This window comes from Eucalyptus grandis, chromosome 6 (genome assembly GCF_016545825.1).
Source record: "Eucalyptus grandis isolate ANBG69807.140 chromosome 6, ASM1654582v1, whole genome shotgun sequence".
NCBI classification, from domain to species: domain Eukaryota; kingdom Viridiplantae; phylum Streptophyta; class Magnoliopsida; order Myrtales; family Myrtaceae; genus Eucalyptus; species Eucalyptus grandis.
The window spans coordinates 45679080-45906427 of record NC_052617.1 but is presented as its reverse complement, the minus strand read 5'-3'; the positions used below and the strand labels follow the sequence as shown (position 1 = coordinate 45906427).

General features: G+C 40.3%; 31 protein-coding genes, 4 long non-coding RNA genes and 1 pseudogene across 59 annotated transcripts; 22 read left to right on the top strand and 14 right to left on the bottom strand.

Moving 5' to 3' along the window:
* Positions 1-5943: 5943 nt before the first annotated feature.
* Positions 5944-7957, top strand: LOC104450255 (alpha-1,3-arabinosyltransferase XAT3). The gene is made up of 3 exons (XM_010064735.3): positions 5944-6230; positions 6319-6426; positions 6645-7957. Exons 1-3 carry the CDS (start codon positions 6116-6118, stop codon positions 7799-7801), a joined length of 1380 nt encoding a protein of 459 aa, XP_010063037.2. The 5' UTR covers positions 5944-6115; the 3' UTR covers positions 7802-7957.
* Positions 7958-8520: 563 nt separating this feature from the next.
* On the bottom strand, positions 8521-19902 carry LOC104450254 (1,4-alpha-glucan-branching enzyme 3, chloroplastic/amyloplastic). Of its 2 annotated transcripts, XR_005552284.1 has the most exons (22): positions 19532-19902; positions 19038-19109; positions 18473-18537; positions 17553-18230; positions 16491-16663; positions 16326-16415; positions 16046-16121; positions 15300-15407; positions 14488-14578; positions 14184-14285; positions 13942-14044; positions 13503-13640; positions 13307-13378; positions 13085-13189; positions 12265-12342; positions 12085-12192; positions 11606-11686; positions 10816-10920; positions 10549-10634; positions 10409-10463; positions 8897-9712; positions 8521-8822 (listed from the first exon to the last, which is right to left on the bottom strand). XR_005552284.1 is itself a non-coding variant. In XM_010064733.3 (21 exons), the coding sequence occupies exons 1-21, from the start codon at positions 19825-19827 to the stop codon at positions 9680-9682; spliced, it is 2715 nt and encodes a 904-aa protein (XP_010063035.1). In that variant the 5' UTR covers positions 19828-19902; the 3' UTR covers positions 8521-9679. The 2 variants fall into 2 exon arrangements, 1 of the variants encoding a protein (XP_010063035.1); XM_010064733.3 differs by having other exon boundaries at positions 8521-9712.
* A 1021-nt stretch (positions 19903-20923) lies between these two features.
* Positions 20924-34335, top strand: LOC104450252 (VPS35 endosomal protein sorting factor-like). Of its 13 annotated transcripts, none has more exons than XR_005552220.1 (25): positions 20924-21129; positions 21399-21611; positions 22507-22537; positions 22684-22868; positions 23187-23346; positions 23432-23528; positions 24131-24300; positions 25063-25229; positions 25640-25822; positions 25929-26015; positions 27872-27952; positions 28783-28926; positions 29071-29153; positions 29727-29868; positions 29963-30046; positions 30470-30631; positions 30717-30801; positions 31471-31557; positions 31711-31777; positions 31861-31960; positions 32333-32339; positions 32438-32449; positions 32529-32585; positions 33747-33821; positions 34016-34335. XR_005552220.1 is itself a non-coding variant. In XM_010064731.3 (24 exons), exons 1-23 carry the CDS (start codon positions 21022-21024, stop codon positions 32907-32909), a joined length of 2754 nt encoding a protein of 917 aa, XP_010063033.2. In that variant the 5' UTR covers positions 20924-21021; the 3' UTR covers positions 32910-32947; positions 33747-34335. The 13 variants fall into 13 exon arrangements, 11 of the variants coding, with proteins under 11 accessions (XP_010063033.2, XP_039171626.1, XP_039171625.1 ...); XR_726678.3 differs by adding an exon at positions 32757-32947 and having other exon boundaries at positions 32333-32449; XM_010064731.3 differs by adding an exon at positions 32757-32947 and having other exon boundaries at positions 31471-31548; positions 32333-32449; positions 33747-34335.
* A 3151-nt stretch (positions 34336-37486) lies between these two features.
* On the top strand, positions 37487-39299 carry LOC104452116 (mitogen-activated protein kinase kinase kinase 18). Its single transcript, XM_010066639.3, has one exon. It carries the CDS (start codon positions 37491-37493, stop codon positions 39297-39299), a length of 1809 nt encoding a protein of 602 aa, XP_010064941.2. The 5' UTR covers positions 37487-37490.
* A 3548-nt stretch (positions 39300-42847) lies between these two features.
* On the bottom strand, positions 42848-44621 carry LOC120294224. The gene is made up of 2 exons (XR_005551712.1): positions 44325-44621; positions 42848-43295 (listed from the first exon to the last, which is right to left on the bottom strand). It is a non-coding gene; the product is annotated as an uncharacterized LOC120294224 (long non-coding RNA).
* A 2879-nt stretch (positions 44622-47500) lies between these two features.
* On the bottom strand, positions 47501-48962 carry LOC104450251. The gene is made up of 2 exons (XM_010064727.3): positions 48442-48962; positions 47501-47830 (listed from the first exon to the last, which is right to left on the bottom strand). The coding sequence occupies exons 1-2, from the start codon at positions 48722-48724 to the stop codon at positions 47646-47648; spliced, it is 468 nt and encodes a 155-aa protein (XP_010063029.2). The 5' UTR covers positions 48725-48962; the 3' UTR covers positions 47501-47645.
* A 415-nt stretch (positions 48963-49377) lies between these two features.
* Positions 49378-49863, bottom strand: LOC104452115 (glycine-rich protein 23-like). The gene has a single exon (XM_010066637.2). The coding sequence runs from the start codon at positions 49861-49863 to the stop codon at positions 49378-49380; it is 486 nt and encodes a 161-aa protein (XP_010064939.1).
* Positions 49864-51983: 2120 nt separating this feature from the next.
* On the top strand, positions 51984-52833 carry LOC104450250. Its single transcript, XM_010064726.3, has 2 exons — positions 51984-52392; positions 52478-52833. The coding sequence occupies exons 1-2, from the start codon at positions 52130-52132 to the stop codon at positions 52689-52691; spliced, it is 477 nt and encodes a 158-aa protein (XP_010063028.1). The 5' UTR covers positions 51984-52129; the 3' UTR covers positions 52692-52833.
* Positions 52834-52902: 69 nt separating this feature from the next.
* On the bottom strand, positions 52903-56591 carry LOC104450248 (probable tetraacyldisaccharide 4'-kinase, mitochondrial). The gene is made up of 11 exons (XM_039314784.1): positions 56287-56591; positions 55804-55927; positions 55342-55474; positions 55212-55303; positions 54941-55090; positions 54568-54777; positions 54398-54457; positions 54047-54127; positions 53526-53676; positions 53302-53388; positions 52903-53121 (listed from the first exon to the last, which is right to left on the bottom strand). The coding sequence occupies exons 1-10, from the start codon at positions 56457-56459 to the stop codon at positions 53333-53335; spliced, it is 1230 nt and encodes a 409-aa protein (XP_039170718.1). The 5' UTR covers positions 56460-56591; the 3' UTR covers positions 52903-53121; positions 53302-53332.
* Positions 56592-61017: 4426 nt separating this feature from the next.
* LOC104450249 lies at positions 61018-66770 on the top strand. The gene is made up of 9 exons (XM_039315359.1): positions 61018-61565; positions 62130-62175; positions 62291-62375; positions 62483-62528; positions 62620-62718; positions 63726-63794; positions 63924-64281; positions 64554-64699; positions 64776-66770. Exons 1-9 carry the CDS (start codon positions 61161-61163, stop codon positions 66204-66206), a joined length of 2685 nt encoding a protein of 894 aa, XP_039171293.1. The 5' UTR covers positions 61018-61160; the 3' UTR covers positions 66207-66770.
* Positions 66771-70994: 4224 nt separating this feature from the next.
* On the top strand, positions 70995-74956 carry LOC104450247 (transcription factor MYB97). The gene is made up of 4 exons (XM_010064720.3): positions 70995-72072; positions 72706-73543; positions 74069-74236; positions 74356-74956. The coding sequence occupies exons 1-4, from the start codon at positions 71698-71700 to the stop codon at positions 74724-74726; spliced, it is 1752 nt and encodes a 583-aa protein (XP_010063022.1). The 5' UTR covers positions 70995-71697; the 3' UTR covers positions 74727-74956.
* A 795-nt stretch (positions 74957-75751) lies between these two features.
* Positions 75752-77762, bottom strand: LOC104450246 (autophagy-related protein 8C-like). Its single transcript, XM_010064719.3, has 5 exons — positions 77481-77762; positions 76532-76587; positions 76376-76428; positions 76139-76257; positions 75752-76042 (listed from the first exon to the last, which is right to left on the bottom strand). The coding sequence occupies exons 1-5, from the start codon at positions 77515-77517 to the stop codon at positions 75951-75953; spliced, it is 357 nt and encodes a 118-aa protein (XP_010063021.1). The 5' UTR covers positions 77518-77762; the 3' UTR covers positions 75752-75950.
* A 1458-nt stretch (positions 77763-79220) lies between these two features.
* On the bottom strand, positions 79221-84098 carry LOC104450245 (probable beta-1,3-galactosyltransferase 2). 2 transcript variants are annotated; one of them, XM_010064718.3, is made up of 11 exons: positions 83614-84098; positions 82989-83082; positions 82779-82840; positions 82485-82696; positions 82333-82396; positions 81492-81564; positions 81240-81360; positions 80512-80599; positions 80309-80434; positions 80115-80224; positions 79221-79757 (listed from the first exon to the last, which is right to left on the bottom strand). In XM_010064718.3, the coding sequence occupies exons 1-11, from the start codon at positions 83721-83723 to the stop codon at positions 79609-79611; spliced, it is 1209 nt and encodes a 402-aa protein (XP_010063020.1). In that variant the 5' UTR covers positions 83724-84098; the 3' UTR covers positions 79221-79608. The 2 variants fall into 2 exon arrangements, with proteins under 2 accessions (XP_010063020.1, XP_010063019.1); XM_010064717.3 differs by having other exon boundaries at positions 82779-82843; positions 83614-84096.
* An 11880-nt stretch (positions 84099-95978) lies between these two features.
* Positions 95979-97472, bottom strand: LOC104450244. Of its 5 annotated transcripts, none has more exons than XM_039315011.1 (3): positions 97186-97472; positions 97016-97095; positions 95979-96864 (listed from the first exon to the last, which is right to left on the bottom strand). In XM_039315011.1, the coding sequence occupies exon 3, from the start codon at positions 96856-96858 to the stop codon at positions 96259-96261; it is 600 nt and encodes a 199-aa protein (XP_039170945.1). In that variant the 5' UTR covers positions 96859-96864; positions 97016-97095; positions 97186-97472; the 3' UTR covers positions 95979-96258. The 5 variants fall into 5 exon arrangements, with proteins under 5 accessions (XP_039170945.1, XP_010063014.2, XP_039170946.1 ...); XM_010064712.3 differs by having other exon boundaries at positions 97035-97095; XM_039315012.1 differs by having other exon boundaries at positions 97195-97472.
* Positions 97473-99780: 2308 nt separating this feature from the next.
* Positions 99781-104911, top strand: LOC104450242. Of its 3 annotated transcripts, XR_005551746.1 has the most exons (10): positions 99781-100120; positions 100719-100775; positions 100921-100973; positions 101721-101772; positions 102486-102548; positions 102629-102688; positions 103498-103540; positions 104101-104148; positions 104378-104534; positions 104650-104911. XR_005551746.1 is itself a non-coding variant. In XM_010064710.3 (9 exons), the coding sequence occupies exons 1-9, from the start codon at positions 100009-100011 to the stop codon at positions 104439-104441; spliced, it is 552 nt and encodes a 183-aa protein (XP_010063012.2). In that variant the 5' UTR covers positions 99781-100008; the 3' UTR covers positions 104442-104643. The 3 variants fall into 3 exon arrangements, 2 of the variants coding, with proteins under 2 accessions (XP_010063012.2, XP_039170423.1); XM_010064710.3 differs by lacking the exon at positions 104650-104911 and having other exon boundaries at positions 104378-104643; XM_039314489.1 differs by lacking the exon at positions 104650-104911 and having other exon boundaries at positions 99999-100120; positions 100724-100775; positions 104378-104643.
* A 1055-nt stretch (positions 104912-105966) lies between these two features.
* On the top strand, positions 105967-111407 carry LOC104450241 (AUGMIN subunit 4). The gene is made up of 13 exons (XM_010064709.3): positions 105967-106291; positions 106551-106598; positions 106698-106823; positions 107214-107564; positions 107742-107838; positions 108079-108124; positions 109335-109428; positions 109557-109628; positions 109738-109796; positions 110491-110559; positions 110642-110693; positions 110949-111026; positions 111101-111407. Exons 1-13 carry the CDS (start codon positions 106151-106153, stop codon positions 111176-111178), a joined length of 1311 nt encoding a protein of 436 aa, XP_010063011.1. The 5' UTR covers positions 105967-106150; the 3' UTR covers positions 111179-111407.
* A 2331-nt stretch (positions 111408-113738) lies between these two features.
* On the top strand, positions 113739-115243 carry LOC104452114. The gene is made up of 2 exons (XR_001988231.2): positions 113739-114264; positions 114722-115243. It is a non-coding gene; the product is annotated as an uncharacterized LOC104452114 (long non-coding RNA).
* A 1674-nt stretch (positions 115244-116917) lies between these two features.
* Positions 116918-118258, top strand: LOC104450240. Its single transcript, XR_726677.3, has 2 exons — positions 116918-117217; positions 117655-118258. It is a non-coding gene; the product is annotated as an uncharacterized LOC104450240 (long non-coding RNA).
* A 6238-nt stretch (positions 118259-124496) lies between these two features.
* LOC104450239 (protein translation factor SUI1 homolog 2) lies at positions 124497-125711 on the top strand. Its single transcript, XM_010064708.3, has 2 exons — positions 124497-124603; positions 125027-125711. Exon 2 carries the CDS (start codon positions 125067-125069, stop codon positions 125472-125474), a length of 408 nt encoding a protein of 135 aa, XP_010063010.2. The 5' UTR covers positions 124497-124603; positions 125027-125066; the 3' UTR covers positions 125475-125711.
* A 10993-nt stretch (positions 125712-136704) lies between these two features.
* On the top strand, positions 136705-137088 carry LOC104452113 (hypothetical protein). Its single transcript, XM_010066635.2, has one exon. It carries the CDS (start codon positions 136705-136707, stop codon positions 137086-137088), a length of 384 nt encoding a protein of 127 aa, XP_010064937.1.
* A 6466-nt stretch (positions 137089-143554) lies between these two features.
* Positions 143555-146945, top strand: LOC104450238 (1-acyl-sn-glycerol-3-phosphate acyltransferase). Of its 2 annotated transcripts, none has more exons than XM_010064703.3 (6): positions 143555-143971; positions 144606-144936; positions 145662-145811; positions 146164-146262; positions 146337-146429; positions 146651-146945. In XM_010064703.3, exons 2-6 carry the CDS (start codon positions 144616-144618, stop codon positions 146918-146920), a joined length of 933 nt encoding a protein of 310 aa, XP_010063005.2. In that variant the 5' UTR covers positions 143555-143971; positions 144606-144615; the 3' UTR covers positions 146921-146945. The 2 variants fall into 2 exon arrangements, with proteins under 2 accessions (XP_010063005.2, XP_010063006.2); XM_010064704.3 differs by having other exon boundaries at positions 143556-143971; positions 144602-144936.
* Positions 146946-149742: 2797 nt separating this feature from the next.
* On the top strand, positions 149743-153127 carry LOC104450237. Of its 4 annotated transcripts, XM_010064701.3 has the most exons (4): positions 149744-150044; positions 151445-152199; positions 152347-152627; positions 152718-153127. In XM_010064701.3, exons 2-4 carry the CDS (start codon positions 151479-151481, stop codon positions 152778-152780), a joined length of 1065 nt encoding a protein of 354 aa, XP_010063003.2. In that variant the 5' UTR covers positions 149744-150044; positions 151445-151478; the 3' UTR covers positions 152781-153127. The 4 variants fall into 4 exon arrangements, with proteins under 4 accessions (XP_010063002.2, XP_010063003.2, XP_010063001.2 ...); XM_010064700.3 differs by having other exon boundaries at positions 149743-150044; positions 151445-152627; positions 152727-153127; XM_010064699.3 differs by having other exon boundaries at positions 151448-152627.
* A 635-nt stretch (positions 153128-153762) lies between these two features.
* LOC104450235 (polyadenylate-binding protein RBP45C) lies at positions 153763-157775 on the bottom strand. The gene is made up of 7 exons (XM_010064697.3): positions 157345-157775; positions 156225-156699; positions 154941-154996; positions 154734-154864; positions 154559-154655; positions 154312-154476; positions 153763-154021 (listed from the first exon to the last, which is right to left on the bottom strand). The coding sequence occupies exons 1-7, from the start codon at positions 157609-157611 to the stop codon at positions 154019-154021; spliced, it is 1194 nt and encodes a 397-aa protein (XP_010062999.1). The 5' UTR covers positions 157612-157775; the 3' UTR covers positions 153763-154018.
* Positions 157776-158228: 453 nt separating this feature from the next.
* Positions 158229-170267, top strand: LOC104450234. Its single transcript, XM_010064694.3, has 14 exons — positions 158229-158508; positions 158749-159877; positions 159996-160716; positions 161657-162161; positions 162633-162784; positions 162859-166320; positions 166454-166666; positions 167094-167297; positions 167421-167624; positions 167737-167895; positions 168459-168809; positions 169095-169530; positions 169643-169736; positions 169968-170267. Exons 2-14 carry the CDS (start codon positions 158754-158756, stop codon positions 170182-170184), a joined length of 7842 nt encoding a protein of 2613 aa, XP_010062996.2. The 5' UTR covers positions 158229-158508; positions 158749-158753; the 3' UTR covers positions 170185-170267.
* A 392-nt stretch (positions 170268-170659) lies between these two features.
* Positions 170660-174812, top strand: LOC104450233 (protein FATTY ACID EXPORT 6). The gene is made up of 3 exons (XM_010064693.3): positions 170660-170943; positions 172144-172231; positions 174504-174812. Exons 1-3 carry the CDS (start codon positions 170745-170747, stop codon positions 174574-174576), a joined length of 360 nt encoding a protein of 119 aa, XP_010062995.2. The 5' UTR covers positions 170660-170744; the 3' UTR covers positions 174577-174812.
* A 709-nt stretch (positions 174813-175521) lies between these two features.
* Positions 175522-180946, bottom strand: LOC104450232 (annotated as a pseudogene).
* A 1106-nt stretch (positions 180947-182052) lies between these two features.
* LOC104450231 (vacuolar protein sorting-associated protein 22 homolog 1) lies at positions 182053-185271 on the bottom strand. The gene is made up of 7 exons (XM_010064692.3): positions 185150-185271; positions 184874-184984; positions 184157-184292; positions 183435-183589; positions 182776-182883; positions 182515-182604; positions 182053-182406 (listed from the first exon to the last, which is right to left on the bottom strand). Exons 1-7 carry the CDS (start codon positions 185198-185200, stop codon positions 182305-182307), a joined length of 753 nt encoding a protein of 250 aa, XP_010062994.2. The 5' UTR covers positions 185201-185271; the 3' UTR covers positions 182053-182304.
* A 1010-nt stretch (positions 185272-186281) lies between these two features.
* Positions 186282-189916, bottom strand: LOC104450229 (probable folate-biopterin transporter 4). The gene is made up of 7 exons (XM_010064691.3): positions 189719-189916; positions 189117-189244; positions 188678-188899; positions 187710-188165; positions 187168-187365; positions 186924-187061; positions 186282-186779 (listed from the first exon to the last, which is right to left on the bottom strand). The coding sequence occupies exons 1-7, from the start codon at positions 189797-189799 to the stop codon at positions 186518-186520; spliced, it is 1485 nt and encodes a 494-aa protein (XP_010062993.1). The 5' UTR covers positions 189800-189916; the 3' UTR covers positions 186282-186517.
* Positions 189917-191832: 1916 nt separating this feature from the next.
* Positions 191833-194405, bottom strand: LOC104452111. The gene is made up of 2 exons (XM_039314954.1): positions 194088-194405; positions 191833-192287 (listed from the first exon to the last, which is right to left on the bottom strand). Exons 1-2 carry the CDS (start codon positions 194245-194247, stop codon positions 192007-192009), a joined length of 441 nt encoding a protein of 146 aa, XP_039170888.1. The 5' UTR covers positions 194248-194405; the 3' UTR covers positions 191833-192006.
* Positions 194406-195510: 1105 nt separating this feature from the next.
* LOC104450228 lies at positions 195511-197850 on the top strand. The gene is made up of 2 exons (XR_005552286.1): positions 195511-197391; positions 197488-197850. It is a non-coding gene; the product is annotated as an uncharacterized LOC104450228 (long non-coding RNA).
* A 4379-nt stretch (positions 197851-202229) lies between these two features.
* Positions 202230-204098, top strand: LOC104452110 (hypothetical protein). Its single transcript, XM_010066633.2, has one exon. The coding sequence runs from the start codon at positions 202230-202232 to the stop codon at positions 204096-204098; it is 1869 nt and encodes a 622-aa protein (XP_010064935.2).
* A 2665-nt stretch (positions 204099-206763) lies between these two features.
* Positions 206764-208528, top strand: LOC104452109 (hypothetical protein). Its single transcript, XM_010066632.3, has one exon. It carries the CDS (start codon positions 206827-206829, stop codon positions 208486-208488), a length of 1662 nt encoding a protein of 553 aa, XP_010064934.3. The 5' UTR covers positions 206764-206826; the 3' UTR covers positions 208489-208528.
* Positions 208529-210805: 2277 nt separating this feature from the next.
* On the top strand, positions 210806-213453 carry LOC104450227 (probable serine/threonine-protein kinase PBL23). Its single transcript, XM_010064690.2, has 5 exons — positions 210806-211152; positions 211791-211972; positions 212082-212271; positions 212398-212789; positions 213010-213453. The coding sequence occupies exons 1-5, from the start codon at positions 211029-211031 to the stop codon at positions 213289-213291; spliced, it is 1170 nt and encodes a 389-aa protein (XP_010062992.2). The 5' UTR covers positions 210806-211028; the 3' UTR covers positions 213292-213453.
* A 1341-nt stretch (positions 213454-214794) lies between these two features.
* Positions 214795-216807, top strand: LOC104450226. Its single transcript, XM_039315916.1, has 2 exons — positions 214795-214964; positions 215634-216807. The coding sequence occupies exons 1-2, from the start codon at positions 214893-214895 to the stop codon at positions 216177-216179; spliced, it is 618 nt and encodes a 205-aa protein (XP_039171850.1). The 5' UTR covers positions 214795-214892; the 3' UTR covers positions 216180-216807.
* A 3192-nt stretch (positions 216808-219999) lies between these two features.
* Positions 220000-221538, top strand: LOC104450224 (protein LHCP TRANSLOCATION DEFECT). Its single transcript, XM_010064688.3, has 2 exons — positions 220000-220326; positions 221038-221538. Exons 1-2 carry the CDS (start codon positions 220045-220047, stop codon positions 221290-221292), a joined length of 537 nt encoding a protein of 178 aa, XP_010062990.1. The 5' UTR covers positions 220000-220044; the 3' UTR covers positions 221293-221538.
* Positions 221539-221777: 239 nt separating this feature from the next.
* On the bottom strand, positions 221778-225379 carry LOC104450223 (chloroplastic lipocalin). Its single transcript, XM_010064686.3, has 5 exons — positions 225150-225379; positions 224283-224406; positions 223666-223905; positions 222303-222593; positions 221778-222185 (listed from the first exon to the last, which is right to left on the bottom strand). The coding sequence occupies exons 1-5, from the start codon at positions 225209-225211 to the stop codon at positions 221907-221909; spliced, it is 996 nt and encodes a 331-aa protein (XP_010062988.2). The 5' UTR covers positions 225212-225379; the 3' UTR covers positions 221778-221906.
* Between the last annotated feature and the right edge of the window lie 1969 nt (positions 225380-227348).

Sequence of the window (227348 nt, the reverse complement as noted above, 5' to 3'; positions counted from 1 at the left end):
CGGCATAGATTGAAAGGACCTTCCAGCAAGACTAGCAAGATTTAACGCCAATTTTCAAGCTGCGGTCTCCTGTCAGGGAATTTTCAGACAAACCGCGTACGTTCCTCTGCAAGACACCAAACGAAGCGAGTGCTTTAGATTCTGAAAGATCTGCCCTGATATCACTCCAACTCGTATTGATTCCACGTGCCATGAGAGCTGAAACCTTTCACTGCTCCAGGCTGCCCACGCCGGAAATGGTTTGATCTGCCTCCGTGAAATTCCACCTCGTACCTCGAGTTGGAATTAATTTCCCTCTCACAGTACAATGCTCCAGCGACTAGCACTGCTTTATGCAAGTCAAAAGGCCAGGAAATTTGGGAGCGGACATGGTAAGCTGCATTTATCTCGTTCGCTTCCTATGTTGCGAAATTAGCTATGCTTAATCGCATGTCCTTGTCCTTTCGAGATCTCCAAATGAGCTTTCCTTGAGAAATTTAAGTAACATTCATATCCTCGAGATCCGTTTCAATTTGTACACCTGCAGATGGTCACATTTCGAGCTTCTAAATTTCTTTGTTTTCTCCTAATGAAGCCGGATTAATGGACTAAACAAAAAAGTATCAAAAGAAGACAGAATCTGCGTTCTCTTTTTCCTCTCTTCTAAATTGAAGTTCCTTTGTGTATGCAGGAGAGGAGAAAAACCAGCTTGAGACTAAAGGGTTCACACGCCACTTTGACCTACACACCGAGATGTGTCTCTCAACTAAACCCGTTTAGGATCTCCAGTCTCAGCTTGACCATTCACTTACTGTCCAATGGAAACTCCATAAATGGGCTTAGTTCAACATCCTACAGGAGAAGACAAATTCGCCAGGAAACAGGTCACTCCAGTGCAGATACTTCGTGGGAACACCGATGATTTCTTGGCCTGCAATATCACCCGCGATGTCCCAACCGTGATCTCATCGGGATTCATAGGAAACATATTCCACGAGTTCAGTGAAATCATCACCCACTTCCTCCTCGACATGCCGACACTTTTGGTCACAGCTCAAATTCATCGACACCAGTTACAACTGATGGTAGATCACCAAATGGAGGAGGATTTTGAACCGCATGTCCGTCTATGAGGCTCTTTTTAGCCGATAAAAGCGTTCTCTGCTTTTTTGGAGCAGCTTTGGGACTTAGGAACCCTTGCAGTCTAGTATAAATTCCAGCGATGTCCCCAAAGGACACACAATGCGCGAACTCAAGCAGTTTCTCAGAGAAACCTACCCCAAGAACGAAAAGTCTGCAGGAGATAGAAAGTGGTGGAGCCCGGTCTTGAGTTCTAGTCACCCTGATGTACGTCAAGGAAAATCTTGTTCGTGGTCCAACATTGTATCGCGCAATGTCCTGACTACTTTGTACACTAACTGCAGCGTCAAGGTAGAAGTCGACAGGGCAGGGCTTACGAAAGAGATCTTTTTGCCAGACGGCGCGGTAGTGGTGCAGGTGGTGCGGCTGGGACAGGACTAGGCATCAGCTACCCATTACGGAGTCCCCACGACCGCCATGGATATGCAATATCTGGAGTACAAGGTAAGGCCAAAGGGAAGCTCTGTGTAGGAAATTTGCAGCTTCAAACACCAGGTGATCGCAATCCTGGGTTGATCTATGTGAAGGGAGGATTCAAGACGGTCAGGGCACTGTATGTGGATCGTCAGGATATGAAGGTGGATTCCATGAGACACTTGCGGAAGCAATGAGACTAATTGGACACTCCATAACTTCAACTGTTTGGTAGCTTTTCCATTCTTGATTATTTTTATTCTTTTGTTCGCTAGAACAAGAAAAGAACAGAAATTCATTTGTTAGTGTTAGCTAATATTTCTATTCTCGTGAATAGATCAATGGTCAGTGAATAAATTTATAACGGAATTAAGAAGTAGAAAAAAATTAATTCTTTGTTCTCATGAACAATTTTAAAATTAGGTCATTTTCTTTCGGAAATAGATGTGCAATTATCAAACACATTTTCGGATGTTCATAAATCTGTTCAAGGAACGGAATTTGAAAAAACTATTTCTGAGCATAATTGTACCTACGAAGAGAATGGTTATAAAACACATTTTTAATTGTCATTGTGGAGCAGGAGGGCAACATTGTTGGATTTGTGTGGTTTTTTCTTGGGACCTTCCCTTTTTTATTTTTTTCATAAATTTTTTAATTTTCTTCAAACTCCTCGTATTGGTTTAATCTGCCAGTACAACAGCAATCATTTTTTTATACTTTCGAAATAACCAAAAACTTTTCCACTTGGCCCAAAGTTACTATGATCGTGGATCTGGTCTCCGTTGTTTTCTTTTGGTACTTCATTTTTTGATCACGTTCTCCAAGGTCTAATCTTTCTTGACGAACCCTCCTTTTTAATTGTTATAGCTATAAACAAAGAGAGCCAATGTCACCTTTCGTTGCCATCTAGATCTCGTTGCAAGGGTGAAATGTTTGCAGCATAGTTTCACTTCACAAATTCGGATTCATAGTTGTTCCAGACCCCATATTTTGAGGTTGAGACGAAAAAGATGGAGAAAAGAGGCGACAAATCATCTAGGGTCAGCAATATTTGAAAACGACGTGTTCCATGACACATGGGACAAAACATGAAACATCTGGAGCAAATTCAAACACAACACAATGTAGTACGTTCGAACTCGTAGATTGTATGAATTACTAAGTTTTCTAGCTAAAATAATGATTTGACCAGTTAAAAAAAGGTCATGAAGATTTGGTGTTAATGCATATCTACTCAAGCCTCATCTACGATATAGAGATACAGTAGCAGACTTAAACGTAGCTCGGTAGAAATTCCAGTAATTGAGCACGTGAAAGCAAACAAAAGCTTGCTCGGCACCGTTTAATCAAAATTGTTAGAAATAACCAGGCTAATCACCTTAAATTAATCCCTTCTTTTCTTGTCGTGAGACTTGCTCGATGAATAAAATACGATACTCCAACTAACGTTTCTCTCAATTAACGTTTCTCTGTCGTATCCCTAGGAAGTCTGACAGGACTCTGGCTGCACAGGAAGACATGCAAGAATCTTTAAGAAAATATGAGACCCCTTGACCCCCAATGCATTGCTCATTTCAGGGTTTTATCTGTAAAAATTTGCAGACTTGGCTGTGTGTTTTAGTTTGACGGATTATGGGGAAAGAGTCGAAGCGCCCGGTGCTCGGAGCAGCATCAATCATTTGTTTGCTTATTGCAGTTTCGCTGTGTGTCAGCCTTCTCGTGTCCAAGGACTTGCCATTTCTTTCATGTAATCTCGGTTCTCAGCTTGATTTCACTTCTACTCTCTTTTTGCAGTCGTATATCAAGTTGCGCAGTTGACCATTGAAAGATGACTCCTAACCAGGATTGCAAATTTCAGGGAGGATTCAGATTCCAAATTGGAGGGGCAACAATGATGCGAAAGAGGTAGATAAAGTCAATGAAGAGGGAGACGCTCTCAAGAATCTTCTCAGAAGACTAGTAAGAGGTTACATTTTCGGCTTCTGCATTTCTATGCTCACCTCAATATGAAGTCAACATGCTAACGAAGCGTGCCTCTACATTTCTACAATCAAACTTGATGGAATTAAATGACAGTCTCCGAATTGAAGGACTCCATCTTTGACCTCTGCCCGCTCTTTAATTTGTACTTGTTTTGCTTACAGTAAATTGAGCTCACATCTGTGTGCGAGAGAAGAGAGAAACCAGTTTGAGATTGAAGGGTTCACATGCCACTTCGACCTTCGCACTGAAATGTGTCTCTCAGCTAAACCAGTGAGGATCTCCAGTGGTGGGTTGACTGTTCACGTACTGTCCAAAGGATCTCAGTTCGAGCGCTCAGTTCAACCCTATGCGAGGAGAGATGACGAAAGAGTGATGAAACCAGTCACTCCGGTGCAGATACTTCACAGGGATGCGGCTAATTTACTGCCTGCAATTTCACGCAGTGTCCCAGCGGTGATCTTCTCAATGGCCATTACAGAAACGCCTTCCACAAGTTCAGCGAAATCATCATTCCCTTGTTCCTCACATGCCAGCACTTGCGATCACAGATGAAGTTCGTTACCACCAATCACGATGCCTTGTGGATTCAGAACCACTTGTCTGGTTACGAGGCTTCTCAATTTAGACGGTGGGAGTGTTCACTGCTTTCCAGGGGCAGTTGTGGGACTCAGGTACCATGACAATGTAGCCCTCAACACCAGCGACGTCCCCGCAGGATACTCCTTTTACCAGATGGCACAGTAGTGGTGCAGGTGGTGTGGCTGGGACAGGACTGGACATCAGCGAACTCATTAGAGAGTCCCCACAGCCGGCATGGATGCACAATATCTGGAGTACAAGATAGAGCTGAATGGGAGCTCTCTGTTGGAAATTTACAGCTTCAATCACCAGGTGATCGCAATCCTGGGTCGATCTATGTGAGGGGAGGATACAAGAAGGTCAGGGCAGTGTATGTGGATTGTCAGGATGCGAAGATCAACTTGGCTAGATTCAACGAGACATTTGTGGAAGCAATGAGACCTGTTGTACACTCCACAACTTCAGGTTGAATTAATTGTCATTGCAAAACAGGAAGGCAACACTGTTGGATTTCTGTCTTTTTTCTTGGAATATACCTGGGATTTGTTTTTGAATCTGTTGCGGAAAACGAGCGAGTAACAATAAAATGAATAGAACAAGAAAATAAATCGAACAATAAGTTTATGTGGTTTGATTGGTTCCCCAAACAGCATAGCACATGAGATCAAGCGATAAAACAGAGATTACATTCACACTTAAGTCACATAATCAGTACCCTCACAATTACTCATGAAATAATCTCACAAAAGAATTACAGTACTCTCGTGCACAAGATTTAGTTGGCTCGTAACTCACGAAGAGGATCTTCACAAAGCAGACATAGCAAGAGTTGGATCCAAAATAGGAAAGGTAACCACCCAAATAGAAAATCTACTGAAATAAAGGAAACCCATTTGCATTAAGCAAATTTCCTTTTCGAGCTCAAATTTGAGACATGTCAATATAAAATATATTAGTACGTTTTGCAGATTTTATATATAGTATCAAACAACGCCATTTCATGTGCGAAATGAAACCTGCTCTACACGTTACAATATAGAATGAAACATATAAGTACTACATTATCTTGAAATACGATTGACTAAGCTGAACAGAAGAAGACGTTTGTAGAATGATAACAGAAGGCAACGTTGTTATCTGTGAGATTTTCTGGATTCACCTCGGCTCCGTAGACAATACGAATGCGCATAATTTGCAGGTTCCACACGATCCTTCTCTTCTTGGTTTAATCTATCAGTACAGCTCTATTAACAAACAGGGCGTGTCATGTTTTGTCGTCATCTAGATGTCGTTGTGAGTGCCAACTTCTGGAGCATAATTTCACTTTACTAGGATCCCATGCAAGATCACTCCAGATCCCACAGGACGTGGCGGAGATGAAACTTATGGAGAAGAGGTGGCTAATTATCTTCAAGATATGATCCGTTTTGTAACACGGGACAAAGCACGAAACATCTAGAGCTAAATTCGAACGCGACACAACATGTATCAACATAGTTTTACAGGTTTTTCTCTGTAAATTAGTGATTTGACCGGTTGTATAAAAGTCACGAGGTTTTGGCTGCATATGACTCGAGCCTCTTCTACGAGATGGAGTAGACACTTAAATGTAGAGTGGGGAAAGTCCACTGATTGAGCACAGAAAAGTCAAACAAGAGCTTGCTCGGCACCTTAAATTAAGATTTTTAAGATTGTTTAGCTAAAATTGCGCTGAGCAACGAATCAGAGTGATCAGGCTATCCATTATACAAAGCATTAAATTAATCATTACTATTCTCCTCGGGAGACTTGATGAATAAAATACGATACTCCAGCTAACGTATATCTCTATCATCTCCAGGAAGTCTTACGAAATTGAATCTGCCGATTAGATCGAACTGCCCTAGTTGCAGAGGCAGATGTACGCAAGAATCTTTAAGAAAGAATGAGACCCCTCAACCACAATGAATTCCTCAATTCAGGGTTTTCAGTCTATTAAAATTTGCAGACTCGGCCATGTGCTTTAGCTCGGCAGAGTATGGGGAAGGAGTCGAAGCGCCCAGTGCTCGGAGCAGCGTGGACGGGTTGTTTGCTCATCGCGGTTTCGCTCTGTATTGCGCTTCTCGTATTGAAGGACGAGCCATTTCTATCATGTAGCTACAGTTCCCAGTTCGACCTCACTTCTCTTTTCCCGTCGTATGTCATGTTGAGGTAACTCCTAACCCAGAGTACAAATGTTAGGGAGGAATCAGATTCCAAATTGGAGGGGCAACGGTGATGCCGGAGAGCTAGGCGAGGTCACCGGAGACAGAGACGCTCTCGAGGATCTGCTAAGAAGACTAGTAAGAGGTTACCTTTTCGGCTTCTGCATTTCTTTGCTTACTTCATATGTAGCCAACACGTTAACATAAGTTTGCCTCATTATTTCTACAAGAATCGTGCACACTCAAACTTAATTGAGTCAAAGAGCATTTTCAGAAGCAAAAAGACAGCATATTCGACCTCTGCTTGCGTTTCAATTTGTCCTTGTTTCGCGTACGGTAAGTTGAGCTCATACCCTTATGCAGGGGAAGAGAGAAACCAACTTCAGGTTGAAGGGTTCACATGTCACTTTGACCTACACACCGAAATGTGTCTCTCAGCTAAACCCGTTAGGATCTCCAATGGCGGTTTGACTGTTCACGTACGGTCGGATGGATCTCAGTTCAGGCGCTTGATTCGACCCTATGCGAGAAGAGAAGACAGGGGGGCAATGAAACTAGTCACTCAGGTCCAGATACTTCACAGGGACGCAGCTAATTTACCGGCCTGCAATTTCATGCACAGCACCCCAGCAGTGATCTTCTCGACGGGCGTCACCGGAAACACCTTCCACGAGTTCAGCGAAATCATCATTCCCTTGTTCCTCACCTGCCAGCACTTCCGCTCGCAGCTGAAGTTCGTCGCCACCGATTACAACCAAAGGTGGATTCAGAAATATTCAAGTATTTTGAACCGCTTGTCTGATTACGAGGCTCCCAATTTAGCCGATGGGAGCGTTCACTGCTTTCCAGGGGCAGTTGTGGGACTTAGGTACCACGGCAATTTAGCCCTGAACACCAGCGACGTCCCCGGAGGACACTCCATGCGTGAATTCAGGCAATTCCTCAGAGAATCCTACAATTTGAAGACCAAGAACGTGCACGAGATCGGAAAGCTACGAAAGCCGGTCCTGATCCTCATTTCCAGGAGTAACTCGAGAAAATTCCTGAATGAGGACGCCATCATGGAACTGGCGCAGGAGTTGGGCTTCCAAGCAGTGATGGCAGGGCCTAGTACGATATCGAATCTAGAGCAGTTTGCGAAGATGGTTGGTTCGTGCAGCGTTCTCATCGGTGTCCACGGTGCCGGTCTTGCCAACGAGATCTTTTTGCCGGATGGCGCAGTGGTAGTTCAGGTGGTTCTACTAGGACTAGAGTGGGCTTCAACCAACTACTTCGAAATTCCGGCTACCGCAATGGATCTGCAATATCTGGAGTATAAGATAGAGCCCCAGGAGAGCTCTCTCGCTGAAGAATACGGGCTCGATCATCCGGTGATTGTTGACCCTTTATCGGTCTTTGCCAAGGGGTACCCAGCAGTTAGGGCTGTGTATGTTGATGGCCAGAATGTGACGATCAACTTGGATAGATTTAAGGGCACACTGGTGGAAGCAAAGAGACGGGTTGGACATTCCACGACTTAGGGCTGAGTTCACCGTCATTACATAGCAGAATGCAACATTGTTGGCTTTCTGTCACCTGTTCCTGGATATGCACATGAACTTCTACATTGCAGCAAAATTCTATTGTTTAAAACGGAACCATTTTCCGTATTGGTTTATTACAAATATTGTTGGTAAGTAGAATTTGACCGGCTAACTGTTCGTCCGGTAATTTCTCGATAAGTTGAAAATACTTATTTTGAATTTATCAATAATCAGTTAGTTGGTCGGTTCGAAAATCGCCTCTCATTCTCATAAATTACCAACTTTCATTTGCATTCGTCACCCACTGTTCTAAGTTACCAACTTCATTCTCACCAGTTACCAATATTTTGTTTATCGACCTTTTTTTTTTCCTAATTAAAATGCCATTAGTCTAACTGACAGAAGATGTATTTTACATCTGTAATGCTCCTTGTAAATAAAATGCCATTAATCCAGCTAAAACTTCCCAACAAAACTCTAGAAAGCGTCGTCAAATTCTTTAATTGAATAAGAAGATAAAAACAGGCTAGATGCCAGATAAATGCCGGATATTTTAAAAAAGATTGAGACAAGATAGCATCCTTTTCTCTGCATTTTTGTAAGTTGAGCGTTGAGCCTGGCTAATTCAATCAACAGGGAACAAGAAACCAAGACATTCCCGCTTCGTGAAAGCTCGACCACTGTTTTCTCGTCATAAAAATCCATTTCTAGTCTTATTTGACGAGTATCTCCGACACGAATTTTTTTTATTTCTATTAGACAGAACTTTGATAATTTGAATTTCAACATTTGAAGGGACAAATCCACTACCAAATTGGAGGCGCAGGACGAATGGCAGAAAGATTGATGGCATAGACTTGACAAATCTTCCTAAAAGGCTTCCAAATTTAACGCCACTCGGACCAGAACTCTGACATTGTCTCCCCCCTTATTCTTGTATGGATCTCAAATGGCAGATTGTGTGGCTGACCTTTCACATGCCATCCGACAAATCTTGAATCACCCGCTCAATCAAGCCCTACACAAGAAGCTATGGTGAAGCCACCCGTGTCGCTCCAGCACAGAAATTTCGTGGACAAGTTAGCAAGTTACTGATCGCAATGTTCAAGCGGCCATCATTAGATCAGGAGGATTCACAGGACGATGCATTCCACCAGCTCAATCCAATTGCCATGCCCCTGTTGCTCACATATAGACGCAATCTCTTACAGCATTGAGGACGACCTAATACAATAATCTCATGCTCCTTTTAAATGGTTCGCTAATTACAATACAAACTCCCTCTTGTGTCAAATTTTGTCTTTAAAAAAAACAGTCATGTAAAAGGTAATGGATATACATGATCAAATGAAGGAGCCAAAAAGAAGACAATGGATGATCTTTCTACGGTCTTCTGTCAGAGAGATCTAGACCAACCACATACGTTCCTCTGCAAGACACCAAACGGAGTAAGGGTCGCGATCTCCAAAAAAAAAAAGGGAGTGAGGGCCTTAGATTCTGAATGGTCTGCCCTGATGCCACTCCGATTCTTAGTGATTCCACATGTTGTGAGAGCTGACACTTTCACTACTCCAGGCTGCCCATGCCAGAAAAAGTTTGATCTGTTTCCTTGAAAGAGGACGGCAAAAATTTCTAAGGTGAATAGACTAAAATTCCACCTTATACCTCAATTGGAATTATATTCTGTCACAGTTTTATGTTCCAGCAACTAGCATTGACGCAAGTCAAAAGGGCAAGTAATCTTTCAGAGCTGACATGCCAAGCAGTGTTTTTATCTCGCCTGCTTCTTGTGTTTCAAAATTAGCTTTGCAAAATTGCATTTCTTTGTCCTTTCCAACCTCCGAATGAACTCTTGTTGAGAAAGTTATATAATATTTATATCCTCAAGATCCGTTTCAATTTGTACACCTGCAGAAATGCAAAGCTTCTCAGTACATATCTTAAATGAAACTGAACTTTTCTTTGCTTGACAAAAGAAAATTGCGATAATTCTAGCCTCCTGTATGCTCAAGCGGGTCAGCAGGGTAAAAGATGGAACATAGGCATCACTTCTGAACTTTCTCAGTATCAAATGGGACTAACAACCTTGCCAGTGGAAAGTATACATGAGACTTGTGAAAAAGGAAAACAGCATTTTTGGATGAATCCTTAATGCTTGATTTGATAACTTAAAGACTTAGACACAGGAAAATCATCCATTCTATTAGAATGGCTGAGCCTTATGCAGTTCTAAGATTGTAACAATTTCAACTATGAGAACGCATATAAAACTGGTTCTACTTAATGTTTAATAGGAAATAAGTTCCATCTACTTAAAATCTATAACCCTGAACTGAGCAAGTCAGATACTGAAAAGTCAGCTTCTCTCAGGAGAGCAGCATTTTTTGTCAACCATTGCCAAGCTCATTTTCTAGCATCAACTTTTTGCTGTTTATCTGGATCCTGAGAAAGATTGGCCTAACAGTATAATGTTGTTTGCGCCAACATCTGAAAAGATTCTGTATCATTACCACACACAAGCACACACATGTGCACAGGCACAGAGAGAGAGAGAGAGAGAGAGAGAGAGAGAGATGCCAATGACAGTCCAGTCCATTCACAAACCTGGGCAGTCCTACTTGGTACAGGCACTTCCAAGCAATTCCGCAAGCCATCAGCTCTACAGAGTTAAGGATCATAAGTTGGAGGAGAAGGACGTTGCAGAACTCGATAAATAGGCAATGCACTGGAAAAGAAAATATTACCGTCGGCTAATGGTTCTCTGGAGATACTGGCTTTCCTCTATAAGCCCTTGTCCTCCATAGTCCTTTTCATCTGTATTTAGTATTGCCTGGCCATGATGTAAACACCACTCAAAACAGATAAGCTAACCCATTAAGTGCACTAACAAATTCAAAGATAACATTTGTGAGGTCTGCACGCAGGCCTCATATCCTCATGCTAAGCACTTCCAAGCGGTACCGAAACTACGTGCTACGGAAAAATCCTCTGGATATGAAGCATTCACTTACTTGATACTCTCCAGCCTCTTCCACGCCTATCACATATCTTTCATAGGAAGCAGTTGGATGAAAGTTAAATACAAAGAGAAGAGGACCTCGTATAAAAGAAATCACCTGCAAATCACAAACCACGCATAAACAATAAGCGCATCACATGGTTTCAGAGTACTTTCAGAAGGGAGATCAATCTTGTTGCTCGGTGCACAAACTGTAACCTTAATATCATATGATGCTTATAAGGTTCGGTGATAGCTCCTTGAAGATGGCTTTCAGCAGTGCATGTACTTATGTCCAAATGGGAGCTTACATACTCAGTCACATACCACTAGGAACCCACAAATCCATGTGCATGCCTGCGTGAGTGTGTGAGAGTGTGTGCGTGCACACATGAGAGAGAGAGAGGACCCTTCATAGTGGACCAATAAAGAGTTGATTGTCCATTGACATCAAAGAAGATGAATAACTAGCATATTTAAAATTCATTTAGGTTTCTGTATTCATCTGTTGACCTGTCACACCAACTTTTCAGCTAAACCCCCATATTTACTTGCTCAACCTTGAAGTTCAAGTGGTTACGCATGCTTAAAAAATGCAAAAATACAGGCAAACAGCAAGCCGCCCAAAGAAAAAAGCTGATCATAAATCCAGAAATCTGGAACTGGTTTCAACAAAGCATGCTGCCGATAGCACGTGCACACAAAGGTACATAAGCCTGAAGATCCAAAGACCAATTGCCATGCTCCCATCACAAAGAAACGTAAATGCTAACACAACAAATAACAACTGATAATCTTCATACCATGCTGGAGTCATTCACATGATGGATATTTGGAAAACCTCTAGAAATCACCCTCTCATTCTCATCCAACTTCATCATGTCCTGGAAAAAAAAAATTCCAAAATTTTGCCCTTAAAGAAATATTACACAAAGTTTAATTGCAGCCGTTTGCACATTAATGATAACAACATGAAAACAATATTCTTCTATTTCAAGAGCAGAATAAATGGAGTAGCATCAAAGAACCAAAGGGTGCTTACCAAAATACAAAAATTATATGCAACAGAGAGAGGTAAAAGGTCAAGTGGAACTTGCTCAGAACATCAGACTTTTAAACGGTTTTGAATGAGAGAAAGAAGTGAGGAATCCTTCAAGAGGAAGGATCAGTTCATGGATGCAGACTAAAGGCAGAAAGTTAAATCTTCCTGTACTAGGGATAAAATGTCATTGAAATTCTTTTCATCTTTGGTTCATAAGTAAGTTAATGTCAGCACCCATACCTTGTCAAAGGAAAACAAATTTTGATACACTCCATTTCCCAACAGATCCCAGCGCCGTTTGGCCAGGGAATAGGAGAAGTTGTTGCTTGGCATCGGAAATTCAACCCTCTAACAGCATAAAAGATATATTATTCATATGATACGAAGTCCTACAAACAGCTCGAGGGAAGCACTTGTTACCTCCGGATGTCCAAATTCGTTACCCATGAAGTTGAGGAAAGCATGTCCACATAATGTGAATGTTATTAGTCGGATCATCTGACTCAAGAAAAGATGATAGTATTCAGAATCAACTACACTAGTTTCAAAAACCAAAAATGTGAGTTTAAAGGTAATTGCTGGTTAGCAACAACAATAAAGAAATTGAAATCTTTCACGGTGATGTCAACAACAATAACAATGATCAATTGCTTTAGTGATCTCATGGCCAAAGAATGTATGTAATTTCGACTTTTAAGGCTTGCAAAGTCTTCGATCCTTCTCAACGCATCAGAGATACAGTCCCAACATCTAGTACCTATCTGCGGCACCATCTTGCACAGTAAACTTCAACATAAACACGCTAAATATGAGGCTAAAAGATTATTAGAGAAGCATGCACAATCTTAACTTGACACCACGGCAAAGCACACCAAGAACTAGGAATAGCAACAGTCAGGTCATTAGATAACTTGCTATCTACAGAAAATCCAGTAGCTAAAAGTAGCACATATCATGTCTTAGCAGCCAAAAATACAACAAAAGATTGAAGGTACCTATCTTAACTTTGTTCATCAAACCAAAATCCTACACTTTGTGAGGCATTGCAAATAGTATCTCATTATATTTACTACAAAATCATCAGGATGTGGAATGAATTCCAATGCAGCGCAGATAAAGAAAAGAAAGTTACAATTTCTTTGCAATTGCTACCTTAACGAGATATCATAAAGAAAAATAACACAGGTGGTAAAAAGAAGAGTGAAACACTAACTAGATCTTGAGGGAGAACTTCACCTACCTTGTGCAATGAACAGCCTCGAAGTAGTAGATCTCTTGAGCCAGAAGAATGCTCACTGATTTTACCAAAAAGTATCTCAGCAAATGACTGTCCTCCAGATATGGACTGGAAGGTCACAACAATGGCATCAAACAATCAAGAAACGAAATAATTAGTGAGGATAACGATGATGATGATCTAGGAATAAAACAGAAGCTTTTATGCAATAAAAAAAATAATTACTTGATTGTGGTTTTCCGCATAAATTAGCATCTTATCAGCATAGTGTCGGTTACCAATAAATGTGCTGACAATCTGCAGTGATAATAAAAGTCAGCTTGAATACTGCAAAGCTGTGTCGAAGATTTTTAAGTATAATTAGGAAGGTATCGTTCTATCGCTGAGTAATCTTATGATCTCAAATATCACAGAAGATGACCTTACTCATGCTCCACTCCTGATCTGGATTTTTTTCAAGTAAAGACAGCCACATCTCTGATACAGCTAAATTGACATGATAATCAAATCCCAATCCACCCTGCGAAGTTGGCTCACACAGACCTGGATAAGATGTCGCCTGTATATAGGGTCTAAAGGCATTAAATTTTTTTGGTCTAGAGACATTAGTTGACAATTGAAAAAAATTACTTGATAACAATTCTATCTGCAATATGCTTTTAGTAATTTATGACTGCAAGGACATCATGCTAAAAGAACTGTCAGGAGATGAATTTCTTTCCCTTATTTATCACTTTTGAGTCATCAAATATTCTGTAACTTCCATTTAAAGGGAAAGAAACAGACAAATTGAGATTCAACACTTATATTGAAACTCTAATTGTCCACTTGACGAGGAGAACTTCTGAATCAAAACTCACATCTTCAGCAATTGTCACTATATTTGGATGAAGAGCATGGAGTATTTCATTTGCCAAAATGAGGTACATCAATGCATCCCTGTCAACATATTGATTGCAGTACCTGCAACGAATGAATTGCCAACTAAGTTCCTAATATATCATGAGAGCAAACCAAACAGAGAATCCTTTCACAGGGATCTTCAGTGCATTCAAGACCACATGGGTGGATGATGGAAAAACTTTAGCAAAGGTGACCTTACTCTTCAAAGTCTCCAGTAAAAGAGGCAAAACCGTTGTGCGTGTACATCATTGATGAGAGAGAATGGAAGTGGAAACCATCAACATGATACTCAACAACCCACCTGCCAAAGCAGCATCTATGAGCAAGGCAGCATTATTAACTTGAGTACATGCCCAAAGAAACACCATATAACAGGTCACCAAACTTTGAACGACCAAAAAAAACACAGCTGCCCCCCTTTAGGTAGACAGGAAGTCTGCAAGTCATAAGTCCATTGATACCAGAGATCAGAACAAAAAATATCAGTTGCATTGTACATTTACCAATTTAGATTAGATAGAAGAAAATGCAGAACATCAGGGTCTCCATATCTGAACATTCGGGTACCCCAATATTTGTGTTGTCCTCGCTTACCTACACAAGCAAGCAGTTTTTCATATAGCAGACATAGTTACTTGATTAGATTGGTAATCCACAGTCCTCATGCAACCATCGGATGACTTTCCAGATACCAGACGGAATACAGAAGCCATGACACGACAGCATAAAAGCCAATGGCAAAACTTAATTAAAACCCACATACAGTTACAGCTACTGAATGCACTAAATTAGTAAGTGCCAGGTTAAGGACAGTTTGGGAAAGTTTGAAAGGGATTATTTAGATGTTAGCCATTACACTTGAATATGGCATAGGAAATAATTTCGGCCAAGCCACAGCATTCAATAGAGAAAGGTGACTGGAATAAGACAAGAATAACAGAATGAAAAGCGAAAATAAGTTCATAAAGTTATCATGTTGAGCAATATATGTGTGTGTACTGTGTGTGAACCAGATAAAATGTGAACCAAGTCTAGAAGATCAATAGCTTGAGCATATCATGACATTACATCTTTACAAAACAACATTATATTTTCAAGCAGAGGTTCATCATACATTCAGAGGGATTACTCCATCATCATTTCTAGTGCAAAAATGGTGGTAAAAAATAATCGAAAACTGGAACTAAAGTATCACGATCCCTAGCAAATTTAATGCAGAAAACAAGGTCATTTACCATGATGAAAGAAAAACAAGGATATACGTAAACAAATTCCTCTTGCAAAATGGTGACAAAAGCCTCCAACATGCTCCTACCTGTATGAAAGTAACAGTCGTTTGAACCGTCAAACAGTGAGAGACCGACCATCTCATCTGCAGCTGAATAGGAATGGACAATATCCAAAAAGACCAACAATCCAAGACCTGTAATGAGAAATAGAGAATAAGAAACACTAAATGACAAGCATAACCTCATTTAAGGTTATAGGAATGGAACAGAGAGAGATGGCTCTAGGATGTAAATGGACTGCGATGCCCAACCAAACTGCTCAACAAGAAAATATCTTGAGCAAAACATGAATTGCAATACAAGGTACATTCACTACATACTTCCTTTCTTCACGTGAGGAAAAAAATTGGTAGTAGACACTTGATACAATTTTCTAAGAATGTCTCACAGAAAACTTGAACAAGAAAGAACTGTGTGTGACTAATTCAGAAAATTCTTTTTAACATTTACCTAATTCTTTACAAACCGGTAAAAACCTAGGTAATGCACTTTCTTAATACTAAAAGATTTTGCTATTGGGCTCGCCATGTAACTGGAAAGAGTAACACTTATTTCACCAAAATACTGAAATCAGAGCGTCAGAACAGTAAATGCTAGCTATTGCTTTAATGAGTAACATATTGAATTCTATAGTGCATTAGAAATTTACAAAATCAAGCCACATGTTAAAGTGGCTAGCTTGTAGGTCCCAAAAGTCACAAAACTTTTACTAGCTTCTCCTGATTAAGATATTAACTTGTAATAAGTCATTTGAAAGTCCTAGAGAAAATACCATGTGCTTCATCAACCAAATGCTTGAAGTCATCAGGAGTACCAAATCGGCTGCTCACGGCATAAAAATTCGTCACCTGCATTGCCAAATGATGCTTGACAACATCACGTATTTATTGCACCCAATGCAGCAATTGTACTTAAGTTTCAAACAATCAACAAAATTTTTACCCATAAGGCATGCAAAGGGTCATTTGAATTCAGCTGAGAAACTAAAAACTCGGCCCTATCTAAAAAATGAATTTTTATGTTAGAAGAGAGGATTATCTTTTGTAACTCACTCTATAGCCAACAGTATAATAATCCTTGTGCTCAACTACCCCAATCAATTGGATTGCATTATAACCAGCATCCTTGATGTGAGGAAGAACCTACAGTGTAAGAAAGTAATTGTCAGGATGTTACAACATCTTAAATCATAATAAAAGGTACATTTAGGGTGCAACCTTCTCAGTGAATTCATTAAAGGAAGATACTTTTGCCTCAGATCCACTAATTCCAACGTGGCATTCATATATACGCAGAGACACTGGCACCTTCGGGCTAGGGTTTTTCCATTTGTAGGCACATTCAGGTGGTGGTTCCCAATGAATAGCAAAAGCTTGCTTTCCTTCTGCATCTGTCATTGACTATTTAACATCATACAGAATCTATGTGATGCCATATCAGTGTATCTATAAACTGCAGGCAAGAGTTTCTTGGAATAATTTGCATACCCACACAAATAGAATTAAATAAGAAATGATCAGAAGTACACCATTGTAATGAACCAGGAAAATATGCACCCAAAACAGTACTGACTTAGGCATGTATAATGTTTTGGAGATAGAGGAGAGCTTCTATACTTGCAATAAACTTTTCATTCCTATGGCATACTTCAAGTTAATTGGACTTTTAGACATTTGGTTCCCACTAAAAATCATTACAAGGGCTTATAGTAGTTCATTTTATCTGACAGGCAACCTCTCAGACAGATTGTTTTGACATTTAACTACAATAACCACTAAGAGGATTCTCTTAAAGTAGCGGACACCTATTAGAATTGTAGATTAATCACATCTAACAAAATTGTTGGATATTAAATAAATGTATCTGAGAAAAAATAGAGTGGCTCCAAATGATTATAAAATTAGGAGAAACTTATTAAGGTGGTTCAGATATGTCAAACAGCAGATTTAGATGCTTCAGTCAGAATATGTGATAATATGGTGAAATGCAGGGTAAAAGGGGTAGGAGAAGGCCTAAAAAGATAGAGTCAGATACTTTGAATAAAAATCAGACATACGATATAACAAAGATTTAGTCCAGGATAGAGCACAATGTGTCAAAAGATCCATTTAGACGACTCCACTTAGTGTTAAAAGGCTTGGTGGTGGAGTTGGTGGTGGTTGTTGAAACAAAATACTTGACACTGTAGTTCACGTCAAAATAACAACGCACAAAATCTATTGTTTGGAAGGAAGATGGAAACCAATTGATTAATGCTGATAGTTGAAAAGCAAGGATACCTGGCTGTACATAAGTAGCCCAAGCAGGAACTCGTTCCAATGGTCCGCTAGGAGTATTAAAGTATACCCTATATTTGCTTCCGTGAGGAATACCAGGAGCATACTTTTTTAGCCATGCTTTCCTCCCTTTACGCGTCTCTAACCAATATGCTATTGGTGGCTTCTTAGCTTTAAACTTTTCATAGGTAACAGGATCGCCCGCTATGTTATAAATGTCATAGTTTTTACCATTGTCAATAACGTCAAATGGAGGTCGGCTGCCAGGCGGATCATCCTTATGCTCTTCTTTGAAAGCTCTATATCTCGTCTCAGCATCCGGTATTTCTCCCAATTCCTCTATTGATTGAGGCCCATTTGGCCCAAATAACTGTTCATATAACTTTGCTGGTAATTCATATCGATTTTTCACAAAACGATCCTCTCCAGGTTCCCAGTATTCATCATTTGCCTTTCTGAAGATCTCTTCTATGGTAAGACCACTGTCACCTTTGTCATAGTCGTCTATATAGTTATACTGCTGAAAGTAAAGCTCATCAGGCTTTTCTCCTTCCCTTAGCTTATCTTCGAGAATGATAAACCAATAACCATAGTCGTCATGGCCAACGTGACCCTCTCTAGCACAATTTTCAGTTGGTGACCAGCCATTGAAGTCACCAACAAGGGCACAATAGCGAGCACCTAGAATTAACATGCCACAAGTGAAAGGTGATGCAAAGATAAAAGATAATTCTTAGAGCAAGAGGGGGAAAAAGTGATGGATAAGTCTGTGCACCAAAAAGTAGACAAAATGTCTGAGGGACTCGTAAAACTTTGAATAGGCAAATTATAATACAGAGCAGGTTGACAAATTTTTCAATAAAACAATGTCCAGTTCATCAAACAGATTGAGATTATAATCAGAGTTGAGTATCATGTCAAACCTGGAGCCCATTCCATATAATCTACCCGATGTTCCACATGACGATGCATACCCAATATCTCAAATCTGAAGGGAAAATAATTATTAAGATCTAGACAAATGAAATCTCACTCAGGTTCAGCCACCAAATAAATATACCAGCCAATCAAGAAGAGGTAAACATTAAACTGCCATATGAAAGTGAAAAAACATAGGAATATATACTCCGACAAACAGGTGAGTCGTTTTCCTTTGCTAGAAAAGGAAAACAGAAAGCCCTAATCATATAAATGCATACTATTGCCCCTTGTAGTTTGGTGAAACTGCATAGTGACTAGCAAAACACTATGAATTGTGTGCCCGTGGATTCATTGAACAGCCTCGAGAGAAAGGATCTCGTGTCTCTCATCGGACTGAGATGGTGCCAGAGACCATAAGAATGGGTGAAAGAACATGATAACGGAAGAAGATTGACAACAGTTGCGATAGCTAGTTGAAAAGATCTTTCCTTTATATGTATCAGAGGTACGGTTCAGTATAAGAAGCAAGAAAGTAAGTGAACTTAAATATCACAAGGTAAGACTAACCCAGAGGCCATTTCCTTGAGATTGAGGTGACGATTGAATATCTCATCTTTGAGGTCCTTCAGTGCTTTATGCCTGAAAAAGTATGGCAACAATAGACAAACTGAAGAACAATTTCCAACTGATCAAAGGAAAGGGCCAGCAATATATTCTCTGGAGAATCCATTCTCCACCTTCATTTCACACTTCAGTGCGCACGCGCACAAAAAGGCACTAACTGCTTAAGTAAGAAGGCCGCAAAACCTCGAGCTACTATCTTATGCAACAGTAAGATTGAATTTCACTGATGACGTAATGTCCCGGGCCATATTCATAAGCGTTGTGCTCGCGATATAGCTTCAGCCCGTAACTAACTCTCCCTCGAGTTTCGAAGCTCCACAAAAAACATGATCGGTAGCCTAGCGACACCACATTGTTGAAAAATAGACTTCCTCGGTAACGTAGCAGACCGAAACCGATCGCACTTCTGCTTCTACTCGAACTAACTACTCACATACCTCTCGCGAAGGAACTGAGCGAAGCCTTTGTGGGAGATGCCCAGCTTGGTGAGGAATCCCGTCGGATCGATCCCTCGGTCCGCGTCGCTCGCGCTCCGTCTCTTCTTCGGCCGCTGCGGCGGCGGCTTCGAGGCGGAGGAGGAGGACGACGACGACGACGCTCTGAGCTCGAGCTTGGTCCGGCGGCCGAAGTCGATGGGCTGGTGAGGCGGGAGCGGAGGTTGGAAGTGAGGAGAGGCGAGGTTGGGGGAGAGATGCAGGAATTTGAATTGGAGAGAAGAGAGCGAAGAAGACATGGTTTTGGATGATGGAGCTCCCCCGACGCGGGAGGGTTTTAGATAAGAAGACGAAGACGAAGGCTCGCTGCTCTCTCTCCGCTTGCGCTGAGTCGGGACGCCGGGGTTTATGAGTCGAGTCGAGCTGAGTTGAGTCGGCTCGGGCGGGTTTTTTCGTGGCACGGTCGAGACGCCCGATTTACAATGGGCGGGCCGGATCGGGGATGAGCGGATCGGGCCTTTCCAGCGTACCGGGTTTGATTTTACTTTAAAAAAGGCCTAAAAACACAATTTTTTTTTTTTTATTTCCTACCAAAATTCTTTTTATTGTTCAGTTTTGGAATTAAGAACATGATTCTACGTATCAACATTCATGAGTGTTGAAACTTTACAAGTTTCAAATTAATTGACATGTTTTATAGTAAAAATATAATAATAAATATCTATCTAAATATACTCGAATATTTTTTCAAGTCCGTCCAATCCTTCATATATATTATAATTTAAAGGTACATAATAGTCATTGGATCTTGATTAAGGTGGATCCATGTAAGATCGATTTCTCTTGTTGCTCCTTTTCCCTATCTATAATTTATTTTCATAAATATATAATTATTATGGTACAAACAATATATAAATTAAATAGTTATTGGTAATGTAATAGTATCATCATATAAGATAATTTAATTTTTAGGTAGTTGACCAATTGATTATTGATCTCAATTGTGACTTTATGAGTTTACGGTGGGATTCAAATCATGAAATATTCAAATTGATGAAAGTCCAGCCTATAAAATAATTTGCCCTAACTTGGAGAATAAAAATTTATTATTAAGTAGACAATTGAATGGCTTTTAAATAAGTGGATCATGCTCAATTCTCAATAAACATGCTAATGGGGAATTTCAAACTTGCTAGCATGACTCAAAAGTAAAATATAATTTTCAAGTAAAATCGTGTGAAGAAAAAACTTTATTGGCAATGTTTGGAATAAATTCATAGAAATTTCCCTTTTTCCGGTAAATAGAAATTCTCATTTCTCTTCACCACGGTCAAACCACGGTAAAGTCAAACTCAACTGTAAAAAACCCGGGCCTTGCGAACTCAGACCCGAGTCTCGACTCAGTCACCGCGTCCGCTCCCTCGCGAAAGGAGACGAGCGCAGGGAAAAGGAGGGCGGGAAGGAGATCGAAGGAGCTGCAACAGTTCGCTCCAATGGAGTTCCGACCTCGGAACTACAAGCGAGAGAAGGAATCGCGCGCGCTTCCTCGCGCGCGCGCCGACGATCATCCTCTGTGCACTCCCGCAACCTCGAGACCTCAGGTCCGTTGAACTCTCGACTGACTCATCAACCTCTTTCGATCGCATCTTAGAGCTCTTCAGATGACATCGATGCTGATAGAATTCAGTTGATCGAACTCGACTGGACCATCACAGATTTTTCCTTGGAGTTTTTTTTTCTTTTTTTGGTCGGTTTTCCTTGGAGTTTTAGGAGTTGGAAATTGAGTTTAGGTTGGGTTCAATTTGTTTTTGCGGCGCATTTTTTCCGCAAAGAGGTTTTCTGCTATATGAGAATCTGCATTGTGCCATAGGCCGTCAGGGACAATCGCATTGAGGACTTCTTCGATCCTCTGAGAGGGCCAAACACTGACGTTGAAGGCGCTCCTCGAAATTTACCGGACAAGGAGCGTACTTCTGGAGGTTTCTCTGCTGAACGTAATGATCCGCATGCAGGGGACTGGCATTCATTCAAGAGATTGCTGATGCAGAGGTTTCCTATCTCCAAAATGATATCTATCTCATCAGTAAGTATGCCTTTTGGCGGCATCATTTATTGCTTAACTGTGGACTGTTTGAAAAAGCCTGGATCAGGCGACAGCTTCTGAAATTAATGATGTCAAGTATGTAATTGTGTGTTTGGATTATTTTCAACAAGAGCAGTTTGGATTCTGACCTCCTGTACATGTATTCACCCGACTGTTTTTGGATCTCTAATATATCTAGGAAATAATGAATCTCCTGTTGAGTGTTGTTGGGTGAGACTGCAGCGGTGTTAGAGCTCTATATTACCTCTTTGAGTGCATGGTAATGTTGGGGTCACTGACCTTGGTTTAAGAGTAACGTGCTTCAGAAGTTTTTTCTATGGTTGCCAAATAATTCTGTTTTGAATTTGCGAGGCATTACATTGCAATTTACTAGCACTATTCAGAAACTTAGGAGGATTTTGATTTCCTTCTAAGGAGGTTCTACGTATGTCAATCCTATCTATATGGTGAGCACTATCCAGAAATTTAGGAAGTTGTTGGTTTCCTTCTAAGGAGGTTCCACGTACGTTATTCATATCTATATGGTGAAATTATGTACTCGATATTCAATGGACCATTGACAGATTTTGATAGTCTGAAATCCTGGTGTTTTTCTTTTGTGTTGTTAAGGAACAATGGTCTAATATTGACATTTGTTGAAAACGTCATGATCAGTGTCTTTCTGATTATTCTGTCATGCATGCAAGTTGAAGCTGTTGATTCAATTGTATGACATGTGTCTTTGAAAACCTTTGTAATAATAAAAATAAGTTCCCATTGGAAGCGGCTCATGTAAATCTTGCCATCTCATCTTTCAAATGGCATTCTTCATTACAAGAAGCCACTTTTCTTGCTGCCTGTTACCACTTTGTTGTAATCGAGCCCTTTGTTGCAGATATCAGATGGAATAATGAAAAGTAATAAGGGTATGTTAACCATTTTCATAATCCCCTTTCTTCCTTCTCCTTTCTTGAATAAATTGAAGTTGTCATAACAACTTATGGTTATTTTCTGTTGCTTATAAATAAACAAAGAGAATTTCTGTATACTTACTTTTGCTGAGCAATTATAGTTGATGAGATATCTTCCACAAGTTCACGTCTGGAAGAACTGGATGATCCACAAAAATTTGCTAAAGAGGGAAACACGTCAATCACTCGCCAGGAGTATGTCTTCCGATTAACTGATTTTAAGGAAAAGATTGTCCAAGCTTGGCATTCGGACGACCGGGTGACTGCTTTGAAGCTCACAATAAAGGTAGATGGTGTCAATTTCGATTCTTGTCCTTGTTTTATATATTTCTTTTCTATATCTGTACTTCTGTACTTCTGTACTTTAAGAAATTTCTGTAAGCTACCATGATCATTATTCGATGGATTGGGTATCTTTTATATGAAACATGGAATTTTTTTTTTTTTTTTTGGTTAGTTTGAAATTTCAGCAAATATGATCCTTGGATTTGTTTATTCTTTTTCTTGGATTATAGGACTCCTGAGAAAACAATTAGCTTTGCAAGCAAAGGACCTTCATGGAAAAACTTACAGCTTATAAGGTTGAATTTCCATTCTTATGCAGGTTGCTAGGCTTCTGATGGATACATCAGTAAGACAATTTTATCCTACATTATTTGTTCTCGCTACAGACGTGATGGACATGCTTGGAGATATGGTATGGGAGCGCATAAAGCAAAAGGCTGAATTTACAGTAGATGGGAGCAAACTTTGCTCCTTAGCAGGTCTATTTCGCTTCTTTCCAAATCTTTTTGATAACATATGAAACTTTTGTTCTTCTTTTGTGAAACTTCGTGGTATTATTTGCAGAAAATTTTGATGCGACTGGGGTGTGCGAGGATGCCAAAGAAACTTGCAACAACTGGTTTTACAAAGTCGGTGCCATAATGGAGCTGCTTCCACGAATGTATAGTCTGGATTCTTTGGCTTATAAATCATCCAGTATCATGCTAGAAATTATCCTGCCGCAAGTTTTCATCTTCCGTCATCCTCATTAAGCTTAAGACTTGGCTGAAATTCAATATATCTTGTACCAATTAATTTTTTGGAGCAGTTTTAGCAGATTTGTCACTGCATTGGCTATTTTTATGGTAATGCTACTCAGTAAAAGTAGTATGGGAACTTCTGTAAGCTATTGATTCATGCAGCTGTGTTCGCAGTAGGATGATCATTTGCATCACAGTACACATGTTTGATTGTGTCATGGTACCATTCTTACTCAGCAGTTCTCTCTGTGCCAAGTCTCCATCACTTGAAACTAGATTAAAGTTTGTGTGCTATGTATGTTATTATCTTCATGCTTCAATTGGGTATGCCGGTACTGCAGTCATGGCAAGGAATTGTGAATAATTTGGGTTAATCTTTCAAGTGCATCTGCAGAACAGGATTTTGTTTTTCCAGCTTGGAGTTAGGAAACTCGAATTGTGTCACTGAAACTATTAAGTGGGAACAAGTGTCATTGTTGTTAGTGTTATTATGATTTGTGAACTAATCATGATGATTTTTCAGTTATTTGGAGCTGGCAATATTGCCTTGTTTTCGCTTTCTTCTCGTTCAACCTGCTGACTGTCTTCACCGGCTAGTCAAGATGATAAGAGGGTTAGCAGATCCACTCTCATCTGCTTATTGCCGTCTCTACATGGTCCATCGTGCAAGAAAGCTACTATCACGAGACACAGGCATGCATTATTTCTCTTGTGCTAATATAAATGGTAAAGTAAAGCATAAGGCATTGAATGATGATGGAGGCTGGACATGGGTTCTTCCTCTAGTTAAAGAATACTGTTAGGAAAAGCTAGTAGATTAAAACAGAGATTAAATATTTAGAATGAACCTTGGGAATTCTCTCTAATTTTGAAGTGCTTAAGATTTTCTTTTCTACTTTATACTTTTGTACCCAAGTAATAGTTGACTCAATTTTTAGCTGCCTTGTAACGTTTAAAAATTGACAATTCTCAATTATGAAAAATAATGTGCATCTGAGCAAAGCCTTTGTCATGTTTTGACCTTTCATTTTTCTTTGACCTCACTTTAATACATATTCTTGGACCACTGTCTGTCCAGAAAACTTAAGCTTCAAACAATTGCCTTCAATGCATTCAAATACACTCATTAGCACTGCTCCATGAGGGTTGGCTGTGGGATACATTTGAAACAAAATGATGTAAGTGTAATTCTATTGAATGGACCGCCTGAAAACAAGGAAAATAGGATTGGAATAAAAACTGAGAGAGTGTGCCAGGATTTGAAATTGTGGGTTGACCTCCAATTTTAAGTTAGATGACCATCTTTAAAAAGTCACGGTACACACTGAAAATATGTCTCAAACATATTCCTTTACTAATATACACTTGCAAGTTGTCTAATTGCCGCTTCCTTCTTAGTAATATAGCAGTTGCTGTAACATTTCTGGTCTGAAGCTTAAGATGTGGTTTTTGCAGCATATTTGATCACCTGCATGAATGACATGAATATTCTACTTATGGATGCCATGTCATTAAAGAGGGACGTTTCAAAAACTAGTGAGGAGAAGAAAAGATTGCTCATCAATTTGATTGAGCCAACTATTGAATATATTGTGCACCACATTTTTGAGGATACACCAAAGGTTAGCTGTGTTGTTGTCACGTCACTTCTCTATCATTAACAATCTTTGATGTCAATTTTTCCGCAAATTCCCAAAATAGTGATGTTAATTCTAGGAACAGTATAAATTTCGTAATTCAGAAAAGGTTGTGCTCAATCAGGACTTAATTATAAAGTATCAGCTACAACTTATTGAAAGAACAGAGGAGATTGGACCACTATAAGGGTGCATTTGCTTTAAGTATTGATCAATTCTAATTTTTTGTTTTACTTGCTCCAGTAATCCTAGCAAATTAGCTCGCACAAAATGCTTTTTCTTTCTTTTTTTTTTTTTCAGGTTAAGACTGTGGAGTAAAGCCAAGATTTGCATGAGAATTTAGGGAACAAATTTCTCTACAACTGAATGCATACAACTTTCGATTTTGTTTGAAGGAGCAACTAGCTACTGCACTTGTGGATCTTGGACTTGGAGGGAAAGGGGGTAATAAAGTCATCTCATGCGTGTCAATCGTTGCCCATTGTTATATTAAGGAGCTTCCAGCTGACATGGTGAGGTCTAAGTCAAAGGAGATCATCAATCTTATTGAATGCTGCAATGATTGTAGCTTAGATAAGGTATTGCTTTGATAATACAAACAACCTACTTAGGAAGGAAATGTTGCTTCCTCAGTAGATGCTTTGATTGTTTGAACTTATTTCCTTTTCAACTTGGTATGTGCAGTGCTTAAATTACAGGTTACTTGGATTCAGGCTGTCGGAGACAACATCTCCACAGGACATGGTTGACGTGGTGGATCATGTCATCCAGGTACTTAACTACTTGTTTTCTGTTCTTATGATGCCTTAGATGTTAAGGACCCCATAACATGTCCTTTTAAGAAGGATATGGCTTTCTTCGAATGAGCTGAAAAATACGGTGACATGTAGGAAGTAGACAGTATTAGCCTCTTCTTCATCTTGATGGTGGAGACAAAGCCAAAAGATGTCTGTTAGAATATTTAAATAATAAACTCTACCTTCATCTAATAACTTACATGGTATCAAAAGATTTTGTGGTGGTCCCACTTTGCCTTCCCAATCAAATATGTCCACGCTTAGTACTAAGCAAAAGGACCAAATTAAGCATGAGGGGGAGCGTTACAATATTGAAATATTAAACCACGCATTCATCTAATAGCTTAATCTTTTAGAATAGTTGGCAGTGGTCCCACAAATTCTCACATGATATCAGAGCTAAGGTCCTGAGTTCAAATCTTACCAGGCTCTATTTGTTTCCCCAATTAAATTTCCACGTTTAGTATTAGGCAAAAGACCAAATTAAACGTGAGGGGGAGTATTAAAATATTTAAATAATAAACTCTTCCTTCATCTAATAGCCTAAGCATTAAGAGCAGTTGGTGGTGGTCCTAACAAATCTTCTAATGTCCTTAATATTGAATGTTATTGAAGATTCAAACCCAAAAGTTTTAGGCAATTTTGCAGAGGAAGTTGTGTACATAGACGTCAGGTTAAAACCCGTGAACATGCATTGTGGGATAACTTTAACCTTTCTCATGTGCAAATCTAGGTGAAACCATATAAAGTAACACACATGGATTTGAAGAATGGGAAATACTATGAACGAGAATGCATGAGCGAAATGAAAAATGGAAGGGGCATGAATAATCAAAACTTGGCTCTGATAACAATACCATATTAAAGATTCGAACTCCAAAATTTGAGCTATTAAGTGGAGGAGGTTGCATATACATAAACCCTGTAATAAATAATGCTGAACTTAAACAAATATCATGTGCAAGGAGGATAGAAAGGAAAAATGCAGAGTTAACATTACTCATGGTGGTACAATAATGACTGTACTGAATTAGGGAAACAAAATAACCATACTTGGTGATGCCATTGGAATAAAGATCCTATTCCATTTCTTTGAAAAGGTATCTAGTTACACATATATGTAATACAATAGACTGATGGAAATTACTATCTAGTTACACATATATGTAATACAATAAACTGATGGAAATTTTCTGATATGGTAATTGTTCCCAATTTCTTATCATCTGTTGGAAGTGGGATATTTCTTGGCTAGTACATGTTAGATCTAATCTAGAGTGATGCAATTCTCTGCTGAGCATGTACTCTCTGCATGGATAAAGAGTGCAGCAGCTACCGATTGTTAACTAGATAGATAAGGGAAGCTCTCATATTTCCAATAATTAACAGAACACAGCGTCGATAACTGTAGAAAGATAAAATAAATGTTCCACTAGCACTGACAAGTCAACATCTTACAAACTCAGTCCATTTGATTCTTTGTTAAATGGGAATTGAAAAAATGGAGTCTCTGCATTGGTGATTTTAATGTTCATATGATGGAATTATTTGTCTCTGCTTATATATTGTTTGGCATAATTTGTGACTATACAACATTCCTGGTAGCTGCAATATGGAACATTCTTAAGTCTAGTCTGAAACTAACGACTGCATTGTTCTTTTTATATCTATTTTCCTACTAATCCATGCGTTCTTTTGGAAGATTGGCTTAAGTCTTCCACTCGTTGCACTAAACAAGTCAATACTGTTGGGTGGGCTCTACTTCAAGGACTTACCAGTGGACTTATTTTCCATTGGGCTTACATATTCTAATTTCCATTCGCATGTCAGGTTGTTCTCCTATGGGGTAAACTCGATGAGTTTCTGAAGGTCATGGATGCATTTCTGGATCTTGTCTTACAAAATCAAATGGTAAGTTATGGGTGTTAAGCTCTATGGTAATGTACCTTTTGTGGTGTGGACTTCACTCATACAACTCTTAGTGCATTAACTTCTTGTAAGCTGATGAATAAAGATCATCAAAAAGTTTTTAGTTATGGCAAAAGCAGTTAATTACGATGGGAGAGACTAAGTTAGGTTTTGCATTGTATGTCAATGTCTGGCCAGCAACTTGTGTTGAAGTTGGTTTTTTCTTTTGCATATTGTTCTTTGATGCCTTAAATTTTAGGGTGAATTTTAATAATTTGTGACATAAATCTGCGTGTTGAATTCCTGGACAGGAGGTTGAGACAAGGAGCCTTTGCCTTAGTTGGTTCCTTTTTCTTCCATTCATGTTTTCTATGACTTTGTGTTGGGAATAAGTAAAGCTGTATTAAATGTTTGGTATCTTTGGTTTGAGCTTGATGCAATCTGGTTGATCATAAACTTGCAATGGACTCAGTTAGCCCAATCTAAATGACAATCACAAGGCACTGAATGGAATGAAAAGTTGTAATAGACTGGCTGGGTGCATGACTTCGTTTTGTTATGTTGAGTTGACTCTGGTGCAACCTGGTTGACCATAAAGTTGCAATGGACTCGTGTGGTCCCATGTGAAATGCAAATGATAAATGGCTTTAAATGGAATGAAAAGTTGCAATAGATTTGTTGGGTGCATGACTTTGTTTTGTTATGTTGAGTTGAGTCTTTGTCGTATAAATTCTTCAGCTTTAGGCGTGCTATTACTTATGTGCTATCTGCTACTCTCTCTCTCTCTCTCTCTCTCTCTCTCTCTCTCTCTCACACACACACATCAACATCAGGACAACCATATCTTGAACGTTTTAGAAGGCATTGCAATGCTAGCACGCGATAAAGCATTTACTGAAGAAGAACTCGGAAGTTTGCAGTCCATCTTGGTGAAGCTTGTTTCTCATTTTGAGGATCTAGAAGATTTATTTGGCCTGGTATGCCCCTCATGAACCATTTGTAGCTATATTCAATTTCATTATTGTGCATTTCATGTGTTCAACAAGAATTCATCATGCTACCGTAAATCTATTCCTTGGAATTATTTCTTGAGATCTTATCTAAGAAAACATATCCTGTAGAATCACTATCTCGAAATCCTAGATATGATGTATGGGAGACCTCGGAGCATTGTCAATGTGCATATACTTGACAGAGCAATAAGGTACATTCTTATTCCTTGCTACTTTATTTGCATGGGTCCATCTAGAATCCTGTCTCATGATAGTATTTTCTTGATGTGGTAGTAGTTTTCTAAAAATGCCTAGTAATTTTGTGAAAATCATTGTCCCTATTGAGGTTGTAACCTTTCAAGAGGGTAGAAAAGTGGCATGGGACCATAGAAACACTGTCTCTGTTAATCAGTTACTATTTTCGCATTGTTTTTAATGTATCTTTTCTTTGCTGGAGAGTCCTTTTTCTCGGGTGACCTTCACATGCCACCCACTTGATTGATTATTCATAGCCACCAGGAGTACATGGAATTAGATATCTGGAGGTCTTCATTCTAGGAAACAATCTGGCAGCACGGCAATGGTTGGGCATTCTGCTGGCTGTACATGAAAGTCCACTTAACACTTTTAGTGGAACTCGATCTACAATTTTTTTAAGCTCAAAAGCTTTTGAATAGGATTGCATAAATGAACTTGACACCTATAGGTTTTGTGACATTGAGTTCAGTACATTATTTTATTTCTTTCATGGTGGAACTCTACATTTTCCTTATTTCACTGTGCAGGAAAGGACTTTGGCAAGATCACCACATCATACAGTTGCTTTTTGGAATTTCTAAGTCCCTGATGGATGAAATAGATCAAACAAGCATGATAGATAATGATTATCAACAGCCAGCACGCCTGATATCTCGATTTGTCAGCATGGTGAGGAATATTGACTCATGTATGAATACTACAGCCAGTTCAAAGAATTTTTTCATGGAAGTCGTGTTCTGATTATATGCTTTGATGATGTTAGGTTGACTATGGTTCAGACGTGGAGCGGCATTTGGCATTCTTAGCTGAATGTCGTGGGGCTTTTGGCAGCATTAATGAACTTAAGGTCTCTTCAATTATAACTCATTGCACATGTTCAAGTAGACTCTTTAGGTACACTAACTTCATGAGTTTTGGGTATTTGCATTGTGTCACTGGTTAAGGATCAAGGAACCAGGTTCTATTTGATTATTACTAGTGGGACAAAGTGACATGTGAAGTAAAATATTGGTTGGACGCTTGTTGCCCCAAGCAAAACTTCTTTTCCAAGTTTATTTTCTTGGAATTTTCACGTTGCACATATGCAGATTGTTTACATGCATGTATGGAGAAAATCATGTAGATGGTACTCTCTTTAGCATCAGGGTAATGGGAAGGACAACCTTAGTAAACAATTCATTGATAATTTCACTAAGTGAAATTATCAATGATGTTTTCAATGCCATCTAAACATCTTCACACACTTCTGTTTCGCATGATGCTCTTGCAGGAAGCTCTCGTTCATTCAAGCAATTCATTGGCAATTCAGGGCTTGAAACATTCAAATAAGCACTTTAGCTTCATCATGTCTTGCATAGCTTATAGTGAAGTTACAATACCTTCTATTTCATCTCCTATGAAGCAGTCAAACTTATACATCGAGACTGCAGAGGTCTAATCATCTTGCTCTTCTGTTGCTTTTTCAATTTGTCTAATTCAACAAATGATTATAGTGATTTTGAGTTTGAATTAAACAGGTTGCGTTGCTAGGTGGTTTAGTCTCACATGCAGAAGGACTTGCAGAATCTGCAGTCAGCTGTTTGCAGAGCTTAGTATTGAATGGTACCTAAGGATTACCTTTGATGCTTAATTATCATTTAGAGCAAATGTTGCTATAATGCAAAACATGATATGTCTTGGGAATGCATAAGTTGGCAAACTTTGTCTAGAGATAAAATAATAGTCCTAAAGCATTTTTGTAAAATTCAAGCGGCCTTGGATGCTTCTGAAGGGACTTGTCTCTGATGCTGCTACTAGATTTGACTGATAGATTGCATGCCCAGTAAGTTAAGATCATGGATGATAAGTCAATAGTGGTGATTTATGATGAATGCTTCTGTGTACGTAGGTTTGTGCACTCATACAGAAAGAGGGATAGTGTGTGTGATCTTATCCTTCCTCTAATCATTCAGATTTAGTGGATCTTTGGATGGTGTCATTATATGTCTATTTCTGTCAATATTACTGGGATGATGTTAGTGGAAAGAGCTTTTAGTACAAAACAACCATACAATTGATCAATGATCATGAAATTGCAAACCCATGTGGTTTCTGGGCTTAATTTTTCACTCATCAATCGGCTTTTCTTTTCACTAATGAGTAATCTCTTCCATACATTTCCTGGCATTGTTGTCAGATTCGACCATGTACTAATCATTCAAAGTTCAAGAGTTTCCCATGATTTTAACATGGATGCTGCACTTTTTCATTGTGAATTTGTGGTTGGTGCAGGCTCACCTGGAATTGCTGATGTAGAAGGAATTCTCTCCTCTTTCCAGAAACTGTGCAGTTTACTAGTTATGGTACCAGGTAGAAATTGTGAGTTTTTAGTTTTAACAAGCATTTGTCTGTAGCATGGTGTGCTGAATTTCCCTTGACTCGTTCGATGTATTAAGGTTCTAGTCGATGTATATTCTTTCCCCACATCTGTTTGAAAGTGCCACTTGATATGTATTCTTTTCTTTGTTGAAGCTAATACTGGGCCCAGCCTTAACTATGCTCCAAAAAGCTTGTTTGTGTTTTCAGATTCTCAATCAAAGTAAGTCTCCCATTTACCTATTTTGAGGAATCCCCTGTGCTTATTTAGCTCTTTTGACCAATGTTTATCTACTCATGTCACAGGATGATTCCACGAACAACAACGAGGCTATTCTCAGCAATTATTTTATTGTCAGCAGCACTTTCCCAGGAGACTCTCCCATATCATGCTGATAATTTTGGGGTAATATCGGGCTGGTACTGGTTAAATTTTTTAATGGATGTCTAAAGAATGTCTTGATTGCACACCATTGATGGCTTGAAGAACTGAGAGCATGCCCTGTCTTTCTTAGCACAGAATTGTCATAGAGTTGAATACATTAGTTAGTTTTTGGAACATTTTTACTTGGGTCTCAGCTCATTGTTTCATTATTTACTGATTTGAACCCTCAAATCAGCTCGCTTTTGTTTCCAAACGATTGAGATGACTGGAACAGTAACTCCTTTCAACATTTATATCTCATTGATTTTTATGCATTCATTTCAAGTTTTGCCAATCCTTCCTGAGTCCAGAGAGTTTTGGCTGATTGACTATATGCTTTATGTTTTGTTCCAGATTCCTGGTAATGACCAATTATTTTATGGCGATTCATCCTATTCACAAGAACTTTTATCTATATCTAATCTAGCTGCTCAGAAGTTGGTTGATGCCATTCAACAGGAGCCTTCTTCAGTAAGTATGATCACCGATGGTCTTAGAGATTAATGGCCTTGTCAGTTGCTTTCTTGCTGACTTGTATGGCTACCCTAAGGTTGCTCGTGGAATCATGGCCCTTGAAGCTTGCAACTGCATTGCATCTTCCTTCAGAGTAAGTTGTGCGCATTTTATTCTACTGACTATCCTGTCTCACAGATCCTTTGCCTTTTTCTGCTTGCATTATTTCTATAAGTCTGACAAAATAGTAAATGAAATAAATGCATCACTACAAGCAGAAGCGTGAACATACCGATGACCAGGTTCATCTTATGTGTGTGACTAGCAGATGAGTCCTGAAACATCCAACATTTGCTTCAAGCTTCTTGGGATAGCTAAGTTATGTTTAGGTGCCCAGGACAAATACATCAAGTCCACAACTAAGTTCTTGGAAACATGCTCTCTGCCTTCTTCAGATGAGGCACAAGAAGGCATTTGATGAAAAGCTATGCATCATCTAAGATTGTACCTTGGCTGGTAACTCCTGAATGTTCATGTGAATCAATTTCTGCAATCTTTTCATGCAATGAGACATAAAATATGTGCTGGTCCATCTTTCTTTTTCCCTTCAAAGCTTTGCGTTCATTCTTAGGGAAATTATGAATGACTGATTTTGAATTGTGAACTTCTCTTCATACATTGTGAAAATAATGCCACAATGGAGTTGCCGTTATAGAGAATAATTGCTAAAAGATATTGCAAGAGAACATAACCTGAGCTCCTGTATGAATCATCCCTTCAGACTTGTCAATATACATTGAGAAGGTTTGACCAAAAAACTTAGGCAATGCACATATTAGTTGCTACTGCAAAGATGGAGATTTAACGTGCTATGTTTAGTATAGATACTTGCTAGAGTGGATACAAAAAACTTGTTCGCAATTTTTTATGCTAGTTGCCATTAGCCTTACATCTAACATGAGATCATCCATATAAAGTGTTTAAGCAATTGAAAAGGTGACTGTTAGGATCCATGCTCCGATCCATTCTTTATTATCTATTCAGATGCTGCTTCATATTAGCATTTTATGTTTTCCATCTGAATGACATTGGAGAGCCTTTGAGTAGCGATTAGAGAGTGCTGGAACTTTGTTTCTCTGGCTATATGAGAAGCTGTGATATTTTATGCCATAATGATCTTGAATGGGAACTTCTGGAGAACTTTGTGAGGAGAAATTGCGTGTGAACTTTCATTGAGATCCATAGACAATGTTTTATAGAATCAAGTAGAACAGGCAGGCTTGACTGATTTATCTGCGTAATGGTTGGCCATCAGGTGCTGTTGGACGCTCTGACCTGGACTTGGCAAAAAACTGAGAAACAGGTCAGAAGGGAAACTGGTTGAACGAAGGTAAACTAGACAACCCATTACTTAATGGTATAGTAAAAATTAAAAAGAAAGAAGGGAAGTGGAAAGATGTAAAATTGGCAGAAAAACAGAAAAGGTGTGCTCCTGGTTATTTTTTTCTAACCATGTAATATATTAGTACCAAGTGAGCTGTATTAAGAGATTTGGTGTGTCTTGACCTGTCATGGTATCAACAGGTTCTACTACCAATTCAAAAGCACTACACTGAGAAGTGTATAAATATCCCGTTCTATGACCTGTACCGTTTTGGATACTTTGGCGCAGAAGCATAACAAGACTTTGTACAGAACTATTTTCTGGTCGTCATTTGTTCTATGCTGAGCATATCATCTGTACGTATCCCACCAGCAGATTCTGTTATGCTGGTCGATTTTGTTAATTTCCTGATTTAGCTTGTCATTTTTTGCTATTTTTGGAACGTACTCTTGCCATTTGTTTGACAATTAATTTATGTAATGCACATGCCTTCACATAATTCATAACAAGGTTGAATGAGTATTCATAGCAAATCTTGTTTTCAGTCCTTTCTGGAGGCAAGGGTTTCGACGCTTTTCTTCAAAGAAAAGTTAGACGATGTTAGAAGGCCAGATATGCATCCACGTGCTCCATTTTGTGCAGTCATATTTTACTCTGAATGATCACAAGTAACAGAATTGCTCGAGTCTAAAGTTTAAAGCTCCATTATTTTGCAAAAAATGATGATTTGAAAAACCCTTTAAAATAATTGCTTATATTGCTTGAAATAATTCTTCAAATGAAAAATATTTTTATTCGATAACAATTTATGTTTTGATATTTTCGTGAACAATGAAGATATTTTCAATTAACTTATTTTTAAGTGATAGAAGTGATTATTTTTAGAATATTTTATAAATTATTTATTTTTTGTGAAGTAAACGAATATTTAAAATTGGCAAAACTTCAATTGAGGATCTAAAGTGAACCTTATTTTAAATAAAGGTCTCGAAATGCTATTATTTTCTCAAATAAAAGCCCGAAATGGTTTTTGTTTCAAATAAAGGTCTAAAATCACTTTATCTGTTTCAAATAAGAGCTTGACCATTCGGTTGGTCAAGGGCATTTTAGTCATTTGCCCTTTTAAAAAGATTTATTCATTTTTCCTTTTACTAGTTTTGCTTTCTTCTTTGCTAGTGGCCATCCAGCTATTGATGAAGCCTGTAAGAGCTAGGCAAGGGTCGCCCTCACCAGATTTGGAGAGGGCCACCCTCATCGATTGTTGGTAAGGGCCTGCCAACCCTCGCTTAGGGCTAACAAGGGCTCAGCGACCCTTGACCTAGGGGAGGCTACCCCGTGGCTATCGGCAAGGTTGGCCCTAGCTAGATTTGGGCGAGGGTCACCTTGCTAGTGGCTAACTCGAGCCATTGTCGACGCCCGTTGCCCTTGCTTAGAAAAAATAAAAAGTGAAAAAGAAATGAAAAGAATAAAAAATAATTTAAAATTAAAATTGTAATGGGACAAAAACACCTTGATTAGTCGGAATATATAGTTGACCGGCAATTGGCAAGGTTAATGCCCTTATTAAAAAAAGTTATAGCCATTTTAACCCCTTACTTAAAATAATCATTTTATTTGACACGAAATTTGCTTCGTGCCATTATTTAAGAAAATAAGAATATTTTAGATTTTTATTTGAAATTGTCCAAATCTTTTCCATTGCATGTTTATGTACTCTATACAGTGAAGGTGACTGACGCGCCGAACCGATTCGCTGCTCATCATGACGTTGGTCATAGGTGCTATATTCTCACTTTCTTAGCACTTCTCTACGGCATTGGAATTTACACAAATGCCCAGCCTCCAAAAGTGACAGATCGGACACGCACCGAATGCATGTGCAACCATCGCATGCTTCTCTATTCAGTTAGAAAAAGAGCGAATTAAATAAGTTCAGGATCGATGTCCAAAAGAATAAGAAAGATGAAGTAAAAAATTTACGATTTGAATCCGATCGAGCAAAACTCAACACGTAGATCTGCACTTGGCACCACATAACCTTAAATTTTCCTTTTTAATTGTCTCTGTGAGCTGGAATTCGTACAGGCAATGATGGGTTTCTCTTATTACACGAAATTGATTGGATCTAGACTCGGGTAAATTGAATCTAGACTGGAGTGCTTCTTTGAGTAATCTAATATAGTATTCCATAGACGGATCATGGGCAACGTGAGCGCTACCTTATCCTCTTCGTCCGCAACTTCCGACTGCCTTCGTCTTCATTATGTCTTTGATTGTTTACAGATCCAAATCATTGGTGCTGTCCATATGGTCATCATCATCATCAGTTTTATATTCCGAGGTATGAAAATAACGTTTTCTTTTTTGTCCGAATTTCAATGGATTTCACAGGAACTTCAGTTCCGCGATGATCGAGGTTTGGCTAACATCCCACGTCGCCATTGACTCTTCTCTTTTATCTGTTTGTCTACTTTAACGAGATAGTCAACTCTTACGACGCCTTTACTCAACTAAATTTCACTCGATGGTGTTACTTCGTCGGAATGGTTTCCTTTTCTCCGTTGAAAAAAGAAAACCCAGGGAAAGGAGCCGAAAAATTAGGTAGAAGATGGATCTAAGCTTCAAAGTAGGTGAAAGCCATTGACCTTTTTATCTATGGCACGATTAGAGATGGACGTTCTTAAGGAAAGGCGATGCATCCATGATTGATTTGGGTCAATTAAATGATACGTATCCCTAATAAATTTTGAATTTAAATTTTAAAACTCTATTTCTTTCAACGCGTTTTTTCATGTGTCACTGTCATGCGACATGCGATATGGCCGTCATACATAATACTTTTTTTGGCTAGAGATCACATGATTTTTGTTCTCTCAAGTCATTTTAAAGAATTTGTTTGCATGGGAAAAGCAAAAAAAGCTTATAACAATTATCATCCGAGGATTTGATCTAGATATTACACTTTCTAAAACATCATTCGCTTACTATTAGATGAAACACGATTAACCACAAAAGACTGATTCTATACAGTCCATCCCGACATTATGAGGCCATCGAGATGAGAATCATAAGCACATCAGTCGCGAGTGAATGATGATTCAACCACAACGACAGCGCACATAACGCCGCGTGCACGATCCGTTGCCTTCTCTTTCACTAGCGAGGACCCAATCAAAACGACCATCTCAAGAGAGTTCGAGAATGCATACCCCGCGATCCGTACATGACGGGTGGCCATCTATAGACGAATCAAAATCCAGAGCTTGGAAACCCAAAAATCAAAGACCCTCTTTCGACGGCGTTAAATGGAAAGTCAATTTCTATTTGCTTTGTCAGATCAAAGGCAAAAAGGTACGCGCTAATTTCTTGATTCCCCAGCTAAGCAACTCTCTCTCTCTCTCTCTACATGCATTGCATTTTCACACCCTGCTTCCCGCTGCCGCCGCAAATCTGCCGAGTTAATTATGGGGCGGGGTGGTGCGCAGAATCATTCCCCTGTAAAAATCCTCCCCCCCGCTCCGCCCCGCCCCCAGAAATCACGGCACGTGCTCACGTGCCCTCCCCCACGCGCCGCCCGCTAGCGGCCAAAAGCCACCCCCTCGCCCCTCCGCTCGCCACGTGTTCCCCGTAACGCGCTACCGCGCACAAGGGAAATTGTCAACTTTGTTACTTTAGATGATGTATGAACGACGCGGGGGAAGCAGACGAAAAAGGGGCGAGCGGCAGTTGGCGTTGAACTTCGGAAGAATCTTTCGTGGTCTTCGTCGTCGCCGTCGTCGTTGGGTACTCTGTATTTCTACTTCTTCCACACCAGACGCGCCAAAACTCCTCCCGAGTCTCCATATAAATACCCGACAATCCACCACGCCCCTCAGGCATAAGCATCAGAACCAACCGTCACGTAACCAAACCTTCCACATACCTTCTCCTCCAAGTCTCGACCCTTTTCCCACGATGGAGTGGATCCGGGGACCGGCCATCGGCCGCGGCTCCACCGCCGCCGTCTCCCTCGCCACCGCCGTCCCCTCGGGCGAGCTCTTCGCCGTCAAGTCCGCCGAGCTCTCTCGGTCGGCGCCCCTGCAGAGGGAGCGGCTCCTCCTGTCCGAGCTCGCTTCTCCTCACGTCGTCAAGTACCTGGGCCACGACGTCACTCGAGAAAGCGGCGAGCTTTACTACAACCTGTGGACGGAGTACTTGCCCAAGGGCACGCTGTTCGACGAGATCCGGCGCCGCGGGGGGCGCTTGGACGAGCCCGAGATTCGGTCTCACACGAGGAAGGTCTTGCGGGGCCTGGAGTATCTTCACGAGAACGGGTTGGTTCACGGTGATGTCAAGAGCCAGAATCTGTTGATGGGTAGCGATGGAGTGAAGGTTGCGGACTTGGGTTGCTCTAGATTCGTCGAACCGCGACGATCCAGCCGCGTACTCTCTCCACCTGACGCGTTCTCTGGAGTCGACTCGCGAGAGGCCCACATCGCGCGTGGAGAGGATGGCGTGCTGCCGGAGGAGCGCGCGATGACTTCCTCCGACGTCTTCTCAGGTACGCCGATGTTCATGGCGCCGGAAGTGGCTCGCAACGAAGAGCAGAGCTTCCCGTCGGACGTGTGGAGCGTCGGTTGCACGGTCATCGAGATGGCCACTGGGAAAGGCCCGTGGGCCGAGTCGGACCCGGTGTCGGTTCTTTACCGGATCGGGTTCTCGGGCGACGCGCCGGAGATCCCACGGCGGCTGTCGGACAGCGGGAGGGACTTTCTGGCCAAGTGCTTGGCGAGAGACCCAAGACAGAGGTGGGCAGTGACAGAGCTGCTCAAGCATCCGTTTCTCGATGAATCGAAGACGTCTGAGGAGTTCACCAGGAATTCGCCAAGTGGGGTGTTGGATTCGGCGTTCTGGGATTCGATGGACGTGTGGGAGAGTCCGAGAAACCGAACCGTTTCCGACGCGGTCGATTCGTGTTCTTGTTCTAGAAGTCCCGCGACAGAGAGGATGAAGAAGCTGATTGAGGAGTGCGAGTCTTCTTCATCAGCTAACTGGAGTTCACCTGACGGGGCATCGGACGAAGAGTGGATCACAGTGAGAAGTGAACATCACAAAGAGGAAGTCGGAGAAATCCCGCGACCGATCGACGGCGCCCCTCCCTTCGCCGATTCGACTAGCGACGAGGAACAGTTGCAGATCTCTCCGCGCGACGGCAATTCTCATTATTCTAATAATACTCTTGATGATTGCATCATCATGGGCGGTGTAATTTATAAAGTAGATTCATTTGCAGACTCTGAAGATGATTTCAGGGGCAACAACAATGTACTAAGAGTCCTCACTCATGAGGCAGAGAATGAAATTACTGATTCGGTCGAATTGCAAGTTCTTCATCTAAATTCGAAAGCTCTGTTTCCGGTTGATTTGCTCACTTCACTGAGTGGTTCTTTTCCAATGCCTAGCTGCGTTTTCATGAATATAACACGCTCGCCGAAATTCTCTTAATACCTTTATTTCTCGATGTCCACCGTCATGAACCTATTTGTATTTCAAATTACGTTTAGCGAGAGTTTTTTCCGAACAAAAGAAGCTTCTTTGTTTTATATCTTTTACAGATGCAGAAACGAGAGACACTGTGCGTTCGACCGAGCACTCTTCGATGGATAGACTTTCAATGTTGCTATTCGGGTTTAATTAAGATGGAAATCCCTCTTTGACCGTGTCATTAGTGCGCAACGGCGTGCGAGGTTTGCTTTGCTTCTCCACCGTTGACTTTGTCGAACCGTCGAGTTTCTTTTCCCCGGCGCCTTCAATGATTCGAGAACGAACGGCCTCTCGCAAGCGCCGGCCGTTGCCGTCGGTCCCCCCTCGCAGCCTGGAGAAACTTAAGAAAAGGGGCGACTCGAGAAAGGTCAACGCCTCTCTTCACGACGGCCGATCTTGTCGAAAGTCAAAGCGAGTCCTGGCCCTTGATTTAAGCACCTGCTCTTGCACAAGTCAACCTCCTTTTTTTGGTTTTCGAGTGCTTGCTGGGGTCGACACGGCGTGGAATCAAAGGACCAGTTGCGCCCGTTTCGGACGCTCCAATCGGAAGACAGAGTCGAGCTTTCCGCGTGCTTTTTGGCTTTTGTTGATATCGAATGGATGGAGGATAAGGAGAACAACAGCAGAGTGGGTATTAGACTTTGGACGTATCTTAATTTATCGTCTCATATTTGTACACCGCTAATCGTGCTCTTGTTCCGATTCCTCGCTGGATCTCTTCTTTTTGGGCAAATAGGCTGTACTCTGATGCCGTCATCTTGTGTTTAGGCAGGTACATTGTTATATCGATTAAATCCGTAAAATTTGGTTATCCGACCTAATCGAATCGAGAGTTAGACCCATCCACCAGCGTCCAGAAAGTAAAGATCGGAACTCATGGCTGAGGATGTCACTAGGAATTCACCAAGTGGGGTCGGATTCGTTGGATGTTGGGAGAGTCCAAGAAAACCGAAATGGTTCTGGTACTGTCGATTTGCGTTTGTATTCTCGGAGTCCTGCGACGGAGTGGATGAAGAGGCTAATCGAGGGGTGCGAGTCTTCATCGGCTAATCGGAGTTTACTTGATTTGGGCATAGGATGAAGAGGTGGAACACAGTGAGAAGTGACCCCTCACAAAGAGGAAGACGGATCGCGTTTCACGACTGGTCGACGATGCTCCGATCACTGATCTGACTAGCGACGAACAAAACTACATTCGGACGACCGTCTCCATCCAGAAGAACATGGGATTAGAATTTGTGGTGCTTGTTTAAAGGATGGTTAGGAAACACAGGAAAAAAGGGGAATTGATACGATCAGTCGGATCAATGCTCCAAAACTACATTGGGATGGTCAGATTTGGTAAAACCAACATAAGATTCGTGGATGAAATGGGTCTGTATGCATTTTCGTGAATATAAAACACAAACTCAAAACCTCTCAATACATTCTCTTGTCTACATGCAAGTATTTTAAATTGCGTTTTCTACAATCTTTTTTTTTCCCAGTGAAACACTTCTTCATCGAGACAATAGCACCCTAAGTACTTTTGTAAAGCTAAGATGAAGAAACGGAATACATAGGTTCGATGGGGCCTTCGATTGATGGACATCTTAAATTGCTATCTACGTCCGCAGAACTCATTCCGACTGAGAAATTAAGTGAAAGGGGCATGCTAAAACCAATCTGAACATGGGGAAGGATGAAAGAGCGAGGTGGTGATTGGGAATCGTACTCGATTCGGCGCACATGGAATACTCCTCTTTGACCGTGTCGTTCCTGCACGGTGGCGCACGCGTTTCGCTGCTGCGCCACCGTTGACTCTGCTGGACCACCGGCAGCTCCGGTGCTCGATGATTTGAGAAAGGACGGGCTTTTGCAAGCGTCCGCCACCGACATCACCGTCGCAACTTGGGATACTCAAAAAGGGGACTCGAGAAAGGTCAACGCCCTTCTTCACCAACCGGCCGATGTTGTGAAAACTCGAGCGAGTCGTTGTAGCCCTTGATTTAAGCACCAACTCTTACAAAGTCAACCCTTTTAAAAAAAAGAAGATAAATCAATAAACAAAAAGAGGAAAGGCCGAAGCTAGGGAGATGCTTGCTGATGCGAAGGGCTACGACAATTGAAAGAACAGAGTCAGGTTCTTTGCGCTTTTGGCTGTTTGTGGGTTGTCGAGTGGAGAACAAGAACGAAGTGGGAATCAGTTCTTGGAGGTTTTGGTAGGCTCTTTTGCCCTAATCTTGATCTTATTAATTTAGCCTCTTCTATTTGTACGCTATCAATCTTCTTCGTGTTCCGATTCTTCATTGGAATTATTAAAATGGGAAAAGTTATACTCTTGTATTTACATTTTGCGCAAAATGTAAGATCTTCGAAACTTGCTAATACCGATGACAATTTAGTACGTGGACTAGTGGTGGGGGAAAATGTATTATTCAATCCAATTGATGATTAGATTGATTTGCCAATGTCGAGAACATTTCGATTAGGATTCATGTTCTAATCGAGGTTTAAGAATCTCTCTCTGCAACTTCATTCTCATCCGGGAATCACGTTTGACTGGACAATATCATCCATTATGTGCACTTCGCTAAACCTTTGACTGGTCGAAAAGGCGTGCCTCGATTTTTAATTTAATTTTTTAGTTTTTGTTTGAGTTAAGGCAGTCTTTCCAGGCAAGCATCTTCCTCTTCCCGTAAATGGAGTTGGTGAGGTTGGTTTTTAGATAGGCAGGTCAGCCTCGCATGCGAATAATTTGGTCTGGGAATAAGACGAGACATTGACTTTGGAGGAGGTCAACCGGGGTTTGTTAACGAATGTCAAAATGATTAGGTTGCCCAGCATTTTCAATTAATTTTCTTTTTCCTTTCCCGATAAGCTCGTGCATAAAACTAAGTTAGCTAAAGGGAAATTGCCTACAAAATTTTAAATCTATACTTTTACCAATTGATATCTAAGTGTCCAATTGAATCTTAAATCTTTTTATGTTTTGCCAATTGACTTCATCCAACTAATTTTTGTCAAAAACCGCTGACGTGGATATTAGTTATCTTACATAACACAATCAACATTGACATAGACATTTTTTAATAATATTTTTGAATTTTTATTTTTGTTATTATTTTCTTTTCTTCGTTTCTTTTTTTGAACTTAGGATCGCCGAGAGGATCGCGGCCCTCGCCAAATCTAGGCAAGGGCCGCACACCCTCATTAATACTAAGTTAAAACCCTAAGTTAAAAAAAAAATGTAAATAAAAGAAACAATAATAAATATTAAAAAAATTATTAAAATATTTATTTAAAAATATCCATATCAATATCGATATACCACATAGGATAACAGGCATTGAAGTCAACGATTTTTGGCTAAAATTGGCCTAATTGACTCAATTGACAAATTCTGAAAATGTTTCGGACTTAATTGGTAAAACTGAAAGATTTTGAGTTGAATTAGTAAAAATGTAATAGATTCGAGATTTTTGGACAATATTTACCATGCAAATAGTTCATGAGATCTGAAGCCTTAATTTATCATGAGGATCAATCTCTCATCAATGTTTTGTTGTTCAGCCATTGCTTATGTACAGGTGTTGGGCCTCTTCGTATTTTTTTTCATCAAGTGAAGAAGTCTGAGTTGAATCGGTATCTAATTAACGAGAAAAGGAAAGGGCTGAAAAGCAACTCTTGCCGGACGATTCAAGCAACGGTCAATGCGGCGTTTACGTGTACAATTGGGATGATGATAAATTTTGTCTTCGCTAACCCTTCCAGCAATAATCATCCCTGGATTTCGATGCGTCGCTGATGAATATGTAGAGCGCCAGGATACAATCAATTAACACATGGTCTCTCTTCACCCATATCACGGACTAGCTAATTCCTGGAGCAATGCCCCTCTGAGAATTCTCAACATGTAGTGCCTCGCAACGGAATAGTGCAACCCGCATATCAACATGCCAAGGAGTAGAGAGAAGCCTGCACCCACACTTCAAACCTAGTTAGTTTCGAGCTCGACTAGTCGGGCTTGAGAAAGCTGACCACTATTTTTGTAAGTAACAAAAGGAGGGAACATAAAAAGAAAGAAAAGAGGGGCATCTCATCTCTACTACATCAAATCAATCGGCGGATCGGACCAGAATCTCAATTAAATGTACAAAAAGTAATGACTTGATCTGGTCTGAAGATAGATGGAAAGTTTGTAATAGTCAACGGTTTGATTCAAACCGTTTGTCTAGGTAGGACGGAAGCCAGTTACTCGAGCTTGTCCATCTAGGTAATTGAGGACAAAAGATTACTGACACGTCAAGAAAAATCAATTTTAAGAAAAAAACTCCCAACCTTCCCTTCCTGAAATACCCACAATTTTCATTTGCCGGGTGAAATATCCATAATTAGCTCCTAAGAGAAATCATACATATCAACAAATAACCATTAGGAGCGTGGATAATAACCAATCTTTTCCTGAAATCAATTTATGGCTAGAAATAAGTTTTTATGTTTCTATTCCGTGAATGAGTTTATCTACGCATTTAATAATCATATAAAATTTATCTTCTTGAAATAGAAATTCATTTGATAACAATACAAAATTTCTCTCTTTTATGCTCCTTTCCTTTTGTCAATGGGTGCCCAACAGTAAGATGTAGCTGGCAGCAAGAGGTGAGGGCAACAAATGATAAAAGTTTTTATTTCTCTTTTTGTTCCAGTAGAAAAATAGAAAATTTGTACTTCTCATTTATGTTCAAAATCCATTTATGAACTAAAAATTTATTTCAAAAATAGAAAAATGAAATTACGTTACCAAATGAATTCTTGTACCAAACATGTTCCAGGAAACAAAAAAGTAGATCTGACTAAAAATAGAATGGTTATCATGTGCATCTTAGATTAATGAAAATATCCTTTGACATTGGACTACGTAATATTGTTGAGACTCGCGACTATTGTATATATCTTATGACAATCGCATCAAACATATAACAGAGGGAATGGTTTGTGATTTACCTATGAGAGACGCTTCCACAAGGTTATTTGCATGGGTAAAGTGTCTTACATCGCACAAGACTTTATAAATTGCCGAACTGAATATGATCATCATAGTCGCGGCCACGGTCCGGGTGACAAGTCGCCCTCTTCCCTCCAGCAACAGCACGGCCAGCATCAACCACTCCCCCAGAAACTCTTCAAAGCGAAGGACAACTATCAAAGCCATCTCCAATAGTACAAGGCCAAGCCAGATTGGAGTCATCTTCTCGATGGGAGAGAGAGAGAGAGTCGACGGATTTTGAGGTATCAATTGGCCTTAGAAAATAAAAAATGAAGTGTTCATTCTTGCGGTCTCGGTCCCTTAATATAGGCTAGCAAGGAGGCTTTTGCCGACGAGGTTCGGCTTAGGTTTTGAGTTAAAGAATATGTACTTTTCCATTGGAATGGGAGCAGGGGATCCCTTTCCCGCTGAGGAATATTAAAGCAAGCTTGTGCGTTGCAGTGAGCTTCTTACCAAAGAACCTTTTGGAGGCCAAGCAACCATGATTCTCTGTAGTTCTATATAACTACAAGCCATATCCATGTCTTGTACTCAATTTGATTACAGTATCTATATGACGCGAGATTAATGTACTAGAGTGTTTGAGATGAGCATAGATGCCTTATTGGTTTTTTCTTTGAGTGATTTCGATCGGTTAGTATTCGCTATTTATTAATTAGAATAAAACTTATTTCTTTCATGATGATCAAATCAAACACATAGGTGAATGATGAATCTGTGGACATGCATTATTTAGTAGAGCGTGCACAGATTAGTAGTGCAAGTCTAGTTTCGGTGACTCTTTAAGGAAACCCACCTCCAAAGCCGCCACCGGCGCCTCCGGCAAATCCTCTTCTAGCTCCTCCGGCGAGCCCACTGCCACCTCTGAATCCTCCATCACCACCCCTGCCTGTCCCACCGCCCTAGTGATCGCCGAACTGAATACAACCACCGCGCACAAAAGTCTCTCTTTCTCTCCCCGTGCAATTTGTAAATGTTGTAAGAGATTAAAGCATCAATCAAAATTTTCAAATTTAAAAGGTGTAATACTGCCCCGGTCCCTATTTGGACCCACCAGAAAATTGGGATGGTTGAAAAGAAATTACGTAAAGGATGTTTTGATTTCCGAATTGACCGTAGGCATTCATTTCAACGATATATTGTTCCACCAAAAGGGCGAAATACCTTTGGAATTGAACTAACTGGTCTGGTCAACAAAAATTTGAAGAGTCCAGAAATGTAAATGGCAAGAAATTGAAGGGTATAAATAATGGGAACAATCATTACTAGTAGTGTAAATAGTATTGGAAATATAAAATATGTAGAAAATAAAGATGAACAGCACATATTTTTGGATAGATTAGCGGTCCTCCATAAAGCACTTTAACTTCTTATAATCTATGATCGACTGATATAAAAGGTTATCAAATTTCACCCAAAAAAAAAAAAAAAAAGAAGGAAAAACTGCCCTACATGTTTCCTATTATTTAGCAACACTTATGTACAAACGAATATAATTCCAAAGATCGTCAACCTCACTACTTTTGATAGTTCTATCTTGTGAATTTTCTTATTGCGTTGATCTATCTCATTTACCAACTCTTCACTCTTGCACTTGATCATTCTCCATGACATCTTGTTTGACTAAAATCAGACCTTTTTCTTGATCAACTGTACACTATCGACTAATTGTTCTCGGCACTTACAATTTTCAGCTCTTGTTGCCATCTTAATAGGCTTTTATCGATCAGGCTGCCGACCAAACACTTGAACAAATCTTGGTGTTAACATATATCTAATACTAACCATTCAAACCTAAAAATTAACATGATTGATATAAGGATTCATCTGCCTGAGTTCAACTCTTCTCAACATGATTTTAGGTTGGAAAAGCTAGATATCTCCCATGTTGAAGTAAAAGCTCAATCTCGAACCTTTCAAGGTGCAGTGAAAACAAAAGTTGTATCAATGTCTTCTTTCGGATATATAATTACACATCTCTGCAACTCTGTTATCTCTGGAGGTGTCAACATGGGCCTTCAATACATAGACGCCGTTGCTATTCTACAGTCGCAGGACTCACTCCAACATCCAAATTAAGTGAAATGGCTGTGCTAAAAAAACCAATCTAAACGTGGGAAAAAGATGAAAGAGCGAGATGGTAGTTGGGAATCGTGCTCGATTCAGTACATGGAACATTCCTCTTTGACCGTGTCATTAGTGCGCAATGGCGCACGGGGGTTCACCACTCCACCGTTCTCCATCGAACCACCAATTTCTGCGGTGCTCGATGATTTGATGGGACGCCATCACCGTCGCAACAACTGCCCATCTTGTCAAAAGTCTAGCAAGTCGTAGTGGCCCTTCATTTAAGCACCAACTCTTACGAAGTCACCCTTTATTTTAAATATAAAAAAAAAAGTAATGAAAAGAGAAAAGGCCTAGGCCAGGGGTGTGCTTGCTGATGTGAAGGGCCATGACAGATTATGCCCGTTTTGAACGCTACAATTGGAAGAACAGGGTCAGCTTCTTTGCGTTTTTGGCTTTTCGTGGGATATTGAATTGAGGAGAACGAGAACAAAGTGGGAATTAGATTTACACATTGTGGTTGGTTCTTTTACCCTAATCTTGATCTTATTAATTTAGCCTTTCTTTTATTTGTACACCTCCAAATCCAATCTTGTTCGTGTTCCGATTCCTCATTGGAACTATTGCTTTTCAGATAAGAAAAGCTGTAATCTTATTTTTATTTAATTAAAAAGGAAGATGATATGGGTAGTTTCTAAATTTTAATCCAGTGTGTAATGTTATTTCTGGACTTTAAATATAATTCTTGAATTTAAATATTTTCATGTAATTAAATATTGCATTGAATATTTATCAATAATTTAGAAACGGTATTGCATATTTAGAATTCAAGACGGTTTTTAGATAAGCAAGTCAAGCTCGCGTACGCATATTTTGGTCTGGGGATAAGAGAAGACTTTGACCTGGAGGAGGCCAACGGGCTTGTTAACAAATGTCAAATTTCTATCCTCATCAATTAATTAAATAAGTCAAGTCGAATCGGTATCTAATCAATGAAAGATGAAAAGGGTTGAAAAGCAACACTTACTGGACGATTTTAGCAACAGATAAAGCGGTACATTATATGTACAATTGAAACGATGGTAAACTTGGGTCTTCGGAGGCCCATTGGAGCGATAATCCTCTTCGGATTTAGACGCGTCGTTAATGAATATACAGTGCGCCGAGATACGATTAATTAATACACGGTCTCTCTTCACCCAAATTACGTACTAAGTCTTCTTCAGAGTTGGCTCTTTCGTCGACTGATGTGGAGTCTTCGATGATCCAATGCCCTGCATCTCCAAATAATCTCTTTGCTTGCTCTTGGTTTCTTCGAGATGGTTCCTCAAACGGTAGAGCTCCGACGCGTAATAATGCAACCTGTCTATCAGTATGCCGAGGAATAGAGAGAAGCCTGCACCGACACTTCGAACCGAGTTAGCTTCAGGCTCGACTCCTCGTGCTCGGAGAAGCCAACCGACCACGATTACAATTAACAAAAGGATGAAGAAGAAAAAGGAGAGAAGAGAGAGGCATCTCATCTCTACTAGATTATATCAATGGGTGGACTTGGACCAGACCGGGATCGCATCGAAATGTACAAAAATAACGACTTGATCTGGTCTAAAGATTGGAAAGAAAGTTCTTGACAGTCTTGGGTTTGATTCAGACCGTTTGAATAGGTAGGACGGAAGCCACCTGCACGAGCTTGTCTATGTCGAAAGCAGAAAACATGGAATTGAGGACGATGGGCCAAGAGTTTTGTCCAGGCTTGACTTAGTGCTGGCTGGGCCTATGAAGCTCATTGAAGCCTTGGCCTATACTGTAGTCCACATTGAAAAATTGATGTCTAGAAAAATTATTCCCTCCTCCCTGAAATACCCACAATTTTCTTTTGCTTCTAAGAGAAATTGTATAAATCAATGAAACAGCTATTAGGTAAATGAGATTATCCTTTGACAATGTACTACGTGAACGAGTTATGGATTCGCAACATATGAACAAAAGTATGAATTTGTGATTTACCCATGAGAGATGCTTCTAGAAGGCTATTCGCTAAGAGAATTTGGTCAGTCGGACTAATCATGGTCGCGTCGGTCAGGCGTCTCTGAACGCCCAGGAGGTTGTAGACCGTCGCACTGAACACGACCACCATGGTCGTTGCAACAGTCCCGGCGATGAGCTGCCCTTGTCCCCGCTTCAACCGGTCTAGCCCCAGCATCAACAACGTCCTCAGAGGACTTCCAAAGAGGAGGACGACTGTCAAAGCCATCTCCATGAATACAAGGCCAAATAAGAATTGAGTCATCTTCTCCGAGACAAAGAGAGTCAACGGATTTTGAGATATCAATCGGCCCTTACAAAACCAAATTGATGTGTTGGTTTTTGCGGTCGCTGCCCCTTAATATAGCAAGAAGGCTTTTGCTGATGAGGTTCGGCTTAGGCTGGGAGCTAAAGAATATGTACTTCTCCATTGAAAAGGGAGCACGGCATACCTTCCCCCCTGGGGAAATTACTGCGTACAGACGTTTTGGTATTTGATTATCAGGTAAGTTTGTGCGCTTTGAAGTGAACTTCTTAACAAAGAACCTTTTGGAGGCCAAGCAACCAAAATTCTCTGTTGATCTACAAAACTACAATACATATCCACGTTTTGTGCTCGACTTAATCTGATATTAGTATCTGCACGACACAACATCAATATAATAGAGTGTTTGAAATGAACATAGATACTATCTTGATTTTTTTGAGTAATTTCGTTTGAACAATCGGATGTGCAGTTATATCGATTAGTATTCGGTGTTTATTGATTGGAATGGAACTTATTTTTCTCATCATGATCAAATCAAACGTACAGGTGAATAATGAATACGTGGAAACAATTATGCACGGAGTGCGTTGTTTATTTAGCAAGAAAGTGCATAGATAGATTAATAGTGCAGGTCTAGTTTCGGCAAATCTTCAGGGAAATCCACCTCCAAAGCCGCCACCGGCACCTCCGCCAAACCCTCCTCCAGCTCCGCCGCCAAGCCCGCCGCCGCCTCCAAATCCTCCACCACCACCCCCGCCTACCCCCACCCCTGCCCCTGCCCCTCCTCCGAACCCTCCGCCAGCTCCACCGCCGAACCCGCCACCGACTGCTCCTCCACCTCCTCCCCCGAAACCTCCTCCACCGCCTCCACCAAAACCACCACCGGTGCCAGCGCCTCCTCCCAAGCCAGCACCGCCACCTAAACCAGCGCTACTGCCCAAGCCACCTCCGCCTCCGAAACCACCGCCACCACCTCCATTGCCAAGGCCAACGCCGATGCCATACCTAGGGCCGCGGAAGAATGTCTTCTCGTCCTGAAAAGGATCAGGCCTCGCGCCCGCAAGCTTCCTAGCGCTGATGGAGCAAACAAGAGCACTCAAGAGCACACCAGCAAGAACCAACTTGGAGACCGTCATTACTCTCAGTGCTCAGCACCCAATATCAGAGCAATGGTAGTGTTGTTGGCGAGAACTGAAGGGTGGGGAGAGGGATTTATACAGAAGAAGTGAAGCTAAAGAGAATTAATGGAAGACGACGTGCGGTTGAGAGAGAGAGAGAGGAGGGAGGGTTCTTGAATGAATTCAGCTCATCTCCTCAGCTACAAACACGTGTTGCAGTTTAATGCATGAATGATGTCAAAGTGAACTGCTTCGATGTCGCCCCTACTTGCAATTCGATCTCCAGGAGAGAGGTTCGACCACCTTCTCTCTCTCTCTCTCTCTCTCTCTCTCTCTCTCTGTGTTCGTGCAATCTGGCATGCAGAACTTTTTGAGTGGTGAAAATTAAATCGTCCAGCATAGGTGCATCGGCCCGTTTCAGCAACTGGGATTGAAGCCGCTTCTTTAACGTGACGGTCCCATTCCATGTGATCTCTCTCCCTGTCTCTCTCTGTGGAACAGTTAGAATTGTCCGGCGAAGAACTCTGGTCCCGTGAAGAATATAAACCCCAAAGGTCAAAAAGAACGAGGGGGAATACACGGCATCCCCTGAAATAAAGCAGGGGACGCCGGTACTGCACCGATCAGCATCCGTCGAGATTAAATGTCATGAAAAAAATTCAGCATCCGTCGAGATTATCGATTACAAAGGACGCAGGTACTGCCCTGATCCTCATTTGGATCATCTAACGTGGTGTCGCCCACCAAAAGTTGGATGGTTGAAATAAAATTACTGACGTGTTTCGCCGAAATTGAATTTGAAAATGAAACATTTTTCATTGAAGATAGTTATTTGTTTTTTAATAAGAGAAGATAGATCATTTGACAATTCCGAACAGAATATATCACGAGTACAAGAAAAGCGATGTAGATATTTTAATGGAATTTCATCAATGTCAAAGTATATAACATATTGCCGGAATTCAATCGACGACAAAACAAGATGGTTAATAGATACAATGCTAGAATTGAATTGACGACGATAAAAACAAGAAAGTTACAATTAAGATACACTGGAATTGAATCGGTGATGAAATATTTGGAGACTTGGGGTCCTACGATGCACAAGTATTGGTATCTATAGTGTCTATTACATGACTGTCCCCAAGCAGTTCTCAACAGTTTCAACCATGCCATCACATCTCCAAAGCGTTCGGCTTCACACCTTCGCGTTGCCGTTACGTCATTACCTTCAAGTACTGCTTCTTGACTGTTTAATCGCCACCCCCTTGACTCTCGTCCAATTCATTACTCCTTCAAATTCTTTACTTAACCATGACCAGTTGTACTCCATTGCTTTATCCACAAGCAATTTCAACTTTGAATTTCACTATACTTGATCCTCACGTCCATTTTGCTCACGCAAAAGTCTGTTCTCGGATGATTTTTGGTCCAGCAGTCAATTGATATCTTCGCCTTTGCTTGCACTTGGTCAATTTTACTCAGATAATTGTCAACCAACTGCTATCGCATATCGATAGCTAAGCATGGTCATCAGTAAGTATTACCATCAATAGGAACTCCCGCGACCACCTTTAGTCGGTATCTCGCCAGCAGGCGCCTCACCTGGCCCCGGGTCCTATGCGTACTCAAATTGATCCCAGGCCGATTATAGTGACTTGGTTCATTTTTTGTGTAAGCATAAGGATACGTTGATTATGGAAATCGACCGTGACCATTCATTTAGACATGAGATATGCAGTACAAACTAGCCAAAGTCGACTGGAACATTCAGGATTTGGCACGAAGCAAAACTCAACAAGATTGAGACAAGCCTTCATGAACCGGAGTTTCTTGGTGCGATTTCGATTTGAATGAGAAAGGTAGTCATCTCCTATGGTCAAGCAGAGCTCAATCTGGAGCTTTCTCGAGAAGGTCCAACGAGAACGAAAAAACCACAATCGATGTCTTCTATCACGTACAAACTACAAATCTCTGCAACTCCGTTTATCTACCAAAGGAGTTTCGTTCGATTACCATGACGACCGAAATGGACAGGCCCAACCAGCGGTTTCGGTTTCGGGCATGGCCCCCGCTTTACATTGGCCGACCCGTACCCGACCACTTCTTGTATTTTATCCATCAGGAGCGGACCTGGACAGGGAGGTCGAACCCGCCTGCATGCACAACTTTCCTGTCCTGTACCTGAAAATATCTCCTTATCTAAAGGCTCAGGCTCAGTTCTCGTTTCAGCTCGCTGCCGCTGCTTCTTCTTCTACTGAAAACCGAGAACGAAAAATCCTCAATGAAGTTGGCGTCGTCATGCCATTGCCACTCAAAGCTTCTCCTCCCTCCCCCTACCCACCTCCCTCACAGCGCCCGCTCCTCCATGAAAACGAACCGCTGCCCCAGCTTTCCCCTCGGTAGGCAAGTGAGGGTGGCGACACCGCCGCGACGAGAGCTCCCTTTGGGAACCAGTGCAGTCGCTGATCAATACGGCTCTGCTCTCACTGCTGCTGCTGCTGCTCCGATGAAGACGGGCGACGTATCGGTGTTCCTGATAACAGGGTAAGTCGGCTCGATGCTACTGCTTGGACAGAGCTCCCTTCTGCAAGTGTCGCCTATTGATTTGATGACTCGGGGTTGATTGCAGATCAGTGCTACTGTTTGCGTACTGGATAGCGAACTTCGTCGTTCCCGACTTGCTATCCAAGTATTTGGGATTCGACAAGATAAACGAAGGCGAGAATTCTGAGGACGATGATAAAAATAAATCCTCGGAAGGAGGAGGAGAAGAGAGAGATAGAGGAGCTGAAGCGAATTCGAGGATGAGTAAGAAACGGGGTTTCAACAGCACCCGAAGCTGACCTTTACATTGGGTCGGCTTCGGTGTTCGCATTTTTATCGTCTGTTTCTGTTCTCTAAATGCCACCATCTTCAAAATCAAGATATTCTGTTAGGCTTGATTCCTGTAATTTTGACGATAATAAGGAAAGAAAATTCACCATCCTATACTGCGCATGATGATTGAGTTTCACAAATTCCTATGAATGCATAGAATTCCTGCAAACGACATCCGCAAATAGAAAATAGCACTGGATTGGCACAAAAAGGGGAAAGGATAATACAAGAACAGAGGTGAAATTTTTGTCTGTTAGATGTATTGTCTACCCACTCGGGTTTTTTTCGCACCTATGCAGCTAAGATAAACGTGCTTCATATTCCTGTAGGCTCCAACTTCCGGGGTCGGATGTTTCTCTGGTTCATTTGTTGAAGAAGCACTTCTTCCCGCAAACCCTGTAAACATTTTAAATTCCAGTGGGGATGATTTCTCAACTTGAACATCAAACGGATACTTAGGATGAAAGAAGGATCCAAAAGCCTGCCGCTGTCCTTAGGTACTAAAGTTCAAGAAATTAGAATAGTAAACTTTTGACACATGAGAGATTGCAGATGGCAAGTTCCAGATAGCAATACCTTAAATGTAGAAAAATGAGTTGAGATGGACTTAGGTGAAGGATCTAGGAACAGGAAGATCAATGGTTGATGGTCTTTTTGCATAGCCTGAGGATGTTCAGAATCGATCATGTGAACTAGCAGCATTGCTCCTCCAAACCACTAGAAACCTGAACGCACCAGGGTTGGTGGACATATACGCTTGCCATATTATACATGGCACTAGCTTTAAATGTAGGGTACACCTGTCAATTTTACTTGCAGTAGTTCCTCCAACAAATTCTTGAAGCAAATTCCACTGCATCCTTTGTGAGGAATAAACTGCAACCTGGCAGAGAGCGCCAAAGCTTTGTAAGGACTCAGATGTTTCAGAATCTCTGGATCTCGATCATAATCCTGTCAAGTATTGCAAGAATGTGACATTAAAAAATTCATTCCCAATAATTGATACAGGCTATTTCGACAGCCAGAGAAAATTGAGTTTCTTGTAGCTGCCTTATCGGTGTTTTACATAGAAAGACTGTTGGAATAGCGGAAAACTCAAGGCACCTCAGTTGAGAATAATTTGATAATTCATGGGAAAAATATTGAATACAGTAGCATGTCCCCACAGTGCACTTTAAAATGCATGGTATCTAGGATTTAAAATTAGCAATTGGATATGCCTAATGTAAAAGGCACCCATATGATAAATTATTTGGAAACCCAACTCATCTAGTTCATAAGAACTGCAAAAATAGGATTCCTGGCAATATCATCACCTCACCTTTTCTGTAACAATGACGGTTGGCCTGGAACTAAATTTGCTCTCCAAGTCCTCAAGCTGCTTCTTAATCATCTCAATTTCCTACAAACCTCAGGTAAATCAATAACATATTGTGATAGCAAAAAGTAAAAGTTCTGAAGCAGTTGAGACAGCAAGTAACTCGCTTGAAAGGGAGCGTGTACTAATCAGGGAATGTTCCTAATAACGTAGCCATTGTTATCATGAGATCAGCACATCAAGGATCTCACTCGTGGCATAATTATGGGACTAACTGAGTGTAACAATGCAACAGACATCCAACTTTTGTGTGATGAAACAAAAATGGAGAAGAAAAAAACGAGATGATTCTACCATAGTCTGAAATAAGTGATGGTCGCTGAAGTCCAACCGTTCAACGTGAATAGCTCCAAGCTGCAAGATTTTTTCCGTCAAAATCAAACTAAGCATGAATTAAGAAGCCTTTCACCCAGTACCAAGAAGTACTGCCTTATACGCTGATAAAATCCAATTAAAGCAAATACCTTTTCCACACTCTTGACGAAAGCATCAGCAGAACCAATTGCAGAGACACATAATACAACATTGTTGGACACTGCCTCTAGAGGTATAATGGAATTCATGTTCACCACTTCAAAGAAGTATGATGGAGCCATTTTAGTGAAGAAAACTTTTATAGATTTGTTGAATTCTCGAATAGCAGACTCAATGCTTGCGAGAGTTTGCTCAGACACCTGTGAAGCACCAAGACATAAAATTGTAGCTCACTGTATCTGCCTCCTAATGCAAACTCACGAGCATCAGAACTCATGAGTATGAGATGGAAACATGCATCGTACTATACAATGCTATGGAGTAAACAAAACTGCACAAAAATGAGAATCAGTGGACACTTACCAGATCTGCGTTATGTATAACAGCAATATTTGCTCTCCCAAGTGCTGTTAAAGGCTCTCGCAGAGGTCCAAGTGGAAGTAACTCATGATTTCCCCATGGGCATAACCCATTAACCATCACTATATCCAGATCACGCAACAATTGCCAGTGCTGCCACAGAGAAAATTACGGCAAAAACTGAGCTGAGACCACAAGGAGCCAGGAGAAAGCTTTCCACACATGATGACTGCTGTATCACAAACAACTGAAGACGCAATATTTAGCGGTGTACCTGCATTCCATCATCTAGAATTGCAGCACCAATTTCCTCAGAGCAGTGATTGAAACAAATTTGATCATTGCTCCCGCTTTTTCTCCCATTTTCTGGTCAGTAGAGCCTCCTTTGAGACATCCACGGTTACGTAGGTCACGGTAACCATACTTTTCAATGAAAGCAGCAGCAGTTACTGCTCGATTAGCGCCAACACCAACTTTTGCTGGCTTCCCAAGGAGATGCCTTCGAAGCATTCTAGCTTCATCCCCACCAGCATAACCCTATCCAGAAAGACATACCAAGCAAAAAATCACTCCCTAATATTATAAACCATTTGCCATTAAATTTGCAGGTCCTATCTGGTTATTTACTCTACCGCTATCTAATAAAATGTTGGGGCCACCTAAAGAACACTGTAGAACTCCTCTGTTTAGCCCTTCAAATGAGACAAGGCAGTATCTTTTTAACATTTCTTTATGGTTCATACTGAAACCGCAAGTTTCTAAGAAAGTTCATCCAAACCGAACATTTAGAAGAAATGCCAAACATTGAAAGATTGAGACATTAGGAACTCCAAGTAGAGCCAGCAGAGAGAGAAGGAAAAATTTACCCGGGTGAGAATAAGAGGCGAAATGCCAGAATCAGCTAGTAGAGCTGCAATGAACTCGACCATCGGTGTCTTCCCATTGCCTCCCCAAGTCAAATTCCCCACGCTTATCACCGGCACCGGCAACCTCCACAAGCGAAGCACCGCGAGAGAATCATTAGAACAAACAGCATTACTGCATCATTGGCCAATAATTAAAAAAAAAAAAAAAACAACATTGCCACATTGATCCATTTCATAAGCTCGTCTGCTAAAAAAAAAAAAACTTAAATTGCAGAAGAAAATCCGACAGTCTCCAACTATCCGGCCAGAGCGACAAATTCTCGCCGTTAACAGGCACGCGACTCGATTGATCGAGACGCTGTCACTTCACTGACATGAACTGATGAATTCATGCGAGCTTGCGAAGTTCTCAAGTTCAACTTCGATTCGAGCACTGTAACAACTCACGCGAGAGAGAGAGAGAGAGAGAGAGAGAGGTGTTACCGGCGCTTGGAAAAGAGACGGGAGCGGTAGAGATGGTGGCGGAGAGAGAGAGCGAGGCCGTACACGGAGGAGGCGAGGGACAGAAGAGGCAAGAGAGAGCGGTGCAGCGAGGAGAGCTTCGAGCGATCTCGCGAGTACGCGATTTCGCTCACTGCTCTCCTCAGCTTCTCCATTGTCGATGCCCAACGCTCGATCACCGTGCGCTTGCAGAAGAAGCAGGAGCGGGTCCCGTGAGGAAGGAGCTGGTTTTTCGTCGGAGAGCCTTAAATACGGTGCGGTGCCGTTTTCTCTGCCCCCATGGTCCTGATTATGAAAATGCTCTGCTTGATATAATTATCTTTTTTAAGGTAGGATTGATCGATTTCCGATCCGTTCCCATTTCAATGTGGAATGAGAAATCAGACTGGGAGGACTGGTTTCCGAATTCTAGGACCTTATTTCATGAACTGACCCTCGACAAAAAAAGCTTCTAAGGCAAACCTAATCTAAATTAAAACGAAAGATGCAATTCTTGTTAAATCCTAATAAATCAAAAGCAAAAGGAAAAAGGTGAAAAGGCTCGATATCTACTAGGGGTGTGCAACGGAAACCGCCCGAACCAAAACCGGACCGAACCGGACCGGACCGGCCGGTTTTGGGCGGTTCCCATGGTCGGCGGTCCAGTTCCGGTTCCTAATCTTGGAACCGGATTGGAACCGGCGGCCGGTTGGTCCGGTTCCCGGTTCCAAGGTGGGAACCGAACCGGACCAAATTTTTATATATATAATTTATATTCATATAATATATAAACACATATAATATATTAATATTATATATGAAACTTATTACAATCGGAATTGCAATTTAGGTAACAACCTCTTATGTGGCCAAGAGACCACCAAAACTCTTGTTGTTACTCTTTATTTATAGAAAAAACTCTCATCTTGCTCATACTCTCTCTCTTGCTCCCCTCACTTGCAAACGACAAGGCACTTCAAGCCTTAAAAAGTCTCATATCGACTAAACATTCAAAGTATAGAAGAGAGATTGTCTATTAAACCTAAGCCAAGCACAACCTTTAATCACGTTATTCATGGGTTTTATGCTTAAAATTAAGCATGAAACACATAAACTATGATTGATATTCACATAAGTGAAGTTTGAATATTTTGCACGTGGAAACATGTGTGAGTAATTTTATTAGATTGCTTGGAAACCGAATTTGATTGATCGGTCTGGAGCATGATTATTCTTTAGTGAATGGTCATTCTTTAGTGAAAAAATAAAGTGCCAATTCTTTTGGACCGGACCAGAACCGATGGTCCGGTCCGGTTCTCGGTCCTAAGACCAACGATCCGGTCCAAGGTTCCCAAAATTGGGAACCGATCACCCCTAATATCTACACAATTATTATTGGTCGATCCGACCAAAATGCAAGACATTCCTTCATATGAGCTAACGATTGGACCGAATTTTAAGTTTAGTGAAGTGATCAAAGGAGTAAAGTTAATTTTCTTAGCTTTTTTTATTATTTTTTTTATCAACTGTTCGGTCTAAACAATTCCCGATTTGAATGGTTCCCATTGCACGCCCCTATTTTAAAGGGTTAATACCATCAAAATTTTCAAAATAATAGACTTGTAATAAATTCCACCAAAAGTCCTAAACGGATATATTTATGACAATTTTACTCTCCGTTAATTTTTCACTAAATTGAATTAATATCATGAAAAATCATAAACATATACATCTATGACAAACAGAAGGTAAAATTCCAAATTGATACAATTTAAAAGTAAACTTTAATGAAAACTAATGGGGAATAAATTTATTTTGTGTTTTTGTAGTCAAAAAATTAGTTTTAGATAAATTTATCGCAGATATATCAATTTTGGGTAATTCATAGTATTAACCTTTTTTTTTAATAACAATAATGATTCCATGCTAAAAAATTTCATTGTCAATTATGAGAATAAATTTGATTAGAAAATATTCCTTTATTTTCTCGTCCAATTATAAACATTATTCAAATTTTCAGAGTAATCAAAATATTATTCAGATTTTAAAAACTGTGATGATAGGATATGCGAATTTAAATTTTGATATTTGTGTATTGTAAATATTACGGGTGTTTAAAATGAAAAAAATCAAAGTGAATCTATGAGTAAGATTGAAGTTCAAATAATAGGTAAAAAAAAGTAAACAAAATTATCCAAACATGCTTTAATATCAAGATATATAATTGTGGAATGGTGGATCAAATTGGATATATATACATTGGAATTACTTATGAGATCCGTCTTAAAATATAATGGAATGAAATCAAATTATGTGATCTAAATCTTGTGAATGTTTGATATTCTATCAATTTTGAAATGGTGATCTGTTTTGCAGAGGCATTTTGGCATGTTTGGTATACTTTGTGCAGTGTGCAGTCACACAATCATGGCCCTCTAGCATGATTATATTCCAATTCATATTCTTGTTGATGATCATATGTTTTTCGGCTTTTCATCATTAAGTGGGGAATAAACATAATTGGCCTCCAAAAAGAAAAATTCATATTGCTATAATCTGACGTAGTGTAAAAGCCACGGGTTAAAAAGGTAAAAGAAATCAGAAATTGAAAATAGAGAAAATCAGACTGCCAAAAATAAAATAAAAAACTTGATGAGGAAAAGGCTCTAGCATGAAGTTTTATGAAGACCACTCAAAAGTGCTGTCAACTTTGCAAAACTTATCCATGTTAGCATTTATTGTGTCATGTAAGATAGTCGTTGTCCATGCGTTAACTTTGACAGCTTAATCTTTTTTTATTTTGGGACTTGTCAACCGATCTAATTTGGCTGGCATCTATTAATTCAGTCATTTTGGTTGTCACTAGAAGCAACATTTTTGTGTCGCTAAATTATTATATATTTAATTCATATTTTCTCCATAACATCATGAATTAGAAATTATGATACTTTCTCAAAATTTAGTATCATTATTGATCAGTGAAATTCAATTTTTAAGATGGCTCGTAGCTTAATCCGGATGATTTGAACATCGAATCCTTGTATTAATATATTAAAATTACAATAATCTTTGTTGCCTTTGTTTAGCTAAATGAAATTACTCATATTATGTATTTTGATTTTTGTATATTAGTCAATTTATTTTTTGAGATAGAATACTATCATGCATGACTAATAATTGGATTAATTCACAAGTGACGCGTCACTTCGACATTTGTCTATCCATGCCAATATCGCTCTAAATGGCAATCCAAGCGTCACAATTTATAAGAAAGAGGTCCAAGCTTCCCTATATTTATTCTTTCTGACGTAGGAAATAATAATCTTTTACAAAAATTGACTTCCTTTTTTTATTGAGCCAAAATAATAATGCTGACAGAAAACCAAGTTTAATGACAAGACTGCCATGTCCGGACACGAGGCGTCTCCGTTCGAAGAACCAGACTGTTCTTTTTCATCAGCTTCTCCCCTAGCGCGTGGTGATAACGTTCGGCAACAAACAATCTATCCTCCGGAGAGGACACATTAATAATTAAAATAATATTACGAAAAACTCCAAACTATTACTCTTATAATAAATTAACTACAACTAATTTTTAATTTATCTAAATCTCATAAACCGGTAGGTTCGTAATAAATTTACTATAAACTAATTTTTAAGTTACCAAAAGCTTGACATATTTATATTCCGTTTACTTTCATTAAATTTTTCCGTAAAATTATTGAGCTTGGCAATAACTTAATTAACATGATAAATTCAAATGAAAATTATTACATATGTACCGGATCAGAATTTTTGGTAATTCAAAAGTTAGTTTCAAGTAAATTGTTACGGACGTATCAATTTATGATTTTTCATATTATTAACCCCAATAATTTCCCCCAATCTCTACTTCATCTAGAGCAATAGAGGTTATGGCTCAAACAAAAGGTTTCTTATCTCGACATTGATTGTTCCTTTTGAACATTTTCGTTGATAAAAAAATAAAAAATAAAAAGACACGCCGGTCAATTTTGGTTTATCAAAAATCGACCATAAATCTTAGTAGATCATTCTTGGTTTGAAGATGAATTCCACTGGAAAAACACAGTAGATGAAGTTTTATTGCATTAATCGTGCCCAAATCATTTCCTAATCAGTCGCCTCCACTCATCCACCAACCATGTCACTAATTCCACTGTCCTTCCTCTCTTCGAACCACATCCATTGTCAGTTCCAACATTTTTAAATAAAAATTATTATCGGAATAAAATAATTACCAATACCACCTTTAGCCTGATTACTCTCTGATTTTTTGGCGGTGACAAAAGTCAACTTCCCTAGGCTCTCCTTGTGATGACGACTGAATAATGAATGGCTTAACTAATACGGGCACTTTTTTGGACTCTAGCGTGTGAGGCCATGGACCTAAAGTCTGAACGAGGAGAGGAGGAATGGAGTGAAGTGCACGCGCCTAACACCGCGCGTGCGAACCATAGCCGACGCCACCGAAGCTGTAGAAAATAGCAAATCGAGACAGGAGGCCACGGGCAGGCCGGGCAACGGGCAGCGCCAACTCGCCAACTCTCTCTCTATTGACGCCGTTTTCTGTCCCCCGCACCAATCAATCATTTCCACGGCCACGGCCCCGGCCCCACGTCACCCGAGCCTCAGCCTCGGCCGACTCAAATTCCAGGCTCGGACTCAGGTTCGGCTAATAAAGTCCCCTCGGGAGGGAGGAGGACTGGGACTGGGACTGGGGGAGGAAGGCAACATCGAAAATATTAATGGAAGCGAGGGAGGAGAGAGAAAGGCAGTGCGAGAGGCTCTAGAGAGAGAAAGCGTGTGTGCGGGGGAGTGTGTCTGCGCGCGCGCCCACTGTGCACCCGGGGGGCGCGATGATGGGCCAGATCGTGAAGCGGAAGAAGAAAGGGCGGCCGCCGAAGTCGGATCTGGCCAAGCGCTCGCCGAGGCCCCCGCCGGCGCCGGAGCCGGACGTCCGCCGGAGCCTCCGCCGGCGGAGCGTCAGGTACAACTTCATCGACTACGACGACTACATCGACGACGAGTACGAGCTGGACGAGGAGGAGGAGGAGGAGGACGAGCGGAGGCGGGCGAAGAAGCTGAAGCTCGTGGTGAAGCTCGACCAGGGGCGCGTGGCGAGCACGCGCTCGACAGCGGCGCGTCCAGCTCGGAGGAGGAGCGCGGGGAGACGAGGAAGCGGCCGGCGGCGGCGGCCGCGTCGGCGAGGGGCGGCGGGGGAAGAGGACGCGGGGGAGATCGGCGCCGATGACGACGAGGAGGTATTGAAATTCGAACGGAGAGGGGGGGCCGTGCGGCGATAGGGTTTAAGCTGGAGAGGGTGTGCGAAATGGGAGAGATTCGTGCGGGACGGACATAGAAAATGCGCTGAGATTGCGATCGTGTCCAGCTCGGACGAAAACACTGAGAGATTTTTCTAATCGGTCGGGACTTGTAAAACTACTCTCTCCCCAACTTTCTCTCCAGGTCGTTCCTCGCGCAGACACAGAGATATATAGAGAGAGAGTGAGAGTGAGAGTGAGAGATAACGGTCAACTGTCGATAACTAACGCAGACAGAATCTAATCACGCCCGCTAGTCCCACCTTTCTCTCTCTCTCTTCCTCTCTCTCTCTCTGCCTCTCGTATTTAAAACCGCAACTTTGCTTGTACTCGCGTGTTGTCTCTTCTTTGTCTGCCTCTGTCCCTGTCGAGCGCTCTCGTTTTCATACATGATCGATCTTTTTTGGCTTCTTATTCTTCTACTAGTGAGAATATTGTCTCGGGTTTATGAGTTTTTGTGCGTGAGTGGGTGGCTGAGATTTTGGTTCTAATGGACTTTTCCAGGAAAGAGGACTCCGAGAAAAATCCGCGGGGCTCAGCTCTCCCCGAGGTTCGGTCTCGTTCCCCGCGTTTCTGATTTCTGGTTTGAGCTTTTGGAATTCAGTGCTCGTGTTCCGATTTTAACGCGGAATGCATTTGGAATTTTTTGATTCGGTTTTGATTAGGGAGATCGAGGTCTCCGGTTCCTTCGTCGGGGATACCGCTACCCGATAAGAGGAAGCTCGAGTTGATACTCGACAAACTCCAGAAGTGCGGTTTGCATAAGTGTTTTGTTTCCCTTTTCAAATGAGTATGTTGTGGCCTTTTTTTTTATCCCTTTGTAAATGGCTCAATGGTCTGTGCTGTGATTGTGGCAGGAAAGATATTTACGGTGTTTATGCTGAGCCTGTTGATCCCGAGGAGGTATTTGCAATTTCTTCCTTTTTAGAGTACTGAGTGGATACCGTACAATTTGATGTGATTTTAATGAGCGAATTAGTTTCTGGTTTTGTAGCTTCCAGATTACCATGATATGATCAAGCATCCAATGGATTTTTCCACTGTGAGGAAGAAGCTTGCCAACGGATCATACTCTACTTTGGAGCAGTTTGAGGTGGGCATCCTTGCTTGTTTGTGCATTTATATTTTACTGAAGCCTGAAATTCCTGTGTGTCAATATGATGATAACTTTCTTTGGGTTCAAGCGTTTACTGAATCCTGAATTTTATACAGTGATTTCTCCACTTTCCCACTTCTTTTCATTGACGGGCATTTTGGAATACTTTTTGATGTTATTGACGAGTTAAAAAACGCTGAAGGTTCAAAATAAGAAAAATGAAAAATTGATGCCAGTTACTGTGGTGATAGGTGAGTGATAGCTTTACTTCATTTTGAGGCTAACCAAAGTATTGGCTCTTTCATCTTTGAGCCTAATTAATCTTCACGCGATGGCTTTGATGTCTATTGGACTGATTTTATGATCGAGAAACTGTATTCCTGCATGAAGTACAAAGTGGAATGCAAGTACATTTTCTTGAATGGGATTGTGCTCCTATAGTTAATTATTTCATAGCATTTTGATTGTCAAATTCTAATTATAAGTCTGCTGGATATTGTTAGTGCATTTAATGAAGTCTGAAAGGATGCCAGAACATTCTAAGTTAATTTGTTTATCACTGGTTAACTCGTATAGTTCAGCTTCTTTATTTAGAGTCCTTATCCATCGGAGTCTTTAATGGAAGGTTTTGATTTGGTTTCTGCGTTTTTGTTTTGCGGGTGTGGACCAATATCTCTTTCTTGGCATATTTAATCATCATCGGTGTGAAACATACATGCTAAAAAATATTCTTGGTTTTCATCGATGACTTTCCATAAATGACATAGCCACTTTGTATTTGTTTCTTACCATTCCTATCATCTCCATAGGGAAAGGTGCAGGTTAAAATGTGATTCACTGCTTTATCTCTAAATTTAGATGGGTTTTTGATTGGTTAGATTAGATTATTCCTTTTGATGGGACCTTTCAGCTGTGAAAGATTGTGATTTTGCTTTTTTAATTCATGCTTTGCAAGTTGCAACTACTTTCATAATATTTGATTCTGTGGCCTTTGTTCTACGCAGGGTGATGTCTTCCTTATTTGCTCTAATGCTATGCAATATAATACGCCAGATACTATATACCACAAACAGGTATAAATTCTGTCCTTATCCCTTTTCCTTTTTTTTTTAAAAAATAAAAATAAAATTTTAATTAGAGATTTTTATAGTAAGTTTGAACTCTAGAATGTCCTAAAGTTGTCTTTCTGTTTCTTTGAAAAGGCTCGTTGTATTCAAGAGCTGGGGAGGAAGAAATTTTTGAAGTTGAGGATTGACTTTGAACGCTCCGAGAAAGACAAAGTAAAGATTGACTTGGAACAGTCAGAAAAGGAACTTAAATCTGACCAGAGAACGAAGTCCAATTTTTTGGCAAAGAAACAAATGAAAAAGCACTTCTCCCAACCTGTACAGGAATCTGATCCTGCCGGCGTCACTTGTGCAGACGTCCCAGATGTCCTAAATAGTGCCACCACAAACCAAGCTGCTGGCTATGATAGACCGAGCAATTGCGACGGTCTCGTGGAGGGTAATGCTATGCAGGTGGAGAATAACGTAGAGAAAGCAGAAGACCTATCTTTAGGTATGACAAAAATATTCCTTCATTGGCAACTAGTATTGGTAGGTAATTTAAATCATGTATTTGTTGATAATTAGTATGAATTAATGTGGGAAGAGAAGGTTCAATTTATTGTTGGCTTCTGATGATCTGACTATTCTTTGAGAGACATGTGACGTGATAAGTTATCATATACTTTGCTGGAAAGTGGCAAGTTCCTTTTTAACTGTCAAATTGAATGAAATCTTCTGATTGATTGGGAGAAAGTTTGCTTCTCACTGTTTTGGCAATTTCAGGTAAAGGTCTTCCATCGAAATTTGCACGGAAGCCATATTTGCATGATGAGAATCGCCGTGCAACTTATAACATAACAGAAGAACCTGGGGTTCAACCTGACACCACATTCAGTACATTTGAGGGTGAAGTTAGGCAGTTGGTTGCTGTATGTAACCATGAATCTGTAAGCCATTTCTGGAGTTTGGCTCATGTAGATGTATAACTTTTTTGTTTTGAATCAGGTGGGGCTTCCTGTGGAGTATTCTTATGCCAGAAGCCTGGCTCGTTTTGCTGCAACTCTTGGTCCTGTTGCTTGGAGACTTGCCTCCCAGAAGATTGAGCGAGCTTTGCCAGCTGGATGTAAATTTGGGCGAGGATGGGTTGGAGAGTATGAGCCCCATCCTACCCCAGTTCTACTAGTTGAGAACCGAATGATGAAAGATTCTCCTATAGGAACAAGATTGCATAACCGAGATGAATTGAAAATGAATGAAATAATAATCTCTAAAATCCAAGAACCTGCCAAGGAGCATTCAGTTAGTCAGCTTGCTTTGGAAGGGAAGCAACCTATTCCTGTTGCAAGAAGATCCAGTACTACAAACCATGCCAATTTTCAAATGCAGAGCCCATTTCAGAAAAATTCGGGCGAGCCAAAGATAAAAGTTACAGAACAATTTGAATTGAACTCTTTGCCTTTGGGAGATCACCAGAATGCTGAGCATGTTGCAGAGAAGAAATTCTCCAAGAATTCAGAAGCAGAGGCTTCCAGGTCTCGAGAGTCTGTTCCAAGAAATTTAATTAATCAAAATTCAGGGATTTCAGGGGCTGCTTCTTCTGCAGCTAGGGAGCAAGTTCTAAAAAACAATAGTCAGCTGCAGTGTATGCCATCTAAGCAGCCAGATGCTAATGGACTGGTTACTAGGGGATTGCCCAATGGGAAGGTTGCAAGTAATAGTTTCGAGAATAGCAGAATCACTCCTATGTCCTCTGTTGGTATTCCTAATCAAATGCCTAGAATGATATCATTTCCCCACGGACAGGACCAGGGTCTCAGCGACCCTGTTCAGTTGATGAGAATGATGTCTGAAGCGGCTCAAAAGCAACATAACTCTTCTAATCATGCTGCAATTGATGCTTCATCGGTAATGACGCCTTCATCTTCCATAAGAAGAGATGATCAAAGCAATGCCGCAGCAACTGCTGCTAGGGTCTGGATGTCCGTTGGTGCTGGAGGGCTAAAACAGGTTATAGAAAATCCCTGCATGCAGAAAAGTCAAGTACATCCAGCTTTTCCACACAATTTATCTCATGAGTATCTTTTGCATGTGGCTCGAGTTCGTGGTGAAACTCCAGCTTCTGGGATGATGCAATTTCAACCTTCGAAGAACAGTTTTCCAGTCCAGACGTTTGGACGTCCTCCCATTCACATGGGCACCGAAGCCCCATACCAAAATAGGCCAGTGGTTTTCCCTCAATTCATAGCAGCTGACTCGCCTGGGTCTCAAGCGCAGTCTCCTTGGAGAGGTGTTAGTCCGCATGCATGGCAGAGGCAGCAGCAAGAAATGCGTCCACCAGATCTGAACGTTGGTTTCCAGTCACCAGGTTCCCCTGCACCGCAGTCTTCTGGTGTTCTGGTTGATTCGCAGCAGCCAGATTTGGCCTTGCAACTTTGAGACTGATGGCTTACTGTTGATATGGATGTCGGAGGAAGAGAACAAGAATTTGTGGCTTCTGTCTCGGGGAATGTGAAAGTGAAAATATGTTCTTGGTCAATTGGAACTCTCGGAATGCCCATTTTGTTAATGCCTAGATGGTCCAGATGACCAAATGAGGCAAAGTCCCTGTTGAATTGAGGTGGTTGTTTGTCTGATTGAGGATGAACATTGGCTTCAAAGTCAGAGAACTTCCAACAACTGACGCCCCCAGAGGTTGCCACAGGATCATTGTTGTGGTCTCTGTAAAGGTAGCGGAGCATTCTGTCTTATTTTTTCCCTGACGATGACGACTAACTTATGGCGGCATATATCTAAGTTACAATTTATGGAGATACGGAGTTAGGATAGTGTTGGAGAAGGGTCTTGTGTATGGAATCTGTATTTGCGCCTTTGACTCGCAAAGAAAATGTAGGGATGGGGGTACATTTTTGCAGGGCGGTGATAGTTTCGGATGTAACATTTTCTCAGTGCCTTTCTTTGTAATATTCCAATCCTTGTTTGGCCCTTCATTTATCTTGCTACTGCGTACATCTCAACAGTACTGAAATTAGGTTTTCGCAAGAAAGTCCCAATCACTTCCAATCCATCCTCAGTTCTTTTTAAACGGTTGTTTCCGCTATAACGTTATGAGCCAGCGGACTAGCTATGGAAGCCATGCATGATGCAAAGTAAGGGGGAGTTTGAATTTCTCAATCATCGACGCAGCGATTGGCATCGCTTTCCGTTATCCCGACTGTTCCTTTGGGAAAGGAAGATTCATCATGAGAGACGCTAATGGAATGGTGCCATCGCTCTCATCGGATTTCTATAACCTTTTCGGAGCCCCGCCTAAATGACTATTATGTGGTTTGCTAAGGATTTGTTTTTCGGAGATTTGAAAAACTTCGCCGATTATTTATCTGAAAGAAGGCTGTCTTGGACAATAGATAATTAGCGCAGTTTCATCGTAACGTCGCATAATTGGATATTCATTAAAAGCGGCAGCCTGACTGATTGCTTTTGCTTGTAAGGAGCAAATATCGTAATGCCTTGGAAGAAAAGGAAGACCAACTTAAATTCAAGAATTGGCTATATTGTCAATTCTCGAGTAAGAAAATTTCGACTCCATCAATTTTCTAAGCTGGGAAAGCTGAATTGCCACGAGAAACGATGAACCTCAATTTGACAAGACGCTAGGAGAAGAAAAAGCGGATCGCAGACAATTCTCTTCCTCAATGACAGTGATTTTTCAGGACCCGATGAACTCAAATAGAGATTTGCCTCTTCATATCTATACTATTGTTTTTCAATTTCACTGAACACAAATCTTTGCGAATCTTACAAGACATTGGTTTCACGAGAAAAAAATCATTATGTGATACAGAAAGAGCACCGATTCTCTGCTCATCACGTCAACAACTTCTGGTTTCAGCTCCTTCTCGTCGAAAGGCGGGCAAAGGACATGGAGAACCCGAAGCTTTGCCTCTTCTCGCTCTTCTCGCTCTTCCCATCCGCCAGGACACAGACATCTCCATTGCACACATGCCTTCGAGGCTCGGGCGCCTTGGAGAAACAGCCGAAGATGTTAGAGAGCAGAGCCATGGACCTGGAGAGGAAGATATGAGGTTGTGAGATCCCAACAAGGCCTCTGTAGAATTTGTGATATCTGGAGATTGTTTAAGTAGAGGCGAAGAAGAAGACGTCCTGGTGCACGACTTTTAATGATTCTTTGCTCTTCCTTTCATTCGATTCGTCTGTCAAAAGTCTACAAAAGGCCGAGGATTGTCCGTGTTGGTTGGCTTTGACTTTGCTGTAAACATTGCCATGCACACGCTTCTGCATCTGAGGCCATTCATCTACCGACGACAAATCTTGGCATTTATAGACACGAGGCTAGGCCGGATCTTCGTCATAAGGAAAAAAAAAAAAAAAAAAAAAAAGTACGAAGTTGTAAAACCTTTTATAAAAATATAATTAATTTCTAAAATTTATAAAAAAAATTGCAATTAAATCTTAAAACTTGTTAAATCGATATAATCATCTAATTTGACTAATGGAAAATGCTTATGTAACTTTTTTTTTTTTTTTCCTACATGGCGATGGCGTGGCTAAAACGACGTCATTTTGATCTAAATATGCTTTTAAATGTAAATCTTATTTAAATTTAGTCGAACAATTAGCTACGTTTAAATATTATTTAAAAAATTATTTTATGATAAGCCTTGCCGATACCCCACCATTTGCCATTTGCCAGGAAGGGTTAATGATGGTGGGGCATGGCCGGTAAGGGTTGTACGACCTCTGGCCGAGACTTGGTGACCCTTAAGACGTGACCTTTGCTTGTGGCTAGCGAGTGTTACTAACCGTGCCCCACCATTGCTGACTCTTCCCGGCGATGGAGGGGCAGCAGGCAACAATGACAAAGGCTTATAATTTAGTTTATTTTTAATATAATTTAAACAAATTCATATTAAAATTCAGATTTGGACCAAATGATGTCGCCACGTAAGAGAGAAAAATTATTTAAAAAATTACGTCAATATTTTTCATCAGTCAAGTTGGATAGAATTAACATGAGAGCTCAATTGCACTAATTTGACAATTTTAGGATTTGTATTTTTTTTTTTTTTTTGTAAATTTTAGGATTCAATTACACATTTATAAGAAATTTTAGGAATTTTAGAATACTTATCCTAAAACAAAAAAATAAAAATAAAAAGTTTACCTGGGAATCAATCTGGTCTTCCATCTTCTAGGCCGACCAATGGGGGTGTCTTGTAACTCTGTTTTTGCTTTCTTCACGTTTTGTTTAATTTGATCGACGAATAAACTTGCGATGGGATGAGACAGCCGCTGCTTCGCAAACATTACAAAATTGGATAAGCTATTTTATGCTTAAATTTCGGACAGATTCTTCAGTCCTGTCTCCTGAAAAGTACGGACTACTTGCTGTTCCTGGCTCTTCTCCGAGATGAGATTTCAACATTTGTTTTGTTTTGTTTTGTTCTGTTCTGTTCTGTTTTGCTTTGCTTTCTGTGGCCAGAGAAGGACGACGCTCGTTGACAGAGCGATTTTGGCTCGATGTACTTCAATTATGGTCAATGATGTCCCTTATTATAATAAGAGTTTGCAAACATGTGATTGAAAAAGCTGGTTCCAGGCCTCTTCTTGAACTTCGATTTTATTAATCTGCTCTGCCCCCACCAAATCAAGATCGGATCTCATACCCATTGCTCGTTTTCCTTTCTTCACGTTATAGCACATCTGCGGGTCCTGACCCTACCATGAATCTGCTTTCTTTGCAGATACAAAAGTGAAATCAAAAGCAAGTGAAAAAAGGCAAAAAATCATTGAAAAGATGAGGGCATAATGATGTGGGGAGAGGTGATTTAGCATGTGCTCCTTGATTCGTTTTTCTTTTTTGCGTTTATATTAAAGGGAGTGAAATGTAAAATACGTAGGTGAAAATCAATTTCACGGCTAGAAGATGAGCTATTTATAACTTTGTTGTTTGCTTGTTATATCTCATGGTAAATGCCAGAATCCCATAGCACCAAGACAACACAAAATCAAATACCTTTTTTAAATAAAAAAAAAATCTGGCCAAAATTAGGAAACCAAACACCTGTATTAGTTCCTTATTTTGGAAGTACAGCCAAGCTTACTTGGCAAACCCAATAGGTGAAACTCTTGCGATGAGTGACAATCAATGCAGAAACTTGAAGGAAATATTGAAGCTGTAAAGCTGAACTGTCAAGCAATTCATGGTGTATCCTTATTCTTTAACCTGAATTCTAATAGTTAAAAATATTATCTCTCAGCAAATTTGTGAAATGGAAAGAAGTGCATATGAGTCTACGTGAGTTATTAGAGTTATTAGATATGATAGGTGTCATACGAAATCCATAGATTGTACAATTGAGATCGCTCGGAATACAAAGGATCAACACCAGCCACATGAACCCCTCTTTCATGTCTATGCATGTACCATAAGTTAATTTGTACCATTAAATTATATGGGTTCCACTAGTTTTTGCATGGGATTTTATCAAAATCAACGGTTCGAATAGACACAGGACAAATGCAGTCACTCCACTTTTACTAATTTTTACTTGCTTTGGCCCCAAAAGAACCCTTTCACAAGGGAACAAAAAAATGATCTCTTGCTAAACTTCATCAGAAAACAAAAGCTTGCTATAGACAGTAAATATAACGGGACGTTCATGAATCATCGAGGAGCCAATTCCCCATTGGAAAGCGTTGTGCCCAATATTTGTCTACATTTGATCAAAAGAGCCGCATTATACAAATTTTCCACTAATAGTTATGTGTTGTGGGAGGACATCCGTACAAAATTTGCAGTGAAATGAGATTGGATACGATAAATTAAGATGAACCCTCAAGAGGAAAGTGCTCCTAATTTAGGTCTCCAACGGTGTGAGCATCTCCCACATCGTTGCTAGTGCCACCAATTATTGGTTTTTCACTTGTTGACTGTCAGAAAAGGTCCGTACCGTACTATTTGCATGCTTTGCATCCTTAAAGGGAACAATCGCCAGCCTGTCCTGTCCTGTCCTTTACAGTGTACAAATCAAAGCATCAAGCCTGTATCTGCACAGACGAATCAGAGGAGGAAATTAGCCTTGTCTACAAAGAAAATCATGTAGCCTGACTAATGGGTCAGCCAGTGAAACCTGAAACGACATGCTAGCTCCTCTCCTATAGCTCTGTCACCCAGCCCCCCTCTCTTCCTCCTCCTCCGTGAAACCCAAGTTTGCCAAGAATCAGCAGCTCACAGTTTCCCAGTTGAATTTCCTGTGGATTGTTCTCCTCCCCTCACAAGAAAACATTAGCCTTGTCTGGGGAGCAGCAAATTAGGGGCCTTCTTTTGGGATGGTCCTGGTGAGATTTTCTGTTCATTTTAGCATAAGAGTAGCTCAAACAGAAAAACAGATTTCTTGATTCTGTTGATTGTTCCCATCAGCAAAAATGTCCCCTTATTGACTCCAACCATCAAATTCTGCGCCTTCCTCCTTTCTGTTTCTTTTTTCAGATAAAGAGTTTTTCTATTTTGAATGTTTTTTGATGGGCTTGAGAAGAATTAGTCTCCAACAATTACTAACGCCCATGAGCATCTAGCCTGCATTTCTGGGCAACTTTCTTTTGTCCCGTTTCAACTCCCATTTCATGCAAAAAGAAGAGACAAAAGATGGGACACAATCTCACTGACCCCAACACCACCACAACCACCTCCATTCCAGAGAGGAACAAGAACATCTTCCCTTGAAATTGCAGAAAAGTTCACAAACACATAACCAATATATATCCTGGAATTCTTTAAAAAAATTCCGGAGTTGACCCACCAAAGCTCGAAAAAGAAAGACCAGAACGATTCCATTTTAACACACACAAACCCATCGGAATGAGTTTTCTGTGCACGTGCAACTGATCCCACCCTCCAGTTGTGTTCATGACAAAAGGAATTGCATCAACACGACAACAACAGCAGCAGCATCATCAGAACGATGGACGATCAACCGGGTCGAGTAGTAGTGGTTCTGGCAGTGCTGGCAGCGGTGGAGGTGGGCTGGTGCTGAAGAAGGGGCCATGGACGGCAGCAGAAGATGCGGTGTTGATCGAACATGTGAAGAAGAATGGAGAGGGGAACTGGAATTCGGTGCAGAAGAACACAGGTCTACCCCGGTGTGGCAAGAGTTGCCGGCTCCGGTGGACCAACCACCTCCGACCCAACTTGAAGAAAGGCTCTTTCGCTCCCGAGGAAGAGAGGTTGATCCTTAAGCTGCATGCGCAGCTTGGCAACAAATGGGCCCGCATGGCCACCCAGGTGATGTCTCTTTCGTTGTTTTCCTCTGCTTTTTCTGGTTCTTCTGCTGTTTTCCTCTGCTTGATTTGGTTATAAAATTGAGTATTTTTGTGGCTTTGTATGGATGGTTTTGTTACACTGACTGAGCCTCATTTAAAGGTTTAAGGCATGTAGTTATAAAGTAAAGTTGGCTCTGTAATTAGACCGATTCTCGGAGAGTTCAATACCCCCTGTGCTGTTTCATCTTTTCGTGGTCTGAATTTGGTTTCGTAATGATACATTATGTGATGCTTGATGGCGGATCAAGTTTTATTCCTTTCCCAAAGAACTTGGGTTTTGGCGGTACTTCAGCATTAGAAATTTATGCCATTTTGTGTTGTGATTTGGGTTGTTTGAGTAAAACCTGTTCACCGCATGTTCCCCCCGCGCTTAAAAAAATTTTAAAAAAAAATTCTCCTTTTTCTCATGATGAGAGCCTAATGCCAATTACCAGGTATAGTTAGTCTCCTTTTCTCCAAGGCCTGAGTTTTAGCTCCTATATTGTGGTTAATTTAATGAGGTTGCCCATTTTATGCCTGGTTTTATGCTTCTGGACAATCTGCACTTTTGTATCTTCTTAAGCAATTTGTAAATCTTCCTCATTACTGTCTATAGCTACCTGGGCGGACAGACAACGAAATAAAGAACTATTGGAATACGAGAATCAAGCACCGGATCCGTCAAGGCCTCCCTCTATACCCTCACGACATCACTCCTGAACATCTGCCGTCTTCATCAGTACCGCGGGCGATGGAACCCCGATTGAATACAACCTCCCAGCTTCACACTCCGACCCCAATCCGAATCCTAATCCCACCAATACCCACCAGCCAACACTTGCCACAAACTCCCAGCAGCATGCTTCTCTCACCTCAGTGTTCTCAGCATTATCTCAACTCAAGCTTCTTTTATCCCTCCCCCTCCCTTGGTTGTCCTGCAAGCATATTCACCAATACCTGCACCACTCCAGTTCTTGCGTCCTCTCTACTCAGGTTGAAGGGTAGTTATGAGGACACCACCAAGTTTTCACTCTCTTTTCCACCTATCTCGCTCGGTTCTTCTCCGCTTCCATCTGTTCCTACACCAACCCAGTTGCCTAACATGGGTTCTTTTCAATTCAGTCCACTGAGTTGCAATGTGAGTTCACCTCAGTATGTGCAGACTCAGCTGGATTCAGACAGATACTCATCAACCGTTTCAGTTTTTCCCTCAAAATCAGAGCTCCCTTCAAGCCAATTGTACCTAATCCAACCAGAGACCGACGAGAAGCAGAGACGGGGTATGCATTGGAGTGATAGTGGTTTAATGGAGGATTTGCTGGATGACACTCAAGCACTATCTAATCAAAACCCACAGACGCAAAGTTTCATGAACTTGCAAGCGGAGAAGCTCAACGTCTCCTTGAGGTCTGGTTGTGATTGGCATGCTGGAAGCTCTTTGAATACCTCTGCAGGTTTGTTCTTTTATTGATATTAAGAAGCATTCGCTGTGACTGGTTGCAACTATTGGTCTAAAATGATCAAGTTAAGAAGATAATATAATATACATATATATATTACAGAGAAAAAGCTGCAGCGCTAGTAGTGTGCCGCAGCTTCTGGCATCTCATGATGTAGTTTATATGTGCATACTGCATGCTTGCATATATTTTCCTCCTTTCCTGATTTTCGCCTTCAAAGCTTCAACTTAAGTGGTGGGACTCTATGTTGCCTTCTATGGATTCATTATACTACAGCTCATAACATGGATGTTAGCTGATTTAATTATACCATTTTCTTTGAAGATTGTTGTTGTTTGTGATTGCTCTTATGTCACAATCGTTACATCGTTAGACCTTTGTAGCCTATATGAATGCTATGACGGTTAATGCTATTGGCAAATGCTCATCAGATGCTCTCTTGCTCTTTTCTGACCCTATCTGATCTTGCACTCTCTTTTATAGACCTAACAAAGTGACTTTATCTCCTCCACTTTACAGCGAACTGGGGCCATTCCCATTCTGAGATCGACACTCGTAAAGGTTTTGATTTGCCTTTGGTACAAGAAGGAATCAAAGTTGAGAAAGATTCTCCACAGCGGATCTCCTCCATGCAAGATGAAGATTTGTCGAAGCTACTTAATGCCATCCCTTCGACCCTTCAGACAGGTTAAACATATTTAGTAATTGCAAAGACACTTAAGTAATGAACATTTGAACTGTTCATCAACATTGTTTATTACATCACTCTAACCTTCTGTGTTCCTTTTCAAATGTTTTCTTTAAAGGGAATCCAGAGCATTCCACCCCTGACCTCAACACTCACGGCAATATTTGTTTACCTTTGGCACAAGAGGCGCGGCTGGAAAAGGAGAACTTGGACCCGATCCCTTCCATGCGAGCAGATGAATCAAAGCTTCTGAACGTCATCCCTCCGGCAATTCAGCTTTCTTCAGGATACAACAGTAGCAGTGAATTCTGCAGCAGGCAATCATCAAGTTACGTATCTGCCGGGGAAGATGTTACCATGGGAGAGCTCAAGATGCAACAGATGGCACCTGTCACTTCCAGTCAGTACTGCTATCGACAAGGAAAGAACTCCCGTCCCCAGCTCTTGGAACAACTTCCGCGGAATTTGCTGAGGCACATGCAGGAATGACAGGAAGCTGTTCGACTATTCACCTTCTTATAAGATCGTCTAGATTGGGCTCTAGAGGGGCTTATTACCTATAATATCTATGTACATCGAGCTGATGAAAACTGACATTGGCTATATCTGGAGAAACTGCATCCTTTTGGATTATGTTATCATAGTATGTCTGTTTTCCTACTTTCTAAACACATATGTATATATCATATGATTCTATCTAATGTTATGACTTTAATATGCTGAGGAGCCTGCCCTGCATTTGTAGAAGTCAGATAGATGTATGTTCAATGAATCAGGAGAGGTGTTTCGTTCGTGGAGCCTTGATACAGGAGTGAGGCCACATGGGCGAAATGATTCTCGAGAGGAAGTTCCGAAAGGAAGATCAAGCTTTTTCCCAATTTGGCCATGACCATTGTATATTGAAACCAATGTCCATTCCTAATCTGTCCAAACATGAAACGAGATTTGGATTCTTTGCCACTAAAGGAGACCCTTGCATTAGTTAGCTTCGCAAATTATGTACTTGACAAGCAATTTTATTTCAATGGGAGTGATCTCCGGTCAGCGGCAAGTCTACCTTGTTCTGTTTCAGTGATTTGCATCTTGATAAAATCTTCAATTCTTCATGAGTCATAGCCAACTTCATCTCATGTTACCGATTCATGAAGGATTTTGCAACCTATAAGTTTGATGGCTTCTGCATCCTATCGATCTTCTCACAAATGCAGAGAGCTCCATGTGATGCCCACGGAATCGTTACAACTCCTCTGCGGTTATCTAACCACCGCCTTCCCTGACCATCTCCATAGCACTTGCGCTTTCCAGAAGCTATCAATACTATGCATTCGAGGCCATAAAGGAGTGCAAAGACCTTTGACTCGACTGGGAGATAATCTTGCTGTGGAGCAAATATAACCTCCCCGGAGCACCAAGAGATGTGCAAGGAGTTGATGAATGCTGGGCGCATCGCACGTGCTAGGCCAGCCCAGATGATATATGTAACTATGTGAGAGAGAGAGAGAGAGAGAGTCCAATCATGAAAAGCTATAAATTCTACTGCTTTCAGAAGACACGACCAAATTTTTTTGTGTCAACAAAGAAACGGATGCGTTTGTGAGGACGCAATTCACTTAAGAGTACTGCTTTAACCAAACAATTTACATATACTCAAGTTTTGTGCTCATAGGATCTTATATACATAGGATAAAGCATAAAGTCACATTTAGATTCGACTCAAAATCCAAATGTGTTCTCGCCGCTATAAGTCATGTAAAGGAAACCATCTTCATCTTTGTGCTCCTCATAGATTGCAGACATCATAGCAGCTGCAACAATAGAAAAGTGAATAATATAAGCAAACTAACAAACACATGTTGGCCAAGAACACGAAAGCGGTGTGATTGTAGGCTAAGCTTCCTCACCAGTAGGTGGCAAGATATTCTTAACAAAGATGAATATGGCCTTCTCAGCACTAAGCTTGATCCTCTTTCGGACAACGTAAACAAATTGCCCAACGGTAAGATCAGCAGGAACCAGATACCTGCATCATGACATGAATGAATGGATATAACCATTTTGGAGGGCAGATATTTCCCTACCGAGAAGAAGTAAACGGGCTAAGATACAAAGTCAACTAATAGAAGAAAAAGGTAATTCACTTCTTTTTGTCAATATCTGGAATGTCACTCCTTTCAGCTTTCTCCACAATGACCTGCAGGTTTTGATCAGAACTTTTGAAACCATGACCGCAATCACCGCAAAGCAATTCAACAAACATATTGGTTCCTTATAATAACAAACTGAAAATTCCATACTGGTATTCTGTCAGGATATTTCTCCCTGATTCGGGCAGCTTCTGCCTGCCTCCTCTCTGAAGCCAAATATCGAATAAATGTAAGTAGAACGCAAGTAACCATGCCAATAGAATTTTACTCACTAAGGTATATGAGTAAACAACATTCCACACAAATGATCTGAATTATGGTTGAACGTTGAGGCAAACAAAAGGAAAAAAAGCATGACAGTCAAGTGCCATGAAAACATACTTCCAGATAGAGACTGAAACTAGTGGAGGGAACAATCACTACTCATAGATAGAGAAGACTCCATTAGTTTTAACTAAACGGAAAATTGAGAGCAATGCTAACTATAATAGGATTGATTCATAATACCATTTTGGAAATTAATATCATAGCAAACTGCAAATGGGTATTTAAACAAATGGGCCATATACAATATCCACTAAAAGCCTACCGTTCAAGTTCCTAAAACGATTTTACACACAATGAACAGCGGAATCCATCACTTTGACAGACCCAACAAACAACTATGGCAGTCAGACTACCCAAAAGCTCCCTCATCTATAACCACAAAAAGAAACGAGCAAACATTCAAGACTACTCCACCCTGCTATAACCAGAGCCCAACAAGTAACCATAGACAAGGCCTCCATAATTCATTACCCTAAGTATCAGTCCTACCACCAGCTCAGCGAAACAGGAAATCCCAAAGGATCAGGCGCGCAGGGACAGCAAAGAAAGCAAAGAACGGCATAAAAAAGAGTCAAATGAGCAAAACCCAGTAACCCACAAAAGCTTAACTCTCTACCCGCCCTCTCAGTCGTTCACACAAGGACAATCTCATGCCCAAGAAAAGAAAGAAAGCCTGGAGGGCCAAGCAAACTCTAAAAGTCCAGTTCCTCATGATGTCGATGCATTCACACAAGCACAGAGAGAGAGAGAGAGAGAGAGAGAGAGAGAGAACCGAGAGGGTGTTCCAGCTTGAAGGAACTCTTGGACATGGTCAGATCCTCCAGAATTCAACGTCCACGACCAAGGGGGAAGGAGCAACAAAATTAGGGTTTCGCAGAAGTGGGCGGGGGGGAAACAGAGAGCACGGAGAGCAGATCAAGAAGAGAAACTGATCGCCTGAGATTACGTGCCCAACACAAAACCAACAAATGCTTGAACTCGAAGAAGGAGATGTCGCCCGCAATTCAAGCAATTACAGATCCCAATAAATCCTTCACGCACTTCGTACGCACTGTGTTCGTCCTCGTTTTTCTTCTCCATTTTTTATTTTTTTATTTTTCTTTGGAAAAACGATAAAATAGTCATCAAATATACAATGTGGCCTATAAATTTCTTATTCATTAAATGTCCATAAACTTTAACTCAATGTGTAAAACGATTTCTAAATTTTTAATTTATTCAATATAATTCATAAACTTGTAATATATATTTAATGTAATCTCTAAACTGTTATGAAATACATGAATGGATAGAATACATGAATGAATATTCATTATATTCATCTTATCCAATGTACTTATTATGGTACATTTATATCAAATGTTCTAAATACATCTTCCTATACAATGAACGTTCGTCTCCCTTATCCAATATATGTATCATTCGATACATTGATATTAATAATAAATACATTCTTATTCTCTTATAAATAGGAGTTTAGTTTTGATGTACAATACAATAACAACACAGCAACAAGAACACAATCACAATACAGTGAAATATCTGGCTTTCTCTACTATCTCTAATATTCACTTGCTTTTTCTTCTCAATCTCTTTTGTATTATATATTCACAACGCAATATTTTACAACATAAACTATATTAAATATGTTTAACATTTTCGATAATCTTGAATTAATAAAATGACTATATTGAACATTTTCATAATATTCATGGATTATATTAAATATATAAAAACAAAAAAAAATTAGAAACCACGTTCAACAAATTAAAAGTTGAGAAAATATATTGAAAATTGAGTTGAAATTCAGACCCGTATTAAATAAATTAAAGGGATCATATTACACACTAGATTAGAGTTCATGAAATCATTTGTATCATTATTTCATAAAATTTGAACGTGCTTAGATTAGACATATAATCCCGCATTCAGCTTTTAACAGCCCGAGCGGCCCAAAGGTGATTTGGACGGGCCTTAGACTCTGGTTTACGTAGGGCCGGGCTCAGGAGGAGCCTCGTGAACAATTTCGGTATGCTTCGATCTTGACTACACAACTCAAATTCGTGCTAAAAACTCGAGCTTCAGCGTAGAACTCAACATCATATGATACCAGTGTTTCTCATGCTTTTGCGGATGTTAATGTATCACCATACTCCACCTCAGGTGATGAAGACGGGCCGAGCAAAAGCTTTAACAATCAGATGGAATAGAAGGGCGAGCCTCCCGGATCTAGTATGTTCCCCTCGAGCTGGCGCGAGAGAGGCTCGATCTCGTCAATTGATCGGTCTAAACACCTGCAACGGACCGTGGGGCTGTGAAGGAGCATTGCAGGATGCTTAGGCCCGATTGAACCCATTTGCCTTTGCAAGGTTCATTTTGAGAACTCTCCACCATTGTCCCCGGAAACGGATGATAAACTTAAGCCCACCATTACTCACAGAAATCCCACAATGGTGGGAACTAAGCGTGGCTGCAGAGCAGAGAAACTAGGGAGACAAGATGAATGACACAATTGTCAAATCTAGGAGATAAAACTCAACCAGAATTTCCAAAACTCGACATCCAAATTTACATATACAGAGCAGAAAATTGCTAAGCCTAACATTTTCACTTATTGTGGAGTTTCATTACCCATGGCATCACATCCAAAACAACACCATAGTCTAATGAAAGAATGCTTGGTTACAGGGTCTTGCCTCGCATCGATTAATGGGTCTCCCTCCCTTTCTTTGGAGCAGAATCCCCCGTGGCAAGACCGATATTCCCGGGCAACGGGCCGCTTTCATTCTCGTCAATGTGGAAAATAATTTGCTGACTACATACATACAAATCCCTCTATATCCAAGTTTCATGGAAAAGCTCCAGTTTTCCTCCTGAGATGGGAGGGAAACATCGTGTCTTTAGAAAGCTGTGCTCCACAACACATTCTCGCCTTCCCCGCATCTCCGATGAACTACTTTCATTCTCTCGACTGACTTGCATATGCCGCTGCAGCTCCAATCGAACGATGCAACGCAGACATTACCAGCCTGAGCCTTCCATTCACAATCTGCAACGCGATTTGAGAATTTAAATTCTGTCGCAAAAAATGATCTGACATTCTCTATGTCGCTAGTGACACCAAAGTCATGTTTCTTGCTTCACCGTACAAGAACTATGCCAGTCATTCATGCATGCATAAACCATTGAGATGCTATTAGCATCAATTCATATGACGTAAGTCACTGAGTAAACACCACTGGCAAGACATTAGTTTTCTTTTATCAGCACCAATAAGACGACAGTCAAAAAAGATTTCCAGAATTTGACAACACGACATGAATGAGATTTATTATTCAATGCCAAGCAATTACTCCTCTAGCATATATGTAAAAGGAGTCTGAGAGACGAATGCTTAAGAATTTACCAGGCGGAGTACCGCAACAAAGTCGGCGGTCATCAATATGCTCCGCATCCAATCCAATAAACCATGATCCAAGTGACACATCCTCGTTAGCATACTTGTGCAACACATGCCTACCATTAGAAAAGCAACAAGTTAACGCTAATGAACTTGGGAAAAAAAGAAATATCCTCTCTAATGCAAAGAAAACAGCATACTGATTTATTGATATGTAGGTTGCAAGATCTTTTGAAATAGCATAGAGTTGGCCTGTAGCATGACGGAAGTATCTGTTTCCCTCTTCACCAAATTTCCAGTGCTCCGGTTCATGGTACCTCACACCCCTAATCATCAAAATGCAGGGTGAAAAGGCAATTCTTACTGATGAAATTTTAAACGGAATGAAAGGGTACTTGCTTACTTCTGAGCAAGGACTGGACCAGATTTCATGCAACCAATATACACCCTAGGCTTCGATCTGTGCCTCATCAAAGTTGCTCCAAGTGTGGCTGCAGAGTGACAATTTAGTCAAAATGAAGTTTAACTGAGCCTAGATAAATCAACTATAAACCATGACAGAATTGATCTCTAAATAGTAGCACCTTCTAACATTATACCAGCAAAGTTTTTCTCCTTCAAAAGCATTGTATTTATTTCTTGGTGGAATACAATTAGCAGGACAATTTACAATTTCAAACGCAAAAGCACTTCAGAGGACAGGAGCAACTCTTTTCAGCAACTTCCATGTAGCATGCATAAATATATATGGAAATATAAAATCTCTAAGGGACTGAAGGAGTTGAAAGCCTGACATTGAGCACAAATTTTTTTTTCCCCATTTGGGGCACATTTGTTTCACAGAAAATCAATGAATTTGAAAAAAAGCTCCCTCAAAATGATCACTTGTATTGCTTTTCATTAGCAACAAAAATGATTTAGGCATAGACTGTAGTTGATGATTAGAAATATTCTGTTTGACTAATTTTTGTAAGTGATACCATCATTTAGGACTATGTTTTCCAAATTATTCATCTTCCGCAAAACAAATGGACCCTAACATTTTATATTCTTCTCTTTTGACACTTCTTCCAAGAAAAAAAAGCAAAGATTCCAAGATTTGATTAAACTGAGAAAGAATCTGGTCTCTACCTATATTTACATGCACATCGTCATCCACTTTGACATAAAAATCTGCATCCCACAATGCAACTGCAGTTGCGAAGTATGTCTTTGTTTTGGCAGACAATTCAAGGTAACCCTCCACATGCTCCTGTTTCCAGAGTATCAACAAGAGCAAGAAAAAACAAGTTAGTTGAGTCTTCTGTTTGAATAATGACGTGCTGACAGATAGTATGTTATTTTTTGCATTGCACAGTAAACAGGAGATAGCCAAGACATTACCAGCCTCAAAAAGTCGCCATGCCTCTTATCTTCTGCTTCAATTGCTCTATCGAGAATACCGCCAGATGTAGCACTAGCAGCAGAAGGGCCAGACAAAGGAAAAAGAATTAGATGACTGTCATCAAAACACTCCTTGGTTTTCTGAACATCAAAGAATTTGCCAAAAAAAAAAAAAAAAAAATTTGCCTATTAGAGAGGGGAAAAAAGAGTTAAAAAACGGGGGCTTCTGATTGTACATTAGTGTTTAATAAGAGAGATTGATTCTACTCCAGAAAGATGGAGTACTATATTATTTCAAGGATTCAAGCAGGCAGTGCACTATCTTTGTCTTTTGGCTCACATAAATGACTTATACTTCAGTTAATTAAAATCTTTTATTTTGCCCGAAAAATGCTTAAAACCTTGGCCTTCAGTGGACATCCATCTCCTTAATGCGATTGGTTTTGCTTCTAAGAATGCAATCACACTACAATGCCAGATATAGTTATTTGCTTGTTCTAGACCAGAAAGATTTCCCCCTAGAATTGACTGATGAATGCGTATAACTATCATGTGATGATTGCCTGATGAAAACATGTAACTCTCATGCGATGATGTGACAATTTGTTTGAAAGTAATCCGTGGAAAGTAAATGTGTTTACATTATGTCCTTTCTACATATTATTCAGAGAAGATATTGAGGGTATTAGTAATATCTACACCTCTGTGACAATTAAGATACTATTATGACAGAAAAAATGGATTATCTTCTTAATGCGGAGATTCCACGGTTAATGAACTTCTCAGAATAAAATTTTTCAGAAGAATAACACCAAACCAGATTACTACTGCTGGTAATCACCTGTGTCCTATCACAAAGCGGATTATGATGCCCTTCTCTTCTTCAAGCTTCTTTCTCTTGTCACCTGATGATATAAGCATAACAAATCGTCAATGCATAATCTTAATTCAAATGCATGGGTTAACGAAACTACAGGTAGCTAGCAAACAAACCTTGAGGCATCCAGGTACTGCGAACAGAGTCTCTTCTCTTTCGGCTGCTAAAAGCAGTATTAATCCCCACGACCATTAAAAATTTTCTTTTCGTAATTGGTTCACTGATTTTTATGTCATCTGAGATAGGAGAACCATTAAGTATTGACTCCTGTGCAGCTCTTGCAGCAGCCAATTCCATTTCCAAGTTTGAGATTGTTTTATCCAGAGTTCTGCATCCGACAAGAAATAAAGAAGTTAAGAATCAGATATCTTCACTGAATCCAGATAAAGATTGCCAACATTATAGCTTACTGGATAGCATGATGCGTCCTTGAAACTTCACCCAGAATGTCTGTCGATTCATGCTTTCCATCCTTCTAACAGAAAAGATATGGATCAACTGATAAATACTTTGACTAGATTTGAACCGCGACCGATAAGCAGCTACTTCCAGGATTGAAGAAGCGCTATCTAGAGCTTTCAAAAAGAAAATGCAAGTTTTAAGAGAGATGAGGAACTTACGGGTTTAGGAGTACAGCCCCCAGAAACAATCTTTAGCTTTCCATCTTCATTCATTGTTCTTGGAATATCTCTAGCTTCCGGTTCTGTCTCGATCCTTCAGTATATACCACAATAAAGCAATGAGTTAACCTATTTATAACAAAATTACAGGTGGAAAATTAAGGCTATAGCAATCGAAACAAGAAGTTGGCCATGCTAGATCATGAAAATGTGCCTCCATGAGCACAAGATACTGCAAGATTGGGAAAATCTTTAGATAATTTCATCGAGTATTGAGGACACCGAAAATAAAAATGGACAAGTGGAGATGAAGAAGAGAAAGACAAAATATGAACAGGATGCAAATGCAGCTAATTTCCACATGATAACTCACCATTCCGGACTCCATTAAGAAAATCACATAACAGGGATAAACTCAAAACCCAGAAACAATTTCAAGCATCATGTCAATTCCTCATGCACAGAACGACCCCCCCAAAATGCTCTATAAATATCGAATAGAAATCACAAATCATAACCCACAATTAAGAGCCCAGAAGAGTTCTCCAGAACTGCAGGTTAAATAAGAAACTTGCCATCAAAATCGATTACTTCAATCATGAAATTTCCAAGGAAAGGAAATTACCTGCTGGAGAAGAGCATCCCACCCCAAAAGCAACCAATACAAAGCAAAAGAGCCCATTTCTTAGAGACCAAGCTCTTTGAAGAGTCTGTTCCCCTGCTCTTCCAAGACATTGCTCTCTCTCCGTCCCTCCGTCCCTCTCTCTCTCTCTCTCTCTCTCTCTCTCCGTCCCTCCCTCCTTCACGCCGAATCAACCGCTAGAACACAGGCGATGACCATTCCAATCCCCGAGTCAACTCGCCGGGTTGACCCAGATTCGGATCCCACCCCAAAGACGAAAACTTTTCCACAACGCAAAAATGGGTACAAGCAAAGGTCCCTTCTTAGCAAGGTGGGCGTTGAGCTTTCCTTGTCTCTCTCTCTCTCTCTCTCTCTCTCTCTGTGAATTGCAAGTGGAAGGTAGCAGATGATAATTTGAGAAAAGGAAAAGGAAAAATGGAGTCTTGACTAGAACAACAACTTCCACTGACACTGTTCATTAAATAGCTGGAGTCTACTATATTCTAATCCTAATTTCCAACCGACACCAACCAAAAAAAAAAAAAAAAAAACAAAAACAAAACAAAAAACTGACAACAACGAACCATCCTTCCCAGCCCTAGTTATTACATACAGAAATAAATAAACAAAACCAAACCCGGAAGAGAGAAGAAAAATCACTGCTCATTGTACGTCTTCCTGTTAAAAAAAAACGACAACACTGTTCATTAACTGACCCTCAACCCCGCTCCCCAGTTACGCAACTTTCAAGAATCTTGTCTCCTTCGTTTTCTACCGGGGCGGAGTGCGGTCCCGCGCGGTAATTTGAAGAAGGAAACCTCCCTCGCCCACGTGAACGCGATGTCGGCGAGTTTCGTTTTCTGTTTCATTCCCTTGCGGTAAAAAGGGGGTGGAATTTTGTGGTTCTTGAGCTTCTTTAAGTTTTCGGAAAGACTGGTAGGTGACCGTACGTTAATAGGGGAATTTGTATTTAATTAATTTCGCTACAGCGTCTCGTTTCTTTGAGCGGTTTGTCTTTAGCTTTTGAACCAGGCAACCTGAATTTGAAGGGAAAAAAATTGAAAGCGTGAACCTAGCATTTGGCAAATAAGAAATCAAAGTATAAACTCATTTTATGATTTTTGTTCTCATTATGAATTCTAACATTATGCGATTATCTTTCACTTATGAATTTGAATTTTTGGATTGGAAATCCTAATGTAAAAAATTCAGGTAATGAATTCTTAATTCGATGTCTGAAATTATTAGACAACATGTTGTAATCAAGGCAGATTTTGTACAAGAGCGAGAGCTTATGCGACATCATTAAATGGGTTCCAATCTCGGGCGGGCCATAGAATTTTGTTTACGATGGCGATGATGTGTGCAGCAGCCAGCGGCCACGCTTCGATCCATCAAGAAGAGGACATGAATCATCATCGTTCCAACTGCCCTATGCAAAACCACATGCATGCCCCGCACATCCATGAATCATGGGGCGCCCACACGTGGAGCACGTGCACGGTAACATGTCTCTCGAATCATGAACACTCCCTCCCTCCCTCCCTCCCTCCAAGTGCAGCCTATGCAAAAGCCCAAGCTGCTCCTAGTTCATTTAGGTTTTGCTATTCTTGTCTTTTTCGGTTATTTTAACAGGCCGAAAGGCCAACTTCTCTTGGATTTGTTCGGGGCTCTCAAAAGGTGTGAATCATGGTCCAAGCCAGCATCATTTGCTGGAAATCATTACAAAGCAACAAGATCTGCCCACCTTGCGGGGACTTGAAGTACTCATAACTTATGGTATCACCTCTCTCTCTCTCTCTCTCTCTCTCTCTCTCTCTCTCTCTCTCTCTCTCAGAGTACTTGGTTCATCCATATTTATGTCTTTGGAAACTTAACTTGTGACAATACATAGTTTCGCCGAATATCTTAATGAAACTGAGATGAGAAGCTATTAAAAATAAATGCAAATATCTTAAAGTTTTTATGATTATATTCTAACAAATTGCTTTTGCAATCGGCAACTATTCATAGAATTTTTGATAATTTTCAAAAGAAAAAAAAGAAACAAATTCGAATGCAGTAGAAGATCCAAGTATTTGGATCTTAACCCATTATGACACAAAAGTTGGATAGTTGCCATTTGCTAATAATTGAAAACAATGAGATTGTTACCACTAATAGGAAAAATAGGTAGGAGGATTTGCAACTCAAAAGGATCCTTCCTAAAGATGAATGATCCATCACCTAACGTCGAATCATGACAAGGTACATCATATCCTCCTCAAGCAAAAAAGTTCACCTCAAAGCTGGAATTTAAAATGACACCACTAACAAGGCTAGACTCATCATTCTGCACATGATTACACATCTTATCTCAATTGCATGTGTCTTGTCTGGGGAGAGAGAAGTCAAAAAGGTGCTGTTTCGGGTAGAGAGGCCGACTTGGATTCACATGGAGTGGTGGTGGGGGCTTTTAGTTCTTTCTTGCATGTTAATGGCAGTTGGCAAAAAGCAAATCATCATCCTCTCCATATGATATGGATGAGTGTTATAATATATGCATTTGAAAGTTAGGAAATTGCACGTGCTGTGTGGATGCTTCCATCTCGTCATGCCACACGAAGTTATCTACACAATGATGTTCTTCATTAACATAGTCTCACTTCCATCTCAATTAACCTTCGTTAGATTGACAAGCGAAGAATGACTGAGGCACGAAATTATTTGCATCTGGTGGTACGAAGAAACACCCGGCACATGTCATTTGTATAAGGGTAGCCTATACCTGATATGTCTCCTGACATTTCGACACGAGAGATCTCTAAGCCGTGAGGACGTGGGCAAATTGCGATTCAAACGGAAAATACCGTGCCAGTAGCAGGCGCAAACGAGTCGGCCAAAGGTAGGGGTGCCGGTACACAGAAATGTCCATTCGAATTAACAAAATTAAACGGTCCGAACTAAAAGAATTAACAAATTAGACAGAAGTTGTAAGTCAAGTGGGCGGAGCGGAGAGAAGATCAGGTCGGCTTGGTCTGCCACTTCCTTGGGGTTGTATCTATTACCATTCTAGCCCAAGAATTCAGCAAGAGCTAACACCATTTTGAGATTATTAAGCGGGCCTCATCTCACTACCGAGAGTCTCGACAGCCCAATTCAGGACCACTAACTACATCAATGAAAATGGCTAAATTGCATGCCCACGATAGAGCCTTTTTTTTTTTTTTTTTTTTGGAAAAACACCAGTACCCATTTATTTCACGGTAAATGAATAATTTGATATTTTTTTTAAATGATCATTTGTATCACTTACATAAATGAATGAAAAATATTTTCATCATTCATGCAAATATTTAGATATAAATTATTATCAATAATGAAAATACTTTTTATTAACTAATTATTTCAAGAGAATTCGTCGGAGAGGATACGCTTTAACATTGGTGTGCATGCTATTTAAAACTTCTCTCATTTTATCTGGCGAGCATGGATTTCTAGAGTTATCTATTTTAGGCATGTGTAATCAAGACTTCTTTTTTACCAAAAGTGAAAGGAGTAAATTGTGAAAATAAGAATATCCATTCGAATTACATGATCATATTGGATATTCGTATTCAATTTTCTCATGTTGTCTACAAAATTTATGTAATAGTCCTTGATTGTTGAGAAATTACTAAGAAAGTCTTATTACTTATACCTATTGCATTTGTATTAATTCAAAAAAAATATCTCAATTTGGCTAATGTAGTCTTGAACTTTTCACAGTTTTCAAATTGAGTTGTTTGGCAATTTTCGTCAGAAATTGCTAATGTAAATGCTAGTCATCCTACGTGACACGATTAATATTAACACAGACATTTTTTGTATCTTTTTAGAAAAATATAGAATTTTTTCTTTTATTTTTATTTTCCTTATTTTTTTCAAATGTGGCTAATAAGGGTTGTTGCCCATTGGGAGAGGGCCCTCACCGATTGCAAAGGCCCTAGGCTAAGCCATTCCAACCTTGTCGATTGTGGTTGCAGGCAAGGTGGCCCTTGCCAGCACTCAATAAGGGCTGTGACCCTTGCAAGCGACCAAAGAGGACTTCCCAACCCTTGCTAACCAAAATAAAAGAAAAAGGAAAATTAAAAATTCATTTTAAAAAATTATAAAAATTGTTCTTGTTAATATGGTAATTCATGTAAGATGATCAGCATCCACATTCCAGTGATTTTTTTTTTTTTTTTATCAAAATTGGCCAAATGTCTCAATTGGCAAATTGTTTATAAGTTTAGGATGGAATTGATATAAGTGTAATAAGTTTAGGAATTTTTTTTATAATTTTCCCCCTGATTGTTGCTTTCTATTCAGCATGTTAATTGAGTTCAATAGTGACAGGTGACAGTTTGATTTTTTGGTTGTATATTTAAACCTTATTAAGGAATAATTTTCACGGTAATATCTAATTATTTAAAACTGATATAGAAATTTGGAGAATATAAACTTTTTTTTTTTTTGGTTGGCCAGTGAGGTAATTCTGAATACGGATGGATTTGTGTATGTATCCGGTATTCTAGCATAAAGTCTGAATTCGAATCTGATTTGACTTTCTATTTTGTCTGTCAGTTATAACTAGCAATTTGAATGCATGTCCATCTATATTTTCCTTTTGTTTTCTTACCCTCTTTTCACCGTCTACAACTCTCATTGTTTGCGCTGGTAGCTGTGATTTGATTTGTTACCTATTAAGCTGAGAAAACGATTAAAATTAAATCTTCATTTATTTTGGGAAAAATGAATGATCTAAGAACTATTTAAAAATAATAATTACTTGTATTATTTAAAATAATTAATCAAAGATAAATATTTTTATTATCAATAATAATTTATGTTTAAATACTTTCACTGATGACGAAAATATTCTTTGTTTAATTTTTTTAAGCAATACAAATAATCATTTTTAAGAAAATATTTTTCAAATCATCTGTATTTTGAGAAACAAACCGAGCCTTATATATAATTCTGATTATATTATAACGAATTATCTTCTCCAAGCGTTCTTCCTTAATGCTTCATGTTGTAGAAGGACTGCTCCCACATTCCCAAGAAGAATGAGGAGAAATCATTCACCACATGCCCGACCATTTTGAATACTTCGACAAGTACAATAAACTATTCAACTTTCCTTGTGCTCACAAACTCAAAAAAGTACATTATTAGAAAGTTCAATCCAAATACTCAAAAGTCATAAATGAAAGAATACCATATATATAGTTATACCAGCAAAGTTTTTCTCTCTCAAAAGCATTGTGTTTATTTCTTGGTGGAATACAATTAGCAGGACATTTTACAATTTCAAATGCAAAAGCACTTCAAAGGACAGGAGCAACTATCTGCAGCAACTTCCATGCAGTACGCAGAACTATGGAAATATAAAATGCCTAGGGGACTGAAGGAGTTGAAAGCCTGACATAGAGCATATATATCTATTTAGGATACCTTTGTTATGCAGAAAATTAATGAATTTGAAAAAAAAAAGTTTCATTAAAATTATCACTTGTATTGCTTTTCATTATCAATGAAAATGATTTAGGCATAGACCGTTGTTGATGATTAAAAAAAATTTCATTAACTAATTTTAATAAGTGACACCATCATTTAAGAATGTATTCTCCACATCATTTATTTTTCGCAAAATAAATAAATTATAAAAATGTTATATTCTTCTCTTTTGACACTTCTTACCAAGATTTAAAGTGAAGATTCCAATATATGGTTAAACTAAGAAAGAATCTGGTCTACCTATATGTACATGCACATCATCATCCACTTTGACAAAAAAATCTGCAACCCGCAATGCAACTGCTGTTCATCTATATTTATGTCCTTTATAAACTTAATTTTTCTGCCATTCAAGCTACGACATTGCATAATTTCGCCAAATATCTTAATGAAATAAAGATGAGAAGGTGTTAAAAATAAATGCAGACATTTTAAAGTTTTTACAATTATATTGTAACGAATTACTTTTACAATCAACAAGTGGTCATAGAACATTTGATAACTTTCAAAAAAAAAAAAACACAAACAAACTCGCTTGTAATAGAAGATTGAAGTATTTTGATCTTACGTACATACTACATATATATATACACGCACGAATGAAGAGATAAATTCATTATGAGACAAAAGTTGGATAGTCGCCTTTTGCTAATAATTGAAAACAATGGGATTATTGCTACAAATTGGAACAATAGGTAGGAGGATTTGCAACCCAAAAGGGTCCTTCCTAAAGATGATTGATCCATCACCAAACGTCAAATTATGACAAAGTACATCATATCCAGGCCAAGCAAAAAAGTTCACCTCAAAGCTGGAAAAAAAGACAGCATCGACAAGGTTAGACTTATCATACTTCACATTATTACTCATCTGATCTCAAGTACATGTGTCTTGTCGGGGGAGAGAAGTCAAAAAGGTGCTGTTTTCGGGGAGAGAGGATTCACATGGAGTGGTGGTGAGAACTTTAGTTCTTTCTTGCAAGTTAATGGCAGTTGGCAAAAAGCAAATCATCATGCTCTCCATATGATATGGATAAGCTTTATAATATATGATACATATAAGTTTTATAATATACGCAGTTGAAAGTGAGGAAATTGCATGTGCTGTGTGGATGCTTCCACCTCGTTACGACGCACTAAGATATCTACATAATGATGATCTTTATTGACAATCCCACTTCCAACTTAATTAGCCTTCATTAGATTGACCTGCGCGCACAAAAATATCTACACAATAATGATCTCTATCGACAGTCTCACTTCCAACTTAATCAGCCTTCATTAGATTGACAATGATCGAGGCATGATATTATTCGCATTTGGTGGTATAGAGAAATATCAAGCACTTGTTTGCATAAAGGAAGCCCATGAATGAGTGTCTCCTAACATTTCGACACAAGAGATCTTGAAGCCGTGTGGAAGCCGGCGAATTGCGATTCGAATGGTAAACATTGTGCCGGCAGCAGGCCCGAGGGTGGCAGCCTAAGGTGGGGGGCTAGTAGACAGAAGTGTTCACTCGAATTAGCAAATTAGACAGAAGCGTAAGTCAAGTAAGCAGCGTAGAGAGCAGATCATGATCAGCCTGGACCGCCACTTTCTTGGGGGCACCTATCCATCCATACCGAGCTAACCCAAGGATTCAGTAGCAGCCCAATCCATCTTGAGATTATTATAAGGAGGCCTGATCTCCCTAGCAAAGCAACAGTCTCGACAGCCCAATTCAATACCATTAGCCACGTCAATGAGAACGGCTATATTGCATGCACCCAAGAGAGTGATTTTTTGGGGGAAAACACTGTCATCTTAAAAAAAAAATTTAAAATAATTAATAATTTAAAAATTATTTTTTAAAATATGATCGTTTGTATCATTTACATGAATGAACAAAATAGATTTTTATTATTCATGTAAATATTTAGATGTAAATTGTTATTGACAATAGAAATATTTTCAATTGACTAATTATCTTAAGCAATATAGCTAATTATTTTCTGAAAAATATTTTTCAAATTATTCATTTTTGCAAAAGTGGATATGCTTTAACATTCTTGTGCATGCTAATTAAAACTTCTCTCATTTTATTCGTCAAGCATGGATTTCAAGAATTATCTAGTTTAGGCGTTTATAATCATGAAAATAAGTATTTCATTTGTACCAAAAGCAAAATGAGTGAATTATGAAAATAAGAGTATCAACATTGAATTGAATGATTGAGTATGCAACTTTTGAGAACAATTATGTTATCATGTTAGATATTCAAACCAATCCCCGATTGTTTAGGAAAATTATTGAGAAAGTCATATACCTATTGAATGTATGTCAATTTAGTCCCAAGTCTCTTAATTTGGCAAATTTTGTCATAAACCTCTTGACAATTTTCTAATTGAGTCATTCCAATCAATTTTGGTTAAAAATCGCTGACGTTAACGTAAGTTGTTTTATGTGATATGATTAGCACTAATATGGACAATTCTATAACCTTTTAAAATTTTTTGAATTTTTCTTTTTTTTTTCATTTTCTTTCTATTGTGATTGGGCAACGGCCCTTATCGATTGCAAAGGCCTCACCTATAGCTAATGATGCCATAATGACCTTGCTAGATTTGAGTGAAGCCCTCGCTAGCTGCGAAGGTCTTGCCTAGATTTGGGCAAGGGTGGCCTCAACTGCTAGGAACAAGACATGAAGGTTGTAGGCGAGGCCATCCTAGCCTCGCCAACTCCAGTCCGCAACCATCTCGCCACCAAAATGAAAGAAAAAAGAAAATAAAAGAAAAGAATAATTAAAATATTCATTTTTAAATTATAAAAATTGTCTAAGTCAATATTGGTTGTACCACTTAAGATGACTAGTGTTTGTATCGACGATTTCCAATCAAAATTGATCGAAAATACTTAATTGGTAAATTGCTTACAAGTTTAGGAAATTAACTAAATTGAAATGTTTATAATTGAATTAGCAAACATAATAAGTTAAGGATTTTTTGGAATTTCCCATGATTATTGCTTCCTATCCTGCATGTTAATCGAATTCATTACTGACCGATGATCAGATTGGTTTTTGTCCCTTTATAAGGAAAAATTTTATGACAAAAAGAAAAGGAAAAAAATGTCATGGTAATATCTAATTATTTGAGGCATGCTGGTATATAAATTTTGAGAATATGAAGCAGAAACTTCCTTTTTTTTGGTTGGCCAGTGGCGGAAAATCTGAAAATGCATGGATTTATGTATGTATCTGGTATTCTGGCATAAATTCTAATTCAACTTTGATTAGACTTTCTATTTGGTGTATTCATTATAACTCTGCACTATAATGCTGGCTCATCTATGTTTTTTTTTCGGTTTCTTACCCTCTTTTCACCGTCTCCAGCTTTTGTAGTTTGCGCGGATAACTGTGACGAGATTTGTTACCTATTAAGCTGAGAAGACAATTATAATTAAAGCCTTGTTTATTTCCTCAGAAATAGATGATCTGATTTTTTTTTTTTAAATGATCGCTTGTATATCTATCCAACATGATTTGTGTAAATGCAAATAATTCCATGAATTTGCATTTCTTCTAACAAGAGTCAACCCCGTGCCGACAAATTTACATTTAAGGGCGCATTTATTTCGCAAAAAATAAATAATTTGAAAAATATCTTCCTAAAAATTATTATCCGTATCTTGTGCAGAAATAAATAAATGAATGATATTTTCATTATTAATAAAAAAAATTCAGATATAAATTATCGTTGATGATGAAATTTTTTTTTATTAATTAATAATTTTAAATGATATAAGTGATTATTTTTTTCAATACTTCTGCGATGACCCTGGGCTCCGCATTTGCAGCGGCTGCCGAAAAGCAACAAGCTTTGTATTTGTTCTTCTCACTCTAAATTTTTGTATTATTATTTTATTTTTAGGAAAATTCCAAAAATATTTTGTTTTAAAAAAGACCCTCGGAATTGCCGACGTTCGTTCGTGGGCCCCCAGCTTATGGACGGCGCCAATACATTCGTTGGACGGCGAACAGGCGCAAGTGACGTCACCAGATTTTGTTCCTTTGACGAGGAACACGTTTTCCATCAAAAATGTCTAAAACCGCGCGTGTCGCTCGCGTGCACATTCTTATGCCCAAATGGCCCCAAATTTCACCATTAAAACCCTGATCCTCCGAATTTCATGACCATTGCACACGAATCCTCCTCATCTCCAACTCGAACTCAACTTCAATTTTCACGTGCTCAAATGGTATGTTTGGTTTCAAGCATCTAGAGACGAAAACACCCCAATCAAGAACACGAAATGATCACGTGATTTTTATCCAGTCGATAATTTAGAAATTAATGAGATATATGGTTATTTATTATATTGTTTATCTAGTTTTTGAGAATGGTTTATCATGGTAATATATATTAATTAAATCATACTATGAATATGTTTAGGTCGATGTTTATAATCTCTTGAATCCTTCTTACCCTATTTATACTGGAATCACCCACTTGTTTATATGTATATTATATAAAATCATATATAAAACAAAAAGGACTTCCAACTCTCGAGGAATCATCGTTTTATTTTGGTCAAAATACCCTATGTCAGTTTAATTTATAAACAAGTGCTTAAACTAATATTTTCATTTTCATTTTTATTTTTCTCATTTTGAAAATTCGAAGTTTTTATCTTATATATTACTTTTTTAGAAAAAAGTTCAAATCTTAAAATACATTGTTTTCCATACGTATTTGTAGAATTTCTTTATAATATGTTAATAATCTCTTATTCATAAATCATCTATTCATATAACCATCATGCTCTCCCACTAAAATCCGAATTCCCTAGAACAAGAGTCGAATCCGTAGTCAATGATTCTTGACCCGAAAGCACGAGGACGCCTGGCTCAATCCTAGAGTAAATACATGCGTACTGTTTTTTTTTTTTTTTTTTCATTTACATGGATTCTACGTGCATATTTTGTAAAAGCAACAAATTGAGTGGATCGATGGCAGCCACCTCTGGTGCCGACTTATTTGACTATCAATATGGGTAAGTGATAAAGCGAAAATACCACAACAGATGCGAACTCTCGATTTGGCTTTTCGACGCATCAACACAACCGCAAGCCTAAATTGGAAAATGCAACTTTGATCCATCGTCATCCTCGCGTTTGGTGAGAGGGGTCCTCAACAGGTCACGTGCTCTTGTATGTCCAGAAAAGAAAAAAAAACGTGCGGGCTCGAGTCGTGGGCCACGGCGTGCATCGATGATGAGTCGAAGTTCGGTACACGACCTTTTGAAAAGCATGGAGACCAGCAGCTACGCGACGCATTACTAACTTCGAAATCGCAGGACAAATGTATGGGGTCATGATAGTAAGCTCAGGTTGATCGGCTGGAAGTCTCGTGTTCGATTTCTGCTCCATGAAATCTCTTGGGACCCAGTTGCAAGGAACGAATTTCTTCAACTCGACTAGACTAGGGACTGGGAGGTCATATAAGTCTAGATTGCGCGGAAATTTATTCAAAATAGCACTTAACCTTTGTTAAAAAGAAAGCAAAGGGCAAGAGGGCCAAGATTGTTAAGATGATAGGGCAAACATTTGTTGTGCGTTTACTAATGCCCCACTTGTTCAGATAATCATTTAAGGATATTCCTACGCTCTTTAAAAATCGATCTTCCACTCAGTCTTTTCCCTCCCTCGCATTGATCGGCATTAAAAAAATAGAACACTCGGGTTCTAAAGAAAAAGCTGCGGAAAACCTGGAAAATGACATTGTGTCGTCGAGCAACACAAAGGTATCTCAAGTTGATATGAGAAAATTATGAAGAAGGCAGTTGGCATTTCACTTTCAGTTCATGGTGCTAATTGACGGCTCTCCTTTAATCAATTAGTGGGGCCGTGATTCGGGGACCACCGCGGGCAGCTCAAATCTAAGAAAAGAAGTTGGACCTCGCTTGCTTCTTGAAATGACGAGAGAGAGAGAGAGAGAGTCTGTTGATTCCTATAGGTAAATTGGAACCCCTCGGGCCTGCTGAGGACGGCAGTTGCACGCTGCAGACGGTCGTGATTTCTGCATTCTCTGTTTGTGGCTCTCGGGACTCGGGGACTGCCCGACACAGTTTGTGTCGCCGTATCGATCTTTGTTTAAGATATTAGTACAGCTTCAGTGTAGGATGGAAACTGCTTGCGGTGCGAATTCATTGATCCGCCCCTTGCACTGCTCAGGAAAGTATGTTTACCCGAGTAATCAATGAGAAAAGGGTTCTTGTGTTGAAGAGACGTGACATGCTATGAAACATTTTAGTGGCCACGCGCATGAAGCCAGGACAAATCTAACCTTGTGAGAGTGACATGGATTCTAAAGCTCGTGATAGATTGACAGAGAAACCTGTCTGATATGCTAATGTGCTTTAAAACTATTTCGAAATGTCTGATAGCGAGTTCCTCCTCGCTTTCACAGGGCGGCAGAGTCATAAGCATTCATCAGCAAAACAATTAGAAATTAGATGGAACGAGGGATATCAAATTAGTCCCGTATATCTGTACCGGATATCCTGAGGGAAAGATTAAATTTTTCGCAGGTACCGTGTACCTTACGACATGTGCAGGATAAATTAGTCTTCGTGACTAGATCTCCACCAATGTCAAAGCTGAGTATGGCAGATACACTATGGGCTCTTAGGTCTTGACAGAGAATCCCAGAAACAGAGAACCGAGACACATGATCTCGGAACAATCTGTGCTGCATGTCGGTAAAATTGATCATTGTGACTGATTCATGATGACGAGTGCTCTTGAAGTGAGCTTGACCATATGAGTTTTCAGCTACAGATAATAACTGATTAGAACTGAGCAGAAAATGAGCAATTGATTGCTGTGATGGGATTTCTTATATCTCCTCCACCTAAATGAATATGTGGCGTAGGAGACATGGAAAAAAGTCCACAACCCTTTCACAGGATATATCCAAACTTCACATAAATGCAGACTACTACATGGAAATGGATACTCTCATATATTCACTCTAAAATGACTACAATCTCCAATTCAGAAGGCCATACCACAACCCTGAGAAGATGAGTTTACCTAAACAATCAATGACACGACGGTTCAAACTCGCTAGAAATTTCCACAGTCCTGTCAAGGTGATTCGAGAAACCCAGTTTTGGTCAGAACAGCATTCCTCACTTTGCTGAGATCCCTTCCCTTGAGAGTCCTCCCAACGCCTTCGAAAACCGAAAACGAGGATATATGACTCCTTGCAAGCCTAGAAGCTATGAATTCATGTGGTGGCATCTTATAGTCATTTTCATCGTCGTCTCCATCACTCCCTCCTCCAACATGCACGTCGTCGTCATTGTCGGTTTCTTCATCCTCATCGCCATCACCATCATTTCCTCTCCAAGATGGCTTTTTGGAAGCTTTCTCGGATTTGGCACTTCGCCTTTTAATGTGTGACCAGTTTCGGATATTGACAGGCGCTGACTGTTGTGTGATCTTGGGTTCAGGGGTCGAACCGCTGCTACTGCCACTGCTCGCTCTTGGGATCATCTTTGCCGCCGAATATTTTGGGTTTTGGCTCGAGTAAGATCTGGAGGGTTCGGAGGCGGAGTGAAATTTCGGGCTGTGATCTTTTTGGTCGTCAAGAACATCCCACATGTCTGATTCTTCAAAGTCGCAATCTCTTAAGGATCTCCGTAGACCACTCCCCTGGCGGTAGTAACCATTCCTGTCCTCCATCGATAACTGCACACCCCACCAAAAAAAAAAAGAAAAACATCGAAAACTGATTGTACTGAAGGTGATTTGGTAAACTGTATATAGTATGAAGGCCAAAATTCAATCTTGCCAAGAGATGAAACTCGGGTCGAGAGGACGAGATTGAGTTGAACGAAACTTGGAAGAAGAATTTTGACCGATTCCCTGAATCAAGAATCTTCCGGAGAGCCACAGGTCAGCATCGATTGTTAGAGATCTCTGCAAAATAATCAATAAAGAAGACGTCACAGAAAAGGAGAAACTTGAGTAGCTGTGTATATTCTTCAATCAACTCGAAAAGTGACCCACGGAATCTACCGGCTCCGTCAGAATCAGAGTACCGCTAGCCCACCCGAAGAATACTGAAGGGGGAATATCAGTGATGGAGCGGCCTTATATCGAAGCTCGAGATCCAGAGAGAGAGAGAGAGAGCGAGAGAGAGAGAGGAGTCAGAAAGCGATCGAGCGAGACTATTTTTGTCCTTCGTGCGATTCAGAGGCCGACGTTTTACGTCCTGTTGAGAGAGAGAGAGAGAAATGGAGAGAGAGAGAGAGAGAGAGAGAATACAAGATTGGTATGAAGCTACCGAGGGCAAATGCAATGCAGGAAAGGAGCTACTGAATATGGAATACCAGTTAAAAAATGATTGTGCACATCCTTGTCAACAGTCCTATCTTGGCCAACTTAATTAATGGATCCAGCTTTAGGAACCCTGTTGGAATAATGCACGGTAAAATCTCATCACAGGGTCTGTCCAGAACGTCTCCCTGGATTAACCTCTTCTACCATCTTCCTAGTTGAGGAATGGGGAAATGATAACCCAAAAACATAATGGGTAGATTCTTTCCATGGCCAGTTTGTAAACGGACACAACCGCTGGTGCAAAATAGGACCTCGTCATGCGATCGGGGGTCTCGTAACTTCTCTATAGCCGGCAGCCGCGATAGGCCGAGCATCATGATGACATCCCGGAGTGGGATAGATCGGTCATTTCAACTCGCCGTTTTCTAGAACAAGCCAAGGTGGGGTTAATCAAGGAGCTTTGAGATCATACTTGCTAATCTGAAAGGGAGATCTTTTTTTTTCTTATTGCAAGATTTTGCTATCCGGCAACGTTTGACCCACAAGCGAATACGATAGAGCCGTCATACAATGCATCTGGGCTTTTGCTTTACATGACGTGGGAGCTGTGCTTTCTGGCGTGGTATTATTATAAGCCGATTCGGAGAAAAAGCGCTCTTGTTTGCTTCTGGTCACTTGACGAGTCTTTCCAAAGCGTCGGGGAGAGCAGTGGAAAACGAGGGGAGGGAATCTCGCTCGGCAGGGCGTCCGCAGATGTTGCCATCGATGGTTCTGTTCTTGTCCGAGCTTGTGCCCTCCGCATTCGCGGCGGCCGCCGAAAAGCAGCGTGTTCTTCTTCGCACTGTAATGTTTTTTTTTGGTATTATTCTTTTGTTTTGAGGAAAGTTCCAAAAACCAAACTGTAGCGCGCCTGATTTCGCCAAATGTCCCCCCAAGAATAGAGTTTGTTTCGAAAACACCCCTGAAGAAGATGGGTGACCTCCGGCATCGATGGCCAATGATTTGGCAGCCGATGGGTTACGGGGTCGAATTTCAGGGGCTATTTCTTTAAAAGAAAACACACTTTCGAGAGACTTTTCAGAACTTCGACTGATTTTAGGTTTTTTTTTTCCTTTAAAAAAATTAGAACAATATTTTAGGCAAAACGTGAAATAGAATTAAGTAAAAAGACAACATAATTACGCAATTCGATTAGTGGCTGGGTTCAAAGGCCAAGGTAGCAAAAATATATTAATTAATACTAAAAAGATAAAGAGCTCTTAACACCACGTGGCAGGCGTAATGATTGAGCTTCAATTCCTTTCGGGAGAGATATGGAGTTCAAATCCCTGCGTCGTTTGTCTTGTTAACATATCTCTCTTCAAAGTAAAAACATTACAAAATGATATGATTCTACTTATAAAAAAAACGTTTGTCTTGTTGGAACATATCTCTCTCTTCAAAGTAAAAACATTACAAAGTGATATGATTCTACTTATAAAAAAAAAAATTGAGTCCTCCAGTTCAATGAAAGTCTCATTAATTGAAACAAAATATATCATATCCAAATCAGGGCATAAAAAAACAAAAATAAAAACTCAAGTCACAATAAATGATAAACATTATCAATTCCGATTGTTCCATTATTGCTTCAATATCTGTCCTATGTTATTTACATTTTGTGGCAATTTCAACTTAATTTTAATTCATCTTAGCAAATGACTCGCTTTTTAATTTATTGGATTTGGTCAATGGAACAATATGATTATCTTTAGTTCTCCAAGTTGAAACCGTAGCTTGTCTTCACACCCTCTCAAACGCGTTGAATCACACATAATTTGAGCTACTATTTACTCGAGTTAGATAACTCAAGTTTGAGAAGTTATCTCATGAGTTACTTCTCTCTCTTCTTGGGATGTCAATGCTCTTATCATCAAGTAGCCTAGCTCTTTAATTCAAAGTTAGCCCATTGTCATAGAGAGGTCAATAATCCAGCAGATGAGATTATAAAAGCTCCAATCATAAGGCTCTTCCGTAAAATCGGATTTCTAATCCACACTCAAATGGCCCCTCTATCATGTTACTGGGTAGGCAAAATAATGTACTTGCATTCCCAATCAACTCAAAACTTTCAAAAGTTTGTCGGCATGACTTGAGCTCGAAAAAGTTAGAGCTCGAGCAGAAACGGTCGGCCAATTAAAATATCAATGTTTAACTCGTGAGCAACCCTCGGTTCTCCACTCGGGTCCGGTCCGGTTTATGCGAGTCGACAGACCGATGCGAACCGAGTCCCAGAGAGAGTCGGACCGGCCTTTCCCTACCAGTCTCGCTCTTCCAAAAAAAAAAAAAAAACCAGATTTTTGTCGGCATCTTCTTCCTCTTCTTCTTCGCGACCCGCTTGCTAGAGTGTGCTGCGCTTGAGCACGCCTAATTTCGATCACCGCAAACGTTCGTCTCGCTTTGGGCATCATCTTCGTCCCTGCCTAGTGCCTCGCCGCCACTCTATACTCAATAAAGGGAATCGAGATTTTCTGAATTTGCAGAGAGAGAGAGAGAGAGAAGGAGGGAGGGATGTCGAAGATATTTTCGAGGATTGCTGGATTTTTCAGCAGCCGGACTCTCGTGGGTATGGATAAGGCTGGGAATCGCTATTTCACTCGAAAAGAAGAGATCGATGGAATCGGTCAGTGTCTTTCTATTTTATTCTCTTCCTTTTTTTTTACCCCTATAATGTACATGTTTTATGGGTTTCTCGTGGCGGCGAAGAAATTCTCGAGTTTCATGCTTAAGTTATTTCGAGTTGTAGACGGCTCTGTTTCAGCTACCTCTGTCTGGGAGGGGTTTGATGCCTCAAAAGGAATGAGCTTTATGCCTAATGAAGTTACACAAGTACTTTGAAAGATACCGACTGTGTTATTATCAGTCTAATTGGTTATGTGCAACCTTGGATGCCATTTGGGTTGTGTGCCATGTTGGATTTGAATTGTCTTGGTTGCTCCTGAAGGACTTTGACATTGCGAAAGGGTGAGCACACATTTGAGCTAAAGCTTATGGAAGTGTTTAATCAGCTGAGGAATCATGTAAAGAAAATGTGACTGATAGCTGTGTTTAGATTTGGACTCATCATCTACAGGAACTTCTGCTTGCTGTAGTATGAGATTGATTGAAATAGAAAAGAGATGTCCGTATCTGCATTTTGCTTGTGTATGAGAATGAACTGCACTGCTAAATGATTCAGCACATTGTTTGCTTACGACGTACTTTATGGATGTGTTTACTAGTGAAGGAGAAAAGGTGGGTGGTATTCAAGGGTGAGCAGGAACCTACATCTGTTCCTGGTAAGCATTTCTCCAACGGACTATGACTTTTTGGTTCTGGCAACTCGTAAGTTTATAGTGTTGGTTCTATGAATTTTTAGGAGGAATATGTCACTTGCGATGTAATGGCTGATGACAGTTTCCTTTTCGATTTCTTCTTTGGCAGTTGAATGGATTTGTTGGCTGAATGGACAGCGTAAGATAGCTCCGACTCCAGAGGTAAAGTGAGCTCTATATGTATATACACAACAGTTAGTGTCCCACCTAGGGGAAGGAAAGAGGGAAACTTCGATTATGAAAAGGGTAGGTCTGGAGAAAAAGAGAACTGAAGAGGATATAGTCAAGTTCAAGGAAAAAAAAAGTGGTGCTTTAACCTTTCTACAGTTAAGAAAATCACTATGCACCCTGGATGTAGAATTGCTTAATATTGTGTTAATACATAAAGCAAGTAGTCTGTGCAGTAATGGCGGACTTTGGATTTGTTTAAATGATTCCTTTTCTGTTATTTTAGGTCTGCAACAAATTTGTGAGGAAAACCTCATGCTTTTGAATAAATTTATGATGGGGGAGAACTCAATACGACTAGCTTAGTTCTCTGCACAGGAGCTTTTGAATTTTATTTTGGTGTCGTTGTAAGTCCACACAAAGTCACATTTCTTTCTTATCCCACCTTCCCCTTAAAAAGCCCTCTCACCACTTCCATAAAGTATGGATTCTTCTAAACTCTAGTGAACTCTGGCTAACTCCTCTTGACATATACTCCTTTCCTCTTATACTGGAAGTTGCATACAATATCTTTTTTGTGCTGTAGCCCTTGCCTGTTTTGCATCGTTAGATGGGTTGGTGAAGTCATGTCTGACAAAGACGGTCGGTATATTGTGCTGTGTATTAAATTCATTATCAATAATATCCTGGGTAGTGATTTTTTGTTCTTTCACTGTTAGATAACGCTACACCTCTCTTCAGGAAATGGCGGAGCTTGAAGCTAGGCGTGAGCGGATTAAACTTAATGTCGCCAGTACGTGTCTCTAACTTATCTCTATATATTTATTGTCCCCCGTCATTTTTTTTCCCATTATGTGGTTCTTCTAGTCCCTGGCTTCTTATTGACCTCTCCACTGACATTTGACTGATATGATAGACAGTATGGTTCTTAAGGAGCATATTCAAAATGACTTGCTGCATGTTAGGTGCTTTGGACTTGACTGTTGTCTTGACACGAAGTCTCTAATTATTGTTTATCCTCCAGCCAAATGTTTGGTGAAATTTTCCTGTGTCTCTGTATATGTAGAATGGGTCAAGTTGTAGGCCTGCTTCATTCATACCAAATTGTAAAATGTTTGTTAACACATGAAATCTTCTGAAGTTTCCTGAAACAAAAATGCTTGAACACCTTCATATTGCATGGTGTGCAATCAGATGTTGTAACTGCAGTGGTAAACTATAATCTGCAAAAACCAGACCAAATTTATGGTCTGGTAAATATATAGTGGAACTGAATGGAATGGTCATCACAGCTTATATTTTGTTGAATTTTGGACCACGACAGCTAAGTCCTGGAATATGCCTGGATTCATCTTAATTGATGATCATCTGCGTTTTCTCACTTCAGACTTTTCAAGTCAATTCCAATGTGTACAATTGCTGCATTGGCATTTTCAGATTTTTTTCTATATAAATTCCCTGCTTTTTTATGAGTTTTTCTTTTATTCACTGCCTTCGTTTCCACAGGGTTAAAAGAGGAAGAAGAAAAGAAATTAAAAGAAGGCAGTATCCGCAAAAGCATGAGCTCTGGTCAGCTCTTTGCTCTATAATTACTCTGTGATTGCTTATCAACCTTTCCAAACCCATGATTATATAACACCATCTTGTAGGTAAAGTTGGAGGTCCAGACTTGGGAAGTTTTATTCGGCAATTTCCATCCTCTGCAGTAGGTATGATGATTTGTGTATTTATAGTTATATTGCATGTTAAAAGACAAAACTATTACATATAATGAGCTTTATATGATAAATCGAATTACCAATTGCCACCATGGAGGCAGTTTATTTATAGTAGGAGGATTACATGAATCATCCAACACTCTCAGAAAACATGCATGGAGTCACCTGACTGTTTAGAACTGAAGGAAACATTACTATCGGTTACTGTTTTTGTTTTCCAGTTACAGTCTACTGTTAAATGATGGACAGAGGTGTGAGTACAAGTACACTGTCAACCATCATCTTCATATCTTCAAATCTAGCCTTCCATCTCTAAAGCTGTAGAGGGAGAGAGAAAAGACTCAAAAGTCTACAGCTTTACTGAATGACTTGATGAAAGAGTTCATAAGATGGCTCTATATATAGAGCATGAGAGACACCCAAAAACCCTAATGACCTTAATTAAGACTCACCTACTAGCTACTGACTAACACCACTAAATACACTTCAACAAATGGAATAAGAATTAGATCATTTCTGATGCTTTTATTGACTTGAGCACACCAAATTATCATCACTTTCCCTGCCAGTACACTTGGACAGTTTACATTCTGCATTATGCTTGTGTTATCAAATGCTCCCCCACATGACACTTGCCACCTTCCTGAACCTGAATTATAGGTAAAGAAAAGGCTCTGAATTTGCCCTAGGGACAGAACTATAGTTTTTACTTGCTTTTATGCTTCCACCGTAGCACATATGCCATCGCTGAATAATTTTATTTTCTAATGATGTTGACACTGTGATGTTGTCTTGTGAAGGTGACAAGGTTGAGGAGACATCAGATAAAACAGATAGCTTGAGGTGATTCGCTTATACTCTTTTTGATAAGTGAAGAATGAGAGAACTTTTATACATTTGAATAGTACTATTGAAGATGCCACTACAACTCCTTTCCTTTTTCTTTCTGGTGCTGTGCTGCAAAACTCTTTCATTGCCAATGCAATTTCCTGTGTAAGTACTTCAAGTCAAGCTAGGACACTATTGTTAAGCAAGCTGTTAGAGCTTGTCATTTGGAAATAATTTTAATCCTTTGTTCTTGCTTTGTCTAGAACCATAGAAATTCCTCCTTTTTCGTTTTTTTTTTTCACATTGTGTAACTTGTGACAATCATCTATATCTTCTCCATAATCTTGCAATTGTATTGAGATATTGTGGTTAGGGGAATTGTGGGCACATTGCTTCATAGGCAAAGTTACTGCTCTCAATCAACCCCTTACCCTCCCAAAAATTGGAAAGGATAAGGAAAGAAACAAAACATAAAGTAAGAAAAAACGAAAGAATATGTTTTCATTTGCACTTACAATGGAGAGAGACATGGTTCAAATGTGATTAACGCATACTTTGGCGGGACTTCTGTGCAGACAAACTAAAGAAAGACCAAAAGAAGAAGAAGAGAAGCCGGTCCCAGAGTAAGTTCCTTTGGAATTGAATTAGCGTTTTGGAGCCCAAGAGTTTGGTTTCCAATATGTTTTAGCGGTTTCTATACTGTGCGTTAGTATGTTGACGAGTTTTACTAGTGGAGGCCTGTCTCATAACAGACTTTTGAGCTTTCAGAAAAAAGAACATTGGAGATAGAGATGCTTTATGTCATGGGACTTGTCCTGTATGAGATCATAACTAAATCAAATTGCCTTTCAGGTCAACAGAGCCCACAGGATCTGGTGCATCATTCAGGCCGGGGACATGGCAACCGCCAACTTGAAAGTATTCCTCCTGGTGTTCAAAAGGTTCGATACTGCAATACTCCGGGTCCTGTCCCTGCTTCTTTGGCGAGATTCATTAGTGAGAATAGTGGGTATGACTCAAGATGTGCTGACTCGGCAGTTCCTTTTCGACAGATAACTTTCAAGACTCTAATGCTGAGTCTTGATTTCGTGTTTTTTTTTGTTGCCAAATTTGACATTTTGTAGGTTCTCACAATTTTGGGCATTGATCTAGATGAGGTTGCACCTTTGGGATCACTGATATTCTTGCATGTTGTGTCGCGCAACTGCATTACAAGTACAATGAAAAATAAAGAGGCCAAGCGAAGGCGACGAGATATTTTTGGAATTATTTTGTCTTTCTCCTAGAAAGGATGTTTGCTTGACAATGTGCGAAGATTGAGTTAAATGCTCAAGTAGACTCGAGTTGAATCATATGCAGGCTTCAGCTTGTGCGGTTTCAGTCAAATTCAAGGTTGTACAATGATTGGCATTTATCTTTCTAGTCTTGCCGCTTGGCTCCATGATCAAAGTGTAGCACATCTTCAAGATTGCTTTGCTTATCTTTTGTTTGGGAATGACGAAAAATTAGAAATGATCATAGGCTTTGATTTGCAAAAAGATGTAATATAAGAAGTATAAGAAGTATAATCTTTTTGAGTTGTAGCATCACACGAGTAAAATGAATTTCCCCATTCACTCAGGAAGATCTCAAGTATTTGGTGGCGGAGCCGTAGAAGCCCCCCGGAAAATATTTCGAGTTCCCATTGCTTAGTTTTAAATTCCCCTCAGACCATAAAATGAGATTACCCGCCACCACGGAAGCTAGTAAGATGATGTCCTGAGTAGTTTACCCGTCTAGGACCTTCACTATAGACGAGTGGCGAGTTTTATGCATATTATTACTTCACAATTCCTTGTTATGACTTTCCTTCAGTCGCTATTTCTGCCTTTGGCATCCCCCTCTTCACGATTAAGGTCTTGAATTCGAGCATGGCCCTTGAGGGCATCGTTATCCATCCCATCAATTCATCCATTGACTGATTTGCCGATCCAATCAATCCTTGCGAAGTCAAGTTTTACCAATAATTTTTCTTTACAAAAATATAAAAAGTTCATTAGTGGAGATGGTAGGGGAGATTTGTGTCGTTTGTTTCCGGCCATTCGAGTCCGGCGCCCCGCCACACCCTAATTGGGTCAGGCCCGTTTTGTGAAATTCACATTTCATATTAAGATTATCTCGTCCTTTAAGGCACAGTCAACTTTTTTATTTTTATTTTTATTTTATTTTTAATTTGCTTTCTTTGATATATAGTGAGTTTGCTTGGCTTTTTTTCCCCTCCATGCTACCAAGTAGATAAAGAAATTACATGTGAACCTATGTTCAGGTTTTTTTTTTTTTTTTTTTTTGGAGGGGGAATTGAAATAGAGTTGAAAGTATTCGAAATGCCATTGTATTTTCGTAAGTAAATACAAAATTATTTAATTAACGAATTATTTGGATATAAATTCGTGGGAGGTTGCCATTTCTCCCACCTCCGTCTCTGCAAACATTTGAACTCCAAAAATCCCACCGAACCGCCGGAGAACTAACCAGTGTTTGGTGGCCCTGGCTTTCGAAAGCAGCGAAACGCGCTAGCGATCTCACCGTCTTGTACGGAACCGCCACCGTCGCCGGGATCCACCGGCGGGGGCAGTTCCTCCTCCGATGGCGAAGGGGCTGCAAGGTGGCGGAGGCGGCCAGAACCTGCCGGCCGACGTCTCCCAGCTCGTCGATCAGCTGGAGCGTCACTGCTTGGCTCCCGACGGCTCTCTCGTCTCCAAATCCGCCTACTACGACCTCCAACTCGTAACTCTCTCTCTCTAGCTTCCGCCTCCTTTTCCCGCGGCTCTTCGCTGTTTCGTGTTTTTCGCTGCGGAGAAAATGGCGGCGAGGAGAGCGACGGAAGCGAGCTTGCGATCGCTCAAATCGCGGAATCGTGCGTTGCGGCTGATTGAATTAGGCTTGGTTGATCTGTTTCGATTTCGAAATGCGTCGTGGCATTGAGAGAGATTGTAGTCATATTCGGCTTAAAGCGTTTGTTGATTCGTGTGCGTTGATGTGTCAGGCGAGAGAGGAGATGTCCAGAGAGAGGCTGCGTTACCTGGAAGCCATGGTGAGATTGTTGTCATTACTAAATTTGATAGTTTCCGTGCTTTCCCTCTGTACATTACTTAGGTCTAACTTTGAAGCGTTCATGTTGGAATTACTTTAGGCGATCTATTGTGAGGCAATTGCAATGGTGGAAGAGTATCAGCAGGCTGTTTCGGTGGCTAATCTCGGTGGAATTCGTGATCTTCAGGGTTTATATCCACAGCTTGGGTTGAAGAACGCCCCACAGGTCTTTTGATATTCTATCGCAATAGTCTATGTTGTATGACTAAAATAGTTCGTTGATTCTTGCGTCCTTGAGCAGATGAACTGGCCTACAGGCTTCCGGTGCTTCTCATTTTCTTTTCTTCATGAGTTGCGGGTGCCATGCTCCAGAATAGCTGTAGGGAACACTCTGTCCAGCTATGACAATGCCTGAGAATGCTATGGAAATGTGTCAGAGCTGGTGCTCTCGGCATTGCTACTTGTGTCCAAATTTGCTTCTAAGCTATTGAAAAATTCCTCCACATGGAACATACTTATTTGATGCTTAGTCAATGAAATGTTGCCTGAGTCTGTTGCTCTATATCGAGACTTTTCCTTTGGCATTGATCATGGTGCATCTTTTTACTGATTATAGGTATATGAGACCCTAGAGCACCGTCTGGTTGTTGCAGAAGCTGCTCAAAGACTGAGGCTTCCTTTAATATCGAAAGATGGAGAGATCCACGAGGACGAAATTGAGAAGTGGAGTATAATGTCAAGAAGCTCCATTGACAGTACTAGTACTAGTATTACCATCAGTTCAAGCGCTAATTCCACAAATTATACAAATATCTCTACAAATAGCAGTCTAGGCACCAATAATAATTCTCCATCAATTAGCAATGCTGATGCAGCGGAACCTGGAGTTGGTGGTGTTCCTAACCGTTTTCTTGGGATTACACCTGCTTATTTATGGCAAACTCAGCTTCAGCGGACACCACCTGTGGTACTGATTCGTGAAATGATTAATATACATATTGCTCCAATAGGTTACTGATCATGTGTTATTTTTTTATATCCCTTTTACTGTATTTCATTACTTTTCTTTTATGCTTTAATGGAACCTGTTGCCACAAATTGAAAGAGTTAAAGGGAGAAAATATATTCCTGCTTTGATATGTAGGATATGACAGAGTACCAGATGTCTCTGTCCCACGAGATTGAGGCTCGTCTGAAAGTCAAATGTGATAAACTGGCTGATGCGTTTGCCGATGACATTGGTAGTTTTCAACTCTCAAATCCTTTTCTTTTATATCTGCTCTCTATTTCTAGCTAATGCATGTTTTGACTACATTCTATTTCCACTAATGCCTGTGAATGTTGACTTCTCAATGGAAAATGTCGAAGATATTATTTGGAGGAATACCTTCGTCACAAAGCATGACATCTCTTTGGGAAACAAGGAATTTTGGTACGAGTTTGTTGTGTTCATGAAATTTGATACTTTCATTCTCATGCAGATTCATCATCAGGAAATCAAAATTTGAGTGCCCGTCTGCCAGAAAGGTTTGTGTCTTCAATTAGTTTCTTGTTCGAATATACAATTAGCTGATGAGTTATGTTTCCATCATATCTCCTTTGAATGTGATGAAATTTTCTCTTTTGATATGTGCCATTGCTTGTTCGTGTTGATGCTACAATTTCATTTGAATTTGCTCTACTATACCCTTTTAAACAATATATCTGATTCCTAGTCAAACTATCTGGAGATGTTAATGGACATATCTCCACCCCAAAAATCGATACAGAAGATGGTACTCTAATCAATCTTTTTCCACTTGAATTTTCTGAAATTACATCCACTGGCATACGCCCATGTTCTTCACCTGAGAAATATCTGCAGTCCAGTTTCAATATCTCTGTTTAAGGCATGACTGCACTAGCAGTTAAAATTATCTAATATCATCTTCCTTTTTCCTGAGATGCTACCTGCTGTTGAAATCCCATCTAAAAGAGGATATCCATGCAAAAAATTTGACGCGTGATCAATGGTTCATCAAGCAGCTTCTCATTTTAAGGTTTTGGACTCTATTAGAGTATCTTCCGGAAGGACTGGATGACACTAAGATAAAAACAGAATATTTTCCTTAAACTAGGAGTTGTTGCAATGTACGTTTTATAGTAGATGATAAAATTTAAAGGTAGCATTAGCAATTAATCATTTAAGGAGTCTTTGAGAAGAAACTGTACTTTGTTTATTTGGATGGTTTGTTGTGCTAGAACTCCATGGGGAATTATAATTTTGCGAAGTTGGTTTGAAGCCCTATGGGTTGATTGGGAGAATTTTATGCAGGAATAAAGTAGGAGAAAACATGAAATATGGGCAAGAGAGCTTGATGAGAAAGCGCATATTCCTATAAATTCATCTTACGGGGCCGAGAATATGTTATTTCCTGGAAACGCCATTTCGCCCTCTTGGAGGAACATGAACTTCTTTGAACTGTGAAAAGTGATCTTGATTGATCCTTGAAGGCTAATGTTAAACAGAACTTGCACCCTAGGAATGTGTTGTCCTCGGTCAGTTAACATTTAGTGGCAAAGTCATCTCTCTATCTCATGCTTCTTTGGTACTAGAACTCAAGCAATTAGGTTGTGTAGGTATTCAGTATATGGTTCTCGAAGTGTATCAGACGGCCTCTTATCAAAATTAAAGCATATGCTTGGATAAATAACCTGCTCATGATAATGAATGGTTAAATTACTTTCCGTGCGTCAGGGTGAAATCTATCATTGAGGAGATTGAAAGGGAAGAAGCAGCTCTTCGGGAAGACCTTTACTCTGCAGATAGAAAATTTGCAGAATACTATAATGTATGTGAATAAGCGTAAACTTCTTGGTCTTTTCTGTGCTTGAAATATTTTTGATTATGTTGACTCAATGAAATGCATCTCTGAGCTCAGAGGTTATCTGTGGTTTTGGATCCATTTTGCCCAACTAGGTCTTAGAGCAAATTCTTGGAGTGCTCATCAAGCTGGTCAAGGATTTGAAGTTGCAACATCAGCATAAATACGTACTGATTCTATTTTTCTGAACTTCTCGCAACCTTTTAACCCACCTTTGTATTTTCTCTCATTCTTCCTTTGGTAAAACTTCTGAATCTACCTTCTGTTTCATCATAGGATGAACTACAAAAGACGTGGCTGTGCAAAAGGTGTGAAACCATGAGTGCTAAACTGAGGTTGGTTGCATACTCTTACTTATTGAATTCATTCTTTAATTTGTTGGCTTTTGCTTTGATGGATTGTTAAGCTTGATACGTTGGAAATTTCCTCCTAAATTTTGTTTTTTCTTTCAAAAGAGCAATTCTAACTTGTGACTGTTCAAGCATTTGTCGATGGAAGCCTCTGTATTTGAAGTATGCACATTGAGTACGCTGACATCAGTAGATAATTGGAAAAGATGGCAAGGACACTTTGCTAGTCATTTGCAGTGACTTGCACCGTTTGCAATTTGATGCAGATTCTTCATAGTTTTCTTTCAGATCTTCAATATCATATGCAAGACTGTTGAAACCGATATATTTTTTCCCCTATAAGTGAGCACTATAGGAAGGACAAAGGTGTGAGGCAGATTATTAGCAGAAGTCCACATGAATATGACAGAATATAGAGCCCGACACTCCTGTTCCAAAGAAGCCTTCTTTAGAATTGAGGAATCAGAGTAATGAACAACTCAACTTAGTGCTGTGAGCTTCATGCAGAACTTCATTCACCTCAACCACACACTTGTGCACATCCTCATCTGGTCGAACTTTATAACTCTTAGAATGATTCGAAATGTATGTGTAGCTGACAGATCTTGTACTTCTCAGTGCCTTCATGTATGGCTGTTAGTCTTGTTCGATGTGCTTTGACGAAGCAATCTCTTTGCAGAGTTTTAAAGCATATACTTTTATACGAAACTTATACTCAGGAATCGATTCCAGCTCTCCACAAAATAAGGTGACTTTTAGTGGCATCACAGATGATTTAAAGGCATGTTTGCTTGTTGGTAAGGATTAACAAATTCTGGTATTATATGCAGGAAGTATCTTGTTGAGGCCACAGAGGAAGCTTCAATAGCTTATAACAAAGCGGTTAGCTCTATTGTTCGCTAAAACTATATATTTCATATGTTGGATCTCTTTCTTCTGTGAAAAAAAATCTCCGTATTTTCATCTTTGGCTGTTTTTGCCATAAATGTATTTACTCCCAGATAATGCCGTGAATTTTCATCCTTTTCTTTTGCTAGTTCAGTGACAATGAAGATAAATTTTCCTCGTAATTTCCTAATCCCTCAGAGTGGCCTGTCTTTTTCTCATCTTATGATCATATTCTAATGGTTCTTGCAGGTAACAAGGCTTAGGGAGTATCAAGGCGTTGATCCTCACTTTGATACAATTGCAAGGCAGTATCATGATATTGTGAAGGTAATTAAGTCCATGCTTTTACTGTTCTGCCATATCTCCAGAGTGAAACCTAATGGTTGATTTCCCTGCGACAGAAATTGGAAAATATGCAATGGACAATTCACCAAGTGGAAATGGACCTGAAGCGCATGCCCGATCACCCAAATGTATGAATATTTTGGCCCCCTTCAAGTATGGCATCATGGTTTATTACTCGATTGCACTTATGTTCCAAGGATTGGATGAAGCTTAGTGATTGCTGTTTACTCTGTGTGTGTTATAGCAAATGTTAAGGTGAAAAACATATTGGTCTTGATCCCCGCTGATTCTTCATGACCTAACAGAAAAGAAAATCAACCAAAATAAAGAATGGGAAAGGAAAAAAAGAAATTGTTGATCAAATTCTTAGTTGCAGTTTCTCAGATTCTTGTCATCGTATTAAGCTAAAGTCAAATTGATAATTATTACTCGAAGACACGGTTTTGTTTTTGCTGTTCAAATATTTTTCGCAATTTGTAAATAGTATCTCTATGTAATAGTGTATTGCATTACAAGATTACAAATTCGAAGGACCTCCATTTTTCATGAGCCTAGCACGTGCTCTATGTCTAGAGTGTTTCTATGTAGGGTTGATGCGATTTCTCATTGAACTGGAGACCAGCTTTTCCTTTTTCTTGTGTTCTATTTTCTTGCGATATTCTTAGGGGTGAGCATTGGTCTAGGGTCAACCCTAGACCGATTTTGGACCGGTCCAACCTTGTCGGTCTTGGTCCGGTTTCTAATGAGACTAGGTCGGTCATTGATTCTAGAATTCTTGGACAAGCACTATACGGGTCGGTTTTCGGTTCTGAGAGTTTCGGGTCGGATCAATCCGGACAAACTCTGATATTATATATATATATATATATATATATATATTATATAAAGAAAACTTTAAAATAAACAAAGTGTCAATGACATTAAACAACTATTTAGTGAAGAGTTTAAGTAATTTTACATTGTTCTTTAATAATTTAGATTTTTAATGTCTTTTATGGCGTCTATAGTCATAATTTACGAAGGAGGAAAATGTTTTTATGAGGAGTTTTTACGGCATCCAAAAAGGCATCTTATGACATCCTCATCTAGTATTCGTTTTCTTCTATTTTATTCGTTCTTTTAGTCTTCAATTTGCTAAAATCGAGAAAAACAACTTTTCCGCTCGCTGTTCGACACTCGCCTCGCTTACTTTAGGTCACTCGTGTTGCTCGTCGATTCTCGCTTGGGTTGTTGCTCCCTGCTTGACATTTGATATTCATTTTGTTTGACACTCACCTCATTTGACCCTTATCGCTTGCTTTTCTTAGCTGACCTTGCTTATCATCGAACCCATTGGATGAGTACGGTTCTCGATTGCCCTTTTAAAGAGTACGAAAAATGAAATAAAAAATTATTAATTAGTACTGAGTTGATTTTGAAATCGAACCGAACCTATTGGGTTTGTCCGATCCTCAATCACTTTTTTAAGGAGTATGAAAAATGAAATAAAAAAATTATCAATTGATTTCGGGTTGACTCTGGAACCGGACCGAATCCATTAGGTCGGTCCGGTCCTTGGTCCCAAGTTTAATAGGGTCGATCATTGGTTCCAAAAATTGAGGACTAGTACTGTGTGGGTTGGTCCTAAGGTTAGGGGGTGAATTGGTCCAACCTAGACCATGCTTACCCCTAAATATTCTTATGCTTTATTTGAATGGTCAGTTAGCTGAAGAAAGAAAACTGAAAGTAAATGAGCAGTCATTTGATCATTCCCAACCAAGCTAGGGGAAACTTGCCTTTTTTGGGAAACTGAGTAATTCCAGGAGCTGTGCGCCATCCAGTCGTAACCAGATAATTATGAGAATGAGGTACTTGGACACGGTCCCACGCACTTTGTTTTTGCTCGGACAATATGCGGCATCCCTTTTTTAGGCACAATGCACGATTAGATGTCGGAGTCTTAGTTTCAGCAAAATCTTGGGTTAATTTTCCGAACCAATATAGCTAGAGATGACCCACCATTTTTGGGGATTGTGTGCATTAAGCTGTCTTGAGTCTTTGGGAAATTTGAACCAAAAGACGAAGAGAGCACGCATTTACTTCCCTATCATTTTGAAGTTGATGGAAATCGATTACCATCCAATATCGCGGGATTCTTAGCGTTGGAAGCCACACGAGAATTGACAACCACACATTTCTTTCCTTATAAGATGCCATCCAATATCACGGGATTCTTCAATGATCGATTCCTCTTGTCCGTCTACTTATAATTATCTGTCATGTACAGTTTATAGCAAAGCCCATCTACAACTCTTCAAAAGAATCCAATCACGAAAGGCATCTCACCCCCATTTTGGAAGTGTCTCCAATGAAAACAGTTACTCTTGCCCACCACGATTGTCATATATTAGATACACTACGCCGCGTAACTTAAAAAGGATAATGGAACTTGAGGAATATGTACAGTGCTTTGCTGTTTCTCATATCAAAGGTTACGGAAAAATCTTGCATAAGTGCTTCTTGAGATCTTTTATGGCCAAAAAGAGGCATGTGGAGATCTTATAAATGAGTTAATTCCTCCTTATTGCTGCTCACAGGCTTAGATGCATCTACCCTTTATTCCGAACTAGTTAGTTTTACTCCCTCTTGATGTACCTGAAGAGGCCAGAGGGGCTGCCTCGTAAGCATAGAACACCACCTTGATCGTACCACATTCCTGCTATATGTCAATGAAAACCTATTCAATCGTAGCCAGAAGGGGTTTTATCTAAACTGAAATATGGCCTCGGGTGGTTACTTGCTAATTTCGGGGGTGCTGCTGTCCTAGTTGCTGATCTTGCCACCCTCCATGACACTTGATACCCCAAGAAGAAATTTGGAAAGGAAGGGAATATGGTTTCTCGTATTTAAAATTGCGTAAATCCTTTACTTTATTCCCCACACCGAAAATATGCGACACCCATGACAATGGGAGAAATCACGTGATTCCAAGAATTTTACTGCAGTGACCTTCAAGATTAGACCTTGGAGAGTGACGCGAGACCAGTGACGCGAGGCCAGCCATTCATCTCCATGTGCCTCTTTTCATATTCTTGTCTTAACATGGACTTGATCTTGAGGTGAATTTTAGCTCGTCCAGTTTACCGTATATAATAGGCTCTTTCCCGCTCAATTTTTCACCACGAAGAATACCCAGCTGCCTTTCATCCAGCATCCTTACCGAGTCTCCAGCAATCAACAAGTAAGCCAGCTCTCCAATTTATTGCATAGCTCTCTCGTCAGAAATTTCGTAACATCTACACGAAAGTACTTCTTTCCGGGTTGGATTCGGTTAGCGTTGGTCGCCGATACATGTTCTGGTGCTGGCGTTTTCTGTTTATTATGTTTAACTTTCTTTTGAACAGTTCCGGTGCGTTAACATGTACCGGGAATAGTCATCTGACTAGGTGGCGCTGCTGCTATTGAGTCCTATTTTTAAAGTAGGACCTCATGAGTGGTTACTAATTCACCAGTGAATTTCTATCCAAAGTCGAAGATTTTTGGCACATGATTTGCTTCCCCTCAGTTCGATTTCCCGATGGGCATTTTCTGCAACTCCATTTCTTCCCCCTTTTTTTCTCAATTTAAATTCGTATCGTCGGTGTGTACTTTGATAAAATTGTACATCGAAAGCATTTTCTTGTGATTTTGATTTTCAGTTTCTTGCGGACGCCAAGAGTAGTGAAATCACATCCGGTCATCCCCAGCCAAGCACATGGCTTCGCAGGGCAAAGGAACCGTGCACATCCGAACTCAGGGAAGCTACGGCAGGGACGAAGTCCAAAGGATGAGCTGGGGCAGTTGCTTCACCGTGCAGGCCAAGGGGATCAAAGCGAATGGTGTCGTGACGACAGTGGAAGGCCTCGACGGGAAACTGAAGCACGACGTCATCCTCTCGGATCTCAAGAAGAAGTTGCATTGCAAGGGGGACAAATACAGGACGGAGCAGGCCGGCGATGTCATCCGACTCAATACCAACCACCCCGGGGTGGTGAAGGATTTCCTGTGGAAAAATGGCCTGGCAGCGAAAGACAAGATCAACTGTACCCCAAGCGTTTAGTGATTTTCCCTTCTATGTGGGACGAATGCTTATGATTCGACCATGGGTGTAAAAGTACGTAACTCGTACTTCCTAATTATCAAAGTACGGCAAAACGAAATGGGCAATTTCGTTCTATGTGGATTGGACTCTTATGATATTGAGCGTGGAAGTTAAAGTATGTAATTTGTACTTCTTAATTATAATAGTATAGTAAAACGAAACGGGTATTCTCGTATTGCGACGTGCTCTTAATTTTATAAAAAGTAGAAAATTTTTGGTTGATTTTTTTGGCATTCATCGTTCAAAGATTCGGCAACTTAAAAGTGTCCCTGTTAAAGATTCCGGCTGGTGAACCTTTTGATGAAGTTAGCAAGTGACCAACTACTTCTTCCACACTCCTGCCAATAACAACATCGTCGCATCTTATTGTCATTACTCTCTCTCTCTCTCTCTCTCTCTCTCTCTCTCTCTCTCTGTGTTTCCTTAATCCCTTTTAATAAAAGAGAGGTATTTTGCCACTATGATTCCGAGACAAAGCGTTGAGTTGACGTTGCAACAAAAGTCAGTGGGCTTGCGTTGACATTTCAGGTGGGTGTCCAAAATTTATGTTGTAAAGGCGTTCTCTCAAGAGGTCTCCTCTTTCAAAGATAGGGTCCATTCCATTCCACTTCTTATTTCTAATTTATGCAGTGACGATGATGATGATATCACGCTAGTTTTCAATTTACGTCTTGGAAAATTGATTTGATCTTATTTTTTTGCATCTCAAGACATTGTTTAGCTCTTGTTATACTTCTTACAAGAGATCGTTATCAAATTAGCCATAAACCTATTATATATATGTTGATTTGATTCTATTATTTTTATTTTATTTTTGGTTAATGTAATCCTAAGCCTTTAAGCAAAGTCCCAATGTAATACCTCTTGTCAATTATTAATACGGCGACTAGTCACCGCTAACCATCTTATGTAGTATATTGACGTGAGTAACTTTGCTCACAATTAAAATGTTTAAGACTTAATTTGTAAAAGTGCAATAGTTTGAGGATTTTTTGGACAATTTTTTCTATAATTTTTTTTGGTCGGTATTTTTCCTATAATTATCTATCGTGTACAGTTTAGTAAAAGCCTATCTACAATTCTTTGAAAGAATTCAATCACGAATGGCATCTCACCCCCATTTTGGGAATATTTCGCCAATGAATAGTTACTCTTGCCCACCACGATTGTCATATATTTCATACAAAGTGCCGCATAACTTAAAAAGGTTAATGGAACATGAGGAATTAGCACGGTTCTTCGCTGTTTCGCATATCAAAGAATATGGGAAAATCTTAAACACGTGCTTGTAGAGATCTTTTACGGCCCAAAACAGGCATCTATAGATCTTCTAAACGTGTTAATTCCTCTTTGTTACTGCCCACAGACTTGGATGCATCTACCCTTTATTCCGAGCTACTAATTTTACTCCTCTCGATGTGCCGAAAGAGGCCGGAGGAGCCGCCTCGTAAGCATAGAACATGATCCTGATCGGAACGCATCTCTGCTCTATGTTGATGAAAAACCTATTCAATAGTTGCCAGAAGGAGTTTTCTCTAATTGAAATATGGCCTCGGATCTTACTTGCTAATTTCGGGGTGCTGCTGTCTTAGATGCCGATGATGATGTTGCCACCCTCCATGACACTTGATACCCCTTATCTCATGGAAAATCTGGGGAAAAAGAAATTGGGAAAGGAAGAGAATATGGTTTATCGTATTTAAATTTGCGTAAATCCTCTTACTTTATGTCCCACAGCGAAAGTATACGACGCCCAGAACGATTGGGAAAAAATCTCGCGATTCCCAGAATTTTGCTGCAGTGATCTTCATCGATCAGTTCTTGGAGAGTGACGCGAGGCCAGTGACGCGAGAGGCCAATGACGCGAGGCCAGCCATTCATCTTCATCTGCCTCTCCTCATATTCTTGTCCTAGCAAGGACTTGATCTATACGCGAATCTAGCTCTTCCAGGTTGCCGTATATAATAGGCTCTTCCCCGCCTAATTTTTCACCTCGAAGAAGAGCCAATTTCCTTTCATCCAGCATCCTTACCGAGTCTCAAGCTATCAACCGGTAAGCAAGCACCAGTTTCTTACATAGCTCTGTTTCATCGGGTCAAATTTGGTTAGCGTTCGTCGCAGATAAGTGTTCTGGTGCTGTCGTTTTCCGTTTATTATGTTTTTAACTTTCTTTTCGAACGGTTCCGGCGTAAACATATACTCGGAATAGTCTGTCCGAATTGGTAGTTCTGCTGCTGCTGATTCCCTTTTCTTTTTTTTTAAGAACATCCTTCATGAGTGGTTACTAGTTTCATTAGTGAATTTCTATGGATGGTCGAAGATCTTCAGTACGTGATTTGCTTCCCCTCAGTTCGATTTCCTGATGGGCATTTTCTGCAACTCCAATTCTTCCCCCACTTTTTTTTTCCCCTCAAATTAAATTCGAATCGTGGGTGCGTCCTTTAGTAAAATTGTACGTCGAAAGCATTTTCTCGTGATTTTGATTTTCAGTCCTCGCGGCCTCAAGGAATAGTGAAATCGCATCCGGTCATCCCCGGCCAAGTACATGGCTCCGCAGGGCAGAGGAACCGTGCACATCCGAACTCAAGAAAGCTACGGCAATGAGGAAGTCCGAAGGATGAGCTGGGGCAATTGCTTCACCGTGCAGGTCAAGGGGATCAAAGCGAATGGTGTCGTGACGACGGTGGAAGGCCTCGACGAGAAACTGAAGCACGACGTCATCCTCTCGGATCTCAAGAAGAAGTTGCATTGCAAGGGGGACAAATACAGGACGGAGCAGGCCGGCGATGTCATCCGACTCAATACCAACCGCACCGAGGTGGTGAAGGATTTCCTGTGGAAAAATGGCCTGGCAGCAAAACACAAGATCAACTGTACCCCAAGCGTTTAGTGTTTTTCCCTCCTATGTGGGACGAACGCTTATGATTCGACTATGGGTGTAAAAAGCATGTAACTTGTACTTCTTAATCGTCAAAGTACGACGAAATGAGATGGACAATCTCGCTCTATGTGGGTTGGACGCTTATGATTTTGAGCATGGAAGTTAAAGTACGTAACTTGTACTTCTTAATTATAATAGTATAGTAAAATATAAGGGGCATTCTTGTTTGGAAAGGATAATGACTGACTGACACTTGTGACATGCTCTTAATTTTATAAAAAGTAGAAAAATTTTGGTAGATTTTTTCGGCAATCATCATTAAAAAATTTGGCATCTGAAAAGCACCGTTAACGATTCCGGCAGGTGAACCTTTTGATGAAATTAAGCAAGTGACCAACTACTTCTCCTACATTCCTGCCAAGTTATTGTCATCTCTCTCTCTATATGTGTTTCCTTTTTCCCTTTTAATAAAAGAGAGGTCTTTTGCCACTATGATCCTGAGACAAAGCGTTGAGTTCACGTTGCAACAAAAGTCAATGGGTTGCGTTGACATGTCACGTGGGTGTCCAAATTTTATGTTCCAAAGGCGTTCTCTCAAGAGGTCTCCTCCTTCAAAGATAGGGTCCATTCCATTCCACTTCTAATTTTTGCAGTGATGATGGTGATGATATCACGCTAATTTTCAATTTACATCTTGGAAAATTGATTTGATCTTATTTTCGCATCTCAAGACATTGTTTCGCTCTTGTTATATTTCTTAGAAGAGATCGATATCAAATTAGCCATAAACTTATTATATATGTCGATTTGATTCTAACCTTTTTTTTTTAAAATTTTGGTTAATATAGTCCTAAACCTTTGAGCAAAGTTCCAATATAGTCCCCCTAGCCAATTATTGATGCAGCGACTAGTCACCGTCGACCATCTTATATAGCACTCTGACATGAGCAACTTTGCTTGAAATTATGTTTTGCATGAACCGCCACGTCACAAATTATTTGTAACAATTTGTTGAAAGGAGTACATTAGTAGTATTTTGCACAAAAAATTTAGAATGTATTAGTAAATTTCAAGAGTTTATGACCAAATTAGCATTCATAAAATGGGTTTAGAATAATAATTTTTCCCTTTCTTAGAATGACAAAACTTTTGTAACTTTAGGCTTTGTTTTTTCATGCAAAATGAATTATTTGGAAAACATTTTTTTTTAAACGATCACTTCTATTTATTATCGAAATCAATTTGTGTATAAATATTTTTGTGAACAATGAAAATATTTTTTGTTTATTTTTTTATTGATACAAGTGATCGTTTTTTATAAAATATTTTTTAAATCAATCATTTTTTGCGAAATAAAGAAGCCTTAATATACTAAACTTCATTTAGGATGAGATTTTATTTGCGCTTGATGACCACTCTTAAATCTTAATCTTAAGGAGGAATGTGATCATTGATAAATGAACACACCGAGATCTCTATTTATAGTTACGGTTTTGCCTTTCAGCAGTGTGCACCTAGGTTTTGCATCTCAACGCTATCGTCGCATGGAAACAATATAAACATGTTGAAGAAACTCATATTTGACACATGTGAGAGCGAGCTATGTAGCCAATGCAAAGCATCAAAGCTTTGAACTAAAACGCAACAAATGAGTACAAATTTGAGATCGAAACTGTTGCGAACATAATTGAAACTAGAGGTGAAATATTTATTTATCAAGACTCTAAAATTTTAGATCAAAAGAAAAACTCTCAAATCTAAAATTAGATCAAAAGATTAAAAAAAAAAAAAAAAAAAAGCAACTAGGAGGGAAGGGAGTAATTTAGGTCAAGTTCGTCCACTCCAAAAGTGGAAGAGAGGATAAAGGTTGAGAGAGGGTGAGGTTGGGAGGGAGAGAGGAGCAAAGAAGATTGTTCACGAACCATTATTGCTATTTTATTTCCTGTGCTACGATGTGGGATGTATGTATAGACATATAGAATTCAAAAAAACTACAGAAACGGCTTTAAAAGGTTATGCTTATTCTCAAAATTAGAATTTTCCTTCCTTTTACTTTATGACCCAACACCTTATAATTCAATGATTGAGTGTAGATTTACCATTATTCAAATGCAACTAAATTACATGATTCTAATATAAGAATGATTGACTCTACTCACTTACACCGCGAGACTCCCAAAAATTAAGCAGGACCGTCGATTGATTCCTTTTCGGTTAGACTTAGTTTACTTGGTAGCTCATCTTGACTGCCCATGTTAGACCATTTACGTAACAAACCTTTGACAGTGTTATCAGTGGCGTGTAAGTCTCGTCTCATGCGTGAAAATCATGGCGTTGACATATTCAAGCCTGATAAATGACTACCAAAACATAAAAATTGTAATATAATGTATTGATAATTGTGAGAGAGTGTTAGAATTTCAGAAGAGAAACCTTATGATTGTGGCCATGTTTACTTGGGGCACACATTGTCTGCGACCGTCCGCATTACGTGTGATGGAGATGGGTGAGGGTGTGATCATACGCCTTTTCTCTTGCACCAAAAGCTGCCTTTGGTGGACTGGATATAAATTTGGATAGGATAATTTTTATCCTATTCGGTGTTTGGGAGAACACTGGATTCGGATATATTTAGATATATAATCTGGATATAAGCTGGATAAAAAAAATCCCTCCGAAGAGGTGAAATAAAGGTGAATAGGATGAATTATATGAAAAATTTGAGGAAAATAATAGAAAAAAAGGAGAAAAATCCCTTGGACTCGCTTCGTTGTTCATCGCTAGACGTTGTACACGCCAGGTTTGCACCTCTCAATCGATCTCTCTTCTCCCCATCAGCCCGCCATGACCTCCCTCAAGGGGAATTTTTTTGAAGAATCTCCGGCGGAGGAGTTCATCCTCTTCTTCACTTTCAGCCAACGCTCTGTGATTGATTGACCGGAGCAACTCAGTGAGTCCGATGAGGAGTGGAACCCCTGTGGCCTACAAGAATGTAATCGACTCGCTCAGAGTGGTTTAGCGCATCGTCTCCTCCCTCGAGTAGAGGGAAAGATCAGTCACGCTTGGGGAACGTCAGAAGCAGAGAGATGAAAAAAAGAAAAAAGAAAAGAAGAAGCTCTCTCTGGATTTCACTTCTAACGTCCGGCACCGATCCTTCGCCGCTGCGACTCTTCCTGTGGATTCCACTGCAACAAAACCCGTCAATTTCTTCTCCTATTAAACGTGAAGCTGATTTCGTGCTTCATACTTTTGTCTTCTGACTTTGCTTTAGTCAATGCTGGGCAAGTGGGATTTTCAAAGATCTTCAAAGATTTTTACCCAACCTTGGATTGTATTAAATATGTGATGTGATTTTCTATAATCCAAAAGATATTGAAGGATTTTTAATTCTACCTTATCATATTCTATTCCTATTCAAATCCGGATGGCCAAACGTGATAAAAAGGTTGATGAATTGGATAATAAAGACTCACCAACTTTTTCCAAAGCGAATAGGCACTTCCAACATATTACTTAGTCATGCTACTCATGTCACATATGGCTCCTGCCTCACTAATTATTTTGGGGGTTTTAATTATCGATGAGGTGGCGTCAGGAATTAATTTCTAGGCGTATCATATCAAGCCCGCCACTTGAATCTGGTCAAAGGTAAGACCATTCACACTATAATTTGTGAATTCGAGAAAATTGTCCAAAAAATCTTAAACATATTGTGTTTTTGCCAATTGAATCATAAATCTTTTAATTTTATCAATAAAGTTTTAAATTATTCGCGATTTGCTAATTGAGTCGATTTGATCGAAATTATTATTGTGAATATTAACCATTTTACATGACACAATTATTGTTGACATTGACAATTTTTAATAATATTTTTAAAAATATTTTGAATTTTTATTTTGAATTTCCTTTTTTTTTTTTTTTTTTTCGGTGTTGACAAGGATTACCGGCAACCCTACCTAGTGCAAGGCCTTGCCTAGACTATGCAAGGGCCACATCTCCTACGATTGGCACATCACAACCCCTCTAGCCGCGACGATAGCACGAAGGCCCTCGCCTGATTTGGTTGAGCACCGCCTCACCCGTAGCCGGTAGGGCCAAGATGACCCTCATTAGATTTGGGCGACATGAGATTGTGAGCTCCCTCAAACACTTTGTCACGTTAAAATGGAGGGAAAAAAGGAAGAAGACAAAACTTGTACGTACTCGTGACAATAAGGAAGAAGAAGAATATGCAGCAACAGCAGTCATGAAACCAGCATAAAGCGACACGAAGCAGAAGTATTAGAGACAACACTTAATTTTGCTAGGGCTATGCAACTGTGGAGAAGAGTGTGTAAATTGAGGAAATGGGTTGCCCAGATCTAGTGAGGACCTTCACGCTCTTGCCTAGTCTAATGCAAGGCCTTTGCAGCTAGGAAGGGTCGATGTCCCTTGCCAGCACAAATGAAAAAAAAAAAAAGCAAAGAAAAAGGAAAAAATAAAAAAAATAAAAATAAAATATTAGTACAAATTGTCACATTAACGCTAGTCATGCCACACGTAGGAGTGATGCCCAGTGATTTCTGGGCAAAATTGACTCTATGAACTCAATTGACAAAATCAAAAGATCTAGAATTGAATTAACAAAAATATAATAAGTATTGGACAAATAAAATTTAGGATGCCATAATTGGTTCCTACCCAAGACAATTTAAAATCGGATATAAAGAAGGATATAACTTGGGTAAAAATATCTAATGAGTAGATAGGATAATGGTGATAGGATTTCTAATATCTATAAATGTGAAAAGTTATTTTTCTCAAATAATAAAATTCTTAAATTAATAAAATTAAAATAATATTTGAATTCTTATATAAAATAGAAAATTCAAAATAAAAAAATAACAACAATTTCGTTTTTATTTATTCCTTTATTTATTTTTATATTTGATTGTCTTTCTATCTTATAATATATATTCAATATATAAATATATATTTTGTACTTATATTTATTACACATTTCGAGTATATTAGTATACTTTACCATTTAATAAAATTTCATTCAAGAATGATGGAAGGGGGAAAAAAGAAATAAAAAAAAAAAAGATAGGGAAAAAATTTAAATAAGTAAACAAAAATGAAGTAAGCAAGAATATTGAAAGAAATTCTTACCATATTGATTGTGCAATTTTTAGTTTATTTAGACTAAAAATGCATGCTATGAAAATATGTACCAAACAATAAAGATGCTATGATATGAAAATATTCGACGATGATGGATGGCTAGTAGCCTCACCAGCAAGAGTTGTAAAAAAAAAAAAAAAGAAAAGAAAATAAAAAAAAAAAAAGTTGTTTAAAACTTATTAAATTTTTTTTTTATCTTAGTGTGGGTTGTGGCAGTAGGATGGTGGATGTCCACATCAGTTATTTCCAATTAAAATTGGCCGGATGGACTCAGTTTACAATACTTAAAAATGTTCAAAACTTAAGCATAATTAAAAGATTTAGGACTTAATTGGTAAAAGTGCAATAGTTTGAGGATTTTTTGGACAACTTCTCCTATGATTATCTATTGTGTACAGTTTAGTAAAAGTCCATCTACGATTCTTTAAAAGAATTCAATCACAAATGGCATCTCACCCCCATTTTGGAAGTATTTTGCCAATGAATAGTTACTTTTGCCCGCCACGATTGTCATATATTCCATATACCGTGCCGGATAACTTAAAAAGGTTAATGGAACATGAGGAATTAGCATGGTCCTTCGCTGTTTCACATATCAAAGGATATGGGAAAATCTTAAACACGTGCTTGTAGGATCTTTTATGGCCCAAAATAGGCATCTATAGATCTTCTAAACGTGTTAATTCCTCTTTGTTACTGCCCACAGACTTTAGATGCATCTACCCTTTATTCCGAACTACTAAGTTTTACTCCTCTCGATGTGCCTAAGAGGCCGTAGGAGCCGCCTCGTAAGCATAGAACATGATCCTGATCGGAACGCATCCCTGCTCTATGTGGATGAAAAACCTATTCAATAGTTGCTAGAAGGAGTTTTCTCTAATTGAAATATGGCCTCGGATCTTCCTTGCTAATTTCGCGGGTGCTGCTGTCTTAGATGCTGATGATGATGTTGCCACCCTGCGTGGCACTTGATACCCTTCTGGGTAAGAAGAAATTGGGAAAGGAAGGGAATATGGTTTGTCGGATTTAAAATTGCGTAAATCCTCTTACTTTATGTCCCACAGCGAAAGTATACGACGCCCAGAACGATTGGGAAAAATCCCGCGATTCCCAGAATTTTGCTGGAGTGATCTTCATCGATTAGTTCTTGGAGAGTGACGCAGGCCAGTGACGCGAGAGGCCAGTGACGCGAGGCCAGTGACGCGAGGCCAGCCATTCGTCTCCATCTGCCTCTCCTTATATTCTTGTCCTAGCAAGGACTTGATTTATACGCGAATCTAGATCTTCCAGGTTGCCGTATGTAATAGGCTCTTTCCCGCCTAATTTTTCACCTCGAAGAAAACCCAACTGCCTTTCATCCAGCATCCTTACCGAGTCTCAAGCTATCAACCGGTAAGCAAGCACCAGTTTCTTACATAGCTCTGTTTCATCGGGTCGGATTTGGTTAGCGTTCGTCGCAGATAAGTGTTCTGGTGCTGTCGTTTTCCGTTTATTATGTTTAACTTTCTTTTTGAACGGTTCCGGCGTAAACGTATACTCGGAATAGTCTGTCTGAATTGGTAGTTCTGCTGCCGCTGATTCCCTTTTTTTAAGAACGACCCTCAAGACTGGTTACTAGTTTCATTAGTGAATTTCTATGGAAGGTCGAAGATCTTCAATACGTGATTTTCGATTTCCTGATGGGCATTTTCTGCAACTTCAATTCTCCCCTCCACCCCCCACCCCGGGGCCCTCTTTTCTCAATTTAAATTCAAATCGTCGGTGCGTTCTTTTAGTAAAAATTGTACGCCGAAAACATTTTCTCGTGATCTCCAGGAATAAAGAAGTCCACATCCGGTCATCGCAGGTCGAGTACATGGCTCCGCAGGCCGAACAACTTGCAGTTCCTAGTCAAAAAGGAGTCGTGCACATCCGAACTCAAGGGAGCTTCGGCGGGGACGAAGTCCAAATGACCAGCCGCGGGTGTTTCCTCAGGGATCGCAACCAAGGGTTCGGCTGTGGCAATTGCTTCACCGCGCAGGTCAAGGGGATCAAAGCGAACAGTTTCGTGACGACAGTAGAAGGACTCGACCAGAAACTGAAGCACGACGTCATCCTCTCGGATCTCAAGAAGATGTTGCGTTGCCGTGGGGACATATACAAGACGGAGGAGGCCGGCGTAGTCATCCGACTCAACACCGACCGCACCAAGGAGGTAAAGGATTTCCTGTGGAAAAATGCCCTGGCAGCAAAAGACAAGATCATCTGTACTCCGCGCGTCTAGTGTTTTTTCCTTCTATGTGGGTGGAACGCTTATGATTTTCAAGTGTGGGTGTAAAAATACGTTTCTTGTACTTCTTAGTTGTCGAAGTAAGATGACGGTCGGCGCTCGCGAGGTGCTCTTGGTTTAAATAAAAAGATGGAAAGTTTCTGATTGACTTTTCCGGCAATCATTGCTTAAAAATCGACATCTTAAACAAGTGGCCTACTACCTTTTCTCCCGCGTTCCTGCCAATAACAACATCGTCGCATGTTATTGTCACTTTTCTGCCTCCCTCTTCCTTTTTCGCTTTTAAAAAAAAGAGGTGTCTTTTGCCACTACCATCCTGAGACAAAGCGTTGAGCCGATATGGCAACGAAAGTCAAGAGGCTTGTCCAAAATTTATATGTTCTAAAGGCATTCTCTCAAGAGGTCTCCTTCTCCAAAGATAGGGTCCATTCCATTCCAGTTCTAATCTATGCACTAGTGATGATGATGATGATGATATCAAACTAATTTTCAATTTAACCCCTGGAAAATTGAGTTGATCTTTTTTTTTCCCATCTCAAGGCATTGTTTAGCCCCTGTTTATACTTGTATTTATTTTCCTCATGATGAGAATGCCCATTGCATAAACTCGTTAATTTTATGGGTAAGATGTGAATCAAAAACTAGATAAATAGACCGACTATAAAATTACTTAGTGGCTGTGAAAATCGAACCTATGTCCTTCATTTACCAACTAAATCAAGTTCAAGGGTCCATCCAATTCATAATTAAATACATGTTAATGCAAATTATGTCTGGCCTGACTACTTTTTTCCTTAATATCGCATTCGTAATTAGTGAACCATCATCTCGTAAAAGAACTCTTGCGGAAGTGCCCAGGTTGGGTTAAACTCAGCGGGACGTGTGAATGAGGTCATCAAGATGAATGTGTAGGGAGTCCTTTTTGGAAGTTGGAACTCACTTTGATTCCTTGAAGGTACCTGAGATTCGACATTGGGAGCTATTTGCTATTTTCCTTTTGTTAAGAAATTTTCGTCTATTACTAAAATGATACATGATTAGAAATCATAAAAGTCATAATAACAAGACAAGCTCATAAAGCTCCAAAACAAATCAAAACTAAAAATCAAGGTATCATTAGAGCATGATTGGTAGAAATAATCACAGACTTGCTCTGCAAGAACAGATATGTGATTGTACGGTTGATTACCGAATCACACAGCATCATCAGGGATAAGCACACGTTGGGATATTCATTTGTAATTATGACTTTATCTTTTGGAAGAAACTCATATCTAACACGTGAGAGTGAGCCCTATAGTCGATGCGAAGTGTCAAAACTTTGAACTGAAACACGTTGAATGAGTACATATTTGACATCACATCAAAATGGGAGAATAATGAAGAAGACGACCTTGTACTTGTGGCAATAACGAAGAAGTAGTGGCAGCAGCAACAGTACCGGAAAAAAGCGACACAAAGCAGAAGTTATGGAGAAAGCACTTACTTTTGCTAGGGTTTTACCAACGTGGAGGCAGAGTGTGTGAATCAAGGTAATGGGTCACCTAGATCCGATGAGGACCTTCGTAGGTCATTGCCGCCTCGACTTCTACAAGCGAGATGGCCCTCACCTAGTCTAGGCAAAACCTTTGTGGCCGACGAGGGTCGTCATTGACCCTCACTAGTATCGGAAAAAAAGAAGAAGATAAAATCAAAAAATTTAAAAATAATCAAAACTTCGAAAATATTACTAAAAATTATCTATATTAGTGCCGGTCGTGTTACGTAGAAAGTTGGGTCTATATCATTGATTTTAAGTCAAAATTAGTATCATGGACTCAATTGATAAAATATGAAAGTGTTTAAGACTTAATTGATAAAATTGAAAAATTTATGATTAAACTAACAAAAGTATAATCGGTTTTAGACTTTTTTGACGATTTTTAATAAAATTCAGGATGGTATAATTGGTTCTTACCTAAGATTGGATAAAATCATATATGAGAGATTATAATCACTGAGGTTTGAGCATCTTTATGCTCTAATTCAAATTTTCAGATAGTTCATAGCTAAAAGGCAATCTCCAGAAGGCTTGAGCAGAGGTTCGCCTGTTGTGGGCCCACATAGAAATGAGGAGGTGAGGGGTTCAAATCTTCACTTTCTCAAAGGGTTGGGATAAGGATGATTTAGTTTCAAGTGGAGATTTTGACTCTCATGCCTTGTAAGAGCATAACAAAAATTTGAGAGTAAGTGTTAGAATAGGTATAGAATAGAACTTGGTCAAATTAAATTAACATTTAAATTCTAATATAAAATATTCAAAATAACAAAAAAATAAACAATAATTTCATTTTTATTTATTCATATTTTTATTTTTATATTCAAATTTCTTTCTATCTTATTATATATATTCAATATATATAATATATTCTATATTTATATTTATTACATATTTTAGGTATTTTACATATATTAGTATATTCTGCTATTTAAAAATTATTACAAAATGATGGAAGGGGTAAAAAGAAACAAAAACACAGAGGGAAAAAATAAAAACAAGTAAAAGAAAATGAAGTACGCAAGTGTATTGAGAGAAATTATTACCATTTTTGTTTATGTAATTTTTAGGTTCATTTATACTGACATGCCATTTAAACCAAGCAATTAATATTATAAGATATGACAATCTCTGGCAATGATGGTCGGCCAGAGTTGTAAAAAAAGAAAAAAGAAAAATAAATAAATAAATAAATAAATTTAAAAAATTTAAAAAAAAAATTTGAAAAATTGTTCATGTTAGAGTTGGCTAGATTTGATCATGCCGTATAGGATGATTGACGTTCACATAAGTGATTTTCAGCTAAAACTATTCGGATAGACTCAATTCGCAAAATATGAATAGGTTCAGGACATAATTGGGATAATAAAAAATTTATGACTGAACTAGTAAAATTACAAATAATTTGGGGAATTTTTGGATAATTTTTGCTATAATTATCTATTGTATACAGTTTAGCAAAGCCCATCAACGATTCTTTGCAAGAATTCAAACACGGAAGGCATCTTGCCCCCGTTTTGGAAGTATTTCGCCAATGAAAAGTTATTGTTGCCCACACGAGTCATATGTTCCATTCACGACGCCGCATAACTTTAAAGGTTAATGGAACATGAGGAATAGTATAGTGCTTTGCTGTTTCGAATATCAAAGAATACGGCCGAAAAGAGGCATGTGGAGATCTTCTAAGGGCGCGCATGATAAAATTTCTACTTCTCTATTTCTCTATTTTTCTATTCCCTAACAGGTTTGGGCAATAAACGAACGGGTTTGGAACGCAATTTGATTTTTCTATTTCTAAGCACATTTGATTTTTATTTCTAAAAAATATTTGAAGAAGATTTCAAAAGCTAAAATTTTTAACTTCTTAATTTCTAAAATAAATTGAGAAATCAATTTTTGTTCTAGAAATTTTGTCATGCGCACCCTAAATGACTTACTTCCTCCTTGTTATTGCACACGAACATAGATGCATCTACCCTTTATTCTGAACTACTTAGTTTTACTCCCTCTCAATGTGCCTGAAGAGGCCGGAGGGGCTGCCTCGTAAGCATAGAACATGACCCTGATCGGAATGCATCCCTAGTACACGTTGATGAAAACCTATTCAATTATAGCCGGAAGGAGTTATCTCTAATTGAAGTATTGCCTCGGGTCTTGCTTGGTGATTTCGTGGGTGCTACTGCCCTAGATGCTGATGATGATCTCACCACCCTCCATGACTCTCGATTCCCCGTGATTTACATGGAAAATCCAGGGAAGAAGAAATTGGGAAAGGAAGAAAATATGGCTTCTCATATTTAAAATTGTGCAATTATCTCCCTCCCCGAAAATGTGCGACGACCATAACAATGGGAGAAATCACGTGATTCCAAGAATTTTGCTTCAGTGATCTTCATCCATTAGACCCTGCAGAATGACGCGAGACCAGTGACGCGAGGCCAGGCATATACTATCTCCAAGTGCCTCTCCTCATATTCTTGTCCTAACACGGACTGATCTAGACGCGAATCTTGCTTTTCCAGGTTGCCAAATATAATAGGCTCTTTCCCGCCCAATTTTTCACCTCGGAGAAGACCCAGCTACCTTTCATCCAGCATCCTCAGAGAGTCTCCAGCTATTAACCGGTAAGCAAGCACCAGTTTCTCACGTAGATCTGTTTCATCGGAAATTTTGGAACTTTTACATGAAAGTTTCTTATCGGGTCGGATTTGGTTAGTGTTCGTCGCAGATACGTGTTCTGGTGCTGGCGTTTTCTGTTTGTTATGTTCAACTTTCTTTTGGACGGTTCCCGCGCCAACATATACTGGGAATAGTCTGTCTGAATTGGTAGTTCTGCTGCTGCTGATTCTTTTTTCTTAAAGAACGACCCTCGTGAGTGGCTACTAGCTCATTAGTGAATTTCTATCCAAAGTCGAAGATTTTCAGGACATGATTTGCTTCCCCTCAATTCAATTTCCTGATGGGCTTTTTCTGCAACTTCATTACTCCTCCTTCTTTTTCTCAATTTAAATTCGAAGTTTCGGTGTGTACTTTGGTAGAAATGTAAGTCGAAAGCATTTTCTCGTGACTTTGATTTTCAGTTCTCGCGGCCTCCAGGAATAGCGAAATCGCATCCGGTTATTGCCAGCAGAGTAAATGGCTATGCAGGCCAGGCAACCGGCAGTTCCTAGTCAAAAAGGAATCGTGCACATCCGAACTCAAAGAAGCTTCGGCGGGGACGAAGTCCAAATGACTAGCCGCGGGTGTTTCCTCAGGGATCGCAACCGAGAGATCAGCTGTTGCAATTGCTTCGTCGTGCGGTTCGAGGATATCAAAGCGACCAGTTGCGTGACGACAGTGGAAGGCCTCGACGAGAAACTGAAGCACGACGTCATCCTTGCGGATCTCAAGAAGATGCTGCGCTGCGACGGGGGCATCACCAGGAAGGAGGGGGCCGGCGTTGTCATCCGACTCAACACCGACCGCACCAACGCGGTGAAAGAATTCCTGTGGAAATCTGGCCTGGCAGCGAAAGACAAGATCAGCTGCACACCATGCATCTAGTGTTTAGCAAATACAGATATTCAGGCCCCTTGCGATCGCATTGAGTGTGGATGTATAAATTACGTGTCTCATACTTCTTAATTGTCAGAGTATGACAAAACAAAATGGGCATTTCATTTGTAGAAAAGATGACAGCCGGGGCTTGCGACGTGCTTTCAATATTATACAAAGATAGGAAAATTCCTGGTTGACTTTCCTGGCAATCATCACTTAAAAATTCGACATCTTGAAGGTGCCCCTGTTAACGATTCTGGCTGGTGAACAATTTGATGAGATTAAACAAGTGGCTAACTAATTTTTCTCCCACATTCCTGCCAATAACATGGTCGCATGTTATTGTCATTACTCTCTCTCTCTCTCTCTCTCTCTCTCTCTCTCTCTCTCTCTTTCTCTGCGCGCAAAAGAGAGGTCTTGGGTGTCCAAAATTTATATGTTCTAAAGGCGTTCTCTCAAGAGGTCTCCTCCTACAAAGATAGGGTCCATTCCATTCCACTTCTAATTTGTGCAGTTATGATGATGATGATATCACACTAATTTTGGTTTTGTCCCCTGGAAAATTGATTTGATCTTATTCTGCCCATCTCAAAACATTGTTAACTCATGTCAACCCTCCTAGAATGACAAAACTTATGTGAATTTATATATACATATTCTTTCATTATGTGAATGTCCATCTTATAAACTTGTTAACTTTGTGCATGAGGTAAGATGTAAATCAAAATCTAGATATATGGACTGAAAATAATATTGAAAAATTGAACCCATTTCCTTCGTTTACCCATCATTTACCTGCTAAATCAAGTTCGTGGGTTCATCCAATCCATATTGAAGTACATGTTAATTCAAATTTGTGAAAATTATCTAAAAAGTACCAAACTATTGTATAGTAATCAATTTAGTCTCAAACGTTTCAATTATACTAATTTAGTCATAAACTTTTTGACAATTTACTCATTTGGTCCCTTCAGTCAATTTCGATTGAAAATTATGATATGGGTGTCGACTAACCTATGTAAACAAATTTTTTATGTTTTTATATTTTCTAAATTTCACTATGTTTTTCAAATTTTTTTCTTTCTTTCCTCCTTTTCACAAGTTGAGGCTAGCAATGGCTAGTGACCAACAAGGGCGTGCCTTGCTCGAGGCTGGCAAGGCCGACCTCATTAGCTCGCTAGAGGCTAGTGAGGGCTTGAGGTCAAGCCTTACTAGCCCTCACTTGTGGCTAGTCACTAGTCATCGGCGAGGCTAACAAATAGTTGGAGGAAGAAAAGGAAAAAAAGATTTTTTTTTTTAAATCATAAAAATTGAAAAATTAAAAGAAATGCGAAAATTGCCACATCATTGTTGATTATGCTAATAAGATTGTCAAGTAAGCGATTTCTTGGCAAAATTAACCAGAATAACTAAATTGGCAAATCATCAAAAGATTTAGGGCTAAATTGACATAATTAAAAAGCTTATGGCTAAATTGACAAATTGTCAAAGGTTTAGGATTAATTGGCACAATTAAAATATTATGACTAAATTGATCATCGTACAATAAGTTAATGACTTTTTGGACAATTTTTCCATGAAAATTATCTATGCTTGGACTACTTTTCCTTAATATCACGCATACATTTGAAATTAGTGAATGAATTGGACCCAATCTAGTTCCATTCGTTTCTCAAAAAATATGGCGTTTCTAGAAATTGTTTTCCAATAAGCTATTTTCTAGGAAAATAATAGTATTTTTCAATGTTTGGTTGAACTTTGAAAATAAACTAGAAAATATTTTCCGCCATTCAAGAAGGAAAATCTTTTCTTGCATGCACTTGTTTTCAATAAATTTTTAAATCAGTTTTTCAATTTTTTTTCCTTTCCCTTTTTTTTTCCTTCTTCTTCCTTGGCCTTGGCTGGTCGCTAGCTATGCCGATGGTCGATTAGTGACCAGCCATTGGCGAGCTCCGACCTCGCCCTAGGCTGGAGAGGCTCAAGCTCACCAAATTCCGACGAGGCTCTACCTCGCTTGATCGAGCAATGCCCAAGTTTGCCCGAGGCCAGCAAGTTGGGTAGGGCTCAAGCCTCGCCAAAGGTCGGCAAGGCTTTGGTGACCTCGGGTGAGGCCCATGCCTCACTCAGCTTGTCGGAATCTAGCGAGCTTGAGTCTCACCGACCTGGGGGCGAGGTCGAAGCTTGTCAATGGCCGGTCACTAGCAATTGCCGTAGTCGGCGACCGACTAAGCCCAAGGAAGAAGAAGAAAAAAAAAGAAAAGAAAAGAAAAGAAAAGAAAAAGAATTAGAAAGTTGATTTTTTTTTTTTTTTTAAATGTGTTTGGTGAAAGAAAGTGAAGTGGATGAAGTTATGGAAAATATTTTCTACTTTTTGAAAAGTGAAAAACATTTTCTCTACTCTTGAAAAAATATTTTTTAATAGCAAAAAATATTTTCCTTGATTAGTTCATCGTTTATAAAATGAACACTAGAAAATTCAAAAAATATTTTTTTGAAAGTTATTTTCTGTGAAATAAACACCAAGCGTAAGAGATCAAACAACCATCTTCTCGCAAAAGAATTCGTACACAAGGGCACCGCTTGGCTTAAACTCAGTGTGACGTGTGAATGAGGTCACCACGACGAATGCCTACAGAGGGTTGTTTGGATATATAGAATAAATAAATAAATAAATAAAGGAAGAAGACAAAACGGCTTCAAAAAGTAATGCTATATTCTCAAAATTAGAAATTTCCTGAGACCCAACAGCTAATCATTCAATGATTGAGTGTAGATTTACCATTAATTAAACGCAACTAAACCGCACGACTCTAACATGAGAAATTCAAGCGATTGATGATTGGGCACGTTCACTTGCGTAGCAAGACTCCCTAGTAATTAAGCAGGATCCTCGATTGATCACTTTTCAATTAGACTTGGTCTATTTTGCAGCTCATTTTGACTGCCCATGCTAGACACTTAGACTTAGCACTATTCACGTAACAAGCCTTTGACAGTATTATCAGTGGCACATAAGTCCTGTCTTATGCGTGAAAATTATGACACCAGCATATCCAAGCCTGACGTATGATTACCAAAACGCGAACATTATAATATAACGCGTTGATAATCATGAGAGTGTGTGTTAGAATTTCAAAGAAAAGCTTTTTGAATGCCATCTTATTCATGGGGGGAATGCCTTGTCTGTGATCGCCGCGTTACATGTGATGGAAGTGATGGGTGAATGTGCGAATCATATGCCTTCACTCTTGCACCGAAAGTGGTGGGTGAAGGTGCGATCACATGCCTTCAGTCTTGCACCGAAAGGGTTGGTGAATTGGACGACAGAGACTCACCAACTTTTTCTAAAGAGAATAGGCACTTCCAACATGTCATGTAGTGACACGCTACTTGTCGTCACATATGATACCTACCTCATTATTTTGTTCTTCTTTTGTTTTTGGAGGGGATTTCTTCATTTAACGTTTAGGTGGCGTGAGGGACTAGTCTTTTGTAACATCAGATCTGGTCTGTTTGTTAAATTCAATCTAAGACAGACCATCCACACTAAAAATAAAAAATTAGGTTTAAGAAATTATTTCTTGAATGTCCGATCAGAACTCAAGTGATTGCATCGAGTAAAAAGGGGAAGGAAACGTCATGAATGAGTTCATCGGGACAAGTTAACATCACGAAACCCTTCTGCCTGATTTAGTATTATGCTATGGCGTGCTATAGAATGCCTTGATGGAGAAAATACCATAGTTGGTGTTCTTAAAAGTAATTCCGATGTTGATCTGGGTATTCTATTTACAGCAGTTGTTTACTCTAAAGTTGAAGAAGCATCCCTTTCGGCACAAGAATTTATTTCGCGTGACCAACAGAAAATTCCTCAATATGCACCAGTATATCAGACCTTGTATATAGGGGAATTTGGTGGCGGCTTTTGTACAAATTAGGGTGCGTTTGGAAGGGATGAGTTCTAAAAGTCTATTGGGCAAATGCAAGTCTCATTTGATAAATTTTTGGGAGAGTTTTTAAGAAGATGCAATTGCACTTCCAAAGACTTTTCATCCAATATAGGTCTAGAGTTATATTGGTTTTGAGCGTTTCTTAATGTTAATATATATTTTTTCTTTTAACTTTGCTCGCACTAAACTTTTATAATTCAAGAAATATTTTTTTACGTGACTCTCGGCTGGTGAAGGGCTCAAACCGCAAACAAGGCTAGATCTAGAGTTGGTGATGTCGCATCACCACAAGTGACATAGCTAGAGGTCACCTAGCATGTGACTCTAGGCAAGGGTTGCTAATCCCATATTTGGCCAATCGTTAAGTCCTTTATGAGTCTGAGGTTTTTTCTTTATAAAAAAAAGACAAAAGTCATGCATAAAGCATGAATTTTAAAACATCATTAAAATGAAATTTCTTTTTGGATACACTTTCAAATTATAATTTACTAAACACTGCTTGCTTTTATAAAAAAAATTATTTTAACTTAAAATCATTTATATTTTTAAATGTTCTTTTCAAAAGTCAAATCGAACGCACCTTAATTACGTTGATGGAAAAAGAAAAGAAAAGAGGGCAATGAGTACGGCGCAATGATTAAAGAGGCACGCAATTGCAAACCTGGATAAGATTAGATGAGCATTTCGATAATTAATGACGTCATTGTTCAGCGGGCTTAGGCGAACTCCCCGAGACGTTGTGTGAAAGGAATAAATGCCGAGGAGGGAGAAGATACCGTTCCCCATTTGCGTTCACACGGCGCAGATCCTCTTTGGGCGCCCTTTTCACACCTGCCTACCGGACCTGCTCTCCAGCCGATGGCTTTCGGCTTTGCGTCGGGAGAGCCGAGCCCTCTCTTAGGCTATCGGCTTTGCCAAGATACACACGGCTCGCGAGGGGCAAAAAAATAAAAATAAAAATCTCCCCTTATTTTCCGCCGTCGGATGAAGTGAGATTCACATGAATTGATCAAATCTAATTATAGGTATGCACCTGGAGCATGCGAGTATGCATGTCGTGACTCGTGAGGGCTCTTTCCTTTTGCTTGAAAAAGTTCAAAAGAATTTCCTTCGTCTTTATTCCATCGAAATTGAAAATAAATTGAGAATACTTGTGCAAATGTTGAGGTAAGCTCTTTTAAAAAATTTAAAGAAATATTCATTGCGAAGAAAGTAAATGCACGGGCTGCGGAATTTAAGAAAAAATAAAAAGAAAAACTCTAAATGGATCTAATAATTTGATCAAGCCGAATGGGAGTACCTAGCTAAGTTTATAGAGATCGAAATATCTATAACCTTTTTTTAAGTCATGTCAAATTTTGAGTATTAAAGTATATCTATTTGGCTCAATTACATCCCTAATGACACTACAACTACAAAATTCTCGAGAAGTTATCTTATAATGAAGTGAGAAAAACTCTATATGCATAATCAATATAATTTCGAAAGTAAATTGATATAAGGAACATTCACAGATTGAGATTCCCAAGTTTGTTCCTTTTAATTAAGTAAATTCGGTGCTTTTTAGAGCATGATAATTTTATTCACTCTAACTAATTTAATTATTAAATCAAAATAATGACACTTCATATGAGAAAATACTTATCCGGACCTGATTAATAATAAATCTAATCAATTACAATCTTCGCATCACGTGAATTTCAAAAAAATCGGCGGTTATGATTGCACTCACGGGCGGTTGGTATCATCCGTGTAGGCTTACGTGGCACTGTCCAGGCCGACTGAGACAACAGGACCGAACAACAAACAACCGAAATGGCTCGAGCCGAGCCTATCCGAGCCGAGCTAAACTACGTTCGCCGACAGCTCCGCGCAGGCAGAGGCACCAACGTCGTCCATCACATGCAGGGGGCAAGTGCCTCCCGAAATTAGCTGGTGGTGGATGTAGGATGAGGTCAACCCTACGCTTTCACGTGCCACGTCAGACGGTTGTCTTCCGACGTGGCAACAAATTAGGTTTGACCCCCCTGTCACCGTCACGTTCATCAACCGAAGACCATCTCCTCCAGCTAAATTTCTCTCCCTCCTCTCCTCTTATTTAACTCCCGCTCCTCCTCCATTCCCAAGATCTTGATCTCTTCTTCGCTCCGCAACAACCGTCGAACGTTTCAGAAGGAAAGAGACAGAGAATAACAATCAGATGGGGAACTGCATCAGGCACGAGTCTCCGATGCAATGGGGCGGCGACGACTGGGAGGACGGGCTGTCCTCCTCGCCTGAGAGCGGCGCAGATCCTGCGGTGGCTGCGGACCTGGAGGAGACAGAGGATCTCCTCGAGAAGAGCAGGCAGCGCTGGTCGGGCAATGCCGCGGCGACGCCGGCGGTGGCGGCAGCGAGGGTGGAGGTGAAGATAAGGATAACGAAGAGGCAGTTGGAGGAGTTGCTGGGGAAGCCGGACACGAAGGAGGAGAAGACCGTAGAGCGACTGGTTTCGCAGCTGATGGCGATAAGCGCGAGTGACAGGTTCGAGACGGGGCAGAGGTCGTGGAGGCCCGCGTTGAAGAGCATCCCTGAGGTCAATTAGCTTTTGGTATATCATGTGAACTGGGTAGATGCCGAGAGGGTTTATTTGTCTCTTTTTTTTTTTTTCTGTTTTTATTAGGAGATGCACATAGTGATGAATTTATCGATCTTGATCTCGGAGGAATTCATATTCTTTTGCTGGGTTTTGCAGTCTGATGTACAGAACATAAGAGAAAAACAGAGTATTGTCAAGTGATGGTGACAATACTGTACATTTCCTTCCTACTCTCTCTGTCTCTTTCTCTGTCTCCCTCTCTTCTTGTCCTAAATTAATATTTGGAGATAATTGAGATTAGTTAGGAGCTGATTTTTCTCGACTAGCAATCGTTACTTCGCGCTCCAGGTTGTGTCCTCTTACTTTATGTTGGGAAACAGAGGTTGGTAAAGAAAAATCGAAGGTGAAGGAAAAAAAATTGGTGGGGGAAATGAATTCTTTGATAAAATAAAATGAAGGCGATGAAGATATAGGAGACGAAATTATCTTGTTGGTAAGGAGAGGAAAAGAAGGAGGAAAGAAAAAGTCTTCATGCACTTCTATCTTCAAAATAAGAGAAAAAAGGAAAAATGAGGTCAATTTTGAGAAAATGTAATTTACGATATCCCCGGAGTTTCTCCTCCCAAGGTGGGAGTCACGACAACTGGCGCGGGCCCCAGTGGACCTTGAGATCGTCGTCTATTCTCATCTTAGTCGTCCGTACGCCTTCCCAAGCGAGGGAATTTGCCTTGCCTAATCAATCACGCGTCCATTTTCATTCTCTTACCATAGGGGCAATTCCGTCATTCTAGCCAAATGGAGAAGCTAGTCAATGGGCCCAAGCCGAGGTCGGCCCACGATCATCTTCGTCGCGCCCGAGATATTTGAACGGCTAAAAGCCCAGAACCATCATCGAATCATCCCCGTCATCTCCCTCTTTAGAAAATGCCGGACTCAGCATGTTGAAGTTTTGAGGTTTTGAATGATAATTTTAAACGTAGATAGTCGAGCCAACCAGCTATGACTGTACAATATTTTGGGGATTTAGGGTCCTATCTTATCAGCAATTCTTATTTGTGCGCGGAGACACATATTTGAAGTCAAAATGCATCAAATGAAAACAGGTCATCCCAAATGCTTGACTTCCCACGTAGCCTTAACGTGAATTCGGAATGATCTTGTAGTAGTATTGCATCGCGATCGAAAGATCATTGACTAGTGTGGATAGCCATTAGAATCTATAGACACAAAACTCATGATTAGATCGTCATATTAATCTCAATTCGGAGACGTTGCTTTCGATGAAACAAAAAACAAAGCGGCTAAGCTAGGCGGCTAAGCTAGGACTAGTCCTCTTGAGAAGCGCCTCCACGAAACGTTGCCATGGAAATTCCACATCCGCCGATTCGTTGAACGGAACATTTGATTGTGTAGTACTTACTTGACCGTCGCCGACAAATTTGAAGAGGCTGAATCCGTTGCGGCATCCCTGGCGAGTGGCGACATGCCCACGCGAGGGACATTTTTCTTAGGTAGTTTGCTTGCCCAGCTCTTGCCAAGGGTGCAAATAATAATCATTCTGATCAAAAATTGATTTTTGAAAAGAAATAAATTTTTATGTTTAATATCAATACAAAATTTTATTTTGAATAATTTTGTTTGATAATGACACAAAATTTCTCCTTCCCGAGGGACGGTGGATGGTGGCAATGGATTATGATTGTGGTGGACAACGGCAAACAATGACGGGTGATGGTGGATGGCGGTGGCTAGTGGCCATTGGATGCGGAGGACAATAGCAGTTGCCAACGGCCGATTATGGCCAAGGACGGCAACTGGCAGCGACCGGCTTGACTAGTTAAAAGAATAAGCAATGAGAAGGGTTTTTATTTCTCATTTCCATTCAAAAAATAGAAAACTAAAATATTTGTACTTTTTATTTCCGTTCCAAACCTATTTCTGGACTAAAAATTTGTTTCAGAAATTGAAAAATGAAATTGCGTCACTAGATGAATTTCTATTCCAAAAACAAGTTTGGAATAAAAAAATTGTTATGTAATAAAAATAAAATGGTTATTGTACTCGCCCTAAGCTTCTACCTTTTGAGCTCATGAAAGACTACTTGACCATCGATCCCTCTGGTTGATTTCATTTCAATGTCCAGTTGTAAAATATTCATCTTTGTTTCACCGAAAATGTGATGAAATGTCTTTCAAGGATATGAATGGATTGATGGATGAATTCACAAAGATTGTGAATGGTTCTTTGTTGATTTTAAACAAAAAAGTAAATGACAAGAAGATTAAAGGTATTGAGACCGGAGGTAACTGTGCTTGGCCATGTAAATTGCAAGAAAGTAATTGATTTGAGATTTACAAAGAATCAACTAGCGGTATTCATAACCCTCTATCGACGGTTAAAGATGTCGTTTAAAAGAATTGAATGTTTGAAACAAGTGTAGGTTCTTGTCAATGATTGATGTTCGTTATCAGTAACTTCATTGAAAAGTAGTCGATTTCCCTCGATTTATCAATTGTTTCGTTCATCAATGATTTCTATCTTCATCAAATTCTACTCTCATCTGCTAAATGCGATGCTTGTTGATAATAACCAAAAGTATATCAATTTTTGGTGTCAACATATGCCCACTCTTAAAAGAATTTAATGACTGTTTGGTCATTCAATTCCTTTAAATTATAAAATCAAGAGTCATCATATACCCTCTTACTATTGGCAAATTTGATTTTTCACTTTTAGATTGCTCTTTGAATTAATTTCTTGAAAACAATATAGTTAATTTTGTTATGGCTCCATCAATCGTGCCACTTACAATATTTCTTGTTTACTAAATCTTCTTTACATGGGATAATTTGGCCTTTTATTAAATTTATCAGGCCATCTTTTAAGAGAAATCGAAGATTTCATCCAACTTATTAGTTTCAACGAGTCAACTTGAATTTCTTTAACTCTAGCCATTCTTGTGTCTTTCATTTCGGGAGGTTTTAAGGATCGACAAATGTGAGGCTTGTCAAGCATCATTTTTGCTACATTTATTTCAATGTCAGATTCATATGTTTGACTCATAATTTTTCAGAAGAGACACGTTTTGTGTAAAAGTATTCATGTGGCTCTTTACCTCTATCTTTTTACATTCGCTCATAGGGAGAAACTCTCATTGCTAATTGAAATAAAATGGCAAAATTTTGACCTTCAAATGTTTCTTTTAAATTGAATTTTGAATAATTAAAAACCACACGTGATTTTTTTTTTCTAAGAGCAAAGTGAGGCATATTATTAGCCTTCTTAAATCTATCAATTGCCTGATCAAGTGACTCACTATTATATTGATAAAATTTAGCCAAATCAGCGGCAGGTACTTGTGGTATCAATTGATAAATTGAGAATGGTATTGTCTTTTCATCTCTGCAATTACACACTGAATTAGGTGGTATATTAGTGTATCAAGCAAAAAAAAAAATTCCATAAATAACTCGAGTCATAAAAATCTCATTTCTACTTCCCTACCCTAGGCATAAATTAGACAGTATGTTCGATTGTCGATTGCTTATCTTTACAACTAAAAATGGCAAAATCAAGCATTTATAAAACCTCTTGAAAAAGACTAATTATTGAACCATTCAAGGTGTAGTTTTCTACAAATAAGTATGCAAATACCCTTGTCCAACCTCAATTGTTGTTGAGTTTCTTTATCGAAGTGTGTAGGGTTCAAATGAGGATTTAGTTGGTCATCTCGCCCCCCACGCAGTGATGTCAGTCTTGCCTAATTATTTAGGTTAATTGACATGTTAGGCCCAACAAGAATATTGGCATTGGGTGATACCAATGGAGTCCTAGGCCTTACATTTTGAACAATTGGTCAACCTGTTGACTAGTTGGACTCGCTAAATTATTTTGACCAACATTAACTTGATTATTCCCATTATACTTACCTTGATTAGAAGATTCGGGCCTTTACATATTTCTTTTAAAAGGGTTGATTAATTTGACCAACATTATTAGCATCATTAAATGGAAAAAAAAAAGACGAGGAACATACTCGTTAAATGATCCTAGCCTCCAGAGGGCATCATTCATGACATTGATACAATCTGCTTGATTACATTGAATATGTAACTCATAATGTAGTTGGTCATATCATTCCGTCACTCTTCGAACGTTTTTCTCATGGTTGACACCATGTTGAGATTTGATGCAACTTTCCTCAATTTCTCATTAGTGTGATGCATCAAAAGATCAACTTCTTCACGTCGGTCCTCTTCTGCTGCTCTCCTACTAGGTAAAGTATTGGAATGCGTGGTTGTCTTGTTACCAATTTGTGGTGGTGGGTTATTGTTGCAAGCAACATTGTTGGACTCTTGTTGATTTCTAATTCTTGCCATCACAATCTCATCAAATCAACAAAATGTGTCCACTGGACGTGCCAAAAAAATGTTTCACTAAAATGATGATGAAATATCTTTAAAAAATATGGATGGATCAATAAGTAAATCGACAAAAGTTGTGAAGGGTCCTTTGTTGATTTCGGACTGAAAAGTAAATGACTACAAAATTAAAGGTATTGAGATTGGACAAAATTATGATTAGCCATGCAAATTGCCAAAAAGAGAGAGAGAGGATAAAGATAGATTTGCAAGAATGTTGAGTGATTTGGTTGATTGGAGGGGGTTTAGAAAGAATACACTTACGATATTTATAACCCTTTATCGATGGTTATATACAATAATTACTTACAAAGGTTACTGAATTTGATAAAACAAATGTCTTACTAATCCTACTTGCAGTCATAAGAAATGACTCTGCAATCTTCTATAAAGTTACACATCCGAAGCTTTCTCTACTTTATAGTTACATGACGATGTCAATGACTTCACCGACAAGTTTTGATTCTTGTCAATAATTGGTGTTTGTTGTCATCGACTTCATTATAGAGTTATCGATTGCCTTCGAGTTGTCGATTTTTTTGTTCATTGATAACTTTTATTTTTATCAATCTCTGCTTTCATTGATTAAGATTGATGTTCATTGATTACAACTAAAATCTCGGTCTTTTTTGGGTGTCAATAATCTTAAAAAATTTAAGGTTAGTTGGAGAACGGAAGTCTCATTCAATAACTTTTTACAACTTGGGTCATCTCGAGGTTGCTTCAATATTTGGTGAGATGAGTTTGACTGGATGCTCCATCCCGGTCCACGAGAGCAGACCAGAAGCGCCTCCGGCTTCGGTGGGCGTTTCATTTATTATTTGGAATCAACCGGTAAATTTATACGAGGGTCACGAATTTGAAGTGTCCTTATCTTTGGGAATAGTCAAATGCTGGATCAATCGTCGCCAGCCACCAGAAACACTCTTCTCTATTTTAATGAAAGCTTTGTGGCCATTGGCTAGCTACATAGTCTCGTCTTGGGCCCACATCACAATGTGAACTTTTCGATGCTCTTTCCTTATGGTCCACGATTCGCTTTCTGTCCTAATCCTTTCGAGAAATCTGTTGAGGGAAAAGACCGCCTTAGGCGAACGAGCATTGCTCGCTTGGTCGCCACGTTTTTCATGTGATTAGCGGATGTGTTTGATTGAATAAGTCAAAATTAGTTAGCACGAATGAAAACTTTTTTGTCTTTATGCTTCTTTTTTTCCATATGCACTTTTTTCTGTCCGTATATTGCGCCATCAATTTTTCTGGCTGAAGATAATGGAATCTGGTTAGCCTTTATCACAATAACATACTTTGATTTATCGGAATAACATACGCTTTAAAATTCGGTTAATATTTATTGAGCATGTCTTTATTTTAAAACATTTCTTTCTAGGATCAAAGTAATCACTATCTTGGTCCATTTTATTGAATTAATTGGACTGAGCTGTATGTCCCAAAAACAAGAAAAAGTTGGAGTTAACACAACTTTGGATCCCAAAAAATGCACATCTTCTTTAATCTCAAGGCTTATCAAGGGAATTTCGAATTATCCATAACTTTAATTTCAAATAAAGGGAAAAAAATACGAGTGGTCCATAAACTTTCGCCCAATATGTAATGCAAATCTTGAATTTTTAATTTATTCGGTGTTATCAATGAATCGTAGCTTAATATGTAATATAATTCTTGAACTTTTAATTTATTCAATATGATAATTAATCTTTTGGTACATATTCAATTTAATTCCAAATCATATGAAAATGTTGCTATCCCTGAACTTGAATTATTAGAAGGATAATATTAGACATTTTCATATATTTTAAAGACCAAATTAAATATGTATCAAATTGAAAGTTTTAAGATCATATTACATATTAAATAACAGTTGAAAGATCGCATTGGATAAATTACAAATTTCAGGATCACATTATCTCCTCATCCCCAGAAGAAAAAAGGCCATCCTCACACGCTCTTTTTCCTCGTCCATGATTTGGGCCTCGTCTGAGGAAGAAACATGCACCACATTTTTCTCGAGACGAACCCATCGCGCATGGGGACGCGGGGACTTGCAAAATTCCACGCCGGGGAGACCAAAACGACCAATGGCCGCGCGAGATCAGAGTTCCTTCCTCGTGCGCACTGAAGAATTGAGGGAGAGGCATGGCATTCCCCATCTCTCTCTCTCTCTGTCCCTCTGTATCGTCTCATCATCTTTGGCGGTCGCAGTAGCTTCCAGCCTACCACGCTTTGTAATTTTCTGCAATCTTTCCCTTTCGCTCAACTCCACAAAATCTCCCCCCTCTTCCGTCCCTTTGAAATCCTTGTCGGACTACTCCCCCTGTCCGATTTTCGTCTTCCTGCTTCGAGTTCTCTCTCTCTCTCTCTCTCTCTCTCTCTCTCTCTCTCTCTCGGGGCTCTTTGACTTGGCTGGCACCTCCTCGGCGGTTCTTGGCGAGACGGCGACCGTGCTTCGGGTAAGAATGCCATAGCCTCCCCTCTCTCTGTCTCGAACAGTCATCAAGTCTTGGTTTTGATACATGGGTTTGTTTTGGTTTCCGAGGAAGCGAGCTGAATGGCGACATTCGTCTCGTCAAGACTCCGTTTTCTACTTCATAGGGTGTTCAGTTTCTTGTCGCTGTTTTTCTTCCCCCCCATTTTCAAATAATCTTTGAGGAGTGAAATTGAGTTTTGCTTCAAAATCCGGTGCTCAAGTAGATTACTGATCAGACTGTTGAGTAGCTTCGATCGTCGACTGGACTTTGACGCTCTTCAAGCTCTTTTGTCTTCGACGAACTGAGGAAGAATGAGTTGCAGGACGGTTAATTTGAAGTTTGACTATGAATGCAGTCGAAACGATCAGCTGGTTTCGCGTAGAACTGATGAATAAACCTTTTTTTTCACCGTTCTTCCAATTCTCTGCAACTGAATGGGAGGCACAGAAATTGTGCATAGTTCTTATTGTGATGGTACCTGATAATTTCTTGGTTGGTTGACTAATCCTGCTTTCACCATAGTTCATCCTTCGTGATTTGCTGATATTCCGTTTGTAATTCTGCTATAATATACAATACGGTCACAGCTTGCACTTTTCCACTTCATTTTAGAAAGCCCCAATAGAATGGAAAGTAGTGGCGCCAGCTCTTTCCTGAGGAACAGAAATCTGGAGAGCTTTTTGAATGCGAGCTCCATAGACACTTTTGGAGTTTCATCAAAAGCCTTGGCGAAAGATGAGGTGGGATATCGGCCAAGGACTGATGGATATGTTGATGAAGATGGGTGGTTTTCCGAGTTGATATCTTGGATCAGAATAGTGACGTGCTTCTTGTCGATGATGGTTACGACTTTCATTTGGGCATTGATCATGGTTGTTTTGATCCCGTGGCCCTATGAAAGAATAAGGCAAGGGAATATTTATGGGCACGTAACTGGCAGGCTGCTGGTAAGCTACTTTTGGTTTCATAAGTTACTTCAACATTACAAGTGATAGTACTTCATTTATGCTGCTATTTGGTTAAAGTCTCTCAATTACTTCAAATTGTTGGCCTTGTAGCAAATTGTCAGTTCCAAAAAACAGCAGTGATTAGAAGGCTTCGTTCTAACTTTTCTGTTGATTGAAGATTAAAAGACTAATCTTGCTTTAAACCACCATGTGTGGGCAGTTATGGGCTGCAATTTGGAATCTTTCTTCTTTTTCCCTCATATTACTATGGGGAAGCGATATTAGGTTTATCAACTCATATAGTTGGTTACCGATGTATCAATTCATTGCATCATCCATTAAATTCAGAATACACAATTAGTTATGTGAATCTTACCAGAAGGGTTTATGTAATTAATATTTGGTGGTACTTGGATTGACATCTGAGGAGAAAATGTGATCCTTAATTCCTTATCATTGTTTGTTGAGTTGACGAGTCTGAGTTTCCGCTCATGCTGAAACTGTTATTCTCCTTGGGGCCATCAGCAGCAGATATAGTTATTTTCTTTAGCAATTTAAGAAAAAGAAATGGAGGATACTGCAAGTGAATGCAATTACTTTGTTGATAGCTAGTTATTATTCTACAGTGCTGCCAAAATTTGTGGCTCTTTGAAGTGTTTCTCTTTTTTCTTTGCGATAATGGTTTTGATTAGGCAGTTGAAGTGGAGTTTATGTATGCGTTCCAGATGTGGATCTTGGGAAATCCAATAAAGTTTGAAGGGCTGGAATATGCTGATGAGAAGGCCATCTATATTTGCAATCATGCATCCCCAATTGATATTTTCCTTATAATGTGGTTGACTCCGACAGGCACTGTTGGTATTGCAAAAAAGGAGGTAAAATCCCTAGTGTAATCTGTTGGTAATACGTGTCAGGGATGAGAAGCATCATGCTGACTGCAAGGCAAGGAGCAATGATACTCATGAGTTTTCTTACAAAGCATATATAAAAACTGGTTTAGGATCCTGTAACTGTGGTCCTGCATCTTACTCTCATTGCATTAGCTCTTGGGATTTATATGTCTATCATTAGGCGAGGCACTATATTCCATGTCTATAGATTATAATGATTCATACCTGTCTCAACAGCATTTGTCATGTCCAACATTGAGATATGATAATTATGTGCACCTCTATTTTATTGATGGATTTCAAAATCTTAACTTCAAATGAAAAATCATCCGTGCAGATTATCTGGTACCCACTTTTTGGACAGCTTTATGTATTGGCCAATCATCTCCGCATAGATCGTTCCAACCCCACTGCAGCCATCAAGTCAATGAGGGAAGTAAGTGTCTTCCTCTGCATTGTTTGGCTAGGTTTTTTATGTGTTTCTAACAAGTCAATGGTGCAATTGCACAGCCAGCTCATGCCGTGGTTAAAAGCAATCTGTCTCTGATCATATTCCCTGAGGGCACCAGGTCAAAGAATGGACGACTGCTTCCTTTTAAGAAGGCAAGTCCCTTACTTAACCAGCTAAAATTTAAAACTCTTACTGAACTCGTCACGAAATTTAGGAATAAGAAGTTGCAGTGTGGTTGGACTGCCTGAAACAGTTAAAGCACATTGCTTTTAGCCCTTTTTTTTAATAACAGATTCATTCCTAAGATGCAGTCCTAAGCTGCATTGTGAATCGTCATTGCTCTTGTTCATGGGCATGCATCATGTTTGTTCAGGGTTTTGTACACTTGGCCTTGCAGTCACGACGCCCAGTAGTGCCTGTAGTCTTGACTGGGACCCATCTAGCATGGAGAAAGGGCAGTTTACATGTTCGCCCCGCACCTCTTACTGTAAAGTTCCTTCCCCCAATCAAAACTGATGAGTGGACTGCTGATCATATCGATGAGTATGTGGAAATGATCCATGACATGTATGTGAAACACCTTCCCGAGTCGCAGAGGCCTCATTCATCGAATGCTGCTACTAGGAATAATTCAGTTTCCTAGGTGAATATGTTAGTGTTGTTGTAACCGTTTGAATGGTTAAAAAATAGAAAACACAAATGCAGTTTTGAGGTTCACTTGAAAATGAGTTTTCTTGCACTGATCTCCTAATTCTTGAATCAAAAGATTACTGGTGCCATCAGAATGATGTGGAAGTGGGATGGAAATTGAGAAACGAATGTTCCCAGTGAAGAACATGCGATGTGTGGGTGTCGCGTTTTCAAAGGATGTCAGATATGGATGTTGGTATGTAAGCATAAGCAAGCCTCCAGACGGCTACTGTTGCAGAAAGATGGGAGTTTTTAGCCGTTGAACGAAGGATGGGAATTCTTATTCTTGCTTTGACGTTCGGACTGGGTGAAAACAAGTGTCTTGGATTTTCATTGTTGTTGCCCGTACGGGGTTATTTAGGGTGCGAATGGTAATATTTACATTCTTTTTTTTTGTTCCAGGAAACGAGAAAAAAAAAAGTGTTTACATTCAGGGAACAATTTTTGAACAAAAGAAACGCGTTTGGTAACGTTTGGTCGGGAATAAAAAATGAATAGAAACACGTTTGGTAAATTTTATTCTTTTTTTGTTTCTTTTAATTTTTAAACATTTTTATTTTATTTTTCATTTTTTCCTTTCATTTTTATTTTTTATTTTTGGCCGGTCCGGCCGGCCGACGAGGCTTGCCGGCCCTCGGCGAGGCTCGGCCTCGCCGTGGTTGGGCGATGCTCGGCCTCGCGAGGGCGAGCTCGGCCTCGCCTCAGGCGAGGCCGGGCGCCATGGTTGGGGCCGAGCCTCGACGGCCGGTCGCCGGCCATGGCCATGGCCGGCGGCGGCGAAAGAAAAAGAAGAAAAAAAGAAGAAGAAAAGAAGAAAAGAAGAAGAAGAGAGAGAAGAAACGTTTCCTTCGTTTTTGTTTTACGGAGCAAGAAACAACAATTTTTTTGTTCTTATTTCGTTCGGAAACAAAAAGAACGCGTTTACGATTTTTTTTTTTGTTTAGGAAACGAGAATTCGTACAGAAGTGTTAGGAAACGTTTTCCATGCACACCCTTAGTTTCCTTACTGGGTTAGTTGGAAGGCCTCTATATATTTTTTTATTAGTTTCTCCAGATGAATGGCACTGCAGCTAAAGGAGACAATTTAGTACAGACCAAATTAACACACAAGCAAAAGGCCCTTTATACCGAATTTTAAAAGCAGGATTTGTCTCATGATGAATTCCCAGTCAGGACATGTATTGTTTATGAGGGAAAAGATGAACGTGCAAATCGCGGATTTTGAAGATGAAACAAATTCGAGTCTGGCCTAGAAAAAAAGAAGAAGATGATTTTTTAAAATTTTGGCCGGGGGGTTGGATTGAAGAATTTGCTGCCGAACCGTACGTGCAGGTGGGAAAATGGTCTCCTTTTCAGGCCGAGAAGAAAGAGGTTGTACTTGGGACCATAATTGACAAACCCTATGGCTGTTGTGGGCCAAGAAATCTTTCGATCTGGCCCAAGTCAATGTCAGTGCACGGTCCTTCGTCGCTCTCGTGTTGTCCGTCTGATCATCACACCTGTGGAACTTGTCCTGTTCTTTCGTCCTTCGTTTGATCGAGTAATTTTTAAAGGCTAGGTAGGGAAAGGCAAGCTCCAGTTCTTTTTATTTTCTATGGTGGCTGATGAGACACGGCAAAAATCTGCCACCATATTGCTATGTAAATAATTTCGACCAATGTGGGGATGCTAAGGCTTGGTCTATTGGGACCAATTCATCGTGTCGTTTGGCACTAAGTCATTTTCAAAGTTTGTGCATTCGATAGAAATTCGTCTCATCATCATATTATAAACAAATCCATTAGACAAGTTCCAGTAAGCTTATTTTATTTTAATAGTTAACAAGCAAGTGATGTTTGGGGACATTAGGTCTCACTAAACGAGATTTCCATATCGAATGATGTCTATTGAGAAGTATATTTTCCTGTTAGTTTAAATACATTCTCAGTGAAAATTCTTTAATTCTAATTGATTTAGAAATGTGTTTCTCTAGATATTCAAAATTACATGACGATAGAGTATGCAAGGAATATAAATGGCTTGATTGAGCTTACAAGAATAATTAAATGAGGAGACAATTTATTCCTCTTATCTTTATTTTGAGTTCAAATTTTGCTGAGTGCATATTCTTGAGATGTGAATTACTTAAGGTGCAAGAAAATCAATGTGAACATCACTTGATCACTAAATATAAAGCGACATGATAACATATTTTATTCTAGAAAATGTGGAGATTCTTATCCATCATAGGATTGTTTTTTTCTTCTTCTTTTTTTGTGTGGTCGTAATCCACCGTAGCATGGTTGAAATAGTCAAAAAGTGAGAGAATACAAAAGGGCAGCAGAATGCACGAGATTAGTGAATTAAATAACGCATGACGTAAAATTTGAAGGTTTTTATATAGAACTTGGTCATTTACTTACTTACACTCAATTTAATCTAATTAAAAATACATTATTGATGGAATTTTGGAAAGAAGGAAGGCATAAAATCCATTGGAAACAGAATCATTTCTGGGCATATAAAGAATATTCAGGCAAATAACGTAACATGGCGCATTTTTTTTCTTCTTTACTTTGTTGATTAATACATATAAAAATGTAAAAGTATAATATAATCGGTGTAAAATCAGCCAAAAATAAAGATATTGATTTTACGACGTTGCGAAATATTCCACACAAATCCGGTATTCGGCAATTTCCAGAAAAGAAAATACTAATATTCCTATTAAAAAAGAAAAGAGGGAAGAGAGAAGGGATTTGCTTTAAAATCCATCTTAAAACAACCCAAAAAATAGCCAAAACACGGGGAGAGAGATAGTCTTCCTCTTCCTCCTCCTCCTCCAGCTAGGGTTTCGATTCCCAATCGGTTCCTCCCTCCTCCTCCTCCTCCTCCTCCCCCCCATTCGGCCCTCCTCCTCGTCCTCGTCCTCGTCCTCGCGACGGCGGAGCGCCGCATCCGGCGGTCCAGATCGCCGGCGGCCAACCTCGATGCGGTGCGCGCGCGTCCGAGATCGCGAGCCGCGCGCCGATGAGCGTCTTCGGTAGGCCCGAACCGGACAAGATATCGGGCGGTGGCTGTTGAGGTAGACAGTGAAGGTAGGTCGCTGGTCGTTTGATGGCGGCTACTGTGCAAAAATTCTCGCCGAAATATATATGTATGTATGTATGTATGTATGTATGTATGTATATTTATATATATCGAATCGTGGAAGAACTCGGCACTGTTCACGTGTGCATGTGCGAATGAGTGCGCACGTGACAGTTGGTCCGTCGATTTAACTCGAAGAATCTTATGTCGAGTGGTTTGTATCTATGTTTCGTTTTTGCTCTCTGCCTTTGAGTTTTGCTGCATTTTTATTTTGGGCAGTTTGGCTATTTTAGGTCTTAGATTTAGGCATTGGTTGATTTTAGGAGTAAAAGGGGAAACATTTGAGATTCCTCCGGCTCGGTCAATGTTGCTGTCTCTTCAACCGTCGGCGCTCGGATGTTATGGCTCTTTAACTTTTTGCATAGACCTCGGTGTTGATAGCGTTCATTGCATTCCTTTTATGTCCGGCAATTTTTGTTACACACATAATTCTGTGGGAGGGTGTACCTACGTGTTGCCTAATTATCTCATGTTGATGTAAAGAGAGTTTTAGAGTCATGCTACCCTTCAATTTGATAATTTAAAGCAATAACTTCGCTTGTGCACCCATTTTTTGTATTTGCAAATTGGGGTAGTTCACTTGTTGGAAATACGCCATCAGAATGTATTTGTGTTATTTCTTCTTGATGAAATTCAGTCTTAGCAGCAAGTGCTGCCAATGTCTTGTGAATTTGAGTTCCCTTATTTTAGGGAAGGCAGACCATAGCTATTTGTTTTATGTCTGTTGTTTAAGTTTGTCTGTTAATCACAGAGAAGAAACTGACTTTGCATTGTCAGATAAAACTTCTAAGTCAACTTTTTCCCATCCAAAGAGAAAATGACGTCCCTTCATAGGTTTTTCTGTCATGAGTCAAGAACTTTTATGTATTTTTGTTCTAATTTGCTAGCAGCTGGTGAGGAGCTCATAGTGAACTGCTTGTTTGTCTTTACCAGTTAGGAGATTTTTATTTGATAAACTGTAACTGAAATATTTTAGAGGGAGTTCTTCACTCTCTTTCTTCTAGTCATTGTGGGAATTTGATGTATGATACATGCCGAAGTTTAAGTTTGTGTAGGAGTTTGCAGTTTCCCCCTAAAAAGACTGAGCTTGAATATAGATATTGGCAACTTTTTGGCAATCTTTGTCGAGTTACTAAGATATCAATATTTTCTAGCATAATGTGCTTATCACAATAATTGATCGGTAACAACATCCGGCGTATATTTCCCCATAAATTGATTAGAGGTTGAAAGTCGAGGCAGCACACTCATTAGTTTCTATGAGCTGTTTGTTTGGGGAGAATCAGTTGTCCCATTGTTGGTGTGGCTTTGTCATAATATCTCAAAACAGCTACTCTTCTGTTGGCAGAAGTAAACGGATCTTTCTGTTGGTGTAAGAATATATGCTGGAAGTTGACAAGATGAACCAAGCTAGTCAAGGAATCAACTCCGATGCTTCAGCCAGTGCCCCTTTGAAGCGCAAACGTGGTCGTCCACGAAAGTATCCCATGCCAGATGAAAGCCCAATCTTTGCAGAGCATGCCCGTGCACTGAGGGATCAGAACATAAATCGTGGACCAAATATGCATGTCCCTCCTGCATATAAATTTGTGAATGGAAACCAACCCCGGCAAGTAGATGCAACCAACAGTTCAAACAACATCTCAATAGGACAGTTGGTTTCTGGTGTCATCGAAGCAGCATTTGATGGTGGTTATCTGCTTGCGGTTAGGGTTGGCAACTCTGATACTACTTTAAGAGGCGTTGTGTTCAAGCCGGGGCGATATGTACCTGTTTCTGCAGAAAACGATGTGGCACCAAATATCCAAATGATCAAAAGAAATGAGATTCCTCTTCAGAGTGAGAATTATATACAGATGCAGGTCTCTGGCCCTCGCTCAAGAGAGAGGAATGGAACCACCAGTCTAGTGGCATCGCCTCCTGGCTCGACTGTCTTGAAAGGTAGACAGGTAGCTCCCGGAACAGCTCAGCCTATTCGTCCAGTGACAGTGAGAGGCAATGTGGTGCCTGTGGTACTTCCACCTCTTGGTACTCCTGGAAATGGTTTGCCTGTTCCCAACCAAGCTTCTGCAGCTTCAATCCAAGATCATATGGCTTCAATAGGTAAGCACATGGCACCTGTTTCTGTCCAAACCTTTTCTCCTTTAAATGGATCTGCACCCAACAAGGAAGTGCCAAGAAGTATGGCACATGTACAAAGTGAAACTGGTATTGATTCTCAATACCCGGATGGGGTTTTGCATGACGTAGAGACCAAGTCAACGGGGACTCCTGGTATGCCTTTTGAGAATCTAGTGACAGAGGTCATCAAGAGAATTCATGAACCTTCACAAGTAGAGGCCGAACAAAACGAAAGCAGCAAGTCAGGTGATAAATCTGGCAGTACTCCAGAAGACGAAGATAGCGACGATGATCAGCCTCTTTACATCGAGCCTTTACAAGCTGTGCAACCCAGTATCAACCCCCACCTTGGCAGCATGCCTCCGCATCTTGATAGCAGCAGAACTGGCAAAATGACCGAGCTGTTGCAGGTAAAATTATTTTCCAAAGAGTAAGTAGCAATCTTTTCTTTGACTTCAACTTTCATGGCAGCCCAAATTGAGAAGTTATCATTTTGCAAGGCTTTGCAGGAAAATGCAATGAAGAGCGAGATGCCTGGAGATCGATCTTTCAAGAACAATTGAAATTGAGCTGACAGGAGACGAGAGACACTTGGTAGTAACCAGTGACTTGTCAAAATAACAGCTTTAGTAATCGTGTACTTCTAACTTTCATTAGGTCTAGATTTAGGTATTGAAGCTTTTTAGACTTTATTCACTTAATTCTGCAATATATCTTGAAAGCGCTGGTCAAAGATGTAGAGAAATCAACCTGGTGAAAATTGGAGACAGCTTTTTCTAGCACACGACTTTCTTGAGCTCGTAAGTCCTAGTAGAAGCTCTCTCCTTTTGTCTGTTGAGTCTCAGAGTTTTTTTGGTTGGCTGTCCAACTATCTCAAAGCAAATTTTTATGTTCAATAATTGTTCTTTTTCGTGGAGAGCCTAGGACCATGGTTTAATGGGGTTGATTATTTAGCCTACGAAGTGGAGAACTCAGATCGACTACTAGACGGCCAATCTCGTACGAATCACTTGTTGCCATGGTCGCATGCACATCAGTTGTTCATCTACGCTGCTGCCCTATACGCAAACGCCCAGTCAATACGACCAAGTTAAGTTGGTTGAACGTTACCGGTTGAATGTCAAAAGTCACGTTTCACGTGTAACGCTGCTTGCCCTCACGTAACAACAGAGAAAACATGGTGCGGCAAAAGACAGAAATTGAGAGGCGGTTTCGCCTAAACTAGTCAGCTTGAAAAATTTCATTCCTAGGCTACAAGACTTTTGATGAAAGATCTATATAGCAATGGATATCGACACCGAGAAACCATTGCAAGAGATATAGACTGGGAACGAGTGATCTCTGCTTAGGACCCACATGATCGTACCGAGATTCAGCGCGTAAATGGGTCAACACCAAGTCCGGAAAAGAAAACAATCGCCATACCCGATTTTGATTTTAGTCCGACTAGTCAAACCCAAATTTGCACTACTTTGCAACCCAAGAAAGAATAATAACGCTTCCATCACATAATTTATGAAAGAAAGCCAAAACCAGGCAAATAAATTGCACAATAATCTGTAAGCAATAAACATTACTATCGGGAATATGTCAACAGTAAACTGCCTCATCTTAGCACACTTATCCATAGAAAACAACGGTCATAAAATCCAACATACAAGCACAAAACATAAATGCATAGTAAATTATAGCAGAAGACCATCTCCATAGGTCAACCACCGCCATAAATCCGAGACAACTGCAGTCCAAAATGCAGCAGGGTGGTACGTCGCCAGCTCATACTTCCATCATGTGAGGAGCATCACTGCACCAATGCAAACACAACACGTGATGAAAAGGGCAGATGCTATAGAAAATAACTTCTGTGCTATTTACTTTCTGATGATAACGTAATTCGCATTACTAAAAGAATAATTCCAAAGAACAATGAACTTCTTTTGGTAATTCCTATTACTACAAGAATAATTCCAAAGAACAATAAACTTTATTTTGATGATTCTTGCCAATTTGTCAAGTACCCCCATCAACATAACCTTACCCCCGACTTTCAAAGAAACTTTAGAAAAAAGCCACAAAGGTTGTCAAAGCAGTTACCTGCTGTGGCTGCTGGTAGGTTACAGGCTGCTGATAATTATACCCAGCATAACCTCCATAGAACATATTAGGGTCCTGGGTAGGAGGGGCATAACCATATGCTTCATATCCCTGTGGATATCCATAATATCCACCACCATTCCACTGTGCCTGCTCCGGCTGAGCCTGAATTACAAATCCATTGTCATTTCCCTATACATTATCGCCATCAACCTGCTTCTTTGAAGAAGCCAAAAAGCTCACTTACCTGCTTGTTCGAGGGACTCCGCCCCCATGACAGTCGAATGCTTTGTCCTCCCAACTGGGTTCCATTCAACATCAACAAGGCTTGCTCAGCACAAGCTCTGAAATGAGTAAGTACACAAATTAATTCACGTGAAACATGCAGAGTGGAAAAGAGGCAAAAGAAACCAATTAATCACCTGCTTGTGAATTGAACAAAACCGCAACGTTTGCCAGGTGGAATTTTCACATGATGCAACTCTCCATATTGACTGAATACTTGCCTCAAAAGGTCATCTGATACACTTGGATCCAGACCCCCGACAAATATCTAAGCTCCAAAAAACAATTAGTCAAGAAAAGGAAGTAGTATGTCAAAAATCTTACAGTAAAAATAGACTACCCACAGTTGTATTATTTGGATCATTCTCCCCTTGGTTTCCTTGACTGTTCTGGTAAGATGCTGCAACGGACATGTAAATGAGATCATACACACTATAACACATTCAATGCTATCTAGCTAGGCAACACAGAAGTTTCAGAGTCTTGGGCAATGAAATTATCTTCCAGGAGAGATTAGTCATGAACTTCCACACCACAGGAAGCAAACATTCAATACAGAAAAAGATTCATGCACTCAACTTAAGCCAAATATTGCCATCACAGCAATGATCTTGCAATTCTCTGATCAGTACAAACATATATAGCCAGTTTGCTATTCACGAAGCCTCAGATGGATCATGTAAAACTTCAGAAAACAGGCAACTCATATGTATATATGGAAGCACATGCACACACAGGCACATGTTATAAAGAAGAAATTTGTTAGGGGCTCCTATAAACTAAAATCCCTCATATTTAAGCGCATTAGAAGTCGTAAACTTAAAAGAGACAGGGATCATCCCACTTCAAAACAGCAAATTGATGGGAAAATTAGTCCACACATAATATCTTCGGCAGTCCTTTCATGCACCAATTCAATGTCCCAGTGACAAATGACTCAGAAAAAGTAATGACGAGTAAAAAAAGACAAACTGTTCCTCCAAATTCCCAGCGACATGAATAGTCAAAGACAACATTATGTTAAAGAAACAAAAGAAGGCCGCCGCATTGTAGAATACCATAATCTAAAGGGAGTACTCCATCGTATTAACTTCATAAAAGCGGAAAAAATTTAAATTGACCGATAACCTAGTGAGCAATTGCGTGAAGTAAATCCAACTGTAGCATTGAAAATGCTACTAGGTAATTGATAGAACTCAGGACATAAACAAAATAACTGACCTAAAATGAGGCCACGCATTAAAGTGGAATCATTTCAGCTGAAATCAGTTCCAGGCCCTCCAAAATGAGAGCCTCTTGGCGTCCTGCTTTAAGAGAACATGAGTTTTATATAAGTTTTTGAACGTTTTCTAGAATTAAATGCGCCCAATTTTAGAAAGGTAAGCACTGAGGAAATTATGTAAATTCCTCTCATCTTCAAAGTTGACTAGTCCTTTCACACAATTCACCTCTAATAGATGCATCAAGCATATTCAGGTTAGGACTTCAACAAAGTGAAACTCTGAAGTAAAATTGCAAATCATCATAAAACATGTCAAACTGCTATCATCATAATCAATAAGCCACAACAGCGCATAAGGTAACTTTTAGTGAGCAACATCAGCAACTATACAGGCCATAATACATACCACTCTGATATTGCTGGGTAGCAATAGGCTTCTTGTTAGCAGCGGGCCCAATCCTCATGGGGCGAGAAGAACAATACATGCCATTCATTTCGGTCATGGCCCGTAACTGCTCAGTCTCATCGCCGAACCTAACAAACCCATAGCCCTTAGAACGGCCAGTTGTCCTGTCGATAACTATTTTGGCACCTTTCACAGATGGATAGTGAGCTCTAAATGTCTCCTGTAGCATGTGATCTGTTACATCAGCAGCCAGATCTCCAACAAAAATTGTATAGTCAGGACCCTCATCTTGACGCCTCTCACCAGGACCAAGTGTAGCCCAGTTCAGTCGGAAATTCTGGTCAGAATTTGGCATCAATGTGCCATTGTACGTCTGCAAAATCCTCTCTGCTGCTGCACGGGTCATAAATTCAATGAAACCGTAACCCTCGGGCAGAGCAGTCTGCTTATTTCTAATCACCTTAGCTGAGAGAACCTGAGAGAGCCAATTAAGTAAACAGCTATCAGATGGCCGTAGTAGCTCGAAGAGAATGGTGGAGACCGAAATAAGGATGTCTAGAAATCTAAGCAGCTAGATAAAGGATAGAGAGGTCCAAGATTCATCTGTCACCGCACCATCAGACTGAAGCAACATTCCCATGTCCACTTAAAAATTGTAGGGAAGGCAAATACGAGTAGTGTCTATACTAGTAATATCATAATATGCAGAGAATGAGAACCCAAAATAAGAGCTAACGGCCAAGTTCAGAAAGTGTAAAAAATGTCATCACAAATGAAAACGGGCAGATTTTCAATTTGTTTTGAACTACAGTACATATGGAAATTTCTGATTCGGTACGGGATGAAAGCAGACCGAGTTAATCGCGTCAATAGAGAATTGACATAGTGAACCATGCTCTCATTCTCGTACTAGAAAACGCGGCCTAGCTCTCAGAAACCTCAAAATCCAACACATGACCTAATTTTTCAGCTCAAGACGTATGGCAATAGTTCGAAGACGACTCTAGCTACCAAACAATAAGACAAGCCCTCAACCCAAAAGCACACAAAGGGGAAAACAGAGAGACATTCGAAGCCGGCAAGCGGGGACAAAAATCAAGGCGACGGGATCCATAGTTACCTCCCCGGAGTGGGCGAAGCAGTTGAGGAGATAGGTCTCGTCCATGTGAGGCTGCAGGTCGCCGATCCAGAGCGACTTGATCTCGGCCGCCGCGCCGCCGGCCATCGACTGGGCCGCCATGGGCGGCGGGACCGGCTGCGGGGTCCAGCCCACCGGCGGGGGCACGGGCTGGGCGGCCTGCTGCATCATCATCCACTGCTGCTGCTGCTGCTGCTGGTACTGCTGCTGCTGGTCGGGGACGGCTCCGGGGACCGGCTGCTGCATCATGGCGGCGGAGGGAGGGACGGAGGGAGGGGCCTTTGCCGCGCGAGGCTAGGGCTCGGAGAAGGGGCGGTCGACGAGGAGGAAACCCTAGGGAGGGACGGCGAGGATTGGAGAGAGAGAGAGAGATCCTAATCCCCAGAGAGGGTCCAGAGAGAGGAGGAGGTCGATGGGCTGGCGAGGGGCTTTTTATAGTCGAGATTTTCCGTATATATCAGGCCCGCTACCAGAGATATTTAGGTAAATATATAATTCCCGTTAATTACGATGAAATTGCCATATTATCAGGAAATTAAATTCCGACCGAATATAGTTTTTTTTTTTTTTGCTGGTTTTTTCCTGCTTGATTTTAGTATTTTTTTTTTCTCTTGCCAGGGAGTTTTGAATGGAACGGGGGGGTAATTACTTTTTTTTTTTTAATCTTTCAGAGAAATGAAGGTGCACTTCCATGGATTATGTAATTCGATTATTATGACGTCATCATCGGGCTTCTTTTAAGTCGATGCCCAAAAATGAAAAAAAGTAGTCAAATATTTCTGAGACAATAATATAGGCAAGTTCTCAACCCTTTTCACCGGAATTACACATTTGCCCTCCGCCGTGCTCCCCCGCCACATTCCTCTTTTTCTTCTTCCCCCTCCCCTACGCTGCTCTCCTCTTCCACCGCCACCTCCGTCACCGCCCGCCCTCTCTCTCTCTCTCTCTCTCTCTCTCTCTCTACCGCCCTTTCCCGGCGCTTCATGCTCGGAGAGTTGATCGGAGCAGTGAAGCCGAGTCTCTCTCCTTCCTCATCGTCTCGTCTCGTCTCGTCTCTCTCCTCTCTTCTTCCTCGCCCCGTTTCACCACTCTAATGGTATACTACGCAAGCTTCAGCTGAAAACGTGGCCACCGTGTCTTTCTCAGGTTGAACTTCTGGTCTCTGTCCATCTCCTTTCCTGGGTTTTCTTTGGGACGTCTCGGGCGTTACGCGCACGCTCATTCTACAAGAATCCTCTATTGCTTCTGGTTCTTTTTTCTTCTTCTTTTTGATTGGTTTTTGTTGTACAACATTTTTTTTTTATCATTCGGAAAGTGGTGTGTAGGAAACGAGTTGCTTTCGCTGATTTTTTTTTTTTCTTTTTGGGTGCTTTTTGCTGAATGCAGTTACGATGGATCAAGACCAATTTGAGGTTAGTGGAGAAAAGGTTGCTGAGGATGTTCTTAAGGTGTCTTACGAAGCGAAATTGCAGGAACTTCTTCATTATGTTACCTCGATGGAAATCAAGTTGTGCGCTGATGCCACGAAAGAATTCGTTAAGTTGCTTAAAAGTGGTCATGGAGGTCAGTTGCTTCATAAGTATGTGCAGACTTCTTCCAAGTGTACTGAGCTTCTGGAAGCTTGGAAGCTCCGTCAAGGGAAACCCGGAATTTCCTACGTATTTAAGTTGATTTCTGCTATTCTGAGTCATCCCGATGGAAAGTATCGGCAGGGTGATGCCAGCAGAACCTTTGTTCATAGGGCTCTTGACAAGTTTTCCAGGTTGGTTGTTGATGAAAAGTTGGGGGATATTTATAAGGAACTGGACAGCAAAGAATCCAAGCGCCAAAATGCTGCGCTTCAGCTTATGGTTTCCATTGTTCAGCGGGGTCCGGACTTAGCCTCTGAGGTTGCGAAGAAGTTTGATTTTAAAAGCCAGGGCTTTCACAAGCTTTGTGTGTATAAGAAGAAGCAGATTGATGCCAAAAGGAAGTATTCCACCAGAAATTCACTTATTGGGTTTGCAATGTCGTTTTTGGAGGTAGGGAAACCCGGATTGTTGAGGTGGATCCTGCAACAGAAGGACATGTACTCTAGTGTCCTTCGTGGTCTTGGCAATGATGACCACGAGATTGTGGTTCATGTCCTATCCACATTGCGTGATAGGATTCTCACTAAAGAATCCTTAGTTCCCCCTGGCCTGCGTAGTGTTCTTTTTGGAAGCATTACCTTGGAGCAGCTCATCAGCATTTCTGGAAGGGAGAATGGAGGGCTCGCTGCAGAGTTGGCTCATGGCATCCTACTCATAGTTTGTACAGATCCCTCCAATGGCTTGATGCCTGATATGAAGAGAGGCACGAGCATGTTGAAAGGTAATACCGCACGACTGGTGGGCCTCATGAAGAAACTAAGAGCAGCAGAACTCAAGAATCACAGAGACCTTCTTTTGGCTATTGTTCGTGGAAGACCATTGTTTGGGTCTGCATACATGGAGGAGTTCCCTTACAATGTGGAAGATCATTCATCACCACTATGGTAGGTCCCTGTGGAGCAGTGTATCTGCTAAATTATGCTTTTCCACTTCCTTTTTTCCCTCTTTCATCCGTTACTGAATAATGGACCAATTCCATATTTTAAATGGCAACTGTTGCAGGTTTTCTGTTGCTTCTTTGGCAGCTGATGTGGTTTCTTCAGTGGGTTCTGACTTTCCTTTTGGTTTCCTTGATTCTGCATCTCCCGATTCACCTTCTTTGAATAGTGTAGACGTGCAGAATGTCATGAGATCTGCATGTCCTCATTCATACTGCCGATCAGGTATGAATAAGGGCTTGCTTCACTCTGATTTTCTTGTCAAGAATGGCACTTTAAGGCTTCTTCTGGAGGCACTTAAGCTCTTAGATTCCTTTGTCGGTGCTTTGAGCCATTGTTCTTGTGCTAGTGATAGGGACATGCAAACTTGGGAATCTCTCAAGCAAGAAATACGGAATGAAATCCGAACCTTGCTCCCTGATCCCCAAGTCTTGGTGACTCTACTTTCCACTCTGAGCAGTAACTATGGAAAAAGTGGCCAGAATAAGAGGATGCCAGATTCAGAATTACATGGAAGCAACAGTGTAAAGAAATTGAAGATGGACAATGTTCATGATGATGGAGATATCATTGTGAGCGGGATTTCACTCAGTCCAGAAGCTGGTTTGTCTGGAAAAAGTGAAAAAAATGTGGAAACGGGGGACGAGTTGGGTGACGAAAATAGTTTTGCAAATATTTTTGCTGAAATATGGGGGCTTGACCAGTCCCAGGTGCTTGTTTCTACCACGCAGGAGGCAGAGATATATTTCTACTCCAGGCTTGTTGATGCTCTCCAGATATATCTAGTAAGTTGATACCGCCATTTGTTCTTTGGAAGCATAGATCTTTTTTGGAAGATTTGTAGATAGGCTAAGAGCACAAGACTTGATTGATCACCATGATAAAAAGGAAAGCAGGTGTGGGCCTACTGCTAATGAATGAACGTCACATATTTTCTGCACAGTAATTGCTTTGTACCATCTCAGTGGAGGAAGTTAATCTCATGGCGTACCATGCATTTTCATATACTGCATTATTGCATTTTTCAGTTTATCATCAATTTAATAGACATCATCAGCTAAATGTGTGATGGAGGTATATGGCAAATGTGCGTCATGAAAGGCTACAATGCACCAATTTCTTGTTAGTGGTTTTTACATCTTTTGATTTTTTGGATATTTTTCCCATGACCCCATATGGCTAATGGCACTTGATATCTCAATTGATGATCACATGATGGATTTTAGAAAATTCATTGATGGACTGGGGTTCACAGCTTGCACAGGAGACTGTGATTTTAATTTTCTGCTTTGAATTGACCATGATCATTTAGGCTCTGCCTAATTTTCTGAGCCCATATACCATGTATAGCAGTTTAGCTTTTGTTATATAGAGTATAGCACGTTAGAGGTGTTGACTAGCTTCAACTTCAAGTAGTTTAGCGCCCCTTTGTGCTCTGCTCTTTACTCTTGATTCATAATGGAACTGCTCTATCTTACTTTTTCTCGTATGTGTCTAACATATTGCTTGTTGCCTTCTATATAAGTCTTCCTCCTAAGTTGTGCTGCAACGACTAGTCTTGTTCCTGATTATTCTCATAGTCAGTACTCTGATTGCAAGTGGTGTACTGCTTGGGACATGTATGCTACCTCAGCTTCAGATAAACCTTTAGTTTGGTACTATTGTTTATACCTGCATCATGTCTGTCACTGCTTCTGCAACTGATGCGATTTTTTTTTCTTGCAGCATATGATGCCTACAGTGTTGGAGGGGTCCTTTGAGTTCTTTGTCGGTCTTCTTCATGATGCTTTGGAACTGCCGACTAACTTGCTGAACTCGTTGCTGACCCTGCTGAAAGAGTATATCAAATTGGCCCCTGGAAGCGGATTGCCACGGAAAATTCCAATGCTGATGTACAAGCATCTACAGACTTTTATGTACTTATTACTCTATTCACCAATTCGTAGCATCCGGGATCAATCATATGATCTGTCGGTGGCAGCTATGTTGAGCACTGGTGCGTTTGATAGGAATCCATGTGAGGTTAATGCATGGTTCTTGTTTTTACCTGGTTTTTACAACAATAAGTGTTCACTTGTCCTCCAACAAACTAAAGTTCTACCAAATTTATCTCAAGCTGTCATATCTTTCCTTGCTGATGCTATTTCTACTGTTGGAAATAACTTATTCAAATATTGGGATAGCATCCAGAATCTTATCAACAACTCAAATGACCTCAAGGATTATTCAGGTAATTCTTTTTCACATGTATGTCCACTTTTTGGCTGTCATGGTTGCTAATTACACTATGTTTAAATGTTTTGTGTTTGCATAAGCAGTGTTTCACTGGAATGTGTTGATGAAGGTTGTAAAACATATGCTATGTTCACTGTGATCATATAAAATTTGCCCGTGCTGACTGTATCAGTATCGTGCTTTCCCCAAGTATGTTTAGTGTTTAATGGCTTAGCTTATCTTGTTATACCACCATGAAGAAGTCATGAGGTTTAATGTACAATATAATTCCAAAAGTCGGATTTTATTTATACACAATAAGGACAATGTTTCTGGACATCACATTGATCCTCAATTTTGAGTATATGAAGTTGTTCGTTCAAAAGCAGGTGCACCTCTACTTTTACTTTCTCTGTGAATTGGGTTCACTTGAACCTGGTTGGCTCATCCTTTATACCTAATGCAATGCTTCTTTATTTTCTAGCAGATGTTTCGCCTTCTTTCAGCCCTCTTGCTGTATGTATCCTTCAGAAGTGTTTGAGGGTGCTCAAGTCTGAGTCAAGTTCTTTTTCATCATGTGAGAAGACAATGCTTTCATTGTACGTTTGTAGTACGTTGAAGCATGTATTGCAAACACAGGTACTAATTTGTGTTTTGCTTTGTTGTTGTGAAACTTCTCTTTCTAGTCTGCTCAGAGCTCTTAATTTGAACAGGTAGATGCAGGATGCCTGTCTGCTGTACTTGTGTCACTGCTGTCTGGGAGCAATGAAAATTGCTCAAACATGGTAAATGGTTCTGGTGGTATTCCAGCCGAATGGAGACCACCCAGGAGTTTGCTGCTCTTTGCGGAGAGCATACTGAGGGGTCAAAGTTGTTTTTCTTTTGCAAGTTATGAGAAGGCCATGCCTGCAGATAGTTCCTTTTTAGGTACACTTGATAAAATGAAGAAATCTCTGAGGAGATGCCAGACCACTGAAAGAGTTGGAATTACCGAAAGGTTTTCTTCCTCAATTATGTGTGCTTCACCGAGGCTGATCATAGAACATTTTCCAACTGTCATAACCATTGCACAGGATATCAGTGGAGTTTCTTTGTCATTTTTGACATCCTTATTCTTTCTTGAACACAATCTGCTTGCAGACATTTTCAGATTATGGCCTGAAATGGTTATTAGAGCTGTGAAAACGGTTCTAGTCAATGTCAGTTCTGAAGGCAGAAAAGGTGATGCTGGTGGGGTTTGTAGTCAATCTTTTCATTCTGAAGAACTGAATTCTGGCAGTGGCAGTGGTGCAAGTGAATCTTCTTCTGCTGCTTTTAGTTTCTTGTTGGGGCAGACACCTTTCCATGTGCTGTTTCCTGCAATTTTGTGCTTTGATGACCCTTCTTTAGCAAATTCTTCGAAAATGAAAAAGTTGCTCCTGCAAAAAGCCTCTGAAGTGAACCTTGAGTGCCTCCTTTCCTGTATACACTTTGTGCTGTTCTGGATACATCAGCTACAACTGTCTAGAGGAAGCATGCCATCAGTTCAACTCAGAAAATCTTTTGAAATCTGCTCTACTCTACTAAATCTCTGCTCTACTCTACTAAATCACATTTTGTATCAACTATTGAATTCAAAAATTAATAGTGGTTTTACAGAGAAGGATGAACTTATCCTGTTACCAGACTATGTTCAAAAAGCAGTTGGATGCATCTTCTCCCATCCTGCATTGACAGCATCCTTGACCTGTCTGTTGGGCTGCAATGAGATGTTAGCCGGGGACGATGTTCTGGAAAATCTCTTCAAGACCTTGGATTTATCCAGTAAAAGATCTCTTGAGATAGATTCCCATTGCTTTGGTTTACTAGAAACAGTTTCTGCTTTTTTCTTGTCTTTAGTTGAGAATCACTCCTCCTTTATCAATGTGGAAACTGGCGCAACTAGACAACTTGTGAAGGGTTTTGACACTCTGGTACATAGGCTTCTAGTTGAGTTCAAGAATGAGCTTAATCTGTGCATTCAGACGCAAAACTTCAGACCCCTTCTGCCAACGTATCATGCTCTGAATACTTTGAATCGTCTTATATCCCCATTTGAGGTGCTCAAGTTGGTCTGGTTTGTGTTCAATATAGTTGACATGAAAAACACGACAATCTCTGAATCCTGTCGGAAATCTATTGTTTATATTGGATGTCGTTTTGCTGCCAATGCTTTCGAATCTCTTGGTATATATTTGCAGCAGCAAACCAAGAAAAGATCACAATATGATTTATTATGGAGGACTAGAGATCAACATTTTAATGCGGATATCATTGAAGATATTTATTTGAAAGTAATTGAACTTTCCAGTCTTTATGAAACAGATGTCGCTGATATTTGTTTGCTGAAAGCTATTACTGCCGCATGCCGACTGAAATCTGTGCAGCATCTTAATGTACATCCGCTGAGCTCTGTACTTTTGAGGGTTATAGTGAGCACTCCAGCGCAGATGGTTTCTTATTGCATTAGTGGGATGAGTATGATGAGAGCTAAAGTTTTGTTTCTGCTTACTCAGTTGAGTCCTCTGCATCTGTCAATCTTTGGGTGCATGCTTTCAGGTGTTCTGACTCCTGAGGGCAATCTGAAGTATAAAAACCATTGCAGAGGTCTTTCAAATGAGCACTTTCTGATGCTCCTGCCAACTGCTTTATCATTCATGAATTCAATTTTTTTGAGATATGGGAAGCAGTGCTACTGGAATTTCAGATATATACCTCTATTTTACTCAAGTATTCTCTTAAATGGTTTCTGTGAATGGAAAAGTTTTGTGTCCAAGTCTGTATTTCGGGAAGGATACAGTGAGTTCACAATATCTTCTGCAGATGAACTCCTCAATTTTGTGAAAAACAGTTCTCTTGGGAAAGCAGTTCATATGTTACACTATCACTTTGTCTTGGATGCTGATTCACTAAATATTAAGAAGCAAATGGAACTATTTGATTCAGTTTTTCCAGATTCTGAAAGTCGTAATGACTTGCTAGGTTGTGATTTGAGGGATTTAAATTCTCATTCAGTTGAAGAGATTTTGAATCTTATAAATGGAGCTTTGGCAAAGATATTGTTATGTAGGATGTTGTTGTTTCCCAGCGACAATCATTCACTGTCTTTGACAAAAGAAGCACCAGAATACTCAAATGAGAACTCTCAGGCGATAAAAGCAGGTTTGGAGTCATCAAGGATGCGATTTTTGTGCATTTTGGTGAATTCTTGGGAACAGATCGCTAAACGGTTCCGCTTAGATTCTTCTTCTGAAAAGGAGGAAAACAGAGAATGTGAATCTTTGTATAAATATTTTGAAGAGTTGATGTTGGGAAGCATTTTTGAGTTGATAATGGAGATGCAAGATTATCTTGTTCAGTTGAAGGTCATTCCCTTCATGAGACAGTTGATAAGAACCTCTCTTCTCTATAGGTTTGAGGATCCCATAACTTTGAACTTACTTAGGAATATTTTAACTCTGCTGTGCAAGGAGCAATTTTCATGTGCACCATATTTGCAGCTGCTACTTGCTCACTCTCAGTTCACCTCTATATTGCACTCTGTCCCTGAGTTATCACATTCTTTACAGCTTGGAGCATTTTTGAGACCCATGTCCAGCATTCTTAGATCAGTTGCTGTTCCTCGCATCAGTCGAGTTTCCCATATCAACAAAAAAGATGGAGAATCAAACAAGCATAGCGTAAAGAGGCTTGAAGTTCTCCAGTTGCTCAGAACTCTGATTCATTTTAGTTTCAATGGCTGTGGCATGGAAATTGATTTGGGAAATGAGGATGGCATAAATTTTCAACAACTGCATTCACTTATTCTGTATTCTTATGGTGCGACTCTAGGTGAAGGTGATCTTGAGTTATTCAGCTTGTTACAAGAGATAGACTGTAGTGGTGGATCAGAGTTGGTAAAGCTTACTGACACAAATTACCTGTGGGGAAAAGCTGCCTTGAAAGTGATGAAAGTATGGGATTTGGAGCAAAAGGTGTCATCTGAGGTCATGACTGATACTGAAACAGATGAATACCGGAGACTGCAATTTAGGGAAAATCTTCCTATTGATCCCAAGTTATGTGCATTGACTGTATTAGATTTTCCATATGATAGAGCCGCACATGAAGAGCTTTCTTTCTCAAACAAGGTCCAGATTAATAACTCTAAAGATGTGGTATGTCTGCAATTACATTTGTCATCTGTTCCTTTTCTTTTCCATGACATGGTTCCTCCTTTTGCTAACTATTTGACAGCTAGTTATGAATCTATCTTTGTCTCTAACTTTCTGTTGGTTAACTCGCATGCAGATCCATATACCTGCTGTTGAGAGGAAGCAAAGATATGATCCTGTTTTCGTTCTGCAATTTTCGCTTCATATCCTACCAATAGGCTTCATTGAGCCTGTGGAATTTGCTGGTCTAGGGTTGCTAGCTGTTGCTTTTTCCTGCTTATCATCACCTGATGATGGGATAAGGAAATTAGCTTATCAAACTCTCGCCAGTTTTAAGATAGCTTTAGAGGTAACAGTATCTTGTCTGCAGCTGCAATCTCTGAATTTGTACTGGCAATTTCCTTTTGTATGAGTTATGTCTCTCATTACACTCATTATCCTTAAAATTCAATTTGCTATTGTGATAGTATGACAGTGAAGTAGATGTCTTCTGTTTTGGTCCCAAAAATAAAAATAAATAAAAAAATGTTGCTATGCAAAAACATGCAGTGACTTTTCTTCGATCTGAAAATCTAGCTGAATTGGGCAGGGACCAAACTAAAATAAGTTAGTTACCATCCCATGCTTCAACCATTAAGGGGATGCTGAGACATTAATTAGCTAGGCATATATATAGTGGTTCTTCTGTCATGTCACTATTGTACTAATATGATATTACTTTTTGGTGATATATATTCTAAAGGTTTTTCTGAACAATTGCTCAAATAATCTTTCAGAAGTGCCAAAAGAAGAAGGACATTGTTCAGCTTCGTCTCTTGTTGAACTATGTACAAAATGGGATTGAAGAACCCTGGCAAAGAATTCCTTCTATTATTGCCATCTTTGCGGCAGAGGCATCTATAATATTATTGAATTCATCAAATGATCATTATCCTACACTCAGTAAGCTCTTGATGCACTCTTCCAGGATAAATATGAAGGTAAATGATTAATTTCTAGCTCTTTCCTGATCAGGCTTCAAAGGCAGGTTGTTTTTCTTGTGCATATTGCCTTTATGTTATAATGAAGCGTTGTAACATTATGCTTCATTTAATTGTCTGTAGTCTGTACCACTGTTCCATGAGTTTTTGTGGAGTAGCTCTGTCAATTTCCGAGCTGAAAGAACTTGGATATTGCGACTCGTATATGTGGGTCTTGGCGTAGATGATGATGCCCCAGTTTTCATGAGGAACTCCATTTTCGAGAATCTGCTGAGCCTTTATGCTTCTTCATTTTCAGATAATGAGTCCAAAGAACTCATTCTTCAGGTAATGTGAACGAGTAATGCGTCATTGGATATGTCTATTTTCTCTTGGTGAGCCATTGAAAATTCTTATTGGGTTATTGATATGGCGGTAACAAAATCTTCATCTCTTGCAGATAGTTAAAAAATCAGTTAGATTGCGAAAGATGGCTTGTCATCTGGTGGAGCACTGCGGTTTGTTTTCATGGTTATCATCTGCCCTTCCTCATATCAATGAGATGCTGTCTGGAGATGAAAAGGGTTTCTACTTTGATCAATTGGTGGTGATATTAGAGGTAGTCACTCCTCCTAACATCTATTTCCTTGAGATAGTTATTTTCATAGTTTCCTGTACAGTCTATTGGAGGTACAAAACTGGTCTGTTTAGGGCATAAAATTTCTTCTCTGCCTGTCTGTGCATCATAAGAGAGACAAAATCTTACCCTTTAGATCCTCTCTCGTCAACCTCCCCCACTGCCTCTCTGCATTCTCAATTTTTTGTTGTCTTTTAATTTTCTTTTTAAGCTGGGTATGGCCTGGAATTATCTACGAAAATGTAAAACTAAGGCAACCTAAAATGGTTATTAAATTCGCCTCTCCCCTCCCTTTTCTCTTTTTTCCCCTCAGCTCTCTCTTCTTTTCTTTTATTATCTTTTTCTTGTTTTTTGAGGTTTTGGGCACATAAAATTTTCTTAGATGCATGTCACTTGCAAGGACATTCGGAAAGAATAAATACCTGGAGGACTAGAAAGTTACTCTTGTCAACGCTTCTATATTGTCTTTATTGTGATGCTGACTTAAGTAAAGCTAAGCGCATGATAGGATTTGCTTCTTTAACTTTAAACTTTTTTGGGTTCAGGTCATCAGTAATATTATCTCGTCCAGAAATATTACAGAGTGGTTGCAGAAACATGCTCTCGAGCAGCTCTCTGAACTTTCTTCTCATCTGTTCAAGTTTCTGTCAGACAAAGCAGAATTGATGAGCGAGAATGCTTTGGTTATTGATTTGATCCTCCAGATTCTGGTGACGACCCTGAAGATATCTCAGAAAAGAAAGATATTCCAGCCGCATTTTACCCTTGCCATCGAGGGTCTATTTCAAATTTATGAAGCTGTTAAGTTGTGCGACAGCACCCAAGCATTCCCATGTTCTGAAGTTGGCCTCAGATCTATACTAATGAATGCACCTCCTCCATCAATTATCGACATGGTTTCTCTCTCTCTCTCTCTCTCTCTCTCTCGGTTTGTATGTGCAGTCAATTGTCATTGGACAGTTATGAACATTTTCATTACTCTTTGAATTTGTTGGACAAAGATATTTGAGGTGTGACCCAAAGAATGCACGAGCATCTCAAGTCTGCAGTTGTGAACTTCTCGTGTGCTTTTCCATGTCCCATAGCTTACTGATGTCTTTTATATCTAGGTAGGTTGACTTCATGTGGGTTTTGTCATTGAGAGTCTGTGTGATGACATCTCGTTTTGATTTGCTTTACAGGATGAAGAAAAGCTTTTGCATTTTGTCCTTTGGGCAATCTCTGTTGCCTTGAAAGCAGACTCCAATGAAATTCCTCATCCCCGAGAATCTCATGTCTGTTTAACAATCCTCTCAGAGGAAGAAATACGTGAAGATTCTTTGGCATCAAAGCTTCTTCGTTGGTTGGTGGCATCTGTAATTCATGGGAAGCTCTCTGATAGATCCACATATACGGATGCAAGATATTCAGAAAGATCTGATCCGAAAATGCTAAATTCGTTGTTACAATTTGTCAAAGAAACAAGTAGAGGAAGACACGGAAATACATCTGGAACAGGAAAGGCGTTAGCTGCTGCGATCTTGTACCTTCAACAGCTTCTTGGCATGGATTGCAGAGTGCTTCCATCTGTTGTGTCTGCACTTTGCCTTCTACTATATGATTTCTGCGATGTTGCGGGTAGGTTAACCTACTGTGTTTATCAGAGCGGGAAATACTGTTTATCAAAATGAATTTCTCATTCTTAGACTAAGCGAGTCTAAGCTAAAATACTTGTATGCAATTTATGCAGTTACTGAATCAGATCTCTTGCTCAACGCTACTCCCGTCGCATCACAACTGGCGAAGATAAGCAGCCCTCTCGAAGCGAATCCTGCCTGGAGATGGTAATTCTTGCTTTATTTGATGTCTTGTGGTTTGTGTTCATCTTTATACATGTCAACCCGAGTGGTTATCATACAATCGATATTCCTTGTCGTTGAACGAATAGATGTAAACCGACTGACGATTAATTTACAAGTCACAACCACCCCAGCAATCTTCCGTGTCCTTCTGCCATATGTTTTCCCCAGTTTGCTTGCTTGTATCTCTTATGGTGGGTCATATTTTGTGTACAGGTCGTTTCATCAGCCATGGAAGGACTTGACGTCGGAGAGGACAGATCTGGAGAGACTGGACGAACGCCACGCATGTCAAACCCTTCTGCTCATCATCTCAAGTACACTCCGGACGGGCTCTTCGAACCCTCTTGCTATATCGCCGCAGGACGTCGAGAGATGCGGTGTGTATGAATGGGAAAGGAGCATCGTCGAGAATAGCTCGTGTGCAGATTGAATATAGCATGTGACCCCTTCAAGCCAATTTTGTCAAAATATTCGATTCAGTATAAAGGCAAAGGCCTTAGTTTAACATTCTCATCAACGCCATGCGATCCGCATGACAACACGGCGGCGACTGGGCCGCCAGCCTCTAGGTTCGAAATTTCAGGTTTGGATCATTTATATAATGTCGTGCATTTTCCAAATGTAGAAAGGAATCCGTAATTGGAAATCCAAATTTCAAACGTCTTCAATGTCAAAAGTAAGAAGAAATAAATTTGGGGGGGTGTAAATGATCAATTGCGAAACATTCAAGGCCCGGACGGAAAGGGAAACGAGGAAATCGGAAGTCAGCGTTGACCCGCGAGGGCGGCACGTCGGCACACGCCTTCTCCGCTTTCAACTGCTCTCCTCAACAACCCAAAAATCATAAAAAAAAAAAAAAAAAAAAGGAAAAGTAAATTATGTATATATGATAAACAGTTCACTTGAAAGATCTGTTCATGAATCTGGTTCGCTCTCTTCTCGATCTGTTGAAAAAGATCATCACGGAGTGAGGAAGAGGAGGAGAAGAAGATGCACGATTTCTGCTTCACGATCCCGTACGGCCTCCTCCTGGTGATCGGAGGAGTCATCGGGTACCTGAGGAAGAAGAGCGTCAACTCCCTCGCCGGCGGCGCCGGCACCGGCTTCCTCCTCCTCGTCGCCGGCTACCTGAGCCTCAAGGCCTTCGAGAAGCGGAAGAACTCCTACGTCGCTCTCGTTCTCGAGACCGGTGAGCTTCCCCCCGTCCTCCTCAGTGCGTTCGCCGCAGTTCGTCGATGCGTGGAATTGGTTCTGGAAGCTGGAATCGCGTGGAATTTTTTTTTTTTTTTTTGGCTTTCCTTCGGTTTCGGCAGCTAACGAGTGGATAGCCATGTTCGCTTTTCGCTCGCTTTCGATTTGATTCTGTGTTTTTTATGGCTTCTGTGGTGCGATGCTGCATTTAGTGGTAGACCGTTTGGAATCGTCGCGTAGAGGTTGAGTTGTAGGAGGTGAACGGATGAAATGAGACTACGGAAGATTTCTATCGATTGGTTTTAGGTGGTTACGAACTCGATAGTGAGATTTGCAAGGTGGAGAAACTGGAATCCAATCTAACTGCAGTGCATTAATCAGTTTGGATCGGTGGGTTAGCTGTTGCATTAGTCACTGCTGTTATTGAATTATCTGCATCCATCATTAAATGCTGCCTCAAAGCCGTAGGGATGATTTATGTGCTTTTGGTTTTTCTGGACATTTCCACTTCTCTCATGCTCTTTTCTGTTGCTTATCAACGATGGCAATCTCGCTTGTAAGCAGAATGCACTGCACTCTCTAAGTGCTCTATTTTCTGTGAAATTGGTGATTTCTGGTTTTTGGGCAGCAGTCTCATGTGATGGGGGCTAGAAAAGGGTGCCTGATGCATCCTGATCAGGAATGTTCCCGATGAAGCCACAGTTACTATATCAACAGAGTTGGTCATCCAAAGGGACAATTAGTTTTCAAGAACTATGGAATTTCCATCCATGAATAGCTTGATGTTGGTGTGAAATGCTTGCGTGTTAAGCTGGTGGTGTCCGAGGATAAGATTTAGCAAATGGCATATGTTATCATCACAACTAGCTAGCTTTCTGGGGTTCCTGCTGAAGAAGAGATCATATCTAATTCTGACATCAAACTTTCAGTTTGTTTAACGAGATAAAGCTAGTCATTTATGTTTTTGAATATTTCCCAACTTCTTACGATGCATGTAGAAGGGTTTAGTCTGAGAGGATGTGTCGAGAACCTCTACAATATGATTGTTGTCTCTATCTTTTTGTTTGTGGATAAGTTTTTCATCTGAATGAAGTCATTTAAAATCACACACATGGACATGCACATATGTGAAAGTGGTGTGTAGATTAAGCATTTTGTATAGATGTTAAAGCAGACTTACTATCTGTGTCTTTGACAGTTTGTGCCGCCGTGCTTACCTTCGTCATGGGACAGCGCTACCTCGAGACATCTAAAATCATGCCAGCGGGTTTTCTTGCGGGATTAAGGTAGCTAGAACTTTTTCCTCCATTGCTAACCATACATGATGTTACAGAACTTATATATCATCTGAATAAGCAAGTTGTGTTTTCTCTCTCACGCCATGTAGTTGCAACACCAGTTGCTTGCATACTTTCTGATTTAATGTCCTTTAGGACATAAGAGTGAATTTCATCTAGATATTCTCGCCTCCACTGCTAATTGCTACTGCTAGTTTACAACTAATGACTGTTCTAGGAGGATTTTTTTAATTAAAAAGATGAAATGTGGAGATCTGCTCTGCCTATAATATAACTTAATATGAATGATGATTGATCATCAGATGCACAGTACCAAGAATACCATTCTGCTGATCATTTTAAATGAGAAGAAGAATTATCCTCTATTTTTTTCTTCATTTGTATGGTCCTCCATAGAGAAAATGAAATACTCAGATTAATCTGCTCTGATTCACATGGTCTTGACCTTCAGAGAACATCATTTGCTTCATCTCCTATCAATCTCAATCCATGGTCATGGTTGTCTGCCTTATAGAGGAAGTTCATAAATTCTCTTGGTATTCTTTTCATCAGACTGATAGGTGGACAGTTATTTTGGCAGTCGGTAATTTTTAAAACTCAAAACTATAGAGTTCCAAAGAAGTGAAAACAGAAAAGCTATTTATGATGATAAATATGTTTAGTATCTATCTCTGGTTGTGTGTATGTGCGTGCCCCAATGGTAATAATAGAGTGAGAGTTGTTAAGCTAATGAAGCATTGCATCCATCCTACCAATTTATGCTTGTACATCGGTTGAATGAAGTTTGAAAATAACTACTCTGAAGGAATTGGATTCATTGGAAGTTTGAAAGTCATATCTTATTTTGAACATTGCATATAGATAAGATATTATGTTTTTGTTTAACCAAAAGAAAAATAGTTACGCTTTAACTTATTCAAAGCTTTCTCCTCCTACGGTTTTGTACTTCTACTTAATTGTGCAGGTGCTTCTTAGATGTTGATGATACACTTAGTAAGGCTATCATTATCATTTTAGGGAAAAAGAGTTCCTTACTGGAGTCAATCATGGCTTAATAGTAATTTACAGTATGAACTGGAGTCCATGGGTAGACCGGACAAGATGTTTGGTGCAATTTTCTGTAATTACGTACTATAATCTTGGAAATTTCATGTAAAATTTTTTTTTTTTTTCTTCTTCTTCTTCTTAAACTTGTTATGAAAGTGCAATTAAGTTCTAAAACTTACAAAAAATGCAATCAAATCCTAAAACTTGTTAAATTTGTGCAATTGGTGCATCCATTAACTCCATGTTTGGTGCAATTTTCTGTAATTACGTACTATAATCTTGGAAATTTCATGTAAAACTTTTTTTTTTTTTTGTGGTTATGTGCACTGAAAGTCCTTAAACTTGTTATGAAAGTGCAATTAAGTTCTAAAACTTACAAAAAATGCAATCAAATCCTAAAATTTGTTAAATTTGTGCAATTGGTGCATCCATTAACTCCATCCATCTTGGCTGATGATAACGTGGCTTTTAAAGTATTTTCTCTCTTGGTATGGCTAAAACAACATCATTTTAGTATAAATGTGATTTTTAATACAAATTTTATTTAATCTAAATTTAAAAATTAACTAAAGAAAGAAGAAGAAGAAGGGTTTGGAACCAGGCGGCAAGGGCTAGCACAGCCCTCACCGCAGCCACCCCACCATGGCTGGCAAGGGCTGACAAGGGTGGGGGATGGCCGGCAGGAGTTGCTGGGCCCATAAGTGAGGTTCACCGGCCCTCTTTGGGTTTGACTAAGGGCCACCTAGATTTAAACTCAATTGTATTTTTGTGATAAGTTTTAAAACTTCCAGTGCACAAATCCTTTGTTGTTTTAATTATGTTTTATATTTTATGAACTCTTTTTAATAAAATTTTTGCATCTCACCTCCTTGAATTAAGAATTCGCGGATGATTCTTTTAGCTCATCTTGTATCTACCATTGACGGAGTTAATGACTGAATTGATTTATGCAATTTTACTAATATATTACCAAGTGTTTTTCGAAACGGCCGGACAGCTCATTCAGTTGAATAGGAAACTGGATACCTGTTCCGTATTTTTGTTTTTAAGTTGTAATCATGCTGCTCTTAACCCAAGAATTTCAGTCTGTCCGTTTTATATTTTATGTAGCTTCATATCTAGCTAAAGCCTGCTTTCCTCTACTTCATAGTGTTCTCATTTGCCTAAGCAATTTATTCTGAGCTAATGCACTTTTCGATTCGTCTCTGTTCAGTGCTCTGATGACCGGGTTTTATATCTACAAAATTGCGACCGGAGGCAACCATTTCGCAGCCAAGGCTGAGTGATGGCACTGGTGATAGGCACTCATGTATGGAAATTTGAAGATCTCGACTTAAAATTACCAGGTGTAACTACTGTTGTTTTTTTTAGGTGAATGAGAGATCTTTCGTTCGGACGAATCCTGGTTTCTAGCGTTCCTAACTCAATTTTAAGGACTCATTTTAGTGCTCTACTGTACACGGAATGAATGGGCGAAAAACAGGTTTGGCTTGAAGTGTGATTATGTAGGGACATTGATCCATCAGAGAGGCCACTTTTGCAATTGTGCATTTGGATGGCGATCACCTGCCTGGAAAAAGAAAATATTACGCTTGGGTACAAAACCCCAACGCTAAGTCTAGGGTCCTAGCATCCAAGATCAAGTCTCCGACACTCAAGTTTGAATTCATTGACGCTAAGCCCGTGACCCTAGTGCTTGTCCTTGGGACCTAGTGCCCATGCTTGGGGCCTTGATGGCTTGGGTCCTTGATGCTTGTGCTCGAATCCATCAAGGCCAAGCTCAAAACCCTCATACTTGTGCTTGGAACCCCAATGCCCATGCTCGTTTTGGCCCGAAGCCCAAATGTCCAAGCACTCAAGGTTGGGTCAACGAAGGCTATGCTCAAGTCCTAGGTCCTCAACGCTCAAACTTGAGTCCTTAGTGCTCAAGCTCGGGTCTATCCAGGCTAAGACCCAAGACCTTGGTACCCATGCCCCATTCTCGACACTCAAGTCAAGATCCATCGTGGTCGGACTTGACTCTAGTGCCCGTACTCAGTTTCCTAGCTACCCCTGGACAAAAAACTAATGCCCAAATAGTGCATGTCTATTTAAAAAAATCAAATCAAATTTTTTATATCAAACGATAGAAAATACTTTCTAATTTATTTTCATCTCTCAGCCGAGCATCAGAAAAGGAAGTCATTTCTCGGAACTTTTTTAAAATATTTTAATATTTTCTGCAAAGCAAATGAAACTTAATATAACCCAATTCTACAATTTAGCCGGCCAACTTTGCCTGTTGTAGACTTTTTCAACGTCAAATGTGTCTTTACATGTCAGAATCAGAATAAATAAGAACATTACTCCTGGGAAAAGCTACAAACGATGTACAATATACAGCATGCCGTACAAGACTTGCATCCGGTGACCAATAATTTTCCCTCCACGACTGTCTAATCACATATTTACAACTATCACAGTACCTATCCACTAGCACATCAACTATTCCTTTGAGGAAACAAAGAAATACCTGGCGGAAGCCATCTGAGGATACGGAATATAACATGCCATCCAAAATCCGAACTTACATTAGCAATTTCTTGGCCTGAGGTATTTTGGAGGCAGGGAAGGACACCTCTCGTTCATATGGGGGTATGGGTCCATGGTATTGTATCCCGGTAGTTCCATCCGGTACTTCCCTCGGATTTGACAGAAGGGGAGTTTGACATCATCGGCATCGTTGCACCATTTCGGCAAACGGCTCGAATTATTCTCAAAGAACCGCAGCATATATGCATCTTTTATCTGCGCATGTGAAGAAAGACGAAATGAGGAACTTGAACTTCAGAAACAGAAAACTGGAAGCATCTAAGAGAGATATCTCTAATCAAATGCATAATTCATAGGACTGATACAATTAATTAGTTTTTCCTTTCTCCCAACGTAAAATGACTGGATTCACTATTCTTCTCCCCAAGAAAAGAAATGGAATTCATGTCATGAAAGAACCTAACTCCCGGTACCCAATATGAAATGACAATCCACTCAAACAAGATGATGCACATTGTGCATGGTGGCCTCACCGTGAATTCCGTCACTTGAATAGAGTCGGCAATTGAACCAAACAATCCTGCCTCCTTGTACATTTCAAGAACAAAGGCAATGCAAGAGGTTGACTTTCCATCACTGTACAGCCAATCATCCTTCTCAGGGATGGTAAGCAGTTCATCGAAGGATGAGCCACGCTTTTCAGTCTCCACTAAAATATCTGGAAGATCCAGCCCCTGCATGAAGTCAACGATTATTTCTGGAAAAGGGAAAGGATATGATGGATTTCACATAACAATTTTTATCCCCTTCAGTTGTCAAAGTATGTATATGTTTTCATAGACATATCCTCAACCTGCCTTTTTTGCGCTTCATCTGGCACATCTCATCAAGCATACAGAGAAGTACCAGAGATACAGGTCGTTGCCTTCAATGACCCGACATATATGTTTAAGTCGTTTTTCTTCTAAAATTTTTTTTTTTTTTTTTTTTTTTTTTTTGGTAAAGGTTTTTTCCTTTTTGCTCTAGTCCTTTAAACCATCAAAAAATGAGTTTTTACCCAATCACACCTACAAGTTCCCTCAAGTCCCTAATTTTCACTTCTTATTCCAGGAAACACAAAACTTGACATTATTCCTTGACTAAGGAATCGAAATCAAAGCAAATCAGTTACTTGAAGAAAAGTTGGATGTTGGAGCATTTTCGCTTAGCTGAATTATGTATAATTTTTTATGGGACAACACATCGTTTTGTTGCAAAAAAAAACAAACAAAAAAGAAATATATGAAGTACATCTGAATTTCTCGTCCTCAACAATCCACTCTCTCTAGGATCTCAATCTGAGCTAATCCGTCGTGTCATTAGAGTCCCAATAAACCAGATGGCAAAGTCCCAAGGAAGGAAAAGGATTTTAGAAAGAAGAGGCCTACTGTTAACCTGACAGGGAAAAGAGGGATGGTGCTGTTTACAAGAAGATAAATGATGCATGGTCTCCACTCCAGCATCAAGGCAAATCAAACTATGGACATAGAGAAGTTAAACCTTAATTGGCTTCCTACTAAATGACACCATAACATAAGTCCTTACTAGAGAACATTCTAGGTGGATTGCGGAGCCTAGCCGTACAAGTTAAAAAATTTAATAATGTAGCCATTTCACTCAAATTAAATGAATACTCAAGAATACTCATATCTGACTCATCCATGAGATATGTCCTCGTGAACTGTTCAAGTCTACATAAAGATCCTATGGAGTCATAATATTAAACAGTATTTTTCTAAACCAAAGTTCCTCAGCAGCGACAAACTGTTAATGATACCTCAGTTCCAAGTCGCAAGTTCAAGGCTTCGTTCCACAAGTTAGCAGCATAAGAAGGCCTTAATTGATTCCACACTGTCATAACAGATGCAACCTGTATAGTCACTGCACTAGTTAAACCAGCGGAAAAGGAGACCTTTAAAATGCATAACATGTCACAGTATGTAAATCTGAACTTCTAGTTAGATGTCTCAAAGGCACAAGAATCTGCATTTTCAACTGAACATAGACCGGAAGGTAGCCTATAGATAACCCTATTGATGATTATTGATTTATTCGGATAAACTATGGAAACAGAAATAAAGTTAAATAAGGATACCAGATGAGCATCCAAGGGAGGTGGATAGTTCCCGTCAATTGTGTCTATCCAGCTAAATATCATGTTGTGATAACCATACGGTTTTCCTTCCATACTCCGAGCATATTCCCATGCAGCAGATTCATTGAACTTGGCCCGTATGTCAGGATGCAAGGGAAGTAATGCAATATGGGGATTGGCATTATCCTTATTCAGCTCAAACTCCCACCATTCATCCCATGGTAACATCGCAATAATGTCTTCACCCTAAAAGGAGGAAAAAACAAAGGAAAAGTCCTTCAAAGTCATTATAATTGGCAAAACTTTGAAATACCATGAGCTTTATGAATCATGTCTCAGACAACTACAAATGGTAAACTAGAAAGCTGCTGTTCGTCAATGCACAAGTTTTTTCTTAGGTCTATATTAAATTGCTGCATTCTCATAAGGACTTGCAAATCCACCCAGATTCACTCCTCATCAGCATAGCGTCTTATATCAACACCAAATTGCTGCCACTTGTGAGAAAAGCAGGTCTGTTAAATTTTAGCATGGAAGGCAGGCAGCAGAAAATACAAATGGCTGACTGACCAAATAACCCGAAAAAAGTCTCTTGTGCTCTGAGCTTCCCTTGAACAGACTAAGAAGAAAAGACCAGCATAGTGAGACGGGACAGTGAAAACACAAAGTAAATTATTGGATGCAGCAAAGCAAATATATCTGTAAATTAGGCAAAAATTCTGCAACCACTTTTCCTCCTTTTACAATGATCACTCAGGTCAAGTATTTGCTGCTTATGACTTTCCTCATCCTCGGAATAACTGGGTAAGGCAGCTGATGAGGAATTTGGCATGAACAAAAGTGAAATACTCTAAGCCGAACCACAAATCAATTGCATCATGCTAATGAAGGCATGTTCCCATTAGGATGGGTAAAGGACGGATCAGACGCAATACTTTTCTATAGAAGCACCTTATATACCAGGCCAGCCAATTTTTGATCCTACCTCTTCATTCTCGTGTCCTGATTCTCCAACCCACAGCTTTCCTTCAGAGTCCCTCAAGCAAACTGCAGAATGACCAGCATAAGAACCACTGACCCACTTCTCCAATGTCTCAAAGCCACCCCACCGCCCACGGATTTTTGAAATTGCAAGGAAATCTCCAGAATGAATATCATCTGTACTTATGTTTGTCACCCAGGGTTCGGGGCGTTCCTCAAAGGAAGCACCCATGTGCTTCTTGAGAAAGGCAACATTAGAGTTTTCACCCCAGCCAGTATTTGTAAACAAAGGGAAGACATCCCACAGAGCTTGAATTGTTCCAAGCATCCCAGCTTCCATGAGGAAGATAGAAACTCCCTTGCTTTTTACCTGATTTCAGATGAAAAGGGACCATGTTTTCATCCAGATAATAATGACTACAAAACATGACAAGGAAGATGTTAAGTCCCTTATTAAAGAGAGTACACACGTACGTATTCATACTCTGCTTTTCCTTCCCAAGCCTTAAACTCAAGGGTATGCTCCCGAGATAAGAAGTAGTAATCCCATGTCACACGGTATGGAGTTGCAAAGACATAAAGATCCATGCATGTCCAGCTGTGAGCCTTGTTGACCTGAATTAGTGCCCATAAAATTCATAATTACCAGTCACCACTTGAAAGCATGACACAACACAGATAATAACAGGTTATATGCAGCACTATTTAAAATCACGGATGGAGCAACAACCACGTGTCCCTAGGAACATGACATAAATGCCTTGCCATAAATAACAAAATTGAATATCTGTATGGATTATGATACTAGGAAAAGAATTGAATCAGCGATCAAATAACAAAACGTCTAAAGGCTCACAACGATACATCAAATGGGAAGAAAACTATGCAAGCAGCAAATGCCCACAAAAGAAAAGCCTCACTTTCCAGTAATATCTTGAACTGAGAAACCTGAACGGGCAAATAGAGAAACTAAACGCTTTTTCCCAACCAACTGTATTGAGATGCACAGCCAATATCCGGGGAATGGTCAGAGGTGAGTCGACTCAATACAGGTTTTTGTCCAAACTCGATTCTTAGATCAAAACTCAAGGCTGGATACTGAACTCAGCTGATAAGGTAGTCACTATTCCGCTAGGCCAGAGCTTGGATGGTTATCCAAAAGCAATTCATAAGCACAAAGGCCTCAATCAGTCGAAGACATAGTTATCACCAGAAAGTCTACTGTCAAATCACATGCGAACCAATCAAGTAAAGCATCACGAAATCGAATTCAACTCCACTTGGTTCGATACCTATCATAGAGTCAAAACTAACAAAATTCAACCGGAGCTCAAGTGGCTCGCAATAACTCAGATTCATTTGCAACCTAACTCAGTCATCCTCAACTATCAAAAATCTCCAGCGTTCCGATTCCCAATAACAAGCGAAAATACGCTCACCGAGTTCAACAACACGCACGAATCCACGAAGAGAACGCCAGAATCAGACCTTGATGTGGAGCGTGCCCCCGCCGAATTCGCTCTCGCTCTTGTTGTGGAACTCCATCCAGGCCGTGGAGTCGTAGAAGCAGGCGCCCTTCCAGTTCAAGCTGGCATTGGCGGAGGGGGAGGCGGAGCCGACGAAGGTGGGCAAGAGATCCAGGGGCCGCGGAGGCGGTTGAGGATCGGCCACGAGAGCTGCCTCGGCAACAGCGGGAGCGCGTCCTCGGGGCGGAACGGCAGTTTCGCGGACTGCGAGAGGGGCGCGACGGCGGAGACGGCGGCGAGGAAGGCGAGCAGCAGCGCGATTGGAGACGAAGAAGCCGAAGAAGCCATTGCCATCGCGGACACAGAGAAAGAGAGAGAGAGAGAGAGAGATTCTGTTATGCGGGCGTGCGGGCGATGGATAGATGGGAAGAGAGAGAGAGTTTTTAGTGTCGTTGATGGAGATGACGACGATTCCTGGAATTTGGCGGCTTCGTCAGCGCTGATAATCGCTTCAACGCATGAATTTGATCTTCCGTTGGGGCAAGACGAGAAAAAGGGTAGTTGATACATTAGGCTCGGCCGAGTTGTTTCGCCGACCCGACCCGACCCGACCCGACCCGACCCGACCCGACCCGGTTCCTTCTTAGTTGTGGAGTCCAACCTGATTCGAGAACCCAAACGTAAAAAGGGGACGGCTAAATGATACTTTGCCCCATTCGACCTGGGTAAGTTCTTAAAAAGCTAAAAGGGAAGAAACGGGTGGGAGAATTGCCCTAGGTGGAAGACTCCACAATGTCACCCATGTATTCATTCTCTGTTGAGAAGACAAAAATAAATAGGAAATTAAGGAGCGCTACGATACGAAGGTAGACACCACGTTGAGACTTTATCCTAATTACTACTAAATATATAGGTATAGTAGCTTCTTACGTCTAGAAATGAGTGAGAATAAGTGAAAAGCCCACGACTGAGTTAACACGCTTACAGCATTGTACCCAACCACAGGCTAACTAGTATCCTCGGTTGCGTAGAGTGCCATAGCATAAAAGGGGTCGACTAAATGATACTTTGCCCCTTGAAGTTTTCCTTTTCCATCCCCTCCAATATCACTCTGAAAAAGAATAATCTACCTCGATTTTTTCCGCCTGACATTTACTGCTTTACTGCCGGTGGAAAGGAAATATTGTGCAATGGCCCTAACTCGAGCGGGTAAAATATGAAGGTTTCGATGAAATTTCACAAATTATATTATATATTGACTAGAAATAAAATATAATATGCATGTGACCCATGGAGATGACGCCTTGATAGAATCGTATCGAAGAATTTAGAAGATCGCATTATTCACGCATCTAAAGATGGAATCTGCACGCCGAATATCCGCGAAAGCCTTGAAGGCACGCTAATGGCGCGATGCTGAAGTAGAACTAGGAAGTTGTTGGATGGATGCGCTCTTCCTTGTCCTCTGAGTTGGAACTTGTGGCTAAGAAAGAAACCGGAAGGCCCGACGACGAACAGACTGACAAATTTAATCATCCAAGGGCAACCAAATTAAGCTAAAAATTATGGTGAGATATAGGGACCGCGTTCAGGATAAGAATCGCCGATCGGAAGAATAACTAGTTAATCCAAACCTTGGAGGCATGCACTATCCGAGTAATTGTAACCGAATTAGTATTCAAATATCTCCAGATAGAAACCAAATTGTATGTATTTACGCTGACATGTGAAGTTACAGACAAAGCTATAAGAGTTGCAGGTGAAAACAGAAACCATTTTGTCCCACGCAATGACTTATTTCAATCCTCTTTTCCCATCGCTTTGAATCTTTGGAAGGAACAAATTCTCGACCACCTTCTCAACTTAAAGCCGAAAAAGTGGAGAAAAGCGATCCCCTCGTTTTAGGTGTCATTTCCTCCCAACGAAGATATGGATGATACACAAGGGAACCAGTACCTACGTCTGCCATCGCTGTGTCCGTCATCAATCATAGCAAAACCTTCCTGCGCCCAGCAAGATGATGGTGTTTATAAGCCTAAGCAACCCAATCACCGAAACCCTTTTGGAGCGAAAAAGGACAGAAACCTACTCAAATGGCCACGCAAACTTACTTTCAACAAAGTTTCGAGTGCATCAATGGCACGGCCAGAGGTCCAGGACAGCCGTCTCTCTAGCTCATCAACGGTCACGAAACCTTGACCCTAACATCATAGCAAATTGAGAGCTTTTTCATCAAGATTTCTCATATTAAGATACTGGTAAAGAGAGCTAGAACAGAAAGGACCAATGCAACTATATTCTAAAAGATATTGAACAACCGCATCTGAGATGTAAAAGGGAATAAAAGAGTTGAGATCCACAAGAGAAAGTACCTGGGCGAGCTCAATGATTTCATTATGATCTTTGTTCAACTCAGTTGGGACTGATCGAACAAGCTTTTTCTTCCCAACAGATATGACCTCAAAACCACTACCCAACACCTGGAAACAAAAAATGCCATTTATGTGACTAAGTTTACAGTATAAACTAGTTTTAAAAAAAATGTTAACATGAGCAAACATACAGGGACATGTATAGACAAGTAAGTCACTTCACTAGAACCATTATGCAACAAAGGAAGCTCATAGATGAACCCCAATCCAGATTGATCAAAGATTCAACAAGCCGGACTTTCACAACAGATGATAGGCACAAAATGCAGTATTTCCACCAGGTACTGTGTGATGCGTGGAAGCACTTGATCTTAGTGCATCTTATAGGGAGATACATACACCTCATACATTAGTAGAATATACAAAAGATTCAATAGAGATGGACAGAATGTCAGAAAGCCTCAGTGAGGTCAAAATTTCCATCCTTAGAGTTTCCTGTATCAAATATTTAAATATAACACTACTTAAGAAACACATCCGCTGTGTCTTCCTAGAATTACTTCAATGGTCAAACACGATATCAGATGAAGACGTTAGTCTTAAGGTGGAGCATGCAAAGATAGGATCAGATGTTGCATGGGAAACTTATTACACGATACCTTCAGCTTACTTATGGCTCGCAAGCAATCATCCTCAGAAACAGCTTCCCTTGAGCCTTTTCTCTTCTCACGAAGAAGACTGCAGAGCTCCTGCAGGTTGATTAAACCTCCATTTTGGGCTCTCGTTGCCAAGCAAATCTCAACAATTTGCACCCCTGACTAATTGAGTAGCCTATTCAGCATAAGAAAATCTATGACGAGCTGATACATAAGCTTCAACCAACTAATATTATACGGAGAAAAAAGACTAAATGAATCAAAGGGGAAAATTTGCTTTTATCCTTCAAATAAGAAAAAACAGAATCTAATTGCAGGTATATTTAGATGAGCCCGCTGCCCCACTCTAGACCTAGAATGTTTCATCCAACTATATAACATAGACAAGTTTGCCCTAACCAAATAAAAACCTCTATATTACTTATGTAGATTATTTGAAAACCTATGGAGAATAGCAAGCCACCGCAAATTCAAGACAGATTGCCATTCACCACCTATCATTGAAAAACATTTGATTCATTTTATGGCCATCTATTTTTTTCCTCCAAAGCAAGAGAATTAACATTAACAAAGGCAGAGGACGAGAGGAAAACCCTTCTACTTTTTTTCTTCCTTTTTAAGTTTGTGATGTCCACCAATGTGCACTTCAGCCTATATTTGGCATGTTTCAGAACTTAAAAGCGACAAAAGCTACAACTTAAGCACTAAGATGACGAAATACCAACCAATTTCATAATAGAAGTCACCGATCCCCAATAGCTCAGCCCAAAAACCTTTATTTGATGCTAAAGGATCTACTCCGACTTTTGCGCACATCTCGTGGAACTGCGACCTGAATGCGGGATTCTTGCGAATGTCATTCTGCACATCATTAGTGAAGCTTGATCATCATTCCCCATAATCTATTTAATTGCAAGAAAGAGACGAACAGAAATATTTAAAAACGAAGTGAAACTATCGTTCAAAAGCATGCATTGTCGAGTACATGCGTCTCTATCAACAGGGTACAAGACTCGTCTTTGGAAACTCCAATCAACAACTTCTAATACAAAGAAAAAGGAGACACTGCTAATTCACAAGCTAAAGAAATATTATTGCCAATACAGAAGCAATGGCAATTCATCAAATATGATTCAACCGGAAAAACTGACAGAACTAGCCCGAAGGGCAGCACCGCATCATGAACGGCAAATCATTTATGGCGATTACAAACTGCAAGCACTATGAACATGCGCACATCAGGAAAACTCATTAGCCAATAGGCCTCCACTACATAGAGTTCTGACGACAAATTCTCAGACACCATCGCCGCAATTTGCAGCCAATTCCATCCGAAAAGGCATTCAACTGACTGTATAATCTTCCCCGTTAAATTCTAATTCCACCAGTCACCTCAAAATCGACAAAAGAGATGGGAAAAATCGAGTGCAGCAGGAATCGACCTTGTGCTTGCGAGCGAAGTCCTCGAGCTGGGAGCGGAAGGTAGCGAGCTGCTCCTTCATGAGATCGGTCCGGATCTTCGCTACATTCTCTCCGAGCAATCGGTATTGATCCTGCCCGGACGCAACGAAGAAAGCAACGAGGGTCAATTTGAGCGAGAAAGGAACGGTTCGATTGGGAAAGGAAGCAAAGCAAAGCAGGCGGTAGTGGATTCGGCTACAGAGAATGACGGAAAACATGATGAGGATGGCAACGAAACTAAACGAAACGAAACGAACCCTAGCATTTGCCGCCGTTTGCAGGCCTCCGATTCCAGGTCGTCTTCTCATCTCCGCTCTCTCTCTCTCTCTCCGTGTTCAGTTCAGACGAAAGGTTTTGGAATGACCAGCAGGAAGGGGATGAATGATGTGGAGGAGCGACTCGAAGACAGACGATATATATATTTAGAAAGGAGATGTGTCAACAACAATCAGAGTGGCGCAGCGGAAGCGTGGTGGGCCCATAACCCACAGGTCCCAGGATCGAAACCTGGCTCTGATATACAGAGAAAAGGCTTCTCTCCACTCTCCTCTTTTTTCTTTTTTTCCCCCTACATATATAATCTTCCTTTTTTTGTGAGTAAAGAAAAACCAATTGCCCGCTCATTAATCTAGTCCGCAAGACATTATATAACTTTTCTAAGATTTCTTCCTTTTTTTTGTGAGTAAAGAAAAACCAATTGCCCGCTCATTAATCTAAGTACGCAAGATACCGTCAAAAAAAAAAAAAAAAAAATCTAGTATGCAAGACATTATATAGCTTTTCTAGAATGTTAGAGAACGTTGTTTCCCCTTTCATTTTCGTTTTTATATCTTTATTAAAAATTCACTTCTCCATCCAATGTTAGTTTAACACACAAGACTTCATATAGCTTTTCTAGGATGCTAAAGAACGGTGTTTCCCCTTTCATTTCCGTTTCTATATCTTTACCAAAAATTCACTTCTCCATCCAATGTGACGATTGCCTGGTTTAGGCCGGATAACGATTTTAGATTATTCATGTAGGTATATATTTATATGCTTCTCTTGGGGATCATAAGGATGCCAAAAAAGGCAGGCGTCTTAAACCTTTAAAAATGACGAGACAACTAGCCATCAACATCACCGGTAGTGATTTCTTAGCAAAAGCCCAATTAAAGAGGTTCTCGCATGGCTCACGAGGGCCACCTCCAACGGCTTGTGGCCACTGCAAGCTCGGCCTCCAGCTTCGGTTGCAAGCTTAAGGCCTCCCGCGAGCGAGCTCGCCCAATACAGAGTCGGGCACGCACAGGGAGAGAGGCGGTGACGGTAGGGTTGGGATGCCGTGGTGAGGTTGGCATTCCACCGCATAAATTGGGGATACAATTTCAGCATATGATCACATAAAATCACTGAAGTTCGAACGATGAGTTTAAGTGAGGCCCGAGGAATTTTTCCCATTCTATGGAAAGAAGTACAAGAATATCTTCCATTTAACTTCCTTGTTGTATCTAACGCTCAGTGGAGTTGTACGTTAAAAAATCTACCTGTCAACTGCTATACTGGAGAGAGTCATGAAGGAGAAAAGTCCTCTCCTAATGTATATCCTAAACTCTTCTCTGCAACCCTGTTGAAAATATAATCTACTCCTAAGCAGAAATCCCAGTGGCGTCTTTCGGTATCAAGAATAGCAAGGCAACTGGAATGAATATGCAGACGACTTGTATAGCAATTCCTAGAAGGAGATTGTCAAAAGAACCGGAGTTGATATTCAAGAATGAAGCCAAGCCGGCACCTACAAATGAACCCAGCGTGGATCCAAAATTGTTGATTGACATGAAGAGTGCAAATAGAGTCCCTTCAATTCCGGGCGGACACAACTGTCCAGATAGAATCAAGAATGGCATGAACCTGCGTTCACAAGAAAAAACAATGCCCGCAGATTATGAGAAAGGATGGTCTAGAGAGCTGTGCTGGTAAATTCAATTGGGAACACACTATTGAACAGCAAGGGCAGATCTTAGTAAAGTGCAGACAAAGACGCACTGCACATACTTGAGTTGATTGATTGCATCAGCAAGAGCAGATCCACTCAACACCATAACTTTATCTGATATTCCAAACGACACATTTATTCGAGATACTAGAATCATATCCAGTGTGGTCAGCAAGGCTAAACCAACATGAGCAAACCTGCATTGTGTTCATGGATAATAAACGAAGACCCATCAGCAAACTGAATTATAGAAGAATATATTTACCGAAGAGAAAACTAAGGCAGAAAGCAGCCAAAACTTACAAGAGGATTTTTCGTAACTTCATGGTCTTGAAGAAACGATTGTATATAAAGGTCCCAATCATGAGGCCTACCCATCCAACAACACGCGAAGTCCCCAAAAACGATGCTTCCAGTTTTAAAAACTCCGTCTGGTAGTAGAACAAGACCGTTGAGAGGTTTGGAACGGTTACGTGAGCTAGAAAAAACCAAGCCATAGGTCTGGTCTTACAAGGATCGAGGAAAAGAAATAGAAAAGCACCCGATTAGAAATTTGGCCAAATGCATCCTAAAATCACTCAGGACAAAGAATTCAACAAAGATAAGGGCATTCCTTTTTACCACTCAGACACATTTAACTCTATAAAAAGGACGAGGCTAATAGACATACTTATGTGCATATCCACTAGGTAACATCTACGAAGAATAAGGGGCAGATCATTTGATGGCATAACACCAGTAGCAAGGCGTTTTGTCCTTAGACAAAGTAAAAATAGAGTCATTGACAAATTATCGATAATTTATACCTACTTCACTTCCATAGGTTTAGCTTTCTGTCCACTTACCTCCATATGACTGGCTGTTGAAAAGCTTGGTATAGACCGTAAATAGCATTTTTCAGAGAGCGAAACCATTTCAAGACTAGTCGATCACCTTCCCGGAAAGGTCTGGACCTATCAGAGGCAACATCTGTCTTTTTTCTACTCTTGTGGCTCTTCTTTCTTCTCGAAGTCCTCTTACTTTCTTTCTTAACTGTAAAGCTATCCTCATCTATTAAACTACTGTTGCCATTCATCAGATGGTTGCCTTCAAGATGATCTTTTTCATCATTTTTGCGTAAGGGATTCTCCTTTACTAAACCACATGAAAGTAATTGTACAGCTGGCAGCACGGTGAATAGAAGAAAAATAGTTGCTATCTCCACATTGGTTAATGCATATCCGCCTAATACACTCCCACAAATACCACCAAAAGCCATTGCAAACCAAGACAGTGACTGAAGATCTCCAGCAAACGAAGCCCTGAACAAGAGTAACAAGAGTAAGGTTATGCTGAGCTCACAAATTAAATGTACATAATCTCCCCTAAATTATAAGCACGAACAATCCAATTGAAAATGTAGCCCGATATGAAATATTAGAAGCCTGTTAATGAATACCTTTGGGACACTTGTTAAGCATAATTAGTGATTGTTGGATTTCCACGTTATTGATCACACATACAACAAGTCACTGTTTTGGATACCTTAATTTTTCCTTATTTTGTTGCTCAACAAGTGCTCTGAGGCCTCTCTAATAAAATCCATATGAAAGTAAGTCTCTTTCATTGGCAGCAAGAACAAGGGTGAATGTTTATAAATCTGAGAATTATGTCTATAATGTAAACATTTTACTCTAGTCTGATGCCCTAAAATAGGGTAACAAGAGAAAAATGTCATTGAGTGGTATGATGATCACAAGCAAGGTGGAAGTTATAACTATAAATTTTCTCTGCAAAGAAAAAATTCAAAAAGCAGAAGAGTGAAGGGACATACTTCTCGAATCTCACAGCTTCAGCGATCATTGCATCAATGACAACATCAGCCATCGCCGAGCCCAGATTTTGGACAGTTAAGAAGATCGTGAGGTACCATCTAGAATTCCTAAAATAAGCACTGAGGCCCAAAATAAGCCATGGCACGAGAGAGAGTATTGTCGAAAGAATAAGGTATGGAACCCGTTTTCTTCCTCCAATTGGAATGCAATCTGACACAATGCTGCACACCATAACATAGTGAAGTCAAAGGAAGTAAATTGAGAGAAAGAACACCGACAAACAAACACACATTGCTTCAGACAAGAGAATGACTACACAAACAAAATCAGGGGTGAGGAAATCAAGGAAGGGTCTTGTAATAAACATGGCCCTAAAAATAAACCCATTTCGGCAGACATGACTATGATCAGTGCTGCAGGGCATATTCAATGCGTTACCCATATAAAGGCTTTATGCTCCATGGGAAAAATGCAACTGAAAACACGAATTGAGAGGCCGAGGGCGACAATTTGAGTATGTCTTTGAGCTGGTAAGAAACCGCAGTCCACGCAAACGACCTGAAACCCTGCATACAAATAGAGAAACCATCACAAAATGGAACGAAAGCAGCGACAGCAACAACAAAATCCAATAGAGCGAGGCACGATGTGGTCGTTTCCCAGCTAGAAGGTACAGCCACCTATCCGCATCAACCGTCAAAGCACGAAACACGGGCGCAAGACTCGTGCCCGTAATCAGAAACCCACAATTCAGAGCCCTAATCAGCTTGCAGTAAAAGAAACCGATCAACAGAAGAAAATCTTCCGATATCGAAAAGAATCCGAAGTGCTTGATACCGACGCGCATTACTCACCCGAGAACACACGCAAACGAGAACCACACAACACCAGAAAAATCACTAAAACTCCACAAGACGATGCGACTCTCGATCCTTCCTATGATCGCGAGCACGTGTCCGAAAGGAAGCAAAAGGGAAAAAGAACAATCTACGCGTCCGAACGGGAATCGGCTCGAAGCGGAGGTAGGATTCGAATCGAACCTGAGTGAAGTAGATCAAGCAAACGAGCCACAGGAACGACGCTCCGAATGCCGCTCTCAGCTGCTTCAATCCTTTAGTCATCTTCTTCTCCCCCTCCTTTTTTGCAGTTCGAAAATGGAGGGATCTCGCGCTACCATCTCATCATCCCTGAATTTCCGTTTCAATTGGTCTCTTGGCAAAGCGGGGCATGCTTTCAATCGACGGTTGGTTTTTCGGGTTTATATAGGCCGACGGCTTTGCCCTTGCTCCAGGAATTCGAATGAAGAGGGCGTGCGAATAAAGTCGGGGGTGATACCGTCAATTCGAGATGAGATTCGGGGACACGTCCTTTAAACCTATGGGATGTCGCCACGACAGCAATTGCTCTGAAAGGAAAGGAAGTAATGTGCGTTGACCGATTATTATAAATCGGCAGAAAAAGCACTTCCATCTATTATGTCGAGATTTTTGCTCATTTTGGGCAGTCTCCACTGTCTGCATGTGTAGAATAATTTATTTAGGTAGTCCATTTAGAAACTCTCGATCCGTGAGCTGCAATAATTTTTATCAGAGAAATATTTAAAGGAAAAATAAGAAAATAAGAAATACATAAAGCTTTATTAATTTCGTAAAAAGTGAATAATTTAAAAAACATTACATAAAAATGATTGTTTATATCACTTAAAATAATTAATTAAAATAAAATAATATTATTTTCGATAACAATATACTTTTCATAAATTGTAAATATATTATTTGCTAATACATTTTTATAAGAAAAATAATTAATTATTTTTAGAAAAATATTTTACAAATAATTCATTTTCCCTAGACAACGCACTTCAAAAATTAATGAACCACTAGGAAGTGCCTATCAATCTTTTGTCACCATTAACGCACTTCTAATTCATTTCATTTTATTCGGCATTCACTTTCTTCAGCATTAATTAGTTGATTGTGAAATTTATGACACCAGTTTGATGTCTAGGCATTGGACTCTAACTTTGTAGGGAAAATTCCAAAAAGGGACTCAAAGTGTCATTATTTTTTTCTCAAATAAGGATCCAAAGTGAATATTGTTTCAAATAAACACCTGAAATGACATCACTTTTCTTAAGTGCATGTTATTTCAAATAAATACCTAAAATGACTATTTATGTTTTAAATAGAGACTTGACTTTTCAATAATTAATGGTATTTTCATCATTTGCCATTTCCTTCCTTTTTTTTTTTTTTTGTTCTTTTTCTTCCTCTTCGCCGGTGGTTGGCCAACCACCAACAATGTCCACAAAGGGCTAGGCAAGGGTTGCCTCACCAACAAGGACCACCCATACTAGCCACAAGTGAGGGATAGCCTCATCCTCGCCCAAGGGCCATCAACAAGGTTGGCCCTCGTCGACCCTCACTCGCCCCAAGCGAGGCCGACCTTTGCGAGTGGCGTGGTAAGGGCCAATGAATGAGGATCGTCGCCTGCTGGTGAGGGTTGTCGAGCCATCGTTTAGGGCAGGCAAGGCCAACCCTCCCCAAATTTAACGAGGGTGGCCTCACTTACGGCCAATGAGATCCGGCAAGGGTTAGCCTCGCTTAGGGCCGGTAAGGGCCGACCTCACAGATGGCCTTGGGGAAGGGTCACCTCGCCCAGCCCTCTATGGGCATAGCTGGTGGCCGTCCGACCACCAACAAAGAGGAGGAAGAAGAAGAAGAAGAAGAAGAAAATAATAAGAGAAAATGACAAATAACGAAAATACTCTTGACCAGTCAGAAAATTTAACTTGAAAGAACCTAGGGTGAGATCAAGTCCTTTTATGAAACAACCAAAACCACTTCAAGCTCTTATTTAAAATAATCAATGATACTTTAGAATCTTATTTGAAACAAAATCCTCTTCGGATCCTTATTTTAGAAAATAAAGACATTTTGGGTCATTTTTTGAAATTTTCCCTAACTTTGTATTTGATTAGAAAAATCCCAGTTGCTTGACACATTATTAAGGAGAGTGGCATGCGATTTGGGCACCTTCGCGCCTTCATAACAGCAGGAAAACAACTTGCCTCCTGTCGTGCTCTTTTCGCTGAACAAGATTACCTGTTGTTTGCTTCCCGCGACTAAAAGATTGAACACAACAGCAATCACCATGACCACATTAATGAAACCTCTATTTCCGGGTGACTATGACCAAGCATTTTACATTTTCGGCGATATAGCATGAGACAATGCATTGAGATCTGCACTCCTATAGCAGTTGCTGGAACATCAACCTTTACACTCATCAGTATGTTCTTTTTCACCCCCTTTTATACCAAGTACAATCAACAGTATGTTGGAACATTGACAGTGCGATACACGAACGGCCTAACGGTATGGAAGTAGCCTGATGGATGGTTGTAGCTAAATTTGACGCCAGCAGTGCCACCCCCAAGTTGAGTGCAATGCTCATGGAAACTGCTGATGGGACGTGCAAGACAAGCGTCCCAGCGATCACTCTCGGGCATCGTCTCTGCAACTTTGTATACCCCCTTGGAGTTTGTAAATGCTTGATAGTTGACAACTTCACCAGATTTTGTGATGCAAAGAACAGCGACTTCAGCGCCTGCAACAGAAAGAAGAGAAAAAAACTCAATAATTATGTACAGCCGACCATCTTTCAATTTACAGAAAGATCAAAAACAAACTTTGCAAGATTGAAACAGAAAGGTTCCAACTCCCTTTTGAACTACAATCCCGGCTTTATAAAGATGAATCCATAGAAAAAAGTTTCTCAATACAGTGGTCTCTAGAGGCTCTCACAACCTAGATAAGAACGGACTTCACATGATTACCCCCAAGTAACCAGCATAAAAATTGTCAGACAGCCAATATATTGAATCTCATAGCCATTTTAACTGATATCCATGTAATGAATTGTAAATTATCATATGGACAAGACATTTGTTAATGAAGTCCACCTCATTTGATTGAGCTACGTAGAAAGAAGAATAAGCCCCATTCCCACCATGTAACAACCTAGAATCTAGAAATCTTAGTTGCAGTGGAGGACACCTCAGTTATTACCAATATATGGTTTCTCATCCATACGAAAAGCAAAAACTTGACTGACGAGCTTTCACCCCAGCCAGTGGGTCGCCCATCTTATGCACTCTAATGTTGTCATGGTAAACATTCTCACCAATGTCTGGCAAAATCCCCGAGATACGAATGTCCTCGCACTCATCTCTCTTCCATCAAATTAGTTCTTCCCATAACCTCTATTTGCTTTCTACAATACCGAATAACTGAAGCTCCTCTATCATAAAAGGCAAAAAGCCTATGGTAAGGTCTTCTCTTCTATCCAACAAATTTCATTAATATACTGGGGAAAAAAATAAAAGAAGAAAAGGCCTTCACCCTCCAAATGCCAGGCCTTTTCCTCAGTCACATCTCACCGATTGAAGCAAAGATGAGCAACTGGTCCGCGAATACCTCGACCTTCAGCTCTGGCCAATCATTTTGAAAGCTCAATGTGTGCATACGCTAAGACATCTCTACGAACAATTAAGTCTCATTTTGAGCTCTTCCTTATATGATCATCTGGTATGTCACGATCTCCAATTGGAAGATTATGCTGGAGCACAATGACCACAGATAAAGCAACCTCATCGACAAATTGCATTAACCTATCCTTCCACTCAGAAGCAATCTACAAGAAGCCTTACAATCCAAACTAAAAAGCAGATTAAGGGCAACATAAGATTATTTCGAGAAAGAACCTGTAGCTCAATAACCTTCAGGACAGTCAAGCTTCTGGCAAGCTCAACATTGTCTCGTGTTTTAGTAAGGACGGAAATTGAGAATTACACGGTTAGACGGTGCTAATTGTGATCGACTCCAAATAAAAAGAACAACAGTAACCCTAACCATGACGACAACTTTCCTCTATTACCACCGAGTAGCTGCAAATGGGTGTGGAATCGCTAGACCTAGTATTCTCCATGCCGAGTGGTGCTGCCATTGCCTTCGTTCTTCTCCACGTAACGTGGGCCAGTAATCGATTTCTCTCCAGCTGTTTTTCTTCGACATAGCAAAACCATCCACGCAATTGCGATCGATTCCATGAGCATACGGCAATCCCGCAGTAGATTCGCTACGGTCTAGCACTGTGAAGTGCATCGACTCGCTCCCTTGATAAGCACGCGACTCAAAAACTAATCTATCGAAATAATCGAGCGGCCCCATCATCAACGCGAAATTCTACCCATTCCGCGGAGAGGGTGGGCAAGACACGTTTTCCGCGATCAACCGGGCACGGAGGACGCAAAGATCACAAGGATTCGATTTCACCGTACACAACAGTAACTCGCTCATCGGCGGGCGTGTGCGCGTGAGAGAGGGAGAGAGAGAGAGAGAGAGGGACCTTGGAGGACGTGATCTTCGGGTCCGATGGAAGAATCGCCGCAGACGTCACAGACGACCCGGCCGCGGATTTCGCCGGTCCAGCCTCTGGCTCCGGAGACGAAGAGGAACGACAGCAGGAGAGAAAGAGAGAGCAACAGCTCCCATCGCCGCGATTCCATGGCTTCTGCTGCTGCTGCTGCTGCTGCTGCTGATGCTGCTGCTGAAGCTGAATTCGGTGAAGGTCGGAATCCACGAGGAAGAAGATGAAAGACAAATGTCCCCAGACTGCCTTCGCGGCTGAGAGCTTCGCGGTTTAACTTCGCCGGGCCCCACTCTCTCTTCTGTCGGTGGGAAGTTTGGTTATGGGCCGAGAGGCAAGAGTCCAGATGGGCCACATGGGGCCCGTTCGTTTTAGCTCATATTTGAAATGTTATTCGAATTTTTAACAATTCTAAAGAAGGTACATTTAAGGGTGATCGGTTCTCAATCTGATTCTTAATTCCAATCGAACCGGGAGAAGCGGTTCTCACGATTGGGAACTGGTGACTAGACTGGTTGGTCTTAGCACCGGGAATTGGACTCTGGCCCATTGTCCAATTTAATGGAATCGGTTATTTATTTTTTTCCCACTATTTGATAATTAAAAAACAAATTATCACTTTTATATTTTTTGAAGAAATTAAAAATTTATATATAGTTGGTCCAGTCCCATTTTCTATTAGAATCGAGAACTGAACTGCCTAAACACTGGTTTCACTTTTAGGAATCAAAAACCGAATTGACACTTTCAAAAACTTAACTCAATTGGGCAATTTGAATGATTTATTTTGTACACCCCTACTAATATTTGATCTCGTATGTATATATTTATCTATTAATTGGAAAATTTACTTCTCGAATGGCAACACCACCATTTCTATAATACACATGATATGCCATAGGAGTATATTACGACTTTACGAAATATTATCTTAATTAATTAGGAAAATATTGCGAAATTATGTAAAAGGGTTTTATGTCATCAAGACTTACAACTATAATTAAAATTATTTTTATTATCCATTTATGTTTAAACATTTTCATGAACAAAGAATATATTTTCCTTTTGCTATACCAACTATTGTTTAAGAAAAATACTTTCTAAATAATTTATCATCCAAAAAATATTGCTTGAAATAATGAATTAATAAAAAAAAACTATCAACTGCAATAATATGCATTTAGATATTTTGGTGAAAGATAAGAATAATTTTTTTTATGCATTCATTTTTATGAGACATTATACGATCATTTTTTTTTAAAGTATTTTTAAAATAATTTATTTTCGCGAAATAAAGGAAATCAATCGAAAAATTCCCGGCGAAAATCTGACTTACGACGGACGCGGTCCACAGATATACCCTAGGATTTTCCCTAACGTCACCCCATAAAAACCGGTCTTCTACTGGTTATCTTATCTCGGATCCGAGCCCGAGAGAAATGCCCGAAGGCGTCGTCGTCTTCCTAACCCTAGTCGCTGTGCTGTCGCCGCTGCTTCGGCTGAAAGCCAGCAATGGCGCTTCTCGTCGTCTCCCGACGATAAAGCAGTGAAGTTCTTTCACAACGACTAAGCTCTCGTGCGAACTTATTTGCCATCTTTCCATCTTTCTTTCCTTCTTTGTTTTCACTTGCTCAGTCCTCAATACGAGCAAGTATAAAATCGATGCTGATCTCTCTGTAATCTTCCCCTTTTTTACTGCCACGGCGATTGCAGAGAGAATTTCGTTTCTGCTGTTCTTTCCCTCGCGGTTGCGATCGGGTTTTGCCTCGTTTATAATCCCTATGACGATTTCGTTTTTCTTCATAAAAGTAGTGGACTGACTTTTATCTGATGAATCCAAACTCCGAGGGATGCATTTTGGGTCCTTGATTGCATCGATTTGGGATGCGCTTCAAGGTTTTTCAATTGCAAAGGCTTATCTTTTTTCGGTTCTTATATGTCCAGATCTCCTATATTGAGCTCATTCATCACCTTGATATCTCTAGATCATGGATTTCCTGTGAGGACTGTTGAAATTTAAAGTAGTGGACTGACTACTCTTGATGATCAAATTCGTTCCTGAGGAGATGTTGCTTTTGATACCATGGTCCTTAATGTTTTTTTTTTTTTTTTTTTTTGGTCTCATCCTTTTGGTCGTCGCACTCGATTTTCCTTCGTGATGATCGAATTGCTCGACATTCCTTTTAGATGTCCACGGCTGCGGGGTTTTTTCGCATCCCCGTGATGGATGTTGATAGGACTGATGTTTCCCTGACGAATCTCTTGGTCTGAGGGATGTGCTTTGGATGATACATTCGGTCGGGTTCATTTGACTGGGAGAGGGTACGAGGTACCTGTTCGTGGTTAAGGATCCTATTTACACCTCATTTGTCCTTCTCTGTTGCCAAGTGAGATGGACTTGGTTTTTTCACTTTCATCTCATTCAAGGGTACTTTCATTTTTGCACTTTCCGTGCTTTCTTTTGTTGAATTAAGTTCCAATTCCAACCGCACATTTCCCATATGCAAAATTGAGTCTTTTTCGATGCTTTCTATGAGTATGTTTAGAGGGTGAAGTCCGCAGGATCTTGATGAGTATTACTTCGACCATTATTCATTTTTCATGTTCTTCTTTCTGAGGTGAGCTTCGGTGTTGTTATTAGGTATTGGGTACATTTCTTAGATTTTATATGAATCAGCTGTTGTTGTTGTTGGATTATTTTGTTTAGTTTAAATTCTCAAAAGTTGACTTACCTCTGGTTCAAAGACGAGAATTATGCAGGAATATAAATTGAATCACTAGCACTTATGGACGAATTTACAACTCTACAATAGTCTGTCTATGATTTTGTTCCTCAAAGCAACAATGGAAGCCTTCATATAATGAGTTCTATTTATTTATTTATTTTTGCATTATCTTATTAGAGGAGAACATATGCATCTTGTAGATAGCCCAGGATGGGAAGTTTTTTTAACGTGAATGAGATGGTGGGAATTTACAAAGAAAAATACTGCTTCCACCTCTCCCCATCACGGGTGAAAACTGGTCCCTCCTCTCCCCATCATGGGCGAAACTACTCAGATATTTCAGTTGTCAAATTGTGGAGCTCATAAAAAAGCTCAGGGAGCGTGCTTCCTCTCCGAGTGATGTGCCGCATCCCACTATCACTGGATCTTCAACGAGTATTGTGCTAAAATAGATCCTCATGGCATTCCATGACTTCATTGCTTGATCTGACCTGACTTGTGCAGATTGGCATTTTAGTCTCTTGTTGAGCATGAAGAGTGTGATGATGTTGCAATAGGTTCCCTCCTTTGTTTCCTTTTTCTCAATAGATGGTGACACCAGTTGGAATGTTAGTCATGTTATTTTGATTCTGGTGAATCTTATATGGCAGCAGCAGTTCGGCTCACCCAAAGTTCCTTACATTGTTCATTGGGCATGCTCACTGGATGCATTGTTGTGAGGTGATTATTAGTCCGACCATAGCATTCTGGAGAATTGTCGCCCCAAAGTGAAGAAGCCTAATGTATTTCAGCTGCCATCCACTCTAGAAGCAAGAAGTTTCAGTTTGGTGAACTGGAAAATTTAGGATAGCGCATGTTGCAATGTCTTCCTTTGATGATTTGAGCGAAAATTCTCTCTTTGATTGAAGGATCTTGTGAATGATACATACGGTGCATTCAATTTGATTGACCCAGGGGATAAAAAGTGTATTAATTTCCTTCTCTGCTTGCATATCTAACCGTGATGCTTAATCAAACAAAACCTTGAAGTGGTTCGTTTGAAGAAATCCATGAATTCAGGTATTTTGGTTTGATTTTAACTTTCTACAATTTCCTCAATCTGGATCTCGGGGTTTATGCATTTTGACTTTATGAAAATGGGAAACATTTGAAGCATTTATAACGTAGGAATAACTTGGATACCCATCTATTTGTTTCATAGGTTATTTTTTTTGACTTTGTAAAATTATTTGACTTTTTTTTATTCCCCCTGAATCATAAACCAACAGGCTTGGTAAAAATAGTTATTTTATGTAAAAGATACGCCATGTATAAGATCGAAGTCTTCTCCTTGAACTTAACGTATATTCTTTTGTTTCTCTAAGGGGCTGAAAAGCTCTGGAACCTCATTTACCTCCACAAAAACCACTTACCATTTTTCGCGCGTAGTTGCTTTAGCATCCGAAAGGTTGGGTTACTACTGTCCATGCGCAATCTGAAGTTGGTCAATCGTCGTGGATTGCGAGAGTGCAGCGGCCATCCCTCAAAACTGTTTGGAAAGCTCATTCAGCCAAAAAGAAGAAGCGAGGCAAACCTGGCTATGCAAGGTTCTGTGGTAATTGAGAGTTGGACGCTGCAGAGGATTCTCAATTGGTATCACTATTAGCAACAGATCGCGTTTAGTAGAAGGGGCTAATCAGCTGAATAAAGCAGAACAGCACCATTATATCACAACAAACTTATCATTCACAAGTAACCACCAGAGTTATAATAGCCTAATCTGAACGTCAAGGAACATAAACGAAGTGACTGATTCAACACTTGGAAAAAGAAGCCGCCCATGGCTCCAAAGAAAGAGAACAAACGAAGATCGGAAAACGAATCTCATTATTTGGTCGTCCCCCAAGAAGCTCGACCAGTTTCTGAGGTTTCCTGCCCGACCTGTGGCGGCCCCCTTGTAGGGATCAACTCCGGGCTAATTGCTAGAAAAGGCTTCAGCTCTTCTCTTCATGCTGTCTCTTTCCTGCATCTCTACCAATCTTCTGCTTCCTCCCCTCAATTCTGTGCCTCACTTCATCTAATGCGCCATCGATACAATTACTGACAGGCTTCATGTTCGCTCCTTCCCTCAAGACCCGTCTGGCGTTGGCCACCAGGAGGAGCATTGTTAGAAGTATCTATCCCCCATAGCGTACGCGGACCATGTCAAGCGTTTAGAAACTGGCGTGGCATCATCATCACTCGGATATCGGTTCACTTGATGCGATAGAAGCTCGTGATTTCACACTTTGTGGATTTCACTGGGTGTCCCATACTTGAGATTTCATCCTTGTGGCTCTTCCGCCGCTGCATTCACTAACTGTTGTTGGCGAGAGGCCAACCTCATTCTACTCATAGCTTCCGGCATTTGGAGAAACGGTCACGCTTGCGGCCAAAGTCACATGCCTCATGCCTCAGCGGGACCAACCTAGGTGTCCCAAGGCCATGTCGTGGAAGCACTACGGTGGTGGTGAAGATAGTGGACCGCTGCCCTGCCAATGCGTGCCGAGGAACTATTGACTTTTCACTGGAAGCATTTGCATCCATAGCACGTCCAAACGCCGGAGCTATTAACATAAATTATCAAGAGTATATACACTTTGTTCCTTGCAGTTTGCTAGGTTATTTTTCAATCAGTGCCGCAATATAAATCAGAATTTGTTAAATTGATGTCACGCAGGGTCTGAATTCGGACAGTGGAAGATCGTTTGCTAGAGTTACTTCTCATGGAAATGGAACCACTCCCCAAATAATGTAACGCCGCTGAAGTTTAGAATCAACTCCTTTCGGAGTTCTTTTACTTTTTCAATGCTCTTGGCAAATGTAATTGTGAGCATACACAGTCTCGAAACGAATTATGTGTTTTGCCTTGAGTAGAACAAAGGGCGATGATCGATTATTTACCATTGATTGAATCGAACATTCAGTCCACCTGGCCCAGTGAAGGTGCTTGGTCTTCCAAGAAAATGTAGAAAGCGATGGCAGATGCTGCCCACATACAGAGTGACCAACTCTCTTGTACATCTCGCTGCTTTCGTTGATGGCACATGATTGAGGCAATCAATCATCAGAGACCAAAGACCAAAGACCAAATCAGAGACTACCAGTCCAAGAGAACTGACTTTTGTTCCTTCACTAGGGGTTCAATTCCAACCTTCCAATCTTAAAATGGTTAAGCTCCACCCCATCTGCATGCCCAGTGAGCTCGACGCCCACCAGTATCTTCTCTACCAACGGAGCCCTCTTCAACCCCTGACCCAAAGCACTACCTATCACCCCATCCTCCCTGAGCTCCCCTCCTAGGAAATCCATCACGACCTCGTCCGGTGTCATCAAAGTACATACAGGATAGCTTGGGCACAGGCGCACAGCCATCCACCAGTGCCAGAAATCTCCCGTCAATCTACTCTTTCGGGGAACCCCAGCCAGGCTCGGGCCTCCACCGCCTTTTGCAAGGTCATGCTTGGTCCAGTATAACCTTGATCAGCCCCAGGAACTCCAAGGACAGTGTCCTGCATATGTGCACATCTCCATAGCTGAAGAAGGTCGGGATATGGCCTCCGCTGGCAAATTTCTCCTCATACACTCCTCGATCCTTCAATAGCACACTGGGTTGAATTGGCAATTTGAGCCCAGCAACTGAACGAACCAGCTTCCTGGTCCAAGCCCCAGCAGTGACCACACATTTTCTGCACCAGGACTTGTCACCCTTGGTGGGATATACCACTATGCTTCCTCTCACTTCATCTCTCCTAAAATCCTTCACTTCCACGTTATCCCTTAACACCGTTTCCTTTGAAATGCTAGCGCTTAAAACATGGATGTTGCGTTAGTTGGCTTCATGACACCGCCATGCTCAGCAGACACCGCAATCCAATCATCTGGTATGCTGAGCCTGCCGGAGAATTAGTTGTGATCAAGTACACAATAAGGGAAGAAGTTCTTTTCCCAGCTTGCCTTTACGAGCACTACCCGCCTGGACCATGCTACGATGGCCGCTCCTGGTATAGACTCTCTAGCCAGCCTCCGACTCAGCCTCTCCATAGTTTGGAACAAGAGGAATTTTAATTGGTTTTTGAGTTGATCGATATAAAATGAGACTAAGGTAAATATATTTATTGTGATTATTCGAGGACATATCATTTCAAGATGCCTCTGCATAAAGCTACAACCTTTTTTTATATAACTCAGATTTACCATTGAATAACGACAGTTCCTCGCCTCTATGTCGAGATTGGACTTCTAAATCCTGTAATCAAGACCATTAATGTTAAAATTCACTACTTTTTATAGCGATGCGAGAGTTATCCCAAATTTGGTTGCTTAAGGTACTTATCATGACCTTATGTCTAGATTTACTTCCTACACCTAGTAATTTGTAAGCTATTCGATCGAATCCTCTAATGCACCCATTATACATCTAATTTTTGTTAAGAGTCGCTTTCGCATCGCTGCAATCGGCAAATCGGGCCTAATGTACCAGACCTAGGTAACCTGACCCCCGGAAGGAAATCACTTGTTCACACCCGTCTATTTTGCTCTTCAGACCAATCGGGCTTAATCAGGCCTAACAGCCCGCCAGGTCCATCAATACCGATTTGAATCCTGATCCAGATGCCATCACCAAGACCCGTACATCATCTCTTTGAGAGCAATCAGGTTATAATGTTAATTCGACTTTCCTCTGTCATATAGTTGCTGGCCTCCTGTTGAAGTCATGTTCCATTCCCGTCGGCTTCACTGCATCCTTTGGGGATCAACCACTATATTCTGTCTAGGCTTGTGATGCGACGTACAAAACCGTGTTTAACAATGGGACTCGCTGAACGTGACGGTTCCTGGCTTCAGCTTCTTCCGTAATTCCCCATGAATCTTATTCGGAGAAAAATGAAGTGAAAATCTCATCCCTACAACCTGATCTTGTCCAGCATGTAGTTTGATCTAAACCAATCGACAAACAGTATTTTATTAAGTTCGTGTTGCAATTGTCATGATGATCATGTTGAATGTAGTAAGAGTTAAAGATAGTTCAAAAATGATATTGGACAAGTTAAAAGTTCAATGATTATATTAAATATTAAATTACATTTCATGAATTATATGAAATAAATTGAAGTTTAAGGATTACGTTACGTAATATGCCAAATTTCAGTAAGTATTTACGTGATTATCTCTTTCTTTTGAAACAAAGCGCCCTAAATTTGGAGGCGAGGAGTCACAGTTACGTACCATTGATGCGACACTTCGCCCCAGTTCCAACGCTTCCTCATTCATATGCAAGTCCTTCTCTCCTGCGTCTTTCTATCTTCCTCTTCTTCTTCTGACCATTTTGAGCTTCTCTGCAGCATCTTGATCCTCCATTCCCACTTTCAAAACCATGGAGAACAAGCCCATCTTCATAGTCAAAGAGAGGAAAGAGCTCATGCTCTCCCCGAACAGAGACGCCCGCCCGGCTCTAAGAACGGGTCACTTTCTCCAGCCCTCCGCGACGGAGCCCGACCCGCCTCCGCTTCCTTCGACCTTATCGCCGCCGCCGGAGAAGTTGCCGATCAACGTCAAGTTCAACAACTGGCGTTGCCCAACCAAGAACTGGACCACGTGGGTGGATCGCATGGAGTCCATGCACGGGGTCACCTGGAAAAGAGCTGGCATTTACGATGCCATCAAGTGTTCGACGTTCTTGATCCGAAAACACACTTGTTTAGTCCTCGCGCTCGCTCAGAATTGGTGTCCCGACACGAACACCTTCGTTTTTCCGTGGGGCGAGGCCACCGTCACGCTCGAGGACGTGACGGTCTTAGGGGGTTACTCCGTTTGGGGATCGTCCCCTGTTTTGAGCCATCTCCGAAGCCTGTCACGGAAGGTTGAGATGAAGCTGAAGCGAGCGAGGTCGGAGATATCAAAGACCCCAGCAAAGAAGGCCGACGCCTGCAAGTGGATGGAGAAGTTTAGGGACGCTGGGAGCGACATTGAACATGAGGCCTTCCTCACGTTTTGGCTGTCGAGGTTTGTGTTCCCGTGCCCTGGCAATGTGATCTCTAAGGGGGTACTGCCGATGGCGATAAATCTGGCTAGAGGTGTGAGGATCGCGCTTGCACCGGCTGTTTTAGCTCGTATTTATAGAGACTTAAGGAAGCTGAAGAATGTTTTGGATGGACTATTTCCCAGCTTGAAGGATGGAAATGAATCGGATGCAATTGATCTAAAATTGTGGGCGCAGTTTGCTTTGGTTCAAGTATGGGCTTGGGAGAGATTTGTGGCCCCCATCAGACCAAGAGAGGTTCAGCCAGGGGAGCCTACGTTGGGTCGATGGCACAAATCAACAAAAATGATCATTCAAAATGTGGATTTCATGATGGGCGAAGCCGAAGTTCTGTTTAAATGGCGTCCCTACAGCTCGGCCGTGGCGTCCTATGCATTTTATGGTGAGAAAGGGAAGTGGGTGTCGCTGGAGGAGGACGCTGATGGGGAACTGAGGTCATTCGCTCGCTGCTTGATGGCTCGTGAGTTGCCTGGGCTGGATTTTGTTGAGAAGTACTCGCCTCATCGAGTGGCCATGCAATTCGGGATGGATCAAGATATGCCTGGTCGTGTTGCTCCCTGCAACCAGGACCCCGAGATTGCTTGGGACAACTACAGTATATTACTCCAAGATGTGCACTTGTACATTCCAGCCAGGCTCTACGAACCGTGCATAACAGCTCGCTATGCTGAGTGGGCTTCAAGGAGTTCAAATACATCGATGCAGGGTTTAAAAGGAAGACCGGGAGTTAATGATGACCTGGTTCCTCCCGGTTTTCGGCCGAAAAGTATAAGCGTGGACACAGGCGACTCCAGTGAAAATGATGATAGCCTAACTCTGGGGGAACTTTTGCGATCCAAAAGGCGAAGAAGTGCTGCCGAGAACTGCTCGGTTGGTGACTGCAACAATTGCTCAGGGATTGATCAAATGCGAAGTTCTTCCTTACAGAATGCGGAGAAAACTGACATTGAAATGAGAGGGTTACCAATGGAACCTGAGGAGACGAACAGGCTCCACCTTAGTGCCGCTGGAGGAGCTCAAAGAGACCATGAGAAAGGCACAAATGGAATGCAGCAGAGATTTCCTGAAGGAGGTTTAGCTGACGAAAATGTGGGAGAAAGCAGTGAGTGTTTAACATGTGAGATGCTAGCGGCGGATCTTGAAGCTCGGATTAGCAAGCTGGAGAGAGCAGTTGCTGAGCAAAATGCTTGGATTACTAAATGAAAAGTTGATCTAAAGAGTTTGAGCTGTGATGCTTTCATGTAAGCTGTCTACTGTCCTTCCATGTCTGTAGTATTTGAACTGGACCTCTTTTAAGTTAATGCTCTTGAATATCGTTTCTTTTTCTTCTTTTATATTTCATTTGTCTTGCTTGGGATTCGCAGAGATTGATCTAAATGCTTTCTGAATGTTTGGATTGCTTGTTCTGTTGATCATTTGGATCGTGTGAGAAATGGCAATGCCTTGTGGCTGAGCTGAGCGTCATGTGTCTGATGCGGTGGACAAGGCTTCATATTTTGTGAACGTGTGAATATGAACTTTAAGTTCCAGAAAGTCCAAATGAGAAATAACCCGCCACCGGCTTTTTTAACAACCCTTTTCTATCGTATATCGACTGGAGTAATGCCCGCCGAGGAGCTGCCTGGCACAACTATGTTCATTATTTATGGGGTCAAAAGGCTAATTTTTCCAGGGAACATGTCCTAGATTTTGTAGCACTCTGCCTTCTCTGCCTTCCGTTGCATCAAGGACTAGAAGAAGAAGCCTAAAATTGTCGTATCTTGTTCTGAAAAGATGCTGCTTTTTGAGAGAGATCATTTTAATAGAGAAATGTCTTGAAATGAAAATATATTGATTCTTCTCGTTTCAGATGATATACAGTTGTCTTGTGCGGCAGTTTGTGCTTCTACTAAGCTAGTTCACCTGTAAAGTCTAGCCAAATCAGTCAAAAGAGCCACAGCGTCGATATGCTGATCCCTCTGCAATTTCGAGGGGAATTCTCAGATTGAAGAACTTTCGACTAAAAAAGAATGGTACAAGTGCTTTTGCTCTTTCACGCAATATCCAGTCCAAAAGGGTACTGTTGCTTCATTCGGATTGATCAGACCGCAGGGGGGTCATATTGCACTTTACTGATTCGGAGAAAAGGGTATTTGGAAGTCTCAGTTGCGCCATTCCTTCCACATCCCGCCGATCCTAGCTGAGGATACATCCCACAAGAAATGAGATTCATCCCCATCTATAATCAAAGATGGTGTACAACAGAAAAGCAGAACAAGAAAGCTAATTAACCTTTTCTAGCTCTCTGGCTCGTTCAAACGGAATGGCCCGAGAGAGGAGGCCCGCGGCGTGCCCTGAGATCAAATGTACAATTTAGAATTGCACGAGATTCTTCTGCGGAAGTCATGGGATGCAATTGCTGCCATATTATCGAAACACAATACTCTAATTTGAATTTTCTCTTAGCTTGTAGTGTAACCTACAAATGAATTCCCTTGTCAAATGAATTCACATCAGCACGGAAAATGGGCATCCATAACAGTAATATTAACACCTGCAGAGACAATGTCACCGCAAGCTATCAACTTCTTGCGTGTCACGACATGTTTATGGTTCGCCTCCATGTGCTTCACAATCACCGCTCAAAGTAACAGGATCAGTATCCTCTACACTCCACTGTAACGGGATCTACTGATGTGTACGCTACCTATTCAAATCTGAGCTTTGTGCGCTCGGACTCCAAGCATGCGATGACTCCCTTCGGGCTACAATCTCTAACGTTTTCAGCGAAGCAAGCAGCTATAATTAGACAATTTGCCAGTTAATGAGTTTGAGATGGAAATCCATATCTACATACTTTATGTTCTTATATTCCTAATGAGACTTGTGGAGATCATTTCCATAAAATGGAGTTTAAGATAGGGAGATGTTGCTGTTCATGGCTGGCCACGAGCCTTTGTTGTCCTTGGCCTCTAAAGGCAGGAAGAAAGCCAAAGAAAAGAGAGGGGGAAATAGAGGAGAGACATAGATAGTAAATTTGAAAAGTGAACTTAACTCGAACACGCCATGATAAATAAGTGAAGTGGAGTGGAGCGGAGCGGTGTTGACATGGAACTCAGCATGCAATATGTTTTCTTAAACTGATACATATATAATAAATTTACCTTATGTTTATCATATTAGTATTAGTTTGTGGTCTTTTATGATATTAATTCAAATTAACTGAAATTAATGAAAGAGCAAGTTTGTTATAACTGAAATTAATGGAGAGCAAGTTTGTTATAATATATTAGTTTAAAATTTTTATAATTAAAAATGATCAACATTTTTTATGATAAAAAAATTAATTTGAAAATAAATTTACCGTAATTATATCAACATTAACTTTACTTTCCAATGCGCATTGAAGAGTGATGCTTGTATACCATGATCACTGTGGAGTGCTGAACACCAAATCGGTCCTCAATCCCGCGTCAATCGACCAGTGCGGTTGTGTATCGCCCATAAACGGATTTCAGAGGAAAAAGCGCCGGTACTTTTTCTAGCAAAGGGTCCCCGCGGTCACGCCTCGGCGCTGACCGCGACCCAACCACTCCTCCAATGACACTTTTTCACTCTTCTCCTTCGAGAAAATCTTCTTCTTCTCCTCACCATTTTGAGCTTCTCTGCAGCATCTTGATCCTCCGTTCCATTCCCCACTTTCGAAACCATGGAGGACAAGCCCATCTTCGTCGTCGAAGAGAGGGAGGAGCTCATGCTCTCTCCGAACAGAGACGCCCGCCCGGCTCTGAGAACGGGCCACTTCCTCAAGCCCTCCCCGACAGAGCCCGACCCGCCCCCGCCCCCGCCCCCGCTCGTTCCGGCCTCGCTGCCGCCGGAGGAGCTGCCGTTCAGCGTCAAGTTCAAGAACTGGCGTCGCCCCACCAAGGGCTGGACCGCGTGGGTCGACAGCATGGAGCCCGCGCACGGGGTCGCGTGGAAAAGGGCCGGCATTTACGACGCCATCAAGAGCTCGACGTTCTTGATCGGGAGACACCCCGGTTTAGTCCTCGGGCTCGCTCAGAACTGGTGCCCCGACACGAACACCTTCGTTTTTCCCTGGGGCGAGGCCACCGTCACGCTCGAGGACGTGATGGTCCTAGGGGGTTACTCGGTTTGGGGGTCCTCCCCTGTTTTGAGCACCCATCTCGGGAGCCACTCCGGGGAGGTTGAGATGAAGCTGAAGCGAAAGATGTCCGAGATGTCAAAGGCCTCCGCGAGCAAGGTGGGCTGCCGCGAGTGGATGAAGAAGTTTAGGGGCGCCGAGAGCGACATGGAGCACGAGGCCTTCCTCGCGTTTTGGCTGTCGAGGTTTGTGTTCGCGAGCTCTTGCGATGTGATCCCTGCGAGGGTGCTCCCGATGGCGATAGGTCTGGCTAGAGGCACGAGGATTGCACTTGCGCCCGCTGTTTTGGCTCGCATTTATAGAGATTTGAGTTGGCTGAAGAATGTTTTAGATGGACTAGTGCCCAGGACGAAGGATGGAAATGAAGCGGGAGGGATTTATGTAACGTTGTCGGCCGCGTTTGCTTTGGTTCAGATATGGGCTTGGGAGAGATTTGTGATCACCATCAGGCCAAAACCTAGAGAGGTTCAGCCAGGGGAGCCTTGGTTGGGTCGATGGCACAGATCAACAAAATTGATCCTTCAAAATGTGCATTCCATGATGGGCGAAGCCGGAGCGCATTTTAAATGGCGTCCCTACAGCTTGGCCGTGAATAACCTGGCGTCCTATGCATTTTATGGCGAGAAAGAGAACTGGGTGTCGCTGGAGGAGGACGCCGATGGGGAACTGAGGTCATTCGCTCACTGCTTGATGGCTTGGGAATTGCCCGGGTTGGATTTCGTTGAGAAGTATTCGCCTCATCGAGTGGCCATGCAATTCGGGATGGATCAAGATATGCCAGGTCGAGTTGCCCCCTGCAACCAGGACCCTGAGATTGCTTGGAACAACTACAGTAAGTCACTCCAAGGTGTGCAATTGTACATTCCAGCAAGGCTTTACAAACCGTGCATAACAGCTCGCTATGCTGAGTGGTGGGCTTCAAGGAGTTCAAATAGATCAATGCAGGGATTAAAAGGAAAGTTGGAAGTTAATGATGACTCGGTTCCTCCTGGTTTTTGGCGGAAAAACATTACTGTGGACACAGCTGACTCCGGCGAAAGTGATGATGGGCTAACTTTGGCAGAATTTCTAAGGTCCAATAGGCGAACAAGTGCTACCGGGAGCTGCTTGGTTAGTGTCTGCAACAATTGCTCGCAGAATGATCAAACGCAAAGTTCCTTCTTACAGAATGCGGATAAAGAAGACACGGACATCGAAATGAGAGAGTCACAATTGGAACCTGTCGAGAGGAATAGGCCCCACGATACTGCTCCTGGAGGAGCTCAAAGAGAAAATGGGGAAGGCACAAATGGAATAGACCATAGCTTTACCGAAGGAGGTTTAGCCAGCGGAAATGTGGGAGGAAGCAGTGAGGGTTCAATGATTGGAATCCTAGCACTGGATCTCGAAGCTCGGATTAGCAAGCTGGAGAGAGCAGTTGCTGCGCAAAAAGCTCGGATTACCAAATGAAAAGTCACTCTGAAGAAATTCAATTGCGATGCTTTCATGTAAATTTTCTACTGTCCTTCCATGTCTGTTATGTTCAAACTGGATCTCAATTGCAATGTTTTATCTAATGCTTTGGACCATCATCTCTTTTCCTTCTCCTTCTTATCCTATTTCATTTCATTTGTTTTTTGGGAGTTTCACGGAGATTGATCTCAGTGCTTTGTGAATATTTAGATTGCTTGTTCTGTTGATTATTTAGCTTATGTGAGAAATGGCAATGCTTTATGGCTGATTTCAGTGTCATGTATCTGATGCAGTGGACAAGACTCCATTCTTCGTGAATGTGTGAAAATGAATTTTAAAATGCCAGAAAATCCAAATGAAAAGTCAATCGACATCGGCTTTTTAACAACCATCATCTATCAAAAACTGGCAGGAGTATTTTGAAGTATTTTCCAGGGTCAAAAGGTTATTTTACCTGGAACTATGTCCTAGATCTTGCATATTCTGCCTTCTGTTACGTTTCGGACTAGAACCGAAGCCTATGATTATTGTTTCATGTTCTGATAAGATGCCGATTTTTGACAAAGATCATCCTGATACAGAAATGTCTTGAAAATGAAAATTTCTTCATTCTTCTCATTTCAGATGAGGGTTGCATGACCCAGCCAAGGGCTGCCGGAGGTTGCTAGTCTAGCGAAGGGTTGTCTCCTTTTTTTTAATTAAAAAAAAATTACCAAGGGAAAAATCGGAAAATTTGGAAAATTGGTAAGGATAGTTTTGAAAGGAAAAAAGTTAATTTCAACATTTAGCCAAATGCTCAAAACCCAATGCTAGTAGGGATTAGCATTTAACATTGGGCTGTAAGCCTTCCCAAGGCCAACATTAGGTCGAAAGCTCATTTAAAATAGTTGCCAAAAATGGTCCAATATTCCCTAAAGGGTTTTAGGGGCTCGCAAGCCTCATGGGAATAAGTCTCATGGAATACTGAACCAAACGCACCCTAATCCTCGCCAAATTGGTGAAAAGAGCTACTCCAGTGGTTGATTCCATTGCAATTTTGAAAGGAATTTTCGGATTGAAGAACTTTCACTCAAAAGGAACGGTACAGGTGCCTTTGCTCCTCATGCAATATCAAGTCAAAAAGGTACAGTTGCTCGCCAAATCGGTGAAAAGAGCTACTCCATTAGTTGATTCCATTGCAATTTTGAAAGAAATTTTGGGATTGAAGAACTTTCACTCAAAAGGAACGGTACATGTGCCTTTTCTCCTCGTGCAATATCAAGTCAAAAAGGTACAGTTGCTCGCCAAATCGGTGAAAAGAGCTACTCCAGTAGTTGATTCCATTGCAATTTTGAAAGGAATTTTGGGATTGAAGAACTTTCACTCAAAAGGAACAGTACAGGTGCCTTTTCTCCTAATGCAATATCAAGTCAAAAAGGTACAGTTGCTCATTTGGGTTGATCAAATTGTAGAGAGCCATATTGTAATTCCCTGATTTTGATAATGATACTTGTGGAAAAAACACTACAAGTGTGATAACTAGAGCTCATAACTTCTTTTTTTCAATCATTTGAACGCCATAATTTTTTTTCGATTACTTGAGTACTATAACTTTTTTAAAATGTTTACCACAAATACTATGCTATGTCGAATTTTCAGCACTTGGGTGAATATTTTTTAAATTTTTTTAAAAATCAATTGAATGAAATTATAATATTCAAGTAAACGTTTTTTTAAAATCATGGTACTCAAGTATTAAAAAAAAAAAAAATTATGACACTCAAGTGAGCACCATGCAAGCACTTGTGATATCATTATCTCAAATACTTGGAAAACTCAATCACGCGATTCATTCTATGCCATAGCTGAGGATATACCCTACAAGCAATGAGATATATTCCATCTTTAATCAAAGATGGTGTAGAGCAGAAAAGGGGAGCAAATGAGCCAATTAACCCTTTCGGCTTGTTCAAATGGAATGGCCCTGAGAGAGAAGGCTTGTGTTGTGCCCTGAGATCCGACGTGCGATTTTTCAAATTGTGAGAGTTTATTATTAGGAGGGAAGAGGTCCAGAAAAGAAACAGGCTAAATTTGATAAACAAAAGGGATCAGGCACGGAGAGGGAGGCAGCTAAGCAAACGTGTGCACCTGTCTCTCTTTTCTTAAGTTTAGCAAATTGCAGTTACAATGGGGTCTCTCTCATTCTCTGCCAACTCCATAGGAGGGAAAGATGATCTAAAGTAAACATTTTTCTGCATTCTTGTGTTTGCTCAGAAACCTTAAAAACCAAAAAAAAGAGTCAAAAATCCCGGTTCCTTCTAGGTGTAGAAGAGAATGTTTTCTTTTGTCCTTGTTTCTCACCGATATATTGCTGTTCTCGGATTATGAGCAGTTGTGCGATAGGATCTTTTTCATTTTTCTCGGGGTGGGACTTGAGATCTATTATGATTACAGATCCGGCGTGATCGATCTATCGTCAAAAGATATTGTGTCTGGGTTTTCTTTATGGTGGTTGTATCCGAGTGCTTGTGGACTGAAAGCGCTACGAGCAGGAGAAAATGAGCTGTTTCCAATGTTGCCTGTCCGAAAGAAGACTCGCCCGAAAATCATTGAAGAAGAGCATTCAAGAGTACCATGACACAAAGACTTTAGCCTCATTCGCCAACATCTCCTTCAAATCAGGTAACAAGGTCACGTCGAATTGTTGCTGAATAATCCTTTGGTCCAGGTCCGTCTTTGTTCGAATGTGATATAACAGATACTTGTCATTTGATGATTCTGCGTTCTCTCTTCTTGAAATATATCCATGAATCGACAGAACAAAATGTGCTTGTAACCATTCTTTCAATATAAGCCAGCCACAATTGAACATCGGATTAAGCTCTTCTCAAAGGCCTATCACGAAATTCTGGAGGCTGTACTTGTGTCACATTATATTTTCCTGCCTTCAAATTCGAGACTTTTCAGTTGCTACCGTGTTTGCATGCGCATATACAGTGATATCTCCTTGAATTGCTCGAAGGATCTTAGTAGTCACGTCATAGTCTCTGAATCAAATCACGATTCTGAGTTCTTCATGTATAAATTCTTTGGATACATGGAAAACTAGAGTCAACCTAGCGCAGAGAGAGAGAGAGAGAGAGAGAGATGTAGGATTATCTTTGACCATGTCTTACAATTTTGGATTGTCCTGAAAGCTTTTGTCATGAGCACGAGTGATATGAATGCTTGATCATATCAGGTAAACATAAACTTCTGCCTTCTTAAACTGAAGGCAATACTGCAGCAAACTGATCAAGAAAAAATTTCCCTTAATGCAGATAGCAGCAGGCGCAGATACATCACCGAGGAAATCAAAAAAATCGGTAAAGGGAATATCGCAGCTCAGATATTTACATTCAGGGAGCTGTGCGTTGCAACGAACAATTTCAACCCGGACTCCTTAATTGGCGAAGGCGGTTTCGGGAGAGTGTACAAAGGACATATAGAGAGCAAAAATCAAGTAATGATGCGAAATATCTCCCTCCCTTTCGTGTCTTGTCTTGTTGCTAAAAAAGAAAACTGAATTAACAGTTAATACGCATCGTCGTGCTTTGAGCATTACTTATCAGGTGGTTGCCGTTAAGCAACTTGACCGGAATGGGTTTCAAGGGAATAGGGAGTTCCTCGTGGAGGTCTTGATGTTGAGTCTGCTACACCATCCTAACCTTGTCAATTTGGTTGGATATTGTGCTGACGGAGATCAGAGGGTTCTTGTATATGAGTACATGTCTAACGGTTCTCTAGAGGACCACCTTCTTGGTAAGTTTGGCATCCGAGTATAGTTCTCCGAACCAAACTAACCGGAATCGTCCTAAAATTAATCTCAAATTTTGAAAACAGAAACATGTAGGTTGATCCCTGATGCTTTTTTCTTGGACTTTTCAGAACTGCCTCCGGGGAAGGCGCCCTTGGATTGGAACACCAGGATGAAAATCGCTTCAGGAGCCGCAAAAGGGCTCGAGTACTTGCATGAGCAGGCCAATCCCCCTGTGATATACCGTGATTTCAAGGCGTCCAACATACTCCTGGACGGGGAATTCAACCCGAAGCTCTCCGATTTCGGGCTAGCGAAGCTAGGTCCCACAGGGGACAAGAGCCATGTGTCAACGCGGGTCATGGGCACTTATGGCTACTGCGCACCAGAATATGCGTTGACAGGCCAATTGACAACGAAGTCCGACGTGTACAGCTTTGGGGTTGTTTTCCTGGAGATTATCACAGGAAGGAGAGTAATTGACAATTCAAGGCCAACTGAAGAGCAGAACTTAGTTGCTTGGGTAGGTCTGAAAGGTTTTCAACCTTCTGCTGAATAATTAGCCTCTCATAAAATACAACTCAAGCTTTTTCAAATTGACGGTAGCAATAACTGATAAAAAGTTTTAATCCGACTCTCATTTGTTAGGTTGAGATATAACTTTTATCAGTCTATTAGGCCTTTCAGGATCAAAAGCCATTTTCAAGCCTTGAACTGATGAAAATACTTGGTCTTGCTCTCAGGCACAACCTCTATTCAAGGACAGAAGGAAGTTCACCTTAATGGCTGACCCATTGCTCGAAGGGACCTACCCAATAAAGGGTCTTTACCAGGCTCTCGCGGTTGCAGCTATGTGCCTTCAGGAGGAGGCGAGCACTCGGCCTCTGATCAGCGACGTTGTTACGGCTCTCGAGTATCTGGCAAACAGGAACAAGCAAGATGGAAATGTAGCCGAAGAGAATGGTGCCGATGGTGATTTTCCTGGTGCAGGAACAGATGGAGCAGAAATTGAGACAAATAGCTAGAGGTTATGGTGAATTAAAAAAAAAAAATGCCAATGGGGAGTCTAAGAAGAAGAGGAGAGGAAATTGAAATGGTTCGATTCGAACTCATATACAAACTTTCATAACCATGCAAATGTCATCTCCTCTGATTTTTCGATCTGTTTTCTTGTCTCAAGTTTTGTGGTTCTGGTCAGATGAACTAACGTTTTGGACTACGTGGATTCGAGTTGGAAATCAAAAGTTGAAGGAAGGATTGATTGATTGAATCCACTGGAAAGTTTGGGAAAAGTTCATGGCATGGGCCTACAACCTCATTAGCTATATAACCTCATTAGCCATCTATAATCAATCACCTGCAGTTGATTTGGTTTAAAAAAAAAAGGAGATTTATAATCCAAAATTGTGCAGTCATCACTCATCACATCCTTCTTTGTCCAATATAACTTAAGTTTGAAATTCGCACTTATAGTAAGAATACTTCTCGACACTTTGGATATTGAAAAGCACGAAAAAGAGTTATCTTTTCGGATAAAAGAGCTTACATTTCTAAAGCGCTTCGCATTTGATAAATTTTCTGAATTTCAAAACTTGCGCTTTTTTTTATGATATGTGAAATTGGTACTTGGAAAAATCAATGAGACATTTAAATACTTCTTCGTTAAAATTCAACTAATTATCAAATTTGGGAAAATTAGATTTATTTTTCAAGAGACTTCAAGTCAAGCTCCATTTCAATAATAACGGGTTTAAGCTTTCATTCCTAATAAGGAAAATAGTACAAATAATCTCTGGATTTCGACTCACTAAATAATGTGGTTCATCAATTTCAATTTATTCATGCGGTACATGTATTTTAGCCCAATACTCAATAATATTGTTCTTAGACTTTTAATATGATCCATGAATTTTTATTACATGTCTAATTTAGTTCCTAAACTATATAAAAATATTCAATAGTATCTATAAACTTGAATTAATGGAAGGAAAAAGTCCAAGAATTACATCAACAATAACAGTATATATTCAACTAAAATTCAGAAATCGCATTAAATAAATTTATTTGAAAGATTTTAAAGATCATGTGGTACCAAAAATGAGACATCATTTATGGCATAATCTCTTTCCAATCCTTACCTTCAAGTCCGGGCAAAACATAAAGAGGCCGACCGACCGAGCGACCCACTCGGGCAATGATTGGAGCGCATCATCGTTTCTAAGTCTGACCGGCTCTTCGAAACCGCAGATAAGGACACGGCGATCGTCAGCGAGCCGTGCGAGATGCGATGCGAAGCTATCGTGTTGTTTTGCGCGAGGCGATGACGACGACGATGATGCCGACATTATCATTCGCGTGAAGATCTCGGAGGAGCACCCTCTTTCTTTCCTCGCGAGTATCTCAGTCCCTTTCGAAGGTCCCGCGAGGAGGAAAAATGGGTCTTTGTTTTTAATTTTTTTTCGACGTAGATCTTTGTCGGATCTACTGGGATTTGCTCGCTGTCGAACGGTTCGAGGTATTTTGCTTTGTCTCGATGCGAAATCGTCTGCTTCGTAGTTACGGAGTCTGCCCGATTCTCTAGAGTTGAGGTTTTGACTTTTTGGGGAATGGGTTCCGTCTGCCGGAAATGCTGAGTGCTGAAGGACTTTGGTTGGTTCTTGTGGGCTGTCGGTGTGCCGGGAGTTGCTCGGTTGTTGCTGTTCGGACTGATTTCTCTCTCGTCGATTGCTTTGCTTTGTACTCCAGTTTTTGCTTTACGGGAAAGCGTTGTTTTTTGAGTGGAAATAGGTTTGAGCTGAAATGGGTAGATTGCTTTGGAGTAGGAGGTATCTCCACTGCAATCTCCACTGCAAATCAGGCACTTGTCTTGTGATTTCATAATTAAAAATCGCATCTTTTGTGAGAAGTTTGGAACTTTCTTTTTCCCCTTTTCGCAGAATCAATATGGGAAAATTAGGGTTTGAACTTCAAACTCGATGCGCATTTGTTCTGTTTAATGTTTACCCGTTTCATCAATGGCTGTAGTTGCTGTCGCAATCTAAACCTTCCGTCGACTGTGCTTAATTTCGTTCCTGAACCGTCGGTCTTTGTCGTTCACCTGTCTGGAATTTTGATACCGTTATGACCTTAATGTTGACATGAATTTTCTTGCTGAGATTTGACATCAACAGGAGGGTTTGGTGCGTGTGACGAGAGTACGATGCCGTTGAACTCGTTGATGCCGTTTTAAGATCTTTTTGTAAACTTAAAATTGTTCTCATATATCACATGTACATACGAGAATTTACGTACTCCAAACTAGTGATACTACAGGAAATGTTTGCAACTGCTATTCTGATTACCAATCTCTCCATTCCGTTCTTTTCAGGAACTATTCTGCCGGAAGAATTACCTTGGACTGTCGATTGGACTGTTCAGAAACATGGCTCAGACACTTGAAGGAATCAAAGGTGGTGGAGGATCCATCAGGATTGGAACTACTGGTACAATCAGTTCGCTGATGATGAGAGAATTAGAATCCATCAAGTCTGCTCCTAAGACGCCAATCTCTCCTAGAAATCGACCTCGGCCGCATGTGGTTTCCATTTCCTGCAAGGCCACTACTCCTAAAAGATCACAACAGAGGAAGTCAATGGATGGAGCAAGCAGTAGCAATTGTGCTGATGAAAGAAACCTGGAGGTTCCTCGGAAAACAAAAGGTCATGCCAGAACTGACACTCAACTCCCAATGCTTGCAGGCAATGATGTTGCTCTTGATGGAACTCCAGTGAAGAGGAAAACTGACAAAAAGGTAACTAACATTGTTGAGGTTGTGGATATAAGATGTGGCAATGCTGATAGAGCTTGGACTGGCCCTATAGCTAACCGGCTTAAGAAGCTCAGCTTCTCAAAGCTCTCCGAGAGCATTGTCTAGGCTTGGAGATTCATGTCCAATTTGAGGTTTCTGTAGTTGAAATTGGAAGTGCCAACAGGCCTTTTGTTGTCTGAAACCTCCACCATAGAACATATACTGGGCACGAGCCTATTGCTGCTCCCTCTCCTTTTCTTTTTATGGGTCAAGAGAGAACCGAATGTAGGTTTGGCAGGATTGCTAGAGGAAGCCATGTCTGTGACGTGAGATCGAGGCTTCTGTGAATTCTCTCTACAGCTCAACTCAACCCTTCTGAAATACTCAATTTCCTGCATTATAAGGGATCCGACGGTGCCCTTTGACCCTACTTCGACAGGAGCAGCCATTTTTTGAGGGATTTCTGTGTCGCTTGGTCTGGATTTATACATCTTCTCCATGCCAGGAGCTTTGGAAGCTTGATAATGAAGAGAGGTGGTTTTGGGTGTTGTCTGGGTGGGAAGATTGCTTTAGATCTGGGGCACTGGGTGTTTTGGTCTTATAGTCACATGAACTCTGAACCTTAAGTTTTCTATCGGAAAGTGAACCCTTGTAGATTTTTCCTACTTGGTGGATGGGATAGTGACAGACAGTCACTTTATTCATGTGCTTGCAGTTAAAACCATTCAAGGTGCTAACCGTCATTTTTTCTCTACCTGCTAATTGATGCTCTTATTGTTTACTTAAATTTGATAATGCTACCCACAAGCATTATGTCAATATGAGAAATGGAAGATTTTCTGGTTTGTTTCAACAAACATAAATTTATGTCAATGTGGTAAATGGAAGGAACTTCTGTTGAAATCTGGTAACTTGCTCTCATCTGAACATTCCTGCTTTTTTCGTTGTGAATTGTGATTTTCGGCCCGATTATCCATGGAAATGCCTAATTTTTACAGTAGAGGTCGAAACTGACCCTAGATGATGATTCATGTGGCGCTACATGCAGTGACTCTAGAATTGGCAAACCACCACATGCTAGATAATTAGGATGAAGGTGACTCTTTCTTGTCGTTTTTAATTAAAGCTGTGATATGCTTTTTCCATGACTTCAGTTCCTAGTGAAAACAATAGGACTGAGTGCTTTGATTTGGTGGAGCAACTTGAGTGCTTCACAGGGCATGGATGATGGGTGTGGCTGTGGTTGCTTTTGCTGGTTATTTGTCCATGTTCATGAGGAAACCGTGATTGAAATTCCTTTATGGATGCGGGGAAGGAGATGGGTTATCTCCCCATTATTGCCGTCCTCCCATACCCTTTATAAGCAAAATGACCTCCAGTGGCATTAAAGGGGCCGACCCAGAATCCATTGCTCGTGTCCTTCAAAATTGCTCGGGCCAATGGGTGAATCTGTATGACCATGACTGGGAAGACAGGTGAAATTCGCGGCATTGAATTTGATCGCAGCGTCAGTTCTTTAGCTTAATTGCCTCATCCGCATTATCTGTAGGCACGTAGGGTGGTGGGTTGTCATGTATATGGCGATACAGCTGTAGTCTTTTGTTGTCTTTTGGAGGCACTCACCGAAAGTCTCAGAAAAACCTTGGTAGTGTTATAGGACCTATCTCAGCCAAATAATTCAGAGCCTCGTTGGGTGGCTTCTGCTGCTAGGCTTTAGCTTAGCCATTAGTGTTGAGCTTCAATTATTGTTCTTGACTATGAGCAACCTTTGGACCTCAGCAAGTCCTGCTTTATCTGAATTCTGGTACGTAAAACTTTGGGGTATTCCCTCCTATATGAAAGATCTTTATCCAGGAACAGGAGGGGCCTTGGGGGTGAGGGGAGTGTCAATTCTTTGAAATTGATTGCCGCTAGGTAAATTTAGTATAGTAGCCTCCTGTACTTGGGATAACAAGGTGAAACTCTAAAGAGTGATGACCTATTCTACCAACTTGTCGGCCCAATATTCCCAGTTGAAAAATATTGTGTCTTGATCAAGGTGCTGCATTTTTTCAATTCTAAACTGTTGAATAAAGTTATTTTTGTTGATCAACTTTGAAGTTTCACTTTAAGAGAAAAGTAATGTCTTGTTGAAATCAAGTCACCTTAGCTAGTCTTGACAATGCTTTTGTTTAGGCCTCCGGCTTTTAATCGATGTCTGAGTTTCTTATAAGTTGGTGTTTATGAGTTACTAGCTATTTAAAATAGTTTTGGTCTTTAGCTTTATAGATTAATTGTTTAATAATAAACATCTTGATAAGAAACTTAAAAGGAAAAAGATGAAAACATAAGAAATACTGCTTAATATGTGGATCTTGTAAAAATTCCACCGGTCGGTGGATGGTACCACTTTTACCACACTCATTTCAATAGTTTATTTTTGAGACGAGTGAATCTAGAGTTTTAAAACTTGTCTCAAAATGCAATTGAGTTTTAAAATTTTCAAAAAGCATAATCAAATTCTTTCCATTAATTTCATTAAATTCAAATAATGAAAAAAGAGACATGACTTTTTATATTACTCTCCTGTGACATACGCCACCGGCGTGGCACTTTTTATTATTTTTTGAAGAGAGATGTTGATATGGCATCTTCTCCAGTCCAACGTCTTTCTCTTCCTCCTCCTCCATCCGCCGATGCCAACGCCGTAAGTCACCCTCGTCCGTCGCTGAAACTGAAAGCTTCAAGAAATGGGATCACGAGAGCCTCGGGCAATTGAAGTATATATGTGAGAAGTGTGGTGGATTGCTGAGAGTTTACCTTCCACATTTAGTAGCAAAAAAGAAAAAAAAAAAAAAAGAAAAGCCGACGAACAGCAAAAAGAACCAGCTGCAATGGGTAAATTGTGAGTTGCCCGACGATGTTATAATTTTAAAGCTACATTTACCCCTCAAGAGTAAATCATCGTCTCCAAGCTAAAAATTTACTCCTCTCTCTCTCACACACACAATCAAACTCATGGTGGGTAGTAATTGATCACGGTGGTAGTAACCTGCTTCGACAACTCAATCTAAGGTCATAACTAGGTCATGAAGCAACAACATTTACCTATTTAGGTCCATGGCGACCTTAGAACACCATAAGGCAGTAAATCATCGTCTCCAAGCTAAAAATTTACCTCCCTCTCTCTCATTCATGCACAATCAAACTCGTGGTGGGTAGTAATTGATCACGGTGCTGATCGACAACTCAATCTAAGGTCATAATGGGGGTCCAGTTTGCTCATGTCTAAGCTTTTGTTGGATTCACTCATCAACATTTACCTGTTTAGAAGAAAATAAGCAACTTTTGCAATGTGAAAAGCTACCCATTTCCTTTCTAGCACTCCACCTTAGAACACGCACTTTTTTTCACCCTTATTTGTTTGAAGGACCTCTTTTCTGTTTTCTCTTTAAGATGATAATGTTTGAGTTTGTCCAATCATATGATCATATCAAGAGAGCGCATGCTAGATGGACCATCTTAAATATCATGGGGACGTTACCAACAAATGTCTCTAAGGTACTTATTAATCATACCAAATGTATATTCTTTTCCATATTCAACGTATTAAGACTCTATCAGAGAAACGGTGTGTATTGAGAACGACGTCCATTATTCACTCAAGTATTTAAAAAGTTCCTTAGAGCACTCGTTAACGAAACCCATATCATTTATTCCGGTCTATCCTGCTAAAGGAAATGGCATACCCAATCATGATCGCTGCCGGCCTAAAAGTTAATTTGTTTTTCGATTGCAAATCGACCGAATGTTATTGTTACCATAGAGTTATGTATATTTCGGGCCGGGTGGGCCTGGATTGGGCTCGATTGGGCCGATCCGCCTTCATTACTAAATTACGGGCTCGTTCGGCCCCGGGAGGGCCTTGGCGTCTGGATGCGAGTGGATAAAACTTGCAGGCGACGCGGATTCTTCTTTTTCCCGAGTGAGAGAGAGGTTAGCAGCTTCATTCATGGTGATGATGGCTTCAATCTCATGTACTATCCACCACCTGCCCTTCACCTCGAGACCTCCTCCTCCTATTCCTTCTCCGTCTTCCTGTCTGATCTTGAATTCACAGTTTCTGGGTACCAGAAGTAAGCTGAGTTGGGTGAGACCCGTTAGGATTGGACCATGCAACGGGTCGAGAGCCAGGTGTTGGTTCAAGTTCGGGAAGAGCGGGGTCGATGCTGAAGGTGCCGGCATCTATGGCAGCCAATCCCGTGATGATTTTGACAGAGATGATGTTGAGCAGGTAGGATCATCAGTTCTTTACTGTAAATTCTCTCTCTTTTTCGGGAAGACGGTGGAAAGTTTTGGTACTTTAGACTGCTTCGAGATTGGACGGTTTTTGAGGATGCAAGTAGCTTTAAGAGTGAAAAAAAAAAAGCAAGTATATGGAAGTAGTAAATGTAATGTTGTGAGTTCTTGAAAAAGACAAATTTGAAGGTCCAGAAAATGGAGTGGAGAGAGCTCTAAGTGGGAAATGACAGCCTTATCTATTCCTACTGTTCATGTGTATTTTTCATGTTTCATTTAGCCATGGACAGAGGAAAAGTGTTTCGCTCTGATTACTGGTGAGATTGTCAGCCTGTCAGGTACACATGAAACAAGGTTGAAACAAAGTTGGAAACGGAAATGATGTGTGATCCCATGCTCTCGAACTGTTTTACTTCCTGCTTTTGCTTCTATCTGTCTGAAAGTCTTTTGGTCTTCGGTTCTTCTTTTTAGTTGGATGTTTAGTGTGTAAGGCAAGATGAATTTCATACGAGTCCTAATCCTCGGACGGTTGAAATACCGTTCTTGTGGCTTTAGCTTAAGTAGTGAATGAAACAAGGAGGTAGAATGTGGACGCCCGACAGCATATGGGGATGAGTCATTTGTGGCTGCGACCAAAAGTTCCATTTCTGAGCAGTATTGTGTTTGTACAAATGACTGAAAGAAAGATTTGTAATTGGATTTGCAGTACTTCAACTATATGGGGATGCTTGCCGTCGAGGGTACATACGACAAGATGGAGGCTCTTTTGAACCAAAACATCCACCCTGTAGATATCCTACTGCTGTTGGCCGCATCGGAAGGTGACAAGCCAAAGATCGAGGAGCTATTGAGGGCTGGGGCTGATTACAATGTCAAGGACGCAGATGGTCGGACCGCACTCGACAGGGCCGACGAAGAAACCAAGGACTTCATCCTCGGGTTTTCAGTTCAGAAGTCATGATCAGACTTATTTCAGTGTGATTTTTGCATGATTTGTCGTATCCATTTTGTGCATCATATTTTTTTAGGCCATGTTTTTGGCGCAGATCCTATCTTCTGGTTACCGTAGTAACTAGCATTGTATTGATCACTAGATCATTAGTTTTGTGACTCGTTATTCCCATAGTAGAAGATTATGGAAGTGGTCACTCTGAACATGACTAAGTTATAAAAGAGTTTAACAAAGCTTGCCTTGCGTTTCAAGAAACAAAGAGATTTCTTCTCACGCTGTATTTGTTCACTCTCAAAGTTTGCTCAATTATAATTGATTACTTCTTGAAAAATTGTAGATAATTAAAACAGGTGGTCAGATAGAACACCTATTTGCTCATTTAGTTGCACTTAACGGCAACATCTTTAAGATTAATTGGCATCCAGCTAAATTCATTGCTCGTGTTCATTTCAAGGCACTGCGCTGTCGACAATAGTGTTGGACGAGAGAGTCCGTGACAATTTTTATGCATTCAATTGGACGATATATGATGGCATTGCTTCAAATAAAACAAAAAATCACCATGACAATCATATAAACATGTTCTGGGAGGGGAATCCAGGCAGAGTGTATTAATGGCACGCCTATTTGAAATAGAGTTGGACGAGCTTCTTTAATGTATCGAACACGCTCGTGAAAGGGTTGAATTGGACAGGAGCCTTCAGCTCTAACTCTGGAAACTGGTTGGTCAAAGCTTGTTGCATGCCGGACATCGACATCATCGCAGCGAGCCGGCTATCTGTCATGACTTCACAGTCTTGTGGTGTGTCCTTGATCTTATTCGGGTCATAACCGAACTTTGCTAAGTAACTCTTGTACTTCTCGATGAATTCAGGTCCGGGGTTGGGCGTCCTGGAATAGATCTGTAGAATCACAAAAAATCATAAGATATTCTCGTGTCATTGCTTTCCATTTAGAGTTAGCTATCCTAGAAAAAAAAACATTGTCTTTCACTATCTCGGCGAAAATGAGACACTCACCTGGATGAAACCTCGGTCTTTCGCGCCAGAGACAAGAGAGTAAGTGCTGTAATCAGTAGCTATGACGTCATATGGCTCCTTCGGGATGAATGGCAGTGTAGGAAAACGGAGATAACACTTCTCTTTGATCATTTCTTGCTTTTCTAGATCAGTTTCCTTCTGCTCCAGTTCTTCCTCCGGAATGCATTGGACCCTTCCCCTTATGCCAGTTATGTATCCATCAGGTCCTCCATGTATACAAAAGGTGTCGACCTGGATTGATGGTGCCTCCATGTCGAATGTGTATACCCCCTGTAATGTGTCACAAGAACGCGCTGTAGGGGCCACCATTGTCATTGCAACAACAATTCATAGCAGACAAGACATTTTTTCATATTCTTTCACAAAACTAATGGTTGCTTCATGAGTCCATGTATGCAAGTATGTGGCATCTTTGATAATTGAACTGTAAACCCACATCACTAGTCCACTCAGAAAGCTGAGCAGGTATTAATGCAGCAAAAAACGAAGTACCAATGATCCTTTCCGTTTTCATCAAGCACAATAAGATTTTAAACATTTATCAGTCTAAGTTGTTCAAATAGGAAATGAATTTTTTTTGGGTCCATCTGGTTCGATAAAAAGTTTTCAGTTTCCATAATTAGTGAAAATGAAATCAAAACAATCTTCTGCTTTCAGTTTACTGTTTGCTTGAAAATGTGTTCGGTTCATATAAAAAACAGTATTTCATAGGAATGAGAATTGTAAATATATATATGGCCGTGTCAGTTTCCCAATCAAAAGAAGTAAAAATTGTGATTTTCTATTCTCATATGGAGCATTCTTGTCAGAAGTTGACCCTTTTTCTCTGGGAGTATCCTTATTGTGAACTTTTACCAATGGCATCGGATATAAAGGTGAGAAAATCATAGGAGAAGGGAAGATTATGAGAAAATGTTTACTTAAAATGGTATTGTAGTCCATGAATCTCCATCTTCAAGTAAGATATAGAGCTTTTGGGCGACCAACTCTATGGCCATACATTTTAGTGTTAGATAAGGAGAAACTAATTTAATAGACGTAAATCCTACTTTGCAGACAAGGAGTAAATTTTGTGGATAAATATTTCAAAAATTGATTCTTCATTAATATTCATAAAAAGAGAAAAAAAGAACACAAAATCTGAAAACACAGTTACCGACATGTTTTCACGATATCTATTGTAACACTAGCAAACATGTCTTCACAATTCTATTGTAATTTGACTGCCATAAGTTTTCATGAACCAAGGACCCTCTGAAATTTCCTTCAGCCAAACAGGCCCTTTATTCTTTGTTATATACATACACACACATGCATTGAACAAGATTACTATAGCACTTACTTGAGTGCAGTGGCAGTCTTCTTGGCCTTGTCCAGCAAATCCTCGTTTGAGAGATGCCACTTCAAACCATCTTCCTGAATATCTGACGGGGTCAAAATTATCAGCTGTCATACCTCGCATGACCATAAACTTCTGGCTTCCTTCGCCGGACCTCTTATCAAATGGCAATGTCATTGCACTCTCTGCAGCATTCGCGAGCTGGCATACATTGTGGTGATGCGAGAAATCATTTGCATAGACCTGCCTCGCAAATGCAAGCATAGATGAAACAGGAGATTTCCAACAGAACTTTTTCTAGCTAAACGCAAATGGTGGAGTTCATCTCAAAAGCGGACTATTACAGATCGAAAAGGAGATGCAACTTAGACAACTTTCCCCTTTATTATTGTAAAAAATGAAGAAACCACTGGGAATCACCTATTCCTTTGAAAGTTGACTCCAGAATCTGATGTCTAAATATGTCAATCACTCAATCTGATAAGCGTGAACATTATGACTGGCGCACAACTTATAATGAACAGAAAATTTATTGTTGTTTGGCAATAGTTTTACATTGTCTGGGTCAAGCAACAGCAACATTTAACAGATTCACGATTCAGCTACACTAAGTGGAACACCTGATCAGTGGGGAAGACAAATATCAGCGAAGCAGCAATCCCAGTCATTATACTTCTGGTCGCCAGTTTACTTGTAAAAGATTGGTCACTGGAGCATTTCAGGCTTTGTTTCCCCAGCATTACCCTGCATGGGCAGGAGAATTGAGGATAATTCTAATCAGCCAACCGGAGAGGGGAGGCCGCACAACATATGAAACAGGGGCGACTTCCTAAAAACCTTACTCAGCCTCCATTATTAACACCAACAATTCTATGACTACAAAAGCTTATGTTAATACACGCCAAAGCAAAACTCGAGCATCCAAAATGACCATCGAAAAGCTGGGTCTCTCTCAAAACCAAGCAACATATTGCTAGAACGTTTGACTTCACTGTGAAGGACTGTGTACTTATGGCTTCAAAGACAGAAGAGATTAGAGCAGATTATGTGTGTGGACATGTCGTAATACCTCGAAAAAGAACTGTTTGAACAATGACTCGAGCCCCAAGAGACAAGTTCATCAGATATGCTAGATGTTGATTGTAGCCCACTTGTTCAAATTTCCACTCGCAGTCCAATACATTACTTACAATATACCCATTTTGCACTCCGGCCTGAGTATACCCTAGCATAACTCAACCAACATATCATGCTCAATTCAAAGATAAACAAAGTTTCAGTGCCACCAGCAAACGATACCGCATTGGAGAAGATACTACGTGCAAACAAACCCAGTAATTCCTCCGACCAAACTAACAAGAGACCCAAATCACAGAACAATCATTGCATTGGACAAAGATCGCTAACAATAAACGTGAGCAAGCACCGACAAAATGTATGCGGTTGAAAGAGGAAGAAAAAGATGGCATTTTGGAGAGTGTTGGGACCTGGGTATTGGCGGGGGAGCCCGTAACTGAAGAAGAAACTGAGAGGTCTGCAAATGCGCCATCTCTCTTCCTCTTCTCCCTCTGTGTGAGCAAGCGTGAGCGTGGAAAAGTTCAAGTCCCTTCCCAAGCCGTTGGGCCGCTTCTCAGACAGGGTCGTTGGAAATATCTGGAAGGAGACGACGTCGTTTGCGGACAAGCGGCGCGGGCTACCGAGAAGAGATGAGATCAGAGATGGATTTAGCTCTCCCATTGTTGTCTCTCCTAAAAAAGATTGGGGTTTACTTGCATCTCAATTGATGAGAATTGATGTATGCATCAGGTTTGAAATTATTTTCTCTATGAAGTAATCTCTTACTTGTCCCCCCCCCCCAAAAAAAAAAGTATACTCTTAATTTCTGATCAAATTATTGATGCCCGATTTAACAATAAGTTAATTCTCGAGACATAACATTTCATTTCCCATCGTAGTATAGTAATTATTGAAAATTTAGATTGAAGAATCCTTAATGTGTTTCAAATTTAAAAGCAAAAAATCATTTTCTCCAATCTCGTACTACCTTCGGTCTTCACTTTCTTTCGAATTTCAGATCGTAGAAAAAAAAAGTATTATCCCTTTTCGTTTTGTCCTATCTTCCTTATCTCACAATTCTTGGGTTCTAAACACAATAAACAAGTGCTTTTTGGGAATGCACAATAATAATAGAATATAACTAGAAATTTCAAAACAAATAGCAAACTAGAAAGTAGAAATAAAACACCACTAGAACAAGAATGTCTAGAGGTATAAGTTTTGAAAACAATTTCGATTAAACCCTTAAATGAACTCAGAAAATTCTGAAATTTGGACACGTTATATTTAAGACCTAAAGGTACAAGTTTCATGAAGAAATCGTAGTCCAATTCATTCTGGATTAAAAGATAAAATCGATTTACTTTTCCTATTCTCTACTTGCACAGTTTTTGAAACATTTTTGGTTAAATAAGCAAATGAATTACAAAAATTACGAAATTTAAATATGTTGTAGGAAAGAAATGAAGAGAGATATTTCATGCAGAACACATTTCAAAAGAACCTCATACAAAATGATATAGTCCACGCATTGCAACTTACAAGATCCGAACACATCAGATTGCACAGTTTTAGAAACATTTCCCATTAAATACCCAAATGACCTTCAAAAATTATGAAATTCGACTATGTGATAGCCAAGACCATAAGGTACATACTTCATGAAAACATCGAAGTCAAATTCGTCCTAGATAATTAAATATGGACGGTTAAAATCCCTGTTCGTAGTACCGTAATTCCAGATCTAACCATCTCCAAAGGACCACGATTTCACCTACCTATTCTTGTTTTTTTTTCTCTAAATTTTTATATGTTGTACCTCAGGATGTCCTTTACAACTTTTGTTAAGAAACCGAAGTGAAATTTCGACAAAAATGTTGCCTTACAGTCCATGCATTCATCAAGGGTCGGTCCCAAAATCTCCAAATCCAGTCTTTCCAAAGAATAACAATTTCACCCACTTATACTTGTTTGTTTTGTCCCAAATTTGAGTATGTTATACTCCAAGAAGTCCTTTGCAACTTTCATTTAGAGGCCAAAGCCAAACTTCAACTAGAACATCACATACAAGTCACTAGAATATCAAGGTCGAGCTTTTTCTGCCCTAAGTAACCGGTTCCGGTTCCCAGAAAAAAGAACCGGAATACAGAACAGTGCATGGGCGGGAACCGTGCTTTCAGCCCTAATCTCAATTGATGAGAATTGATGTAGCATCAGGTTTGAAATTATTTTCTCTGATGAAGTAATCTCTTACTTGTCCCACAAAAAAAAAAAAAAAAAGTAAACTCTTAATTTCTGATCAAATTATTGATGCCCGATTTAACAATAAGTTACTTCTCGAGACATAACATTTCATTTCCCATCGCAATATAGTAATTATTGAAAATTTAGATTGAAGAATCCTTAATGTGTTTCAAATTTAAAAGCACAAAATCATTTTCTCCAATCTCGTACTACCTTCGGTCTTCACTTTCTTTCGAATTTCAGATCGTAGAAAGTGGAAAGTGTTGTCCCTTTTTCTTTTTGTCCTGTCTTCCTTATCTCACAATTCTTGGGTTCTAAACACAATAAACAAGTGCTTTTTGGGAATGATTGGCTAAGGCACTTTATTTCACCATTTTAAAAGGAAA

Bases quoted from the DNA above. Each gene is read 5' to 3' on its own strand.
- LOC104450231 (XM_010064692.3), bottom strand. From the start codon at position 185,200: ATGAGAAGACGACCTGGAATCGGAGGCCTGCAAACGGCGGCAAATGCT. The intron at 184,293-184,873 runs GTCGATTCCTGC...AATGATGTGCAG, and splicing joins ACTTCGCTCGCAAGCACAAG to AATGACATTCGCAAGAATCC. The intron at 182,884-183,434 runs GTATCGTGTAAT...TTTTGTTTCCAG, and splicing joins GAGCCATAAGTAAGCTGAAG to GTGTTGGGTAGTGGTTTTGA.
- LOC104450229 (XM_010064691.3), bottom strand. From the start codon at position 189,799: ATGACTAAAGGATTGAAGCAGCTGAGAGCGGCATTCGGAGCGTCGTTC. The intron at 189,245-189,718 runs GTTCGATTCGAA...ATTTGTATGCAG, and splicing joins GCTTGATCTACTTCACTCAG to GGTTTCAGGTCGTTTGCGTG. The intron at 188,900-189,116 runs GTAACGCATTGA...TATGGTGTGCAG, and splicing joins AGCATAAAGCCTTTATATGG to CATTGTGTCAGATTGCATTC.
- LOC104450250 (XM_010064726.3), top strand. From the start codon at position 52,130: ATGAAGTTGGCGTCGTCATGCCATTGCCACTCAAAGCTTCTCCTCCCT. The intron at 52,393-52,477 runs GTAAGTCGGCTC...GGTTGATTGCAG, and splicing joins TCGGTGTTCCTGATAACAGG to ATCAGTGCTACTGTTTGCGT.
- LOC104450242 (XM_010064710.3), top strand. From the start codon at position 100,009: ATGTCGAAGATATTTTCGAGGATTGCTGGATTTTTCAGCAGCCGGACT. The intron at 100,776-100,920 runs GTAAGCATTTCT...CTTCTTTGGCAG, and splicing joins GGAACCTACATCTGTTCCTG to TTGAATGGATTTGTTGGCTG. The intron at 101,773-102,485 runs GTACGTGTCTCT...TCGTTTCCACAG, and splicing joins GATTAAACTTAATGTCGCCA to GGTTAAAAGAGGAAGAAGAA.
- LOC104450254 (XM_010064733.3), bottom strand. From the start codon at position 19,827: ATGTCTTCTTCGCTCTCTTCTCTCCAATTCAAATTCCTGCATCTCTCC. The intron at 18,538-19,037 runs GTTAGTCTTACC...TTTTCCCTTCAG, and splicing joins CTCAAGGAAATGGCCTCTGG to ATTTGAGATATTGGGTATGC. The intron at 13,190-13,306 runs GTAATTATTTTT...GTGACCTTCCAG, and splicing joins ATGCGGAAAACCACAATCAA to TCCATATCTGGAGGACAGTC.
- LOC104450245 (XM_010064717.3), bottom strand. From the start codon at position 83,723: ATGTCTTGGAAGAGCAGGGGAACAGACTCTTCAAAGAGCTTGGTCTCT. The intron at 82,844-82,988 runs GTAAGTTCCTCA...CTTTTCTGTTAG, and splicing joins GGGGCTGTACTCCTAAACCC to AAGGATGGAAAGCATGAATC. The intron at 82,397-82,484 runs GTTTGTTTGCTA...TTATATCATCAG, and splicing joins CAGTACCTGGATGCCTCAAG to GTGACAAGAGAAAGAAGCTT.
- LOC104450255 (XM_010064735.3), top strand. From the start codon at position 6,116: ATGGGGAAGGAGTCGAAGCGCCCAGTGCTCGGAGCAGCGTGGACGGGT. The intron at 6,231-6,318 runs GTAGCTACAGTT...TACAAATGTTAG, and splicing joins GGACGAGCCATTTCTATCAT to GGAGGAATCAGATTCCAAAT. The intron at 6,427-6,644 runs GTTACCTTTTCG...ACCCTTATGCAG, and splicing joins GCTAAGAAGACTAGTAAGAG to GGGAAGAGAGAAACCAACTT.
- LOC104452109 (XM_010066632.3), top strand. From the start codon at position 206,827: ATGGAGCCCGCGCACGGGGTCGCGTGGAAAAGGGCCGGCATTTACGAC.
- LOC104452116 (XM_010066639.3), top strand. From the start codon at position 37,491: ATGATGTATGAACGACGCGGGGGAAGCAGACGAAAAAGGGGCGAGCGG.
- LOC104450235 (XM_010064697.3), bottom strand. From the start codon at position 157,611: ATGATGCAGCAGCCGGTCCCCGGAGCCGTCCCCGACCAGCAGCAGCAG. The intron at 156,700-157,344 runs GTAACTATGGAT...TGGCTCTCTCAG, and splicing joins GCTTCGCCCACTCCGGGGAG to GTTCTCTCAGCTAAGGTGAT. The intron at 154,656-154,733 runs GTGATTAATTGG...TACTCATTTCAG, and splicing joins TTTGTTCAATTCACAAGCAG to AGCTTGTGCTGAGCAAGCCT.
- LOC104450247 (XM_010064720.3), top strand. From the start codon at position 71,698: ATGACAAAAGGAATTGCATCAACACGACAACAACAGCAGCAGCATCAT. The intron at 73,544-74,068 runs GTTTGTTCTTTT...TCCACTTTACAG, and splicing joins CTCTTTGAATACCTCTGCAG to CGAACTGGGGCCATTCCCAT. The intron at 74,237-74,355 runs GTTAAACATATT...TTTTCTTTAAAG, and splicing joins CCCTTCGACCCTTCAGACAG to GGAATCCAGAGCATTCCACC.
- LOC104452115 (XM_010066637.2), bottom strand. From the start codon at position 49,863: ATGACGGTCTCCAAGTTGGTTCTTGCTGGTGTGCTCTTGAGTGCTCTT.
- LOC104450239 (XM_010064708.3), top strand. From the start codon at position 125,067: ATGGCTCCGCAGGCCGAACAACTTGCAGTTCCTAGTCAAAAAGGAGTC.
- LOC104450223 (XM_010064686.3), bottom strand. From the start codon at position 225,211: ATGGCGCATTTGCAGACCTCTCAGTTTCTTCTTCAGTTACGGGCTCCC. The intron at 223,906-224,282 runs GTGTTCCACTTA...TTTGCGAGGCAG, and splicing joins TTGTCTTCCCCACTGATCAG to GTCTATGCAAATGATTTCTC. The intron at 222,594-223,665 runs GTAAGTGCTATA...GACACATTACAG, and splicing joins AAGACTGCCACTGCACTCAA to GGGGTATACACATTCGACAT.
- LOC104450227 (XM_010064690.2), top strand. From the start codon at position 211,029: ATGAGCTGTTTCCAATGTTGCCTGTCCGAAAGAAGACTCGCCCGAAAA. The intron at 211,973-212,081 runs GTAATGATGCGA...ATTACTTATCAG, and splicing joins ATATAGAGAGCAAAAATCAA to GTGGTTGCCGTTAAGCAACT. The intron at 212,790-213,009 runs GTAGGTCTGAAA...TCTTGCTCTCAG, and splicing joins AGCAGAACTTAGTTGCTTGG to GCACAACCTCTATTCAAGGA.
- LOC104452110 (XM_010066633.2), top strand. From the start codon at position 202,230: ATGGAGAACAAGCCCATCTTCATAGTCAAAGAGAGGAAAGAGCTCATG.
- LOC104452113 (XM_010066635.2), top strand. From the start codon at position 136,705: ATGGGGAACTGCATCAGGCACGAGTCTCCGATGCAATGGGGCGGCGAC.
- LOC104450237 (XM_010064699.3), top strand. From the start codon at position 151,479: ATGCTGGAAGTTGACAAGATGAACCAAGCTAGTCAAGGAATCAACTCC. The intron at 152,628-152,717 runs GTAAAATTATTT...TCATTTTGCAAG, and splicing joins AAATGACCGAGCTGTTGCAG to GCTTTGCAGGAAAATGCAAT.
- LOC104450241 (XM_010064709.3), top strand. From the start codon at position 106,151: ATGGCGAAGGGGCTGCAAGGTGGCGGAGGCGGCCAGAACCTGCCGGCC. The intron at 106,292-106,550 runs GTAACTCTCTCT...TTGATGTGTCAG, and splicing joins CCTACTACGACCTCCAACTC to GCGAGAGAGGAGATGTCCAG. The intron at 109,429-109,556 runs GTATGTGAATAA...TTGCCCAACTAG, and splicing joins AATTTGCAGAATACTATAAT to GTCTTAGAGCAAATTCTTGG.
- LOC104450251 (XM_010064727.3), bottom strand. From the start codon at position 48,724: ATGACTCAATTCTTATTTGGCCTTGTATTCATGGAGATGGCTTTGACA. The intron at 47,831-48,441 runs GTAAATCACAAA...GTGTCGGTGCAG, and splicing joins TCTAGAAGCATCTCTCATGG to GCTTCTCTCTATTCCTCGGC.
- LOC104450226 (XM_039315916.1), top strand. From the start codon at position 214,893: ATGCTGAGTGCTGAAGGACTTTGGTTGGTTCTTGTGGGCTGTCGGTGT. The intron at 214,965-215,633 runs GTTCGGACTGAT...CGTTCTTTTCAG, and splicing joins GGAGTTGCTCGGTTGTTGCT to GAACTATTCTGCCGGAAGAA.
- LOC104450238 (XM_010064703.3), top strand. From the start codon at position 144,616: ATGGAAAGTAGTGGCGCCAGCTCTTTCCTGAGGAACAGAAATCTGGAG. The intron at 144,937-145,661 runs GTAAGCTACTTT...TATGCGTTCCAG, and splicing joins ACGTAACTGGCAGGCTGCTG to ATGTGGATCTTGGGAAATCC. The intron at 146,263-146,336 runs GTAAGTGTCTTC...GCAATTGCACAG, and splicing joins CCATCAAGTCAATGAGGGAA to CCAGCTCATGCCGTGGTTAA.
- LOC104450234 (XM_010064694.3), top strand. From the start codon at position 158,754: ATGGATCAAGACCAATTTGAGGTTAGTGGAGAAAAGGTTGCTGAGGAT. The intron at 166,321-166,453 runs GTATGTCTGCAA...ACTCGCATGCAG, and splicing joins TTAATAACTCTAAAGATGTG to ATCCATATACCTGCTGTTGA. The intron at 166,667-167,093 runs GTAACAGTATCT...ATAATCTTTCAG, and splicing joins GTTTTAAGATAGCTTTAGAG to AAGTGCCAAAAGAAGAAGGA.
- LOC104450244 (XM_039315011.1), bottom strand. From the start codon at position 96,858: ATGGAGGACAGGAATGGTTACTACCGCCAGGGGAGTGGTCTACGGAGA.
- LOC104450252 (XM_010064729.3), top strand. From the start codon at position 21,022: ATGGAGTTCCGACCTCGGAACTACAAGCGAGAGAAGGAATCGCGCGCG. The intron at 22,869-23,186 runs GTAGATGGTGTC...ATTCTTATGCAG, and splicing joins CTTTGAAGCTCACAATAAAG to GTTGCTAGGCTTCTGATGGA. The intron at 31,961-32,332 runs GTAATATCGGGC...GTTTTGTTCCAG, and splicing joins ATCATGCTGATAATTTTGGG to ATTCCTGGTAATGACCAATT.
- LOC104450233 (XM_010064693.3), top strand. From the start codon at position 170,745: ATGCACGATTTCTGCTTCACGATCCCGTACGGCCTCCTCCTGGTGATC. The intron at 170,944-172,143 runs GTGAGCTTCCCC...TGTCTTTGACAG, and splicing joins CGCTCTCGTTCTCGAGACCG to TTTGTGCCGCCGTGCTTACC. The intron at 172,232-174,503 runs GTAGCTAGAACT...GTCTCTGTTCAG, and splicing joins GGTTTTCTTGCGGGATTAAG to TGCTCTGATGACCGGGTTTT.
- LOC104450248 (XM_039314784.1), bottom strand. From the start codon at position 56,459: ATGGAGAAGCTGAGGAGAGCAGTGAGCGAAATCGCGTACTCGCGAGAT. The intron at 55,091-55,211 runs GTACACCGCTAA...TCTCTGTGGCAG, and splicing joins TTCTAGATGATGGAATGCAG to CACTGGCAATTGTTGCGTGA. The intron at 53,389-53,525 runs GTGTACCCTACA...GAACATCCTCAG, and splicing joins ACTGCAAGTAAAATTGACAG to GCTATGCAAAAAGACCATCA.
- LOC104452111 (XM_039314954.1), bottom strand. From the start codon at position 194,247: ATGGAATCGCGGCGATGGGAGCTGTTGCTCTCTCTTTCTCTCCTGCTG. The intron at 192,288-194,087 runs GTCCCTCTCTCT...TTTCTGTTGCAG, and splicing joins CGAAGATCACGTCCTCCAAG to GCGCTGAAGTCGCTGTTCTT.
- LOC104450224 (XM_010064688.3), top strand. From the start codon at position 220,045: ATGGTGATGATGGCTTCAATCTCATGTACTATCCACCACCTGCCCTTC. The intron at 220,327-221,037 runs GTAGGATCATCA...TTGGATTTGCAG, and splicing joins ACAGAGATGATGTTGAGCAG to TACTTCAACTATATGGGGAT.
- LOC104450246 (XM_010064719.3), bottom strand. From the start codon at position 77,517: ATGTCCAAGAGTTCCTTCAAGCTGGAACACCCTCTCG. The intron at 76,429-76,531 runs GTATGGAATTTT...CAAAACCTGCAG, and splicing joins AATATCCTGACAGAATACCA to GTCATTGTGGAGAAAGCTGA. The intron at 76,258-76,375 runs GTGAATTACCTT...GTCATGATGCAG, and splicing joins CCAGATATTGACAAAAAGAA to GTATCTGGTTCCTGCTGATC.
- LOC104450249 (XM_039315359.1), top strand. From the start codon at position 61,161: ATGATGGGCCAGATCGTGAAGCGGAAGAAGAAAGGGCGGCCGCCGAAG. The intron at 61,566-62,129 runs GTATTGAAATTC...GGACTTTTCCAG, and splicing joins GCGCCGATGACGACGAGGAG to GAAAGAGGACTCCGAGAAAA. The intron at 62,376-62,482 runs GTGCGGTTTGCA...TGATTGTGGCAG, and splicing joins ATACTCGACAAACTCCAGAA to GAAAGATATTTACGGTGTTT.